The sequence below is a fragment of the Chlamydotis macqueenii genome, chromosome 22, assembly GCF_036417535.1.
Source record: "Chlamydotis macqueenii isolate bChlMac1 chromosome 22, bChlMac1.mat, whole genome shotgun sequence".
In the NCBI taxonomy this organism is placed as follows: domain Eukaryota; kingdom Metazoa; phylum Chordata; class Aves; order Otidiformes; family Otididae; genus Chlamydotis; species Chlamydotis macqueenii.
In genome coordinates, this window is record NC_141577.1 from 1,032,960 (window position 1) to 1,278,480 (window position 245,521).

Genomic DNA, 245,521 nt, shown 5'->3' on the forward strand with positions numbered 1-245,521 from the left:
CCCTCCCGGCTGCCCGGGAACCGCCTGGCACTGCCGGTGTTGGCAGCCCTTACGGCGTGCTCCGTAAGGAAAGACTGGTGCGTCCATCTCGCTCTCCTCAAGCCCAGGGTGGGACTGGTTTTCTCCACAGACCCTGTCTGCGCTGGGCCAACTTTTAGTCGGCTGCTGTGAAGTTTCCAAGGCGAGTTACTCTGCCCTGGTGTCTGTGTCAGAAGTGTCTCTGCGCAGAGCTCGACTAGCACCGAACTTCCCGATGCAAACAAGCCCCGGGCCTTTGTTGGGTCGTTCCTGCCCGTTTGTGCGCTGTGGACGTCGAGGTTCTCGGCCCTTGCAGTGACTGCCAGCCCAGCGCACGGTGGGCTGTGATATCAGGGAGAGGGCTGTTGACTCGGCTGACCTTGCGAACACGAGGCTCCTGCAGCATCGTAAGCTCCGCAGACGTGGCTGGAGCCAACTGGCGAGCTGCGGCTTCTCGTTTCAGGCTGGTGGATGTTTTGGAGCGCGTATTTTGTGCTCTGGTTGTTTCAGGTCCCACTATGGGAATGCAGGCGCTGGGAGGACTCTGGCTGCAGGCGCCCAATGGCATCCGGGCTCAAGTGGCTCTTGTCCTCCTTTCCTTTTAATCTCATTCTAGCGTGACAGCGGAGCCAGAGCTGAGCAGCTCTGCTACTTTTATCCCGTAACACAGCATGCTTTCTGTGTGGCCTCTCGGGGCGGGGGAGCCCTGCCTTTCCGCAGCCACGGCCGCCTGAAGGCACAGCCACCAGCAGCTCGAGTCTGCGCCTCCCCCACTGCGCTCCACTAACCCCCGTGCCCCGCTTAGTGGCGCAGCCAGCCAACTGGGTCTGCTTTCTTGCTGGCTTTGTTCCCGTGGAATATTGTCTCCCCGCTGCATATCCCTCTGCCGCGCAGAGCTGGCTCCGCTGTCCTTGCGGAAGAGCCGCCGGGTTTTGAAAATCCCATTGCTCACTCTCGACTGACAGCTGCCAGCGACCGCGTCGCACTCGGCCCGCTCTGTCCATTCACCGCTGCGCCCCGTGCGGGCTCCGCGGGGCTCTGACAAATGCTGGCGGTGTTTTGGGCAGCTGCAGGAGCTGGAGCCGGGCTCGGGAAGGGGCCAGGAGCCCCGAGCCCACCTGTTCCCGCGCACAGGCACCCCTCTGTCTCCAGGGCTTTTTCGTCATGGCCAAGTCGCTGTGGTCAAATTACAGACTGAGCCGCTGCCTGCGTGCGCTCAGGAGCTCTGGTTCATCTGACGGCCTCTTAATCTTTCTTTTTGTCCTTTTGGTTGCCGTTTGTCATCCCAGAGAGTTTCCTTTAGGAGTAAGGCATTCCTGCGTGAAGCTGGTCACACTTCCACCCTGATGGAGCAGTGAGCGCCCGGCGATCCCGGTGCCAGCTTGCTGGAGGGCCCTGTCCGCTCGCAGTCGCACAGTCCCGTCTGGATTTCATGCTCTGAATGGTGATGCCGTCCTTCTCCGGCGGCTGTGGTAGCACACTGGGTACACTGGGCCATTGCTGTGTCCAGTCGGGACATCCTAAAAGGCCTTTGCTGACGTCCTCACGGCAGGGGCCTGAGAGGGGAGTGAATCGTGCTCTCCTTACACCCTGGCTTGGTTTGGGTCCTCCGTGCGCCTCTCCAGCTGGGAGATCCCTTGGCCCCTGTGAAATCTTCATGCTCTTCCCTGCCGTAGGCGGCTGGGATGTGTCCGGGGTCCCTGTGCTGCGCAGCTGTCTTGTCACCTTCGGTACTGTGCTCCTTGCGCTCAGGGCAAGGACAGACCTTTCCCCCTCCACGTGCCGATGGGGACAAAGGGACAGTCTGGGATTGTGCGTGAAACTGGGGGCAGAGCGAGGGTTTGGGGGAGCCCACCCTTCCCAGGCTGCGGGCTGAGGATCCTCACAGGCGCAGTGTCCTGGGGATTACTGGTGTTTGTGTGTCCTGCCTCAGTGTCCCCACCTGCGAAAAGCGGGGACGGCGCTGACCTTCCAGTGCGGCGCTGCGAGCTGTGGGGCTGACCTGCCCGGGGGCTCCAGCGGCAGAGGTGGGAGGACGCCGGCAGGGCTAAGCATCTTTAGTCCCTGGCTTGTATTCGGTGTCTCGGAGGCCTGCTGCTCCAGGCTGCCGCTAATCTGTTTTGGGGCCTTAGACAGCAACAAAGGCTTATCTGAGCCGCTTGCTGAAAATAGAAATGAGTGTCGGGAGGACGTCTCGGTGCGAGGCCCTGCCGACAGCCAGCTGGTGGAAACCTTCTCTGGGCTTTACTGGGTGCGTGTAAAAGGCTGCCTTTGTTTCCTCCCAGCCCACACACTGACACCGCATTCTTCCTCCTCTTGTTGCCAGATATTCGGGGAGGCTCTCGACGTTTAATCTCCGGGAGAACCTTGGGGGATTGGAGCCTGAACCGTAAATCCCAGTGCTGCCCGCGCAGGGCACTGGGAGCTCCTGGCTGCCTCCGAGCCTCCCCTCTGTATTGACTGTGATTCCAGGCAGACAAGTGGGAGTCGGAGGAGCTGGAGGGCTGGACTGGCCCTTGCTGGGGGGAGAAGGCACTGAGCCAAAGCTCACGGAATTCAAAGGCTTTTGGCGTGACTGGAGAGCTGCGCTGGACGGCGCTGCTCAGCCTGCGCTGAGTAATGGGAAGGGATCGATGGGCTGCAGCCAGCCACGGGGTGTGTTGGCAGGGAGCTGCCTCCCGGGCCTCTCCTGTCTGCTCCCGGTCCCCTGGAGCCAGCTGGGCAGAAAGGAAGAGCATTTGGTTACGCTCCCGCTCCCCCCTCGCTTCCTGCCCCGCGGCGAGCCTTTCTGCAGCGAGGGATCAGGAGCGGGAGCTGGCCCTCGCCCTCCGAGCAGCGAGTGCAGGAGCTAAGCAAGACAAGACGGGGAATGTCTGCCGGTTCAGCCGCCCCAGCAGCTCGCGTGACTGCTCCAGGCGGGGATCGGGCTTCCCTGCTCCACTAACCTCCAATCTGCCCGTGGGTCACCTCGGTGTCACCTTGTCCTTCTGTCTGGGAGCAGGGCAGCGAGCGGAGGCCACGCTGCGGCCGGAGGCCTGGCAGCTTCTCGGGGCGGAATTAAGGGGAAATTTGTTTCTGAGAGCCTGGTCCTCTGGCTGAGGTGGTTTCTGGGTAATGTGGGAGGAAATGAGTGCAGCTCTTTCCAGTCCCTTCTCCCATCAGCCCAGTTTGTCCCAAGCTGGGAGACCGCTGAGAGCTAAACACATCCTCCCCGCGACCGCGGCACGGAGCAGAGCCTTAGCCACCACCCGGCACAGAGGGTGCTCGGTCCTTGGCATGACGCAGAGCTGGGCTGGACAGAAAGGCTTTATGTGCCCCGCTGCAGCCACGTGCCTGCTGCCAGCGCCCTCGGGGACAGCTGGGGTGCAGGTCCCCATTCTGATCCCTGTTTTTCTGCAGCTCTAGGGAGCTTTGCGGCACCCAGGCGTGCCTGGGGCAGTGCCGGGGGCCCAGGGACATCCCGCGCTGAGGAGGGCTGTGTTTGCGTGCCGTGGGGAGCAGGGCGAGGAGCCTCCCTCCTTTCTCCTGGAGAAAAGATGCTCTCATCCGAAGGGACTCTGCTCACGGGACCCAGCTGAGCCGTGGGGGCGGGACGCCAAGCTGAGGCAGCTCCGGTACTTGCACCGCCTGGGTCTGCGGGCTGGGCTGGGGCTGTCGCTTTGTGCAGCCTGGAGGGTGGATTTGGGCTGTGGCTTGAGTGCGTGCTTCTGGGATCGCAGGTTGCCTTGGCTCTTCACCAGGAACGCTCCCAGCGGGTTGGTTTGGGTGACTTTTCCTTCTGCTCTGCTTTTGGCTGTCTAGCTGAGGGTCAGCGTCCCTCGGCAGCGCTCTCCCAGGCTGTATATCCCAAACTCCAGGTTGAGGACACTCCTCGAAGCAGCGAGATGCTGGTGGTTGTGCTCAGCGGTGTCTCCTGGCACCCTGGTGCAGGACTGTGCCGCTTTTCCCCTGGGATCAGCGGCCTGACTAGCTGGGTGAGAGCAGGAAGCAGGCAGTACACCGGGCTTTTATGGTGTCTGTGAGCTGAGACCGTTTGCCTGTGTTTAGGAGGCTCTGTTACGTTGCGTGTTGCATCCAGAGAGATCTTGGAGGGTTGTGGGGAGCGGTGATCCTCGCCCCCGGAAGAGACTCGGTGCTGTGCTGGGGATGGGTGTTTGGAGAGGGGCACGCCTGAGCTTTTAGCCGCAGTGACCCTCGTTGGATCGGAGCTCTGTGCTTCAGAGCTGGGCTCAACTGGTTACGCTGGCCGGGCTGTGACACGGCTCTCTGGTTGCTCAATCAGCCTTTCCATCTGTGACTGCAGGGTTATATCAGACCAGGAAAGCGGTCGCGAGCGGTCAGACTCACCGGGGCAGGAACAAACACCAGAGGGGCAGTTGGGCCCCGGCAGGAGCAGGCATTGGCGAGGTTCCCGCTGCCTCCCCTGAACGGGGCACGTGCCCCTGCCTGTGCCGCCCGCTTCTCCCGACCAGCGAGGAGCTCGGGGGGGGGTGACAGGGGCAGGCAGCGGCTCTGTGGGGGGAAGGAGCGGTGATCAGTGAGGGTTTCGTGGGACGCAGAGGCGAATGACAGGCTCCTCTCTTCCCCAGGTGTACAAGGGCTTGGACATCATCACGAACAAGGTGTCTCCCCAGGAGCAGCGTCTGTGCAGACACCACATGATCAGCTTTCTGGATCCCCTGGTCTCGAACTACACGGTGGTGGATTTCAGAGACAAAGCCGTGCCTCTGATATCCTTTCACACTGCAGCCCACCTGGCTGAGCAGATACGGCCTTCCCCCGCCGCAGCCAGGCTGGCAAGAGAGGTGCGTGTTTGCATCAGCCATGTTGCAACTAGCTTCGTTTTTCAGAGGATACTGCTAGTGAGGGGGGCTTGGAGCTTCTTTTTCCCAGCAAATGCTCAGGGCAGCCCCTTCTCAGGGCTGGCTGGGGAAGATCTCTGCTGCAGCGCAACAGCGCTGAGCCTGGTATTGCCCTCCCTGGCAGGCCCTGCGTTTTGGTGGTAGCTAGCACAGACAGCAGAGGATAGCGAGAGATGAGGGTCACTATAGCCCTTCCCTGCAGCCTCACTGGCTCCGTGGGGCTGGGAGAGTGGGGTCTGGGCCCCAGGCTGCCGCTCCCCACAGCCCTCCCTTCCTGCCGTCCGTCTCTGCTTACGCTCCCTGACTGCGGCACATCGAAGATATCTTTGCCCGAGACAAGATCCCGATTGTTGTGGGAGGAACCAACTACTACATCGAGTCCCTGCTCTGGAAGGTCCTTATCGACACCAAGGTACCGTTGGGGGCCTGCATGTCCCTCCAGAAAAGGGTGAGCCCAGTGCTCAGAGCAGGCTTCCTGCAACTGGGCATGGCGCTTCCCCCTCTGGAGTGGGGCAAGGAGAGCCGAACCCCCTCGTTCACCCCGTGGGTCTGGGGATCATCTTGCTTGTGCTGGCCCTGCACGTGGATGAGTGGCTTGACTCAGGGCTGCCTTGTGCCCCGCAGGAGAAGGCCAGCATGGCCCCCGAGACGACCGCCGACAGGAAAGTGGAGCTGGAGCAGCTGGACAGCGTGGAGCTCCATCGCCGCCTAAGCCGGGTGGATCCGGAGATGGCGGCCAAGCTGCACCCCCACGACAAGCGCAAACTGGCCAGGTGAGCCTGGTGTGCTGGGAGCAGGGGGTGCCAGGGCCCAGCACCCCTTCCTGAGAGAATCGTGTGCCTGGGAACACAGCAAGATGGGTGCTCCCATCCCAGGCGGGTGCTTCTGGCCTCTTCACAAGGTGCCTGGGGACCCTGGAGCGCTGGTGTCGGGGAGCTCTCTGGGATCTGAGACCTTTGGCCATGCAGCCCTTGGCTTGAGCTGCCTTTGGGGTCCAGGACAGCGCATTGCTCCTGGCCTGTGTGCACCGGGGCAGCTCCCGCTGCAGTGCCCCGGCGGCAGGGTTTATCTGGAGCTATTTAAAGAGCAAGCTGCCGTGCTGGCTGAGTAACATACCTGAGCTCTGTGGGAACAGCGCGGCAGCAAGACCAGGCTTGCTGCTTTGGCGGGCCCATCCCAGCCGAGCCCTGGCCTGGGGGGAGCAGAACGCCGCCCACCCCATTCGCACGGTGCAGGGGGGATGGAGGTTTGAGCACCCCGCGCAGTTTCCTCCACTCCCCTGGCTGGGCTGGGTTGGGCTGAGCTGGCGGTAATGCTTCGCAGCCTTCTCCGGCAGTGCTGGCCCCTTCCCTGCAGCCCTGCCTGGCTGGAAAGGGCAGCGCTGGAGCCAGAACCCCGTCCCCTGCAGGGCTTGTCCCGGTGCCAGGTGGGAGTGGGTGGCTGTGCTCTGGGCTCCTTGGGTGCCATCGCTGTGCCCTGCACTGCACGGCCGCCCCAGGAGCTGGGTGTGCTCAGGATGCCGGGCACGGGACGGGGCAGGAACCTGCCCTCCCCACCTTGAGAGGGCTGGATCGCAGTGAGTGTCTGCGGTTCCCTTTGCTGGGGCCCCCAGGGCTGCTGGGGAAATGGAAAAGCTCATCCTCACCCAGCCTCTGAGCTCCGTCTGTCTCTGCTTACAGGAGCCTCCAAGTGTTTGAAGAGACTGGCATCCCCCACAGTGAAATTTTGCACCAGCAGCAGGAGGAGGAAGGTGGGGGACCCTTAGGGGGGCCCCTGAAATACCCACATTCCTGCATCTTGTGGCTCCATGCAGACCAGGCAGGTGAGAGAGGGCTTTGCACAGCTCCTTGCTGTTGAGGGTTAGGGCTGTCTCTCTGCTCCTGCCCCAGCCTCCTCCTGAACAAGGCAGCAATTCCTTTGGCATCGGTGGGCGTGAGAGAGGGCTGGCTCCCCTCACCTTCCTCAGGCAGCTCGGGAGGCTGGCAGTGCCGAGCCGAGTCCTAGCTCGTTGTCCTGCTGCGAGCCTCCTGAGAGCAGGGCTCCGAGTGGCTGAATGTGTACTGCTCTCCTCCTCCCAGCTCTGGACCAGCGGCTGGAGAAGCGGGTGGATGACATGCTGGCTGCGGGGCTGCTGGAAGAGCTGCGAGACTTCCACCGACGGTACAACCAAGAGAAGGTGGCCGAGAACCGGTGGGTGAGAAGCCAGCTCCCTTTGTGCTCCCAGTCCCACCTGCCAGACCTGAGCGGGGCCCAGGCTGGCTCTCCCTGCAGCACCTCTGATGTGTCACTGCCCCTAGCTCTCTCCTGGCAGTGCCCGCTGCTGTGGCAGGGCCAGCAGACGGGCTGAGTGCCTGACTCTGTGGGGCCACCATCGGCGGAGAGGTCTGCAGCAGCCAGATCCTCCAGCACTTCCTGGCCTTCTCTGCCAGAGCCCTTAGACCAGGGCTGCTCAGACAGCAGAGCCCCTGCCTTCTCAGCCTGAATTAATTTTGCCTGGGCCATACCTGGCAAGTGTAAAAATAACTTGGTGCTGCCTGAGCGTTCACGCAGCAAAGCTGACGTGGGGTGGCACTGAAGGCACTGGTCTGCGGTGCTGTGTGTGACTGGCTTGGCTTGTCCGCTGCGGCCATGGGCTCGTGTCACCTGGGCAGGTCCCTGCGGGGTGCGACGCGGAGACCTCAGCTGTTACGGGGAGGGTTGAGGGCTCCCGCTGTTCTAAAGGAGACGGCCTTGACCCCTGCCGCTTGTCTTGTTCTCCAGGCAGGATTACCAGCACGGCATCTTCCAGTCCATTGGCTTCAAGGAGTTCCACGAGTACCTGGTCAGCGAGGGGAACTGCTCGCCTGAGACCAGTGCCCTGCTGCTGCAGAAAGGTGGGAGGAGCACCCTGCGTGCCCTACGTCCCTCAGCCCCATGCAGCTTCAAGTGACGCTGCGTGATGGTTTGAACCAAGCTCAAACCTTGGGGAAGATCTTGTTGGGGTTGAGCTGCACCTTTCTCTCTGCATTTTCCACTTCTGCCAGCCCAGGGGTACAGGGACTCATTTTTTAGTGCTTGGAGAGCGTCTTTGAGCACATCCAGAGCAATTCCTCCCTCACTTCCCCAAGGCCTCCTTGCAAGATGTACGGGGCACAGTGTGACTTGGGATCGGGAGCTGGTCCACCAGTGACCTGGGTGATGGAATCCCAGCTGGGATGCGGATGCTGTGGAGAACAGAGTAGAAAGAAGGAATGGAACAGAACTCAGCATCTGGTTCAGCAGCAGGATGGTGGGAAGGGACCTGGAGATCTAACAGATCACGGCATGGGTCAATAGTGATGTGCTCTTTGATGGCATGTGTGATTCTGGGGTGTTCTGGACCCATGCGCTGTTGTTGGAGGAGAGAGCTGCTCTGCCCCTCGGCGCAGCGCGGGTACCAGCCGGAGTCGGTCTGTGCGAGGAGGTTCGGTGTGAAGTGGAGATGGAGGCTACGGAAGTGACAGAAATGATAAAAGGCTTGGAAAAAAGTCTGGTGCAGAAGGGTCTTGTTGTGTCTGCTCAGGAGACAGTTGCGGAGGAGTGCGGTACGCCTGGTACTAAGTATTGAAAGGTTGGACAGTGGTAAACCAACCTCTGGGCCCGCGTGGGTGGGACAAGGAGTCCTGGGCTCCGTCTGCGCAGAGGAGTGTTCATTTAGGTGTTACGAGAGCAGTGCAGCCTCTGAGCAGATTCTCCTGCCTGCTAAAAGCTTCAGGGCTGAGGGTTTGGGCCCTTTCCACCCAGGGTTCATTCAAGGGCGTGTGGGACACCTTGTCCAGCCCTTCTGCGCTGCCGCTGCCCCACGCTCTGTCCGGTGGGGCTTGGCTGCTTTGCCGTGATGACCACTTCACTGCTGGCTCGGAGACCTCCAGGCTGACAGTGGAAACACTTCCCTTAAGCAAGCGTGGTACCATCCGGCACAAACTTTGGCCTTGTGTGATTTGCTTGCGCTGGAGCTGGCAGCCTCTTCTCGCCCTGCTGTGAGCTCAGCTTGCAGCGTTGCACTGACCTTTGTTTTTATTTTTCACTCCCTCTGTTTCAAAGGGATCCAGGCCCTGAAACAGGTGACCAAGAGGTATGCCCGGAGGCAGAACAAGTGGGTCCGCAACCGCTTCCTGAGACGTAAGTCCTCTGTTCCTGCCCTGCCTCGCCACCCCTGTTCTCGCATCTCTTCTCATCCCTCCTTGGTATTTTCCCTGCTCCCAGCTCAAGAGAGGAGAGTGGTGGCTCCTCTACTTTGGGGCGGCTTGTGTTGGGGTCAGCGTGAATATGGCAGAGGTCGGGCAGTCCTGCCTGGATTTCTCTGGCGGGCCCAGGTTGTCCTGGCTCTACAAGTGTCTGCCCCCTGCCAGATGCCTCCAGGAGCCACAGGCACCCGATGTCCCAATCTACCCACATGTCTGAGTTGCAGAGGAGCTGCTCAGCTGTCCTGGGACAGCCCAGCCAGCACTGTCCCTGTTTATCTTGCTCCCAGACACTCGGGAAGCCAGCTCCTTCTCAGTGCTTCTGAAGGCTGTCTGTCCAGGGAAGATTTTCTGTTCCCAACAGAAGTGCCATTAAGACGGCTAATACCGTCAGATCAAGGGACATTAGGATGGGACATTGATAGGACAGGGGGTAATGGTTTTAAACTAAAAGGGGGTAGGTTTAAACTGAATATAAGGAAGAAATTTTTAATTATGAGAGTGGTGTCACACTGGCCCAGGCTGCCCAGAGAGGTGTTGGATTCCCCATCCCTGGAAACATTCCAGGCCAGGTTGGCCAGGGCTCTGAGCAACCTGATCTGGTTGGAGATGTCCCTGCTTCTTGCAGGGGGGTTGGACCAGGTGGGCTTTAGAGGTCCCTCCCCACCCAAACCATCCTGTGGTTCTAAGAACGAAGCAAGCACAGGCTTAGCCGTGTGGCAGGCAGCAGTGGGTGATGATGGCTGCAGCATCCCTGCAGCCTCTCCTGCCACCAGCTCCCGCACGGCTCGGGGAGGGGATGCCCAGCATGGTCCCTGTCCCCGGACACCCCCACGTGCTCCCTGTGCAGGGCAGAAAGCCCAGCTGACAGCTGCCCTCCAGATTAGGAGTGGGGGCCCGTTGGCTGCTCTTAGACTGGGCCACGCTCACCGCGGTGGCAGGGAGCCAGCAGCACTTCCCCGTCCCAGCCCCAGCCTTGGAGCAGGGCCAGCAGCAGCAGCTGGGAGCCGGGCACTTGTTGAAAGGTACTTGGTAGGGGCAGAACAACAATAATAAATAAATAAAAAAAATAGGCAGGGAGAAACTCGGGTCAAAAGACGGGCTTTGAACGGGGTGCAAGAGCTTTCCCGGAGCCATGTGCCTGGTGGCTGGGGCTCACCTTTCTGGTGGCAGGTGTGCTTCAGATCAGCCCTGTCGGGAGCTTGTTGTGGTTACAGCAATAAAAAGCAGCACCTGCCGGAGCCTGGCACGCCGCAGCCTTTGATGGCTTTGTCCGAGCGGGGCCGCGTGCCCCGTGTCCGCGGGCAGGTGAGCCGCAGCAGGGCAGCGACGTCGCCGGAGGGAGCGGGCACTCTCTGATTACAGCTGTCTCGCCCTGGCTGGGCCACAGCGAGCGACCGATGCCCTTGCGCCGCGCTGGGTGAGGTCGAAGGGGTGGCTTTGAAACTGTGCCGTGCCAAGTCGAGGTGTTAGTAAAGCGTCTCCCACCGTGGCCTGCTACTGTGAGCCGGGAGCGATGGCCCCTGAGCTGCACAAGCTATTACAGCTCTGAGTGCAAACCTGCACCCGCAGATTCTCATCCAGACTCCGTGCCTGCATCTCCTTGTAAGCTTTGTGTGATGGCTTTGTGCCTGGATCTAGCTTTTGATCTTCTGCAGCCTCCTGTGGAACACAGCCATGACGAAGTGTTTGCTGTTATGATAGGCTGTCGGTGCGCTCGGATTTTGTAACGCTGTCCTGAAGGCAGACAACTGTGAAGATGCTTGCTTGAGGTCTTAGGTGTTCTTGCTCTTTGTGAGGGAGGTGCCCTTTGCTTCTGAACGCTGAAGGACAGCTAGGTAGGAAGCAGCAGATCCCCCCGGACACAGCGTCGCCCCGTGGGTCCTGGGACATGGTGCTGGGGAGGTTCTGGTGGTGACCTACCTTTCTGTGTCTCCGTAGGTCCCGGGCCCAACGTGCCCCCGGTGTATGGCTTGGACGTGTCTGATCTGTTGTGGTGGGAGGAGGATGTGCTGAAACCTGCTCTGGAGATTGTGGAGAGCTTCATCCAGGTACCGGGTAGCTGGAGTTAACATGTGAGCCGTGGCTGAGATGCTAACTTGTTTGTAGTCTCCAGGCCCCGTAACTTGGCACTTAGTCTCCTCCACGAGCAGGGCTGTCTGTGTACATGTCCAGCCTTGGGCTTTCCTCACAGTGGCAGAGGGTTGTTGTCTAAGCTGAAAATTTCTTGTAATGCCCAGTACTCCGCTTGTCTTGCGTGGTAAAACTGCAGGGTCTGTCCTGCTGACGCGAGTCTGAGTATGGCGAGTTCGGAGCCCAAACTCTGCCAAAGTGAGCACAGCCAAGCGGTTTTCATAGCAGGAACCAATCTGAGGCATTATTGAATCTACAGGGACGTGAGCCCCCAGCAGAGCCTGTGAAGATGGGGTACGATGTGAACGAGAACAAGCGGAGTCATCGCGTGTGTGAGCTCTGCAACAGAGTCATCATCGGAGACCGGGAGTGGGCAGGTAGGCGCCGGCAGCGGGGAGAGGAGGGGGCACAGGGAGCGCGGAGGGCTGGAGTTCTCCGGAGCAGAGCAGCTTCCTCGGCTGTCTCCGCTCAGCCAGATGACCCTCGGCGCATGATCTTGGGCTTTCAAGGATTGTTTACAGCCCATGTATGAAAGCAGCCATTTGCAAGCCCAGAGGGGGTGCAGGAGCTGTCCCACAGCAGCCATCTGTCGGGCTTCCCCCCTTCCCCGGCACCCGGCAAACGCCGCCGCGCTTTGCCGTCACGCCAGACCTGCGGATCTGTGTGTAGCCTCAAACCTCAGAGCTGCCTGCGTTTAGTTAGAGCTGCTGGTCCTTCGCAGGACTTAGATACTTTGTCAGAAAGCACAGAATAAATTTGTTTCTTCTAAAATTTGGGTGTGTAAAATGAAAGTTTCTTAATGTTTTTACTAGCTCAGTTGTGCTCCAATATTTCCTATTTGTGTGGGGTTTCTTTTTAAATGAAAAAGTATTCCTAGCTGTAATGGTAACAGAAAGGGATTTTCTATTTTCAATAGACTTACTTTAAAAGAGCTCAGTTGGAATCAGATTAACTCAGTGAATTTATCTGTGCTGTGACTCATGCTGAGAACCAGAAACAAAAAGTAGTGGAGAAACTGGCTGCAGAAATGAAGCCGGTAAATCTTCATGTGCTGCCCAAATGCAGCTTATGCAGACACAATGCAAAGATAAATTTCCCAGGTCGTTGATTGTCGGATTTGAATCGGTCGCTTATTCCTCTTGCTCCAGGGAGCTGCTGAAAGCACAGATGGAAGTTGGCTGGGAATAGGAAGCTCGTTGTAGTGAGCTCCGTTTGTAAGTGTAATTGTTATTTTAGCCACTGTCAGCTGTCTCAGCTTGGAGGTGCTTTTAGAAAGCTCTACCTACTCCAAAACTAGAGGAGTAGTTGCCAGGGTCCGTGCCATCCTTCCAGGTCTGGCAGGGTTTGTGGCTGAGTGGGAACTCCTCGAAGTACCCCCAGACACTGCAGCTGCAGTACACGTCCTCTAGGGATGGCGTCCCGGATTCTGATGGATGGTGACAATACCGTTCTTGGCCAAGACCAGCTGTTGTTCTCTGTGTCCAGCTGAATTTGGCTCAGACCCCAGTCGGTGGGAGAAAAATGGTCCAGAACCTGGGTGTTACTTGTAGCTGCAACATTTAAAAGCTCCAAGGGAAGTGAAAACAGTGGTGGGAGCTGAGTCGATCTGCAATCTGGTCTGTTTTCTTAAGTCATGTTACAGAGCGTTCTGGGAACTGTTTCCCAGTGCCACACTGGCTCCGGAAGATTTTAAAATTTTATCTGATTTTACAATTTGTGTGGACTTAAAAGAGCAAACCTCCCCAGACAGTAGCAGAAATCAGGGTTTCTTTCAGCCACTGTAAGCTTTGGTGTTGCTTGCGACAAATTGTAAGAGGTAAGACTTCATTTCCAGCTGAGGGTGACCCTGCAGCGTTGTGATGAAGCAGCAGCTTTGCATGTAATTTCATCCTCTGGCAGAAGAGGATGACTGGAAAACACCTGAGGACCTTGATTCAGTGAGCACATACCCTTGTTTAATTAAGGCTTGAAAAGTTTGCTGCTTTAATTGCTGCTCTGATCTCTTGGAAATAACGAAACTGCCCTGCTAAATGGTGCATTGGTCTGGTTAGACAAAGCACCTTCTACTTAGATAATACCACTGATAGAGGAGGCTTTACTGCCTTTAACTGTGTGATCTCAAAGAGAAATGCAGCTCCTCTGCCCCGCTGTGTCAGTACAAGTTGCATTCTTGTGATTATGCCTCTGTTCCCGTCCGGCTCCTGCTGAAGTGCTCCCGTGGCTGGGGGCTTTGCCCAGGAGTTATGCACAAGCGTGATTGCGCCCCGGGCTCCATCCCTATCTGCTCTGTAGGTGTACAGGGCTTCCCCAGCGCTGTGGTGCAGGCATCTAGGCTTACAAATGATCCTGGCAGAGCTCCATGGGGTGGCGGAGAGTTGCACAACCTCCCCCGCATCCTGCAATGTGCCGCCTCTTTGGTAACACTTTCCTTTCTCCTCCCGGCATCGTGTCTCGGTTGGGAGAAAACTTGCTGGGAGAGTTGAGTGCTGACAATCTGGAGTCTTCTGCATACACAGAGCCAGGATTTTTCCCTCTCCCAGTCCTTCTTGTGGTCAGAAGAAGGCTTGGAAGGGTTGTCCCCCTCTGAACCCCAATAACTTGGCCTAGAATTGCCCTGGAAAACAGCCGGGGCAGGGTTTGTGAGTTCCCTTTTCTGTGGGAATGAATTGTGCGGGAGGATGGGAAGGGAAGAGAGGGCACTCGGCACTGCACGAGGGGATTGGGTCAGGTGTTTTACTTTCTGGGCTCTCCAGAGTTAAGTGCTCTGTTTGCCTCTTCCTCCAGCTCACTCGCGATCCAAATCCCACCTGCACCAGCTGAAGAAGAGAAGGAAGCTGGAGGCCGCCAGCCGTGCTGCAGAGACTGAGGGGGACAGCGGGGGCGCAGAGACCTCGGCCGAGGACAGCAGCTTGCCTTTGCCGTCGGCCTGCAAACCAGCCGGCAAAGGGGAGCAGCCGCGCCTCCACCTGCACGGCGAGGAGGCCACTTAGTCCTGGGTGGCCTTGAACCGAACGAGCTGAGTCATTTTTTTTCGGGATGAGGCAAGTGTGTAAGTGACGGCCAAAAGCCGTCGGCAGTGTCGGATCCTCTTCATGTGGCCTCATCGCGCTGTGTTCCCATGCTTCCCCAGCCCTGCCTGGAAAGGGCTGGGCCCCGGGGCAAGGCTGCTGGGAGCATCCTCCCATGCCAAGCGTTAATTCCTGCTAGAGACGCAGCGTTGTCCTTGGAAGGGTTGAGCCGATCCTGCCAGCATGCAAACGTGTCGTTCTCAGAGACAGAAATAACCTGCACTCCTCCAGCTTGGCCAGGAGTGCAATTCCGGAGCTGAGTGAGCTTTTACTGCCTTTATTGTGGAGAGGATATTTTTTTTTCTTTTATATGGAAATAAAGTTGCAAGATTATTGTGGGTTCCCCTCCCTATTCACAAGCATAGTTTTCTTGCTCTCTGTTTCCACCTGGCCCAGGTTCCCTGCTCTGGGCACAGGGCAGGACGTCCAGGCCTGGCTCCTTCTTCCAGTCATCTTTTCTGCAGCTTCTGAGGGAGCCGAGCAGATGTTCTCAGCTTGGTGGAGGCAGGCTGGTCCGAGTGCGCGTAGCAGGTGCAGAGGGAGCTGGCACCTGTTAAACAGGAACTTGGAAATGATCTCATCAAGTTTGCAGCAGATGAGTCTGTCCTAGTTAAAGCTGAGTTCCCGGGGGTTTAGGCTGCGGTTTGGCAGTGGGAACCAGCCCCGCATTTGAATCTGAGTTGCTGAGCAGCACATTCCTTGTGAAAGGCAGTTGGTCTCCGCAGCGTCATTCCTGGAGGACGCCAGTGCCGTCTGTGCCACCGCGCTTCCTGGTGTGCCGCTCTGGGTGAAACCGGGAGGGCCTTTTCTGAGGCTTTGGGGATTCTCCTGGCAAATGCAATCAAGAGGGTTCCTCCTGGGAGAGTTTTGGGTTGGTAGAACGCAGACTTTTCCTTCGGCTGCTTGCGATACATGGTGTGGCAAGAGCCATCTCCGAGGGCTCAGCCCGTGAGGGGAAGGGCTGCGTGGGTGGGTCTGCCGTCGCGGGCTCTGGAGATGCCCGCTCTGGTGGGGATTAGGTTAAACCTCCGGTTTGTGCTCCTCAGCATGGAATTATTTCTGTAATGCTCCGTGGGGCAGCTGCCCTGGGCCATTTCACAGGGCTGTGCGGTGACTCGGGAGCTTGGACCAAAAGGAGTATTCGGGGAAGAGCTGGGAATTTGGGTTGGCTTTTCTCTGCCAGCATCGGGCAGAGCTGGGCATCGGCTTTGAAATGCTGGGCACCGCGTTTGTGTTGCTGGGTCTGTGCAGCGCCAGCTGAACCTCTCCTCCAGCCCAGACTTGTTTGCCATCCACGCTGACTCAAGCGTACGTGGATATGGGCTCAGCCCAGCGCTGCAGCGCGTTGCAGAGGGGTTGTGGTGTGGAACTGTGTTCTCCCAGCCTGGATGGACGAGATGCAGGTGGGGCTGGGTGTAAAGCCCCCTTTGCTGCTGATGCACTGAGCACGGTTGTCTTACGGATGGCATGGACGTGTTGAGTCATCTCCCCAGGCCGGGCCGGGATTGTCGGGGCAGCTCTGTGAATGAGGGGACGGATTATCTGCTCTGCCTCCCGAGTGCGGTCAGATGACCATACTGTTAGAAATGGATTTAATATCCTTAATCGGTTTAATATGAACTTTGTTATCCCCGCAGATGAATGTTATTCCTCCAGCCACAATAGCTGCTGGTCTGCCTGTTCTGTTCACCAGCCGGCTCTCAACAGCCTGCACTGGGGCCGCTGCCGGGCAGAGTCCCCCCGCTTCCCCCCACTCCCCACCACCCGCTGCGGCGCCTTGTTTTGAGGGTGGCAGCTCCCATGTGTCCCAGGAGAACGGGGGTCTGGCACACTTGCTTGTTCTGGCGGTGGCTGGACCGGGAAAAAGAAGGCGGATCGCCGCGATCCTGCCAGCAGCAAGGTGAGTTGGCTTTTTTGGAGAGGGCAGAGCTGTTGATGAGGACACAGCTTTTTATTTACACAGAGCCAGGGCCAGCATCTCGGCAGTGATTTGCTCTCCAAGGAAGAAGCTGGTGTCTGTTCTACCTCTGCTGTTAAAAGGACTGGAGGCAGGGACTGGGATTGAGCTCCTGGCAAGGGTCGCACCAGTGCCTGGCGCCAGCGCACGTTGTTCAGCTCTTCCTCCTGCTCTGGGCCCTGCGCTCCTCCCCGGTATCCTGCAGAAGGGACAAACAATGCGAAATGGCTGTCCTGTCCGGTCCAGTCCGGGACTCGCTGAGAAAGTTGTGGTCTCAGGTTTCAGGCTGCCGTCAGTGCCAAGAGGTTTGGGGATGGGGAATGGCACTTCGCTCCATCTGCCCTCCGCTAATCCCCAGACAAACGCAGCTCTTCCATCTGTGCAGCCGGAGCCGCCGAGCCCGTCACACCAGCCACTTAATCTAAATGGCTTTGGCCAAAGATAAGGTCATTAATTACACTGGGATTAGAAAACAGTGCAGGCCTGGCGTGGCTTGGCTCGCCATCAGTTAAAGTCCTCGGCGCCCTGGCCCAGCCGGGCTGCGCAGCTGGAGAGCTGCAGTCAGAAGAGCCCCGTGCCCTCGCTGCCGAGCATCGTTCCTCGGCGGGGTCCGCTCACCTGCACGCTGACGTCTTGGCACGACGCTGGCGTGGGCTCCTGTCCCCAGCCCCCGGCAGGGCTGGATGCCAGGCACGGTTGGTGTCACAGGTCCAGGGGACACCCCCCGGGAGGGGCACAGGGGTCACAGCAGCCGGTGAAGCCCAAATCCTCGCTTCTGGCAGCGAGAGGTGCATGGGCAGCATCCCCCCGTCTCCATCCCCAGCCCTTACTGCCTCTGGCCTTCAGCAGCCCCTCCGCCTTTTCCCCGTGGCACTGTGTCGAGCTTGGCACCGGCTTGCTGCCCGCGCAGGACAGCTGCGCTGGCCAAGGCCCACAGCTCTCACTTGTGCCCACCATCCCCAGAGCTCAGAGCAGCCCAAGCCCCTTTGCTGATCTCAGGGTCTGTCTGTGATGTTCGAGGACTTGTGTTTGCTTCTGTTTCCTCCAGCTTTCTCACCGTGCTTTGGCTGTGAAGTGCTCTGATGTGCTCACCCTGCAGGTGATCGCTCACCCGTGCGGTGCGGCCCTTCGCTGGGGTGGCCAAAGCCACACACGTGGCATGAGTTTGGGCTCAGCCCTCCCCTGCTAAGGCACTGGGAGGGACCATGGGGACACGTTACGGGCAGCCGGGCTGCGGTGCTGTGCTGGGAGCCGGCCAACACCACGGCACAGTTGCCACCTTGCCCAGCACTGGTGACCAGCTGGTGTCTGTGCCCGAGTTCACTGGTGGGTTTAAAGGGTCCAGTGGAGGACCCTTAACTCCCAGTGGAGGTCCTGGGTGGTGACCTGTCCTGGCTCTTCCCACCCCACGTCCCACTCTGTGGGGTACGATCCTGCCCCGGTGCCTCAGTTGGGCTGGGGACATCTGCGGGACGGTGTCACCCAGGGATGGCAGCTCCTGCAGACACGCAGCAGCTGTGGCCACCGAACTGAGCTGTGTCCTGGGCTCGTCCTCAGTTCCCAGGTGGGACCTGCTGCAGAGTACCCGGGGATTTAACGGCCGCAGCCCTGGGTGACGGGATGAGTGGGAGGGAGCCCTTGGGTTCCGCTTGGGGTCGGCAGGACCGGCTGCCATCGCTGCTGGTGGGCGAAGGTGGCTGACGGGGAAACCGAGGTGCAGCTGGTGCGTGGAGTTGCGCTGGGAGCAGGGCAGGGCGTTTCGGATGCCACGGCCCGTCTGGTGCCTCGGCAGCGTTTCGGGCAGCCTGGCAGGGTAAGCCGTGTCGCAAGATCCTAAAAATAAAAGGAGCTGTTGGCTGGGGTTGTGCAATGGTGTGCGCGTCCCGTGCCGCGCGGGAGTTTGGCGGCTTTGGCGGGAAAGCCTGGGCGCGTGTGGCCGGATCCTGGCACCGGGCCTGGGAAATGCTGGTGTCTGAAGGGCTGGGGGCTGCCAGGTCTGCCCCCCTCTTTGTCCTCTCCTTGTGCTGCCTGCGACCCCCCCCGGGGCTGCCGCGGCGGGGGGCGGGGGGGCGGCTGGTGGGTGCTCGTGCAGGTTTGGGGACACTGGGGCTGAGCTGGGCTGCGGTGAGCGGGTGGGTGGGATGAGCGTCCCCATGTTGGCACCCTGAGCAATTCAGTGGGGAGGGGGTCCAGAGCTCAGGGGGCTCTGGGGTCCTGGTGTCGCATGTAGGGTGCTCACTGCCCCCCAGCAGCGTGGGGGGGGCGTGCAGGGCAGGGAGGGGGGCTCGGCAGTGCAGGGGAAGGCTGCAGGAAGGGGAGCTGGCGGGACCCCAAACCCCAGGGGACTTGGCCTCGTGTCCCGGGAGTGTGGCCGTGGAGGGGGGGGAGCCCCAAAGTGTCCCTGAGTGGGGGGGACAGCCCCAGCCAAGGGCTGGCACAGGGCCCTGCGCTGCAGGGTGCCCGTCGGGGCCTCCCCCAGCTCGGGGGGGCTGAGGCCGAGCGGGTCCCCCCAGCGTGGGGCTACACGAGGTGGGGGCACCGGGGCTGCTTTGTCACGGTATCACAGGGCCATCTGCCGGCAAAGGCACGGGGCGGTGGCAGCCAGCCCCGGCCTCCAGCAGCCTCCCAGTCCTCCCAGTCCGCAGCTGCGCTGGGGCAGGAGGGTGCCCTGGACGGGCTGGTTTGGGGGCAGCACCGCCGTGGGGGGACACCCCGGGGGCCAGCCTGGTCCCCAGCAGCGTCGGGACGTGGCTGAGGGGTTTGTCCCAGCCAGGACGGGTCCCCAGGCTCCAGGGAGGGGGGGATGTGATCCCGGGGGGGGGGTCAGTCCCACGGGTGTCAGGGTCCCGGCCCCGGGGCCGTGAGGGTGACCCAGGTGCCTGCAGCCGGGGCGGCGTGGGACGGAACGCAGCAGAGACAGCCCCGCTCCGGCGACAAACAGATTAAATGTCATTTTATTTCACACTCAAAAAAAAAAAAAAATGTAGAAAAGAAGAGGTGAGTGGAGGTTTAACTGCTCGCTTTACAAATCTCCCTGGTGAGACGGAGCCGTTTCCACCAGCCAGTGCCGATCTGCAGGGGTGTCCGTGCCTCCCTGTCCCAGTCGGATGCTCGGGGACCGGGGTGGAGACGGGGTCCCCACGGTGCCCCTGTGCCGCGGGCGCTTGCTGCCGCTGGCCCCATCGGCGCATCCCTGCCCGGGTCCGTCCTGCCCGGCCCCGGGACCCCCGGCCGGCGTCCCCGCAGTGCCACCCGCGCCCCGTGCCCAGGAACTGGGTGCTAATTTGAGAGGTGGGGGTGGGAAGCAGGGGTGGGAGCACATGAGAGTGGTCTTGGGCCGTTTTGGGTTGTTTTTTTTTCTTGTATTTCTGCGGTATTTCTGCTTGTCCCTTTTCCCTCGGTACAAAATGAGCACTATGGTCATGGGCGGAGGTGACACGGTGACGGTGCGCGGGGTTGGGGCCTGTGCCGGTGGCCGCCCCGCGCTCACTGCAGCAGGGCCCGGATCTGTTTGGACGTGGTGTCGTCGTTGAGGTGCCGAGTGGTGTACCTGGACGGAGAAGGGACGGTCACCTCGCAGCGCCCTGGCCCGCTCCGCCTCCGCCACCCCACAGCACCGTCGGGAGATGCCACGTCCCCCCGCCGCACCCCTCCGGCCCCCCGCTCACCTCAGAGCATTCAGGAGCCCCTCGGTGCTGGTCGAGGGTTGGTCTTTCAAGACTTTGATGCAGCCTTTCATCTGGTGGGGGGAGCGAGAGGGGCAGTGAGCACCTGGACGTGCCATGGTGGTCTGCTCCCCTTCCTCCCCATCCTCCTCCTCACTGCTCGGGGAGGGGAATTCCCCTCTGGACCAGCTCAGACAGACGTGGCCATGGGCGTCATCCAGGGACAGGGACCCCTGGGTGTCACAGCTACACTGGGAGGAGCAGGATGGCTGCGACCCCCGCCACGGCCACTCACGTCAATCTTCGAGGTCTTTGCGAAGGCCCCCACAGGGTGGACGTGGTCGTAGAGGATGATGACGCCGACCATCACCCGCATGCAGAAGAGGAGGGTCTCGGTGTTGGTGAAGCGGCTCCGGTACTCCCTGCTCCGGGAGAGGGGCCAGCTGAGCCCGGAGGGGGGGGGGAGAGGGACCCTGGCGCCGAAATGTCCCCCCCGCACCGTGTGGGGTACTCACGGGGTCTCCAGCATCACCCTGCAGACGCAGGCCATGGTGCTCAGGCAGTCGGTCGTGTCCTCGATGGGGAGGGTCTTGTTCTGAAATCCAACAGGTCCCGGCTGCCGTTTCCCCTCCCGGCCCCCCACAGGAGCCCCCAGCCCTACCTGGCCCCTGCACGGTGCTGGGGGACAGAGGGGGGCTCCCCCCCACCCTGAGGGCCCCTCCCAGCCACGCTCACCTCCGAAACGAACTTGGTGGTGGCATTGCTGAGCGTTTTGAGCATGGGGGTGGCCTCGGCGTAGAAGAGGGACATCCTATTGGCCATCTCGTTGTTCACCTCGCTCTCTGCGTCCAGCTGTGCAGGGATGCATGATGGGGGCCATTGGGGTGGCTGACACCCCCCAGTCCCCTGACCCCCCTGAGGAGGCCATCCTGGGGCTGGGGGGAGCGGCGTTGTCCTCACCTGCAGGTTGTTAATGCGATTCCGGCTGATGGTCCTTCTGTAGTAGCTGAAGTCGTTCTGGATGGCAGGGTTGGTCATCTGCAGGGGGGAGTCCCGGTGAGGGGCTGGGGTGGGGGCCACGGCTGGCTCCGCGTGCCCGGGGCGAGCCTCGAGGGTCCCAAGGGACTGCGCCGGCTCATGGCTTCTGCAGGGTCCCAGTGTGGGGACCCCGCGGGCCCCCCCCAGCCCTCGTCCTGCACGCGGGGGGGGGGTGTGGGGAGGTACCTTGAGCTCGTCGAAGCTGAGGGTGAAGTGCAGGATCTCGGCAAACTGCTTGGCCAAGGCTTGCTCCCGCTCCAGGTGCTGGGTGGGGGCGTACGGGGGGCTGGTGAGGGCCTCCAGGAGACTGCGCAGGGCGTTTTCTGCGGACGAAGCACCGCTCGTCCCCCTCCCGCTCCCCTGCACCTCCCCAGCCCCGGCTGGGGAAACCGAGGCACGGGGCAGCGTGAAATCCATACCCGAGTGTGGCCCACGGCCTGGGCTCCCCCCAGCCCACCCCGTTCCTGCATCCGGGGAGGGATGCGGGATGCAACGGGGGGATGCGGGAAAAGGGGACGGGGGTTCGGGCGCTCACCCAGCCGCAGGGAGAACTCGTAGAAGCGCTTCAGCTTGGCGACGAGGGGACAGACGGCGCCCCAGGCCCTCTCCTGCAGCCGCAGGTCCCCGGGGTTTTGGATGGCCTGCGGAGGGGAGAGCGCCCTGGGTGCCCCCAGCTGCGGTGGGTGGGTGGGGGGGGTGGAAGGTGCCGGAGCTGCACCCACCTCTCGGATCTCCTGCCCGGCACCCGTGTAGGATTGCAGCTCGGCCAGGACGGCCTGCGCCTCCTCCAGCACGGCGTTCACCTGGTTCCACACCGCCGTCTCGGCCTCCGTCGGCTGCGCATCTGCAGGGCAGCGCCCCGGGGAAGAGAAACCCGGAGGGCTCTGAGCGGGGCCCCGGGCAGCGAGAGCCGGAGTGGGGTGCCGGCACCCCGACCCACGGCTCTCCCGCCAGCACGCAGCCCTTCCTGGCGGGTTTCTCCCCCCGATCGTCTCCTTGCCCGAGCTGGAGCCAAGGAGGGGGGCAGGTGAGGGTGAGTCCTGGCTGCCCTGCGACCATGGTCCTGCTCATGGGGGTCCCCGAGCAGCCCCCAGCCCCGGGCTGCCCCAGTGGGCTCCAAACTGCCCTGGGGAAGGGGTGCAGAGCCGATAGCCCCCGGCCATGGGTCTGCCCCAGGTGGCCACGGGCCCCCCTCCCCGGGGAGAACCCCAGGGCAGCAAAGGAAAGGACGTCTGGGATGGGCGCGATGCGATGGGCGACGGGTACGAGAACTCAAAATGGCGTGGATGTGGAACTCAGAATAAGTACGAAATGGAAAAGGAAAATAAAAATCCCATCTCACTTTCAAAGTCAAGGAAAAAATTAGGGCCTTGGTCAAGTTCGTTATAAGTCAACACTTTAAGAAGGTTCCCCATGTGAAACCTGCAAGAGAAGAAACAAGAGGAAAGAAGCATGGTGGTGAGGCGGGGCACGGGGAAGAGGTGCTGGGCTGCGGGCAGCGGCCGCCGGCGGCCAGAGCCCCCGTCCTCCCCCCGCTGCTCCTGGGGGCTCGAGGCCGGCGGTGACCCCGCGGCTGCTCCGGGCCCCGGGCTGCAGCCTCTTCCCCCCCTCGATGGTGATGAGCGCTGGCGGATGGGGTGATGGAGAGGAAGGAGAGAAGGGAGGAGAGAGCGGCCGGGCCCCGGCGAGGAGGGCGAAGCAGCGAGCGAGTCCCCAAAATCCTGGCTATGGGCGTCCCCCCGCTCTAGCTGCGCAGCCAGCCCCAAAATGGGGGATCCCGAGGAGCCCCCACAACCCTGTCCTCGAGCCGGGGGGCTGTGCAGGGGCTGGAGGCGGGCGAAGGCTGTGCTGCCTCGAGGGACCCTCGCGGAGCTGGGAAGGTCTCACGGCGTGGGAGCGGGGCGGCTGCGTGGCCCCAGCCCCACAGCCCAGCCCCGGCTATTTCGGGATGTGCCGGAGGCGGTGTGGCGAGCTGCGCATGGCCTCTCCCTGCCGGGGCTGGGGCCGAGGCTGGGGCGAGCGGTTGCTGCTGTGCTATTTTTGCCCCCTCGCTCTTCTCCGAGCTGTGTCCCGGGAGGAAGTGGGGAGAGGGAGGAAGTGGGGCCCACGGGGCTGTGCTGGGTCTCGCACCCCACCGTGGCGGCCGCCATCTCCCGCACACCCCCGTGTCCAGCCTGGGAGATCCGCAGGCCACGCTCTCCTGTCCCAGTTGGCCCAGTTGGGGCGGGTCCCCCTGGCTGGACTGGGGTCCCAATCCCCGTCCCTCGGGCGCTGGCTGCCATGGCAGCGTGTCCCCTCCCGGCAGGGCGGGCGGCACGGGTCCTTCCCTTCCCCTTCCCTGGCCTCCAGGCTGTCCCCGCCGCAGGGGACATGGACATGTGGCCACCCGGTGCCATCGGCTCCGACGACAGCGGGCACGCGCCTCAGGTCTTCACGGGCCAGGCGCTGCTGCTGGGCCGTATCCTGCACCCCTGCCGCTCGGCCGGGGACCTCTCCCCACGCTTTCGGGGATGGGGCATCCCTCGGGGTCTTGCTCCCTTTCGCGGGGCGCGGCCAGGGCTGCCCGAGGCGCCTGGGGACACGGGGCTGCGCGGGGACACCGTGCCTGTCCCCGAATTCCGGAGAGCAGCTGTGGCGGCGGCCCCGGCCCCCTCCCCGCGCCCGCCCTGCTCGCGGGACTTACTTTCAAAATCCAGGAAAAAATGAGGACAGTTTTCTAAATCTTTGCCCAATACCTTTATCAGGTTGCCCATGGCCAGCAGACCTGAGGAACAGAACAGAGTGGAACAGCACAGGCGCCGCTGGCCGGACGCCCCGGCACGCCCGAGCCCCACCGCCGCGGCACCTACCTGCGCCCGTCGCGCCAGGCTCTGCGCCCCGCGGCCCCACCGTCCCCAGCCCGCACCCTCCCAGCCGGGGCGCGTGGGTGCGAGCGTCCACCGAAACACGGCGGCTTTGCCCGACACTTCTGCCGCTGCCGTTTGCCAAGGCGGGGAGGGAAATGGGGCGCGGGTTCGCGAGCGTCGCCCTTCCTGTGGGAGCCCCTGCCCGCACCGCGTCCACCTGAGGCACCCTGGTTCCCCTGGCCCAGCCGCCCGCTCTCGGCCGGGGTCAGGGGGCTGCCCTAGGAGACCCCCATAGGGTTGTGCCAGTTCCCTGGGGTGATGGGCATCCCCATGGACAGGGGAAGAGCCCAATTGGGATTTCTGCCCCACAGACCTGGGCTGGGGGTCTGGTGCCCGCGCCGGAGCATCCCACCCACCCCCACGGTCCTTACCTCGGTGCCCGGCGGGGCGGTGGCGGCAACGGCAGGAGCAGGGACTGTGCCACCCGCCGGAATCACTTCATGGGCCGGCAGCGACCTGTGGGCAGGAGGGCGAGAGGGTCAGGCCACCCCACCGGCACCTCCCCGCCCCGGGGACCCGCTGGTGGGCAACCAGGTGGGGAAACACCTGGGACACTGGCTCCCCCCGCCCCAGCTCGCAGCCCCGCACTCCACCACCGGCCTTCGCCCCCTTTTCCTTGATGGGGGGCTCACCGGGCGCTTGCTGGGCACCGGCTGAGCGTCCCCTTCCCTCCGCACCCCTTGGACCTGCCAGCTCGGGGACAACCCTGGGGCCAAGCCATCTGTCCCCATCCCTCCCTGGGGAGGCCGAACCGTGCCGCTGGTTGGGTTTCTCTTTCCCGTGCGTGGCTTGAAGACCCCTTTACGCCGCCGGTGAGCTGCAACCCAAATCCCGCAGGCACCGGGATGCTCCCCCAGATCCCCCATTCTCCCCACTTTCTACGGGGATGTGGGGGGGTCGGGGATGGCCCCATGGCGTTAGCAGGCTCTGGGAAGCAGCCACAGGATCCAGCGTGTTGTAATTACGCGCTTGGGTTTAATTAACGTGGCTGGGGAGAGGAGGGGGAGATCTGGAGGAGGTGGCGGTGGCAGGGAGGGATGGGGCGGCCTCGTGAGTGCCCCCCAGCCCAGCGCTCCCCGCTCAGCCCCAGCGCAGCCCCTCGGCATCAACAGTGATGGCTCTGCCTTCCTCCTCCTCCTCCTCCTCCTCCCGGGCCCAGCAGGCGGTGGTTTTATACTGGGGCTCCATGGCATGGCCCAGCCCGATGCTGAAACGCAAGCTGCTTTTGGGGAGTGGGATGCTCGGGTTCCAACCGTGCACCCCGGCCTCAGCTTCCCCTTGTGTGGTGGGTGCTCGTACCCCGCGGTGGGGCAGGAAGACACCCAGGGCTGCCCCGGTCAGCGACCCTGGGGTTCGTCCTGCTGGGTGCTGCTCTGTTTCGGAGGAGCGCTAGGCCCTGTGGGGTGGTGCTGGGGGCGGTCTGGGGTGCCCTGGGCAGCTGGCGGGGTGGGAGACCTGCACCTGCTCTGCTCCGGCATTTGCATACGCGCTGTGGTCGGCGTGCAGGCGTCCTCATGCCCGCGTCGCCATCGTCCTTGACGGGATTTGTCACCACTGAACCTGTGCCCAGGGAGGGGGCGCAGATGGGTCCCCGCGGTCCCTGGTGTGGGGACACCCCGGCGCGAGGCCCGAGCCGTGGCACGAGGGTTCAGTGCTGGGTGGGATGATGGGGATTGCTGCACACACCCGGCCTGGAGGGGCGGCTCTGCTTGGGGCTCAGCCCCTGATTTGCCCCATTTCCTTGGCCCTGGGTGCCTACGTCCCACAGTGGCCCTTTGCTGGGGACCCACGGCACGTCCCCCTACTCCGGGGGGCTCCCTCCAGTGCGGGCTGCCCATTGCCACGGGGCTGAACTGGGGGAACGGTGCACCCCAAATCCAGGGGAAAGGTGACCCTGTCCCAGGAGCGCTCTCGCGGAGGGGCACGCTGCCAGAGGAGGGCTGCCCTCGAGGGGTGCAGGGCAGGGGGCAGCAGGGTCCCCCCCCCTCAGCTGCACCCGAGGTGGCCCCGCATTTTGTCCCTCCCTGCAGTGGCCTCCCCGTGCCCCATCCCTGCTCCGGCACCCCACACCGCCACCTCTCCCTGCTCCCCCCGCGAGCATCCTGCCCCACAGGGACCCCGCAGCCAGTGTCACCTCCGTGGGGACATCCCAGCTGACGGGGTCAAAGCCCCCTCCTGCTCCAGGCAGGGCCAAATCCTGCGCCCAGAGGCATGGCTCCCCGCCCCGTGCCCAGGCTGGTGGCACCGAGGGGGGTGCAGAATCAGGCCCTCCCCGTGTCACCCGGGGCGGTTTTGGGGGTGTGCCCCTTTGCACATCGCTGTGGGCACCGCAGCCTGGTGCAGCGCCGCACCCCTGGTCGGGGGCTGGGTGCCCCTTCCCCTTGGCTCAGCTCTGCACCCCACAGCCCCCTCCTTGTCCGCTTGGTGGCCGCTGGGTGCCCCTCCTGCCGCTGCCCCCCACCCATGGCCGTGCCAGCGTCGCCCCAGCCGTTGCAGGGTCACACGCGCGGTGCCTGGAGGATTTTTCGGGGGAGCACCTTATCCCGGGAACCGGGGTGCTGGGGCCAGATCCTGCCCCAGGCTGAGCCAGGGCACCCCCCCCCAACAGCCCTGCCCCGGGTGGGGCTGGGGCTTCCCGGGGGGCCCCCAGTTTGTGGACCTCCCCGGCTGGAGGGAGGCAGGAGTCACCCCACGGGGCCGGACATCCCCTGAGCGGGGCCGGTGGGGTGCCGGGGGTCTCCCCGCCGCCTCGCTGCGGCTGCGGGCGAGCGGCGGGATTTACCGCAGGGCTGAGCCGCAGCACCCAGCCGGCGCGGGCGAGCACCCAGCCGCGCACCCGCACCCACCCAGGGCCACCGAGGGGCCGCAGCATCCCGGGGGTGATGGGGGGGGTGGGCTGCACCCACCCCATCACCCCCAGTCCGTTGGGTGCAATGGGTTGGGGGTGCAAAGGGAGAGAGGGGTCCCGGCGAGGGGTCGCTAAGGGGTTTGGGTCCCTGGGGAAGACAGCCAGCAGTCCCCCCCCCGCCCCCCCGCTCTCAGGCCTGGTGGCATCCCTGCCCCCGTCCCCCCGTGGGTGCTGGCCCGTGCTCACCGTGGCGGCGGGGAGCGCGAGGCGTGGGCAGGCGGTGACCGCTGCTTGCGGTGCTGCGGGAGCGCGGGGTGTCGGGGCAGAGCCGCGTGTGCGTGAGCCGCCCAGCGCCAGCTGCCGAACGCACCACAAAGACCACCATAGCCCCCCGGCCCCCCCCCACCCCCCACCCCACTGGTGACGGTGACGTCTCAAGTGTGAGGGAGACGGGGATGCTTAACCCCCTGCGTGCCGACCGGCAAACCTCTGCGGCCTGCTAGGGGGAGGGTTCTGGGTCCCACTCCCTGGTTTTGGGGGACGCAGTGACACCCAGTGGGTGTCTGTGCCCTCCCTCAGCCCCCCCCCCGCCCCCCGGAGCCAGCCTGGCTCTGTCGGGCAGCCTGCTCTGAGAAGGGAGAGAGCAGCCCCAAATTTTCCTTTGCTCCTGCCCCAGCCAACGGATGGCACCGCTTCCCCCCAGTCCCCCTCTCCGTGGCGGGGGGGGGGGGGACAGACACAAACCCACCCGGTGCCACTGTCCCGGGGCCAAACCAGCCACAGACCCTGGGAGCCCCACCGTCTGCCTCGCCTCAGCTCCCCCCGCACTGGGGCCTGGAGGGGTTGGGGCAGCGTTTGCCAGCGCAGAGCTGGTCCCGCGGGGGCGACGCTCCCACCAGGGAGGTGGGAAGCAGGCGGGGAACCCCAAAATCGGAGTATTTCTGCTTTTTCAGCCTGCACCCCCTTTTTCCCAGGCCAGTGCCGGGCATCACAGTAGGGACATCAAGAGGGACCCCCAGTGTTGTGGTCACCCCAGGTCCAGCTTGCCCAGCAGCACCCCGAGGTGCCCCCCAGGGACACGGTGTGGGTGACAGCAGCTCCTCGCTCCTCAGAAGGGCATTTCTGCCCAGCAAAGCATGGCACAGGTGCCCACCCTACAGCACCCAAATGTGGAAAAGGGGCACCCGGCACCAAGCCTCGGCACTGGGGTGCTGCGGGTGCTCTGGGACGGCGAGCGGCTGGGGAAAGGCTGAGGCTGCTGGCGCGGGAACGCGGCTTGAAGGGAGGGAGCGGCAGAAGAAACGAGCAAAGTGAGTGAGAAATCCCCGTTTTGCTCTAAAACTCTCTGCAAAGCACAGCCCAGCCCCAGTGAGCTGCGGAGCTGGCACTGGGTTCCCCCGGGCACGTGCGCCTGCGGACATGCCACCTGCAGAGGGGCTGCGCCGAGGGAGAAGCCACCCGCAGCCCATCCCGATGTCCCAGCATGTGCCTGTGGCCCACCAGCCCCACGCTCGGCCCACATGGATGCTGCCCGGTGCGTCACTGGAAAATGGGGGATTTTGTGGGCTGTGCGCTGTCCCGAAGGGACAGGGTCCATCCCCGTCCCCAGCCCTGCCCAGCTGACCCCACCCAGGGTGACGGAGATGGGTCCTACCCAGGACTGTGTGCTGGGGACACTCATGGGAGGGGAGCGTGGGGGGCACGGGGGGCTGGCCGAGCCACCGGCACCCCAACCACTGCCGGTGTGGCAACTGGGTGATCTGGCAGTGTCGGAGGCCGGGGCGAGTGCTGGTGACTCCCACTCTCCATGGCTCCCAGCAGTTTTTGGGGAGGCTGATCCCCCTGCAGCGGCCCAGGGCAGCGGGGGGCTGTGGCTGTGGGGTCCCCGCGTTGGGCACGGCCCCCCCACGCCGTGCTGGTGCAGCCGGTAGCCGCTGGGGGAAGCTGCAGCCCTTTGCATTCGGTGGCATCACCGGGTAACGGGGTTTTTTTAGGAACCAGCGGGGCATCCCTCAGCCCCGGTGGGACTGGGATGGGGACCAGCCCTGGCTGGATGGAGACTTCATCCGGGCCGACTGGCCAGCAGCTGCAGAAGACCTGCTGCGGACCGGGCCCAGGTGGCACTGGGATGGCAGCGGGATGGCCAAGGTCACCGGGAAGAGCCACCAGCGATTGCCATGGAAACGCTCCGTTCGGTTCTGGAGAGCAGAGCGGTTTTCTCAGCCCTTTCCCTTCTGCTCTTCAGCTACCCAGCAAGGAGGACCGAGGTGTGAGGTGTGTCCCCATGTCCCCTTGCTGTGTCCCCGTGTCCCCTCGGCTCAGGCAGGGTGCCTGGCAGGGGGACACAGGCAGGGGGATGCAGGCCCTTGCTGGCCCCTGCCAGCCCCGAAGCACCCCAAGGGAAGGGGATTTTGGGGTGCTGTGGGATCGGCCACCAGCAGGGACAGGAGCCAGAGCGGGGCCGAGCGGGGCAGAGCGAGGAGGGGGAGGAAGCAGCAGCAGAGTGGCGGGAGGGGCAGGGAGTGCAGGGGGATGCAGGGGGCTCTGCTCAAGGCTGGGGACCAGGCGGGCACCTCCGGGCAGGCGGGGCCGGCAGCAACCTTGATGCTGAACCCAGCACCCACCGCATCCCACTGCCAGCGCCCCCCGCCCGGCCCCAGATCCCACTGCCAGCACCCCCCTGCATCCCGGTCCCAGCATCCTCCCCAGCATCCCCTCCACTTTCTCCTCCAGCATCCCCCAGTGTCCCAGTCCCGGTTTCCATCCCAGTATCCCACCTCGAACACCTCCCCGCGGCCCCTCCCTGCTGATTGACAGCGCTCCCAGCCAATGGACGGGCGCTGCCGCCGCGGGGGGCGGGCGGCCCCCGGGTACAAGAGGGGCGGGAGCGGCGGGGGCAGAGCTGGGGGCTGGATCGCGGCCCCTCCGGTACCGGTACCGGCACCGGCACCGGCCTCGCGCCCCGCCGAGCCGCCGCCTGCCAGCGCCGCACGCCAGGTAAGGGCCGTCGGGGCCGGGACGCGGAGCGGAGCTGCCGTCGGAGCAGGTGTTCCCGGGAACCGGTTGCAGCGGGTGTGGGAACCGGTGCCCCGTAGCTGCCCCCCCCCCGGGTGGGCAGAGCAGCCCCCGCACCCCCGAGTGCTGCTGCCCCCAGCCTGCTCTCTCATCCATCCGTCTGTGTGTCCATCCATCCCCCGGGGCCGGGCCCTGGGCCCCTTCCCTGCTCCCTCCCAGGATGCTGATCCATTGGGATGGTGCCTGAGGCTCCACTCTGGGTGTCCTGCGCTGCCCAGGGTGCAGCCCCGGGTGGGACATCTGTAGGGACCCCCTCTGCCCTTCTCTGGGACCAGCAGCTGGTGACCAATGATGATATTGGTGCTTTGAGATGAGTGGTTTGTGTCAAGCATGTGGTGGCCCTTCTGGCTCGTGGCCCTTCTGGCTGGTGGCCCCAGCAGCCATCCCTGCTGTCCCGTGGCCTGTGCTGGGCCCTGCTCAGCAAGGGGAATGGAGGTCTGCAGACCAAAGGATGCTTTTCTTGCACCCTGGCCTCTTTGAGGGCTTTCCTTGCAGGACAAGGTGTGGTGCTTCCAGCAAAGGTCCTCGTTGCCGTTCCCCTGTGGGAAAAGCTGCACCTTGTGCTGGTGAGGGGCTGCCTCCCCCTGCCCGCGTGGCTGGTGGGACAGGAGCATGGTACACGTTGGGGATTAATTGGTCCCCGCAGCTTAGAGCGGGGCTGCGGTGCTGGGAGTGCTCCTGCAGCTCTGCAGCCGAGCTGGGGATCGCTGGGGAAGCGTCGTGTTCTGTGGGTGTCCGGACGCTTCCTCGGCTCTGGCTGCCGAGGGGCGGTGGGCTGAGCACTGCTGCGACAGACGGTGACAGATGCTGGTAGGATGACGGGGCAGGAAGCAGCCTCTGCCTGTGGGATTTGCTGGGAGCGCCAGGAGCCCAGCATCGCTGCAGGGGGAGGCTCCTGCCCATCCCAGGGTACCCCCAGGTCCCCCGAGCCCACATGGCCAGGGAATTGGATGCTCGGAAGGGAGATGGTGCTTGGTCGGGCTCCAGGTGAACTTCTGCCCAACTTCATGGAGAGAAGCTCCCGGAGCTCTCTCGGCAAACCATCTGCCGCTCGGGCGCAGCGGTGCCGGCAGCCAAGGCTGCGTGGGAGCGGGCACAGCATGTTTCGGTTCAGCTCTGTGTCCTGCCCACGCTGCTGTGGGCTTGTCAGCGCTCCAGGCAGAGGGGTGCCTGGCTGTGGACCCCATCCTCACCAAGGGCTGGCCGGGAGTCGGTCGGGCATCACTGTGGCTGGCTGGATGCTGCAAGTCTGATGGTGCCGGTGAGGTTCTTCCCTGCTTTAACGGCAAACCCGTATTTCCTCTTCCTTGTCCTGTCCTTACAGAGGGCAGCTGGACATCATGGCCTGGTAAAGGCCATGTCAGGAGGAGTTCTGGGTCTTCAGATGATTTTTTGAATGGTTTTCTGTAGCCCAAAGGGAGCCAGCCTAGGAGCTGGAGGACCGAAGGCGATGCTGCTGGCTGCACTGGTGGGCTACCCCAGAGCCAGCTCGTGTCCATCTGCAGCAGCAAGGGCCACAGCTGAGCAGGGGCACCAGGCCTGTCTCCAGTGCCATCGCTGCTGTCCTAGCATTTGACAGTGCACAGACACCCATCAGCTGGGTGGATCGGCTCCAGCGTGGGGAAGAGGCATGTGGGGTTGGCCAGCCGCCGGGGTGGAGCGGGGCCTGGGAGCACCAGCTCTCCCTGTGCCTGGTGCGCAGGAGCCGTGCGTTTTCCCTCCCAGGGGCAGCCATGGGCAAGCACAGCAGCAAGCTGGCCCCGGAGATGCTGGATGACCTGGTGAGGAGCACAGAGTTCAGCGAGCAGGAGCTGAAGCAGTGGTACAAGGGCTTCCTCAAGGACTGTCCCACCGGCATCCTCAACTTGGAGGAGTTCCAGCAGCTCTACATCAAGGTGGGCTCCAGCCGGGGGCCCAAGTGCTGCCCGTGGGGCTGGACCACCCTGCTCCTGATGGGGCAAGGGTGCTGCTTTGGGTGCAGCCTCCGTGCTGAGCTTCCCTCCTCATCTTGATCTCTCTTCTCTGCTCCCTGCAGTTCTTCCCCTACGGAGATGCCTCCAAGTTTGCCCAGCACGCTTTCCGTACCTTCGACAAGAATGGTGACGGGACCATCGACTTCAGGGAGTTCATCTGCGCCCTGTCTGTCACCTCCAGGGGCACCTTTGAGCAGAAGCTCAACTGGGCCTTCGAGATGTACGACCTGGATGGGGACGGGAAGATCACACGCTTGGAGATGCTGGAGATCATTGAGGTACTGGTGCTTAAAATCAGCAAGGGTAGCTTGCTTTTTCCAGGCTTTTCACAGCTATTGGGTCCCTTTTGGCACCAAATAATGTTGTTTTCTGCCCAGAGCCTTGTCTGAAAGGTATCTGGTGTGCACCTGGTTGTAGCTGTACTACAGCTTGTGCCAACAGCCAACCGGATCCCAGTAGAGCAGCAATACTGTCTTGTCCTGGACCTTCTGCCCATCCAACGTTTGCCACTCTGGTACTTGCTTCTCTCCTTGCTCCAGGCCATTTACAAGATGGTGGGGACTGTGATCATGATGAGGATGAACCAAGATGGGCTGACGCCCCAGCAGCGTGTTGACAAGATCTTCACAAAGATGGACAAGGACAAGGATGACCAGATCTCCCTGGAGGAGTTCAAGGAGGCAGCAAAGAGTGACCCCTCCATCGTCCTCCTCCTGCAGTGCGACATGCAGAAGTAAAGCCCTGGGGGCTCATTGCTGGACTGGCTGCAGCCAACCTCTGCTCCCTGTGATGGTTTCCATCCCCATTTTCTGCTGAGTCTCCCCTGCCATGCTGCATCCCTCCTGCCACCCATCTGCCTCTGCTCCCGGCTGCGTCCTGGGCAGCCCACAGCCCATAGGCTGGAGCTCTCCCTCAGTGGGCAGAGCTTGCTCTGGCTTGAGGTTACCCCCAAATCCACCCTCTCCCATCCTGGAGCTGGACTCCCTGCAGCTGATGGTGAGTGTCCCAGCTCCCCAGGGCCAGCTGTTCCCACATCCCTGCTGCTTTCTCCCAGCTTCACCCACTGCTCTGCCTGGTCCATTCCCTGATCCTCACTGAAACCAGCTCTTTTGCCTTCCTGCTGATCCCCCCTCATTGCTTGTGATGCCTCCAGGGAGTCTGAAAAGCCCCAAGTCCTGGCTCTCGTCTCCCCTTCACTGGCAATTCCCTGCAAAGCTGCCCGGAGGGACCAGGGCTGGCCCCAGGGTGCTGGGGAGCTCGTGCAGGGTGCTGCACGCTCGCTACCTTGGCTTCCTCTGCCCAGCTTCATCTTTTCCAGCTCTGCTTTTGCTGCTGAGAACAGCCAGGGCTCGTCAGGGGACTTCAGGGGAGAGCAGAGTTGCCCAAGGCCACCCCGGATGTGGCCAGTGTCTGATCCCAGAAGCTGCCTTCCACCCCATCGCCTGTACGAGCTGGCAGAGCAAGCGGGTGACCTTCACAACTGCCCCGGCAGCCTCTCGGATGCTTTGTGGAATTTCTGGCCTTCCTGGGTGTTGAGATAATGCCTGGGGTCCCAAATTAAAGGCAGGGATCACTCTACTCCTCCGTGGGCTGCCCTGGGGCAAGGGCAGCAGTGTGGGCGCTGGAGGTGTGGCACTGCTGTAGGGAGTGGTGGGTCCTGGATTGGGGCTGTGGAGAGGTGCGGATGGGTCCTGTACCAGCTGAGCCTCCTGGGAAAGATCTGAGGCCCCAAGAAACATGTCTGGCTCCTTCCTCCCCCATCCCAGCCTGCTGTCTCCATCCCTCCTGCCCTGGGACAGGAATGCTGTCACGGCTCAGTATTAAGTCTGCATGTTGTGGTGTTGATGACTGTAATACCTGTTAGGAGATAGTGAAGTTGTTGTTTATTTTTTTAATGGGAAAATAAACTGTCCCCATGTGTGGTGTTCCCCTGGAGTGGCTTACTGGGGCAGCTGGCTGCTGCAGCTGTGGGGAGAGGGGGAGGTGACAATGCTGCCCTCCTGATTGTCACTGATGGGTCTCACCTGAGCCTGTGACACTCCAAGGGATGGAAAAGCCCTTGGGGACAGCACAGGGGGGCTCAGCCTGGGGACCTTTGAAGATGGGTGCCAGTGTCACCCTTCAGCCATGCAGGCAGCTTTGGGGAAGGGAATGTTGTCTCCTAGGAGTAGACCAGACATCCCCAGTATGTGCTGGGGACAGGTTTCATTTGCCAACCAGGAGCAGGGTTGGGTGTGGCCAGAGGACCTGGTGGCTTTGTCCTGGGGTCCATCCCAGCACCATCAGCAACTGGGATGTGCTATCACTGTATCTTTGTCTTCTCAGCCTTTCCTCCACCCCCATCTTCCCTGCACATATTTTCCTCTGGCCTCTCTCCTCCATCAGCAGCTTGCAGAGAGGATGGCTGTTGCTAAGGAGCTCTCACCAACTTTAAATATTTCTGTAGTTAACCAGGCAGGACTAGCTCCCGGCTTCGAGCCCGGCCGTGTGGCGCCACTCACCCCATCCCGCCTGTGGGGAGGTGCAGGGCTCTGCTTGCACCCTGCGTCTCGCCTGTCCTCCCGCGCCTGAGCACCGGGATGGGCGGGTGCCACAGCCACGGCAGCATGTGTGTTTTTAGGAGGAGTGCTGCTGAGGGAGAGCTCAGCACCCTGGGTTCTGCTGCTGCATTCGCCTGGGCTGTCTGGGAGCGCGCGTGTGTGCAGCTCAGCAGAGCCCGGGGAGGGAGGGACAGGGTGCGTTGTCCCTGCTGTGTGGGAGCCTGAGAATGTGCCAGGGCTCCTCTCTGAAAGGGCAGCAACAGAAACTCGAGTGGGGACCCTGAGAACAGCCTCGGTGATCCTGGGGCCCTCAAAGCTCCAGATTCCCTTGGGGCCACTCCAAAGGAAGCTCAGGCATTTCCCAGGAGGGACCTGCGAAGGCAACGGGGAAAGGGAGTCTTTGATGCGGCTGAAATGGTGCCAAACTCCCAGAAGGGCATCCCAAAGCAGCTGGGCGAGCGCTGGAGCCAGCCCTGCTGACCAGCACCCAGCTTCTCCCAGCTCTGCTCTCCTGATTGAACCTCAGCGCAAGGGAGGTTATGTTTGCACGGTCTTATGGGCAGGGACATGGGGGTCCTCGAGGCTGTGGTCTGTAGGGAGGGTTGGTTTTTGGCTGCTGGCACAGAGTTTTGGGGAAAACCCTTCCGTTCTGGGGCTCTGTGACCTCCTCTCAGGTGCTGCCCTGTGCCAGGTGAGGCGAGGTGGGCACAGCCCTTCTTGGCTGACCAGTTTTGGTCTCTGGGGCACACTCCCCGCTCCCCGAGGGTCCCTGCGAGTCTGCTGGTCGTGGTGCAGTTTTCAGCCTTCTGTGGCTGGACTCAGCCCCACCACCACTGGTGGGAGAACGTTCAGCGAAGAGCCTTTGATAGCACCCACCCTCCCTCCAGCGCAGGTTCCCCTGGCGCGGAGCAGAGTGCCAGCACACCGGGGACCACCGCGCAGCCCCGGCGGCTCCTTTCCCCCCGGCTCCCGCTGCCCACCACCCTTGTGCCCTTCCGGCCCAACGACCCCCGTGGGCCCAGAGCCAGCTGGTGTCTCCCGTGGGTGCCCTGTCCCGTGGGTGCTGGTGGCACCCTTCTCCCACAGCCCCTTCCCTTCGCTCCCCTGGGGGTTTGCTGGCCGCGGCGCTGACTCTGCCCTGGAGCGGCTGCGGAGCGCTCCCCCCTTCGTCCCCATCGGTATTTAGGGGAGGGGGTGCGGCGAGGCGGGCTCGGTCCCGGTCCCGAAGAGGTTAAGCCGTGTCCCGGTGGGCTGAAACCCCGGAGCTTCATGGGAGACGCCTTATAAAGCGCGCTCCGCCGGCGCGGCCGCGGCTCCGGGAGCTCCCCGGTACGCGCGGAGCCGCCGCTGTCCCGGAGCCGCCGGGCGATGGAGCCGCCGGGCGCGGCGGGGCGGCCCTGGGAGGAGGCCAAGGCTTTCTACGACAACCTCGCTCCCAAGAAGAAACCCAAATCGGTGAGACCCCCTCCCCCGCTTCACCCCGAGGTGCCGAGCCCGGCAGCGCTCCCCGCGCCGGAGGGGAACCAGCCCCCATGGGTGCCGCATCCCCTCCGGTTCTGCTTGGGTGCCCCATCTCCTCCGGGTGCTCTGGGGTCTGCCCAGGGGTCTGTCGTTTTTCTTTGACCCCCCTGCCTCCTCTCAGGTCCTTGGGGAAGCCCTGGGGCTCTCCCGGTGCCGCCCCCCCCCCGCCCCCCCCACCTCCGTGGCATCCCTGCGCTGCCCTTGGTTGCCTGGGGTCTCTCCGGATCCCCCCGGGTTCCCCGCGGTGTCCCGGGTGGGCTGAGGTGTCCTTGCAGAGCGGCTCGGTGCCCCGTGAGCCGTTTGTCCCCTGCGCCAAGATCGGGAAGCCCTGCCAGGGACAGGAGGGGTGGCAGGAGGACGGCCCGGGGACCGAATCCCTGCCCGGGACAGGGGGGTGTCGCAGGGGTGCAGTCACCCCTGCCAGGCTCTCCTGCTCCGGCAGATTAGAGGGAAAGCCTGCGTTACCTAACCGGAGCCGAGCCTGCCGGGTTTAGAGATGGGGGGCCCTGGAAGCACCGTCGGATCTCAGAAGTGCCGTGACAGCGCGGGGCTGGCAGCCTGCGACCACCCTGGGACCAGCTGGCCCCACAGCCAGCCAGCCGTAGCCATCCTCGAGGCTCTGGGTGCCCCCCAAGCGTGGGCTCCACCGGAGGGGCTGCCCAGGGGCACCCAGTGCTGTTTGGGGCGAGGCTCAGTGCCTGTGACCTCTGTGGCGAGGGGACGTGGCTGAGCCCCTGCGCTGCAGACCCTGGCTCGGAGCAGCCCCCGGTCCTGTACCCGCTGCCAACTGGCAGCACTGTTGCGTCCCCCCTTCCCGGGGGAGAGGGACAGCTTGGCTTGGTGGCGGGATGTTGCTGGCTGTCTTTCATGCCATGCTATCAGGCTCCTGTGGATGTTAGCCCAGGCTCCTCCTCTTCCTCTCCTTGCAGCCAGCTCCGTGACCAGCACACTCATCTCTGCGGTACAGCCGGGGAAACTGAGGCACGGGGCAGCGGCGTGGTTTGGTTGCGCAGCGAGCCAGCGGCAGAGCTGAGATCCGGGCGCTCAAGCCCTGGAGTCAGGCTGTGCCGTCGCCCGCGTCGGGCTGGGGCCGATGCCCGCGGTGCCCGCTCGGCCCCCTGCCCGCAGGCGGGCAGCTCGGCTGCCCTCGCACACAGCTGCGCTGCCCTGCCAGGCAGCTGTCACGTCCCGTGATGGACGGCTGTGGAGTGCTTTTCTGCATTATAAATAATATGGCTGGAAAACTCAAAACCACCTCGGCCGTTGCCCTGAACTTTAATCTGATCCCGAGCAGGGGGCTCGCGGCCACCCGGGGCTCCCACGTACGTGCGGGAAACGGAGTTCGTCCGTCTGTGCCCTCGCGGGTGCCAGGTCTGTCTGTCCTCTCTGTGGATCGTCTCCGCCAGCCGGAGTGGGTACAGGTGTGGGAGCAGGCGTGAGCTGTGGGGGCTGCTCCCTCCTGGAGACAGGGTGTACGACGGCAGGAGGCAGGGCAACTTTGGGGAGCGTTTTTGGGGAGCCCGTTCCTGGCTGGGAGTGGGTTATCAGGATGTCCCTGCAGCCCACGGGGTGCCCCGTTTTGCAGGGGTCTCTGCTCTTCCCACACCTGCTCTGGCCTCGCTGCCACCAGCTGGGGAGGTCAGCGATGAGACTTGTCACCCTTCAGCAATGCGGAAAATGTCCCCCAGCCTCCCCGGGGACGCCGCGTGGGGAGGAGAGGCTGGGTCGGTGAGAGCTGGCCTTCTGCTGGCTCTGCTCCTCTGGGCTCCCTGCTCATCCCCCGCTCCGCCAGCCTTCTGCACCCCCGGGGACCCGTCCAGCTCACCAGGGTGCCTCAGTTTTGGGATGCTGTAGCTGGGGTGGGGACCATGCTTGACCCTGGAGCAAGCCCTTCCTCTCCCCTTTCTGTGTCGAAATCTCACACCAAAATTCACCTCCGAATTTTGAATTTGGCCACAGGGATTTGGTCTTCTGTAGCATCCAGGCAAGTGCCCGGAGCTGCCAGCGTTCCTCCAGGTTTTTAGGATCAAGGTGGGTCCAGCAGATTTGGGCCCAGGCAATGCAACAGGATCTGCTGCACTGGGGGGTGCAGAATGGGGTCCCCAGGGTGGGTCCTACACTGGAGCCAGCCAGCGGTGGCCTTCAGGGAGGCAGTGAAGCCACTGGTGTTGGGTGCCACCCTGGGCACTTGTAGCTTCCCTGGGTGGGAGAGTGTTCCCAGGAGCGTGTGGGATTTCCCAGTGTCTGCCTCTAATCCCTGGGGGGCAGCTTAGGATTTATATCCGATTAGGAGAGAGATTTAAAGGCTTGCCAGCTGTTGGGATGGCAGAGGAAACCGTGCCATTCCAGTCACTACTGGAATTGCCTTTACCTTAAAACTGGGGGGTTTGGGTCTGGGATGGGTTTTGCACTTTACAGAGCTGGAGCCATTTACGCTTCTGAGACGGGGTTTGGACCTTGTGGACCACCTGGGGCTGTGCCAAGGGCTGATGTTCCTCCTCAGAGGGCTGGGCTGTTGGGATGCCTCCCTGCTCGTCCCTCCTGTCCAGCTGAGACTGGGGATGGTCTCAGGGCTGGGATGGGACCTTCCCCGTGCTGCCCTGCTCGCACTTCTCTTAAACACATCATTAATATCTTGTTTGATGTTCAGGATGGGGCTGGATCTGACCTTCCCATGGGAAGGGAGAGGAGCTCGCTGTGAATCCCCAGGCAGCAAATGCAGTTGGATTCAGCTGAGCAGAGCCCCACAGCCGCTTCCCGGGCTCGTGTTGGATGATGAGCTTTAATCGACCTTGGCTGACCTTGGATGCTGCTCTGAGGGTAAACCAAGGTTTGTCAGCATGCCCAAACCCACCGCAGCCGGGGCAGGAGGCTGTGCTGGGATGGGGTGCTGTGCAGGCTCCGTGGCAGCTCGTGGGGTTAAATACCGCCCAACGAGGGCTGCGAGTGGGACCCTTCCCGTGCACACGCTCCCCATTAAAAATAAAGGGTGCTTTCCCCCAAAACGGTGATGTTTCAAGGCAGAGTGGGGTTTGGTGGGTTCTCAGCACTGTGCTGGAGGATTTGAGGTGCGGTGGTTCCCGCAGTGCTGTGACTTTTTAAAGCCCGTTTTGGAAGGGAGTCATGATCATCTGCAGTGCCAGCGGGGACGGAGAAGTATCCAAACACCTTGAGAAGGGAACGCTTCCAAACGAAACCTCCACTTCAAAGGAACGTCAAAACACGGCTCCCTCCTCGCAGAGCAGAATTGCCTTATTTTGTTAAATGTCAGCGTTTCCCAGAGAACTGCCGGGCCGTTCCAGCCCAGCCGGAGCTGGGACCTGCGTCCACGCCCGGGTGAGACTTTCCTGCAGCAAGTGCTCCAAAGGTGCAAATCTTCCTTGGCAGGGGTGGACAGGATCCGGCAGGTCCCGTTCCCAGAGGCTGCGGGCAGCCGGGGCTCCAGCAGCCCACGCCGGGGCAGAGCTAGGGCCCCAAGCTCATGGTTATTTTTATTGCTGTGTTTATTACCTCTTAAATTAACGTCCCGGAGGCTGGTGCCTTTAAATGGCAGGGAAGGGACCCTGAGCAGCCTGTTGCCGTTGTGCAAGGTGCCTGTGCTCTTGGCACCCACCGGGTGCAAGGTGTGTGCTGTGGCGAGATAGAGATGCAGATTCGGGCCGGGCACCCGGCTCGGCGCAGCTCACGGTCCCCGCGCACGCAGCTCCGGCCTCGACCGCGCGTCTGTGCCGTGCGCGCTTTCGACCTACTTTCTCCGCTGGGAATCCTCCCGCGGGGCTGGCTGCGGAGGATGCTCTGCCCTGCGGTCCGTCGGGGAGCGATGGCGGGGAGCGGGCGCCTGCCAGCTGCCCTGCGTGCCCGGATACGCAACACAATGCTGTAGGGATTCGGGAGCAGCACGGAGCGGAGGGCTCCTTGCTGAAGGCTAATGGCCGGATGTCCCAAGACCTTTAGTAGTTATTAATATTTTCAGCTAATAAATGGTCCGTGACACCAGAGTTATTAATTAATGAGCTGGAGTGCCAAGACGTGGCCCGTGACGAGTCAATAGCCAACACCCACCCGTGGCTCAGCATAAGGTGGGGACCTGGCTGTGGTTGGCTGGTGGGAGCGATGCTGGTGTCGCTGATCAGCTTCGGTGGGGACCTGGGTTGATCCCGCGTGTCCTGGGGGTTGGTCACCTCTCTCAACAGAGCGAAGGCCCACATGGGACCTTATTTCTCTGCAAACGCCGTGGGAAAGGGATCCCTCTGGCCACAGTGATGCTCTCAGCCTGAGCTAATCTGTGTCTACTCCTAATCGCCCACTGCTTAACCTGCTTGCTGGGGATTTTGGGTACTGATGCGGCCTTGGAGAGGCGTCTGGAACCGACCGTGCTGCAGGGCTGGCCCCGGGCACCGCTTGCGGTGAGGGGTGCGGTGCTGGGAACGGCATGGGGGCTGCCGTTGACTCCTTCCTGGGCGCGTCTCCATGCTGGGCAGGATCAGTGGGGCGGGATGGGGGCAGAGCCCAGCCCTGCGGGGAGCGGAGATGCCCCATGCAGATGGGGTACCTCGTCCTTGCGAGGCTGCTGGCTCGGTAAAGCTCAGCCCTGGGCAGGGTGGGAGCTTGAACTTTGGAGCACCTGGGTGTGCGGAGCGGCGGGCCAAGGCAAACGGCATTGCTGGAGGATTACTCATGGGGCAACGTGCTGCGTGAGGATCCTGGAAATCACAGAGGAGATGAGGGTGAGGTTCTTCCGAAGTGCTGACTGCCTGGTTTTCGCAGGCTCCCTGCGGAGATGCGTCCCCGAACGCAGCCAGCGAGTGCATGGGCTGGGACTGCTCCCAGCTCCCGGCGAGCATCCCCCGTGTGAGCCCTCAGGCTCTGTCCTGCTCTCTGGACTGGCTGCAGGCAGTTTGCTGGGAACGGGCTGCCTGCGCCGCCGTCCCTCCTTAGGATTTGCGGTTCTGGGAGTGAGGGTTTCTTGTTGGCCGTCAGTGGTGAATTTGCTTTCATGCTTGAAGTGAGTGATGGGGATTAACACCCCTGTGCCCGTCAAGGGGAGAGGGAGGACGGGTGGGGGTCAAGATGAGATTGACTTTCCTGGTGTCCCCTCTCTTGCTGCCAAGCCCTGCTAGAGGCCCCGTGTTGGCCTCAGCGGGTTTTGGATCAAGCCCTCGAGCATCAATAATAATGACTCATAAATCACTGCCTGCACTGCCTGCCTGTCGTGTTTCCGCCCACAATAACTATATCGAGTGGTTTTGTAAGCTGAGCTGGCACGGCTTGTTTATCACATCTGGACAGCATCGTGGGAGCGTGGATCTGGCCGAGCTGCAGCGTGTGGTTTTTCCTGGCTGGGAGGTGGAGGGAAGCCACACAAGTTCCTTCTGCGCGGGGTTGAGAGGTTCTCCGGGGGCAGCGCGTTGGGTCTGGCTGAGTCCTGGGCGCCTGTTTGCGGCGGGAGGGTTTGGGCAGGCTGCAAGCAGCAGAGAAAAGCTTTCGGGTGTCCCGAATGTGTGGAGGCGGTGCATCAGGGCTTCATCTGCTGAAGGATTGGAAGGTCAGGGTTGCGGCGGCCCCATCATCCTCCCAGTCGCTGTGGAGGAGTCACCCACCCCGTGGCCTCTCGTGTTGAGGGTTAATAGGTCCCTGCTGGGGCAGCGGGGCTGGGTGCAGGGGCTGCCTCCCCATTTTCTGCCTCTCCCTGCAGCCGAAGCCCGAGAACGCCATCACCATCGCGGTGTCGTCGCGAGCGCTTTTCCGCATGGAGGAGGAGCAGAAGATTTACAACGAGCAAGGGGTGGAGGCCTACGTGAAATACCAGCTGGACCACGAGAACGAGCCCTTCCTCCCCGGGGCTGCCTTCCCCTTCGTCAAGGTGAGCGCCCGCCCACCCGAGCCGAATCTGCGCTGCGCTCCTGACCCCTGCGCTCAGGGAGAGGGGCGTGCCGCGGGATGCGTGGGGCAGGGGTGGGAAACGAGCAGCGTGGCAGAAGGGATGCAGCCGCAGAGCAAACAGAGGTCAAACAAACCTCCTGGCAAGCGATGCACTTCTTCCAGGGCTGAGGAAACGCTGAATCTTCCAAATTGGCAACTGAGCCCAAGAATTGAAGAAATCATCTCTTTGGATCATATTTAAAGTTTCCCTTTAGGGAATTCTCATATATTTTTTATTATTATTACAATTTATTTATTCTTTCAAATTGGCTGATTTTAGCCTTGCTACAGAGTCAGCCAATTTCTAATTCTGACGTGTTGAAATGAGACATTTCAAACTAAAAAAAAAACTTCCCAATTTCTGACCCAGTTCCACTGGATTCCGTGCGGTTTTGTGTGCTGGCCCTCGCTGAAGCGAGCACTCGCCTGTTCCCAGTGAATAAACCAATCCACCGATGGGGAGAGACTTGTTCTGCTTCTCACTGCCTGGAAAACGCTTATCTGTAGCGTTCAGCTAATTTATTCTCATCTCCTGATGGAAACTTGGAACGTTTTGCGTTTGAAAAGAGAAGAGTAGCTGTGTGTTTTTCACCCAAATCAGCCTCTTTTTCCCAGCTAAAGCTGCTTGCTGATGTCAGCTTGGCTCGGGGAGTGGCTGCGGTGGGGCCAGATGCTGGTTTTGGTGATCAGAAGCGTTGTGCTGGGTGAGAAGCGGGCGAGGGCCGTGCCGGGGCTCGCTGACACCCACCCCTCGCCCTCTGGTGCTGCAGGCGCTGGAAGCGGTGAACACGCAGCTGCGCGAGCTCTACCCCGACAGCGAGGAGCTCTTCGACATCGTCCTCATGACCAACAACCACGCGCAGGTTGGGGTTCGCTTGATCAACAGCATCAACCACTACGGTAAGCTCGGAGCAGAGCGGCCCCTCGTATGAGTGCTGCCGGTTTTGGGCAGGGTTTTACTGCTCGGCAGTGAGATAAGGAGAAGCTTTCTGCTGTTTGTTCCACCAAAACCACGCACTGAGCCCACTTCTCCCAGATTTCCTGGGCTTTGAGTGGAAGCTGGCTGGTGGTGAGGATGCTCTGGCTGCCAGCGATGCCACTTAGCAGCGGTACCAAAATCAGTGCCCGTCCTGCCGATTCTTGGGCGGCCACGGGGCTGCTGTGTTAGGGGCGGTTTGGGGGGGTGGCCACACTCACCTTGCTGTCCGTCTGCCCTCAGATCTGTTCATCGAGAGGTTCTGCATGACGGGAGGGAACAGCCCCATCTGTTACCTCAAGGCCTATCACACCAACCTCTATCTCTCCTCCGATGCCGAGAAAGTGAGTGGGGCCATTGAAGAGGGTGAGTCTGGGGTCCGGCTTGGGGGGAGGCAGTGGGGGGAGCCCAGAGCCCTCAGGGGGTTGGTGCCAGGAGCGATAGCTCCGATGTCCCTGTCCCTGCATTGATGTGCAGCTAGGGTTTGCCTTGTCCCACATCCCATCCTTGATGCTCCAAAGAGCCTCCAGTTTCCATAGAAATAAGAGTTTCCTCGAGCTCCACAGCTCTTCCAAGGCAAAGGCGCTGATTTTCCCTGTGAATTCCTGTGTGCAAAGGGAGGTTTGTCATCTAGGGACTTGTTTTTGCTTTGAAAGGTCTTGGGGCCAAGCTGCAGGGTGCGTGCATTTCCTTGCACTGTTTGCTTCCAGCCTGTCGTGTTTTGCTCTGCTCCTCATGGATAAGCCGTGAGGCCGGGTCCTTGGGTAACTGCCACCTCTTGCCTCACGCTTTACCTGCACAGGGATCGCTGCAGCCACCATCTTCAGCCCCAGCAAAGACCTGGAGGTGTCGGAGAACCAGCTGCGGGTGGCGTTTGATGGTGACGCCGTGCTCTTCTCTGATGAGTCGGAGCAGATCGTGAAGGCTCACGGCTTGGACATGTTCTTTGAGCATGAAAAGGCTCATGAGAACAAGCCTCTGGCACAGGTAGTGCTGGGGTGCCGCCAGAAAAAGCCTCTGGGAGAGAGACAGTCCACAGGGATGCTCTTACCTCTGGGAACAAGCCAGGGACCGGCACGTGGAGTGTGAAATGGGGTGGGTCAGCAGCCTGGTGCTGCTGGGTTTGGCCTGTGGCATGGCTGTGGCTGGCCCCTCGCTGTCGTTTCTGGGGGCTCACAGGGAGAAGGGCTTCGCCAGCATGTCTGGCTCTGCTGGGACCGGGTGCCTGGAGGAAAGGACAGCACGGAGGTCTCGGGAGTGATGGTTTCTTCTTGCTTTGGCAGGGACCCCTCAAGGGCTTCCTGGAGGCCCTGGGGAAGCTGCAGAAGAAGTTCTATTCCAAGGGGCTGAGGATGGAGTGTCCCATTCGCACCTACCTGGTCACTGCCCGGAGCGCGGCCAGCTCGGGCGCCCGGGCCCTAAAGACTCTGCGCAGCTGGGGCCTGGAGACGGATGAGGCTTTGTTCCTGGCCGGGGCTCCCAAGGGGCCGCTGCTGAAGAAGATCCGTCCTCACATCTTCTTCGATGACCAGATGTTCCACGTGGAGGGAGCCAAGGAGATGGGCACTGTCGCTGCCCACGTGCCCTACGGCATCGCCCAGAAGCACAAGCAGCCGGCGGAGGAGAAGCCAACCCCGAACAGCAAGTAGCGGAGGTGGCTGGTCCCACGGCCCCGACTTCACCCTGTGCGCCACGCTCCGACCTGGGTCGTGGTCTGCGAGGCAGAGAGTGTTTGCCCTGGCGAGCGCAGGGCCGTTCCTCAGCGGGAGCCTTGCCGGGAGCGCGGATGGAGAAGGGGGCTGGCGGAAGCGGTCCTTTCGCCTCTGTGTTCGTTGCAGTGTCGTGGCGTTGTCCCCGCGGGCTGGAGGCTGTCCCGCGCTGGGCAGCCCCACCAGCCCTGTCCCGTCAGTGTTTTTCCTCGCTCCGCGCTTGCTCCAGGCAAATCCCCGCAGGCCGACTCTCGCCTTTCCCGGGCGGTTTGCGCCAGGCAGGTTTGACCTCCTGGCGCTTCCGTAAAACCCCAGGTAATTCCCAAAGCCTTGGATTTGCACAGCAAATGTGCAGGCTGAAATGTTGAACTGGAAAGCTGGGAACACACAAAAACCCTTCTTGCAGCTCTGAAACGAAATGTTGTCCCTTTAAACTAAAACTAAAGCGTAATATTGTTCCTTCACAGATTCAGCCCCTGCTCCCCAACCAGAGAACCCTTCACGTCTCTGCCCTTCCGCCGAGGTTTTGTCAGCCGAGCAGCTTTCCTTTCATGCACTACAATTTGGAAAGATAGAAATGAACACACACATATATATTTTTATTTATTTATCTATATATATAAAAAATCACTTTTTCTGCTTGGAGCTTTGGGCCAGTGTGTTATTGGCCCGGGTTTAGAAATTTGGGTTGCACAGTGGTGTGAGGTAGCACTTACAAACAGTGATCTCGGCGAGGCATCCAAAGCCCAGCTCCCGTGAGCGGTCCGGGCTCCGCAGGCGCGTGCCTAGGGCTCGGAGCAGGCCCTGGTGTTTTAGGAACATCGTTTGAAGCCCGTTTAGGTAAATCCGGGGAGAATTTCAGCCTGGGGGTTTTAATGAAAGGATTTATTTTTTTCCACCTTTCTAGGCTGAGCCCGTATGAGTTGGTAATCCTTTTCTCCTCAGCTTCTTAAAACCTCTGGTGTGTCCAAAAACAGACACCTCTGCCAGCGATGCTGTGAGAGAACCACATCTCCGAGTAAAAACAGAAGGAGAAATCGACTGGAGAGCTGCTGCTAAACTGGTGCGAGAATCACACCGATGTTACTGCGCACAGCCCTGTCCCACGCGACACGCGGGGTGAAAATGTAAAGATCGCTTCTTTCTGGTGGTGGTCTTGTTTGTTTGGATCTTTGTTTGGATTAGTTTGGTTTGTTTTACTTTTAAGGCAACGCACCCCATGGCTGGGCACGGAGGATGCCCAGTGTTACCAGTAGTTCTCTGTGAACACCAGCCCTGTGGGCTGAAGTTTTCCCAGGTCCGTGTCTGCCCCGGCTCGGCTGCGCAGGGAGGTTCCGGCTGGAACAGCTCAGCCCTTCCTGCGGCGAGGCTGCGGCTCGGTTACGGCACTGACAGACGGAAACGGGCTGGTGATGCCTGCGGTGGCTCGGAAGGCCGTTCTCGTGTTGCGCTAGATCCTGCTCTGGCAGGGAAAAGCAAATTGTGCTTTTTCCCCCCTGAGCTGTTTCATTTTGGCAGACTGTTGTTTCTCACATCTGGGTACCTTGGAGGAAGGGCTGAAATCCAAACAAACAAAAAAAGTCTTGAAAGAAATCCGTATCATAGTAACACAACTATTAATAGACAGGTTTATAAAAAGATCTTGTCTTTTTAATGTGAACCCCAGATATTGGGATCTGAACTGTGTCTCGGAGACCGTTTTGGCAGCTGGGAAGGGGAGCGCAGCTTGGCCTCCCAGTAAACATTTCCAAGGTGTTTCCTGAAGATCGCATCATGGAAGCCCGGCCAAGCCTGGGCTGCACCAGGGCCTCCCGCCAGCCTGGGAGGCGACGTGGCAAGAGGAACAGGGTTGTCAGCAAGCCCTTGGGAAACCCCGTCCGGGGCAGGGTGCTGGTCGGCGATGGTCTGGTGGGATGCGAGAGAGGACGCGAGCACCGCTGCTGGGGATGGGTGCTTGCAGCGGGTGCTGTGGGGGATGCACGCTTCGGATGAGGAGCGTTGGTGGGACTGGGCTGTGCAGGAGGAGATGCCCTGGCTGACGGTGCTCTTCACTCTGGGGAAGAAATGTGTTGTGGTTTTGGGGCAGGGCCCTGGATCTCAGCGGCTTTCGCTGCTGCCTTTCTGAGCCCCGAGCTGCAGAGGGTGCAAGCTGGGGAGCAGGGGCACGGTGCAGGCAGATTTAGTGACTCTGCTTAGGGTCCTCCTGCTGCCAGGGCAGTTAGGGGCTGCTGGGACAAACAGGTTTGGGAAACGGGCCCCAGGTGAGGCACACCTCCCCTTGCACCTCCTGAGTCCTTCGTGCACGGGGAGGATTCTCCCTTCCTGCCATCACTGCCCCATTTGCTTTTATCCATGTGGCTTCCTACTTTTTTTTTCCTCCTCCGTTGCTCTGACTGGCAGACGTGGATTTGCTGCTTGTGTGCTTTCCTCGTGTGCCCACCCGTGATGTCCTCTGGGGCCGGGGCAGCGACGGGTCCCCAGGACTGCTGGGCACGTCTGTCCCAATGCGCGGGTGCGGTTGTGCCCGTGGCGCGGCGCCAGCCGAGGACTGGCTTTCCCCGCTGTGTGTTGTTGCTGTGGGTTTCACTGCATTGTCCTCCAGCGGTTTTTTTTCTTTCCTGTGAACGGACTGCCGCGCTGATGAAATCCCTCTGGGCGTTTTTCTGCAATAAACGGTGTTGCTCCCAGCCCGGCTCTGCTGCCGTTCTCGCGATGGGTGTGTCGGCGCCCTGGTGCAGCCAGCGAGACGATTTGGGCTCTCAGCTTGGGACCTCCCAGGTTTTACGGTGGAGGGGTGGGGGTGACGAGAAGAAGGGCCTTTGGGGATTTAAGGGAATTCAGAAAATGTAATAAAAGCAGCAGCCTGGGAACGAGAGACCTCGGGGAGAGGAGGCGTTCCAGAGCTGCGAGGTGTGCTGCAATACAGCTGCCTCCCGCCGCTTCGTGAGCAGGCGTTTGTCGTAACCCGCACTCGTGAGGGAGTCCTGGATAAAAATACCGTTTGGCAGAAGACTTTTGTCAACTTGATCTTCTCCCAGCCAACAGGTGGGAGGCAGCAAAAGCTTTTTAGAGGAGATTTATTGCTGCTGAAGTACCGGGTTTATGCGAATAGCGACACTGCAGTTCCAGTGCTAGCTCTGCTCCAACAACAAGGTTAACAGATGGGGTAAGGGGAAGCAACAAATTCTCCATCCGTCACCAAATATAGCCAAGGAATGTCCCTAGGCCCCCGGGCAGCATCTCGGCTATGGTGTTCCTTTCAGGGATGTGTGGCTCTCGGCAGAGAGCGTTTTCCTGCAGCCTTGTTTCCTGGGGATGCCTTCCCCGTGCCCATCCCCAATCCTGCGTGTTCTTCCACCAGGACCTTGCGGGGGGGGGAACCAAACTCCAGCACCAGTGAAAGTCCAGATGGGCCCCCCAGCCCTGGGAGGTCAGGATGTCCATGCCAAAGCCGAGAGCTGCCTCGGATGTTCATGCAAAGGCTGCCCCGAGCCCTTGACTCGCTGCTGGGGACCAGCGTTGGCCCCGGGGCCAAGGAGCCACCGGGTCATGGAGGGACATGGGCCGAGGCCGTGCAGGGAGGGAAGGGGAGGTTTGTGCGGCTGGATCTGCGACATGTTGTCGCTGGTTTGCTGCAAGCTTGAGTTTTTGTTTCTGTTGCCTGTCTCCTGAGCTTTTTCCTTCATCAGGATCGAAGGGCTTTGCAACGAGTGTGCTTTAAAATAAAGGACACGGAGGAGGAGAAAGCGGAGGCAGAGCTGATGGAGAATTACGCTGTTGCTCAGCTGTTGTCAGCGCAGATGTTCACGAGGTAATCACAGCCTTTGAATAGCGAGAACAGCTTCTCATGACGAATTCTGAGTTTAACCCTGAGAACTTGTGGGGCCTCCTGCTGCGGGTGTGAGACCCCTGAGGACCAGCTGCATGGCAGGGAGGTCAGGCAGAGCATGGACTCTGCTCTCCTGGTCCTCCTGTACGTAAGGTAAGCCATGATACCGCCCTGCCTCAGTTTCCTCATCACCATAACAGAGATCAAAATGATCCAGAGGTAACGTCCGGTCTGGAGGGTGACTCTGGTTCCTTGCGGAAGCAAAGCAGAAATCCAGGAGTGCTCGTAAGCGCGGTGAAACCCCGAATCTCTGCGGCGATGCCTGCGTGCCCAGCAGCAGGAGGTCCCAGCGTATGGGGGCCGTGCAAACGCAGGGCTGTTCCGCAGCCCCGTGGTGTCAGCAGTGACAGGTCCTCAGCTGTGCTCACGAGGGCTCCACCTCGTCCCCGCAGTGCGTTTCGGTTTACGTCCTTTCTGGAGTGCGGAATAGGGGCCAACAAACGCGAGCAGGGACAAATGGCCATCCCAGGAGGATAAAATGTCAGGGCAGGGGACCTGGTGACAGCGTGACAGAAACACTCGGGGTTGAAAGAGTAGATAAGGGGACCTGGCGGCGAGAGAACAAGCAAAGGGCACTTGCTATCAGCGCTAGTGGGGCCGTGCCAGGATTTGGAGAGCCTGACCATCTCGTTCCTTCGACACCGCTATTTATAGCAGTGTTCGCTGACGCTCCTGTCACCGGAGCCTAAAATGGTTCCCCCCGCGCGCACCCGGGGCGCTGGGCTCAGCCGCCCCGCACTGGGTAGGCCACCAACGAAGCGGTGACTCAAGGGAGCGCGTGTGAAGCCACTCATCGCCCCGCTGACGGAGGAAGCCGGCGGCTCCACGCTGGGCCAGCTCCTGGGAAGATGCACCAGCCGGTTCCTGTTCGCGGCCTGGCCCCTCGTCAGGGAGAGGAGCTGGGACAGACCCACCTTCCACCCCTCTTCCTCCTTCCCCCCAGAACTGCGGCTCGTCCGGCTCTGGGAGCGAGCGAGTTCTGCAGCGTGATGTCGGGAAAGCTCTGTGCATTGCCCTTGCTGGGGGGAAAAAAACCCCTCCGCTTACTGGGCTGGAGGAAAACCAGGGCAAAGATCTTGTAACCGCATAGCAAATGTGCCCCGTTCCCCGCCTGGAGATTCGCCTTTTAAAAAAACGGCTTCATTCCCCCAGCTGTGCCCAGGCCGGCGAGCGACGGAGGCGGAGATCTCTCTGTCCTGGCGTTTTCCCATTCCTGCAGTGCGAGCTTGGTTTCCAGGGCTGCACTTCAAAGCTTTGCTGGCAGCGCTGCGCCGGATGGGGCTGCGCACACAATCCCACCGCGGAGAGAGGAGGGGTCTCCGCCGCCTCGGGGCTGCAGGTGCCAGGCGAGCACGGCTGCACCCGCGTGCCAGATTTTCTGACTGAATGACTTGAGAGGAGACGGGCATTAGTGTTTAAAAAATACATATAGATACAGTCCTCAGGGACAGCGTTGAGCAGCCATGCCCACGGGATGGGACTTTTGCTTGTTTGCTCTTAAGCAAATTGCTCGGTTCTCTCTTCCCTTGGTGGCAAAAAGGGAGCGCAGAGCCCAGCACCGGCTCTGAATTTTTAAGCTTTACTCGGTGGGAGCTCACGTCCCATCGGCTGGCGGTACCCATGACCAGCCCCGCAGCTGGAACTGGCCCGCGCTCGAGCTGAGGCTGTGTCCTTGTCACCGCAGCCGTCAGCAGCGAGCAGGGAGCCGCGGTTCCCCCCGAGGTAAAGCAGGGACTGTGCAGGTTGGCATCCGCAGGCGGGGGAGCTGGCGCTGTCCCGCTTGATGCGGGAACCGCTTCCAGTCACGAGAACCAGAACACCGCCTTACAAAATGCTGCTCGGAGGCAGCAAAGCCCTGAGCGAGGACTGGCGGAGTCTCTATCTGGGGAATTGTGTGAGAGGGAGGATAAACTAGGGAAAGCTTGCTCTGACAGGGAAACCTGGCTCCGCACAGCACTTGTTTTTGGGCTGCATCTGTTGGCGATTTGCGCGTGGGTAGAAACGGTCGCGTGCGCTGGAAATCTGTGCCCATCCTGACAGCGTGGCCCGTACCCCGGGAGCAGCGGGCCGCTTTCTGCCGCCACGGCTGTGGGGATGGGGATGTGGACGGTTGTGGTGCCGAGTGGGTGCCACGAGAGGGAGCGAAGGGCTGTGCGGCGCGGTGGGAGGGTGCCATGGCGGCAGGCGTCCCGCTCGCAGGCGTCCCGCTCGCAGGCGTCCTTTGTGGGCCGGCGTGCTTCAAGCGGCACTGCCGCCTTCCGCAGTGCCACCCATTGCTCCTTCCCCTTCAGGCGTGTTTGGGGAGTGTGTGAGCCCCCATCTCTGCCGCAGCACAGCCCCGGTGGCTGTCTTAGCTCCCAGGCAGCCCCCAGCCCCATGGGGTATGTCCTCCATGGGGAAGGGCAGCTGCTTGAAGGCCACCAAGCTGGGAATGGAGAGGTTTTCCTCAGCGCCAGCTGCGGCGTGGGGCACCGTGTGCGTAAGTGCTGGTATGGTACCAAGGCGGAGCCGCCACCCCGGGCACCGTGGTGCTGAGGTGCGGCCGCCGTCCTGGTGTCGAGGCAAGGCTGCCATCTCAGGGCGCTGAGATGGGGTGGCCGCCTCAGCCCATCTCAGGCACCCTGTCACCCAGGGTGACCAGGCTGGGGGGCCGGGGGACCGCCCCGCATGGCACGGCCGGGGCCCTGGGCGCCTTTCTTGCTGGCTGTACAAACAGGCCCCCGCTTCCTCGGCGGCCGGGCGGCCTCCTCCAGGTGCGGCTGGGAATCATTAGGAGCTCTCCGCGCCGGCTGAGTGTGGGAACTGGAAGAGAAAGCTGGAGAGAAGCCTTCTTTCATCTCCCCACTCCCTCCTCCCCCCGTGTCTGCCAAGCCTGGCTTCCTTTTGAATCCTTTAGCTTGTGCCAAGCGAGGGAGAAGGAGGGGAGGGGGGGAATAAAGAGAAAAAGGGAAGAAAAAAAAAAAAAAACACCACAGGAATGCATCCAGGGATCTGGCTTCATTCAGGCTGCCGAGCCCTGAATACCCCGGCTCCTGCTCGGGGAGCCGCAGGGAGGGAGGCCGCGGCCGCCCCCGTGACAGAGGCAGGGGGAAAGCAAACAGGGAAGCGACATTTGCGCCGTGGCTGTTACCACAGCGACTGACAAAGGGCTGGCGGGCCTCAGCGGGCTGTCTGGGAGGGGGCCGGGGCCGTGCCCCCCCTGCCGCAGGGCTGGGGAGGTGGGAGCGCCAAGCCAGGGCACCCCGAGTCCCATGGGGGAGCGAGGGCTCTCGGCGTCCGGGCGAAGCCCGAGGCTGCGTTCCATCCTGGCACGGGGACGCGGTGCCCAGACGGACGCCCTTGCGTCGGGGCCGTACAAAGGCGACAGGGCTGCTCGCGGGGAGCGCGCGACGGGGAGGGCGGGAAGCTTTTCTCCGGCACTCCGGATGGTTTTTTGACTCGCTGCCGACTTTATTCCCAGCAAATTAATAATTTCCTCTCGTGGCAACAATGCTGGCCTCTGTGTGTGCCTGTGCGTGCATGTCGGGGTCCTCCACTGCCCTCCCAACCGCGTTTCCCCCCTCCCCACCACGCACGGAGGGTCCGTGCCGCTCTCAGCAGCCATCCTCTGTCCTCGCCCTCAGCTGGGCTGCTTCCAGCTGTGTGTAACCACCAGACTCGGCCCAGCTGTGACGGCGTCGCCTTGGGAGCATCCCGGCAGGAGCGCTGGGCCCGGCGTGAACTGATGAGGCGAGTGCCGGAGGTGGCGGGAAAGCACGTCGGGCGGCGGGGAGGGAAGGCGCAGCTCCAGGAACGAGCGATCCCGGCTTTGCAGCCAGGCTGGCGGAGCACTCGGTGAAACGGGAAAGCAAGCAGGCGAGCAAACGCGCAGGGCAGCCACCAGCGCACCCTCGCCTCCACGCCTGCCCGCCCAGGGTGCTGGAGACGCAGGGCGGCTGCGGGACAAACCCCGCGTGCCGGATGGGAGCACCGGCCGCCCCAGCTGCTGCAAGGCGCCCAGCACTTCATCTCGCGGTGGCATGTGTCACCCAAGAGTGCCTGCACAGCCATGCACGCTCACACCAGCCCGCGCACGCTCCCTTGCTGCTCCTCACAGTGGCAGCCCGCTCGCCCACGCGCCTCCCTGGCCGTGCTGGGTGCGTGCCCCCTGCGCGGTTGCTCCCGTCACCCTGCAGCCCCTTCCCACACTGCCCTGCCTGCACCGCTGCCTGGAAACGCGCAGGGCTGCCTGCGCGCCCACCGCAGCACCGATGCCTCTCTTGTGCGGGCACGGCGTATGGTATCGGGAGATCTTCTGGGAACGTGGTCCGCTCCTCTGGCAGCACTGTGTTTTGTTCCTTATTTATATCCCCGGGGTGGTGCCACAGGTGGGCAATTGTTCTAGCTGACAGCCTGAAAGGCAAAGAAACAAGATTTAACTTCCTGCTATTCAATCAGAGAAAGTGAGCATTCATCACCAGCTGCCGGCAGGAACAAACCCACCCACCGTGGCGGGCGCAGGGAAAGCTCTCCTCGGCACGAACGCGGCCTGCTGCTGCGGGCACGGCAGGATCCCCGCGCGGCCGGCTGCCGCTGCGGCTCCGAAGAGCCTCTAGGTAAGGCTGGACGCTTCCCCTCCCGCCCTGCGCCGCAGTCGATGCTCTCTCCCGTGTTTGTTTTTGGAGGGGGGTTGCCCGTTCCAAGCAGCCGCACGGCAAGCACCGGCGTGGGCTGGGAGGATGCTACGGGGGGAGCAGCCACGCAAGGAGGGAAAGCCACCAGCTTGCAGTGCTGGAGGGGACGGCGGCACGATGGCTTCCCCCGGGCCAGCCCGATGGCTGCGGGTTCAGCCCCTGTCCTGAACTCTGCACCATCCCTGACCCTGGGCCTTCGTGCCTGAGGACTGGTGGCTCTGGAAGCCCTTTGGACATGCTCGTCCCCTCCTCTGTGCTTGAAGCTTGTCTTGACCAAGCCAGGAGACACCGGCCGGTGTGCAGAGGGGCAGGGGATGATCCCCGTCCCTGCTGAATGAGGACCTGGAGCCTCCTCATCCCTCTTTCCCCACGCACGTGTGCACTCCCTCGTGTATTTTCTAGGCTGGCGAGGGAGGAGAGAGCGCGTTCTCCTGTGAGCCCCGTGTCTGTGACAAACCTGCCTCCACCTTCTCCTGCGCTGACTGAGCCACCCAGGAGGCACCCGCTCCCCTGCAGTGCCCAGGCTGCAGCGAGGAGCCCCGCGGCTTTCGGGGGCTCCCTGGCAGCTCCGTGTGCTGGGAGCCCAAGGCCGTTCCTGCTCCACTTCCTTTCCTCCCTCTTCCCCTCCTGAGGCCGATCCAACTGGAAGAGTCTCCTGGTGCCACCTCTCCCCGTCCCTTCCCCGTGCCATCTGTCCCCAGCACGGTGACAACTTCCCAGCTCTGCGCTGGTGGCACTTCGCTGAAGGTCCTTTTGTGCACCTCTTAGCTGGCACTCTATTTTTAATCCTCCTGCCTCCACAGGGACACGGGGGAATCTTCCAAGCTGGTTGTGATCATCAGGGATACAGTTGGAATGCGTTTCGCGCTGCTGCACCAAGCCACATGCACACGTTATGTGTTTGCATGCCTCCACGCGCGCCGGCGGCCGTGCCAGACTGCGCTGCGCTGTCACTCTCCCCGGCTTGAGACGACAGCCGCCCCGTGGTGCGGGACCGAGCTGAGCACCGCACCTCGCACGAACGTGGGTTATTACCCCAGACGAGGAAGGTAACGCGCGGCAGCCAAGACAATCAACAGCAATTAGCCCTTTTGGGAACTCGGCTTGAAACGCCGCAGAGGCTTTTCTGTGCGTGCCGATTGCTCTTCCTCCGGTCCTTTGGAAGCGATGTGCGTCGGACATGCCAAACCACTGGTCATGTCTGAGCAAAACTCGGTGCCTGGTGCCATTTCCATGAGGCTGGGAGGGCCTGGGGGGGTGTCTGTGAACGTTAAAGGCGCTTGCGTACCCAAGCAGGGAACGCACATGCTGTCATTACCTCTGCAGTGCCATCTGGCCAGCAGCGACGCGGCTCGAACCAAGGCTGTGCGCAGAAGAACATTTTACAACAGAAAGCAATTAACCGAATAAAGCCCTTTTTAAAATCCAGTAATTAAAAACAGTCCCTCCCTCTTGTTTTCCTTTTAAGCTGAAAGTTGCTGTTTACTCATTTGCTTTACAAAGTGTGCCTTGTTGTGGCTTCAGAAGAAATGAAAGTTTGAAGTGGTTAGAGAAGAAAGGCTTTGGGGCTGCTGCGCTCCAGGCGGGGCGGAGGGGCAGGGGCTCTCCAGCCCGGCTTGTTTGTGTTTGTTCTTGTCTACTCACAAGATCGCTTAAACACACATTTAACAAGTGGTGAAGCTGTCTACCGGCCCCATCTCTCCCAGGGTTCATGAGAAGAGGCCTGGCACATCGGCGGTGCTGGGGGAAGGCGGGGGGAGGACAGGCCTTTTGAAGGGTTGGCGTTTTGGGGCTGAGCGAGGGAAGGGCTCCTGGTGCCGGCCAAGTCGCAAACAAAGGCATTGTGTTCCCCGAAGCCCAGGGATTGGCCCCGGGGGAAGGCCAGGGCCTCGCTTCACCAGCGATGGGTTTTCCCATTCCAGCTCCTCTTGCTGGGTGCCAGCCGTGTCCTTCCAGCGCCCAGAGACGGGAGCGGGGCCGGCACCACCAGCCTGCCCTGGCAGCCGAGAGCCAAGGAGGCCACCGCAGCGTGAAGGGCTGCGGCGGTCACGCCGCCCATCCTCTGCCGCAGCAGCTCACCTTCCTGCATCATCCTCTCCTGATCCGAAACAAGAGAGGAGCAGACCTGTGTCCCCTGACAGCGAGTTTCTGGGCCCTCTCTGTGTAGCTAGAGGGGAGCCCTGATCTCAGTTTGGCTGTCGGCGGGGCTGGTGCAATAGTAATTATCACTCATCGCTGCTTCTCTGTCAAGTGAGTGCCCGGTGCATCAGCATCATTATGGGTGGGGAAACTGAGGCATATCAAGGGCAGTCAGGACTAAAACGCTGGCGTCAGCATCGTCTGACGCTAACCGTCGGGATGCGCTGCCGATCCTGGAGCAGGGAGGCAGTCCTGTCCCTGGCTGTCCTCCAGCCTGCTGACCTGGGGACGCCGTGGCAGAGCCGCCTTGCGCCTGGCATTCGCGGCTCTTGCCCCAGCCTTGCCCTGGACGTGGGCTCAGGGGGACGAGTATCACCTTGCGAGGCAGAAGCTCTTGCAGAGAGGACAGCGCCTCTGGGGCGTCTCAGCTGCAGGTGCAGCCTCCTGAGGTCTGCACGGTTGCCCAAGACAAGCGGCGTTCCTGGCCACGGCGGCAGGGCCGGGCACAGGGCCGCCGCGGGGCAACAGGCGTGAGGACACAGACAGCCGTGCCAGCGAGGCGAGGGTAGCGCTGAGTTTCAGTTGGGCCCTGAGCAGATGCAGGATCTGCCCTGTCCCTGCGTGGGGAAAGGTGAGGCCACGGGTTTGTGGGAAAACGTTGTTTTTCCCTCCCCTGGAACTGCCCCAGCAGTCGGCTGAGCCGGCTCTGAATTGCGTGGGCCGGGGAAGTGTGGGGGGGTAACAATTGTAGTGCCTTTGGCTTGGAGCGCGGCCACGGCAAACAATCCTCTCCTGGCCGCGCTCCAGATCTGACAAACCACGGAGGTGATATCGTATTCGTACCTACACGCTTTCATCCCAAATCACCTCCCTAAAGCCCTGCGCGATTCTCACGTCTGTGATGTATCCCTCTGCTTAGCCGCAGAACAAGGCAGCCCGCGCGCAGCGCCACGGCCAGGAGTCCCGCCCAGCATCCCTGCGAGGCCTCTGCTTTGGAAATCACAGCTGTGGATCTGGCAGCCAGCGGTGGGACCTGAGGTGAGGAGGTGATGTTGACTGAAGACGTGCGGACAGGGCATTCCAGGCATGCACGGGGTTAGAGCAGAGGTGTCAGTTCACCAGGAGGTAACAGATACGTCCTGCTCTCGCTGCCTCGGGCTCTCCAGGAGCCTTGCCCTCCCTCCCACATTCCAGCTGCTGCAGCTTTTCACAGCTGGCCGCTCTCCGGGGACATTTCCCAGAGCTGAGCAGCAGGGAAAGGAGGGAGCGGCCCTGGTCCCAGCACGGCAGGGGTTCGGTGGCTGCGCTGACCGTCACCCCCTCCCAGGGAACCTTGGGCTGGAGCCCTCCACCCCCGGGAGCCGGCTGGCCCAGGCGAACCCGGGCAATCCCAGGTCCCTGGCAGGGATCCACCCGCAGCCCTGGCCCGGAGAGTTTTTCCTGCTCCGGAGAAGGGACATCAATCTCTGCAGCTCGCTTATTCTGTGGCCTCTGAAGTAGGGGAGCCAATTAGTGCTGGGTGTGATGGATGGCTTAGCCCCGTCCTCGTGACACCCATCCTCTGGAAACAGCTCCCACCGCATAGAGGCACAGCCAGCCGTGGTGGGGAACGGCTCTGGCCGCCCTCCAGAGTCCGCGGGGGTCTCCCGGGGTCCCGGGGGACAGGGACAGGCACTGCAGCAATGCTTGCTGAGCTCCCAGAGACCGCGCAGGAGGCGAAATGGCCCCGTGCGCTGAGCCAGGGCTGATAATTCAGGGCTGGGGAGAGATTTCCTCCACTAATCCCCTGGCTTGGCTGTGGCAGAGCCCGTACGCTCTGGGGAGGAGCAGATGGGCTCTGGGCAGAGGCTGGTCACCCACGGTTCGTGGCTCTGCGCTTGGGGCCAGGCTTCACCGCCGCAGGAAGCCGTACTGTGGGAACAGCTTGCACGGCTGCTCGGTGGGAGGCAAGCAGGCGGCAGAAACCCCGTTTCTGCACACAGACCCCATCTCCCCTTCCCTGGCGTCACCCTTGTCCGCAGTGGAGCAGGTCTGCCCGCTCTCTCTGGCGGGACACGGGCGACGCTGACTGAAACCGCCCTTCCCTCGCACGCGGCTAAGCCCGCTTAATCCTCCCCTGTCGTCTCCATTGAACCGACCTGCGAGGGGTCTCAGCACCGCCTCGGCTTCGGCTGCTCCGCGGCACAGCTAATCCCGGGCTGGTTCGGATGGCCCTCGCGATTCCCCAGGGCTCGCTGGGGGCGGTTATAAACGGCTCTCCGGGAGCACAGGCTGGAAAATGGATCCGATTACAGGAGAAGTGGGTTTGGGGGCCCCCGCTCTGTTCATAATGAAGTGTAATCCCAGAAAAACATGTTGCCAATTACACTTCAATTGAACCCAGATAATGATGCCTAGACAAGGCCCAGAAAAGACGGAGTCTGGACAGTGAATTCCTTTCTAATGGAGAGGAAAAGTGTTCCTCCATGGCAGGTCTGGGCTCCACTTGGTTCAGGCTCGTTGTGATATGAAATAACCAATCTCTGGATCCCATTTAAATGGTTTTATCAGTGGAAAGGGTATTAATGTCTCAAAAACACATGTTTATGGGAAGTTTAGTTTGGAGATGGATGTATTTTTAACTGAAATCATTTTGGAAAGGGAGGAGGAATGGGTCTGGAAATTGCTAAAATAACACATTTCTAATTCTTCTGGTTCAAAGTAACTTTTCATTTTGAAATGTAAGCTAGTAACAGCTCAATTGACCAGTTTTTATAGTGAAAATTAAATAAAAACATCTTAATCATAGAAACAAAGTGCTGTAACATAAAGCAAATGTTTTATTCTCTTTTTTTTTTAGGGGTTTACAAACACTTCTGAGACATCAGCTTTCCACTCCAACGCAGGATGGCTGGTTCGGGTCTCCGTTGTTTTCGTTTGGGAGGGAGGACGGTGTGGTTCAGCCCCAGAAAAATGGTGACAGGGCCATGCCTTGCTCTGCCCCCGTGTGCTGGGCTGGAGCAGGCGTGGGTGAAGGGCTGGCGGTAGCCGGGTTTGGCTTTTACGGGAGCTGCCTGCGAGGTGCGGGGGGATTGCAGACGGCTCGGGGTTGGCGGGTGCAGCGCGGGTGAGCTGGCAGAGATGGCTGAGGCAGATAGGGAGCACTCGACCACGCGCCTGGGTGCCTCCGCGCACGGGAGACGGCTGCTGGGGCGGCTTGGCTGGCCCGAGCGGCGACAGGCTGTTATCGCCGCCTTGGTCTTGCAAAAGGCTTTGGGAAACCCACGTGTTGCCAGATCTCAGCGCCGATTATTTTTTTCAAAATAAAAGGCATTATTTTTATACTGTGAACCTCCACTTCAGCTCTCTCCCTCCTCCCCTCTCTCTCACTCTCCCACACACACACGTTTTTGCTGCCTTGGGGGCTTTCAGCAGCAAAGAGCTCTGAAAAACAGACTCCTACCTCCTCCCTCCCAGCTGAGGGAAAGCAAGATGCTCTCTAGATGCTGGGCTGCAGGTCAAAGTTTCCAGCATTATGGAATGAGACAAGAAAACAGCAATTCATCTGAGCGTCATAAAACCTAAAGTTGGGCTTTGGTCGGTTTGTTTTACAGGGTAGGTCTCAAACGCCCCGGCAGTGCCGTGAGCAGGCACCTGAAGATGCTCCCAGGCTGTGGGAGCGTGGCAGGGGGCCGAGCTGCCGGTGGGACCACCGTGGCACGGTGCCGGAGTGCCAGACCCCTTCCGATACCGCTGAGTATGGTGCCACCGCTGCCCTCCTGGCCTTGGCCCGTGACCACTGATTAATGCCAGGTGAGGGCCCTTGGAGCAGTGTTCTCAAACAGCACTGCGCTTCGAACGAGCTGGTTTCCATCTGAATCACGAGTCTCCAAAAGTGCCTGCGCCGCGCGGAGCCGGGCAGACATGTGTGTGCGTGTGGGGCTGGATGTTGATTTTTCCCTGAAACAACTCAAGGCTTTATCAGTCCCATCTCTTTCCCACGGTTTTCTGTTGCCAGTGAGGTCACTGGTCCCTTTAAACTGGGGCTGAGGCCAATGTGCAGCGGGTGGAAGGGGGGCCGTGGGGAGAAGGGGGGCGGCGGGCAGGAGGAGGGGTGGAGGGGGGACATGAGACGGTTCACACAGACTGTTCCTTTTACAGGAAGACTTGGGATTTCGACCAGCGAGCGGGAGGAGGAGGAGGAGGAGAAGGAGGAGGGGTGGGGGGGCCGGACCCTGGGAACCTGGGCCGCGTAATCCGTCACTCGCGGGAGATATCTCATTAACCCCTTCCCCGGGGAGGCTGGGGCGTGCTGGGAGGAGCGGCCGGGGTGTGAACGGCTGAGTGTGGCCAGGGGAGGAGGAGGAGGAGCTCCTCCGCCCAGCCCGGGCAGGGACCGCGCTGCCCCGAGCACGGCGGGGACACGCGTGGGGCAGCCGAGCCGAGCCCACCGGTCTCTTTCTCCCTCCCTCCCTCTCTCTGTGCCGCCTGCGAGGATGAAGAGGCTGTGCGAGGAGAGCTCCTCCGACACGGAGTCGGACGGCACCATCGACGTGGGCAGGGAGGAAGAGTACAGGTGAGGCAGCTCCCTCCCGGGGGGCCGGGACGGAGCCCGTTTTTTGGGTCCCTGCTGCCGGGCGGCTCGGTGTCCCGCGGGGCTGGAGCTGGGTCCCGGGCGCGGCGCTTGCAGCAGCTCCCCGCGAGGTTTTTTGCGGGTGGCCGAGGTCGGGCTCCCGGGGACTCATCAGGAGTCGCCCGGCACCTGGCTTAACTCCTTCGGGCAGGGCTGGTCCTGCCCTGGGCGAGGGCGGGGGGTCGGGGGGACCACTCCAGTGTGCGGGCTGATGCTGGCGTTAGGACTGACCCAGCCAGGAAAGCCGAGTCGTCATGCAAGGCTTCGAGCTGTGTCACCAGCTGATTGCGTTCAAGAAAACGCCTCGTTAAAGGCAGCGCGATTGCCTCCTCCTGCCCGGGGATCTCCCCGATCCCCCTCAGCCGGAGCCTGGCCGCTCTGCACCCCGAGACAGGGCAGTGCCCCCACCCCAGCACAGGCACCCGTCTGCTGTCCGGACGCTTCTGCAGCCCCAGCGAACCCAGGGTTCCCAGGGAATGTGGAAAAAACAAGGAGGTTTTGCATGAGGAACGCTTCTGCTCCGCTTGATGCATTTGTAATGCACCAGCTGGGGCTTTGATCTTTACTGGAGAGGCAGCCCGAGCTGGCTGGCCAGCGAGGGCTGCCCCGTTTTAAGCGTGCACTTCAGTATCCCAGTTCTCAGGCTCCATCCCATCACTGCTGAGCTGCAGTTTCGGCTCCCCAGCTTTGCTGCTTGGTGAAATAGCGAGGACAGGACCTTCGCCTGGTTCCCCAGCGATGTCCTCGGGCTTCGCACCGTGTTCCGCAGGCTGTGGCTCTGCTGGCAAAGGGCATCCCGGCCGCTGGCAGCCTGGGTTCCCATGCTGTGTCAGCCGTTGGCGGGCATGGCCGGGCTCTGGGCGCGCAGACGCCGCTGGGGATGAAGGAAGGGCTCTGTTATTTGTTCTCGTCCAAAAATCAGCTGCTTTTGAACTCTTGTTTCGCTAGCCAAGTGTCCCCCTCCCTCTGCATCCAGCAAGGTCCCAGATGAATTCATTCCCTTTTGCTGCTTGGTATCCTGAGCGGAGAAGTCGCCCTGCCCGGTGCCAAGCTTGGATTTTCATGGGACTATGTTCATGAGTCTGCTTCTCACTGATCCGGTCACAGGCAGAGTCGGGCATGTCCGACGCGTAATGTCCTGCACAAATTCATCAGCTCCTTACAGTTTCCAAGTGCATCAATATTTAACCTGCCTTCCTGCTGCAGATGAAATACGTCCCCCCTCTTTACATCAGCGCAGCACACTGAGTCTATAGTCCCCTGATGGATGAAATAGAGGAATCGTCGTAATACTTTATTTCAGTGAACAGTAACGATGAATTTTTGATCTCTCTCTGGTGATGCTAATATGTTTGTCTTCTAAAGCCAGTTGCAGAACCGGGCAGCTCTGTGAACTGGTGGTATTTGTATACATTTACATTCTCGCTCGTGTCACGCCAACACATGGCCAAAAGAGCTGCTCCTGCCCTGATGAGTTTACACCCTGAGTAATGCGGTCCTGGATGGGATGCTGGCGGATCAGGCAAAATGAAATACTTCCAGGTGGGGAGCAAGGTGGAGCGATTAGGGCAGAGGGAGGCAGCCAGGCTGTCTGGCCGGGGTTCCCAGCCCAGTACCCATCCGTCTCATGGTTTGGGCGAACCAGTTCCCCTGTAGAGCGGGGATGAGTCACCCCGGGTGTGAGACTTGGTTCAGCGCGTGTAGCAAGTTTAGACTCCGGGGTCACTGCAGAAGTGCAAGATACTGCTTGGTTTGGGGCTTTTTTTTTTTTTTTCTTTTTGTTTTGAATAAACAGACAAAGTTATGCTGTAAATTATAAAATCGAGCAAAGAGCAGCGCAGAAAGTTTAACCATCAGATAATACAGTTATGGTATCTTTTATGTGGTTCAAATCTGTCAAACATATTTTTAAACATATTTTGCAGTAAGCTCGGTCTTTATATCCACATCTGGAGCTGTAGCTCACAAAGCGCAACGCGTTCGGACAGCTCTGCAAAGAGAGTTTCAGAATTCGCTCTTGCAGACTCGAGTGCGTACTCTGCGTTCCTGCGCTGCCCCTGCGCGTCTAGCAGCCCAGCACCCGCACCGAGCCTGATTTCACACCACATGCACTCGGCGTGTGCGCCTTTATGTGTCCTGGCAGCGCGTGCTCGTACTTGTGAAGCCAGCCAGCACTTCTGCCCAGAGAAAGCCCACCCAGCAGACATTCAAATAGGGTACCTGTATGGAGATGAGCGGAGAAGTCAGTAGAAGAACGTGTTATTTCATCTGATTGTGTAAAACCACTTCTGAAAGCACCTCGCTTGGGCCTAACAAACTGTATTTTTAATGGGCTGAGTTTGGTCTAGTTTTTGGCTTGCCGTGCAGACAGCACTGTCTCTGCAGAAACGTCTTTAATAGACTGCTATTAAAATGCTTCGTCAAACTGAAAAATATTTTGATTTGACGGGGTGAACCCAAATGCCCCTTTCCAGATTGGTATGTCTTACGCGGTCTCGAGTCCCTCCGGAGCGTTGTGCTGGCCGGGGCTGCAGACCGCCGTCTCGCCTGCGTGTTAACATCCCTGCACCGAGTTTCGTAAGGGACAGGAACAGCCCCGAGCCAGCTTTCCAGAGGGTGAAACCTCACTCAGGGGAGGTGGAAGGCGGCCCAGCCAGCAACCCCCGAGCCATGGGGTTTGGCTCCATGGAGTTTCCCACGCCTGGTTATCCATCCTTATGGAGCCTTCACCTCCGTGGGGACCTAAAGATTGAACTTTGCCTCCCCGTGCCTGTCCTGTGCTGACCTTTGGTGTCTTTAGCCTTACCCGTGCCCACCAGGCACAGGAGGGTTTGTGGAGCCCTTCTCTTTAGCCTGTCCCCTCGTCCCTTGCGCCAGAGCTGGTCCCCAGGGCTGTCACTCAGCAGGCAGGGTCCCTGCTCCCATCACCAGATGTTCTCCCTGTCCAGGTCCTGGCCCCTCGCTTGTCTGGTTCAGGGGCACCCTGCGTTCAGGACATCATGGCCCACCCCAAAAACTGTGGTCTGTGAAGTGACTCTGCAGGAAGCCCTCAGAAACCACGTCAACCCTGCCGTCAACCTCCCCGTGAGCGGTGACCAGCCCTTCGCTGCCGCCCTGGGTGGCAGCTCAGATACACGCTCGTGCTATCGCAGCTCCAAGATGCAAAGCCCTGCAGACAGGGCAGGCTCAGACACGAGGGCTGGGAGGTTCGCGCATGGAGGGGAAAAAAAGGCCGTGACTCCGGAGCTTGGTTCGCTGCTTTTCCAGCCCCGTGGAGATGCCAGCACAGGCTGGGATTGAGGGAGATGTGTGCCTGGTAGTGACTGGGCAGTTTGGTGCAGAAATCTGTCCCAGGCTGATTCGGAGACTCTCAGGGTGGACAGAGTGGGATTCAAGTCTCTGCTTGGCTCCCCATCCCCAATTCCTGAGCTCTGTGTTGTGGGTAAAAATGAGATGGGAACCACGGAAGACATTATTCAGGGCGGGGGGGAGCTGCAGATGGCAAACGTGTGTAAAGCACATGTGCAGCAAAGGTTTCTCTGCAGCTACCACAATAAACAATTCCCTTTTCTTCCTTTCCAGCCACGTTTCCCGGTCTGTGTCTCCCACCACGACATCTCAGATACAAGCCAGGAAGAAGCGGAGAGGGGTGAGTCCCATTCACGCTGACCAGGGTGGCTGTGCTGCGTCTCCCTGGGGAGTCGGGCTGGTCCCAGCCGCATGCCAAGGCTCTCCGTGACAGGTGGGGTGCTGTTGGCACGTCCTTACTGTGGGGACAGAGTGTGGAGTTGACGTTACACCGTTCCCTGCTCCATTTCCTGCAGAACTCTCCCCACAGCCAACTGCAGATTTTTTGCAGGGGTTTGTCCTCAAATCTGGCAAAAAAAAAGAGTGAGGATAGGGGTGGCAGAGAGCAATTTTACCTGGGGTTATCGCACCCGTCAGTTAATGTTTCTTTGCTCAGCTTTTGCACCCAAAACATTTCCTTCTATGGCCCTGTTCAAAGCGCCTCTCTCGTAGCCGTTAGCAAAGGCTTTAAACCCGAGAGCTGTGGCCCTAAATGACCGTGGTTTCTTCTCCCTGCTTGGAAACCTCCCGCAGATCATTGAGAAGCGGCGCCGTGACCGTATCAACAGCAGCCTCTCCGAGCTGCGGCGCCTGGTGCCCACCGCCTTCGAGAAGCAGGTGTGTGTGTGCGTCCGGGATTTCCGCCCGCCCTCCCGCGCGGGCTGCGGGTCAGCAGTGTGCGGGCAGAGCCCGAGAATGAGAAAGTCTGCAGCATTGCTATGTCTTTCTTATCATCGTCACTTCAGGGAGTAAGTAGGTGGTGAGACTGGGTGGGAAAACAATATTAACAAGCATTCAGGAGCCCTAGGGAGGATAAACTCAATGCAGAAAGTGTTCTGCAGATATGAAGATGCACAGAAATGGGGATATTCAGTTTGCATCAGGGGGATCTTGGGGAGGAGCTCTATTTTCTCCTCACTTGATGTAAAAACCAGAGCCAACACCCTGGATGGATGCCCTGCTCCCATCTCAGCACTCTTGGGCTTCGGGAATGTTTTGGGGAGGAGGTCATCGGGAAAAATGCAGCTCCTGAGAGGCACAAAACCCTAGCCCATAAAATGAATTGCTCTTTTTTTTCCTGCTCCCAACACACAGGGCTCTTCCAAGCTGGAGAAGGCAGAAATTCTACAAATGACAGTAGATCACTTAAAAATGCTTCACGCCACTGGAGGAACAGGTAGGAACTGCTCTTACAAGCGTTCCGGTGAGGGGAAGGTGAAAACCTGGAAGGAAAACTCTCCATCAGCCTCAGCAGCAAGCCATGTCTTGGCGCTGGTGTGCCTTGCTGACGCCAGCCAGCACCGAGACGCGCGCTGCCCTGCCTGCTTCCCAAAGGAAATGTTTTTCGAGGGAGGGCAGATGGACGTTTCCTGCCGTGTTGTTTTTCTTATATCTAACATATGGGTCAGCGTCCCGTGCATACGTCTGGCAGACGGGGGGGTGTGGGATAGCAGGTTCCACAGACTCGCAGGGACAGCACCGCTGCTGTTGTCACGCTCCCCGCTGAAAGCTGCCCAGTCCTGCTCAGAAATGAAGCCTGCTTCCAGAAAAACTGTATTCAACTCCTTACCTCCTCCGTGGGATACATTTCCTGCAGAGGCTGAATTCTGCATGGAGACTCTGCAAATAAACAAGGCTTTTTTTCCCTTTCTGTTCTTTTTTTTTTGTTGTTGTTATTTCTTGGTTGTTATAAGAAGAGAGAGGGAGCCCTGTGCAAAATTCAACAAAGGTCTTATTTGTACTGAGACCTTGGTACAGACCCTCTGTCCTGTTCCAGTTAACAGGATGGAGATCACAGCTCCAGTAAAGAAGCCTCTGGCTTGCTTACCACCCATTTTTGGCTTGCCGGGGACATTGCTGGCATCCAGGCTTTGGTTCAGAGCTGTGACTTGGGCTGGAACATTTGTTTAGATATTCAGTTTGACTGCACTGCAACAAAGGGCTGCATTGTCACCAGAGACCCCGTCAGGCAGAGTGGTCCAGCGCTTCGCTGTGCTGTGACATTCTCTGCTTTATTGCTTATCCTCTCATGAAACTGCAAGTAGGGAGCAGAAGCCTAAAAATCAGCCGTCGGTTGCACTTCATCTTGTTGATTTTTGTGGCTTTGAGCTTTCTCAGCCCGGCGGTCTTGTTTCTGCCACTGTCCCGTGTCCTTCAGCCAGCCACCTCTTTAAAGGAAGTGTAAAGACTGGGACCCAAGCAGAGGAAAATGGTGCTAAGCTGTGCATCGAGGAGACACAGTGTCCCCCTGTTCTGCAAGACCGGGGATGGCCCATTTACAAAGAGGGACACGGTGCCCATCTGGCACGCAGTCCTGTCTCCAGCAATGATAACGGAGAGAGTCCAGTGGGAAAAAATCCTTCCTTCCTGAGCACGGTTAATGAAACCTCTTACTCGTCTCACATGCTGGAGTAAGAGGCTTCATGACCCTGGCAGTTTTATCCCGATGAGATAACCGCAGATGCTATTCTCCTGCACGCAAACGTCCAGTCCCTTCGGACAACCACTTGGCTATCTGCTTCAGTAACATCGCACGGCAGCCAAGTGCCTCAAGTGAAAGACACAGTGCATTAGAGAGGGCAGTGAAATCAAAGCGAATCCCTGAGCTCTGCGTGGACTTAGTGTCACCTGTGTCCTCTCCCTACAGGCTTCTTAGATGCTCGCGCTCTGGCCGTGGATTACAGGAGTATCGGCTTCCGCGAATGTCTCACTGAAGTTGTCAGGTACCTGGGCATCCTGGAGGGCCAAAACGCCACCGACCCCATCCGGCTGCGACTCCTCTCCCACCTGAATAATTACGTGGCAGAAATGGAGCCTTCGCCTGTGGCCACTTCCCTCCTGCCCATCCAGACGTGGCCGTGGTCCTTCCTCCACAGCGCTGCTGGCCCCGTGCAGATCCCCAGGAGGGAGGCTGCTCCCGCTCCGGTTGTTTTGACTGCATCTTCCCTGGCTTACCCAAGCCCTGCTGTGAGGCCAGCCCCGCTCCGCCGTGTCCCCAGTGACATGCTGCCGTCCCGCCGCAGCTTCCTGGCCAGCAGGATGGCCTCTTCCAGCCGGAGGGCCCGAGGCGCGGGCTCATCAGCAGCTGTAGCGGCCGTGCCCAGGATGCCGTCACCAGCGGGCGTGTTGAGAGAGGGTTCATCCAAGAGTAGCCAAATCGCGACGTTCCTCTTCTCGCCAGCCTCCGTCGGCGTCCCTGTTCCACCGGCTTACACGGTGCCTCCCACCTTGGGCGCTGCTGCACAGGGACCCGGGATCAGGGTTGGGACATCCAGGATCTGCCGCTCCTGGGCGACTGAAATCGGGGCTTTCTGACCCTCCCCTGCCCTTCGGAGACAGGAGTTCTTCAGCACTCATTGCCCACAGGCCTAAGAACAAGCCCAGCTGAAAAGGCATCATTCCTGCTTCGCAGAAGCCAAGGACCCATCAAGAAAATTCTCTTTACTCTCCCCACCCTCCTCACACCGCCTTCCCTGCCTCACTGTCACACGTCCTCTCCCTTGTGATGCCTGCAAATGTCAATCACATCCAATTTGATGCACTTGTCTGCACGCGGCTGTGCTCCAGACCCTTCCGGCTACAGGGAGGGGGCACACGCAGATCCCAACCCTGTCCCTCTCCAGCAAACCCCTCCATGGAGCCCAGCACTGCTCTCCTTTGGAAAACAGCCAGCCCTGAAATACTGTCTTATTTCCCTGGGGACTCGGAGCTGCCAGAGACTCGCTCATGCTGATTCCTTGCGATGTGTCCCCCAGCTGCAGCACCTAATTTTGGTGTGGGGGGACGAGCGCAGCTCACCCCCCTCCCCAGCACTCCTGGCACCCTGCAAGGCAGGCTGGAGCCCCCCCAGCCCCCTTAGCGAACTGGCTGCCTGCTAATCCCCACGCTTTCCTCGCTGCATTACCAGCTTTTCCCACTTCTGTGCCCTTAAGGTGGAGTGAGGCCACAGCTTAGCAGAGCTCGTTCCCACAGCCGAGCCAAAACGCCGCTGTGTCCGCAGCGCCTGTGCTGGGTCCCTGCACAAACCGCGCAGGAGCAGCCGGCCGGGCCGCCCGGGCGGAGGGAGGCTTCTGCAGCCCTTGGTCCGCACCGAGGTGTGAAGAGGCGAGACAGAGGATTTCAAAGGGACATCTGTCGTGGAGGGGAAGGCTCTGATGGCCAAAGTGAGAAGAAAAGCCTTTTCCTCTGCCAGTCACCCCGCTGGAGCTGTCTCTCCTCCATCCCCTGCTGAACAGCCGTGACTGCAAAGTGGGGGGAATGGGTCGGACCAGTCTGTATTTGAAGTGCCTCCCTCGTTCTCTCTTAGCCCTGCATCCCTCACCCTCTCCTCCCACAATGTCTCTTGTTTTCTTTCTTCAGCACCATGTTTTGCTCGTACATTGGTCATCCCTCTCCCTGGGCCAGGATGAAAACCCACTGAGGTTTCACCACAGACCTCGGCGAGCTCTGGGTCTGCACTTGTCCTGATTCCCGAGAGCTTCTGCCTTGGCCTGCGTGCCCCTAGATAACTGACGCAGCAGATACGCCCCTGCTCCTCTAGCTGTCCTCCCCTCCTCTCTGCTTTGGGCAGAAAGGAACAGAAACCTGAAGCTCTGGAGCCACCCTGCTCCTGTGCCACGTCCCCAAATCCCATGGCGGCTGGGGCAGGGTCTCCCAGTGCTCCCCCTCGTCTGAACAGCCCCTGCTCCCTGCATCTGTGCCTTGACTTGCTGGGGTACACTGCAGAATAGCCGGGGCCCAGCTGCATGCCCACCCCAGGGAGTCCTGCCCGCCTCAGCAGCACTGTGAGAGGAAAAGAGAGAAAGGCACGGAAAGGTCAGTGCCAAGAAAGGTAAAAAAGAGGGAGAAGATCTCTTTTGAATGGGAGAGGCTCTCCCCATGCCTCAGGTCAAACACGCAGCTGGTTAGACGGTGCGGATGAGCTGGTGGCTGCCTTCCTACAGATTGTATCTGCCATGTGCATGTCGATGTACGTATCTGCTATTGTTTTGAAAGCGAGTCCCTCCGGTTGTTTTGATGAACGTCATCGCACTTAACACACAGAAATGCCTCCGCTACTTCTCCTCACCCTTGTCCTGAAGTGTCAGGATCAGCCAGGAACAACGTACTCCCTTTGAATAAAGTCAGGGGAGGTCCTTGTGGACCTTGGTTGTTTCCTGCGGCTGGTCGCATGCTAGAGCTCACGGCAAGTAGCCCGGCCTCACTGTACACTGTGCAGAGCTGTTAGATTCACGAGCTGCGACATCCAGCAAAGGTGTCAAATAAAGTCTTTCAAACCCCTGTCCTGGCTGTGAAATGTAGTGTTGATGTGAATCTGTTCTGCTAACCTAGCCTGCTTGGAGGACTGCTGGTTTTGCGGCAGGTGAGCTTTTGTTCCTGAAAAGCTTCAAAACAGGTCAGATGTACCTTGTAAGGTAACATCCCTGCCCGTCGCTTCATAGCTGCCGCTCTGGGTAACTCCGGTCCCATGACTTTTTACTTTGCAAACCACTATGTGAGTCAAAATCAGCCAGACAGTCGGCAACGCTTGCCCTGAGATTGGCAATAATCCGTGGCTAGAGAACAAATAATTTCCTTTAGCTACCAGCCTCCACAAAAATGTCAGGGAACAAATCGGGTCCGGCAGAGCCTTGCAGCCAGACTCCGAGGGCTCGCCTTGGTCTCCTGACCTCCGCAAGCAGGACCAGAACAACCCCTGCTGCTTCCCTGTCGGGAAATGCTTTGGACTAAACAAAGAGCCACAGCTGAGAGCTTGTCTCTGCTCTGAGGAAAGGACCAGTAAACGATCCTGCTCGTGAAAGATGCTGGGAGAATTTTCTGGGGAATGGAGGGAATTCAACTTCCTTTCCCATAACTCCTTCTCTCTCCAAAATGCCTTTCAAAACCGCCCATAAATCCCTGCCTTAAGTGCTGTGTTGGGAATTGCTGGAAGGGAGCAACTGCAGCTGTGATGGAATAACGCAGCATCCGTCTGGAAGCGGAGAGAAACTCCAAGAGGAATAACAGGGCTATTGACGCCGGGCCGTCCCGCTGGAGCCTGGGCTGCCCTGACCCGGCTGGAGGTGGTGGCGGGAGCTCTGCTCTGGTGTGGCCCCAGCCACAGAGCGGAACCGAATTACCCTCCGTGGGAGGCAGGCACACAAACCAGCCCCGCAGGCTGCAGTGGTAAAACAAAACAGAGACAGTGAAAAAAAAAAACACTTCCTGATCTCTGCGGATCAAACGGGAGCCGGAGCGAGTGGGAGGCCATCGGTTTGGGCCCGTGGGGTTTTCTCCCCACAGCAACATGGTGATTAGAGCAGTAGCCCGGGACTGGAGCTTCGTTTTTTTTCCCAGGGTTTTCCTTAGCCTCAACATCGCTAACACATCCTGGCAACTTTTGATCTACCCTGTAGGGGAAATCCCCTAACTCTCTGCGCACTCTCTTCATCCTCATTCTTTAGGCAAAAAACCATAATGTGAGGCCTCTGGGAACGCGTGGGCTGTGTTTGGCGCAGTCCGGCTGGGGTTGCTCGGTCGCGCGCAGCGATGTTGAACACCTCTCCAGCTCCGACAGCAGCGAGGCGGGAACGAAACAGGGTCCTTAGGAGCGAGCCGTCGCCTGCCACTTGGAGGAAAGAGGGCCACTTCCCAGCTGTGGGAGATCGGCTATGCAGCAGGTGCTGTAGCAGCGAGGGAGCCCTGCTCTCCCAGATTCCCCGCGTGAGAAATGCTGCTCGTCCCAGCTTCGCTGCTGCCTGCCCCGGTGAGATGTGCTTCTGCCGTGCAATCCCGGCCTGCCCTCTGCTGGTAAAATCCCAAGGCCAAGGAGGAGAAATCCTCGACCAGGGCCAGCACTCGGCTGAAAACTTGCCATCCGTGTTGAAAAATAGATGATCTTTTATGATGGCCATCAAGCGACCGAGGTGCCACTCAGACACATGATAGCAAAGCGGCTTGGGAGGCCGCCAGGTGATGGGTCTCACACCAGCATCACTGATAGGGAGGGACTGGCGGGACAAAGACATTGAGAGATGTAACCTTTGCTCTAGGCACAGCTGAAGGTCTTGAGAGGGCAAACTGGGAGGATCTCGGGCATCGCTGGTCACCAGGAGCACTCGTGTGTTGAGGGTACCAAGAGCAGTGGGGTCCCTGGGGCAGTTCTGGGCTCTCGTGGCAGGGGGTACCCCCAGCCCATCAGTTTGTGTCCAGAGTGAAAAGGACGGAGGAGGAGACAGGACTGTAGCTGTCTGCATGGCGTCCCCTGGGAGGGGCGCAAATGTCAATAAATGTGTTTCAAATAAAAGCCATTCTCTGCTTGCAGCCAAAGGGCGTTTTGTGTGGAAATACGTTCTGTGAGCTCGGCTGTGTTTTGACTTTAGCTGTCAGAGCAGGAGCCATGCCAAACTCTGGCCACAGCACAACGCTTGTCTCAGCCCGCGGTTTGCCAGCTGAGATGCCCGGCTGCGAAGGACTGAGCCGTGAAACCGGCAGGCGCTGGGCACGACCCCACCAGCGCTGCCTCCCAGCACCACTGGCTGTGGGAGGGAGACAATAAGCTCAGGAGGAGGATGATTTATGTCTTTAGAAAATAACTTGGACCGAAAATACTACAAAATATTACAATCTACTTTGCTATTGTTACCTTTTATTCTGCTGCTCTCGATTTTTCCACTGTAATGAAGGCATAGGTATCATATACTGTTTTTGTGATAACATCGTATCCCACTTTAAAGCAAATTAAAGGCAATGTGATGTAGAGCAGAAAAATCACAGCAGGCCAGCTCCCAGCTTCTGTAGACTATCTTAGTCCCCCTTAACAGGACATCCATGGTGCCTGAAGGTCACTGATGAATCACTGAATCCCGTGCTGCTGTGTCCTCACGCTCTGCTGAAGATGCTGGAAACGGATAATTACGGGTCTCCTCAGGGCTGCATCTCGTGAGCGTGGAGCTGTGGGACAGAGGAGGGGGGTGAATCCTTCTCTTGTTCCAACGGCTTTCTTCTGCTTTTGGAGTTGTTCAGCCCTCTCCCTGGGAAGAGGGACTGACTTCCACGGGGAGATGTCGAGGACCCTTGGTCCCGCTCCAGGGCAGCCCATGATGTGAGCTGGCGCAGCGCCAGGGCTGCTGCAGGAGCTTGCACTTATTCGAGGAAAAATTATGCTCTGAAGAGGAGGGGGCTGTCGGAACGGCTCCAGCTTTGGCCGCTCCTTGTCTCACCAACAGTGATACCTCCAAAACCACAGCCTGGAGCAGCGAGAAAAATTATCCCAGAGGAATTATTTGCTCTCTCAGTGTATTCCTCTGCTCATCCTGCTCTTTGTCCTGCTCCCAGCCCCATGGGCCCGCTCTCTCGAGGAGGCTTCCCTGGGCCCCTCGCATTTTGTGGTGGGACTGAGCTGCCCCATGAGACATCCAGGGATGGGATGGAAAACATCCCCAAAAACACCCTTCTGGGGGGTGTTGCTGGGGGTGTGTCCCTGCCAGCTGCCCACAGAGGATTGTTTTGCCCTAAATCTGGCCTGCCATCCCCATGCAGGGGGGAAACTTTGCTGCTGCTCGAGCTGCCGTGGCATCAGCACGCGTCCTGAGCTGCGAGGCGGCACAGCTCCTCTCTGAACACCACTCGGGCACCATTTTACATGGCGACCACATAGATCTGCAGGGTCAGGGAGTCGCCATGCTTGTTTATTGAGTGGGTTGCTGGCTTGGCGGAGGTGAAGGGTGGATGTCGTGGGGCAGCCAGAGGAAAACTAGGTTTTGCTGAGGCGCGGTGAGGGGCTGGGGTCTGAAGGGGAGTGCCTGGCAGCATGGCACCTGTCCCTCCTGCCACGTGTTCACCGTGAGGGGAGAGAACGAGCCAGGGAATTTGGGATTCCTGGTGCTGGGAGCAGTTTGGGAAGAAATGGAGGCTGGGGCATGCGAGGCCGCCGGAGCCAGGCCGATGGCAGGGGAACCCCGAAGGGCCGCGACCGCCATGTCCCGGCCGAGGGTCGCCCAGCGGCGCCCCCAAAATGGCGGATGCCGCGAGCCCCCTCGGCCCGCGCAGGCCCCGCCCCGCCTCAGGCCGGGCGGGCGCCGGTCCTCCCCCCCGCTGGGGTCGCTGCAGCGGCCGGCGGCGGCGCGTGGGGCGGCGGGAGGTCGCTCCCCGCCGGGCCTGGCCGCCTCCTGTCTCGGCGCGGCACGGCGGCCCCGCTCGCGCCGCCGCGGCGGCTATAAAGGGGCGCCCGCCGCCCGCCGCCGCCTCTCCGCCCGCCTCGGGCCGCAGCGCGTGAGTCGGCGTCGGGCCCTGCGCCGCCCCGGGCCGGGACCGCGGGGCAGGGAGGGCGCGGGGGGGTCCGGCTCCCGCCCACCAGCCCGGCCGCCCCTCCGGGCGCTCAACGGCCGCCGCGTGTTAGTGCCCCGCTGGAGCCGGCGTACTTTATCTATCTGCTATGAGCCTAGCAGAGAAGATTTAATTTTAAAAGAGAGGTTCGTATAAATATATATTTTACAGAGAAGATTATTTTTCTTTTTTTTTTTTTTTAACTTCAGAAAATCAAGCGGCCTCCGCTTTGGGGAGCTGGGGCTGATTTAAGCTCTTAAAGCAAAATTAAGGGACGTGGTTTTAGGGAGACTGAGGAGAGTTTTGCCCCAGAGCTGGCAGGAGAAGCACTCGGGAGCTGGCGTATGAATTTTGGCTTCATTTTGGAGCCCTGCTCTCCTGGAGGCTTAACTTTGGGTTTTTTTTGCTGATTTCCAGGCCTCTCCCCCGCCGGCCGCTCTCTGTTCCGGGGCCCGGCGTGGCGGAGCAGCCGGTCCCCACCGCCGCACCCTCCCTGCGCTCACCCTCCTGCCAGCCGGCCTCTCCCGAGCTGCTTCTGCAGGCCCCTGCTTACTGAGGCTTTTAAATAAGATTTTAACTTTTCTCCCGGTTTAAATATTTACTAAAAGCTTGACTTAAAGAAACTTGAAGAATAAAGCCTTCATAGCTCCCGGGGGAAGATGAACGCGGCTGCCAGCAGTTACCCGATGGCATCGCTGTACGTGGGGGACCTGCACCCCGATGTCACCGAGGCCATGCTCTACGAGAAGTTCAGCCCTGCCGGGCCCGTTCTCTCCATTCGGGTCTGCAGGGATATGATCACCCGCCGGTCCCTGGGGTACGCCTACGTCAACTTCCAGCAGCCAGCAGATGGTAAGTGGCATATGCAACTGCATCTACAGCTTTTTTCTTCACTTTTCTTCACTTTTTTTTCCACTAATCCGCACTGCTGTCAGTGCGTACTGCCGTGCAGCTGCCTGCAAGGTGTTAGTTACAGGATAAGTAATCACTTGCTGGTGATTGTGAAGCTGAAGTATTTTTTACAACTCAGTATCTCCAAAATACTCTACAAATGCACATCTTGGTAACTTCTCTGATAGACAGACCTATTTCTCTCTTACTGATATTAAACTTGGGAGACTTGGGTTTATTCCAGCTTGCATAAAAGAATAATCTCCGCTGTGTTCCCCTTCGTTCCTGTGTAGGTTTAGGCTGTTTGTGTGGGTCTTCGTGCAGTCCTGGCAGAAGAAGTTCAGAGTAGTCAGCCCTTGTTGAGTGTTTGGTTTGACTGGCTGAGCCTCTGGCTGCCTGGTCACTCCAATTTCGTATTTGGGAGATCTGGTGGACTGGCTGCCTGGTCACTCCAATTTCACATTTGGGGGATCTGGTGGACTGCAGGCTGCTGTGTTTGTGCAAGCAGCCAGATGGGTCTCCCAGTCTGGGGAAAGATATCCCTGTGTTAGTAGGAAGGAAGGTGCATTGCTAAATCCGCGAAACCAGATTGTCTTACATGTGGAAGCCAGGTTGACTTGCTCTTGCCAGACCCTTTTTCTCGTACTTTGATTTGGCTCCTGCTCAAGTAGGTATTCCAGAGCTGAAGCAGCAGCAGCATGTGAAAGATGGGACAGAAGAGGTCATTCGGGAACATGTCTTTTCTGGAAGAAAAATGGGTCAGCGTTTTCTGCCCTAGTTTCCAGAGCCTTTGCTTGTTGACTGGTGCGAGTTTATTGCTCTGCCCTGTGATGCAGCAGTATCTATATGTGATAGACAGCCAAAGGGGAGAGGGAACTCTTCCCTTGGATTCAGAATCCATTCACAACAGCACAGATTTCAGCAGCGAGTGAACTTTCCTTTAGCCTGTGGTAGGTTACCCTGCTTTACGCTTTGACAGAGAGCAGTCTGTTGCACAGGGTGATACATTGACTTTGTATCAAAGTATTTGTTGTGTGGACTACACAAACGTTACAAAATCCTATTCCCGCAAGCCAGCAGAGACTCTGGGATTGAGCTCTTGGCTGGAATGTTTGGATTTTATGTAGCCTGTTGTGACTATGTGCCATCCCAGCTTCCATTCTCTCCAGGTCAGAACACCTTCTGCATGCCCTTTCCTTGGGATGCTGGCTGATCTGATCGAGCACTTCTGATCCTCTCTCCTGCCAGGCTGATTAAAAGCTGGCTTGCACCCCAGTGCATGATTTCTTGTTCATGGAACTCTCAGAAGTACTTTTTATACAGGCTAAGCAATGTGTTTGTGTGTTTTAAAACTTCTCAGTGAGAAGGAAAGAACCTGAGAGCCTGTGTCTGTGGTCCTCTCCTGCTCTGCTGAACCTCTCTGCTCTGGACTCCCTCTTATAAAACCACCTTGATATGTTCACGTGCTGTACAAGCAAGAGTACGGTTACCCAGGTGCACCTGCCTTCATCTAGGCTATGATCTCATTTTTTAGGATAGCAGAAATAAAAACAAGCAGCAGAAATAAAGCCAAGGAGGAACTCGGAGCCTGCGGTAGGTAAGTGTTGGGGAGATAGGGTGCAGAAGTATGGATAAAGTTATCTGGAAGTAGAGAGGACCTGGATGAGGTGTGTAGCTGTGATGTTAAAAAGGAAGAGTGGCTAGTCACGTGTGCTTGCTTTAGCAGAAAGAGGTTCTGTCCCTCATACCAGTACGAAGACAGGTGGCCTTCGGATATATTTCAAGGTAATCTTTTATGGTAATAAGTAGGCAGGAATTTAGAGGGAGGTTGCATCACTCTGGGCTCCTGGTGCCGCAGCAGACATTTTAGGAAGTCCCCGTACTTCAAGTGATACTTTGACAAAGTGAGTGGTGTCTTGTTACTGATGGGTCTTAGAGGAGCAAGTAATTTAAACCTAATAATGGAGTTAGTATCTGGAAGGAGAAATATTCCAACTCCTGTTGCCCTCATGGGGAGATCTCTTCTGGAAAGCTCCTAACTTCTTCTGTTTGGCAAACTGCAGCAAGTGTCACTTTGCATAAGTAAAAACCAGGTGCTGTACTAAATGTAGTGGAGCAGAACATAAACAGATAATTTTAGGAAGGTGAACCCGTTGGTGGTGTGTTGCAGTCTCTCTGAAATGAAGACTGAAATATGAATAATACAATTTTTACTGTCAAATGCAGAAATTTGGCTTTTGCTTTCAAAGTGGCAATACTCAGTAGTGCCTGCATGAGGACTGAAAGGAGGAGTGATCTGTGTTTTCTTCCAGGAATGCCTAGTCAAAAGTGCTTTTGGACCTGATTTTATTAAACTTGTGAGAAGATGAGGGGTGTTCTGTAGCACTGTAGGGATCTGTTTTGATTTATGGGTGATGGTAGGTGCTAAAAATAACACTTAAAGTAATCCGGAAGCTTTGTGCTCTGAAAACTTTTGGGGAAGTTCTTTTGGACACATTGTTAGTATGCCTGGAGTGGCAGTAGGTATTAAAGAAGTTGATGCATGATAGTTTGCATTTCCCTGGCACTTTTTGTGGAAGAACGAGTGCTTTGTAAATCTGAAGAAAACAATACTTTAGCTTTTTTGTGGGGGAAGTAAGACTCTGTCCCTATGACTAGAGAAAGACCACAGAGCAAGTCGAGAGGCCAGAACTCTTCCCCATCGTGTGGGGCTGCCGGGAGATCACACGGTCACATCCTGCATGTGCTCTGTACTTCCAGAGCTCCTGTTTCCAAATTCATTCAAAGCTTGTGTTTTTCTTTACATTTTTTGTTAGCTAATGGAAGGGGTTACTTTCTGGACATGCAGGAAATGTCTCGCTGTGTCTAACTGGTAGTCTGCTGCAGAGAGGTTATTTTTAGTGAAAATAAGCTCTGCTGTTTTTGATTGCAGTTCTTTGGCGTAGCAATCCGTGAGTGCTGAACACCGAATCTGTCGTACTGTGACAGGCAGATTAAGGAAACACTTCAAAGCTCTGGCTAGTTCCGGCTCGGCTGTGGTCGTTAATATTTATTCTGTTTGACTGTGAAGAAGGGAAAGAAAGCAAACTCATTTCATTTGAAAGAAAAGCTGAATTCCCGTTTTCATGTGTTCCTCGTGCAATTTAATTGCATTCCAGGGTTTCGTAACATTGACAGCAGTCATGACATGACAACTCGGATAATGAAGCGGAGAAACTTTAGTGCGGCTGTAGAGATAAGCTGTTCTGGAAGTGCAGAGAAAACAGAACACTTCCCAGGCCAAGGAGGAACCCACAGCTCGGGTTAGATAAGTGTCTCTGAAGAATGGTAGAAGAGTAGAGAGAAACTTTGTCTCTCCTTTTCCTTGAAGAAGAGAAGACAGTGTAGGAGGAGACCTGTGTAATGTAAATGCCCGTGTGAAGTTAAAAGGGAAGCGTGGTTGCTTACATGTGCTTCCTTGCCAACAGCATTTTGTTGTAACTTCAGCAATCAAGGGACTTAAGTCTGTTCTGTATGCAGCCTCTCTTTTTTAAAAAAAAAAAGTGGTTAAATTTTTGCTGTGTGCTTTTGTTGCTGGGTCTTTTTTGCTTCGTGATGTAAGCAAGAGCCTGGCCGTTTGCAGTGCAGCCATCTCTGCAGAAGAAAACTCGTGCAGAGTTTCTCATGGGTGGATCTCGGTGCATGTGGTTATCTATATGCTGCTCAACCGCAGTCGCTAATTCCAGCTTTGTATTAGCTCTGCATCAGGGAGCCTGTAAGGGAGATTAATTACTTTGGGGCCTGAGACAAACTGCAAGGAGTATTCGTAGGCTTTCCCTATCCAGAAGGGGAAGAGCAAGGGAAAGGAAGCCTGAAAGGGGTTAAGAACGTGTATAATGTTATATATGAGTTGCAGTTGAGTCTGCTGGAAGGATGACAGGAACCAGTGGGAGGAACTGATACAGGAACTGAAATGGGTGAAGCTTGGTGGCTTAAACAGAAGAAAATGAGAAGGTGTTTGCTCAGATTGGGGAAATGAGTGAGATGTGCCTGGTCTGAGTCATTCATGTAACTTATGCTGATCCTTAACAGGTTTTCTTAGGTCCTGGTGTAATGTGATTGCTTTTCCACCTGTGGTGCGGCAGACCTCCCTCAAATCAGGGAATCTATCCAGGCTTTCCTATACCACGGCTCACAAGAAGTGTCTGAGCGATCTTCAAGCAGGGTATAATAATAGCACGGAACACTAGCAAGCTGTGGAAAGAGCAGTGCAATAGTATCTACTTAAGTGTGTGCTCAGGAAGCTTGAGAGAATGGGGAGTAAGTTCATAGTCCGTATGGCGGTAGCTGCTGCAGTGTTCCACAGTTCCCTCTGGTTGCGTGCCACTGCTTCATCTGCTTGTCCCCTTTCGGCAGGAGCGGTGTTTCTGCTGCAAATGGTATATACAACTGGTTTGTGTCCTAGCCAACACATACTTCTGCAGGACCTCTCCCTGCTATAAATAAACGCTGCCAAATTTGACAAGCTGGGCCAAGTTGCCTGCTGAAGTGCCTACTAGGAAAGGACTGCGGAAAGAACCTCAGTTGCGTTGATTCAGAGTAGCAGCTGAGGAATCATTTTAGCACTGCAGTTAATTGAATTTAACACCTTTGACCAAACAGAGCTAATAGAGTCCTAGCAGGTATAACTTTCCTCCTTCATTTTTTTTTTTTATTGCACATCTGACTACTTCAGGAATGAAATCCGGCAGAGCTTGTTTCCCAGCGGGGTGTACGTGTGAAGGACTGGGGAAAATAGGAAAATCATGATGGTACCACTTCAATTTAAAAACCTACAACAACAAAAAAAAAAAACATTTTCAAAGCACATGAAAAATGTAAAGAAGGTTCCATGCAGTAGTTCAGACTGACTTTGGAGGTAGGGAGTGCAGGAGTCTTTGGAGGCAATGTCCCTTTGGCATTCTAGGGAAGGCTCAGTGAGGCGCTGAGTAGTTACTGTGGCTGCACTAGCAAAGTCACGTGAAGGAAGGCGTTTGCATTGGCATTTCCCTTGAGTTTGCTGCTCCTGAAATTTCGTCAGCAAGTATCACTGGGTGAGGGTGGCCTGGAAGAACTGAGCCAAACAAATTTGGAAATCTTGTGTTCTGCCATGTTAATGTTCCTTGGGTTTTTTTAAATGCATGTCTATCCCTCTCTTTCCCTGCTTCATGCTGGGAATTAACAGTCTTTTGCTCTGCTCATTCCATGCTGGGAGTGTTTTCTGGCACAGAAGAGTCCCAAGCATCTCACTTTTATGAACAAGATCCTAATGGTGTACGTAATGATCCTTTTAATATATCGGTGGGTAGCAGAAATAGAACCGTGGAGCGGGGTTTCAGTGTAGGTTAGAATGACAGTGCTGGGGTTTTAGAGTTTAGATAAACACTTCACCGTTAAATCAGATCAGGTATATAGACTTTTTTTTTTCCCCAGAGATTTGTCCACTCTTGCTGTGATCTTTAGATTGAGCAACTTGGAAATAATTTTTTTTGGCCACGTAAGTTATAGAGGCTGACTCACGTCTTCCCAGCCAGCCACGTGCCTGTGCACGTTTTCCCTGACCTGACAGGGAGATGATCCTTTTCTCTTAACAGGAATGAGTGCAGGTAGTCGTGAGCTTCATGAAAAACAAACATGGCACTTTTGTTACTTCCTTTTCCCCCACCCAGGCTTTACTGTATTCCTTTCTTTGGGTGCAGCAGTTTACCTTTATAGTAGTTAAGAATACAGCTAATAAACACCAAGCATTTTGCCATTCATTTTGCTAAGGTTGTTAAAACATTACTATCATGTTCATTTAAATCAGTCTGTTAAACCTGTTATATACTTCAGCGTGTCTAGTGACTGTGCTGCAAAGACCTCCCTTGAAATGTTGAGGTAAAATGTCATTGGGATTGGTTGCCCATGGTATTACCCCAAATGTCTCCATGAGCTGAGTAAAATTCAGAGAAAACGGTCACCCACATAATGGAAGCCTTTGACAAACCACAGAAATCTGTTCTTGACTTCTCTTCCAGCTGAGCGTGCTCTAGATACCATGAATTTTGATGTGATCAAAGGAAAACCCATTCGCATCATGTGGTCTCAGAGGGACCCCTCCTTGAGGAAGTCAGGGGTTGGGAATGTCTTCATTAAGAACCTGGACAAATCCATTGATAACAAGGCACTTTATGACACATTCTCAGCGTTTGGGAATATTTTGTCCTGCAAGGTGAGATGCGGTTACTTTATCCAATTCTGTTATAGTGGTGAGGTGATCAGACACGGCCAGTGCAGGGAGCGAAAGAGCCACCTCTCGCCAAGTGAGGAGTGGAGTCCCTAAATGGCAGAGCTGACCAAAAGGTTAGGGATTGAAGTTACGTCAGATCTGGTCATGAAGTGTGCAAGTCTGAAACACAGAACCTCTTCCTAGCGCTGACCCTTGGCAGTAACCCGTGTTCACATGCTGGCCTTGTGTCTAAGTGTGAAGGAGAAAATGTGTTCAGAGAGCTGACGTTTTGTTTTCCTTTCGCATGTCTAGGTGGTGTGTGATGAAAATGGCTCTAAAGGCTACGCGTTTGTGCACTTTGAGACCCAGGATGCTGCAGATAGAGCCATCGAGAAGATGAACGGCATGCTGCTAAACGACCGCAAAGTGTGAGTGTCACAGCCAGCAGCAGCAACGATCGCATGAACCGTGATGCCTCTCGGTATTAACAGGGACACACAAGGCACTGGTTCTCCTGGCCCAAGCCTTGGCCTGCTACCTCTCCACTACAGGGCTGGTGAGTGACCCTGCCCAAGCCACGGCCTGCTACCCCTCCATTACAGGGCTGGTGGGTTTCCCTGACCAGGCCTTGGTTTGCTCCCTCGCTGCTAGTGGGCTGGGGTGGGTTTCTGTGGCCAACACTCTCTCCACTGCAGAGCTGGGTGGGCAGCCTTGGCCAACCGTAGGACAGGTGATTTTTCTGGTTGGTCTGTGGCCTGTTTGTCCTTCTCCTGCCACCCTTTCTTGTCCTCATTCCCAGCTCTTACTACACACTCATTTTTTTGCCTCACTGCAGATCACACATTGTTTTTTAGCTCTTGAAAATAAACTGCTTATTGGGATTTTTCATTCTTTCTTACAGATTTGTTGGGAGATTCAAGTCTCGTAAAGAGCGGGAGGCTGAGTTGGGAGCCAAGGCAAAGGAATTCACCAATGTTTATATTAAAAACTTTGGGGATGACATGGATGATGAAAGGCTAAAGGAGCTCTTCAGCAAATACGGTAAATACAGAAATACTTTTAATCAGGCTGTGAGTTTTGTGACCCATGGTAGTTTAACAGCGCTGCTGCTGTTTGTGTAGCTCTGCATGGGTCACTGTGGCTGAGGAATACAGAGGGTAGAGATGTGGGTAGCAGTTGTGCCGAACGTTGGACAGGAGACGGAGGCTGACCAGCAGATGAGAGAGAAGGCTGAGGCTATTATCTAGAGTTTAATAGTCTTGAAATAGTTTTATGATGTTGTACTAACCCTGTCCCTTGGTAACAGGTAAAACTCTGAGTGTTAAAGTGATGACAGACCCCACTGGAAAATCCAAAGGCTTTGGCTTTGTAAGCTTTGAAAAGCATGAAGATGCTAACAAGGTATGACCATTTTTATGCTGCTTGGGTGTCTTCAGAGAAGAAAAACTTACCTAGTTTATCATAGGAGCCTGTCACTAAAATGGGAGAGAGCTCTGCCTCAGGCATAACCTCTTTTAGATATGGGGACTTAGAAACCATTTTCACCTTACTGGCTTGGCATTCAAGGGTACCTTGGCATTTCCTCAGATTACTAGGTCCACACAGGATGGAATGGTAAAATCAAGAACGTTAATTGCTGAAGAAATACTGCAGTGCAGGGCTTCAGGAGGAGGCAGGCATCTAGAGTGAGAACAGGGCTTAGAAATGGTCTTCTCTAAGCAGAATGCTTGTTAAAATTTGGCCTTAATTGCAAGAAGGGGTTGGAATAAGTTCACAAGTAGCTGTTTGTCCAGCAATTACAGTGGTGTTGTCAGCATGATCTCTTTAACTCCAGTTTGTCTTTAATTATCCCGTCATTACATGGAAGCAAAGGTAAAGTGCTAACCTTGGTGCATTGGCTAACAGGCAAGTGAGCTTTGGACAGTCCTGTTCGGAACAGGATCAGGTGCTGTGTTGTTTCAGCAGCTGACTGTTTCCTTTTGAACCCTCTCTCCAGGCAGTAGAAGAAATGAATGGAAAGGATATCAATGGCAAAATGGTATTTGTGGGCCGAGCACAGAAGAAGGTTGAGCGCCAGGCAGAGCTGAAACGGAAGTTTGAACAGCTAAAACAAGAGAGACTCAGCCGGTACCAGGTGAATAGTCTGTTCATTTTTTTAGTTTAAGCACTGTTTTCAGTCTATTGGCAGACTTGAAAAGAATTAACAAACTAATCAGTCATTGTCCTGTGAGAGGTCCTGGGAGTTAAAATGTGAAGGCAACTCTGTGGTATTTAGGGGCAAAGTGGGGGCCTCAGGGCAATGAAAGGAGGATGTGAGGAAACAATCATGTAGTCCCCTTTATTTTCAAACGGGGATACCTAGAAGGATGGCAAGAGACAGCGTAACCCTATGCTGTCTCTAATTAATGGCAAAACTGGGTCACGTCAGCGATCGCATCTGAATCTTTCCCACCCCTTGCGATATAGTGCTGGACTGGGGACACATGATGCGACAGGAAAGCAGAGGAAATCCAGACAAGCTCCCTTTCACCACAGTGGGACTTGTCTCTACGCCTTTGCGACATTTATTGCCTTCAGTTTTGGGTGGTGTGAAAGGAACACTATGCTAAATTAAGAGTTTTCAGACAAATACGGCTCTAGCAGATGGATGCTAACAGTTGATGTGCTCAAGATTTTCTTTAATGCTATGAATGTCTTATTGTTCTCTCCCTTCTAGGGTGTTAACCTGTACATTAAAAACCTAGATGACACTATAGATGATGAAAAACTGAGGAAGGAGTTCTCACCTTTTGGGTCAATAACGAGTGCCAAGGTACTGCGGGGCCAGGGGGTATTTAGATTTTGAAGCCTGAAGAAGGAACTGTTATCGACATGGGATGGAAGGGCAGTTCTTACATCCCCTGGTCAGTGTGGTCCTGAGAACATCCGGACTAGTAAATACACAGGTTTCTTTGGGTCTCGGTGGGATTTTACTGAAAACTTGCTTCATTCTCTCATGAAAAGGGAAGGCAGGAAGTGGCAAACATGCTTGTTTGTGGTGACTCCCAATAAGCGTGAACTGGCGTTTCCCTGTGTGTGTTTAGAGGCTGCACCAAATCTTTCCCATTCCTTACTGCGCAGTGTGGGCCTGGGGACACATGGTGCTTACAGAAAAGCAGAGTAAATCCAGACAGGTGACTTCTCCTTCATCGAGTACCTGTCTCTACACCTCTGCAACAGTTTCGTCCTACCTGCCTGAAATCTGACGTTTAAAAAATACAGATTCTTATGCGAAGTTCTTGTAATGGTACTCCACTAGCAATTGATCTTTACTGCAGGTGATGCTGGAAGATGGACGGAGCAAAGGGTTTGGCTTTGTCTGCTTTTCCTCTCCAGAGGAAGCTACGAAAGCTGTGACAGAGATGAATGGGCGAATTGTGGGCTCAAAGCCGTTGTATGTTGCGCTTGCACAAAGGAAAGAAGAGCGAAAGGCCCATCTAACTAACCAGTACATGCAGCGCATTGCTGGGATGAGAGCCTTGCCTGCCAACACAATCATTAACCAGTTCCAGCCTGCTGCTGGGGGATATTTCATGCCTGCTGTGCCCCAGGTGAGCTGAGCTAGTGTGTTTGTTTTTTTTTTTTTTAACCTGTCCTGGAGCTTTGGTTCAGCTGCAGTAATCTCACTGAGCCTTCCTTATGCCTATAAGCAGATAACTGCTAATGAGGGGTACAGTCAGTGGCATGAATTCTGTGACCTTCCCAGCTGCCTCGTCTCTTAACGTGAATTGAGTGCTGAGCCCTGGCGACACTGTGAAAACATTGTAAACAATATTTTGTTATTTGCTGAGAAGTTGCCTCTGAGTTTGTCTGTTTTTCTTCAGGCTCAGAGCAGACCCACTTACTATGCACCCAATCAAATGACGCAGATGAGACCCAACCCACGCTGGCAACAAGGGGGAAGGCCTCAAGGTGAGCATGCTAGAGACAGTGTTTTGGTTGCGTGACCCTCCTGGCTGTGCTTTCCAGCAAGAACAATGCATGCTTTCCTTTCTGTGCGCAACTCCAGCCTGCGTTCTGTAGCTGACTGTCCTGACTTGCTGGTCAGTTCTGTTTTGAGGATTTCCCCTCATTTCTTCCATTAGGCTTCCAGGGAATGCCAAATGCCATGCGCCAGTCTGGACCACGGCCAGCACTGCGCCATCTGGCCCCTGCCGGCAATGCTCCGGCCTCTCGTGGCCTCCCTGCCGCAGCCCAGCATGTTGGTAAGGTGTCTGCCTCCCAGGCTCTTCCCCTTGTCTGTGAGGGAAGTTGAGACTTCTGCTTCCAAAGGTGGCTGTCAGGTGTGGATAACCAAAGGCCACCTGGAGCAAGGGGCAGAGACAGCACTGCATCTTTCCTGTTCCTTGCTGTGCAGTGTGGGTCTGGGGATAGCTAGTGCCACAGCTCAGCAGTGGAAATCCAGATGGGTTGCTTTCCACTGGTTTGGAACTCATTTCTACACCTCTGCAACATTTGCCACTCAAAAAACCAAAACTCTGTAGGATATGGATATTGTTTTCAGAGTAGAGCATCCAAATTCATTTTATTCCAGTGAATAACTAGAAATTATCTTAAATGCAGGATGTGGAATGTATGATTTAGTTTAGGGAGAACAGTCCCTTCCTAAATAGCCAGTTGCATTTTGGAGACACCAGTTTCTAAAGCAGTATTAGCCTGTGCAGAGCATAGTTTGAATTCAGCAGTTAATATCAGACATCCCAACTTGCTTGCATGTTGCTATGGATGTGTTTAATTCTGCTCTCCTCCTCTTTAGCAGGTGTTGGTGCTGCAGCACAGAGTTTAGCTCCTCGTCCGCCTGTAGCTGCCCCAGCCCCCAGAGCAGTTCCTCCGTACAAATACGCCTCAAGTGTCCGCAGCCCACACCCAGCTGTACAGCCTTTGCAGGTAACATGAGGGTCTGGGCTGCGAGGTCCCTGCAGTCACAGGCTTTACATCCAACTGAAGCGTTCTTACAGAAACTTCAAGCTACTCTTATAACCCAGACAGGCATCAGAAGTTGAAATTTAAAAAACCTGGCAGTTGTACCTTTGTCAGGGCAACCTAGTTGATGTATTTGTCTTGTACTTGCAATCCTTCTGTCTTGTACTTGCAATCCTTTTTTTTTTTTTTAACCCAGATTTGCTGTAAGGGTATTTTTCCTGGTTTTTTGCTTTCCTGTTTTGCAACTGTTCATTCTCTCACCTTTTTGCCAAATCCTTACTAGGGTACCATTGAAGGCACAGTTTGCTTCTGCCATAAACATCTGTATTGTACAAAAAGCAAGCACAACTGTAACTTTCTTAGCTGTGCTATTTGTCTCACTATGTTTGATCCAGTTTTTGTAAGATATTTACAGTGACAGTGTGACACTACAGGATTTTGAGTTCAGGACTTGGAGGGTATCCTTATCTGTCCTTTTCTGAAACTCTCTGCTGTAGTCTTGACAAAGATTGTGTTTTAGAAGGAGGGAATATCTTATTATTGTCTCTAAATACGAAGCAATCAGCCTAGTGTCTATTTCAGAACCCTTGTGTCTGCTTTTCTGTAGGTGCCTCAGCCTGCAGTACATGTGCAGGGACAGGAACCGCTAACGGCCTCCATGCTGGCTGCCGCCCCTCCCCAGGAACAGAAACAGATGCTGGGTAAGTGAAACTCCAGTTCTTATGGATTGCGTTATACTTTGGAAATCCCCTTGGGTTTCAAAGGTGCCTCAATTGAAACTCAGCTCTCTGAACTGTTTTTTGGGGGGTTTTTTTGTTTTTTTTGTTTTTTTTTCTCCCCAGGAGAACGTTTGTTCCCTCTGATTCAAGCTATGCACCCCAGCCTTGCGGGGAAGATCACAGGAATGCTGCTAGAGATTGACAACTCGGAGCTGCTGCACATGCTAGAGTCTCCAGAGTCCCTCCGGTCAAAGGTAAACTGGCCTGTTCCTTGAGATGGGGCGGACTGGGGGAGGCTTGGGTCGAGAGAGCAGGTCTCACTAGGTAACTTGTCTCCCCAAGGTGGAGGAGGCCGTTGCAGTGTTGCAGGCTCACCAAGCCAAGAAAGAAGCTGCCCAGAAGGTGGGTGTGGTTGCTGCTACCTCTTAAACCAGGAAAACTGGTGAGTGTCTTGGTCCTTAGCCTCACTTAAATGCTTCCAGAATCAGAGTAAAGTCAGAATGATTGTTAATGAGTGCAGTCAGTGTGGGGGCCTGTGTAGGTCTGTGGGCAGCGCTTGTCTGATTTAGCCTGCTCTTAAAAAAAAAAAAAACCCAAACAAAAACCCCTAATGGAGTTTCTCCCAATGGAATCCTTATTGTAGAAGCTTTAGAGAAATTCTTCAGAAATCTTATTTTAATTAAGCATCAGAAAGATGTTGCGTAAGTCTGTGAAGTGTTCCTAGTACTCAACATGTCAAGGAAGGCTAATGTATTGAGATGAGCCTTGCGAAACTGCTAATCTGGGAAATAAAATGAGAGACACAAGATGTTCTAGTGACTTTGAGGGCAAATGGGCTGTTGATGCCCGTTCCTTATCCTGACAGTCATCTGCCTACAGTATACATCAAAGTGCTGGTGTCAGGAGTGTTGTTTCATTGCATGGGTCTGTCCAAGCAAATGCTGTCCCTGTGTTTGGAGCTTGCTCTTGTTTAGCTTCTGAATAAGTTTTTTGATTCTTTGAAAGCCTCATCTCACCTTTGATCAGTTTTTCTGTGGGTTGTCTGGAATTGGCATCTTCAACATTTCCTGTGAAGATGTTGTGATCAGATGTCACAACTCAAAATAGTGAAGAGTGATTAAGGTTCTTACATTTTCATCCATTTATTTATTGGTGGCTCCAGTGACTGGTTTGTCTGCTGAAGAATTTGAGTTTTTGCCGGATGATCAGAAATTGACATTATCCACAACTGTTAACAGCTTTTCTGTAACTTGTGAATTGCATTGGAGTCATTACAGTTTTGTAATGCTGGAAAGTTCCCTAGCCTGGAGTCAGGTGTGCTGTGTGTAGGCAACTTGTCTTCCTCTTTTCCTCTAGGATGCAAAGAAGCCAAATAGCCCGTTCATTGGCCTCAGCTCAAGGTGTTTGAAGATTCTTCACTGTCCTGCAGATCTCAATGCCATGCATCATATCACATAGTTCTATTGCATTTTGTAAATTAATCTTTAAGATCTTATTTAAAAGCCAACTCTGAAGCTCTAGATTTCCAAAGCCAGAATTGGGCTTGCAAGCTTTTTCTTTGTGGTCAGAACAGAGCTACCCTTTGTGTCTTCTAAGGAGGACATTGAGGATTTTAGGTTGAAAGTATTTTCTCGGTTTGGTTTTAACTGAACAATCCAGTTTGGAAAGGCTGGAAAGCATTTATCAATAAAGGAGTAAAAACTTTAACTGTGTTTTTGTCATTTTTTTCCCCCTAGGTTTGATAAGTAAATGTGATATGGCTTAGTAAAATTATACTGGCAGGCACTTGTCATATGATTGATGCATTAAAATTGTGATTTAATTGAGTTACTCTGCTTGTTTACTTTGCACAGTCACTGTTTTGAAGCGGTTGTGTTAAAATTATGCCACGGGATCATTTTGTTGGGTTTAGTTAGTGTCTGAATGAGATGAATGTAACTAAGCAGTGATCTAGTAGAAAGGTTTGGGAGGTATTTTTCAAGTGAAGCATGGAAGAGGTTTGGCTCCTGTCTCATCCTCTGCAGGAGAGGAGAAGCTTTGCTGTTCCTCGTGTATTTCTGTTTTCAGCTGGGTGCTTTCTTTAACGGTTCTGTTGCTGGGAGGTGGCTGCACTTTGGCAGTGGGGTGGTAAATGCTTTGTGAACTCTTTTTGGGTGATCCTTTGGGATAAGTTACTCGAGCATGCAGGAATTCTGGAAAAGCGAGCAGCTGGACCCCGCTCCTGCAGCAGGAAGGCGGGTAGCTACCCCAGCTTCGGCCCGGAGGTGAGCACACCGCCTCCAGGGTGGAGCTGAGGCTTAATTTGTTTGGAAAACACTGGGAGCTGGTGGATGGCGTGTCCCAGGGCTCGTGCCGCTTTGCCTCTGTCTGCCCGATTTCCCAGTAAAATAAGCAAGACTCCCCCTTGGAACCACGGCGGCGGGCTGCCTTCTCCGTGCGGTGCCCCAGCGCCCGTTCCCAGCGCAGCCCCGGTCCCCCCCGGCCCGCCCTGGGCGGAAGGGCGGGCGGAGCGGCCGGGCGGTTCCGGGGCGGGCCGGCAGGGAAGATGGCGGCCACCAAGCGGGTGCTGTACGTGGGTGAGTGCCGGGGCCGGGGCGCGCCCCGCGCGGGGCCGAGGCCCGCGGGCCCTGACCGCTGTCCGCCCCGCAGGCGGGCTGGCGGAGGAGGTGGACGAGAAAGTGCTGCACGCCGCCTTCATCCCCTTCGGGGACATCACCGACATCCAGATCCCGCTGGACTACGAGACGGGTGCGTGGCCCGGGGTGGGCTGGCCCGGGGGTCGCGGCCTCCCGTCGGAGCGAGCTCTCCCGGGCGGTGTTCCCTGGGAACGGGGGGACCGGTGTCTTTGCTGCCCGTGACCGCTTCCTCCTCCCTGTTTCTCCAGAAAAGCACCGGGGATTTGCCTTCGTTGAATTTGAGCTGGCAGAGGTGAGAAAGGGGCAAAAACTTGGGCCCTCCTCTTCCTCCCCTGGGGTTTTTGGGCTGGATCCCCTTCCCTTTGGGGACAGCAGTTGATGGCAGCTGGCGGGGGTTACCTGCCACAGCCTCGGATGTTCTGCCTTTCCCGGTTCCCGCTTTTCCCGTTTTCTCCTGGGCTGAAGCAGGGCCGCTGCCAGCCCAGACTGCGTCCCTGCTGTCCCCGGAGCTCGGCAGCAGCGGGTGGCTTTCTTGGCTTTGTGGGCTGCACGGGCTGTTGTGTGTTTACCGTTTTATAATCTGTCCTGGCCGTCACACACGAGATCTCTCCTCCTCTCTCAAATATTGGTGTAAGCAATAAAGCACCGTACATAAACTGGGTTTACTGGATTGGTTGTGGGAAGACAAACCCCAGGTACTGGTTTGGATACAGCTCTTGCTGGGTCCGTCAGTTTTTACAGCCCTGGGGTTTAGGAAAGCAATCATTTGACAATCTTTTTTTTTTTTTTAACAAAATGCTGGGGGACACGTATGCTGAGCTATGTTTTTAAAGGTAGAGAGAGAAGAAACAACAATAATGATTTCCTTTCTCTTTTTTGGCAGGATGCTGCCGCAGCTATTGACAACATGGTACGGGCCCCATTCCCGCTCACCCGTGGAGATGCGCAGCTTCGCCGTCTTCCCAGTGGCACAGAGCGAGGCCCCGTGTGGCATGGGCCACAGAGAGCAAGCTCTGCTTTCCTCTGGCCTCTGCAGGGATTTGGGGGGCATGGTGATTTTTTTTTTTACCTTTTGGCGGGCTTTGTTCTGCTTTTTCCCTCTGCAGAATGAGTCTGAGCTCTTCGGCCGGACAATCCGCGTGAACTTGGCCAAACCTATGCGAATTAAGGAAGGATCGTCCAGGCCTGGTGAGTTGGTGCCCAGGATGGGAGAGCATCCCCGTGGATGTTCGGAGCTTCGTGCATCCGCCTTTCTGCTTTCCCAGACCCTGAGGCAGAGACCTCTGTTCTGCCTCCCGTTTGGGGATCTCGACCATCTTAATAACCAAATAACTTAATAACCAAAAATATTCACTAATTTCTTGGATGGAAATGCTCTTGACTGCGCCTCTGATTGCCTTCATCCCCTCTGACAGAGGGCACAGCATGCATACACACACGCCAGGCACAATTACCCACACGTCTGGCCACATCTGTAAGAGCAGCTGGGGCCAAGGCTGTGCCGAGGAATCGCCCTGCCTGAGGGTAGCTGCAGGGAGCCGGCCGTGAGCTTGCCCTGTGTAGTGATGCGTGGCACCTCGGGGAGGAAGAAGGGATGGCTTTGTCCCTTATTTCCCTGCACCCTGCGTCTTTTGGGGTAGGCTGCTGCCAACCAAGTGCTCCAGTGTCTCGGGTTCGATGCTGTTGCCAGCGCCGTGCTGCACCTTGACCCGTGCAGCTGCACGTGTGGCCCTTGGGTTCAGTCCCTGTGCTCTGACCCTTCCTTTTGCCATCGCAGTCTGGTCCGACGATGACTGGCTGAAGAGGTTTTCGGGGAAGACCCTGGAGGAGAACACAGAGGAGGCAGGAACAGAGGCCCCCAAACCAGAGGTGCAGGAGGTAGGAAAAACAGCTGGAGCTGTGTGGGGCCAGCCATCTCTGGAGGCAGAGCAGAGGAATTTAATCTCAACTTGCTTTTTTTTCTTTTCCTGCCCAGGGCGAGCCTCCCGCCAAGAAATCCCGGGTCAACCCTCAGGTTTACATGGACATCAAGATCGGAAACAAACCTGCGGGGCGGCTGCAGATCCTCCTGCGCTCCGATGTGGTGCCCATGACCGTAGGTGAGGAGAGCGTCAGCCTCCCCAGCGCGGTGGCTTCCAGCTGCGACGCAGCTCTCACTACTCTCCCCCTTGCCCCTGAACAGAGAATTTCCGCTGCCTCTGCACCCACGAGAAAGGCTTCGGCTTCAAAGGGAGCAGCTTCCACCGCATCATCCCCCAGTTCATGTGCCAGGCTGGTGACTTCACCAACCACAACGGCACCGGAGGCAAATCCATCTACGGGAAGAAGTTTGATGATGAAAACTTCATTCTCAAACACACGGGGCCAGGTAGAACCAACTTCCTGGGCAGGGGCTAGAGCGCAGAATGGGTTAGCATCATCTAGGGCCACGCTTGGGCTGTTTTGACCTAGACCGTGAGTTATAATCTGTGTTGGCCAAACGCTTCTGCCATGGTGTGATCTCCTGCAGTCAGGCCGTCTCGTGTCGCTGGCACGCAGCAAGCAGAAATGCGTTGTTCTCTCTCTGTCCTCGCGCTGCTAATTTCCAGTATGACATAATGGAGAAAGCATTTCAAAGCTGCTTTCCTGTTTGCTTTTAAAGGAGGAAAGTCACAGTATGATTATGAAAAGCAGCAAAAAGCAAGCAAGTTTATCTCCATACAAACAGCTTTTCCATTAGTGTAACCAAAAATAGAGATGCAGTCTCTACCCATTTCGATCTTTCACACTTGCCAGTGCTTCTCTCTCAGCGTAATTGGTTTCTACCCGTTCCTACGGAGTTTAATATTCAGAGATTCCTAGAACCGTCAGCATTGCAGGGCATGGGAATGGTTTGGGTCGGAGTAGCAGCTCACGTGCTGGAGCTCGTCACTCCCTCCCCAGCCATAACGTACCACTTTCTGATCACAGGGCTGTTGTCGATGGCAAACTCCGGTCCAAACACCAACGGCTCCCAGTTCTTCATCACCTGCGATAAAACAGACTGGCTGGATGGGAAGCACGTGGTGTTCGGGGAGGTGACGGACGGCATGGATGTGGTGCGAGAGATTGAGGTCAGCAGTGGCAGTGGGGCGGTCGGGGCAGAGCCCACCTCCTTCCTGCCCTTTGATTTTGTGCTTTTAATTCTTGCTGCTCTTTTCGCCAAGGCTCAGGGCACCAAAGACGGGAAGCCGAAGCAGAAGGTGATTATCTCGGACTGCGGGGAGTGCCCGTGAGCTCGGCTCTGGAGGGAGCCGGATGGGCTGAGCCTGGTCAGGAGGGGCCGGGGAGCCGGCTGGGGTGGGGCAGCCTCGCGACCCACCGGCAGTGCCCGCTCCCATGGCTTCTGCCGAAGTTCCCCTGCAACGCGTGGTGTGAACGCGGCCGTAGGCAGCGCTGCGGGGGTCCAACCCCCCCGAGGTCAAACTGCTTCTCCGCCTGCGCCGAGCTGTGCTGTGCCGAGTGGGCAGGGCTGGTTCTGCTGCTGAGTTTGGGAAAGGCTTTATATTTGGTAAAAATAAAACCTAGTTTTGAAAATATTGAGGACCTACTCCTGGCTGTTGAAGTCTCACTGGGTGAGGATGGTCTTTGCTTTTAAGCAAAAATGGTGGTGGGGTTTTTCTTGGCTTTTTTAGGGTTTTTTTTGTGCATTTGCTCGCGTCTTCTCAAATCCAGTGCCTAAATCCTGGCTCCAGGGGAAGCTAACCATGCTGGGGCAAGAAGAGCAGAGCCGAATCTCACGCGTTTTCCACAGCGGGATCTCGGGGAGGTGTTTCTGGCGTGTCCCTGGCTCTGTAGTGTCCCTTCCCGTCAGCAGAGGGAAGCAGGTCCCTGGCTGGCGGCCGTCCTGCTGGGGAGCCAGCCTGGTCCAACTCCATCTCCGTCCGAGAGGGAGGGCGTTTACTGGGATGTGTAACTGGGAGAACAAGGTCTGGACAAGAAGCACCAGGAAATTAAGAAGCCCTTTGAGTAATAGAAAAAAAAACCCAGAAACCTTTCTGCTGTAGAAGAGGTTCAGTTTCCAAACTCTGGTTTGCAGAGCAGGATGGCCGGGTACATTTATAGTTCCCATGGGGGTGACTCTGGTCTGCGCCGCGGAGGTGTAACCGCATCACTGGGACGTGGTTGGTTTGGGGTTTCCTATGAAATTTCGGCACTGGGTACTTCTGGGAACGCGGGTTTGCGAGGAGGAAGGGATGCGCGTTGTTGAGTCTGCGCAGGCGGTGGCAGGAGGGATGGGGCTGCCAGGGCGGGGACGAGGTCGGGTGTGTGGGGCTGGGGTTTAGGGGGTGCTTGTGCAATTGGGGGTTTTCGGTTTCACCAGCCCAGCCGCTCACAGATCGGGGATGTTGCTTTTCCCCGATAAACACTGGGTTGCTTTTATTCACTTGCTGGTTTTCCACGCTGACAGGGGGTCGTGCATTGCCCCACAACCGGGACAGGGTGCGATACGGGCACTAGAACCCGACACCTGACCAACGGACGAACCAGCCCAGCACTGCCCTTCCTCGCTCCCTTCTTTTTGTTTAAACCTCAAGCTTTTGCAGGCAGACCTCGCAGGAATCTTCAGCAAAGCTTGAACCAGGGAAAGCCCTCGCTCGACGGGGCAGCCGACGGAAGCCCAGGGCTTTCTCTCTGCAGAAGGCACCACGTTGCACGGAGCCACGATTACACCCTGCGCTGGATTTCACGTGGAATTAGTCAGCAGATGAAACCTTTCTGAAGAGGCGAGACCTGTTCTTTGGAAGCCGGGCATCGTCAGGGAGTGGATCTTTCTTATTTTAGCACTCGCTGTCCTCACAGGTTTTGGTGGGTTCAGTGGGTTTTCTTTTTCTTTTTTTTTTTTTTTCCTTTTTTTCTTTTTTTTTTCCCTTTCCATTTGGCTAAGCCAGGTTCTTTATTTGTTCAGTGACGCAAGGTTCCCTGGGAGCCCAAGCTGAGAAACAGGCCAGGCCCTTTCCTTTTAAAATCATAGCAAATAAATAACTTAATTGAGCAAACAGCACAGGGAAGCTTCCCCGGGGCCGGGGCTGGTGTGGCCGCAGCCCCGCCGTGAGCCCACGGGAAGGATCCACGGGTGACTGCAGCCGCTCCGTCGGCCGGGGAGGCACAGCCTGACCCGAACCTCACATCGCAACGCTTTGGTGGGGCTGATTTTCAAGCGAATAGGTACAATTTTAGCTTTTTTCGGTGTGAAATCCCATCAGCCCAACAGAGCGCTGCTGTGCTGTGACATTTACTAAAGAACAAACCCAGAGAAGGGAGGTGTTTACTTTCCAAACTAGGCGTTTATTTTATAATGGAGTTGTAGCTCAATATGAATTTTTTTTTTTTTCCAACTGGCTGAATTTTGTGCACTTTAAGTAAACAGGAGCAGGTTAGTCAGCCAGCTACTGAACTGGCTGATGGTGTTTTCATTAAGGGCATCAGAAGCGCTGGTTAGAGGTGGGAGAGACACACGGCTGGAAACTGCTCAGTCCCAGAGCGCCTCGCGGGCCGCTTCCCTTCTTGTTACCCTTCAGCCCAAACCGCCTTTGCAAGCACTGCTGACTGCGGCAGCCGGTGAGCCAGCAGCGCGGGGGGAAAACACATCAGCTGTGAGCGAAACGGCCACGTAACCAGCCGCAAACCCCCTTTCCTACGTATATAGGAAATACCTACGTGTGTGTACGGATGTGTCGCATTCAGTAGAGTAAGAGAATAAAAGTTTTCTATTATTTACATCCACTTCTAGGAAGGGGTGGGAGGGATTTTAAAGAATTATTTATTATTATTATTATTAATGGACTTTGCTGTGCTCCCTTTCCCCCCGCGCAGCACAACCCCGGTGTCGCGTTGCTCCGGCGCAGATGGGCTGGGACCCGGGCATCAGTGGCAGCCGCAGGATTTCACCACCATGTTGCGGTGCTTCTTGAGGATGACGTTGTTGTTGCTGTCGTAGTAGAGGACGGAGGTGGCACTGAGCTTCGTGGGGGCGCAGCACGCCTTGGGCACGGCCTCGGGCTTCATCAGGTGGACCTGCGGGATGGACGGAGCCCGTGAGGACCGGCCAGCCGGCTCTGGGTGGAACAAAAAGCATCAACCCAGCTCTTGACTGCAGAAAGCAGAGGTGAATGGGGAGATTATTTCCAGATTTTTTGCAAAAATATTTATTTTAAACTCTGGGCAGTCCTTGCTGCGGTTTATATTGGATCAGGGCTCGTGGCACGCTGTGAGCTAGGCAGCCCCTTCATTAATTTGGGATTTCTGCGCCCTTTGCTCACTATAAAGAGTTAAAGAGCTAAAAAAAAAAAAAAACAAATCGGGGCAGCGCGGGTCTCACCCCAGCATGGGCGGGGGGCTGCTGGCTGCTGCTGCAATAGAGATTCTCCTTCGGGGCCCAGCGCCGCCCCAGATTTAACACATTGCACTAAAACCCTGAGTACGCAACACCTCTCTGAACACCGCTGTCCTTCGGCTTGCTCGTCCCTGCTCGGGACACGCGTTATCCTGCTGATCTGCTGCGCGGTGTAGGCTGGGAGGCTCGCGGGCTGCCGGGCGCACGCGGCACTCACTGGCTGTACCCGACATGTGCGATTAATTTATGGCAGGGGCAGCCCAGCTCTCCCAGTTCGGAAGTCCGGTGTTTTTGCTGTCAAACCCTGCTATTTGCAGCACCGGCCGGGGCTGGCACGGCTCCCCGCCCGCGTTTACCCCGATGCTTCCCAGAAGAGCCGGATCCGGCGCCAGGTGATTCACATCCTGCCCAAAGGGCTCCATTTCGGGAAGAGTGTTGGGTTCAGGGGTGGTGGGAGGGAAGGAGACCCCTCCACGCTACTGCCAGGATCGTGCCCAGCCCCGGATGGGGCCTCTGGCGGCTTCGTTAGTGCAAAAATTAAACCCTGGCAGGCGACACCTTCAAAGGCTCGGCCGAGGACTGGGCGCTCCCTGTAATTAACCGTGAACACCGGAGCCGGTGTGGCTCTGCCGTTGGGAAATCAAACACTCACAGGGCAGGAAATTCCAGAAATTAAAGCACTGGCTGGGACGTGGGGTGGGTTTGGGAAAAAACGGGGCACTAAGGCCTTCCTGCATGGAATATGCTGAGCCCAACGTTTGGGCGCTGATCCGCAGCGGCGCTTCGTGGGCCCTGGGACCAAACCCTTTCGCGTGGCTGGTGAGGAGGAGGGTGCAGGGGTGACGCGATGCCCTTCCCCACCAGCTGACAGGAGCAACCATCCGATGTGCCCTTCCCCACCGACGCTTTACGGAGAGCTGGAGCTGAACTGCACCCTCTGACCGAAACACCCTCAAAGCCAGGCATGCCCGCCCCGAATCCAGCTCTCCGGCGGGACTCGCTGGGCTCTGACAGGCCCCCAGCGTCCCCCCGGATCGCTGTTGGGGGTGGCACTGACCAGGGACTGCAGGATGGCGTGGTTGGTGGCATTCATGCAGGAGTCCAGGGGGAAGGCGCACTCCCCCTCACAGTAGTAGGCTGAGTACCCCTGCGGGGCGATCACCCAGTCCTAAAAAAAAAAAAATAAATTAATTAAACACTTACGCCGGTTATGCCATGGGCTTCACCCTCTCTACACCCCTTCATCTATCCCCCACCTGCAAAAACAACCCAGCCAGCTCCTCCCCGGGCAGCCGTGCCAGCAGCAGGGGTTTGTTTTGATTTTTCAGCCTGAGCCATCAGTTGTTCGGGTCAGGGATGGGGTTTGGGGTTGCGGCAGTTCATGTTTGCCTTCCCGCTCCCGGGATGGGGCTGCGGCAGCTCCCGGCTGCCCCGCGCGGCGCGCACGGCTGCGGGCTGCTTCACGGGCGGGAGAAGCCAGGCTGGGGTGGCACGATGGGGGTTTTTTTTTTGGCATTTACTTCTCCCAGTAGACAAGTACCAGCCAGCCGAGGTCCTGAAAGCTGACGTAGAGCTCGTGGCGCCGGCAAACCTGCCGCCCATCCGCAGCGTGGACGTCGTCTGCGGGAGAAGGGGACAGGCAGCATCAGCCCCGTGGTGCCAGCAGCCCGACCCCCCCGCTGCAGGGTGGGACCGGGCAGCCCCTACAGTCGGGGTTAGTCCAGGAGAGGCAAAAAGGGGCTCGGTGGCTGCACGAAGGAAGAAGGAGCTTCTGAGCAGCCTGAAATTTATTGCTCCAACATCGGGATGAGGAGAACCAGCCTGGGAAGGGCTAAATCCCAGCTCTGCTCGTGGCGGAGCTGACTTTGAGGGCTTCCCAAGGTAAATGAGTTTGGGAAAGCTGGGGCTTCCCGCTCCTGTCCTGCCAGAGCGGCTTCCCACCGCCGTGACACCCTCCCGGGGCCGTGACACCCTCCCGGGGCGATGCCCTCCCAGGACATCCTCAAAACCAAGGATGTAGCTCTGCTCCCCAGGGATGTGCTTCAGGGCCAAAATCAGGATTCCTCCCAAGACAAGGCACCCACAAAAAGTCCCTTGATGGTGGCAGCGGCAGAGCCCTGTGTTTTCCGTAGGGATCGCTCCTTGCCCCGTGGGTTCTTACCAAAAATTCCCGGCAGCTTGTTTGGATGCGGGAGGTCGTTCGTCTTCTTGGGCTGCCGCCTCCTCGAGGGCCTGGCCGCCCGCGTAACGCGCACGGGGCTGGGACTCGCCCGGAAAAACATCACCATGAAGGGCTGCTTGGAGCGGGGTCCGCGTCGCCCCAGCAGCCCCGCCGAGCCCGGGTCGACGCTGTGCCCTGCAGGGATGGGACCACGCGCCCCTTTGGTCTCAGAATGAACTCATTCGGTCAAAGCACAGAGAAAAAAATACAGAAGGAATTTTGCCGGACACCTGCTCCGCTTTCCCTGGGCTGCTCACAGAGGCGGAACGGTCTCACCCTGCACGGCCACCACCACCCAACGGCCAGTGATTCCAGGAGAAAAACCAAGGGAGACCCAAGAAACGGATTTTCCCCTTCGACACTGGGGTGGAACGCTGGGTGCCCTGGGAGGGAAGGGGATGGATGGGCATCGGCGGCTGTGATTTCCCCACCCGTGGGAGCAGGGATGCTCTGTGCGTGCCCGCGCACCTGCAAAGGCACCTTTGGAGCAGATTTGATGCCGCGGTGAGAAGAGGATGAATCCTCCAGCTCACACATCGGGGTCCCTCCAGGTAAGGAGTTCATTAAGGGCTAATGGGGTTATTACAGCCCACACCAGGAACCCCATTAGCGTTAACGCCTCCAGGAGGCTTCACCATCAGGGCTTGCCTGCAAACCCAGCGCTGCCTTCCCATCGCAGCTGGAAATTAAAAACTGCAGCAGCATGAACCGCCCCCACCGCCCACCATGGCACCAAGATGGGAAAGAGGACTCCAGTTCCTGGGGATTTGGCCCCAAAAGCTGCAGGTAGGTTAAGCAAGCTTACCGTCATCTGTCTCCACGCAGAGCCGCAGCCCGAGGTTGTATTTCCGATCCACTGACCAGTGGTTGCTGGCGGCCGTGACGTCGAACACCAGCCAGCCCTCGGTCCCAGCACGCAGGTCCTGGACATCCAGCAGGAACAGGTCAGACTCTCTGTGGAAACGGGGAAAAAACCCAAGCAGGTGAGTAACAGCACCCACAGGGCACCAGCACCGCCGTCATCCATGGAACGCCGCGGTGCCTGTGTCCGTACGGGTCCCGGCGCAGCAGGGTCAGGGCTCCTGGTGCCTGTGGCTGTGCTGGACGTGACGGTGGCACCCCGGCAGCTGCCCTGGGAAAAGCATCCGCCCGGCCCTGGCCGAAAGGCCGGGGTATGGCACTGACCGGTGGGAAAGCGTGGGAACAGCCGGCCGCGGCAGTGCTGCTTCCCTCGGCGGTGGGAAGGGAAGGTGCCAGGGCTGGTGCTCACCGGGGGCCCCATCCAATCTTCATCCCCACCTTCATCTCCATCCGCATCCTCATCCCCATCCTTATCTCCATCCCCGTCCCCGTCCCCATCCACACCTCCGGCCCCATCCCGTCACCTGTTGGCGTGCTCGGCGGCAATCTCGTAGACGCTGACATGGAGCGTGTTGTTGGCATGGCGGCTGACACCCCGCGCCTTGTAGATGCGAAACTCGGCGGCCGTCACCGCCTCACCCGTGGGCACCTGGGTCAGGTCGAAGCGGAACTCCTTCCAGTACGGCTTCGGGGAGAAGATGTCCCGGTCCTGCTCCACTGCGGAGCAGAGGGGTCAGGGGGGCTGTGCCAGGCTGCAGGGGCCCTTGCCGCACTCCTGGCCACCCCGATTTGGGAACAAACCCCGCTGGCTCCGGGACCCGCTGACCTCTCGGCTGCCGCTGCAAATTCCTGTCTCTCCTCTCCCGAGAGTTTCAATCTTGATGCAAACCCCTTCTGTGTTGCACAACCTCACGACTTTATTTTGCTGTAAACCCACCAAAGGGTGAGAAACCCACCCGAAAAACGCCAGCTGGGGGCGGCGGGGCTGAGACGCGCAGATTTGCAGCCTACGGAGACCGACTACGGAAAGCTCCAGCGCAGGCTGGGAAAGGAAAAATCTGGTGATTTTTCTTTTTATTTTTTGTTAAGTCCATACAGAAAAACCCGCCGTCTTTCTGTTTGGTGAGGCAGCCCTACAGTTTCTCTAATATGTAATTATTTTCTTCAAATTGCTCTTTAAAAATATTCCCGGCTGCCGTGACTGAACGTAATTAAAGTGATTAAAGCTCCTCCTGCTCCGGGCACAAAGCAGGGTAACAAATCTGATCCAGCGCTTACTGTGAAAAATAAAACAAATAATTAAATAAATAGAAGTGCACTTTTAAATTGCAATTTTTAACTGATTCCAGAGGAAAAACTCTGCAAATTTCGTACAGCGTAAAGCTGCTGTCCCCGTTTGTACAGGGGACCAGCGCGGAGCATCGCTCCAAACCGAACGCCGAGATCGTAATTATATATATATATTTTTTTTTTTTCTCTTTTTTTTTAAAACCCCACATTCTCTCCAGCTACCGGGCTCACCACAAGTTAGGTTACAAAAAAAGCCTGGGGCTGGGCAGGGGCGGATGCGGAGAAGGCTTCCTGCTCCGGCGGGACGCTGCCCGGCCAGCGGCGGGAGGGAGGGTGCTGGGGGGGCCCGATCCGGCCCACGCCCCCCCCCCCGCAGTGGGGGACGCCGGCCCCTGACCCGGGGGCTTCCCAGCCCTCCTCTGCATTTCCGTTGGTTTAACCCTCAAATCAGCTGCTGAAACCTCGCGGCTCTTGCAAAATCCTTAGATCTCCCCAAAACACCGGAGGAATCATCACCTGTTTTCTTTTTCTTTTTTTCTCTTTTCTTTTTCTTTTTTTTTCTTTTTTTTCTTTCTTTCTTTTTTTTTTTTTCTTTTTTTTTTTTTCTTTTTTTTTTTTTTTTTTTCTTTTCTTTTCTTTTTGTTTTTCACTGATAACCCCCAGCGGGAGGTGTGTTGTCAGTCTGGGGGACACCCGGGTACAGAGCGGCGTCCCTCAGGTGTTCCATGGCTCAGCCCCCTGCTCCGGCGCGGCCCAACCGGCCCGAGCACCGGTCAGGAATCACCGGCTCGGGAATCACCGGCTTGGGAATCGCCGCCATTGCCACGGGCCGAGCGTCCCCGGCACAGCGATGCTGCGGCACCGCTCGGGTGGGCCCGGGGAGGGGCAGGGGGGCTCTGCGGCAGAGCCAAGGACACAGGACGAGCCCCTGGGACGTCCAGCCCCAGAAAAGGGTGGAAACTTTTCCTGACGACGCGGTTTGTACCAAAGCTCTGCATCCGCACGTGGTGGGCAAGAACCGCAAAAGGTGATGGCAATGAGCTGTGCGCCTTGATGAACCGAATGAGCTGGGACGAGAGACTGGGAGGAATCCCTGTTTCTCCCCCATTTTGTAGCAGAAGAGGGAACCCCGGGAAGGGCAGGGCCGAGGGCGCAGCGTCCTCTCCCGTGCCGACGCGGGGCTGGGGCGGCAGACGGCAGCCCGGGTTGGCGATGGGCAGGCCGGAGGAGGTTTCACATCTCCGCGTGTTTCCAGCAAAATTACAAAAGGCTGCAGGATGACGACCCTGTGGTGAGGGAGCGCACGTCGCACCCCGAAAGCACCCAGCGCCCCTCGCCCAGGAGAAGAGTGGGTGCTGGAATGCTGTTGGCACCGGGGGGGCGCGGGCGATGGGCCCAGGCCGGGAGCCCGTCGCGCCTGGGAACCTGCGATTGATTCGAGGCGGGTTGACTCAGCCGCGCCGCCAACCCTCAATTATCTGTGGGTGGATTATCCGGATTGCGGATGAGGCACGCTAAAAAAACCCAACCCGCGCTCATCGCTCTCCTTGCCCCCTCCTTTGGCATTCGCCGGCTCGCCCCCGACAGCTGCTGCATCGTTCCCCAAAGCCGAACGCCACGGCGACGCCATGTGCTCCCACCATGCCCCAAAAATAAATGTAAAAAATATTATATATGTCTAGAAACGGCTGTGGGGCCACGGAACCCCTGGCAGGGGATGCCCAGCTCCGGGCTGAGCCCCGCATCTCCCAGCCCCAGTGCTCCCCATCCCTGCCCTGCGACGGGGCCGCCCACCATTCGTCCCGCTCCCCGGGTTATTTTTAGCTGCACTTCCTCATTGTAAACTTTCTCTGTTTCTATAAACTGCCCATCAGTGGTAATTACTGGGCCTGCCTGCTCCCGATGGTCCCCGCGATCATTTCGGACACTAAATTAAAAGGAAATGCCAGGATATTCAACCACATCAAGTGTGCCGAATCCTAAAATAGGTTTAAAGAAGATGGAAGGAAGATGCTATCCTTCACTTGCAAGCAGGAAAGACTAAGCTCTGGAGGTTTTCCGAAGCGGAGAGACATTCAAGAATTATCGGGATCGTCGCAAAACGCAGCCGAGCCGCTGCCAGGCCCCCACTTCTCACTTGCTCCATCCTCCTGCGATGGACACCGGCAGCCGCGGGACTCGGGTGCCCTGCAGTGCCCATGGGCAGGGGCTCAGGCACGCTGCAGGCATCCTTGCCTTCCCGCTACAAACCTCCCTGCTCCGTGGTTACACCCTGCGCCTAACCATGACCTGTGGCTGAGAAGAAATCTCAAAGCCCATCCCTACCCCAGGCTGAAAAACACAGCCCAGTGGCCTCCTTCAGCCAGCGCCTGGGAATAGCTGGGGTCAGGCTCGTGCGCATGCTTTAGCGTCACGCCGACACGCAGCCGTGGGCGACACCATCCTCACCAAACCAAAGGTGCCCGGTGGCCCGAGGGCCCTTGCTGTCCCTCGCCCCAGCGGGCAGACAGGGTGCCCTGCTTGCCCAAACCCGGACGCATTTGTGCACCAGGGAGCTTTGCCATTTCCCCTTCCCAGGAAAGAGGTGTGCCGCTGGGAGCCGCGCTCCGGCCCGGCTCACACGGGGCTCGGCGGGCGAGCTGGGAGCGAAAAGGCCCCAGTGCCCCACGGGGCACCGCCTTCCCCCATTTGCGTGTCCCATCAGGGTAATTGCGCAGCAAATTACGCATGCAAATGACAGCTAGCCTTCTCCCACAGAACTTTCTTTAATTAACATGAAGGGGCTGACGGAGCTGCAGAAATCAAAGCCATTCAAATTGAAGCCTGGAACCGTGTTCCCCAACTCTCCCGGGAGCACGGGGACAGGGGAGCGGCGCCAGCACCCCCCCGCCGGCACCCACGCCTCCCCTGACCATCCCACCCTGGCCGTCACCAAACCCAGCCGCTGTAAAGCATTTCTGGTGCTTGCATGTCGTCTTGGGTGCTGGGGACGGGGCTGGGATTTGGTGTCCCAGTGTCGCCTTCTCCCATCTCCGCTTCCCTGAGCGCCCACAGTCCCGAGGACTCTGGATGGGTGCTGAGTGCCTGCACCCTTGGGAACCCCCGGACCACTGCCTGGAGCAGCAGGGTCTGTCCCACGGGGACTCTCTGGCGTCTTTACATCCACACGTGGGAGAGGGGATGTAACATGGATGGAGAGGACTTGGGCGATGCCTCCACGGCCCTCCCTCACCCATCCCAGCTCCAGGGGTGCCGGTCCCATGGATTTCTCCTGATACGGGGAGCACTGGCTGTAGGGGACCCCATGTGGGGTGCAGGGGGGTGAAAGGTGCTCCAGCTGCTCCGCGGCGGTGCCATGGTGAGGCACCTTCCCATCGCACGCCCTTTGGTAAGAACGGGGCAGCAGCCAAATCCAGCCTTGCCCTGCGGAGTCACCCCCGAGCCCGGGACACCAGCCACGTCTGCGGGACGCTGCTCTGTGCCTACCGACACCCCCTGCCCCCATCCCGTCCCCCAGCCTTCGCACAGATGCCCCCCAAAAGCCTTGTGCCTGGCCCGGCCAGGGACACCCCTTAAAGCAACGGGCAGAGGCAGGGGAAAGCTGCGCATCCGAACGCCTGCTCCGGGTTCAGGGCACCCCAGTGCCTGCCCTCACGGAGGGACCCCTGACACCCCGAGTGCTCGCGGCCCCGCTGGGAAAAGCTCTGCTTTCACTGCTGCTCACGCAACCGCCTGGACACGGACGGGGCCGGCGCTGCTCTCCCGCCGTTATCAAGCCCAGCTCGGTGCCCAGGAGGCTTTTCTGAACCGGGACGCACCGGGACAGAGCCCCGGGACCGAGGGATGCTCGGAGCTGCGGTACCACAGCCGCGGTCCCCTCCCCGCAGCCTCGGGCTGGCCCGGGGCCGGGGTTTGCTCCCGCCGTGCGCTGCTCCCCGGTGCCCCCCGGTGCCCCCGGCCCTGCCCGTGCGCCCGTGTCTGCTCCGGTCCCCTCAGTCCTCCCGGTCCCGCCCCAGCCGCCTGCATCCTGCCCGTGCAGCCCCGTCCCCCCCCCGCAGCCTCGGGCCCCTCCGGTACCTCGGAAGCTCCGGTCCCCCCAGTCCCCTCCGCACACCCCCGTTCCCCACAAGCTCCAGACTTCCCGCACATCCCGGTCCCCCCGGTCCCGTTCCAGCCGCCTGCATCCTGCCCGTGCAGCCCGGTCTCCCCACAGGGTCCAGTCCCCCCGGTACCGCGAAGGCTCCGGTATCCCCGGTGCGCTCCGGTCCCATCCGCACAGCCCCGTCCCCCCGCAAACTCCAGATCCCCTCGCCGCCGGTGCCCCCCGGTGCCCCCGGTGCCCCCGGTCCCCGCTCACCCACGTTGACGAGGCTGACAACGATGTCGGCGCGGCTGACGACGCTGCCGGGCGGGGGGCTTTGGGTGCTGAGCCCGGTAAGCACCGGTCGCGACACGGCCGCCGCATCTTCCTCCCCGTCCTCCTCCTCCTCGCCGGCCACGGCGTGGTAGAGGTCGAGCATGAAGAGCGGCGCGGCGGCGGCGGGGGCGCGGGGCGGGGGCCGGGGCCGGGGCCGGCCGGGCAGCCCCAGCACGGCCAGGATCTCCCGCTGCACCGCCCGCCGCTCGGCCCCGCTCAGGAGCCCGGCGGCGGGGAGGGGGCGGCGGAGGAGGCTGCCGCTGCCCAGCTGGCAAAGCATCGCCCCCGCCCAGAGCAGGGCCACGGCCCCCAGCGCCCCCCGGGCCGCCGCCGGCCCGCGCCCCGGCCCCATCGCTGCGCCGGTGCCCCCGGGCCCCCCCACTCCGACCCCCCCCCCCCCCCCCGCCCGCCTGGTGCGGTGAGGCACGGCCCCGGGCACGGGCACGGCCCCGGCCCGCCCCGGCGGGGCGAGGGGAAGGGACGGGCCCGCCGGCGGCACCGCCCCGGCCACGGCTCCGGGATGGCCCGGCCCGCCCCGTCCGGTGGCCCCGGGGAACGGGGAGCATTGCTGGGCACGCGAACCCGTGGGCAGCCATCCCTAGGAATGCTCGCCCAGACCCATGGGCACCCAAACTCCTGGCCAGTCGCTCTCATTGACACCCAAACCCATGGGCTCCCACCCCTACGGATGGTCACCCCATGGGCACCCAAACTCATGGCACCAAAATCCATAGGCAGCCACCCTCATTGACACTCAAACTGATGGGTACCCACTCCTATGGCTGGTCACCCCCATGGGCACCCAGATCCATGGGCATCCACCCCGAAGGATGCTCACCCTCACGGGCACCCAAACCCACGGGCAGTCGCCCACATTGACATCCAAACCAATGCGCACCCCCCCTCTACGGATGGTCACTCCCGTGGGCACTCAAACGGGCACCCAACCTGTGCACCCACTCCAGCAGGTATCCTCACCGGCAGCACCCACCTCACCGGCAGGCACCCCCACCCCCCAGCACCCTGGCCGGCAGCCACTCACCCACCTGCGCCTTTTAATTTGGGGGCTGGTGGTTCCCCGCTCCGTCCTGCGAGGACCCTGCCCGGGACGAACAGCTCCAGCGCTCACACTTAAAAAGCTAACGCTGCGGAATAAAGTAGGAGGCAAGATTTTTTTTTATTACCGCAAGCAATTTTAATACAAAAATGTGTCTGGTTTTCAAACAATTCATTGGTAGAGCTTCAGTTTTGCCTCAATTTAAACCAATTGAGAGAATCACACAGCAACACGGTCAGAGCCGGCGAGGAACAATATTTAATAAATACGGGGGCTCCGGAGAGCCCTCTCCCCGGCCCGTCGCCTGGTCACTCGGTCAGTCTGATTTTATTACAAAGAAAAGGTAGCGTACAAAAGCGAGACAGGACTTGTAGCGAGTGTGCTGGTGAGACTCGTTTCAAGGACAAGCAACTGTGCGTGTAAGTCCAGATTTCTTCTAGGAGCAGAGGTCACATCAGTCTCAGCCTGGCTGGAAGTGGAACGACCAGTTAAACAATAAATAGGAAAAGAGATGCAGATAAATAGCGATTCTGTAAGGAACACCTCGGGTCGGTCTCATGGGCCACCAGCCCGGAGGAATCCCCCCTTCGGAGGACCCCCCGCTGCTAAGGGACGTCTGTGGGTGACCCAGACCTGCAATCGCACCAGCGGCCTCTCCCCCGGGCAGCTCCGGCGTGAACCCCCTCCCCAAACCCCCACCCTGTGTTTGTTCTCTAAAAACGAAGTTGTCGGGACAGTATTTTCAGACAGCAGTCGTCATGACCTTCGCTGCAGTGTGTGCAAATTTTATTAAGTCAAACTCCGCTTTCTGCAGGTAAAACCACATAGCTTTAAAAAATGGAAACATAAGCCCCAAGTCCCCTCACCTCACGTTTCTCTGGTTGAGGTATCTGTGATTTACAAAAAGAGAGTTCCTTGAACACTGTAGGATTCAGGTCTTTCTTTTTAAATATAATTTACCTTGCTGAGACAGCAAGTTCAGTTTATAAAGATGCATTTAGGAAACAATCCTAAAAGATAAAGCAGGTTCGCACCCTGCACCGCGCAGAAATCCTATTTATATTTTAGTTTTTCTTTACACTTTCACATCTTGACCTTTTTTTGCTTCCTTTTTTTTTTTAAATTTTTCTTTTTCTTTTTTTTTTTTTCTTTCTCTCCCACATTGCAGTTTTCCAGGCCCCTCTCTGAACAAGGGTCGCCGAGAGGCAATTTTTATCTACATAAATATTCACATGAAAATAGTAACTTACAAAAAAGGAAAAAAAAAAAACCCAAATAAGGCAGCTTCATAACACAACTTTCTTTTACACTTTTAACAATATAGTTTCTCCCATTTAGAATAAATATACATCCAATGTACGTAGCAGGGTTAAAAATTGGACACAGGTTGGGTTTTCTTTCTTTCAGGAGGGCGGGGGTACAGTATTATCTTTTGGGGCCTGGAGTTTTTGGGGTGGCAGTGGTTGTTTTCTTGGACATGGTTGGGATTTTGGAGGGCTTGGCCATCCCCCGGCGCGAGCCGCCCTGCCCGCCGGCCACGCTGCTCTCCGAAGTGTCCGAGCACGCCGACTGCGTTTCCAGCAGGTCAAAATCGGAGGCGTCGCTTCCCCGGCGGCTGCTGGCCCGGCTCCCCGTGCGGCTCCCGGCGCGGCTGGTGGGACGACTGGCTGTTTTTTTAGGATCTGCAAGGGGAGCCGAGAGCGCTGTGAGCAGGCGGAGGAGGAGGAGGTTTCCTCCCCATCCCCGGACCAATGGGCACCCAGATCCCCAGCACTGCTGCAGCTGCCTCCAACCACCCGCCCAGCACCCCCGAAACAAGGGTTTCCTCATCAGGACTCATTAACTCCCGAGCTGTTAACGAAGCGGGAGCAAGCCCTCGCACTGTGAATCGGCTGCGGCATCCCCTCTGCCAGGCAGGGACACGGCGGTGGGCATCAGCCTCGCCCCCTCACTGCGGGCTCCCGAAATATTTAATATTTTCCCTGCCAATTTAAGCAAGCAAGGAGGAACAGCAACAGCAGGAGTTTTTCGGTCTTTGCACCCAACTTACCTGCCCGACTGGTTTTGGCACCTGTGGAGACGGGTGAGGAGCTGTTACTGGTGTCCCCAGCCAGGGAGGTCCGGCTGGAGTGGAAGGTGGGTCGCTTCAGCTTGCTGCCCGCGGCGGGGGTCACCTTGGGAGGAAGCACACACAGCGCCTTTGAGGCGTCACCTGGGCCGTAACGGGCCAAGATCGCACCTGAGATCAGCGCCTTGGCAAGAGGGTTTGGGCATTTGAGAAGCACCCATCTTAACGGTCAGGGAGAACACAAGCCCTCGTTTCAGCAGCGTTTACTAGAACGGAAAAAAAGCCTGCATCCCGAAAACTTGGAGGGCAACGGCAGTTTGCGCGCCGCAGGCTGACGCACAGCTGTTCCAAATCGTTGGGGAAAAAAACAACAAAAAAAGCAAAGCTGCTACCCATCCAGGGGAGGACAGCGGCACCTGGGCTCGAAAGCAAACCAGGTTCTTTAGCGCCTAAGCAGCTCGGGACGGCTGCAGAAGGTGAATCGCAACGCCGTGCCGCGGGGACGCGTCCCGTTGCAGGGAGGCGTGGGCGCAGCGTGGCCCTGCGAGCTGGAGGGACGTCACCCCGTGCCGGCGTGCACCCAGCACCCAGGCAGGCAAATCCGAGCAGCCAGGCACCAGCGACGAACGGAACTCAAACCCAGTTGAACGGGCTCCGGTCGCACCCTGAAACGGGGCTCTCCCTGACCTTTAAGACGTTCCGAACGCGGACGGGGGGGAAGCAGCACAGCAGGCAGCTCTGCCCCCGCCGCCGCGGAAGGAAGCGAAGGGGAAGGTGCCGGGCAGGGCGGGGGCACCTGGATCCGGTCGGAATGGGCAGCTCCAGTTTCCACACACCAACCAAAGCTCTGGGTTTGGCACGGCGCTGCGGGAGAGCGACTGCCCGCCGCGTCCCCTGTCCCCGCGTCCCTGCAGGGACGGTCCCAGCCCAGCCGCCTCCCCGGGCACAGGCACACCCATCCAGGAGGGCGCTGCCCAGCGAGCTTTAAACAGCTGGAGAGGCTTCCCTCCATCCCCTCGATTTTGTGATTTTTTTTTTGGGGAACTTAATCTTGAAGTGTCATGAAACTGGAGCTGTAGGAGGGGAGAGGGTGGGGGAGAGGGGCAGCCCGGCGGCGGGCTCCCCTTCAGGCACCGGGGGAATTAAAACCCATCAACGCGTGGCTGTGAAGGTACCGTTCCGTCATCGCAGATCTCAATTCTCACCCGTGATCCTGTTTTACAATCAAGTTAAGAGCAGCAAGCAGGCAATTTAGGGCAACTGGGGAAGTGCTCCTGACCTCCTGATCATTTAAAAATAATTCCTTTCCCGCGTGAAAGCACCGCCGAGCAAGGCGCAGCTGCCCTGCCAGCGCGCACCAGCGCCCGGTGAGTCACCGAGACCTCCCAGGTGAACCATCACCGGCTCACGAGGCCAGGAAAATCCACGGGGAGGCTGAAACTTCAGGGAGACCAAACCTCAGCCCGAACTCGTCCTCCCGGGAGCATCAGGCCGGTGCCAGCGCCGGACGCAGCACACGTGCCTCGACATGGTGCCAAACACAAGCGCTCCACGGAAACGAAGGCGACGTGGTTACTGCGCATGCGCTGTAGCTGATTTTCAAGTCTCAACTCGGCTGCTGGATTTGAATTTTCCAAAGCCAAACGTGGCCTCTTCTCAATGCTTAAAAGCTACTCAAGCTTGGCAAATTTCCTTTTTTTAAAGCACAAGAGGACAAAGGTCGCTCTCCCGGTTTGAAAGCAGGCACACGTGAGCTGCCAGGCGCTGTGCTTTATTCGGAGGTCGCCGTTTCGTTTAATCCGAGTTGGAAACCCATGAAAAACGCTAACAGTCCGAGCGTGAGCGGTGCTACCAAGCGCTGCTCTACCACAGGGAAGCGTTAAAACAGGCAAGGGAGCAGGGCTTCTCCGTGACTCCGGCCTGTCAGTGCGTCCTCGCGGCTGCGAGACCATACTCTACCTCGGCGCTCGAGAGCTGGAAGTCGGAATAATCGAATCCCCTCAGGGGGGTGCCCGCTTTACTGTTTATCAACCAGGGTTTGTCATAACATCGAGAGAAGTGATGTGGAGTCTGCGAAACGGAAAATCCAAGGAGGGGGAGGGAGAGGTGGAAGTGAGTGAAAAAAAAAAAAAAAGAAAAATATCTGGGATGGGGGAAAACGGCACTAAAATGAAACAAGTACCAAACAGGAAATACATAAATTAAAATAAAGCACAAAACCCAAGCAGATGATGAAATAAAACACACATGGGCGAATGATGCGGTGGGAAAGGAGAGACGAAGGGCAATGGCTTCTCCCTGCGTGCCGGCCGAGCGCCACAGCCATGGGACAGCCCTGCCTTGGCACCGGAGCCTTTGGCCGCACGCTGAGAGGCGGGGACACTCTGGCCATGAGCACCCAGCTTGGGCTGAGAACCTGTCCTGCACCGTCCCACCCCACCCCTCCCACGTGGACAGCAGGACCCTTCCTGCAGACACCACGGACATCTGGAAACAACAGTAACCATCAAGCCCCTGATCCCCAGCCTTCCTCCTCCTCCTCCATGCACCTCCTGCACCTCATCTCGCCAGGACGGGTTCGGAGGCCACCGGTTTCTACAGGAGAAGAACGAGGAAGGTTTCATGCACGAACCCCACCTTGGCTCCGCTGGCCGGAGTTGCGGGAGAGGATGGCATGGAGGCGCAGCTGTGGTTGCTCTGGCTGGCACTGGAACTGGATCGCGTCGGGGAGGCTGCCCGGGAGGATGGCTTCGATCTTCGGCCTCGCGACCGGAACGGTGTCATGCCCTGGGAGGCCCCCTCCGGCAAGATGAATTTCTCTCGGAGTTCGAGGTTGGTCCGGCCTCGTGCTGGAAGGGGATAAAGGAGAGGAGACCTGAGGTTCACGTGAACCCGACATCGACATCGGGGCTCGGGAGGCTCCGGGCGCTGGAGCACGTGTCCTTGCGATGTCTCCCACCTCCCAGAGCAAGCGGACGGCAGAGAGACCACCCCAGCTCTCCGCTCTGCACCAACCACCTCCGTGGACCAGCTCTTTGAGAAACCGGCCGACTAAGAGCTGCCTGAGGCTCCTCAATTCAAATGGGATGCTCTGTTACTCTCCTGTGTCTTGGGGAAAGCATCTGATGGCCTTTAACCACATCGTTTTACAACAGCAGCCAATGTCATCTTTCATGTGACTTAAAAATAGGAAGAGCAGCTTTGAAGGGTTGTGATCCTGCTCTCTCTCAGCTCTGGGCCGCTCTTTACCAATTTTGGGGGACAACCAAGAAAGTAACCACCACCCATTGAAAGCCAGTTTTTAGATTTTCATCCAAATGCTGGAGGCTCTCCCTTCGACAAGCAAGGGGCAACCAAGCCGGGAGGAAGGCTGAGGACGTCAGCTCCTGGGCCAGCTGACGTGTGCCAAGGTGTTTCACGCTCACCGTGTTCAAACTGAGAGCAAGTGCCTGAACCAAGCCTTACGAGACACGGGAGCAATTTCAGAGTCGGTGCATGCAAGCCAAGCAAGCAACTGCAGAAGGGAAGCACCACGCGGAGACAACCAAGGGATGGAAACAAGCTCGGTGTCAACACTGTAAACCAGCTGCTGCGGAGCACGAACGGGGGAGGCTGGAGGAGCAGGAAAACCCCAACGGCTCCCCGAAGCCAGCGGCACACGCTGTAAACCACGCTGCTTTCAGCAACGGCTGTCGGACAGCAGGAGCAAGGAACGGTTAGGCAGCAGCTTGGACACAACATATCTGAAGCAATTAACATCCCAGAGACCCCAGCGAGGCAGGGACAGACGGAGCGCAGACCTACGCTCTCCAAAACACACAGCCCTGAGGCACCTCTTCCCTGGGCAGCCCCTTGCTAACCCCTCTGTGCCCTGGTCGCGGCTCCCGGTCCATCGCAGCAAAGCAGCAGAGCATCCAGCCCAAGCGCTCTGACCACGGGAGAGCCTCGAGACCAGCGGTTTTGGGAAGGAGACGACCTTGCTCCTCCGTGTCCACAGTACGCGACGTTAACCACAGTTGGGTTAACTCAACTGTCCCTTCCAAGGGTGCCCCACCAAACCAACTCCAGCACTAAAACCCAAGATCTGGGTTCTTCTTCCCCTCTAACACGCTGCTGTGTTTTCCTTCAGCTCAGTTCCTCCAGGTTTTCCTGCATTAATGCTGAACTGAAACATCTTTTTTGTTTCAGTGCCAGGCTGGTCAATCCCTGGGACGCCCTTGTGCAAGGTGTACAGCAGGACGCGGTGCTCAAAATCCTCCAAAGAAATCCAACCCAGCCCTGGACAGCCTCATAGACAGCAATGCCTAAACACAGCCTTCTACAGCTCAAATCTGGCACGTGGCAGCCCAGGAAAAAGAAAAAAAAAAAAAAAAAAAAAAACAAGGGCCACATTTCCACTCTCAGAGGCAGAGCTGGGGAAAGAAAGGTAATTTTAAGGCACCAGAGGAAGGCCCAGCACCGACAGCAGCTCTCGCTGCAAACAGGTATTTACGGTGCACGGTCCTGCACAGCCCAGGGTTTCCAAATTAGTTCCTTACGCCGCCGCTCTAAGGAGAACAAACGACCTGAGAAAATTGGTATTAGAAATGCATCAGGGAGAAATCAAGCAGTTCAAAGTCACAGGAGAAACGTCTCCTTGTTCACCAGGACCAGCCTGCACCGCCAGCGCCCCGTGGCCACGGCCAGCGCGGCAGCAACCACGGGTTCACGCGTCCCGGCCCAGAGCGCTTTCTCCCCAGGGTGTCAGACCAGGACTTCACCTCTCTTGGCTTTGAGCCTTTCAGTTCTTTCAGGTCACCTTTACGAAGCTCGCTCCATCACCCAGAGTCACATGTGCGCACCGATCGCTTCAAAGGGAAGCGGAGACCCCAGCACAGCAGCTCCGCTCCGCTCATTGGGGTCTTAAAAACATGAAACACAACCCTTCCCTCTTCTCCTCCCATGACACCCGGCCAAGCGCCGCGCGGCTTGCTGCGGTATCACCAGAGCTCGTGATTTTAAGTTGCTTCGGATCGGCTTTCTCCAGCTCCTGCCTGTTATTTGGATAACTCAGATCCCCCTGGTACCACCCGGCCAGTCACAGTCAGAGCGGACAAGTTCCCAAACTCCCCAGTTGTGCAGGGAATGGCCTTACCTCTGCAAGGATCATTCTTCACTAAAAATTCATCCAGGGCCATCCATCCTCCACCGACGCGAACCATCACCGTGCTCCGCAGGATACGGACCAGCCGCAGCTGCTGGGAATCGCCAAACTGCGGAGCCAAGGAACAGTTCAGACAAAGGGACGCAACAAGGGACGCGTGGCTCCTTCCCGCAGCGGGCTGCACCGGGGCAAAGCTGTTGGAAACGCTCTGCGGTCCCAAACGCTTTTACTGATCTACTGAACGCTTTTCAGGTTTCTCCAGACAGGTTCCTCTGGAGTGCAGGCCAGTACCAAGCTACAGGAGCTTTTCCGCTGCCTGGTTTAAGATGACACAACTACCCAAATCCTTTAGTTTTACTGCTGGAAAGAGAGATTTGTTTTAGAGCAGCAAATGAGACTTTGGAATTTGGTCTTTGGATGGGTTTTCTCAGCCAGAATTGTAGTTTTTCCTTTTATTATGAAGGAAACAGAGGCTGGCAACGCAATGCCCCTCCTGGTGCAGCCCACCTGGAAAAGAGCCGGCCGATTCCGACCACCGAGTGCCGGCGAACCAGCGAGGCAAGCAGTGCCGCGTCACCACTGAGCGAGAAACCTCTTGTCATCGAGTCTGAAGCCCAGGAATTTCACCGAGCCTCAGACTTGAGCCCACCAGCCAGAAAGCCCCTGCCGCAGAGATCGCCCAGTGAGGATGTTTCGGTGAGTGCTGAGTGCCGGGAATCCAGGCAGGAATCCCGCAGCAATGCTGATTAGTGATTGCAATGTTCATTAGTGATTTGCAACACCTGCAATTTCCAACAAGCGCACCCTGAATCAGAAGCGTGTGTCTGTTTTTCAGAGCTCCCTAAATCTCCGCAGGCACCGGGAACTCGGCAGAGCCGGTGCAGGACACCGGGAGCCTGGCTCGGACGTAGCAGCTCTGCGTTCAGGCCTACAGAGCAGCCGCTGCGATGGGAAGGCAGGGGAACCAGCCTTTGAGAGCAAGACCGTCTTCAGAACAATTAAAAACAGAAAAAAAAGCAGCAACCTTTTCCCTGGGTGTATAAGAATGCAAAATCCGAGAGATTAAGTGAAAAGAGAGAGCGCAAAGCCACACTGAGAGGGGTCACGACAGGCAGAGGGGCAGGAGGTGACAGCATCGCCAACCTCCTTCCCGTGGGGACGTGGGACCCTGGGCTGCGCGCTGCTGGGTCTCCCTGTCTGGGGGTCCCACCGAAAGGGGATCGCCCCAGCGCTGCGGTGAAAGTGCTGCCGCAGCCGCGCTCGGCACGGCCACGGAGCCTGCAGGCGGGGAGGGAGCAGGGCGGGGAGCTGCCTTCCCTCTCTCCGGGCTCTCCGTAAGGCGTCCGTCCAGAGCTAGCTCTGCGTTGAAAATTTTTCTACAGTCGCTGCCTAAATTAAAGCCAGAGCTCTCCTGGATCCGTTCACATCTGACATCCAAGTTTGTTTCTTTTTGGGCATGTTTCTGTAGGGCACCATCATTTCACGGGAGAAAAACCCATGCTTTTCACTTTGAACGGGGGCAGCGGGCACATCCTAATGAGACACGATGCTCGTCCCATTAAAAAAAAAAAAATAAAGTGCTCTGGCCCCCAAAGCAGCCGGCACTCCGGCATGCTGCACTGCTCAGCGTGGGACACGGCAGCACCGGGGACACAGGTCTGTGAGCCCTGCCCCAGTTAGGAGTTACTCAGCGGCGCAGCGGGGATGAGGGTTTAGTTACCGTTACCTACGGGATTAAAGGGGTGGACTGGGCATTCTCATTCCACGGTGACTGCGATCCAAACCCCCAGAGCCTGGTACAGCCCTCCTGCAGGCAGCTGTACCCCCGTGATTTCATCCAGGCTGGCCGTTCCCCGAAGGAGGACAGTCCCAGGCACGCACCCATCGGCATCGCAGCGCTGCTGTGGTTTGCCACTGGTTACCATCAGCTGCCCCAGTGTATCCGACAAAGGAGCCACAGAGTGGAAAAAACCTCTCCATTTTTGTCAAATTCTGCTTTTTCCATTGAATTTTTCTCTTTTTTTCTGCCCAATACAGTCTCCACTTTTTCAGGTGGCCCTCCCAGCGCAGGCACCCCTCTGTACCAGGCTCTGCTCACAGACCACATCCTCCCACAAAGGACAGCGCAGCATCACGGACACACAAAGCTACGTTTGCTAAAAATAACAACAGGGGTGAGAGACAGCATCGCAAGGCAAACTGTACCTGATTGCCGAGGAAGAACTACGGAGGGAGAGGAGTTGCGGAGGGAGATGGGATGGGGAGGGGGGAAGGAAAGGCGAGAGGAAGAGGGGAAAGAAAAACAAGAAAAACATTTATGGGATTAACAGTGCAATAATCATGAGAACTGTTAACTGCAGGCCGTCAGAAATCTGTGGGGTTTACGCTCGCTGGGTGTAAGGCAGAGCTCAGGGAGCCCGGGGCCGGTGCAGCCGGGCAGGCGAGGGCTGCGGCTCGGCTCCTCCCGGCCAGAGCATCGGCCCCAAAACCAGCGGACAGGAAAGCGGGCAGCTCTGCCGCCAGCTCGTTCCACCAGTTCACCTCGGCGAGCACCTTGAAACGTAAACAGCCAGCCCGTTACAAAGAGATTCTTTAAGGAAATTATTCTCCCTTCTTCGGGAGCGAGCTAAGAAAAACACAGGCATAAGGTACACTCATCCATGAAGAAAACTTCAAGGGCGGCTGCTGGCGGAGTGAATGCAGCGTTTCACGGGCTGGTGGGCCGGCCGCCCCAGAACAGGGCCACTTTTATGCTTTCCCAATTCAGGGAACGCCCTGGGGCCGAGGACGGGCGCTGGGCAAACACGGCTCAGCCACCTCCGCCGGGAGCGGCGTGCTGGAGGACGAGGTCTCCGTCTCGCTCCGGGGAGCCCTGGGGGGTCCCCCTGTGCCAGGCTGGGCACCCCGTGGGTGACCCCTCCCCGGGCGGGAAGGGGGAGCAGGGTTTGTGCCGCCGGGGCAGCGTGCGGCCCCCTCTGCCTTACCCGGTATTTGTTCTCGCCGATCTGCTCCACTTGAAATCTCTTGGCACACTTGCACTGGGCCACTTGCCTGGTGACCTGCCATCACCAAAAGAGAGGTAAGGGGCCAGGATTTGGGAGTCTGCCCCAGACAAGGCCCTGCCTGGACAGAGCCCTAAGCAGCCTTTGCTTCAAAACCACGGTGGTACTGGCAGTACCAGCCAATTCTTTGGGCTCAGCACCACCACAACCCCTTTTTTCCCCTTCTTTTTGTCCTCCTCACTGCCAACCCACAGCCGGAGCCACCCCACACCTCCGAGCACCCATCTCCTTCGGTGATTTACCTCATCTTCAATCTTGTCGGCGTCAGTGGTGGGGCGGTAGGCATCTTTGTTGGGATGGAGAGCCGCCACAAACTCATAGTAATCGATGTAGCCATCACCATCACGGTCAAAGATGTCGGCCACCGCTGTCATCTCCAGCTTTGTGGTGGGGAATTCTGCAAGGAGAAAGAAATGAGCAACCGATGCAGGGACCTCAACTCATCCGAGCCAGGGGTGTCAGAGCACAGTCTGCATCTCAGTCCTCGAGCAGGGACAACCTCTCACCACACCGAGGTGGCCACTTTCCAAGCTCATTTGAGGCAGGCAGGGACTTACTAGAGGCCAGGATGCCATCGATAAACTCCTGCCGGGTGATCTTCCCATCCTGGTCTTTGTCAATGCGCCGGAAGAAGTCCATGACGCGGGATTTCTTGTGGTTCATCCAGCGCATATACTTCTTCCGCCAGACATCGAAGTCAAAGTTTGCAAACTCCTTCAACTGGAAGGAAACCCGTGAGAGTCAGGGGGGAAACCCCCGAAGGAGCAGCCCCCCGAGCTCTACAGCACCCTAAAACACCAGCCTTCCAGTGAGCCCGTGCCCGAGCTCCCGGAGCCAACGCTCACCACCCGCCCTCCCCGGAAGGTTACTCTGCGTTTATCCAGGAGACCCCACCCCTGTTAACGAGGGGGCCGCTCAAATCGACTTTCCAGAACAGAAGGACACACAGCGTAGCCGACAGCCACCACGGGGACCGCGCCACGGACCCATTGACAGGGGACGCGGCATCCCCACGGCGGCGTACGTACACACACGCAGAGATGCCGGGTACGCACACACGGACACACACACCCCTCCTCTCTGCTCGGGCACCTGGGGATGCTTCCTCACCGGGATTTTGCCTAACGACTCGCCAGGCTGTGCCCCGGAGGAACACGGCTGCTGGCACCACTCCGGGCACGGCTCCCCGCTCCCTTCCCCTCTGAGCGGCCAGGAAGGGATTTCTTGCCCACCTTGCAGGCGAGGCAGCAGCTGGGGCACACCGCAGCTCTGCAAACCCTGGCACCGGCCTCTGACGAGCCACTCGCCCTCCAAATTAAACTATCACCCTTCCTGTCCCCCCAGAAAGGGCTCCCACGACCCCACCAGCAGCTCACAGTACGGCAACGGAACAGTTTTTAGCGATTTTTTTGTTTTGTTTTCTCTAAACATTCTTGGAGGTAAAAACAACAAAGAAAAAACATTAATACGCATAAACTGAACTGACCTACAGCAAAAGCAACAAAAAACAAAAACACTCACTTCTGGGCATAGCTGCTTTGTTAGGCGTAAATAAAAACAAAAATGACATTAGATGTTTGGAAAGATAGAGACAGCAATTGTTAAACTAGTTACTAGGAGTAAAGCAGGCCTGGCTGTCGTTACCTCTACAGACACCGGCTGCGGGGGGCACAAAGCGGTTCATTAACGTGCAGTTAATTACAGGAGGTAGATTTCAGCCTTAATATTTTAGGAGTTATTTTTTCCTTTTGGCGCGTTCAGAAAGGCAGCAGTTACTGTCGGCAAGAGCTGGGCAGCCCAAGAGGCAGCACCGATTTAAACTGCTCCTCGCACCTCTCGGCACAACCCCCGGGCACCGCTCCCCTGCTCTGCCCAGAGCGGCCGGGCCGTTACCTCCTCCAGTCTGTCCAGGGCATCGTTGAGCTTCCGCTGCCGCTCCAGCGCCAGCAGCCAGACCTGCTGCCAGCGGGCCGAGAGCTGGTTTATCCGCGGGTTCTTTGTTTCCGACTGGGAGATAATGGGCATGCTGGGAGGAGCAGCCTGACTCAAGGATTTTCCTGGAAAAAGGGAGAATTGTCTGTGGTGGTGCTGATGGGTTCAGCAAGTCTGAGCGGCTCAGGAAAGAGCAGCAATGAAACGCATTTTATTTCTCAAACGAAAAACCTCCCACGGCCTTGCTGGTGCTCTCCACAGGGATGCAGCGTCCCCAGGCAGGAGGACAGGGCGATGGACGGCTCTGCACCCAAACCCTCCCGGCGCTCCCTTTGCACTTGAGAACTCACATCAGACTCCGGTTTCATTAAAAAAGACCCCAAAACCTCACTGCAAAGCAACCGCAGAGAGAAGGAGGAGAGCAGCAAGCGCGTGAGCTTTCCCGGGTGCAGCACACCCTGGCACGGGCCTTTGGGCAAACGCCACCTGGATCTTCCCCTCCCGACAAGTTTCCACCGCCTTCCTGGCGGCTGTCAATGCAGGATGCCTTGTTAATTGATAATCAAAGTTAATGAGTTTCATTTCCTCCCATCACAGCACGTTTCACCCAAAGCCGCGTATCAAGCGGAGACGTACTGTTGCTGCGCGACTTCTCGATGAAAGGCCCGTGGGGGGGCTCAGTAGCTTTCCTCTTGTACGTCTTCGTGACCCGGTCCACATCTGGCTGTTTCCGCGTCATCTCCTCCATAAAGGACTGTCAAAATACAGAAGAGACAAGAAAACCTTTGCGGTTTTGAGCTGTTTCCAGTCTCCTGTTGCTCCAGGTCCTCGCTGGGACAGGCCAAGCCCATCGAGGAGATGTGAGCGTTAAGCACCGGCGACGGGGGCTTGTGGTCAAGCTATGGCACAGCGCTGGCTTGGACCTGCAGATGCTGGAGTTTGTCCCCTGGGCTGGCTTTGCTCCCAAGGTGACAGCTCTGGCCGGGTCACACGCTGTTTTAACAGGGACTTCCAAGAGAAGTCAATGCCTCCTCCGTGGAGGGGCAGGAAAAAACACCAACCCCTGCCCCTCTGCTGTGTTCGGCGCTGGGCTCACCTGGTGTTCGGAGATGAGGGCTTTGACCTGGTCAATATTTTGTGGCATGGGCTCCTGGTCCCGCTGGATCAGGGTTGTCTCAGCCCACTGGATCCAGGCCAGGAGCTCCTCCAGAAGCTCTGTATTCGCCACCAGCTCAGAAAGCGCAGACTCCAGTCTCTGCTGGTGCTGCTTTGCCCACGTGAGAACCTGTTGGAAACACGGAGACAACCATCAGCTCAGCATGGGGAACCCAGGGCAGGAACCAACACCACAAGGCCATGCCTGGTGGTGGTGTCCTCCACCGCCTCTCGCCGTCAGCCTGGAACAAGGCCTGGTGGACTCACCTCCTCGAACCTGGCTCGGATGATGGTGATCCAGTGTTTGATGGTGGTGATGCAGTCGGGATGGCAGGCGGCCAGGATGACCTCGCCCATGCCCACCGCCGCGTTCACATCCACTCTCTTCTCTTCCACTTTCTTCATGAACTCCTGCAAGGCCCAAATGGATTATTTTGTGATACTCTCCCTCATGAACTTTGCTCGGCTTGTGTTTAAGAGCTCCCCACTACCTTGTGTGTGTCAATGAGGGACTGCAACGCCTCGGCGTCATCAGGAAGCGCTCCCCGAAAGCGCAGGGACTGCTCTGCCTCCGAGAGCCACTCCAGCAGCATGTGCACGGCCGTCCGGAACTCCTCTGCCTGCAGCCACAAAAGTATGGGCGTCAGCCCTCCTCCTCCCAAAATGAGCTGCTCCACTCACTGCTGAGAGCTGGAGACAAAGGGCTGAGAGGGACTTTAAAAACAAATTAAAAAGGGGAAAAACGCCCTGTCTGTTGGCCTGGGCAGACAGGTCCCGCTGCGGCCGGGCACCTCCCTCCCTCGGCATCAGCTGCCCTGAAGAAGCAGGCAACTGCCCGTGTTCTGACCTGTTCGGTATCCGGGTAGCTTACTCCGTAAATCGCCCACTTGACACAAATCCTACTGATGAGCCTTTTGACATTTTTTCAGGCTCCAGTCTGGGTCTCTCTCTTGCACCGGACATTAGCAAACAGCCCACACAGATCTGATCCCCCCTCTACTCCTGCTGTGCACATTGGCGCGGTCTTTTCATCCTCCCTTTTCAAACCAGCCTTTACTGGCTCTTCTTTGGGCAAAGAATCAGTAAACAACTGACCAACCACTGCTCTGCAGCTCCCTGGCAACTGCTGCAGGGCTGCGGTGTCCTGTTCGGCCAGGAGATCGGGCACCGGGCAGAACCTCTTCTCTGAGGTTTGTGCTGACCTCCTGGCACAAACCTGGAGCCCAGCAAAGATCTCCAAGATAATTTCAGTCCGTAGCCTTCTGCTCACCTGCTTCAGGGCCTGTTCGAGACGCGTTTGTTTGGACACGGACAGCTTGCACACGGTGTCCCACCGGTTGCTCAGCTCCTGCAGCTGCACCTTCACCCAGGTGGTGTCGTCCCGGCTGTTCTCGATGAGCTCCCGGCCGGAGCGCTTCAGCACCTGGACCGTCCCCGTGCGCTTCCCCAGCTCCTTCTGGAAGACCTGGATGGAGGAAGGGCAGAAGCTGAGTGGCACCAGTCAGTCCCAGTGGGTTGTTTCATGGGAACAAAGCAGGGGCCACACTGGAAAGCGTTTGTAATGTGGGTCTTGCAATCCTGCCAGGGATCCACCCCAGCTCGGTGTGACGGCAGGGCAGGCAGGGAGCTGGACGGCACAGGCAGCGTTTCGGTGTGAGTGCATGTGGGCCCCAGCTTTCCACCCCGGCAGAAGCGGTCGTGACCTGGAGCAGGTGAGCTCCAGCCCAAGAGCTGCGGCTGCAGCGCAGCGGCTGCCCAGAACAGACACCCAAGTCCCGTCCAGGGATTTCAGCGTATGGCCTAAGCCAAACCCAGAGTGCCGGTCTCCAAGAGACCCTGGAGAGAACTGCCAAGAGCAAAGTTTATAGAGAACTATAAATTCAGACACCTTCTCAAAACTAAATCCTCAACAGGTCTGTCTGACAGTGTCTTGGAAGAACAGAGCTCCAGCTCCCGCAACCTCCCGAGTAATGTAAAAGTTTCTTCCCACTTGCTCTCCCTGTTTTTCCCTCCTTGCCCATCACAGCAACGCAAAGCAGCGAGACACTCAGCTCTGCAAGGCACCAACTCTGGCTCCTCTATCCTTTGGCTCGTGGGGAAGACAAGCCCTACTCACGTCCCAGAGAAGAGCTGGAAAAGATGCTCTCACCTTGTGAGCATCCATCAGGTTCATGACCAGGTCCAGGTCACCGTGGACAGGCTGGTCTTCAGCTAACTGGGGTTCCACCTTGTAGAGCCAGTCCACCAAGGCCTGCAGCGCATCCATGAACTGGCCAGAGAACAAGAGGGCTTCTTCCAGCTTGTGCTGCCTGCAAAACAAACATCCTCGTGAACTTCCACGAACAAACTCACCTCCTTTTGCCGTGTCCCAGTGACCTCCTCCTCCCACCCTCCATCGTCTCCTCTCTGCTCTCCACTTTGACAGGAGCCCTCAGCAAACCAGAGCTGTTGGTACAACGCTGGGGCTGGACTCACCTTTCCACAGATTTGCCGCACACTGTGTCCCACTTATCCCGGACTTCTCCCAGTAAATTGTCCAGCTTTTGAGTGTCATCTGGAAGCAAGGCTTTTTCTTTGAGGGCTCTGCCTGTCCTAATGGTGGTGTCATAGACAGGCTGCTTCCCTCCCAGTGTCTTCTGGAACTCCTGGGAACCAAAGAGAAAAGAAATCTGCTTCAGAAAGCCTGCCTCTGCCTTCCTGAAGGTACATGGTGCTCATGAAGATCCTGAGTTAAACGTTTTCCATGGCAGCAGTGAGCGTGGACGTGCCTTTCCCGTGTCCTGATGGCAGAGGAGAGGCTGCCCTGCTCTCCCTCCCGACAAAGCACCCTTCCACCCAGCGTCCAGCACCGATCTTGCTTTGAAGAAGCTCTACCTTGTGTTTGGAGAGCTGGAGCTTGATTTTGTCAGGATCATTGGAAATCTCCAGCTCCGAGTCCAGGTGATTCTCTGCATCCTCCAGCCAATCAATTAGTTTCTTCCAAGCTTCGTGGAACTGGAAAGAAACAGGAGCAAGTCTGAAACTTAACACTGGTGGCATCCCCAGTCCCTTTCTGGTCTTGGGACCTTCTGTCCCCCAAGCTTGGCCACACTTCAGGGTCTGTTGCACCCTTCCTGCATTTCTCACCTGCTTGGCTCGCTTCCTGGCATCATCAAGAGCTCGTCCTCGCTCCACTGAGCGCTGGACGACCTTCTCCCAGCGGGACTGGACGCTCACCAGCAGGTTCTTGATCAACACCACGTCCTGCTTTTGACTGAGAAACTTCAGCTGGTTCCCAGTTTGATCCAGCTCGATGATCCGATCCCGATGAGCGTTCACCTCGTTGGCAAACACCTGTGAAAGGCAAAGATGTCCTCCTATCCGTGAGGGGAGCTGGAGGCACCTGCGAGCAGCCCGTGGGCGCACGGGAGATGAGGTGCGACCCTCGGTCCCTCCATCCCTGGGAGCCATCAGGCGCTCGCAGCATCAGTACCTTGTGCTCGTCGATCTGCGCCAGCACGGCGTTGAGGATGAGGCTGGCTGGGGGCGCGATGTTCAGGCTCTGCTCGGCCAGTGTGAGCCAGTTGATGAAGTCCTGGAGGGAGTTCTGGAAGTCCGTGGCCAGGGACAGCGCCTCCTCCAGCTTCGCCTGCCACAGCGGGGAGGGAGAAAGGGAAGGGGAAGAACATAATATGGACGGTGAGGGCTCCTGATCTGCAGTTTCACAGACAGAGGCGGCCTTTGTGTCCCTGCCGAAACGCCCCTCTAACAGGAACCTCATCGCCTCGGCCTGGGAACGCGGCTTGTTTACCAAGGGGAGGGGGTTTCGGTGAAAGCCATCGCTTTCTTTCAAAACAAGAACTGCTGCTGAAAGGGGAGAGCTTCATCGACACACGAGCAGCTGCGTCACCCTCAGCTTCCTGAGAAAGGGATCGCCATGGGGAGGGCAGCTTAGCAAAGGAGGTGGAGGATATTTTGATGGCAACAGCTGCAGCACCGCAAATTTATTCTGGGCTGAGGCCACCGCATCCCTGGTTTTATCTCATCGCCATCCAAAAGCCTAGGATGGAGCTAGCTCGGAGGAGGATTTGGCCTGCTGGCTCACACAGGACCAACAAAGCCTGCCTTTCAGAGCCGCGGGAGGTTTCTTCCCACCTCTCCTCTAAATTAACCCAAAATGCAATCTCACTCTCATCTTCTGTGTGATTTAACCAACTCTGGCAACTATCTAGAAAAAAAAAAACAGAACAGCCTGACACTCTGACAGCACCATCTGAAAGACAAACTCAACCTGCGCAACCAAGAGAGAGGCTGTCTGAAAAAACGCCCCGACCCTCACTTCCAGCCCCGAGCGGCTTCATCCCTCCCGGAAAAGCAGAGCAGCCAAGCCGGGAGCGGGTGCTGTCAGAGCAGCGCACGGGGCGAGGCTGGGCGCCAACACTACCTTTCTCTCCTCCATCTTGGTGCTGACCAGACACCACTTCTGCTCCAGCAGCGCTACGCTCTGCTCCGTCTTTGAGCCAGAGCCCGAGTCGTCGCGGCTCAGCAGCATCAGTCGCCCCTTGGCCAGCAGCTGGCTGTAGACGTCCTCCTTGGCCTTCAGCTGGCCGTACAGCTCCTGCAAGGGAGGCATCGCCGCGCATCAGGCAAAGGACGAGCACGGAGAGGGGCCACGGCTCGCCGCCACCCAGGATGACGAGAAAATTATGTTCAGGGCAGGCAGCAAGGTGACAGCAGGGTGGCACTTTGAGTAGAGAAAGGTGTTAAAGCATCATGATTCCTGTCCCAGGCACCGAGTGCAAAATTACCCATCAGAAGAGACCCGAGAAGCACTCTTCTTCCCATCAGACGTAGAAGGGAGCAGTTTTGATGCTGGTATTTGACAGACAGGAGCTTGCTGAATTAAAGGCATTAAAAAGCTCTCCTAAGAAATTACCATGTGGGTATTCAGTTGTTCCCGGGCAGTTTCTGGCAGACCTCCTGTGGGTTTTGATGCCGACAATTGGCTTTCCATCCTCGTTAGCCACAGGAGGAAGTCTTCAATCTCACCATGGAAACCCTGGGCCTGTTCGGAACACATAATGGGCCACAGATCAGATGACAGCAGCCACCATTGATCATGAGCCAGGGTTAACGCTGTATTTGCTTCAAAACCAGATAAAGAGGCAGAGCTGGATGCACCAGCGCGGTAAGGAGGGTTATACATGGTCCCTCCTTGACCACGGGTGTGCCTGGCCCCTGCCACGCTTCTGGGCAGGCACCGAACCGCTCCGGGACCAAGAGTTAAATGAAAATTTCCGTAAAAACTCCCAGTGTGTCTCTAACTCCTTCCCCCTCCATTTTCCCCTGCGCGAAGGGGGAAGCGGACCCTCAGCAGCTCTCCGCGCGCAAGGGGACACCCTCGTCGCGTCTCCCCGACCTGCTGGAGCGTGGACTGCAGCTGCTGCTCCCTCTCCTCTGTCTTCTGCAGCACCGACTCCCAGCACGAGTTCAACTTCTCCAGGCGGTTTCGCAGGCTGCTCGCATCGTCCCCTGCGCTCGACTCGAGCAGCTCATTGCCCGCTTTGTTCACCGTCTCCACTGTCGCTTGGTGGGCCAGGACGTCGTTCTTCAGCACCTACACGAGACGTGGTGGGCAAATGTTGAACATCTCTCTAAAACACCCTGTCAATTCCAGCACGCTCTCATGGACTCGAACCAACTCCAGTCCTTCACGAGAAATAAAATCCCGCAACAGGAATAGACTAAAACCAGACCTGGAGTGGGAGTACTCACGTGGTGCTTTGCGAGTTCAACCTCGATGACTTTCGGATCTCCATTGATGGGTTTTTGCGCGTCGAGCAGCTCCTCGGTGTGGGTCAGCCAGGCCATCAGCTCCGCCAACGCGTGCTGGAACTGGCCGAGTGCCAGAAGAGCAGCTTCTAACTTGTGCTGGGACAAGGAAGGAACAGGAAAGTTTAGGTTGGGAGGGAGAGGGAGCATCCCAGGGAGTTTCAAACCCGCTCTTGCAAAAGCCCAGATCTTCTCTCTACCTGTCTGTGAGCAATTTTGTCGCCTAAATTCTCCCAGAGATGTTTCAGCTCTGTCAGCGGTTCCTTGATGATGTCTCTGTCTGTCTCATCGGTAGCTTTTTTTAGCATCAGTTCACCTTGGTGATTAAGCTTTTCCATCTCAATCTGCTGCTGGTAAACCTCCATTTTAAACTCCTGCCAAAACAAGCAGGACAAAAACCAGAACAAAATGAATCACTGGAGCGCAAGCTCTGCGACGCAAAGCAAGTACCGGAGCTCCGGTCCCACTCCGCCCGCGTACCTTCATCTCGTTCATCTGCTCCTTCACCGTGTTTAGGTCGGTGCCGACAGGAGACATGTTGCAGAGTTTGATGACAGCGTTATCCAGCCAGTCAAACATGGCCTGAAAGGAATGCGCGCATCGTTAGCAAAGGCAACGGCAAAGCGTGCTCCCCCTGCAACCGACCGGGACAAGAAGGCTGGTGCCTCCACCGCCCTGCCCCCGTGGAACTTGTCCTTCGGGGCAGAAACGCCTGCTGGGCCACCACTTGCTTCTGCAAGCTCCCTCCTTCCCTCCCCTGCTTCCAGCACAAGCGCCTGACCGCAGCCAGGCTCATCCTGCTGCTTCGTGCAGAAACAAAGAGAGATTTGGGAAGACGAACACAATCAAGTGTCTGCTCTTCCTCGGAGCTGGCTGTTGAGCTTGGGCTCTAACAGGGGCTGCAAACACTCGCCCAGGAGATGTTTTCTGCTTCGCGTTAGTGCAAATCCCCGCACAGCTCCAGGGAGAGGACTCGCAGTGGCGTTCCCAAGGTCTCCCCACCCCACACAAACAGCCCTGCCTCTCACTTGAAGCGTATCTTGGTATTGCACAGCCGACTGCATGGCTTCTTCAAGCTTTTCAAGCCTTTCCTTCCACGTTTTGTTTAGATTTTCCCACGCGTTGTTCATCTGCGGAACACAAGATTGCCCACAAAATTCGTTAGGCTCTTCACCAGAGCTCCCACTTGCTCCTACTCGATTTTATCCGAAGGAGAGGCCACCCCCACCTCATCAATGCTCTTCTTCACTTCTGGTTTCTCAGTTTCGCCACAGGCAAAAATCAAATCAGTTCCAAGGAGGCGGATGAACTCCAGCTCTTCGTGTAAGCCGTCCGTCTCCTCTTTAATAGTCTGCGTGTAACACAGAGATAAAAGAAAAGCTGTTATTATTAAATGCTCTTCCAAAACTGCCCTGTCAACAGGAGGGCTAAAGCACGGAGAGTCCTTCCTGCCCTGCTGTCCTGCGCGCTGGCCGACAGCCCCACGCCAGGCCTGAGGAGCAGGTTACCCAGCAAGCTGCTGGCCATCCTGCTTGCCAGCATCGCCACCGCCAACCCGCTCTGCTCCCGCCTCCGGCCACAGCGGCGGTGCCGCTGGCTGCAGGGGCTGGGAACCAAAAAAAGAGCATCTGCATTTAGCTCCAGCTTCAGCTGACTGCCCAGCCGAAGATGCTGTTTACAAGAGCTGGTGTGTTTACAGGAGTATTTGGTCAATGCAGGAATTAGTTTTTGAGACTCAAAAGTTGCAAACCAAAGTCAGAATGTTTATAGAAGGGTAACAGCAAGGACAAACCTAGCAAAGCATACAGAAACATCCCTGCTCACTGAGGTTCAAGTCAAGTCAAATCCACCTGAGTGGGTTTCACCACTTATTCACCACCACAAACCCAAGCCCACCCAGCTCATCTCACACCCATCCAGCTCATCTCACACCTATCCCGCTTACGCTCACCTCCAGTCTCACGAAAACCTAAATACACACTTCCCACGCCAGACAGCACTGGGTGCCTCTGCTCAGACTGGGAGCAGAGCAGCGCAAACTTCCACATCACTCAAAACAAGTGGGCACACAAGTCTGACCACACGCTTGATAAGCTTCCCAAAGCAGCAGCAGATAAAACGATGTAAGCATCACGTCCTCGTCTGGAACAGGGGGAGGTGGTGGGCAGGGATATGTGGAATACACTTCCGTTTTTTTCCTTGCAGCTCCAAATTGCAATGGAAATAACACTTCATAATGCGACTGCCTGCCTACAAAACGGTTCTACAGCCACTTCTGGCTGTGCTCAGATCTAAGATCTCTCTCAATTTATTTCACAAGCTGGGTGCAGACAAGTTCCATACGGGGGTACAGTCCCACGGTCCTCACCTCTGCTGCTTCCACCTGCTGCTTGATGATGGAGGGGTCAATGCCTGGGCTCTCCAGGTCGTGAACGATGTCCTGCGTGTCTTTGATGGTAGTCAGGAGGGCTGCCATGTCGTACCAAAACTTCTCTGCAAGCTCCAGGACATCAAGGAACTTCATTTCACGTTCCTCTGCCCGAGCTTTGATGTCTTCCCAGAAGAAGACCATCTGATCCAACTTATCCTGGATTACTGAGGAAGGGAACGAGAACATTCAGTGAAGAAGGAAACCTTTCTACAGCTCAAAAGCATTTTGCAAACGCTTTCCACTTAGAAATAGCCAACAGAATATTCAAATGGGAATTAAGGAGGAGCAGGACTATCAGAGCATTAACTCAGAGATACTGAGGGACATGAGAAACTCCAGCTTGCAGAAATAAAGCCTTTATTTATCTGCAGGCAAGCTCAGGGCAAATTTGCCCACACACTCTCCTCCAACGAGCCTCTGTTCTGGCCACCTCTAGCGTGAAGTCTACGCTCACTCAGTCCATGAGCTGGCTGTTGAGCTGCCAAGAAAGGTGCCAATTAGTGCCAATCGCGCTGACAGGTCTTTTTGTGCTGGGGATGTTCCCTCCCTCCATTAGATGCTGAATCAACACCAACAAATCATTTCACACGGGCCACCAATGGTTGCCACAAGAGACCGGCTCAGGGTGAGGGCTCAGCTCGGCTGAGCTGAAACCTCTGCCTGAGAAGCCACAAACACTTCTTTCTCCTCTGGCTGATACCACCCTGTCTACTCCAGACAGAAGCAAGCACCAGACATCTCCATACAGAGGACTCATCCCCCGTCCTAGGGCCAGGAGACCCTCTGCCCAGGGACACCAAAGCCTCCCCAACAGTGATGGAGCCATGGTTTGGGCAGGAGAAGGTGGGCACTGTTACCAGCCCAGCCAGCACTTCCCATCAAATCCCCCCGGAAATACCTTTTGCTGCCAGGTCCTTGTCCGCTCCCTGCGATCGGCCGATCAGCTCTTCCCCGCGGTGTTTCAGAGCCTCGAAGGAGGGCTGCAGCTTCTCCAGCTCCACTGTGGCGTTTTTGTTCTCGCTGATGCACTCCCGGATCTTCTCGACCTCGGCGGGGATGAGGGGCGGCATGCGCAGGCGGGAGGAGAGGCTCTCCAGCGTTTCCAGCATGGGCTCGATCTTATCGTGGAACTGGAGAAGAGCAAGTCCATTAGGGCAGGCGAGACGAGATTAAGCAATGCCACGTGGCTCCGTGCGTGCGCAACAGCCCTCAGCGCTGCAGCCCGTGGCCTCTGGGAGAGGACAAACATCGCCCGCAACAGCGATTAAATCTGCAGCCCCCCGCTGACGCCTGCCTCTGCTCTCCTCTGCCGCCAGCAGCCCCCACCCGCGCCGGCCCAAGCCACGCCAGCCACGCTCACAGAGCCGGCACAGGCAGCTGTGAACCAAACACGGCAGCCGTTTGTCACCGGATTCATCCCTACGAAATTCACATTTTTGACTCCTGTCACGCTTCTTGCGGACAGGCAGCGTGGCAAGAAAACCGAATCCCGGCTGTTTGAGCATCCAAGCAAAGATGCTGCGGGAAAAGCGCCCGTGTTTGGTGCCGACGGGAAGCTCCGCTCGGTGCAACGCCAGCGAGAACGCCACCCCAGCGGGGCAGCAGGAGATGGTGGGAGGCTGCATGCGCACGGGGAGCAGTGAGCTGCCACGGAGCTGGGGCTTCAACAAAAGCAGAACCAGAAAGCCAAGAGTGAGAGAGGAAGGGGCTCTAGCAGGGTTTGTTATTACTTTTTTTTTTTTTAAAGAAAAGTCAACTTTGTCCTTAAAGATCCCAAGCCACCTCTGCTGGTGAGGCCAGCTCTGCGCTGTGGCCACCAGCTCAGGCCCCTCTCTGCGGGTCACCAGCGCTGGTGTTCGCCCAGTCCCAGGCTCCAGCAGCAGAGAGGAGACGGGCTCTCGGTGCAAAGTTGATTGGGGGCACGCTGGCTCAGCCAACAAGCGGGAGCAAACCGGCAAGTCCAGCTAGAGCAGGAACCTCTGCGCATCGGTGTAAGCCGCTCTGAAAGAAAAGCCTCTGCTTCGCAGGAAGTGTCCCCAGCGGAAGCTGGCCATGGCCGAAACCAGGCGGCAACGCAACGAAAGCCATTTCACAGATGTGACTTCAGGCCCCTGCAGTTAATGTTTAAGCACGTTTTGCTGAGCTGTGCATGGACCAGAAATAAAACTCCGGGTGTCAAATAGAATCAGGCCAAAGAAAGAGTGTAAATGAACGTCGGTGGTGGCGGGGCTTACCTCCGAAATCTGCAATGGTGGGGCGCAGTCAACACAAGAATGAAATGGGACCATGTGGGGAGGACGGGCACAGGCAGCAACACACACAGACAACACATTGCACAACGGGAGTGAGAGATGAGACGGGGAGGTGTGGGGGGAAAAACTCGGAGTTAATACAAGTGCAAACCAAGAGAAGTGACTACACAGTACAGGAATAAAAAAATAAACACCCAGACACGACAGAAACTAACTGTGCTGCAGTAACACGCGGTGAAATGAAACACAACTACAGGACATAACCCCTCAGCAGCAGAACCTCTTCACCCCCTTTCTGCACTTCAGCGCCTCCGGGCTCTGCCCTTCCTCTCCTCTCTCTGCTCCTGCTGTCACCGACCTCTGGAGATGCCCACACCGTGGAGATGACCATTAACTCTCCCATACAAAGGGTCCCGTGGCTGTTCCCTGCACACAGCTTATCAGAAATGAGACTTATCTCTCTAAGCTCTTCTGAGAGGCTCTCCGGGCCCTTCCAACCTTGGGTGGATGCCAAAGCAGCCCCTTTGAATGAGCATCATTATTGAGGCTGTAAAAATTTACTACCCTATTCACTGTGTCAAGATCCAAATGCCTTCACCTCTCCTTCCACAGCCAGCACTGAGCAGCAGGAAGCTGCCCTGGAGGTGTCTGACCGCGCTGTGGCTTATAAAGGGTTTTACAGCCCTAACACTCAGAACAAAACCGCATTTCAAAGCGCGTGCCTTCCCCAGGGGACTGCGGTAAGGAGACCGGGCTCCTTTGCACCCCAGCGTACCTGGGTGGACTGTGAGACGGCTTCGTCGAGCGCAAGAGCCCGCTGACACACCTCCTCCTTGATTTTGGCATACATGGCCTCAGCCGTCGAGTATTTTTGCTGCACCATCTCCCCTTCCTCAGGGTTGAGGTCCTTGAGCTGCGGTCCGATTTTCAGCAGCTTGTCAATATGAGGCTTATGTTCAGCGATGGACTCTCTCAGTTGCTAGGGAATAGGGAAAAAAAAAGATATTTGTTTAGAAAACCTATTGAAAGCCACCACCTGTTTATTTCACGCAAAACTCCAAGAGCAACGGTGGGATCTGGTAGTGAACTCGCACTGCGGATTTCTTGCCCCAGCATCTGCCAAGCACATGGCACTCGGCTCCTCCTAACATGGCCATGGCTCTGCACACACCGGCATGTCACCCGGCACGGGCCCGCCGCAGCACGGCCAGCTCCTGACCCTCCCCACCGCTCCAAGGGAGACTTCCCTGAGAACAGTCACTTTGCAGCTCTCTACCCTAAAAGCACAAAGCGGTTTCTCTGCCACAGTCAGGCAGGAGATTCGCAGGCAGCCAGGCTCCCTTGGGTGTCATCTGTATTTTAGTAAGAAGTGCTCCAGTGTAACTAGTGATTTCCACATGGCACGCTCACGGCACGCTGTGTCATACACAGGCAGGATCCCAAAAAGAAGAGAATGGGGGAAAAAAAACATCAGAAAAAAGGCACTCTTGCCAGGAACCGATGGTGCAGGAGATGCAAACGCCGTGTCCTCTTACCCTCATGTCCTCCTGCTGCTGCTTGAGCTGCTCGTGGTCGATGGCTGGAGGGGGCAGCTGGGAGATGAGGGCTTGCGTCTCCTCGATCCAGGGGTTCAGCTCCTCGTAGGTCTCCCAGAACTGGTTGACCAGGACCTGGGCGCGCTCCAAGCGAGCGTAGCGCTCCGAGTTGAGCTGGCTCACGGCTTCGTACTGCTGCACCAGGGACTCGGTTTTCTCCTAACGACAGAGGGAGGAGGGTTATAGCGAGGGACGCAGAGGGGCCCAGGGAAAGCCCCAGCTGCACGCTGCGAGCTGGAAGAGCAGGAGGTGCCTTCGGTGGCCTTCCACACACACAAGCTGTAATTCCAATTAAAGCAGCCTCAGAAATCTCTGCTATCATCCCCTCCCCAAACATGGCAATAAAAAAACGCAATAAAAGAGAGTAATAAATGTGAAGAGATTTCTGCTAACACTGGTGGGACCTACTACAGATGGAGTAATTTTAAACAACTTCAGCCTGTGCAAGAGCGGAGCACCCACCTCTCCCCTCTCAGTCCCCCCGTCGTAGCAAACAGCAGAGGGAGGCTCACCTGGAGAACAGCTTTTTGCTCCTCCCCGCACGTCCCAAAGATCTCGTTGCGCTGGCTGAACAGCTCATCCATAGAGTCTTTGTGCCGAATAATGTCGATGGAAAACGCCTGCAGAAAGGAAACGGCCAAAGAAAGGAAAGAAATCAGAGCCGAGCCCAACCTGTCCCCCCAGCCCATCCCCAGGACCCTCCTGCCATGCCAGCTGGAGCAGGCAGCAGCGCAGCGCAGCAGAGACCACGCACAACTCAGCACAAGTGTCCTGCAGCACACTGAAAATCTGCCTGAAAATGCAGATTACGGCAGGTTTTTCTCATGACTCAGCCACATCAACCTCTCTCTTTCAACGGCCTGAAAACAGCTCTTGAAATTAGGTATCAGTCAACCTCCAGGCCTTGGGTCCTCGCTGGAGGAAGAGCTCCACCGCCCACTCATCAGTGACCATGTTAGCCCCCCGAAACGACGCCCTCCAGAACGGAGGCTACCAATAACTTTGCCTCTCCCAAGGTCCACGCGATTAACAACATCCACAAGCAGCGGGAAGTCAAGCTGAGCTCAATTTAACTGAATGCTCAATGTTTCAGCCCCCTTCCCTTCCAACAACGTCTTATTTCTCTTTTTTTTTTAAGAAATCCAATGAGCCTGTACGCTGCTCTGATTGCCAAGGCTGCTAAAGGAAGAAAAGGGCCGTTTATTTAAAGTGCACGTTCTTTCAGGCATGAGCTCATCTCAAAGATATAAAAAAAAAAGACCCCAGTGTCTCTTTGTTCCACGTCTGGCTGCCGGGAGGGAAACGAGGAGCCCCCACTGCAAGGAACAATGAGCAGAAAGCAGATGTAAAAGCACCCTCATTAATCAATATCCACATTTCTCTAAACCCTTCCTGCTGCCACTCCGGGCAGAACTCGCAGAGCCTTCGGAAGGAGCAGCCTTCTCGAGGGAGGTCAGGCAAGAGCACCCATCCAGCTCTAAACGGCCCGCAAAGGTTTCGGCTCCTGCAAACGGACAGGAGGCTTTTTCCTTTAGAAGCCAATCACTTCTCTAAATCCTCCTTCTCCCTCATTTTTTCCTTTTACTTACCAAGGCCAAGTGCTGCACCTCTCCTGGGGCTCTGGGCTCAGCGACACAAACCCCAGAAGCCTCTCCAGGGCACAGCTGCATCCCCCAAACCCCCACCCGTCACCCACACCACATCCCTCCTCGCTGCCCACCCCGTCCCCCCAGCAGCGAGCGCGCACGTACCTTCTGCACCTGCAGCTGAGCTGTCGTCTGGTCTTGCTCCAGGCGGATGGGACCGAGCGCCATCAGCTTGCGCGTGGTCTCGGCCACCCAGGCCAGCTCCGCGTCGGCCGCCTGCTCGTACTGGAGAGGAAAGGCAGCGCGGGTCAGGAATGGGCAGCGGGGATGGAGCACACGGCAAGGCGGGGACGGTGGGGGACATGGAGGGAATCAGCGGGATGAGGGGGATAAACGGCACAGGCCCGGAGAGGCAGGGCGGAGAAGGGGACATGGGGGTGGACACAGGTTTCTGCCTCCGCGCTCCCCTCCGAGAGGAGCAGCAGCCACCGTCCCACGGCTCCTGCAGCTGTTCGGGACACAGAGTATCACTGCAACACAGGCGCTCAGCGCACGGCGGAGCAGCCATCTTCCTCCAGACCCTCCCTGCCCCCAGGGAAAGGGACACCTCGATTTCACACAGTCATTCTGCTCGCACACTCAGCCGCGTGGACTCGGCGCTCAAAGCCAGCGAAGGCAGTTATTCACAGAGATCTCCAGGCCATGCAGCACAAGCCTTTTGGAGAGGACTGTTCGCCTGGAACAAATCCCCGTGCAATCACAACAGGGGGTGACATTTTCCCAGGCCTGAAAGTCACCTGTCATCGGTTTTACACCATCTACATCACCCAGGCAAGGAAAAGCCAGCAAGCAGGATAACACGGCGCTGCGCCAGAGTTATCCGATCCACACGCAACGGGATGGGTCAGGAACCAGTCCTGCTGCCACATGCCACTGGTGGGGCCTGTTTGTTTTTTGGTGTTCCCGATGGGATTTGGCCCTCCCGTCGGGACACGCTGGCTATCCCGCCTGCCAGCGCCGTGCTGTGCAGGCTGGAGTGGTGCTGAGCCGCTTGCTCCCACTCTCCCACGAAAACCTGCCAGCCTCCAGAGGGGTTATCAAGTTACCTGCTGAGACCTCTGAATAGCAGCATCGATTTCTTCCACCCTCTGCTTGATGGTGTCGCTGACCAGCTTGTAGCGCTCGTTGGTATCCGACACTAGTTTATCCAGCCCTTCCCGGGCTCGCCAGGGAACCAGCTCCAAGAGAGCTCGGCTCACCTCGTTCACTGTGTCCAGGATGAGCCTGTGCTCCATCACCTCCTTCTTCAGCTCCTGTGGAAGGTACCCACAGACACGTGTCCTTCTTGGTGCTCCGCAGGTGACACCCCTCTCCAGCTCCTCCCCAGCCTCTCAAAAAAGCCCCGCTGGCTCCCCACCCTCGCACCCCTGTCCCTCGGGCACTGCTCTGCCTGCCCCCACCTTTTGTCTCTGCTGGAACTGGGGTATCTGCTCGCCGGCGGGGGACTGTCCCCCGCTAGAAGCCAGCTCCTCCTCCACTTTGCCCATCCAGCCGGTGAGCTCCTCGTGCGTGGACTGGAACTTGGTGGCCAGCTGCCGAGCCTGCTCCAGAGTGCGCAGCGCCTTGGAGCTGGCGGCAGTGATGTCGGAATAGCGGGTCTTAATTCCATCCAGCTTCTCCTGGATCAGCAGCACCTCCTCTCCTGCAGGAGAGGCAAACGATGCTGGGCTGGGGGAGCTGCAGGGAGGTTTAGCAGCCACCTGCCCTGTCTCCTCCATTTTAAACAGCTAATTTCAGCCTCGCTTTTCTTTATGTCAGTGCCCCTTAGCAGCCTATTTTTACAGCCAGGAAGCCGCTCTTAGAGCTGACATTTTCCACCAGCCAGCTTAACGGCCACCTCCTCCCCGGAACAGGGTGGAAGCGTGCCGCGACGCCTGGCTTTGCCACAAGCCCCAAAGCCACCACAACTCAGTTCTCAACTAACGTGTCGCAGCTCCAAGAAAAAAGGTCCAGTTCCCTCTTCACTGCTGTTTCCGAGAGGACAAGAAACTGCAAGCCAAATTCTTTGTAATCACTCTTCCTGCTACATGGCTCCCACAAGGACAGAGGTCTGCACATCTGCTCCGCGCAGACCACATCTGAGGGAAACGCATCGCCCCGACCTTTCTTCCCACTCGTAAACATAAACTCACACCCACGTGGCAACAGCAGCAACTGCTCAGTATGGGAAAGCAGTATTAGGAAAGGGCTGGGTGTATTTTTAACCTCTTTCCATGTGATTTAGCAGCTGGACGCAATGAGAAAACCCTCCCTCGCGTTACAGGGCTGCTCAGCGCTGAGCATCACCCCCTCGGCAGTGGGAATCACCCGCCCTCGAAGCTGCGAGGCTGGTACTCGGGATTTACTAAGCTGGAGTGCTGGTGGTTGGCATCCAGGCGTGGATGCAAACTTTGGGAGTATCCAAAAGGAAATTAGGCCTGAGGGAGAACAGCTTCCCTCAAACAACACGTCACTGCAGAGCACGGATTTCCCAGGGAAGACCATGGGGAGCAGGGGGGGTGCTTCCCAGACCCCCAGCATCGGCCAGAGCGTGCCCAGCTCTTTGCGTTACCTGTGGTTTGCTTCAGGAGAGCTTGCCCATTTCTAATGGCTTGGTCCACGTTCTTCTTCCTGTTGACAATTTCCTCGTTCAAAGCCTGGAGAGAAAGGCAAACTGGGGTTACCCTTCTGTGGGCAGGTCCCCGAGTCCTGCCACCAGCGCTGGCCAGAGATGCTACGCAGAGCATGAACTGCTTCTACCGAGCACGGGAAGAGTGGACAACACATCTGATACTTGTCCAGTCAACCTTCTCCTGCTACATGACTTATTGGGACTTCTGGGACACAAAGACTCAACTCTAAAGAGCGAACCCACCCCAGCCCATTGGATATGCGTTACCAAAGAACCTGCCCTCCTGTCAGACAGAACTGCGCTCTGGAGAAGAGCTTGCACAGCCCCCGGGGAGCGGAAGCAGACGGCTTCCTCGGTGGCCAGCCTGGCTGGGGAAACCCTCCAGGCTTTTCAAGCTCTCATTCTTGGAAACGGCATCCAGCTCTCTAAAGGCACAGGGTGGCCAAGCTTGCTCAGACATTGTTCACAGAGCAAAGGAATCATTTGAAGTTTCCCCCTCAGGAAACCCATTTCTGGGGCCACAATTATTGTTTTTGAACACATGAAATCTCTTTATCCTTTCTCTAAGCCTAGAAGAGAACCAGCAGTGGGAGAAACTTTGCAAAATTAAAGTCAGACCAGAAACAAAAATAAAACCAGATAAATGCAACAAAATAAACAACATAAACATGGAAGAAAATGGAAAATACCAGCTGGTCAGCATGCTGCTTCTGCAGGACGTCCCGTTTGTAATCCTTTACAGATACCGAGCCGAGCTTGTCCTCGACCTCAGCCAGCCAGTTGAGCACTTCCACCTCCTCCTCCCCAAAGAGCCTGGCGTTAGACAGCGCCTGATCCAGCAGCGCTGCCTTCCGGCAGCACCGGTCGTGGACCTCGCCGTAGCGGGTCTGCAGAGAGTCTAGCTTCTCTGCCAGCAGCCTCCGCTCAGCGGCACAGCTCAGGGAGGAGAGGGACTGCCCGACACCGACCGCCCGAGATACGTCGGCCGCGTGGCTCTCTATCTCTTCCTCTAGAGCCTGAATACCGGGAGGATAAAACGGACAACAGAAAAGAAAATGAGTGAAAAAATGGATAAAAAGAAAAAAAAAATACAAAAGGGAAAACAGAAACAGTGAATGCAACTGAAGGAATGGAGACACAAAACCCACCCACGAACGGGCATCACAACAAAAAAGGTTTAAAAGGACATAAGAACAGGAATGGCTTTTCTACCCAGAGCCAGGTATGTTCACTGGAAGGTGCAAAGACACCAGAGTTCAGCATTTACCCACGTGCTGGCGTAGGGTTCGCAGCCTTCTCTGTACAGAAAGCAGCCTGGATAACTCCTCCAACACTTGTTTCTGCCAAAAACCCCTCGCCATGGCAGAAGCACCCACCTGAGCGGGACCCGACACCAGCCGCCTCCACCAGCAGCTCCCGTTCGCGCACGGGCCCTACCTTGTGCCGACTGATCTGCTGCTGGATTTTGGCAGTCTGGGTACCAATGGGCTCCGAGTTGGCCAGTTTCTTCTCCGTCACCGACAGCCAGTCTGACACGGGCTCCGTGGTTTCGTGGAATTGCTTTGCCAGGACCAAGATGTCCTCCAGCTGCTTCTGCCTGCAGTAAGGACACAAAACCCCCTAAGGAGCAGCTCCTTGTTGCAGGCACGGGAAGCAGCTTTGAGTATTCGGAAGAGGGAACCAAAGCAGCCCTGCTCAGAGCGAGGTGAGACACCCAGTCAGGCAAGCCGCAAAGGCAAACACAAAAACCAACATGGAGAAACTGCAAACCAAGCTTTGTCCTGCAGCTGTGCCTTTGGGGTCCAGTTTGTCCCTTCTTGTGCTGCTTTTCTTCCATTCTTCCTATCTCGGATATCCTCTAGTCCATCTAGTTGTCAGTGATTTAAAACACTGCGAGGTCAAATCTGGCCCTCAGAAGTGACTTTATAACCTCAAATATTAGCTTCTGTAGCAACAAGCGATCCATAAACGAGACCAGGCAGCAGAGAGGTGTCAACAGGATGTTGCTGCTACAGCTAAATGTTAACGCTTAAAAGGGATAAAAATAACAACCATCCCCTGCAGGGAATTTATTTAATCTGCGCTCTTCCCTGCCATTGTAAAACTCCGCTATCAGCTTCAGCTCCCAAACAGCCTTGGATTTCTCATGTTTTCCAGCTGTTTCCATGCTTCCAGGATGTATCTGCACAGAGATCTCTGCCAACTCCCTACGTGCTGTAACCCCAAGCTCCGGGGCACCATGAGTCTCAGGATGAGCTGGCCCCGTGGTTTTGGCCGGCAGGACAGCCCTTCTCACCTGGCAGCCGCCCTGCCCAGCAGCCCTGCCCAGCGACGCTCCAGGCTCTCCAGCTGGCCAACGATCTTCTCCCGATCCGCAGGCTCGGCTGACTGCGCGATCCTCCCTCCCTCCGCTTGGATCATCTCAACGGTGGCTTTGCGATCGTCCAGGAGCCGCTGGAGCAGCTTTAGGATCAGCAGTGGAACAGGAGAGGATAAAAGTTACCAGATGGGATCAGCAGAACCCGTTCTAGCCCTCAGAGATAGCGAATCTCTAATTGTGGCTGAAAACCACCGTAAGCACGGGGCCGAGACCAAAGCCAGCCCAGTGGGACAGCCTCCGCCATCAAAACCAGTTCAAAAAAAAAATAATAGTATAATAACATGCTTTAACTTTTAGTCAGCCCTGAAGTGGTCAGGCAGTTGGACTAGATGATCGTTGTAGGTTGCTTCCAACTGAATGATTCTGTTCTATTCTATTCTAAACGAGATTCAAAGCACTTCTGTGCCAGAGAAGTTTTCAGAGGCTTCCCCATCACTTCTCCCAAACTTATCAAGTTTTTAACTTTCACTTTAAATAAATTTCCTCTTCAAAGTCTCGCTATGTGGGACCAAGCCTCAGTAAGAATTCATTTCTAACATATTTTACCACAACCACACTTGAACTTTCATCCGCCTGCGCACAAGGGCCGGCGCCGAGCCGGGCTGTTATCTCTGCAAACACCGGCACGCCTCGGGTCGGCCCTTACAGTTTGCGCATTCATTTTGTCCAAACACCCACACCGGTACCTACAACGCCCGCTTGCTCCTGACGCAGCAGAATTCCCAGCACAAACAAAACCTACGGCTGGAAAAACACGGCCAACCAGCACAACCAGCAGCAAACTTCAAGAGGCAGTGGGACAATAAGGTAACGCTGGTGATGTAGGCCGTGGAGATAGCGAGCGCGGGCAAACGAGCTGCCTGTCTAATCACATTAGGATGTGGGGAAGCAGTAGAAGAGCCACCGTGAAAGGCACAGGCTTGTGGACATCCAGCTATGCCTTCTCTGTTGCAGCTGGACCCTCAAAATATGGCCCAGCTGTCCAGAGCTCCACCGCCCCTCGAGCCAACCGCCGCCCTGTGCTTGCTCACCTTCTGCTCCTGGATCTGGGCTTTCACCACCTTGTACTCCGCAGAGGGAGGTTTCTGGTTGGAGATGAGCTCCTCAGTGTCCGCCAGCCAGCTGAGCAACGGCTCCAGGGCGTCCTGAAACTTCCCGCAGTGCAACAGGGCCTCTTGCAGCTGAGCAACTCTCTGGGCCACCTGCACCCCAAACACAACCCCACGGCATGGTCAGGCTGCTGCTGCACCAACGTCGGAGCCTCGGCTCCCTGCCAGTGACACCCTTCTTCTGCCAGACCCCAAGCGGGGCGAGAGAAACCAGTTACAGCCCCTCTCACCTTCTTGTTGAGGGTATTCCAGCGGGTGTTGATTTCTTCCATGTCATGCTCCAGCCCTTGGACGTCACAGTTTTTCCCGGCGCTTTGGATGAGTCCTTGACCAACTCCATTGACCTGCTGCAGTTTTACCTGGAGAGGATCCACTTGCTCCTTCTGGAACAGCTGGGGATGGGAAGGGTGGGTGAGAAAAGGGATTTATAGCCCGTGAGCTGCTCACACAGCCCCTCCATCATTCCACAGACACAACAGGCTTTCTTCTCCAGAGAAGATGCAGTAGCTACTTGCACCGATTTTATGGGAGTTGTGCAAGTTTGTCCAAACCCCTCCCTCGCCTTGACCCAGGCACACCGATGTCACAGGCGTTGGCTGGTGTGGAGCACAGCTCGGGATCCGTATGCACCCACCCCCGATTTATGTGGGTAAATCCCCTTTTTCCAAGCACCAGAGCGAGGTGGAGAGAGCAAATCGGGGCAGAAATGGGAGCATCGGCTCTGGTCAGCCATCAGATTGGGAAACAACGCTCCTGGGGAAAACCCAAAGCGATTCTCACAGCGATGCTCTTGAGAGCGGAGACCTGACATCACAGCAGTTTTGTTAACCACGAAATTACAGGCACCGAGCAACTGGCTGTGTTTCGAAAGACAAAGGCAATAGGCAATTAATGTGCTAGCCATTTCCTGCCCCACGAGCTGGCGCGGTCCTGCCTGGAAATCCTGGGGGAAAAGCTTTTTAAATCAAAAACGACTTGGTAGGGAGGGGGGAAGAGAGGGAATGAAGCTCTCCATTGTAAAGAGAGCAGCAGCGAAAATCCCGTTTCTGTAAAGGAGATGAGTGCTGTCAGCGCTGTGGATCGGCTGTACCCACCGCTGCTGCGCCCGGCTGCGCACCGGCCCTCTCCGGCACCGCCGGGGTGGCCGCACCGCCCGGTTCAGAGGGACAGGTCTGCTGCTTCCCTACAGCAACCAGCACAAGGCCCCAAAACAGCAGCAGAGTTCTCCGCCGCTTACTCCGGTCCCTCGGACCACAAGCCCATCCAGAGCAGAGGCCGCCCTGCACCCAGCACCGGGCAGGATCAGCGCTCAGCCCCGCTGCACCGTTCTCTCCTTGGACAGCGGTGGGGAGGGCGGCCGGGCGCGGGCTCTCTCAGGCATGCCTCCTCCTCACGTGCCCAGGCACAGACAGGCATTGATGGCAACGAAAAATTCCCACCCGGATGCGAGCTCTCTCCTAGCAGAGCAGCGGCACATGGACGGTGCGGCTGTCCGGACCCGGCAATCACGCTGCCTCCGAGGGAACACAAGGCAGGCAAAAACCCCAACCACACACAAAGTTCCCTACCCGAGCACGAGGGGCTGCCTGACCTTCTGTGCCCCATTTTCACAGAGAAAGCTATTCCTTCCCGTCGGAGCTCAGCTACGCGAGGGCAGGGAGGTATGGCCGCAGGACACGAAGCGGAAGGTGCGCGGGCAGACATCGTCCGGAGCTGTTTGCTCCGAGAGAACTGTGCCACGGTTCTGAGAAAGAAACGGTGACACGAAATCACTGACTCCCCGGCCGCCTCTCGGGTTACCCTTTAATACGGTGCTGGCAGAGCAGCCAGGCCCACAAAAGGACCAGGCCGGTAAGTCCGGCACGCCAGGCCGGGTCCGAGCCTTCCGCACGCTGCGCAAACAAACGGCAGGGCTGCAAGCAGCCGCGCCGGGGGGAGCCCGGCAGAAAGCCCAGCCATCGGACCAGGGTACCTGCAATGCCCGAGAGCGCGAGGCTGCACAGGATGGTTCCAAAGAGAACCACCGCAACGGCCCGTGGAGTGAGCACGTTGAACACGCTCGGCTTTTCTTTGCTCATGAAAGATTCCAACGATTTAGTTCATTAACCTCACCGTGACTCAGCTTTGAAACAAATATTTAACGTCCGCCCTTTGCTGGGCACGGAGCGAGGCGTCCCGCCTGGGCACAACGGCTGGACAGACATATTGGCGAGTAGGACATCTGCGCCGCCAGCCCTCCTTCCTCGCTCCCACAAACACTTCCCAAAGCAGCCCCTCGCTTTCTGCTTCCCTCACCTCCCGGGCGCTGCGCTCCTTAACACCCCCGCTGCCGACCGCGGAGCCCGGCCGCGCTGGGAAGAACCGCGGCGCCCAGGCATCGCCCCAGCGCAGACCCGGAGCTGCCAACGGCTTCGGCAGCGTTTGGGCAAAGGGAAGCTTTACGGGACTAACAACCACAGGCACCCCACCTCAGATACGGGTCCCAGCAGCGAGGCAGCGCTGACGCCAGACCCCAGCAGCTCTTTTTCCTCGCCGAGGCCCACGCCAGGTGCCCAGCCCGCGCTCACACGGACCCCCGTGTGAAAGCACCTCTCCAAGCCCCTCCACGCGCCGTTCTTAAACGGGCGGCACAGCCTGAAGGGTGAGTAACTGCTACCGGATCAGGGGTTTCGGCGCTGACTAACTTCTGATGTCTCCTCAGCGACATCTCTGCTCGTCCAGATGGCAGCAAACCAGCGCTCGGCTGTGGGAACGCCACCGCCGCGGTCTCTCCAGGCGAAAGCTGCGAGCACGGCACGGTGAAACAAATCCCCAGACAGCAGAGAGAACGTGACCCCTTCCCACACGGGTTCAGAGCCTCAGCACCTCGCTGCTCGCTTAAAAAGCTACAAAAGCCGTGACGGCACAGGACAGGAATGATTTGCACTTAGATTTGTTTCGCAGGATTCTCTCCCACCACATTTTCTGCTTCAGAGACAGGAACCAGCCTGCCAGGCTGCGGCGAGAGGCGTTCTCTGAAGTCTGTGATTCCTGTCTGAGTGACCACAACGCACTTCAATAAGCCAAAAAAGTTTAAAACAATGGCTTAGGTCATCACGCAGTGATAGCCTTTGGCCTCCCCTACTTACAAACCCACACAATGCTCCCCCGAAACTGCCTGCCTGCCAAACCCAAGCCTGACCCAGGAGGTAGAAGGCTGTTCCGAAGCCTGGACCCTGCGGCTCGCGGCCGTGAATTGCCGAGTGGGCTCCCAGCTCCCACCCACCCCTCAGCCGCAAAATAAAGCGATTTCCACGCCTGACCCCCCCGACTCGCGAGCGCCTGAGCGACAAATACCTCGTTATCTGGAACGAATCCATCTGGTAGAGCAGGAGCCCCTTCTGAGATGAGAGCGGCGGCGGAAGGTCCCTCCACGCCCGGGGTCACCTCTCCCTCGCCGGGTGCCGGGGAAGGGGCACCCCCGGGGCCAGGAGAACGGAGCGCAGCCCCGGGGAGGGTTTGTGCGGTGGGTGCCGCGGCGGAGGGCGCAGCCCGCAGCTCATGCGGCTCTGGGGCGGTGGGTCCCTCCGGGGGGAGTGGGAAGGCAGAGGGGGGACCCTCCGTGCCCAGCAGCATGGAGACACCGTCCCAAGCTGCCACCTCCGCTGCGGGCGCTCCCGCAACGGGGTCATCCTCCAAAGCTGGTGTTTCGGTGAACAGGGGCTCCAAGACGGGCAGCACAACCACGCTGGCAAAGTCATCTGTATCCCCCACCAAGGCCGCTACCGACCCCCCCGCGGCCAGCGGCGCAGGGCCACCACCGAGATCCCTGACACCGGAGACAAGCGAGCTGGTCGCCTGCGGTGGCACAGCGGCAGCGGGCACGTCAGCAAACACCGGTGGGGCATCCAGGAGCTCTTCCACCGCCAAGGGCACGGCAGCGGTGGTGGCATCTGGGGGGGGGTGCTCAGTACACGGTTCCTCGGCGTCCGTGGTAGGATCCCCAGTGGCCGGTGGTGTCTCCTGAGCCTGGGGTTCCGGGGCAGCCACATCCCCTGGTGCTGGCAGGTCAGCCGGAGCAGAAAGCCCCCCAACATCCCACGGGATGGCATCGGGAGCAGGCTGCCCTGCAACGGGTGACATGCCGGGAAGCTCTTCTGGGGCAGCGGGGCTGGCAGCAGGCAGGACCCCCTCGCCCCGCGCCGCAGCACGGCACGGCGCTGCCGGCCGCTCCTCCCCGCTGCAGGCAAACAGCAAGTCCAGGTCTCCCGGCTGCAGGACGGCCGCCGGTGCCTCCCCGTGTGCGACAGCCACCTCCACGGGGGACCCCTCAGAGTGGGGAGCCCCTTCCAGAGCCAGGCCCTGGCCCAGGGGAACCGTTTCCCACGAGAGGTCCTCAACAGGCGCCGGGGGCGTCGCTGGAGCCTCAGGGGCTGGCTCTGATGCAGAGCCGGTGCAGAAAGGTGGCAGAGAGCCGTGGGGAGCATCCCCGCTTTCCGCTGGTTGAGTCTGGCCCTCAGTTCTGTCACCCTCTGATCCCAAATCTGTGACTTCATCCTCAGAAACCAGTTCTGGGACATCCCAGTTGGAGAGCTCAGTCCTTCCTGGCAGAAGGTGATGGTTCCTGGATAGGTCCGTCCCCTCACCATCGGATTCGTTGTGCTGGGGGGGGGACTCCAGCTCCTCCACCTCCGTGTCAGGAGCTGGGGGCTGGCAGGGGGACGCTCGGTCGGGACAGGTCTCCTCGGGAAGCTGCAATACTTCACCGTCGGCAACCAGCAAGTCTTGGTTATCCTCACCCCAGCCCACCGGAGCGCTGGGGTGACCGGCTCCCTCCAAGCCAGCGGCTGGACGTGCACCCATCTCAGGAGATGGCATCCCACCCGCCACCAGCACCGCCACCATGCAGCTCTCCATGAGCTCCAGGTCCACCAGTGGCTCAGGTGCACCCTCCTCCACCGGCGCCGGAGAGCACTGCCAGAGGGAGCACAGCCCTGCTGTGGCCACGGGGCTGGGCGAGGCCCCTCCGTCCGAGTCCGTCGGGGTGACGGCCGAGGTGTCCCTTTCCGAGAAGGGCTCCGTCGCCGGCTCCAGCGTGCTCAGCACCTGTGAGCTGAAGGTGATGTCAAAGTCCTCCAGATCCGACACGACGGCAGAGTCCGAAGCGCTGACGTCCAAAGGGGCCATACAGCGACACGCTTCCTCTGCCGCCCCGGCCAGTTTGGCCGAATCTGGGTCCAGCCCCTCTGAGTCCATTGGGGAGACCTGAATGTCCACCTGGACAGGGACTGCCCCATCGCTGTCGTCCTCGTTCAGGCACTGCTCTTCCAGCTCCAGGAACATCTGCACCGAGTCCGTGTCGGACAATTCAGGGCCTGTGGGGCTGGCTGAGCGCTCTGAACCCGGAGCGAAGTCCTCGGCGCCGCACTGCACCGCTGCGTCCTCGGTACAGCACGTGCTGCCGCCAAGGGGGCTGCCGGCACCCCCCGGGGATGCGCGGGACCCACAGGTCCCCGGGCTGGGGGCAGAGTCATCTGTAGGAGCAGCAAATTGTTCCCTTTCCTCAGAAATATCTGCCAAGCAACAGCTCTTCTTCTCCTCTGCCACCAGAACAGCCTTTCCTCTCTCTGACAGCGTCGCCTCCTCCCACTCCTCCATCATCACCCAGCGCTCGTCCTCCTCAAATCTCAGCTCAGACTCTGTTTTCTCCCTGAGATTGGAGGTGATGAGAATATCTAGTCCTGCATCCAGCAGCTCTTCGCTAAGGCACGGCGAGAGGTTGACGTTCTCCACCGTACAGTCCGACTCGGCGGCCTCCAGGGTCTCCTGGTGCCCATCGCTGAGGCTGCCCTTGATGAAATTCTTCCTGGCTCGTGGCCAGGTGGCACTGGGGAGCCGGCGAGCCCTGGCCAGGTCCCCAGCGCGACTGCGGCTGTCGCCAGCGTTCAGTGGGGGTTGGCGCTCATCCCGGGGACCGCTGTAGCCGTCTGCGCCCAACTGCTTGGCCGTCAGAGCCTCTGCCGTGCCGGATGACTTGGAGACGTGCTCCAAGGTGAGAGACTCAGACGCGGGCTCGCCGTGGTCGGGCTGGCCTGGGCACTCGGTGAGCATGGCGCTCGACTCCCGCTTATCCCGCAGGGAAGGGTTGGAGGCGCCCGCTTCCGACACTTCGCTCAGCGAAGCCCCCATCCTTTCTGCAAATTCGCTGAAGTTCGGCGGCATGAAGGATTTCCACGACCGTCGGTTGACGTTCTCCTTCCTCTCGGGGTTCGGTCGCCTCCTCGGTGGAGCTGGCGCTGGTTTGGAGACATCGCTGCTGAGCTTCAGGGCGTCAAAGATGACTCGCTCGTCCAACTTCTTCGTTTCTGGCGCCCTGGACTCGAAGACATTGGTAGCTCCCAGCGTCCCGTTGCTGGATATGGTGCTGCTGTCCCCCTTGCCAAGGGTGCTCTTGGAAAGCTGGTTGAGCTTCGATCCCTGATCGATTTGCTCATTAATTCTCATTGTGTCGTATATCGACCTCTGGGGCACATAGCAATCCTCTATATAACCATCCTCCTCCTCGCCCTTCCCCAGGCAAGTGCGGTTCTGCCGTAAACAGTCTGGCCGGCTCAGTGGTTTGCCCATGCTCTCGTCCTTACGGATGACGAAACCGTCCCGGCAACCTTTCACCCGCCACCGCGGGAAGCATCACACAGCCAGCCGGTCCCAAACCCGCCGAGGGAGACTCTAATCCCAAAGCAGCGACGCTACGGGGACGGGAGGGTGCACCAGCAGCACCACGCCGGCTCAGCAGCCCGACCGGCAGTCCTGCGCAGCGAAACAACCCATCTCGTCCCCCCCGCCCCCCCTACAAAAACCCCTTCCATCGGCAAAAAAACATCCAAATCTGACCGCTTCGATGAAATATTCCCAGTCGTCGTTTGCGACAGCAACCGTGGAAGAGTTTGAAGCTCTTAAATTATCCGGTCCGTCCTTCTTCAATAACAAAGGCACTGCTTGTCCCGGCCGCTCACGTACGGCAGCCCGAGCGGCGAGCGGCTCCGCGCATTTTCCGCCCAGCTCTGCGTCCCGTGGAAGCCCAGCTGGTCTGCATTAGCCTCTCCCCCCGACTCTCGTGTTTTCATTTGAACTGAGCTTGTCAGCGGATATTCCTGCGAGTTTAAACACAGGAAGTTCTTCATTCAGGGCAAACTCGGAGGCTTCCTGTCTCAAAAACATGATGGCATTGTTGCTCCTGTCACCCCACCGCGATGCCCGGAGCCGCCGAACCCCCAAAATCCAGCTGGGTGCTGTGCGGCGACCGGGGTGCGCCGCGGAGTCCTGCGGCGGAGGAAGGCTGCTGGGTCTTTGCTTTTTTTTTTTTTTCCCTTTCTTTCTCCCCAGGGAAAAAAAAAAAAAAAAAAAAAAAAAAAGAAGGCTATAAAACGCATCCAAAAATGGCAAGGGGCTGGAGCGGCACGAAATCCCCCAAGTTACCGGGAGCCGGTGGTGGGGAGCAGCCGTGGCCGGAGGCTGCTGATGTTCCTTCGTTTTCTTCTTCCTCCTCCTCCTCCTCCTCTAACTTTCCCGGTGGCCGGTATCGGGCTGCGGCGGCTCCGCGCCACCGGACGGCCCGGCCATGGCGGGGGGCGGGGGACGGACGGGACACAGGGAGGGGACACAGACACCCCGGGGCCGCCTCCCGTCCCCTTCCCCGCCGCTCTCGCCCCTTTTGTGCTCGGCTCAGCGGCCGGGCCGGGGGCGGGGGGGACCGGGCCGCCCCCGCGGGCAGCCCCCGGCCGGCTCGACGGGACGCATGGCCGCTGCCTTCCTCCTCCTCCTCCTCTTCCTCCTCCGCCGCCGCCCGCTCTCCTTCCCCGCCGGCGGAACAAAAGGCCGAGCCCCGCGCAGGCCGCCGCACGCCCCGGCCCCGCCGCCGCTCGCCGCCAGCACCGGGCTCCCGCCGCGCTGCCAGCTCCGGCGGAGGGCGGGGGGAAACGGGGGCGGGCGGGGGGCGGGAGCAGCGGGGCCGCCCCCTCCCCCGGGCACCGCGGCCGCTTCCACCGTCCCCGCCCCTTCCCGCCCCCCTCTCCCCCCCCCCCGCCTCCACCGGGCCCGGGATGGGGGTACCGGAGCATGACGCGGGGAGGGGTGCGGGGAGGCGGGGGGGGGGTGTCTCTCCGCGGACCGGCGGCAGCCCGGGGCTGGCCCCTTCCCCGCCCCACCGGGCCTGGCCCCTCCTCCGGGGGGGGGCGGCAGCCCCCGACAAAGAGCAGCAACGCCCTGGGCTCGGCTCCCCCCGCGCACCGGCCCCGCCGAGCCCCGCTCCCCCGGCCCTTTGTCCGTTCCCCCCCCCGCAGGTTTTCCACCTCCTGGTTTTTAGGGCGATTCCCAGCCGAGCCCCGCGCTGGGAGGGGGGCTACCCCCCCGAAGCCCGTTCCCCTTCCCCTCACACCCACCCCTGCACCAGGAACCGAGTTATTATTATATATCCATATAATATAATATAATATAATATAATATAATATAATATAATATAATATAATATAATATAATATAATATAATATAATATAATATAATATAATATAATATAATATAATATAATATAACCACCCCCCGTGCCGTTTCTGCCTTCCCCGAAGCCGCATGGCTCTGCCAGCGCTACCACCCGCTCTGCCAAAAACCCACCCGCAACTCGCCGCCGCGCGCCTCGCCGGCCGCAGGCTCCTTTCCCTAAAAACTCGTTTTTAACGGCCCCAGCCCCGGGGCAGCATCGTGTCCTCCCCACCCCACCGCCTTTCCCACCCCCCCGCCATTCCGCAGCCCTCGGGTTTGAGACGGGGAAGGGCCGGAGCGCGGCGCGGGGCTGGGAGCGGGAGGCAGCCCGTGAATCAGCGCTGCCAAAGTGATGCCGAGGGAAGTCGCAGACTTGGGAGAGAGAACAGGAGGGCTGGGAACAGCCTCCACGCATCTCCAGGCAACAACCCGCCCCAAACCGCCCTGCCTGCCGCTTCGGGATGAGTTACAGCGTCGGGAGGAAAAACACGGGAGGCTGGGCAGGCGCTCGGTCCGTAAAAGTGCCAGCGCTTGGGGACAGTGACCCCGCTCTGCGCTTTCCGTGCCACGGCTTCACCGAAAGCCTTCCTGCCCAGCCGCGGCGAGCAACGGCCGCGTTACAGCCGAGAGGCTGGAGCCAGGGGAGCCATGAAAAGCCTCATTTTTCGGATGTGCTGCAGGTGCCTGCTGTCTCCGAAAACGCTGGGGCTTGGCCAAGGTCGTGGCACCGCTGCAGTGGGACAGTGGAACCCAACGTTCCCGTCGGGCCTTTCGTCCCCAGGCGCCCCGGCACCAACCACGCACGCAGCAGCTCCAGCACCGCATCCCCCAAGGGACATTTTTCCTTCGGGAACGGAGGTTTTGTGGAAGGGGAGGGTTCGGGGCCGTGGAGGGAAACGCCTGTGAAACGGCCCAGAGCACTCGGCGGGGCTGGCTGCGCGTCAGGAAATCTTTGGAAACCCCTTTTCTTATTTCCATTATTAAATACAGCCAGGGAAAAGAGCGGGAGGCGGGGAGGGCGCAGGGACCTGGGAAGGGTCTATGAGCAGCCCAGCCCCCCTCCAACCCCACTCTGCGGGAGGGGGAGCCCAAGCAGCCCCTGGGAGCCCCTTGCCCACTCATGGCCGTGCCCTCCACGTCCCTGCGAGCCATTTCGGACGGACAGTCGGACACTTGGGGCCGGCCCTGCAGCCTCCTCCGGCCCCAGCTGCCAACGCTGCGAGAGCGCCCCGGCTCATCCCAGAGCCCGGATTTTTATATCTGGGGGAGGACCGGGTCTTGATCCGTATTATTAATCCAGCGCAGCTGAAACAACAAGAGGAGGACGGCTGTGCCGTGCCAGCGCTCCGGTGAAGCCACCCCCCGCTCCCTCGCTACCACCTTGGCCGGGAGCTGGCGGAGCAGGAGCCGGACCGTTACCGCTCCGGGGCCCCTCCGCGAGGAATCCCAGGCATCCGGGCTGGGGCGAGGAGGCTTTTTGTTCCACTGCGAAGAAGGAACGATCTCGACGTGGAGCTGCCGTTTCACAGCCAGAAATTCTTTTCCCATTTCCTCACCAAGTCACGTGCCAGAAGCAAGCCAAGTCTTCCTCCAGCACAAGCCCCTGTCTCTAAAACCATTAGGGAAATATTAAGCAAGAACTAAAGCCAATTAAAAACCTGCTGTGCCTGGCCTGAAGATCCGAGTCGGAGCTCTCGCAGGTTCCCCAAGACACGGGTCACTTGGCTTTAAGCCACCGAGTGCCACCCCAGCGCCGGGGACAGAAGCCGAAGGGTGCTGGGATTGCAGCTTCACGGCTTTGCTCGAGCTCTGCGTCGGTGCGAGGGAAGGACGGGGCAGGACGCGAAGGTCCCGGCTGAATTTCTGTCCTTTCAGGAGTCTCTGAACGGCTCCAGCACGCGGAGCCCTGCCAGCAGCAAGCGCCAGCACTGAAATAAAGGGCTGAGAGAGCTTCAGAGCCGCAGACCTGGGCTCGGGAGAGCGCGTCTGCTCTCTTTGCAGCTCATCGGGCCCATCTGCCAACGGTGGGCAGACCGGACCACCAGGACCCCTCATCTGGCGCTTGCTCAGTCACCAAGGCTCCTCTCGCCCGCCCCGTTACCAGCACGTTTGGGCCAACCCCAAGCTGGGGCTCACGGCCGCGGACGATGCGCTCGGGCACTGGGATGCTCGCGCTCCGGCAGCCCACCTGCTGCGGAGAGAGGACCGAACGGCTCTGCCGAGGGCTGCGCCCAGCCGAGCCCCACCCGCGCCCCGCAGACACCCCAGCCACGTCCCGAGGATAAAGACCCTCCGCCAAAACCCCCCCGGAGGTTTTCCCAGACTTGCTCCAGGGAGGAGCACCCCAATTTATCTCCCGGACCCACAGGTTTCAAGCTTTCCTCATATGGCCATGGGCCCCGCAGCACAGGGACGCGTGCCCGCCCCGGTGCGGGGTGATGTCACCCTGTTTACGACTGCGTTACATCCTGCCCGCCCCTGCTGCCACTGTTTACATGGGAAAGCGGTATTTGGAAACCGATATATTTTTAGCTTTCTTTTAATTCATCTCAGCAGCTGGAAACGAGGGACCTGTGTTATGAGACAAGCAAGAGAGCCCAGAGACAGCTCAAGATCCCTGACGGACACATCCTTAACGAGCCCAAGGGCGTTCTTCATCCTCAGAGCTCCTCACCTTGGTGCCCTCCTGCCCCGGGCCGTGCAGCACCCGCTCGCCCAGCCCAGCCGAGCCACACCAGCGCTGAAGGGTGGATGCAGGGAAGCTCCTGGCTTTGCCCCGCGAGCTTTGTCCCTGCAGGTCTGGCCGACCGTGTCCCCATGTCCGACTCCGTGAGGGCGGCTGTGTCCCCATGTCCGACTCCGTGAGGGTCACCGAGCCGGTTGTGGCAGGAGGGGCTGCTGGGCTGGGACGTGGCACCACGTCCGAGCAAGACAGAGGGGATAAAACCCCGAGAGCCTCCAGGCTGACCGAGGGACGCGGGGTGGGCTCCAGCCTCCCCCGGACAGCACGATAAAAGCACAAAGCCAAACCACGCACACTCAAGATCTGCCTTGGAAACCGCTTTTTAGGTTTCGCTGGGATTTTTTTTTCAGAGGATTCATGTTTTTTAAAGCCTTTGCTACATTTGTCAGAAGGTCTGAGGGATTTCTGTATCTCCCTTTCCCTGTATCGTTGCTCTCCTAAACTCCCTCCTTTTACCAAATCTTTGCCATTGCCACTTCGGCACCGCGTGGGCAAGCCCTGAGCTCCCAGCCTGTTCCAGGCAGCAGCACCCAGGCTAATCCCATCCCATCCCACCCCGTCCCGTCCCATCCCATCCCGTCCCACCACGCCGGGCTGGCTGCTCCCTCATCCCCTTGGCTCACAGCTGACCTCAAACCGGTCTCACGTCAGGCCCCTGCCACCACGCGATCCCTCTTTTCGAAGGCTACGGCTGCCGGTGACGCAGGGAGCCAACGCGCCTCGCAAGCGGCGATTCGCAGCCTGTAGCCGCTTAATTTGGGACTCTCCTCTGCAGGGCTGTGGGGGGAAACCTGGGTGGGCTCCACGGGGGCCGGCATCACCACTGGAAAACTTTTAGAAAGAGTTAAAAAACAAAAAAAAAAAAACCAAACTGCTGGAGAAAACTTTTGCAGTGAGCACTGCTTTTTGAAATTTATCTTGTTTTTCCAAGGGTGCAGAGCTGCACCATAGCGCTTTCCCTGCAAGGCAGCTAATACAGACGTTGGTATAAATAATTCTCCCAAATTGAGCCTGGAGCTCACGTGTTACGGCAGTGCTCAGGCACAGCCCCGCACCGTGGCACTCAGCGCTCGAGGAGCCTGGGACTCCTCTGGGACCCCATCTGTGCACACAGAGCCCCCCAAAACAGCGCGGGAGGCCGGTGGGTCCTTGTGGCCGGGGGCTCGGCTGGGCACGGGAGGTGTGATCTGCTGAAATGCCCATTTTTGTCCTCCGCTGCCCAGTTTTCCTGCAAACTCCCCTCTGTGGCTGCCAGGCTCCGCACCGGGGTGGACAAAGCCCCCCGGGCTCTCCGGCCATCCCGCTCCGTGCTGCCAGCGACCCGGCACCGCGGGCAGGGTGCTGCCACCCCACTGCCGACCCCCGGGAAACGGAAAACTGCAGAAGCTGCTCCTCAACCGGTGTCAGAGTAACTGGGGAGAGCAGGGAGAGGGATGGGGTGATGAACAAACTGCTCTGGAGGCTCTTTAGGAAGTGAGGTAAGTGCGTTATCATCCAGAGAATCCTCTGGGTGGGAGACATTTTAAACCACTCCTTCGGCAGAAGAATTGGCAATTGTTCTCGAAACGCTGCGGTGACTAATCCAAGCCTGAGCCCTTCCCGGGAGAAGCTCCCGTCTGCTCCGGACCCAGCCGCCACCGTCGCTCCCTTCCCCAGCAGAGCGGTGACTCGCTGGGATGATGTGGGCGACGGGAAAGGTTCCGCCAGGACCGGGCTCCTCTCCCTCCTCTGCTCAGCCCCTGCAGACAAAAAGCTTCCCCATCTCCTCCTCCCTCGGATCCCCAGCTCTCCCGCTCTTATGCAAAGCTGGTATTTTTAGCATCTCCTGGAAACGCTGGGAAGTGTCAGCACCACCAGCTAACGAGCGCTGCTGCGAGAGGACATTCCTACGGCTGTCTGCCCCGGCGGGGACCCGGCAGGGTCACCAGGGCATCTGCAAGGGGGTGGCTTGGGAGCGGTGACCCAAGCCAGCCCCTGAAAGGGACCGTTGGATCACCACAACCCTCACTATGATTTGGTCGGTCTCAGCAGCTCTCGGCCGAGTTCACTCTCGCTCTTGGCTTGCTCAGGACCGGGGACGTGCCCACGCCTCGCCGAGGTCAAAACCCATCCCCGGCTTGCCGACGAACGAGCACAGCGGCCACGCTCCCTTCGGCGAGGCCAGGCGCCGGGCGCGCGTTTGCTCTTCCCTTCTCTGCAACAGAATTTATTTCCAAGGGAGGGGGCGGCTGCAGGGGCCACTCGCGCTCAAGTGCCTCTCGTGCAAACACGTTTATCCACAAGGCCACCGCACTACCGGGTTAGAAGCGCACCGAACGCTTCCAAGGCTCTGCCGCTCTGCTCGGGCCACTCGCCCCAGCCGGTGACAGCCCCGTCACCCGGCACAGCCTGAGCTTATCGTCCCCCATTTACCATCCTCGGCTCTGCGAGGGGAGATGGTGCCTTTAAGGCGGCTTAACAGCTGTCAGAGAGGAGGCATTTCTGCGTGTGGGGCTGATGCTGAAAATACTAGCCAGAGATACTTTAAGTAGGCCTGGAAAGCGTTCAACGAGAAGACACCGTGGTGCAGCCTGTCCCCGCTCCCGGCCCAGTCCCACCCAGCTGCTCCCAACTGGACGACTGTCGGGAGCCGCTCACATTCCTTCGGGGGCACAGAAGGGTTAAAAATACCCTCAGCCAGGCTGGGGCACAGCAAGTGGCAGTGTCCCCTCCCTGCCCCATCCCAGAAACCCACCTCCCCTCTCCGGCCCACCCCAAGCGACGCACGCCCAGCTATGGGGTCGTTGGCCTTATGGGGTGCGGAGTTACAGAAAAAGCCTCCGCGGAGGCCCGGGCCAGGTGCTCAGGCATCACCTGTGAGCACACGTGCCTGCTAAGGGCGGCTGAAGCACTGTCTGGAGAAATTAAGGCTTTGAGTGTAAATGCCGGGGTGTAAATACCTCGCCCCATCAGCACACGGATTCCTTCCGGCCCTCTGGTTCAGCCCCGCGATCCCGAGACGGGACGCCGGTTTTCCTCTGCCCATCCTCGCAAGCGGCTCCGCAGCGGCAGGAGCAGAATCACAGAATCATTCCAGGTGGGAAGAGACCCTAAGAGATCCTAAGATCATCACGTGTGCGCCTTACACAGGCAGATCGCGAAACACACAAATCAGGGACCACACTCGTCCCCAGCCCGCCAAGGAGCGCACTCTGGGATAAATGGGATAAACTTCCAGGAAAAACCCATCCGTTTGAGTCCTCCTGCCAAAGCAGCCCCACGGAACATCGCAGGGTGCTGGGCAGCATGTCCCCGTCCCGCACCTCCCCTGCCACCGGTGCCCTGTGTGACCACAACAGCTCAGGCAGGGGATGTGATGCTGTCAGCTCCCTTGTACCCCCCAAAGCCGCCCGAAAAGCCGCGGCGCCTGGGAGAAACCCAGGGACACGGGGCACCGGGCAAACAGCTATTAGTGCCAGCGGCGTTTCTGGTAGCGCCGTTGAGTCAGCTCCCCGTCTGAGAGGCTGGGGGAGCTCAGTCACAAATAGAGCGCCCAAGAAAGACGACGTCCTCCCGCCGCGAAGCTTGCGACGAGCGCCGGCTAATTGCTGCTTTTACTGAGGGTGAAGTGGGGAGGACCCGGAGCAGGATCAGACAGAGCGGCCTCTGAACGGCAAGCTGACTAACGCTGTTTGGGGCTTTACTCACTCCCGGCATCGCCCCTCCCGGGATTTCTCTCTTGATTTTTTTATTTAAGCAGACAAAGAGGGTGCTGCAGGCACAAGGGCTCTGCGGGCCCCGGACAACCTTACCTGCTCTGAAATAAAACGAGTGTGGCTTCAGTTACCGCTGTCTAGGGATTCTCCCTCCCCCTCTCCATCCTCCCGCACAAAACCTTTACTGGCGCGAAGCAGCGGCGCCCGAGCTCACCACGCTGAGCAACTCCATTTTCAAACAACCCCCCCAAAGGCTCTGCGTCAGAAGGAGAAGTAGCAGCCCAAAATCCCACCAACTCCCTCTGCCCCCTGCGACCTGCCCTGGCCAAGCCAAGTCGTGGGTGAGATTCGGATGTGGCAGGTCCCCTGCTCCCCGTGGCAAACCCCCTGCTGCCCCCCGCTCCTCTGGGGCTGGAGCAAGGGTGGGGTTTAATGAATACTGGGAGGCGAGGTCCCGGACAAGCGGCACGGCGGGTGCCAGCTGTGGCAGGTCCCGGCTCGCCGGCATTCCTCTGCCGTGCCCCAGCGCCGCCAGCAGATGCGGGGCAAAGCGCAGCTGCAGCGGCGGCGGGGGCTGCGGTGCGGCATCGGGAGGGGGCCCGCAAGCTGCCGGAGGTCCGGCCGCACGCGGAGGCGTCACCACGCGTCTTCCCCTCCAGCCAACTGCACCTGCACCCGTTTGGGCGCGACGGCGACTGTCTGGTTACATCGAGTTCGGTGCTTTTCCTTGGGTTTCATTTTGGGTCAAGTTCTCCAGACTCCTGCAGAAATCCCCTCCGGCTGCTGAGCACAACTCGGAAGGAAGGCAGGCTGCCCCGCTCCTGCTCTCATCTTTGTCACGGGGAGGAAAGCGTCCCCAGCAAAGCAAAACCACTCTGGCACGACCCAATGGGGGAGGCACAGCACCCTCCCTCCCCAGCATCGCTCTGTATTGTGCAAGCCTTTGACCCAGGGCTGAGCGCTACGCTCTGCTTTGTGAGGGAAGTGTGCCAACGTTGAGGGTTTGTCCAAAACCAACATGGTGGATGAAGGAGGGTCCCAGCTCAGAACTGCCCACGCCACGTACCCGCCAGGCTTTGAAACCCCAGTTCAAAACCCACTGTAGAAAAGACAAACAAAACCGAGCCTTGAGCTCGCTTAGCCAGGCCAAGCTGCCCCAGCACAGACGCCTTCCCAAAAATCACCACAGAATTTGATTCCTCAGCTCTTTGCAACCCAGGCTGATGGACGTGCTTTGGCCAGACGGGACCAGCCTGTGCCCGGGGCTTTCTGGCACCACTGCTCCGAACCAGCAAATCCCACCGCTGCTTCTGGGGCTGTAGAGGAAGATCAGCCCCTTGTGCCCAACGGCACGAGCTTTATCCAGAGCACAGCGCTGGTGTCCCAGTCCTTGGGAAGCAGGGTTGTCACTCGGGGTCTCCTAACTCAGGGGTTGCTGATGCTGGAGAGCGCGCGATGGAAAAAACCCCTGCGCCTCCACGTGAGCTTTCATCTCTCCTCCGTACCTGGGGAATCGCTTCCTTGTGGAATTCTGCTGCTTGCTAAACCGAATCAACATAGCTGTTATGTTCAGTAACATTTCAGCTGTGGCTCATTTGATTCCAGTCATTAAAATTTAATATTTAGTGTAAGCTTTGAGAAACCTGAGCTGGCAGCGGAGAGAGCAGGGGGAAGAAAGGTCCCCGCCTGAAAGCTGCTCTGAGGAGCTCTCACTGGTGGCTGCCGCTCGTCCCTCGTGTCGAAGAGCCCGGCTCAGCTGTGTGATGCTTGTGGAGACACAGCACAGAAAGACTCTTCCAACTTTCAGTCCCCTTTTATACAAAAAAGGCAGGTTTTTTGTACAAAACACTCAAGAGTGGCAGCAACGGAAAGACAGTCCTGGGTTAAACTCTGGCTGAAGACCGCGAGTTAAAGATGAGGATCCTTGGCTCCGACCGCTCAACACAAGCTAAAGCCACGCTGTTTCTTCCGCAGCGTGGCTGGATCTGAAGCGATCCGTCAGGATGTCCTTATAAGCACAGACTCCAAACCACAGAAATGTCTTCAGCTGCGCTGGATCTCGCCATAAAACCTGGGCCTAAACTAGATCACCCCCTGAAGTCTCTTCCAGATGGGTTTCTTGCAATGCTCCCACAACGTGGTGCTCCCAACCAGTCCCTACCCCGTTCCCCCCCACCCCCTGAAGGCCAGGTCCCCCCGGCATCGCCATCCCGGCTTCCGATGGCCGCAGGAGCCGGCGTGGCCTCAGCCCCCTCGCTGTAGCCGTCCCCACCATCGCACCCGCTCGCTCAACCGAAACGCCTCCTGCCACAATGCTTCCCCTCCGGCAAGATCCGACCAAGATCCGACAGCTGCTTCCCAGCCTCCCACCGCCCGGGAGGAGTGCTTGGGGCAGGAGAGGGCTCACTCCTCCCGCAGCCGGGATTAGGCCCTCCGTGATCTGGGAACGGGGCTGCGGGGAGAGGAAACGCACAGTTCTCCAAAAGTGAGGGGTTTGTGGCAGGTCGTGGCCTTTTGGGGCAAGTTTGAGGGGTGGGAAAGAAAAATAGATGGGAAGCTTCAAGTATGCTTGGAACGTCATCTGCTTGCGGCATCCATCGGAGCCATCGATACATCTTCTTTATTAAAATCCGGACACAATGAGTCCAGAAGTGCCCACCTTTGTCAGGGCTGCGCTGGCAGTGTGCCTGGAGCCTCGAGGCCACGCCTGATTTGCATCTCATTTACACAGATGTTCATTAAAATTAATGCCTTAAGACATAATATCTGCCCCCATTTGAGCCTTCCGGACAGACGGGACCACGGCCACTCCCGGAGAGCCCCAGCGCCTGCACCCCCCCCCCCACGCCGCCCCGGGGAGCATTGCCTGGCTGCGGAGCTGCCTCGGGTCCCCCGGACACACCCGCGTGTGCATCTGGTTTGCAATCCAAGATGGGAGGCAGCTGTGATATTGTCTTAGGTGCTGAGAAATAAAAAGCCTGCTCCGACCAAAAAAAAAAAAGCCCCCCGTGCTCCCCGCTTCCCCCAGAGCCCGCGCCAGGCTGCTCCACGCCTGGAGCGCAGACGGTCCGGCCCGCGCGCTGCGATGCCCGTCCAGGCGCAGGTCGGTATCCGGGATTGCGTTTCCCCCGAGAGAGAACCATGAGACGAGGCTTTGCAAAGATCTGCTCTGCAGCGTTTGCGATCCGCGCAGAAATGCTTGCTCTCTGGATGAACCACGCGGAGGAGGAATGCCGCTGCGTAACTGCGATTGCTCCATCCACCCTTCGTGCTGCTCCCCCCCATTGCATAGCAAAACTCTACCATCGCTGCTGCAGCTTCCATTTTTCCCAGGAATCTTCCCATGAACAAAGACCCCAGCCGCACCCCGTGGCCTCGACGGCCAACGATTTACTCCTGGTAAAGACACGTCACCCCCGGAGCACCCTTGGCTCCTGCAGCCCAGGCCACCGTTGTCCCAATGGGTCACCCCCAAGGTCACTGCGATACAGGCCACTGGCAAACGCTGCGATGGGTTAAGCTGCGCTCGCCAGCCCGGCCAACCACGCAATCCGCACCCACGCCGGGTTTCATCATCATCATAATCTCTAACGAGAGCTGCTCCGCTGGGAATGATCCCTTGCTTGGCAGGAAAGTGTCACTGGTTTGAAAGACTGGAAATTCCTTTTCGGATCTATTTGTTCCAAGCGACTGTGTGGTGTTTAATGACGAAGGTAAATCCTCCCCATCAACACAAGCTCAACGCAAAAGACCGCCCAACGCAAGAGTTACCAGCGATGCCATCGGATGAGTTTGAGTTTACCCTGCAACACTTCTAAGCTCTTTTTTTTTTTTTGGATAGGCAACCTCCAAAATTGAAATACCTTGTCCTGGTGAAGGTTCCACAGAGCTATTAAGTGGTGGAACGGGATCAATTAGCCATGAGATGAAAAGTAAATGGCTGTAAAAGCGCCTCCCCGTCCCAGCCCCCGCAAACACCAGGAAACGAGCAGCCAGATGTAAATCAGCCCAATCATCAGCTGCCGAGCGCGTCGGTAATAGACGTTTCACAGCACGAGCATTTCTAAGCAGTATTAATGTAATTAATGTGGTGTAACAGCATGACCCAACACCGTAACACTGTATTAAAAATACCAAATGCTCCAGCTCTTCCCTCGCTCAGCATTTCACGCAAGCCCCGATGGTCTCTAGCAGCTCTTTGCTGGGAACACGAACAGCTCGCGGCAGAACTTTGCCTTGGTTTTATTCCCTGCGCGTGTCCCTTGGCCCACAGTTTGTCTGTGGCTTTATTTGTACCCAAGGACCCCAAAATGTGTTTATGTACGTCCCAGATGAAGGGAGCAACAAGCAGGAACGGTAGATCAGGTGGAAAGACCACCTGGAGTAGGCTCTGATGAAGCCAACTTACAGTTCAGATGGACTCAACAGCATTCCCCTCCTCCCCCCCAAAATCCTAAACGCCACCACCCCTGCAAGGCCAGGAGGTCCTGGCACGCCAACATCACACATCACAAATAGAACAGGGAAAAGCTTGTTCCTCCCAATCACAAAATCTTCCTCCATCTTTTCACCGCAGACTATAAAGTCCAACAGTGGATCTTACGTTCTCCAGAGCAAGGATACTTTACTACTCCAAAGCTGCTGGCATTATAGCAACAAACAACGAAGCTGTGGCAGTTTGAAGACCAGATGTCCTACACAAAAGACCACACCGCGAGAACTTCAATCACCAAATACCACTTAAGAAACGTGATAGCGCAGACTTACCTTGAAGTCTGCCAACTGCTGGTTGATGGTTTCCACCTCCGTTCCCACCACCCACTGCAACGCCTCGTTCTCCTCTGCCGCGGTTGTCATGTGGGTCAGCTCCTTCAGCCTGCTGTAAAAGTCCTCGACACGAGACAGTGTCGTTTCCACCTGCTCCTGACGGCTCTTGCCTCTCTCGGTCAGTTTGCAGCACTGTTTATTCAGCGTCTCCAATTCACGTTTCAGCCCTAACAAATCGGGGCTGCCCTCATCCTCCAGCATCTTCTTACATTCACTTTCAGAAGCTTCAATGTCAGATTTCAGCCTCTGGAGCTTGCCCAGGAACGTGCGAACGTCCTCTGCTTGGGACTGAAGGCTGTCAGAGTCCCTCCCGATGGGGCCCATGCTGTCTAACTCATCATCGAGATCTGCCAGCTGAGAGAACATCTCCCTCACCCGGTTATTGAACTGGCCGATCCCTTCAAGCTTGTTTTCCATAAGCGTACAGCAGTCATTTACTTTCTGCTTCACAGCTTTGAAGTCCTGCTGAGCCACCTCAGCTTGGCTTAAGAGCTGGGAACAGTCGGACCCATCTGGGGCATCTTCTACTAGACCTTGAGTGAAGTTTTTCAGATAATCCACTTGTGGCTCCAGGGCCTGCAGCACCTCCTGCTGTGCCCTGAGCTTATCCAAATTCTTATTGCTGCAGGCTTGCGGCCCTAGCGCATCATAGATCTCCAGCTGGTGCTTCGCCCCTTCCAGCTTCTTCTCAATGTTCTTGAAGCTCTCTTGAAACTCCTTGAGCCTCTGTGACATTTCTTCGATGGAGCCCGTCTTGGCTTGCAGCTCTTCCGTGATGGCGTCCATCTTCTGATTGATCCCAGCCTTCTCATCCCGAATGTCATCCTCATCGGTTTGAGAAGCATCAATCAGGATGTCGGCAGCGCTGTTCAGCATCTCCAGCAAGGAGCGACGCTTCTCCACGTCACTCAGCATAGCCTTTGATCTCAGAAGAGTCGCCTCCAGCTGCACCGGATCCAGAGTTACCTCCAGCTCTGTTATCTTTGCCTTGCAGTCTTCCACCCAAGGCAGGAGGTCCTCCGTGTGCCGTTGGTACTTCTGAGCTTTCTGCAAACAGTCCTTGAGCTTGGAGTGTCTGTCAGCAGCCTGCTTGCTGAGCTCTTCCCAGTGTGTTTTGAGGCTGACCAACTGGTTTTGCAGAGTGGTCTTCTCCTCCCCAGGCTGCACAGAAAGCAGCAAAGATTCTCCCTCAGCCACGATCATCTCGTAAGAGCCACTGTGTTGGTTGAGGCTCTTCTGGAACTCTTCTTGCTCTTGAATTTGGCTCTGTAGCCGCTCCAGTTTAGCAGAAATAGGCTGGCTCCGAGCTTGCTGGCACCGTTTGTCATCCAGCCAGGTCCTGAGTTCATCAAACATATGCTGGAACTGCTGGGAACTCGCGAGCGCAGTCTGCAGTCGGTTCATCCGGTCGGCTGAAACGAAATCAGATTAGAACGCAACAATTAAGCTGAAATCAAATAAGCAAAGTGCAATTATTTAAATTCATCTCAGACACACCAACTGCGTTCTGATTAACAGGAAGGAGTTTCCATTGCATCACGAGCCTTTTTGCTCGCCGATTCATAAATTCCTTAAGCAGTAACGGGTAACGGTAAGACGGCAGTCTCCGTTCTCCTGACCAGTCTCTAAACGCAACCCCTGAGGCATCCCAAGATCAGAGGGTGGCCACTGGGCCTTCTCTGTGCCCCATTCTGAATTTAGGAACCAGGTTTTTTTTCCAAGCGCAGCCCACACCACACGGCTGCAAGCCAAGCAGGGCGCTGAAGAGCCGCATCAGTGGGACCGAACATCTCTGCTCACTCTCCAGGCTCAGGTATGTGTGCAGTGTGACCTCTCCCGTGCTTAATGCCACATAAAACACACATGAAACACCCTAAAAAATGATAAATGGTGCCTCCCCTACTGTTCCTAGAAACCCAGGGATGGAGAGCCCTTTGGCAGGGGTGGAGTTCGACATCCCAACATCTCTTAAGCACCTTCTCTGAGCCGTCTCACCTGCCAGGTCTTCCAGCCCTTTGAGAGGAAGTGCCACCGTCTCCAGACGTTTCCTTAACTCATCTTTGAGATACTGCTCCCCAATCAGGACGGAGAGGTCATCACAGAGGGTCTGAGCCTCCGCGATCTCCTCTTCCAGCTGCTCCAGGTCCGAGCGGATCTCGCTGGTTTCCTCCAGCTGCTGTTTCACGGCATCGGGCTGCGTGCTGACGGCAGACTGGCTGCTCAGGCGCTGCCCAACCGCCTTCACCTTCTCGGAGAGGCCCTGGAGGAGCTCCTGGTACTGGGTGCTCTTCACTATGGCTTGGTCAATTTGGTTGGAGCGGGAGTTGAGGCGTTCCGTTAGCTCGGACCATTTCTGATTAACCCCTTGGAGCTCCTCCCGCACCTGGTTAGTGGATGGAGAAACATCTCCAGGGCCAGTCAAGATGCTCTGAGCTGCCTGGTTGAGCTGCTCATGCTGTTGTCTGCGAGCTTCAAATTCCTTCAGCATAAACTGCAACAGAAATAACACAAAAATGTTTGCATTAAACTGACATCTCCGAGTACACACAGGCAAAACAAACCAGACCTCCGGGGCCTTTGTGCTGCCCAGGGAACCAGAAGGAACGAGCCCTAGGGTGGGACGGTGGTTGGGCGATTTACCATGGCCTTGCGACTTAAAAAGCTGGGAGGGGTCTGCGACTCCAGTACTTTGCTCCCTCTCTTATTTGTCCAACTGCTGTGCCGTGTAACACGAACCAGTCAGATGAGAAGGAAATCCAATTAAGTCAACTGGGGCATTTTTATTTTGCGATGTGGCCGGTCACGGACACGTTCAGATTTGGGAGCAGGAGGTATGCAGAGGGCGGGCTGCAGGGCGGAGGGGCAGCGTTAGCCAGCCCTGCGGAGCAGCAGCACAGGGCTCGTTTAAAGCGATTTCACTCACCAAGAGGGGTCAGTGATTCACTGCTGAGTCAGTGCGGTGCGGGGAAGGGAGCTGGAGCACCGCACTTGGTTCAAGTTAATCACAGTCTGAGCTCAGCGGGGTTTGGAGGACTTGGGAGAGGAGCCCTGAGGTCTCCCAACACTTGACGCATGGCAGAGTGCTCGCGAGACAACTCCAAGTGCAAGCTTCCAGCTCCCACACCGGCTGAGACACGCTCCCTCCTCGTCCTGAACCCACCGCGGCGACGCGCACGCAGCTCCCGGCTCACCTGGACCTGCTGCTTCTGCGCGTTCAGCATGTTGGGGTCGATGGAGAGGGGTCCCAGCACGCTCATCATCAGCTCCTTCTCCATCAGCCAGGGGCGCAGCTGGGCTTCGGCAGCCTGGAAGCTGGCCAGCTGGTTGGCCGACTCCTCCAGCTTCTGCTGCCGCTCGGCCGTCGCCTGGCTGGCTCTTTCCCACCTGCAATCTGAAGCGCCGGCTGCGTTGGCGGCAGTCGCGCTCCGCCCAGCCCACCCCTCCGTCGAGAAGGATTTTTACCTTCCCCATGGTTTCCCCGACAGGAAACCTCCTCAGCTTTTCAGTAAAACTAGCGTGGCTCTACTCACTCTCCATCTAACAAGCCGTTACCCACTTCTAATGGCTACGTGGTCTTGAAGCTCATAGTCAAAAAAAAAAACCTTGCAAGCAGGATTTCTGTGCTCTAGTCACTACTGCCAGGAGCTGGTCTGACCTTGGTGAGCCATCTCACATCCCTGGCTCCACAAATGAGGATACTCTCATGTGTACCAGTCCTCACACAGCGCATTCAGATCTCCTGGACGGAGAACTCCGTAAACGTGTCCTGCTATTCCAAAGAAGAGAATCTCTGGGCTTCGTTCTAAATACACACTCTTGTTTAGTCAACACTTATTTACCTAGGATGGCCTCACTCATGGCTAGAATTTTATATCAAGCAGTGAAGCTTTTAATCAAAATAATCAGCCCATGTCACTAATGTTTGGCGTTTTGTTTTTGTTTTTAAAGAAGTAATTTAAGGAGGCAAGTCTTTAAAACCCCCATCCATCACAGAGATTTCATTAATCACGACAGTGCTCCTCTCAGGAACACCCTGTACAGCAGACAGCTGGGAGATGGGTTTGCTATTCACTGATCTGCAATTAGAAGCGACTCCGCTCGGCCGTGACTTTGGAATCGCCCTGCCATCCCGAACCGCCTCTAACGTGATGTCTCCCGACAGAAGCCTCGCTAGGTGCTCCGGGCACTTACTTAGGTCCTCCTGCATCTTCTTCCAGTTCGTCGCTTCTGGAGAGTCTGGGTATTTCTCCAGCAAGCCAGAAAGTGCTTCCTTTACCTTCTGGATCTTCCCAGAATTCTGTTCCAATTCAGCCAGAAATGCCTGGAAAATAATAAATTTAACTTCTTCAGATACGGGGCAGAGGAATGAAATCACCCAGCAGGAATGAAGCAGCAGCTACAGGCTGGAGCTGGACAATTTCTGTGCTTTGCTCTTTAATGAAATTACTTCATTTTATTAGCAATGTCATGAGCTAGCTTGGTTCCAAGAGCAGGGAAAGGCTGGGAATGGCTTTCCAGGAGGAGCTGGAGTGACCCAGCAACAAGGGCTACAGACAAGCTCCTTTTCCCGAGCCAAACGCCTGACAGCAACAGGTCGAGAAGCAAAGAGGCCGAGCACAGCGCTGGGCTCCTGCTCCACGGGCTCGCCCGCGATCCCTCCTGGGGAAAGCCCTTCCTTAACCCAGGGCAGATCCCTGCTGATCCCTCTCGTCCTGCTGCAATGAAGTAGGCATCTGAGAGCCTTTGGGAGCAGAGGCTCTGATCCCCGTTTTTCGCTCCGGAAAAGGAGTTACCTTGTTGTGCTCAGCCTGGGCTCTCATCGTCTCCGTCTTGGTGGGCGAGGAGGAGGCGTCCAGCTCTGACAGCGTTCGTTCCTTTGACTCCAGCCACTTCAGCATCGAGCTGGCCTCCTCCTGCACCTCTTGCATCTTCTCCAGCATCGCCGAGAGCTGCTGCTGGCGTTCCCGCAGCACCGCGCCGAGGCCCTGGTACTGCCGGGTGACGTCCGACACATCGCACTGGATCTCGGTCAGATCTGTTCCAAAACAGCAGCCTGAGACGAGGGCCGCTGCCCGCCCTGCCCGTCCTAAGCTGGACTCTCAGGTCCTAACCTAGCCCCGGGGCAGCCAGCACCAGCCGAGTGCGAGGAGCGCGAGGCCACTGCTGTCTGTCTGCGATGTCCAGTGACCCTCCCCTCCCCGCTGCACCGCGTTCATAGGCTGGCGGTTCGCAAACAAAGCCAGTGCCGTGGTGTTTGAGACAGCGCTGCAGGCCGAGCCTGCCTTTCGCCATGTCACCACTGACACAGCGCCAGGTGATCTGACACCAGAACACAGAGCCGGTTTTGTGCACCTGTTATCTCGCCGAGCCCGTGAACTAACAGCAGACAACGGCAATAATTAAAATTGCTCTTCAAACGGAAGAGCTGGATGGGTTATCGTCCCTCAGAACCAATACATTTAATTGCAGGCCTCAAAACGATCTCCCATTGATCAGCTGATGGGGTGTCAGGGTGCTGCCATCCCCAGAGTTGCCCCTCTCCATCCTTCAGCCTGACCCACACCCTCCATCACCGCCCGCCCGTCCCGTGGCTCTGGCTCCCGTGCAGTGCCGCTGAGAATCCGCAAGCCCGCTTGCAGGCTCATTTCCCGTCCGCCGGGACGCCAACAGTGTCACATTGTGGTTTATGTCTCATGGATGGAAATGCACAGACAAAAACGGACAGGGAGGTGGCGTGGCGGCCTCGGCACGCGCGTGCCGGCACAGCGGTGACAGCGAGCTCACCTTTGCACGTGTGGTATCCGTTCACGCTGCCTACCGACCCTCCCGGCGCGGGCAGCGCGGCACCTGAGCAGAGGGGATGGGGACAGACAGGGGGACAAGACAGACGCGTTAGGAATGCGGACAGCAAGCGATGAACGGCCCTCCACGACACGGACCACACCGGCACCAAGCACAGACACGGCGCCTCCACGGGCCCACCCGCCCGGCGCTGGCGGACCCGCGCGGCGCCGAGCGCTCGGCAGCAGGTCGATCTGGAGCCCGGTTCTTTCTGCCGCACCTGTACTCCGCGCTCTCCTGGAGCTGCTCCCACCTTGCTGGACCAGAGACAGAAGAGTTGAAGCTGCCTGGAGCTGGGCACCTCTCCCAGCATCGCCCAGAGAGCAGGGTGCACGCGGCTCCTGCCTGGACCATAACATTGGGGACCACTGGCCATCTCTCCACGCCTGGAAAGCTGCGACCCTGAGCACGGGTTTGTGAACTAGAGTATCAAGTGAGAGTGCTGAATACCTGCCCTGAAGAGATTAATTCTCCCAAATATTCTCCTTTTATTACGGGATGAAAGTATTTCAGCCCACCCTGGTGCACAGACACGCTCTCCTTGCCAAGAGGCTCCACGCGGGATGCGCCAGCGTCCCCTCCCTGGACACCGGATGTCGCGGGAATGTTCACAGCCACAGGGAGATTCAGCAGAAGCATTATGGGGTACGTGGCTCTCTTTCTAACCGTGCTTCTTAAAGCTTTCACGGATGTAGGGGGCTGCAGCTTTGGTCACCCACGTGGGTCACCCACAACAGGCCTCTCCCCACTTCTCTTGGAGGCTTCCCACTGAGCTGCTCATTAACGTAACCCTAACGAACATCTCCAGACTGTGAATTCCCATAAATGCCCATCAGTGATGGGAGTCCAGGGACTTGTTCTCACAGGCTGGAAGACATCTTCTAGTTGGTTTCCAAACGAACCAGACATAATCTCATTGCTTCACGGAGCTGAAGCCAAAAAGGAGACCAGTAAATCACGTCTGAGTATCGCAGTCTTAAATTTCATCCAGACGCAAACCCTGAACACTGGAGTTTGATTAAAACACTCCAGCCCTCGGGAGGCTGAAGCACATCACCAGGAGAAAGCAGAAGCCACCTTGTTCCCTGCGGGACCCAGAGCCCGGATCCCCGCGCTGCGGCAGCCTGAAGCTCCCAGGCTGCATCCGAGCGGCGGTACGCAGCCCTGCGCTGGGCTCACGGCAAACGCAGGGAAATTCAGCGCTCGTTACGCTACAGTAAACTAAGCCAAGCTGGTGGGCTCCGGGCGCTCAGCTGATGCATTAACACAACAAGCGGCAGCGACGCAGCCACCGGGCTGAGTCCCGTGACTCTCGGACCACCACGGGCCCTCTGAAGTTTGTTAAAAGGGGAAATGACCCCATTGTTTGTTTGAGACGGGCTCAGAGAAGATGCAATGAGAGCAAACAGAGCTCTGAGGAAGGAGACATCCTTGGGAGAGCCAGGGTGCGACTCACCTGCCTTGGACGGGGTGTCGGGGGCCGTAATCTCCACGATCAGGTTCTCCAGGACGGTCCCTCTGCGGCCAATCTCCTCCACCTGGGCCCCCTTCCCCTTCCACTCCTCCAGGAGATCCTGGAGAAAAGCAGAGGAGGGTTTGGAGGCCGCGCTCGCCCCGTCGCAGCCCTCCCTTCCTCGCCGTCACCTCTGTGGGGACTCGGTGGCACCGGGACACGGCGCCCAGGGAACTGACAACGGGTACATGGCCACACGGCAAGCAGGCCACACTGGGATGGGGGTGTCCTCACGTTTATTTTTGTCAGGGAGAATCAAATAGTGAAAAGCTTTTCCCTAACTCTGTCATAGGAAACCTTATTCCCCCTCTGCCTGTTTCGGGGACCTCCCTCCTCCTCTCGACGCAACCCGGCCTCGTGGCTTTCGGCAGAGCCTGGCACCATGCCGGAGCGCAGCGGCACACCGTGGGGCGTGAGGGCTGTGGGGCGCGAGGGCCGCGGGTGACTCAGCGGGCGCCGCTCTGCCTCTGAGTCAAACCCTCGGCAATCCGGATGTAAAGCACCGTGGTGCCGGAGTGGAGCGGGGGCTCGGATGACGGGAGGCCGCCTTCCACGTCTAGCGAGGGGAAGCGCTCGGTGAAACGAGCGTACTGGTGTCTCCCACTCCCAAATCCCACCCCGAGCAGGCCGGGGGAGGGAAGGGGAGCCAGGCAGTGCCCAAGATTTATTCCACATTCCAGTATTTCCACACCAACTGTCCCAGTCTGGCTGCGGCTCCCTCTGCCCACCTGGATCTGCTGCCTCCGCTTCTGCAGCTCCTGAGTGCCCAGGGAGGTCTCGGCGGGCGGCATTTTGCCTTCGCTCTCCTTCAGCCACTTCCTTACGGCCCCGACCAGCTTCCGAAACTCATCCAGTTGCTCCTGGCAGGACGACGCATCCTTTTCTCTGTGAGTGAAAAGGTTTCGGAGAGTCAGGGCTCGTGCTTCGCCTTGCAATTACCCTCACTTGAATGTGGCACAGTTATGTCTCCGGGAGCCTTTCTTTTCGTTATTATCACCACATGTTGCTTAGGAACAGCGCATGCAGCGCCAGCCAAAGCGGGGTGCGTGCCGCAGCCTCCCCTCGCCGCTGCCGGCCCCCCAGGCTGTGGCCGGTGGCACTTTCGGGGCTGCTCCGGCAACCACCACGGTGGCCAACAGCCACGGGACCACCGCTGCCAACCTGCACCGGGTTCTTCGTCACAGGGGGAGTGAAGCCTTCGGGAAGACAGGGCTCATTCACGCCGTCCCGCCCCAGCCAGCTGCAGCCTGGGGGAGGCCAGGCTTGGCCGCCCCTTCTCCCGGCCACAGCTCCCATCCATTCAGCCCGTCCTGGAGGAAGAAGGCAGCCCCTGGACGGGAGCCGCGGGCTGCTCCGGCTCGCCCCCGCCGAACGCAGCTGCGAGCGGCCTGCCTGGTTCTCTGTGCAGCGCTGGGTTACTGGGGATTATTGTGAAACTCATCTGCTTTCCCCCACCACCTTCCCTGCGTTCACCTGGAGACACGGCCCCGGAGGCGTGACCCCCCTGGGGACACAGCCAAGCTGTCACTCCGACCCCACGCACGCTGCCATGGCCGATTCCAGCTCAGGCTGCTGCCAAAGCCCCGCTTCATCCCAGCTTTAGGGGACCCTGGGGACAGGCTGCTCTGCTGTCACCTCTCGCAGAGCACGCCCGGGGCAGGCTCCCCATCCTCTGCCAGCACCCCGCTCCCCTCCGGCAAGATGCTCTGGGATGGAGCCGTGGCAGCCCACATGCCGGGAAACGCACGAACGCCGGCTCCTGCAGCACCAGGAATTTTTCACAACACCCCCAGCCAAGGCTTTTTTTAAAGCGTCAGCTGGAGCGAGCTGCCTTACGTCTCCCGGCGTGGGAGGAGGGAGGCAGGAAGAGTTCGCTCTCGCCGCCCCGCGGAAAGGAGATCTCCATGGGGTCTTGCTCCGACTCAACGCCACCCCTGACCTCACCTCCCCGGGGCGCAGTCGGGGTGCGGGCACTCACCTCTCTTTCGCCACCTTCTGCAGCTGCAGGAAGTCTTTCTTCAGGCTCTGCAGCTTCTCCTGCTGCTGGGAGGCACCGGGGGCGAAGCTGCAGGAGCCCAGCTCCGCAGCCAGGTGCTCCAGGGTGGCCAGGTCCTCCTGGTGCTGCCTCATCTCTGAGTTCAGCTCCTGCCAAGAGCAAAGGGCGACGCTGACCAGTCCCTGCCAGCGGACTGGGGCAGAGATGAAACAGACAGCCCCGCTCCCGGTGAGCCGGAGTGACCCTCTGACGTGCAGCGCCACAAACTGCACAGCCCCACGGGTGGGCACGGCTCGGTCCCACCTGCTCCGGCTCAGCAAACCCTTTAAGCAGCTGCAGGAGCAAACCCCACCTTCCCCAGGGCTGGCGTCAGGCCATGCAGTGAACGGGATGGGGGGGCCCAAGCCCAGCCAAACCAACACCCCTCACAGCACAAGTGTCCGGTTTTACGCCAGCTTCCAGCGTTTCGGAGGCTGTGGTCAGACCACTCCCATGGCAGAGCACTCGGAAGCCAGAGAGAGGAATCCCGCGCAGCCATGACCCCATGACCAGCCACCACGGCATCTCCGAGGGCTGTGTCACATCCTGCACTGCCAGCACTTGGGCGTTTTGCTGTATGAACCCCGCGGAGCCTTTAACTGGTAAAACCTTGCTATATTTGGGCTGGCCCCTCAAAGCCTGGCTACAGATCCCTTCTGAAAATCTGCCTGGCTCCAGGGAAACGCCATTTCCCTCTCTCACTGCTGGAAACAGCCTCAGCCGCTCCAGCTGCGCTCCCTTCTGCAGGCGAAGGGCCAGCACAGCTCCTGCACATCCTGCCAGCCTGGGAGCAAACTGGGGGCTGGGAAAAAATCACGGCAAAACGGCCCCGTCCCAGAAACCCAATGCAGGTGGAGCCTTCTCCCCCTGCACCTCACCTGGATGTGCTGGGAGAAGCGAGCGATGTCCCGGTCCGGCTGGTTCCCGGATGCCAACATCCGCGCTCTGCTCTCCGTGAACTGCTGCAGCTTCTCCGAGAGCTGCTCGTACTGCTCAGCCTTCGGCAGGAGGCCCTTCAGCGCATCCTCCTGCTCCTGCTGCTGCCGGCACAGCCTGCCAAAACGCTCCGTCGCCTCTGCCAGCTTGCCCTGCAGGGCCGAGGCCGTGGGGCTGTCCGCCGCCGCCGTGAAGCGCGTCACCATCTCGCGGGTCGCGTCCAGGCAGCTCTTCTGCCTGGCAATGTCCTGCTTCAGCTTCTGCGGTAAGCACACACAAAGGGATGCCATTTTAGGAAGGTTCTTGAGCAAAACCAAGCTGGCATGAAGAGGCTGAGCCGCCCTTGCGAAAGAACAGTCGGGCAAGAACAGTTTTCTGTCCCGGTGTTCCCTCCCTTTCTGATCTCCCCAGCCTGCTCTGCCGTTCCCCGCTGCCCGATACCTAAGCCCTGTTTGTCCGCAAAAGAGAGACTTTCAACAGGTCTGTGTCCTGACTGAAAGAAATCGAGTACAGGTTCTGCTCATAACCCTTTTTAGGGTTCTTTGTGCTTTCAGAATCCCACAGCTAACCCCCAGCAGCTGCCTGCACGGCTCAGGTCCCACCGGTGGGCGTGCTGCAGGCGCGGGCGCTCAGGGACCAGCCTTACCGCGCTCATGGCAAGCGAGTCCTGGATGGAGGCAGAAGAGAGCGCGGCTGGCTGCTCTCCCTCCAGGCTCTTCTCGATCTCAGCCACTGACTGCAGGAGGCTCTCCAGGCTCTCCTGGACACTCTGGGACTGGGCGATGGATTTCTGCAGCAGGTCCGAGCGCTCAGCCATCCGCTGGGAGAGGCTCTGAAAGCGGCTCACGATGGCATCTGCAGAGGTCAGAGCACAGGAGAATCAGTGGCAAAGAGCATCTTACCTGGTGCTGAGAGCAGCAAGGACCACGTCTGCCTCCTGCCAAACTCTCACTGATGATAATTCCCCTCCCAAACTCAGCAGCGGGACAGGGAACCCAACACAAACACCCAAACTGGCTCACAGCCCTCCCCACACACAAACACAAGCCATGAAGATGTGTTGCCGCACGCCTTTGCCCCACTTATCCCCCAAAAGTGGGAGACTTCATCTTTCCTCCCTCCCCAGCCATCCCTGCTCTGTACCTGTTGTCTCCTGGACGTGCCCGTGGTCCGGGGCTGGCTCTCCTTGAATATCCATCAGGGACCGAGCCGCTTTCTGGAGCTTCTCCACCGGGACCTGATGCTCGGCGAGGTCTCCCTGCAGCTGCTGCTTTGACAACAGACAGGGCAAAGTCACCGGTGGGTCACACGCGAGAGACCCGCACACGAGGAGCTCAGGGCTCCATTTAAAGCCTGCCGAGGGACCCTGCTCACTTAAACGATAAAATCTTTAAGAAACAGTAATGTAGGTTGGAAGGTCCAACCCCATGCTGCACGCAGAGCTGGCTCAGGGCTGTCCCAGTGCCCAGCCACCCTCATCGGGAAGGAACGTCCCCCCACGTCCCACGGGGATGTCCCCTGCAGCAGTCTGTGACTGTACCCCATTCCTGGCTCTGAGCACCCCTCACAAGAGCCTGGCTCCACCTGATCCACAGCACAGGGACCTCCTGCGGTGCAGGTACATCTCTGCACTCAACCAGCAAAAAAAAAAAGCCAGCAGGTCAAGTCTCTTCCCTGCTGCTGACTGCTCAGGGCAGCAGCCAAATCCCCACACAGGCTCCAGCGCTGCCCCAGGAGATCATCCACGGACCCCGCACCTTCGCGCCGGCGAGCTGCTTTTGCAGGACGGCCGGATCTGAAGAAATCGTCTCCGAGAGCAGCTCCCCAACGGCAGCTTCGCTCTCCCGCAGCCATGTCCGGAGAGACTCTGCCACCTCCTGGAACTGCTGGTAGTGATCCAGCAAGGTGTTGAGGTGGGAGCCAAGCCTGGTGCACTGCAAAGGAGCGACAAGATGTAACGGGAGGATGCACAGCGCAGGCTGGGCACCACTGGGAAATGCACAGAAATCATCAGGAAAGAAAAAAAACAATTAAAAAAAAATCTTGCCCTATGTGTTAAAGGAATTACAAGAGGCAACACACAGCCCAACACCAAGACAGAGGGTGCTACTCCTGCCCAAGCCCTGAAGAAGACAACCCTTGTCCTACAAGCTACATGTGTGCTAGAAGTCCAGCCAGACGCTCAACAGAAATGTTCTTCTGCCACCTCCGCTCATTGTGCTTGCACAGGAGGAAAACAGCACCCCGGGTTCAACTCCCGGCCTTGCAAAGCCCTTCCCGTACCTTGGAGTGCAGCGCGGTGTATCGCTGCGTCGCATCCTCCAGCTTGCTCTTCACCACGCTCCCAGACGTCAGCGGCCGGGACCCCGCGTCCTCAGCGGCTCCCTCCGCGTCCAGCACCTTCTGCCCCGACATGGTAACAAACCGCAAGTCGCCCTTGTGGGAAATGACGTCTTCCGAGAAGCTCCCCTGGCGCAGGAGCAGCTGCCGGAGGGACGCAGGCTCGCTGTCCCCCTTGCACATCCCCTCCAGATCCTGCTCCGCTTGCTTCAGCCAAGCCTCGAACTCCCCATGATCTCGCAGGAACTTCTGCAGCTCGTCCCGCAGGGCTTGCACTTGCTTCAGCCGCATCTCCGACTGCGAGAGGGAGGCCGCGTACTGCTCCTTCAGCTCCGCCAGCCGGCCCCGGAGCCGGTCCCGCTCCTCCCCAGGCAGGCTGCGGCTGTGCTTGTCCAGGAAAGCCTGCGCTGACTGTGTGGCCAGGATGACGTCCTGCTGCTGGGACAGCAGCTCCTGGTGCTGGGCCTGAAAGATGTCGGTGAGCAAAGGTGATGCTTGCAGCCGAGGGTCTCTGCCCACCAGCGCTCGGCAGGCGCGGCCATGCCACGCGCATGGCCAAGCCTCCACACCCTGCTACAGCACCGGGAGGTGGGGGAGCACGCCGAAGGCTGGGATTCTGGCCGGCGTTGTGCCCGCAGGAGAACCACCCCATCTCTGACCACAGCCTTCCCTCGTTACCCTGATGGCACTGTGCCGCAGCACCCACCCACCAACCCAGAGTGCGTGTGCTCCAGGGGCTGGGCAGGGACTTCCCAGGAGATCCCGAGTCTCCCGTATGGAAATTCACCCTGAATGCGTGTTTCAGAGGCCAGACCCGTCTAACACCCCGCCCCGCTCCCAGCTGCGCCAGCAGCCGGAGGCAGAGCCGGTGTGTCGGCCAGAAAGTTTTGAGAGGGATGAGGTCCTGACCTTCAGCCTCTCATACTGCTCATCCAGGCTCTCGGCAGCACTGTCTGCTCCCGTGATGTGGCTGTCGGGGACGTCCCGAGCGCCCGTCCCTGCTCGCGCCTCTGGCGCCTGCTCTATGGGGTGCGGTCTGTACTCCAGGAGCCCTCCCTTCTCCTCCAGCGATGCCACCCAGTTCAGGAGGGAATCGATCCTGCTGCTGTTCTCCTCCAGCTCTTTGGCAGCTTTCACCTGAAAGCACAAACTCCAGATAAGGACGACCCGTGTTACGTACGGTCAGCAAACGGCTGCAAAATCAACAGAAGAAAAACCCCGTGTAGTTTCCAGCCACAGCAAGGGCCTGAGACACTCACAGGTCTTCAAAACACTTCGTGGCTCTCTGAAAGGGGGGAAGGCACAAAGAGGCTGTGAATAAACTCAGCCTCTCTGCTACGCTGCATCTCACCCTGACACAACCCAGAGGGCCCCCGCAAAGGGCTCCACGTGTGCAGGTGTGAGCATCGCTCTCCCGGCCAGTGCGCGGAGGGGCTCCCACCTCCCATCATGAGTGGGAGGGCTCCCGCTCCCATTAGGGGTCAGCCCAAAGGCAGAGCGAGGTGCCTTCTGCTCCCACGTTTCCTCCACAACCAGCTCATCTGCAGCTGCAGCTCCCAAAGCATTTCACAAGGGGGTGACAGCATCAGTGCCCCACCTCGCCCCAGGGGCAGAGGGGAACAGGAGATGTCCTTATGCCCATCACCCAGACGAATACCAGGATCTCGAGCAAATCTGACTGCACCCACTGGACCTCACTGTGCACCTCAAGCAGAGCCTGGGGGCTACAGCTCTCTGCACGTCACCTTTTCGGTCTCGTGCTGCACTGCAGCAGACACGGCGCTCTCCAGCTCCTGCTGGGCCACCTCCGTTCTCTCCTGCAGGGACTGGTACTGCTCCTTGGCACGCCGGAGCTTCTCCTGCAGCGCTGCCAGCTCCCCGGGCTCCATCTTCGCCTTGTTCTCCTCCAAAAACTCCTCTGTGCTTTTCAGGATGGTGGTGAAGGAGGCGGCTCGGGTGTGCATGCTCCTCTGCAGCTCCTAGGCAGACAATGTCGTAAGGCTCCATGCGCTCACAACGCAGCACCGAGCCTCTCCGCCTTCCCACCCCCGTTTTTTAAGGCACTGACCTTAACATCGCTCTGCCTCTGCTGCAAGGCGGACAGGTCCCCTTCGCCGGCCGCTCTCCGCGGCTCCGCCAGCGTCTCCTCCGCCTGCCGCAGCCAGCGGCTCAGCTCGGCCAGGCCCTGCGCGCGGGCGGCCTGCTGCTCCTGCAGCGTCTGCGGGCAGAGGGGAGAGGGGACAGTCAGTGCGGGGGCTGCGCCTGGGGTCACACACACCGCTGAAAGGCAAGGCGAGAGGTTATGGCTGGAGCATCTCCTGGAGATGAGGATGCAGCTCAGAACACGGCTTTTCCAGCTCTCCGTGTGCTCCCTCTCCCTCTCAGGCTCGCGTGCTGCAGGAACGGGGCTGAGCTGCCAGGCCCCTGCCAAGCAGGAGCCGCTCGCCGCACGTTCGCCACCATTCCAGCGGGCTTCCCTCCACCTGCTCTCTCAGAAACCCGTGGAGCTCCAACGTGGAGCTACGCTCCAGGTCACGCACTCCTCTCCCAGAGCTCAACCAGCAGTTTCTGTGCCTTTTCCGTTCCAGCTTACAAACACTGAAACTGCAGCAGAAACTCGTCTGAGGAGAGGAAGCAACAGCCTGAGGGCAGGCAGCCCCACCACGGAGCCCCACGCAGCCCGAGCAGGCTGGTTTGTGATCCCGGGACCGGAGAGGGAGCGCGGGAGAGGGAAAGCGTTTCTGCAGCTGACCCAGCTCCCCTGTGCCGCTGCCAGAGCACAATACAGAAGCGCCTGTTTGAGCAATTGAGCATGATGTGACCTACAAGACCCTGCAACGTGTCTGTTCTGCTCCCCTTTCCCCGGGGAGAGAAAGGTTTTTGAGTTTCCCTGGGCGTTTCAGTGAGGTGCTGTACAAACTTGTGCAAAACACTGTGCTGGTTTCTCCCAGTCACGAGATAAACAACAGAAGCAAATTGAAAGAGCGTTCTTAAGAGCTCTTCAGCTGCAAAGCGAGTTCTTCCTGGGTTAGGATGGGCGCACACTCAATCTGAAAAAGCAAAGCAAACTGGTTAATATACACACACACTCCAGAGAGGACAGGCAAGAGTCACAGAGAGCAACTGTTAATAAAAACACATTAATCCTGTCTCGGACGAGAGGATCCATGCAGTGACGGGTGCTGCAGCAATGCAGCAGAGACCTGAGGAATCGCTTTTGCACCTGGGTGCTGCCTTGATAGACTGGTTTGGGTTGGAAGGGACCTTCAAAGGTCATTTAGCCCAACCCCCCTGCAAGGAGCAGGGACATCTTTGACTACGATGACACATCACCAGCTGTATCTCTGGGACAGCAACACCCGGCTTGTGCGGCAGAATAAGACATGAAACCTGTCAGGTGCCTCTGGTGGCCCCTCTGCACAGGGGTTTTCTGGTGGGGTTACAGCGACCAAGGTTTATTCCACCCAGCCCAAAGTAGCTGGGTGTCTAGCAGAGGACCGCCCGGCTGGGCTACCCAGGCAGGGCTTCATCCTGGGGGAGGAAAGCGACTTTCCGCCCGGGAGTCACACGGTAGGAAGAAGAAAGGCTTTAGAGGAAGCTCATGGTGTGCAATGAGAAGTCATAAACTGTGAGTGGCATGCACATGAAATCCCAAATACGAGGTGCCTCAGCGCACGTTCCGGTGGCCGGGAAGCGCTTCAGCGAGCAAACTGCAGCCAGGAAGCAGATGTCTCACAACCTTCACCTGATCCGTCTGCTCCACTTGCTGGAGACAGACCTGCAGGACCTCCACCTGCGCCGTCACGCGCTCCGACAGGTCCCGGAACGCCTTCTGCAGCTCGTTGAGCAGCCTCAGCAGCTGCCTGCTCTGCTGAGGGGTCAAGTCCTGCGCGTGCTCCGAGATAAGGAACTGGATGTCGAAGGCAGTGGCGTCAAGCTGAGACTTGGTGTCAGCGAGGGGCTCTTTCAGCTCCTGAGTGGGAGAGAGAAGACCTGTCAGGCAACACGACTCCGCAGCCAGGGCTTTCCTGCACTGCTGGCTTTGGACGGGACGCGCAGAGAGGCAGTGTGCACCCAAAAAAAGTGCTTTGTCACCAGAACAATACATTCCAGAAACCCCAAGTGTTCCCAAAAGCACACTCAGCATCACGGTGACAGCATTGCACCGCAGCAATTCTCCAGCGCTCCTCTGCACCAGGCCCCAGCGCCTCGCCAGGAGGTTGCTGGGACCACGCGTGCCGGGCTGGTGGCCCACCTGGGTCTGGTGAAGCCCTGAAGGTGACCCAGACCCGGAGCTGCCAGCAGCTCAGTCCAGTCCGCGGTGACTCCGTGTGCCACCGCTGCCTCTCAAAGCCTTAGGTCCCCTGACTTCAACGCAAGGTGCCACCAGCAAACAGGAGGTGCTGAACTGGCCACATCTGGAGAGCTACTGCTACAAGAGGAAAAACGTGGAGGGGAGCCTGGGCTCCTCGTACAGCCGATGGAGACCGGGGCAGGTGACAGAGGGGGCTCTCAGCGTCCCCACAGAGGAAGCAGCTCTCTCCTCAACATCGCAGAGCCTGACGGGAATCTCTCCGGATCGCTCAGCCCCCACCACACATCTGCACTTGAGCGTGTTCCCCAAACGGCCACAGCAGCTGCTTTGTGTATCGCGGAAACAAACGGCTTTGGAGCAAGTACAGTATTGCTGCTCCTCCTGCACAAAGGAGGAGGGCAAAGCCTCCAAGGCTGCAGGAGGGAGGCAGGATTAAAAGCTTCTCCTCCGCACACAGGACAGCAACTTCACCAGCCAGAAGGATTAGGGGCATCGCCATGGTTACCTTGTAGTGCTGGAGGCAGCGACTCAGGCTGTCCGCGTCACTCGTGTGGCGGTAATCGCTGCCGTCCAGCGACTCCGCAGTGCCGGAGACCCAGCCCAGCAGCTCCTGCAGTTTGCCCTGGAGAGTCTCATGATGTGCCAGGATTTTAGCCTTAAAAGCAGAAACGCAGCATTTAAGGAAGGAGCAGAGCGCTCCGGGAAGGACCGTTGGGACACCTGGGGGGCAGCAGGCAGCGGGGGCAGCTGCCAGCTCTACCTTCTCAGTTTCTGCCGCCCCGCGAAGGTTCTGCAGCCGGGACTCCAGGACATCGCTCGCGGAGCTCAGAGACTTCTGGAGGTTCTTGGCATCCTTCTCCAAAGCCTTCAGTAATTGCTCAGGGACCTCTTCAGGGGGGTTGGCCACAATCCACTTCACGGCGTCCAACTCCTGATTCACCGGGAAGCTCAGCTCCTGCAGCTCAGCGCCCAGCGCCTGAGGCAAGACAGCATCGTTATGTCTGAGATACAGTGACTTCATCTTCCCAGTGCCAAAACTGAGGAAAGGGCTTGGAGACCCCGCTCCGAACGCTGCGTCTAGCTCCCAGAAAGATTCATTACCGTCCTCCAAGCCCTGCTCCGCTGCCAGCACTCGCCTGTCTCTCCAGGCTGTAAAATTCATCTCAGCCACGCTTAGGTTATTGTCTAAGCGGGGAGGAGAAGGTGAGCCAGAGGCAGGGCCGGAGCGGGGTGGGCCAGGGTTGTGAACGCCTGTTAAACCTGAGGCTGACCCCCCCGGCTGGCTCCCAACAGCAGGGAGGAGGTGCGAGGGCTGCGCACGAAGCTGGGGAGAGGAGGGACGAGCATAACGCCGGCACGGCCTGGCTCACCTCCGCCTGCCGCAGCCGGTCCTGCAGGACTGCCAAGCTCTGCTCGGCCGGCTGCACCCGCTTGATTCTCATCTCGATGTCCCGAAGCATGGAGAGGTACGATATCAGCTTCTCATCGTGCTCCAGGCACCTCTTCTTGCTGAACATGATCTGCAAATGAAACGTAAAACAAAACCTCAGAGTCAGACAAAAAAGAAAACAAGGGATTACACATTACTCTTTTTTTCTAAGAAGAAATCTGTTAATAACATTCCATCTCAGGGACTTTCCACTCGCTGGCCTTATCTCCAAGATTTACTACAGGAAAAAGAAAACAAATGGCTCTTTTTCCAACAAAAGCTTATAAATGGCAGGAGATCTCTGGTGTTACAGTAAAAGTGCCAAAAAAAGAGCCCTGCTCGTTAGTCATCGGTAAGCAACGCTCAGCAGAGAGAAGCCACAGCTCAGCCCCGAGTGTCTCCAGCCGCACATCACCGGGTGCTTTGCCAAATCGCTGATACTGCAACGTCAGGCTGAAACACCGCTCCTCACGCTCTGGCTGTCCTCTGCTGAGGACTCCGGACAGATTTAACACCAAACGCACATACATAGCTCATAAAAAGTGTCAGAATAGCAAAAAGCATCAGCATACCTGGGCTGGCCGCGTGGCCTCCCTGGAGGTCTCCAGCAGCTCGCCCTCCACGATGACGGGTAAGAGCAAGCCCCGGTCGCCAGGACTGGGCTGCCTGGGCCTCTCCTGGGGAGTTTCTCCTTGGGGTTTTGAGGGAGCGGGGGCATCTCCTCGACTCGTGCTGATCTCCGCCGTTTGCTCTCGCCACGTCCCTTCTCCAAGCCCAAGGACTGCGGAGGGTTCCTGAGGCTCTCCGGGTTCCTCCCTGATAACCAACTCGCTGGGCAGGCTGCTCGCTGCGGGGGCCGCGTTGGACACGTCGCTGGTGCTTTCCACCTCGGTGTTTTCCTGCGTCATCCTCCCCTCCAGGGTCAATGCCACCGAGGAATCATGACCATTTCTGACCCCACCTGTCATCACCCCTCGAGCTTCCCTGTGTCCTGGGGACACAGGGAACACCTCACCCGCAGCCAGGCCTTCCTCATCTTTCTCAAAAGCTGTTCTCTTTTCCTTCTCATCCTTGCTGCTCCCCCTGTGCTTGGCTGCGTCCCTTGCCAACCCAGCAGCAATCTTGGTGATGGTTTCACGTTTTGGTTCTGGCCTGCTTGAGACAACCTCCTCCTCCTCCTTCCCTGGAATTTCTTTGGAAATCACAAGAGGAAGGGACTGCTTTTCCACACATGTCTCGGGCTGAGTGCCATCTCCTCGGATACCAGGCTGCTTTGCTTTCTTTTTCCTGCTTTTCTGTTTCGGGGCAGGTTTTAGCTCAGTTTCTTGATCAACTGGACCTTCTGCACCCAGTCTCGGGGTTTCTCCTTCGATGTGCTTGACAGTTTCTCTACCTGTAAGCCCATCTGCTGCGGGCTTCGTAGGGATGCCAGTCTCGGGGGGTTCTCTGGTCTCTGCAGGACCCACCTCTCCCTTCCCTCGACCCACAGTAACAGATTCCCTCAGGGCCGCCGGTGTTCCCCTGTCCAGGCTGCTCGCTCGCCCTCCTTCCTCAGAAGCCACCACTGCACCTTCTCCACCTGCCGCAAATCCATCCGCACTTCCAAACCCTCTCCTCCGGCTTCTCTCCTCGCTGTCCTCCACACTGCGAAGCATCTCCATGTCCAAGAACAACTGCTCTTCCTTCAATCCCAATCCCTCCACTTTCTCTGTCCCCTGATCCACCACGTCCCTCCTCGACTCGCCCCCCCAGGCCGCTCTCTCCTGGGAGGTGCTCTTCGCAATCCCTTTTTCCGTAGCCCACACTACTGCCATCTCTTCAGGGAGGGACGCTGTACCCAGTACTGGGGGGTACTCTGGCGTCAGTTCAACCTTTCCTTGGAGATGACGTGTTATGCCATCCTCTGAAGCTTCCCGAGGCTTTGATTTCCCTTCTGTTGGTGTCACTGGGGATCTCTCAGAGGAAGCGGCTGCACCCCCAGCCACACCGTAGCTCACGGCTTCAGAGCTGGCTTTGTGCTCCGTACCACGAGACTTCTCAGCAGCACTGGTAGAGAGGACGACGTCTTCCTCTTTTGGAGATATTTTTTCCTGGGAAAGGTGAGGTTCATCTACTCTGCAGACCTCAGAACTATATTTGTCTTCAGATATTTGTGTATCCTGAAGACTGGCAGCTAATTTTTGGCTAATCAGTTCTTTCTCAACAGCTTCCTTTAATGTCAATCTTTTCCCACTGCTAGCATCAACAATTCCCCCAGCCCTCATCTGGTTGGCGGCGATGAGTTTGGCCATCTCCTCATCCAGCAGCCCTTGCTCCACAGCAACCCTCAGAGAGAGCCTCTTGCTGACCGTACCCTCCACCACCCCGCCGCTGTCTGCCTGAGCCTGCAGCAACCGCAGCGTGGGCAGAGGGTCCACCTTCCCCAGCCTCACCGCCTCGGCACACGTGAGCTTCCTCCCCGTCACCTCATCCTTGATGGCTCTGAAGGGATGGACCTCCAGATACCTCTGGCCAGACTCAATGTCGATTTTACACTTCTTCATGAACTCCGAGTAGGGAACGATCATGCAGGTCTCGGGATCCACAATTCCTTCTTTCATTTCCGAAGACGACAGGACTTTCTCCAAAACCTGCTCGGGCAGCAAGCCCTCCTTTACTGCTTGACAGAGCGCTAGCCTCTGGCCGGAAGCGGGATCAAAAACGCTTCCACTCCCAGCCTGGATTTCTTGCACCTTCCTCTGGAAGTCTGCACTAAGGAGCCCTAAGGACACTGCCTGGGGCAAGGGCAGTCTCTCCTTGGTAACTGGATGAACATAGTCCTGCAGGCACATGCTTTCAGCTTTTGTGAGCTCGCTACCTAAATCCTGATTGATCAAACCATGTTTCATGGCATCCTTTACTGAAAGCCTCATTCCAGACAGGTGATGGATGATTCCTCCATCAGCAATCTGCTTGGTCAAGAGCTGAAAAGCCTCTTCCTTTTTCAGGAGCCCTTTTTCCACAGACTGCACAACAGTCAAAGGCTGCTTGGTTTTAGGGTCCACAATTCCACTGGTCTCAGCCTGTACGCTAATGAGCTTCTGTCTGGTCACCTCATCAGCGCCTTTCCCTTTGGAAGCCTTCTCCAGCTTGACCAGCTCTTTCTGAACTGTTGGCTCTATGAGGCCCAGATTTGAAGCCAAAGTGACCGATATTTTTTTGCCACGTTTCAAGTCAACGATCCCTCCAGTAACCACTTGCCTTTCCAAGATCCTCATTGCCGTTTCCTTGTCCAGGAGGCCAACAGCAGCGGCATCCTTGATAGAGTAGACAAAGTTGTTGCCTGGGTCAAGAACACCACTTATCGCTTTGTCAGATGCGAGTACCTTCTGAAGAAGCTTCTCATCCATCAGACCTTCTTCAATGACGTCCTCAGTGGTTAATGATTCGCACGTCTGCGAGTCAAAGAAGCCGCTGAACATCTTCATTTTCTCCATCAGTTTCACAGCTGTGTGGCTGGGCACCACTCCACAGGCTACTGCGTCATTCAGGAGAAGAGTTTTCCCTGTCTGCTCATGAAGTATGCCACCACTTTGGAGCTGCGTCAACATCATTTCCAAAGTGTCCTCCACCTCCTGCTCTGCAGGGGCGGGCAGGGACGTCTCATCAACGTGCTCATCACCTAACACTTCTTCCCCTTCTCCTTGCACTTCCCGTACACTTTCAATGTTTTCACTTTGCCTCTCCGTTTGCTCTGCCTCTCCAGTTTTAGGGAGCACAACCTCCTCTCCTCCCAGCACGCCATTCTCCATTGTTTCCTCATTTAGCAAATCAATCTCTCTAACATCTTCTGCCTCTAGTTCAGGCTCCTCCACAGCCTGAGACCTCTCTGCCATGACTTTCGGTCTGTCTCTGCTTTCTGAAACACCCATCGACAGGCAGATTTCGCTTTTCACAACAACCGTCCCACGTTCTGATGCCCTCTTCTGATCTTTGACACTTTCCACTCCATCTACTGTAGTAGGCCTGGACTCTTCCTCTGCCTCCATCACCATTTCCTCTGTTTCTCTGAATCCACCACCCAGACGTCCCTGCATCGATGATTTTACCTGATGTTTGTCCTTGCTTCTAGAAGCTACTTGCTGTCTTCCAAATTCAGCATCAGCTTCGCTCCTGACGGCAGCCTGTTCAGTATAAATCTGCCTTTGTTCCTCCACAAGCAGAATATCTTCCGCATCCTCTAACAGGAGGTTCTCAGGCCCCATCACCATCTCCCCATTCTCCAAAGCAGTTCTGGGTGGCAGGACCTTTTCACCTTGTTCTTTTGAAGGAGCAAATTGAAACTCAACCTGCTGCAAAGCCAAGCCATTGCAAGGCTCTGTTTCAAGAGCTGCACCTGCCTTTGCCTCCTCAAAGCCTTTGCCATCTTCCAACACGTGCACACGGGATCCACTTTCCTGGGTTTGGATGAGGGCTTTTGTGAGATTGTTCAACTCTCCATCTACTAAGAGCAGCTTCTGGCCATCGTGAATGTTGATGTAGCTGTGGGTCATCAAGTGGAACATCAGCCTTTCATCGTCACTCCTCAGCAGAGGGTCACTTTGCTCTTTGTGACCTGTGGGACTCCTTCCAGAAGAGCTCTGGCCATGCCTGCTTCTGCCTGGAGAGCCAGCAAGCTGCACGCTGGCCATGACATCAGGTATGATGGTTGATTTCAGCTTCTTTGCCACATCTCTCTCCAAGATGCCATGTTCAACTGCTTTCCTCCAGGACAACACTTCCGTGGTCTCCGGTATAAAGACAGCCTTAATGAGTTGCCTCTTGCTGAGAATCCTGTAAACCAACTCTGTAGACAGGACTCCTTGCTCTAAAGCATCTGCAACCGGGACAATCTCCCCCGTCTCTGGCCACAGGAGCCCCATGAAGGACCAGAGGGATTCCAGGACCACCAGTGCAATCCTCGGTGCTACCAGCTCTTTCCTTACAGCTTCATCAACCGTCAGCCTCTCTCCTGTGACGGTATCGATGATGCCGCCTGTCTGGAGCTGACGGACGAGAAGTGTGCATGCCAAATCCTGGTCAATCAAATTGTGTCTCACGGCCTCGTCCACAGTCAGCCTGTGCCCTGTCCTGGGGTCAACAATGCCACCAGCAAAGAGCTGGGCTTCCAGCAACCTGACCGTTACCTGCCTGTCTATCAGCCCTTCCTGGACGGCACGGAAGAGGCTGACTTTTCTGCCCGATTTCAAGCTCACCATCCCGCCCGCCAGCTGCTTGACCGGGAGCAGCCGCAGCCCTGTCTCCTGGTGGACGATGCACCGGTGCGTGAGCTCGGGCAGGCTGATTTTCTCCGCAGTGTTGGGGTCAATCAAATCCTTGCCGCTCTCCAGGTGGGACAGAAGTCTGGAGTAAAGCTGGGGGGTAAGGAGCCTTTCCTGCACCGCGGTCTCCATGCTGATTCTGCCCTGACGGGCTTTAAAGCCTCCAGTGACAAGCTCAGCTTCAAGAATCTTCAGTCCAGTGCTCTCACTGATCCTCCCCTCTTCTACCGCAGCAATGACAGGTAGGACCGGCCTCCCTTCACGTCTGACCTCTTCCACCCGCTGGAGAGCATTCTTCAGTTCCCGCAGCACCTGGAACGTCCTGAGATCGATGATGTTTCTGGCCAGAGCTTCCTCCAAGGAGAGCTTCTCATTGGTCTCTGGAACAACTAAGTCGGATGTGATAACCTGGGCCTCCAAGAGCACGAGGCCAGTGTCCTGATCTATAAGGCCCCTCTGCATGGCACCAAAGAGAGGGAATATTTCTACCGTGCCAAGATCGATCACTCCTGCCACCGCTCCGCTGCCCTAGAAGAGAAAGAGAAGGAAAAGAATTAAAATCAAGCATTTCTCCAGCACTCAGACTGCATGAGCTCCAGGGAGGTCTCAGTTTCCAAAAAAAAAAAAAAGGTTAAAACCCCTGAACGGGCTAGGAAGCAAGTCCCAAAGTGTTTGAAACGCAACTCCACAGGCATCGCAGCACGCAAATCGGTGCATGTGCCCGCGTGCATGGTGCCAGCAGGTTTAACGCTCATCCGGTCCCTCACCCAGGGCAGCACTGAGATGCTCCCAGCATCCACCACCAGTAACGCAGCAAAGCGGCAAGCAGCAAAACCCAGAGGTGCTCCTAACGCTCCCCGGGGAAACAGAGGAAGGACACCAGCAAGCACACCAAAGCCGTTCAACAACTCAGGTCTGAAAACGCAAAGACACCACAAATCCCGCTCCGTATCCAGAGAAAACCCCTCATCTAGGAACCTCTCCAAGCGCCGGCTCCACCTGACCGCTGCCACCCCCGAACCCTGCGCTTTCCCAGGCAGATCTGAGGTGCCAGGGTGGCCAGGGACACCACCGAGCCCCGTGCCACGGAGCAGCGCCCCAGCCCCACAGAGCGGCCACGCGTCAGGGGAGGAGCGCTGCGTGCAGGGCAGCTCCCGGCGCGCGACCACCCGCTCCGCCCGGCTCCAGCACCTGGCAGCGGCCGCGCTCCTCAGACGGGGCAAGGGGAGAGATGGAAGGAGCTGGAGGTCCCAGCATGGAAACAGTGACAGACTGGGAACAGAGCATCTACTCTGGTGTTTCTGGATGGGCTTTTCTCTTCCTGCTGGCATCCCACGGGGAGGGGAATAATTAAGATAACCAAGAGTAACGGCTCTTTGGACGTCTGGGTTTCTTCCAGTCCCACTGGCTGGCCCGAGCACTAACAGATTGCCGTGGGGATAGTGAGGCGGGAATCTGGATTGTGGAATGAATTCCTTTCACATCCCCAAGACCTGCAGATTGTGTTTATTATCGGTGGGACGAACAGTGCCCGTGGCTGGGGGTGTCGGTAGCTGCGGCACGGGAGGGACGCAGCCGCCACCACGCCGCTCTGCAGTTCCCCCGCTGCCGTCTGCCGCGGAGACGGAGCGAACCCGCGGCAAAACCCAGGCTCCCACCACCACTGCCAGACTCAGGCGTGCACGCTGGGAGATGAAGGAGGTGTGGAAAGACAGAGGAGGGGGAAAAAAAGAGAAAGATAAACAAGGAGACGGGAGGGAAGGGGGTAAAAGGCTTTTACTTACCCGGGTTGCAGGGCGTGCCGTGAGCAGTTAAAGACAGAGCCTTACGGAGCAGCTCAGCCGTATCACACACAGTGTAAAGCTTGGTGTTAGCGTCCAGCATGCGACTGGTTTGTTTGCAAAAAGAACCCCACACACAGGTCGTCCTCTTTCACTTTGAGTGTTTTGTTTGTTTAAATTCCGGAGGGTTAGTTAAACTTGTAAGCAAGGATGTCAGTTAATCTTAAAAACAGTTGACATGAAACACAAACTGTACAGGGACACATCATGCTCAATTCAGCGCGTTCTGCTTTGCGTTTTTGTCTGTATAACTTCTCTCTGACAGTTGGATGTTTCCAGCAAGCAAATGTTAAGAGTTCCTCATGCTCCCTCTACAGTGAAGCAACCACACCGCACAAGAGCCGCAGGGATCGGCGCGCAGACGGGATCTACGGTGAAGCCCTGCTGCCATCTCTCGTTTTGTTTCCTGGGCTTCGTCAGGAGCGTGAGTGAAAACTGTTCTGGCCCGAGCCCCAAAGCGCGCTCATGCCGTACGAGAACAGCCCAGCAAGCCCTGGAGAAGGCTTCTGCTCTAAAGTCATTTTCCTGCCCAGGAGGGAGGAAAAAGGAAAGGAAAAAGCACCCTTTCCGCAGGCAGGCTGCTCCCAGCAGCTCTCCTGGCAGCGGCAGTGCAGCCGTGATGGCTCAGTGGTGACTAACGAGTCGGTTTGCTCACTGTAAGCTCTCTGCTGCCAGCACCAGGGCTGAAGGGCTTGGAACAGAAAGCGTTTACTGCACTGAGACACCTGAAACGTGCGACAGTCCAGTTTGGAGAGAAACACTCCATGTTCAGGTGAAAGCTGGACAGGCAGATCTCAACCAAGCAGCCCCGTCACCCTCTCCCTGCAGCGGCTCGAACAGGGCTTCACTCACGGACCCGACGGCCAAAGCCCAAAGTCACGTGTCCAGATCTGAGCCGGCCGTTGCTTCAGAGTACAGGGAGCCAGCAAGCAAACACAGATATATCCACCGACACATGTATACACACTTACAGAACACGTACACGTATATCTGAGTGACCGCAGACAGCTCCTAACAGAGGCAATAAGGATGCGCTTTCAGCCCCCCTACCCAACGGAACAGGATGGGGATTGCCGGCAGCGCTGGAGCAGGGAATGGGTCCAGCTACGGGCTGCGGAGGTCTCCCAGGTCAGCTGAGGGCCTGGGCGATGCCATCGCCTTCCACTGGGGAGAGCAACTTCACTCAGCCACCGCTGAGACAAACCTCTCCCAGTCCCTGAGATACACGAGATCGCACAGGCAAACGCCCTTCTGCAGAAACCCACCGTCTCATGCCTCCTGCACGGATTTGCTAACAGGAGCGTTTCCAGGACAGAGGTCCACCTGCACCCTTGGCCACCACGTGAACCGGCCAACCCTTGTGCAGAGGGCAGAGCTCTGATCAAAACCATCGCAAAGGACAACTCTGCCACTGACCGGCCAGGCAGCAGGGAAACGGCTCCTGCTTGGCCTCCAGGGACCACCCTGGCCTGGATGCTTTGGGTGGGCCACAGACAGAACAGAAGGGTGGGCAACCACACGTAAGTAAGAAAGTCCACGGGCTGTGAGCAGCTGGTGGCCATGAAACACACAACCAAGCAAAACCTTTTTCACACCCTGAAGTGCCCTGTGACCGTGCAGCCACAAGACCAAGCAGGGACCAGTACCTTGTGCTCTGTCTCCTGGGCCAGCTGGCTCTGGAGCTGCTGGAGCTGCTCCGTGGAGTCGCTGCAGAGCGCCTGGTAGGTCTCCTTGAGGGCACTGATCTGAGTGGAAATCTGTTCCTTTTCCGGATGGGAAAGCCTGCAAGAGGAAGGGGAAACCGCTCAGGGAAACAGCACAAACCAGCTCCCAGCTTCACAGAATGACCATGCTCTTCTGGTGAGGGAAAAGGCCGAACCCACCGCGAGTCCCCTCTTCCCACTGCCCAGCTCAGCTCAAACCAGCAAGGGTCACTGCGCTGAGCAAAGGCTGACCTGCACCGTAGCAGTCAAACCCCCAAACAGACGGGGCTGGATCACTACTAAAGGGGATTAATATTGTCCCAGGAGGATAAACAGGTTTTGTATTTCATAGCTCTTGCTGCAGATAAGATAGACAACAACTGTCACGTGCAGCTCAGCGCCGTTTTGAATGGGAGCCAGGCACTGGACCCCAGGGACGCCAGCCCAGCAGCGCCAGCTCTGAGGCATCTCATCCGCCCCACTGCTGTCCCTGCCTGTCCCCTCCTCGGGCCACGCTCACTTGTGACTGTGCTTTGCCAGGAAGATTTGTGAGGTTTTGATGGCCTCTGAGATCTGCTCCTTCTTCGCAGCCAACTCCTCATTCAAGGCCTGTTAAAAAAAAAAAGAAAGGTTAATTCAGCTGTGGAAAAACAGCAGAAGTTAAACATTTAGCTGCCTGACAGTTGTCCCCGGTTTACCTGCTGCTCCGAGATGGATTTCTCGATGTCACCCAGCTCTCTGCTGCCAGCAGCAGCCGCCCTGCCTTGCACACTCTGCTTCAAGCCCAGCGCCCAGCCGAGGAGCTCCTTCACCTTGTCCACATGCTCCTGCTTCTCCTCCTCCACTACTTTCTGCAAAAAGAGGTGGGAGGAAGAAAACCACATCAAAGGGGTCCCAGACTTCCCCAGGCAGAGAGGCTCCCGGGAGCAGCGCCCGAGACGTAATCCGAACGTGGAGCAGCACCCTCTGGGGTGCCAGGAACTGAGCCTGCACATCTTAAACGGGGTTCAGTTCCGTACAACCCTTACCTCCTCCTCCTCCAGCCGCCGCAGAGCGTCGCTGATGTACTTCACGTGCTGCGTGGTCAACGTCACCAGAGCCGTATAGCGAGTCCGCAAATCCATGAACTGCGAAGGGAGAGAGGGACAAACGGGGCGCGTCAGTCACGACTGGCGGGTCCGGAGCTAGGTGCTTTACAGTACATGACACGTATGCACCGTCTCTCGCTTGGGAAGCCCCAGGCGCCTCGCAGACCCATTATGGCACCAACGAAATGCAGCAAGTCTGACGGGGAGGGTTGTGGCCACACACGGCATGCTGCACGACACTGGAGCGAAGGGGAGACTCCGGTCACGGACACTGGGGCGGATGCTCAACTCTTACAAGACGGCTACTGGGATGTTTAATATCCACAGGGAGCAGACAGGACCCTGGGTCCCTAAAGGTCTCATCCCAAAGATCCACACACAGACGCTGCATGGTGCTCTGGGTATTTACCTCGCAAGGCTGAAGGGCTGAGCCGACCCCGCTGGATCTGACCCAGGGGCTCCCAGGAGTCTAGGTATGGCATACCTGGTGCTTAGAGCACTAAGCCATCCTCTCTGGCTATCAGAAAAAACAGCGAGGGTGGAAACTGTATTTATACAAGAGAGTTCAGCAGAGAGGAGCTCATTGCACAGCGGCTGCTCGGCGTCGAAGAACCCCCCCTACAATTCCTCCCCAGTGAGGTCGGGCAGCGGCTGCGCTCCTACCTCCTGCGTGATGGCGTCCGAGGACGAGAGCATGCGCCGGCGTTTCATGGGAGACTTCTGCTGCGACTCGACAAACGCCCTGTATGTCATCAGCTGTAACTCGTAGTCCTGCAAACGCAACCAGAGGTGGGGAGACATGGAGCGTGCGCGATGCAAACCGTGCTGGGGCTGTGTGTGCCCAGCCAGGCTCATCCAGTGCAGGAGGGGACCGGTACCTTGACGGCAGCCGAGTATTGCTGGGAGAATTTCTGACACTGGTCCAGCTTGGCTTGATTTTTTTCAATTTCTGCAGCCAAAGCCTTCAACAAAATTCAAAGCAAAAATGGTTGTCAGGAGAGCTGATGCAGGCGGTGGGCTGAATTTCAGTCCCCATCCTTCCCCTTTTGGGTCAAGTCTTTATACTCTGCAATTTTTAATGCCAGACCTCATCTCCACCTCAAGCTAAGCAGAGTTTCTCCACTTCCCAGACACCCAGCTCAGGCCTGCAGCCCTTCCCCACTGTGTTTCATACTTTCAAGCTCACAGATGAAAAGATTTTAGCAAGAGAAAAGAAGTGACACGGTCACAGCAGCGACTGCGCTATTGAGACATTACGATGTCCTGCCTTACCGTCTGCTGGCTCAGCTGCTCCGACAGCACCCGGCTGTCCTCCGCCTGCCCGGGCTTCATCAGCTCCTGCTGGATCGTGATCTCCTCGATCCACTGGATCAGGGCACTGTGGCACTGCCGGTAATCAGTCAGCACCTCCTGGATGCTCTCCAGCTCTGTGTGGCTAAGAGAAGAACCGAGACAAATAAGAGGAGGGCGAAATGCCACCACAGGCTATGGGGATATCCCAGCCGCCAGTGGGAATCCCAGCTGGAAAAATATCGCTCTTAATAACCCTGACCCGAGCTCTCAGCCGAAGCACGAAAGTAAATCTGTGGAAGGAGGCAGGAGGTTTCTCACCGGGTCTCAATTTGGGTGCAGACTCTCTGCCAGCGATCCCACAGCTGGCTTCCCTTCTCCTGATAGCGCTCCAGGTCGATGCTGCGCTCCTGTCTCAGCCGGTACAGCTGCTCTCCCACTGCCTTCGCCTTCGCCATCTCCTCCTCCAGGGTGGAGAAGACAGAGCTCTTGTCCTTCACCTCCCCGAGCCATTGCTGCAAAACCAGCAAGAGACAGCACCGGTTCAACACCACGGAAAGCAAAAGGCACGTTACGTCAGAGATGCCGTCCTGCCCAGAGCTGACAAGCCTGAGAAGGGGTTTAACTTCCCGCTCTCCTTAACCTGCAAAGAACCGGCTGACTACAGGAGGTGCAACATGGAGGGGAAGAGTAAGCCAGATTGGTCCAGCCCCTGTCCTACAGCAACAGGACATGTAGCTGCCAGGATGCTCACCCGTGCCAGCACGTGCCCTACAAGCAGGAGCGCAAGCCACAGCAGCTCCTTCACCTTTACAAAGCAATACGGGATCACACAGGCAGCACGAAGCCATCCAGGCAGCAATACCGAGGCAAGAAAAACGGCACACAATGCAAATTCAGCAGAGAAAGGGAAGGACCCTGCTGCACAAACACCGCAGCGTTGGCTGGTTTCTGCCTGCCCACCCTGGGAATTGAACAGCACCAACCTGCAACGCCGCTCTGTGAGCCTGAATAGCCGCCAGGTCGGCGGGCACTGCCTCCTCTTGGCTCAGCTTCACCTCATAGCCCTTCACCAGAGACTCTGCTCCCTGGGCGTGACGAATAACAACATCAACCGTCTTCAACCTGGCAAGGCAAACAGGCAGCGCAATGACATCCAGAACTCGGCAGAGGTCCTCACGACCGTGGGGCTGTTTGCACCGTGCGCCACAGCGGCATGGAGCTCAGCGCAGGTGTTAGAGGGCCAGAAGAAAGGTCCTGAGCAGAACTGGGCAGCTACAAAAAGGTGTTTGGGAACAGAGGCAGGTGCAGACTCACTTGTCCAGGTAGATGGAAGACAGCCCGTACATCTGGTCCATCTTGTTCACCACTAAGTCGAGTTCGGAGCGCAAGTGGGGTGTGCTGGACCCCGTGGGCGCCTTGTTGAGGAAGCTGTAGCATCTCTCAGAAATGAACCGCAGGTCCGACTGCAGCCGCTGCAGATCCTCTTGCATGCGCTATGGGAGGAAGGGAAAGAACGTGAAAGGAGAGTCCAAACAGGCAGAGATAAAAAAACAGGATTGTCCTTGGCAAAGGAGATGGCTATGAAATGAAGCAGGGAGCCCACCTGGAGAGGTTTCCTGCGACTTTCTGCGCAGCAAGATCCTCTCAAACCCCACAGTCGCTCACCCACCACCCACACCTTCACCCTGAAGAAATTCAAAGCTATTTCTGGCACACACTGAAAAGCAGCAGCCACCACCTCCCTCCCCTCCCCTCCCCACCTCGCCACAGCAGGACTGACCTCCTGCTCTGCAATGCGGATGGCGTTTTCCTGGATGGTGTCGCTATCCGCCCGGGTGCTGCTCGGGGACTGCATTCGGCTCACTAGCCTCTGCTCGCACTCCTCCAGGCGCAGCTGGATATTCTTCAGCTCGGACAGATACGTCCTGGCAACAGTCTCATCCTTGTCTTCTGTGAGTCACAGACAAACCAACACAGCGGCTCAACCAACTCTGACCAGTACCTGCCCCACATGGGACCAGCTTGGAGCCCTGGAGCCAAGCGCAGCATCGCGCCGACACCGAGGCACCGGGATCTCTGCTCAGACGGAAAACAACTTTATCAAATCATCTCATTCAAACGCAGCTGAGAGCGAGTCCAGCCACAGGGCAGCTCGCACGACGAAGCCGGAGTCCCTGGTCTTAATGGGACCCACTCCTGCTGTGTCATGCCGGGAGCCATCCGCTGCTCCGAACAGCATGTGTACTTTTATAAAGACTAAATGCAGGAAGAACTCCTTGCTCAGAATGCATCCTAATGACCAATCCCATCTCCAACAATACCAGAGTAAGAGGACTCAGTATTTAAGCTGAGGCTGCAAAGCCAAGCCCTCTCTGCAGGAACGCTGCTGGACAAACGCCCAGCACTTGAATGGATGGAGAAGTAAGGAGAGCAGCTGCTCACACCATCAGCTAGGCAGCTCAGGAAAGAAAGGAAAATCAAGCCATCCCATAAATCCTGTTTATGAGTCCCCACTGCTCCTGGTGAATCCATCAGCCCTTTGAAGCTCACCGTTCTCCATCGACTCCAGCAGCTGTCGGATGTGTTCCTTGGAAGACTCCACTTCCTCCTCCAGGCGCAGGCGATCCGACACCGAGAAGAGCTCCGAGTCCCGGCTGTCCTGCAGGAAGTCCTCGTAGTGCGCCTGCAGGCTCTTCATGGCTTGCTGGCACTCCCCTTGCGCTAAGGACCTGAGCTGCAAGCAGAAAGGCAGCACATCTCACCACTGGGAAGAACTTCCCACACATCACCCGAAGCCACCCTCCCCAGCTTCACCACCTTTGTTTGCCACGTGAGTATTTCCCCTTTATAGGGGAGACAGCAAGCTCCCCATATCCGCCCCACACCTCCCTGCAGCCTCGCTCGCTCCCTAAGGAAACGCCAAGTCCACAATCCCTTAACACTTCTTACAGCTCAACAGCAAGCCGCTGATGCTCTGTTACTGGGAAAAACTGCAATCATTTTGCACAGAAGCCCCAAGCTCAGGTTTTCCCACTGTTAAAGGTGCAAAGACCCGTGATTCCCCCAACCTTGCCGTCTCTGGTTTTCCCTTTAATGCTTCTGTTCCTCCTCAGCCACACAAAGCCGCCCGGACAGCGAGAGACGCAGCCCAGCGCCAGGCAGAGGAGCTCCCACCGTACCTTCTCCATGCTGAAGCTCTGCACCAGGGCTATGTCCTTCCGCAGGTAGTTCCAGGAGATCAGGCTCTTCATGTTCATGTGGAGCTGGTGCCAGAGAGCCATCACCTTCTGGTACAGCTGCTCTACCCTGCAATGGGAAGGAGCAGCTCCGTCAGCTCTGGATCTCCTCAGCACGCTCAGCATGAGGGCTTCCTTCCCTTGCCCCAAATCACCTGTGCCACCCACTCCTATTCCTCCACCCCAGCTCCTCTCCCATTCCCACCCCAGATCTGTCCCCTCCCATGCCACCAATCCCCTCCCCATCTCCCTGCCATCACACAGCAGAGACCAGCAAGTTACCTGTTGGCCATCTCGATGGCCTCTTTATTGGGTGGGGGGATCAGGAAGCACACAGAGGGCACCATGGCCTCATTTCCTGTGGGGCTGATCACCTTCCACTTGGTCCTCTGGGAATTGTCCTCCAGCACGCACTCGTCGTTCCGGCAGATGGTGATCTGCAACGGCACCAACACCATGCGGCCCGTCAGAAACCAGCAGCGGGGCTGCACGCGCCTGCCCCGGCTGCCAGCTCCCCTCCTGGGAGCGAGCCAGCCTCCATAAACATATATATGGATGTAATTTAATCAAGGAAAAGCCTGGGACAGTGCCAAACTGCAGCACGCTCGTGTCTGGAGAGGAAGGGACACGGAAGTGAAATGGAGTTGGCTACCACCCACGTGCTTATTTGGCTGAGGCTGAAGATGCCCATTCTCCTTGGGGAAATGGACTTTAGCTCCTGCCCAGAACAAATCAGAGATGTGGGAAATCTGCTCCAGGAAAAACAGCTGCACTATTTTCCTCCTCCGGTCTTCCCAGTCCCTTCCTGCTTTCCACTGACAGACACCACAGAGCTCATCCTAAACCATCACGGGCATCGCTCCCCTGCCCCGTCCCTGCCTCCCCTTTCGAAGTCATGCCTTCCAGCCCTCACCTCGATCTGCCGGTAGTCACAAACTGCCTTGATGGGGATCGTGCTCTTCACAAGGTGCTCCGGGTTCCTGGGCCGGAGCTGAACGATGGTTTTGGACCGTCCCACCAGGCTGGCTACGGAGCTCTTTGACTGGATGAGCTGCTCCTTCTCATCCTGGCAGGAAGAAGGATGAAGGATGGGTCGCTTGAGGTGGGGGAGAAGAGGTCTCTCCCAGGCATCTCGGCATCCCCCACCCCAATGCTGGCCTGCAAGAGCTACGCTGGGGTCTCAAGGGCTGAACAAACCCATCAGGAGGATCCTGCTGCCCTCACGGGATGGGAAGGGTCAGGAGAGATGGGAAGGGAGGGAGAACTGATGCCAAGTCAGGGCGGGAGCTCTCCACTATGACTCCCACTGCCCTGCAAAGCCACATGCACACCTTTGGCTCTTTTGCTGCTAGGACAATAAAACATTTTCTTTCAAAAGGGGAAAAAGAGAACACAGCATACACCAAAATTAAAGTCCCAGGAGGTGTAAGCAGCCAGGAGCAGGACAAGCTCCAGCCAGAAGCTGGGGACATTCAGTTGTCTGGAGGAGAGACCGCAGAAGCATGCTCCCTTTTCTAAAGCAAAGGATGAAGGCGTGTTTAAACCAATGGCTGGAATGAGGGTACGATGATTACGCGGATAAAACATCTCAGGAGAAGGCGCTAGTGGTGGGGTGATCGCACAGGTCTCCGCGTTTGGGTGGGAATTTGCTGGTTGGAGGAAGGCGCTGCCTAATTGATTCCCACAAGTATCGGTGGGAATCAATTTGGCTCGGTGATAGGACAACCCCGGAGTCTGGTGGCAAAGCTCCCCTGGAACAGCCTCCGGCACCGAGGGAGACGTGTGCGGATCACAACACTGGCAGCTCATGTGGTTAGTGGCAGCCCAGCTCGTTCCGGCTGCAGAAGCCTAGAAAGGATCCCAGAAAATGTTCTCCCTCATGCTTGGTACTCCCAGGGTTGGTTAGTGAGCTAACGACGGTGGAGGATCGTTTAATGGTAAACAAAAAATAAATAAGAAAAATAAAAGAATAAATGATTAAATAAACTACCTGTGCCTGTCCCAGGGAGCATGATTGAAAGAAATACAACTTTAACTTATCAGGTAAGGACGAGCGATACAGCTGAGCGCAGGGCAGCTGCCCCAGCGCTGACACCGTGGCCACTTGCTGCCCGGACAAGGCTCTCCCGCCCCAGACAGCGCCTGCCAAACTTCAGCGCTCACAAACAGGGACCCCCAGGAGCCAGGCCAGCTGCTCCGTGTCCTGGTGGTGCTGAAGGACAGACCAGGGCGACCCCAAGACCGTGACAGAGAAGATGGGACCCCCTCAAGCCTCCGGGAGAGAAAACGGCAAGGCCTAGCCCAGCTGATGCTCCCATCACGAACACCCAGTAACCGCACCCTAGCTCCACTGGGGACACACTGGAGATCAGTGGTGTGCACCAAGAGGAAAGCCAAAGCAGCCGCCTGCCCTCACACGCTCCAGCGGCACCTCCTTCTCGTCCGCCAGCGGCTCAGCGGCTAACCCTGAGCCCCGCAGCCCAGACCCTCCCCGTCCCTGGTTCTAAACGCCGCCTGATGCTTTGCTCCTTGGGTCAGACAAGATCACAGCGTGATTGCCCGTCGTCTGCTCTCTGCTATGCTGCAGCTAAGCCAGGCCACGTGTTCGGAGCTCAGCGCTGTCGAGCCCCCGCGCCCCCGTCCCTGCGCGCAGCCGGGCTGCCCTGGCTCTCCCCCCGGCACACACGATGGATTAACGTGGGATTTGGGCTGGATAAAGCACAAGCGTTTCCCATCGCACTCCAGCAAGCACAAGACAAAAAGCACGAACAGGAGCATCCGAGGGGCTCTGTATGGCGCGTCCGCCAACAGAACATGGCCGGCCCCGCGCAGACCATGGTGGCATGACGGCACCGCCGGGGAAGAGCCAGCTCACATGCCGAGCTGGGAGTTTGCACAGACCGCACACAGCACCCCCTCTCCACCCCGAGGGACGCTGGATGGTGCCTCCAAACACAAGTGACCCATCAGCTGTTGTAATGACCCAGATCCGGCTACCATCCGGCTACTATTGGCAGGCTACCATCGGCAAGCTACCATCGGCAGCATTCCGTTCAGGCAGCGGTGCAGCTGGGGCCGCGCACAGCCTGCGCCCCGTGCCCACGTACAAACACAAGCAGCAGCTCCAACAAAAAGCAGAACATTGACTGAGAGGGAAAACAAGCCATGATACATGAAAACTGTGGTGCTGCGGGAACAAAATGAGCCCAGTTTTCCCTGGGAAGCAAGAGGTACCCCAAGCAATGCTGCTGGAGCGGAGCGCGAAGGCCACCCACCGCCCGCCCAGGGTGGCGGGGATGTCGGGGAACTCACCATGGAGTCCTGCAGCAGGTCCTCCAGCCGCGTCAGGCTCGTGTTATGGTCGCAAGAATACTTCCTCTTGATGGAGTCCTGCAGGTTGCGCAGGTAGGTCTCCGACTCCCGCGCGTCGCTGAAGAACTGCAAAGGCAAAGAGGCTCACAGACACCTGCGCGAGGCCACGGAGCAGTCAGCAGCACACTGCGGGGATGGGACTGCCCCGACACCTCCACCAGCAGCTCCCGACGCTACGCTGGCCGCGGGGCTGCAAGGGTGGCGAGCATCCCACACGGATGGCCAGAAATACAGGGAAGTTGATCCCGTTTTCCCTAGTGAGACATCCCCCAAGAGCGGGTAAGGAGAAGGAGGTGATTCAGGAGCGAGGAGCCCCCACGAGCAGACAAATCCCACCTCCCTCTCCCCTGAAGGGAGCAGTAGCATATGAAGTTCACACAGTGGGATGCAGTGGATGGTGACCAGGGAAATTTGGGCTGCCCCTCCCAAGTACCTGGAAATAGGCAGCGTTCTCCTTTACGTGCTGCTCCACGCACAGGCAGAGCTGCTTAATCCACTGCCACTGCGTCTGCACGGCGGCACTGTAGGCCTGGGGAAGACAGGCACCAAACAGCGATGAGTAACGAGCGCTTACCAGCCAGGAGGCTCACCGAGGGACACAGCTGCAGCCGGTGGGACGAACATAAACGGGCAACGTCCGGCTGCAGCCAGGAGGATTTGGGCACCGGCACAAAGAGCAGGAGACGGCAGAGCCCGGAACAGCAATGCTGGGGGCTGCGGCAGGCAGATCTGCTTTCTCCCACCCCAGAGAGAAACACATCCCTGCAGCCCTTTGCTTCACCACTACGGCTTTCCCACAAGCCTGGATAACTCCAAAGGAGCTGAGGCCGTTCCCTGTATCACCTCGCTGCAGGACAGGCTCACGCTCTGTACAAGCATATCCACGTCTTAATTCGAGGTGGGGATTATTTGGGAACGGCCTTGAGCTTTTCACCGCACTCCCAAGGATAAAACAGCTCTGTCATTGCACCGGTGGTGTTCTGCCACCATAAGACACTTCACCAGCCCTGGCTGCCCGTAAGGGCGTCGGGCGATGGGACAGCAGGTTCCCCAGTCCCAGGTGAGAAGATTTGCTGCCAGCTGATGCTCGGGGCTGCTCTGTGCGCCCGCTCACCTCCACGGTTTGCTTGGCCGGGTGGTTCTCCAGCGACAGCAGCTCGGCTGTGTCTTGGAGGGAGCAGAAGACCTCCTGCTTCTCTTCCAGCTCCGCCGTCAGCTCCTGCAGGAAGGACACAAGCAAAGTCCCAATCTCAGCTCTGGGGCACGGCCTCACTCACACCACGCGTCCGACTAACACAACGCGCAGGATGGCAGCGGGGAATGAACACCAGCAGGTCTCAGGGAAACCAGCACGCCTCACGGGAGCAGCGCAGCCGATTCCCGTCCGGATGCCTCCTGTGCACCGAACACACGGGGCAGATGTAACACAGACACTGGAAACCTGCCTGGGGGCCTCTTCAGTGCCAGACAGTGTGATTGTGGAAAGAGAGTCATTTCTTATATTAAAGAGGAAACAATTTTCCTCTTTAGCTCAGACTCTTTTTTCTTCCCGCTAGTTAAAGATGCCTTTGGCTCCAAATAGCACTAAAAAGACACCTTTTGATGCCTTTTTGATTGAAACTCAATTGAACAAACACTTTTTTGCACTTTCTGCTCTAGGGAGAGCACTTTCATCAGCCGCACTCACGAGCTACAAGCTCCGTGACTTGGGAGGGAGCATCCAGCCTCTGGGGACTCCAGGTCTGTCGGCAGCTGAAGGTCCCACCGCAGATCAAAAGCGGCAGCGGCGCAACCAAGAGAGCACCCATCCCACCAGCCCTGCCCTGCGGTCACTCACCGAGAAGTAGTTTTTCTTGGCTGCAATGTTAGGGTTGTTGTCGCTCCAGTCGTAGGCCAGCTCCTCCTCCTCCTTCTCATTCAGCCAGATCAGCTCAGCGGTGGCCCGAGACACAAAGCCGTGCAAGCTCTGAAGGTGTCTCAGCCGGAAGCTCGAGGTTTCCTGAACACAACAAAGTGTGATTCCCTTTCCCTGCTCTGAAGGCGGCCGGTTCCTTCCCCCTCCCCGGCCTCAAAGCAGGGATGCTCAGGAGCAGGGCGGCAGGGATGGACCCTGCACTCCCAGGACAGTGACAGAAGCCCCCTCGAAGCCCACTCACCATCAGCTTGCAGTACTGCGTCTCCAGTTTGCCAAGCGTCTCCGTGTAGCTGGCGCGGAAATTCTGAGACATTTTAGCCTGAAGGATGAAAAATGCTCCTGTTACCTGACACAGGATGGCATCACTTGAAACCCCATCTCCAAATCTTTCTCCCCAGCTCTGTGTGAGCAAGAGGAGGTGCAGAGGATGGCTCAGGGCAGCAGCCTCTTGCACCAACCCAGAAGCTCTGTCCTTAAAAAACATCTCTGCCCCTGGCACCTTTACCCACAAGGGCCGATCCTGATGCCCTCACCGTCCCATACACGTTGTGCCATGCACAGCGTCACCGTACCTCATACATCCTGGCCTCCTTCACGCTGGAGCCCAGGTCCTCCACGCTGGTGTGGACGTGCCGCTGGGTCTCCAGCTGGGTTTCCACGCTTGGCAGGTCGGTTCCCCACTCTGCCCGCTCCAGTCTCATCTGAAACAGGACAAGAGGTCAAGTCAGCACTCCTTGTCTGCAGGAGCACATCTCAAAAGGACACAACGGCAAGAAAACCTTCCAGGTCACTCAAGAGGGAGTAAACAGCACACCAGTCCTGGCAGAGGGTCCTAAGCCAGTGCTCCAACACTGAATGATTTCTGGGCCAGCCTACACAAGCTCCGCACCCACATAAGAGCAACGGACTATTTGCATCAGCACAGATTTGCTTCCAGCTTTGAAAGGATCCTCCAGCACCCACTGATCAGCAGGATCACACGAGAGAAAACCCAGCTCAAGACAAAAGCGTCGGTGCTCTCCAGAAACTCTGAACCATCAAAACAATTATTCGCAGATAAAGGCAGGAAAAACCCCAGACAGCTTCCCACCTTCCCACACCAGTGTGAGCGGAGGCAGGTAATTTGGCCAGCACTCACCTGCATTTCCTCCACCCAGGCCAGCAGCTCGTACACGAACCGGAGGCTGCCTTCGTCTTCGGAAGAGGAGATGGCCACCAGCTCTGTCCTGGTCATGGGCTTCCGAAACCAAGAGGCAGAGGTGGTGTGCAGCCCTTTTGTCAGGGACTCGCCCTTCATGTGTGTCGTGCTCAGCGTGGAAGGGGGCACCAGCTCCAGGGTGGAGAAGTGGCCTTTCCTGTACAGGTTCGTGCATTCCAGCCTCAGCATCACCAGCTCATCTTGCAGCCGCATGATCCTGGAGGAACAAGCAAGGCAAGGGTAAGAAGACGCACACGCGCTCCCTCCTTCCCTGCAGTAAGCAGAGGAGCCCTACGCATCACTCCCTGACCGCGCGCCTCCACCCACAGACCATCCCCAACGCGGCTCTCTCACCTGAACACCAGCTCCTCCAGCTGGTAGTAATTCTCATCCCGAAGGATCTGCACGTCCACCTGCAGCTGGTGGATGAGCCCCTCGCACTCCTGCAGGTACACGACCACGTCGGACTCGTACTGCACCGGCTGGCCCGACTCCAGGTGAGCAGCGTCCTGCGCCGAGAGAGAGGAGACTGAGGGCTGCGTCCCCCAAGCCCAGGCACAGGGGCAGAGAACGGGATGGCAGCCCAGCACCAACTTTAAGAGCAAAAGGAGTGATGAACACGAGCTCATCACTCACACTCCACCCAGGACATCCCCTTCAGAAAGGCTCCTGCAGATGAACTGAAAGCTTCTAGTGACAGAGGGGCTCCCGTGGTCAGAGATGGTCACTTAAATGTGCACCTCATCTCTTGCTTGGGTTTAACCATGTTTCTCTCCCAACCCTTCCATCTCCATCTCCCAGAACAAAACACCCCTCTTCAGAAATCTGCTCCCCACTCAGGCAGCCACAGCCTGCCACCACGTCCCTTCTGCCAGGCTTCCAGACAAATCCAATTGTTGGGTTTTCAAGTTTCATTATACAACAAACTTCCCCGTAACTGCGGCTCTCCTCCGAGCCAGCCCCCCTGCAGACGTCCAGCCCCACCAGCTGCAGCCCCAGGGGCAGCTGCTGCACAGCACAGCCACTCCCCTGCCCCCCTGTCCCCAGGGTCCTCGTGCCATTGCTCGCCAGCTATCCACCACCGCCCCTACAGCCCCCCTGGGACAGGCTCCGTGTCAGAAGAGAGGAAAGCTGTCCAGGGGAACCCACCCCCCACGCAGAAGAGAGGGGAAGAGATGGGCACAAGAGAAGAAGCAGGAAAAAAAAAAAAAAGTACAAAAATTAGAAGGGGGAAAATAACACCCCCCGCTCACAGCCTGCAGCGTGTTCTTGGCGAGAGTGAGTTTCTCCTCACAGCTCAGAGCACCATTCTGGATTTTGTTAGCGATTTGTAGCAGCAATTCCAGCCTGCGATGGCAGAGGGAAGGAGAATGAGGGAGAGGCTTCGGCAGGTGCCTCCAGCCAGGGGAACGGGGGACAGCCCCGCAGGGGCTCTGCGGCGGGCAGGGCACCCACCTCTCCACCGCCGGCCGCAGCAGCTTCTCGCGCTCCAGCATCTCTATGATGAGCTTGCCCCACTCCTCCTCCACATCATTGGGGTGGTAGCCCTGGGGCAACTTGATGCGCCCAAACTCAATCCATACCTGGGAAAACATCAACAGAATGGCATTTTCCTACCTCCTCTTCCAGCTGGCTAGAGAGATTCCAGCAAAAGCGAGGCTGTCAGGCAACAGCTCTGCCCCCGCTCCTGCAGCATGGCTGCTCTACATCATTTACCCCGAGGGCCATTTCCACTTTTCCATTCCAAAACAAACCTGAACCGAGCACACTTGAGTCCCGCTAACAGCACAGCACTCCCACCTACCTCTGGGCAGCCACGATGACACTCACCTCTAACAGCTTGTAGAGCTCCTCTATCCTTCCTTTCTCCTGCTCTTTCGCTGGGATTTCAGTTTCTTTGAAGTGTATGTACTGGTTATAAAGTGCCTGGGATGAGAAAAGCTCATCAGGGACCACCCTGGGGAACACCAGCACCCAGCATTCTGCCCCACACACACGGGACACCGCGCACGGACCCTGTCCAGGACCTACCTTTAGCTCTACGGGGTTCTGGGGGAAGGATTTATCTGACATAAGTATCGTGTGCTGCTTGATCCAGGAGATGAGGGACTCCACGCGGCTCTGGTACTCCAGCCACCTTGAATCCACCTCCTGCGGGACGAGAATGCCTTTGCAGAGCACTGCCGGCGGGCAGGCCTCCGCGAGCACAGCACAGAGAGAACGGAGGTGCCACGGTCACAGCTACGGAGGGATCATCCGCCTGGCCACGCTGTGACACCATCCCAGGTACAGAAAGGAGGAGGAAGAGGAGGATCCTCCTTGCGAGTTGCTCCCCGGAAGCCAGCTCAGCTTTCTCATGAGCTCAAAACCCATGGCAGAGCCCGGAGAACACCACGGCTGCACAGGCACACCGGCAGTTCCCAGGGCAGACAAGCTAACGGGAAAGCTCCTTCTTCCCCCCGAGCCTCTTCCACCCATCGGCCCTCTGACGGGGAACCTCCGAACCCTTCCCACAACAACCAGTGGCCTCCCAAATCACCGACCCAGCCTCCCAGCCTGCAGCGATGCTTACGATAGCGCTGATCCCTTCTCCTCCCTCGGGGACTTTGGGAAAGGCATCATAGATTGAAGACACGTAAGTTATCACCGATTTCTCGTCCGGAGAGGGGACGTCCACGTCTGACAAGGGGGAAGCAGAAAGGCAGTGAGAACAGGAGCGGAGGGGTCGGCGTCTCCCCACGCCAGCCGCTTCCCCCGGCCGCCCACCTTCGGCGTCCAGCAGCCGCGTGACCCCCAGTCTCTCGGCAATCTCGAAGGCCTGCTCCAGGTTCTCCCGGTTACTCTGGATCTGCACCCTCTCCATGTCCACCAGGTCTGGCCTGCAAGACACGCACCAGAGTCACGACGTCGGCAAACAGCGCAAGGTGCCCGAGGCAGAGTGTCCCGGACGGGCACCGCTGCCAGCTCCCCCTGGGGAGACACCGACTCCAGCTCCGATCGCTGCCTACGCTGGGCACACGGAAGGCGTGCAGCGCCATGCTGTCTCTCAAGGACCCGTGAGAGGTTTAATTGCTGCTCCGGAGAGCTCAGGGCCCTCGGATTAAGGTGTGGATGGAAGCGTTGCTATTCGGAGCAGAACGGGCAGCGCGAACGCGTAAACACCGCAGTGCTCCCGTACTCCAAAGCTTAAAAGCTTTGCTTTTGGCCTCTCTTCCCAACCTCATTCAAGATGTTTTTGTCTTGCAACCTGATGTATTTGCTGCTCTTTCCAAGCATCCACCCCCCACTGACAGGCAGAAGGGATGATTTCCAGGTAAAAGCGACTTTGCTCCCTGCAAGGCTCACCTACGTCTCCGAGCACAGACCACCACCAGCCACAGCAGCGGGCAGGGACCCCCCGGAGGTCCCCAGCCCTTCCTCCCACCCAGACATCACTCTCCACGGCTCCTCCCCGCCCACCTGTATCTGTGGATGAGTGCGTTGAACATCTTCCCGTCACTCCAGCACGAGGAGAAATTGGTGCACTTCACCCCGATGTAACCCGCTGTCACCTTCTGCGTCCACAGAAGCAGCTTCTCCTTGGCCGACATGTCCCCCGACTCCCCGCTGATGTAGATGTCGGAGATCTGCAAAGCAGCGGCACAGCCACGGGTGACGTGGGAGGACGGAAGGCTCCACCGGGCACGGCCAGCTTCTGCCAACCTGGCCGAGAGCCGGCAGCTGCCGGGAAGGGCAGGAGGAAGCCCCTGACCGCTGTGGGGGAGAGGGGACTACGCAGCCCACAGACGTGGGAACGGAGCACCGGGGCGCTGGGGTGGGCATGGTTTGGGCAGACTGGAGATCCAGGCAGACAAGGGAGGCACAGCCGCTTGCCAGCCCCGTTTCACTGGGGCACAAGGTGTCGCTTGGCCGCACACACAGCCCAGCCGGCACAGGAGCCGTCAGCGGCAGACCCTGGCTTCCTACCACCACCCAGCTCACCGCAGCCACCCCTCCGCCCAGGCTCCGCTCCCGGCAGCGGCTGCAGCCCCCACACGTGCTCGGAGCCCGCTGGAGAGCAACACGGAGCAGCCGGCAGCCCGCAGCACACCCCGGCGCGTTACGCCAGCACCGTCCTCCCCAGCCAGGGCTCGGGGCGCAGCGCGCCAGGAATGCAACGCCCTGGTGAGACGGGGCCCAGGCAGGTCTCTGCCCACCCCGGGCACGCTGTGCCGACAGCAACGCCTGCGCACCCTCCTGTACAAACCCGCCCTGCTGCCCGCTCCGGCCCGGCGCCCACCGCGAGGAGCCCCCGCACCCTCGGACACCGGCGGCTAGCGCAGGAACGGCCAGCTCCATCCTGCAGCATCCGCGGCCGGGCAGCCAGGGAGCACCCAAGAGGGGACCGCACTCCACCTGAAGCATTGTGTTGTGAAAAAAAAAAAACTAAAAACCAACCTAAGGAATGGGGAACAGTGCTGGGAGGGGCTGTTTGGGAAGACGCACGGGCAGAGGTCTCTCCTCGACCTCCGGCCAGCGGAGCCGTTTGGAGCAGGGCCACCAGCTCCACCCTGGGGGGAAGGCAGGGATGGGGAGAAGGCTGTCGCATTCCCCCTTCAGCCTCGCCACGCCTGGAGAGGCAGGTGACAAGGGTGCTGGTGGCAGGGGTGCTGTGACCCACTTCCCAACAAAAGAGACTGCCAGCCACAGACTGCTCTCAGACAGACGCACGGGACCGGCTGCGAATCCCAGACCTGCACGTGACAGAACGCACGTGTCTCCGCATGCCAGCATATTTCTGATTGGCACGGCATCCTTCTCGCCCGTCCCCACCCCCAGATCCCCAATTAGTACAACTACCTCCCCTTAATTAAAGGGTAGACAAAGGGGAGGATGTGTGCTGGGTGTATTTTCCGAGGCGCCTGTGGAAAGGCAACGCGGGCCGTTTGCTGGCTGGGTTCCTCCTCCCGGCACTGCAGGGAGGCGCGCCAGGACCCAGCCCTGCTCGCCGCCCCGCCGAATCCCCTCCACCCTGACAGCACTCCCTTTTCTTTATTCCCCCCAAAACACACCCAGCTGGGTGCTGGCATTGACCGGCAGCTGCTGGAGATCCCTCTGCGGGCAGGAGGCAGGGACGGGCTGGATCAGGGGGAGGATGCTGCCGAGTCGCGGCGGCACGGCGAGTGCGGTGTCATTGGTATGCTGCAGCTCACCTCCTCTCCCCAGCCTGATACGCTCACCACACACAAAACTGCTCTTTGTCAGCCCTGCCATTCCGCCGGCGCTGCCTTAACTCCTCCAGCCCCGGCCCCGGGGCTCCTCGGGGATGCCGGCACCCGGCAGCAGAGCCAGGACGGACAGGGCGACGCGCTGGGCGAGCAGCAGGATGGGACCCTCCATGGCTGCAGGGAGGGACCCGCACACCTCCTCCTGCCCAGCACCCCCTTGTTGATTACCTGGATTTTAATTAAGAGTGGAATGAAACCTTCTGCCAACCCTCCCATCGGCTGTGCCCCGCCTGGGCTTTCCAGCACCACTGCCTGGCAGGGAGCTCCTGGCAGCACCCAGCTCAGATAAATCCTTTATTTCAGTCCTTCACACAGCACCGGGTTCTCCAACGCGGGGCCTTTCCCCGAGGGCACCTTTAGGAGACCCTCCTAGAGACGCGCTCACGGAGGCGCAGGATGCAGCACCAGCTCCACCCTCCTTTCTGCACATCTCTGTGCCAGGACAAAGATTTAGGGAAGCACCAGCGAGAAGAGAGAGCGGAAACCCGTGGAACCCGGGGCCAGCCCCTTTCAAACGCCTCCAACATCGGCCTCGTGCATCAAGCAACCGGTGGCAGGAGGCTGAAGGCCAGATGGCGGCTGTGACACCAGTTCAACCCAGGAAAGGTATTGGGGACCACAGCCCCTTCAGCCCCACAATTGTCCTGGGGTGTACAGAGCTTGGCCAAACCCAAGGGCACCATCAGCCCACCCTGTCACCTTCAAAGAGCAACCTCCAAACAGCAACAACGGGCTCTAAAACAGCATCGGCCCCTCCTCTTCCTCTCGGGGCAGGCGGAGCTGAGCGTGGGCAGCAGGAAGGGGACACCCCAAATTCACAGCCGAGCCAACAGCCCCGAGGGCTCGTGTGCCACCAGCAACGGCAAGCGCGCTGCCGACAGCAAACGCAACGGCACGAGAGCCAGTGTGACCGCCGGTCACACCCACCGGCGCTGGCAGAGCCGCTCGCTGGCTGCTGGTGCCAGGAGCGGAGGACGGGACAGGCCGGTCCCCAGGCGATGCTTTCCCGGTGTTTGAAGGGGAAAAGGCTTTGGGAGCTTTCTGCCCCAGAGTCCTCCCGCCCGCGCTCAGCACGAAGGCGCATCTCGCCGAGGTGACCATCCCCAGGGGCCACCGGGATCTGGGCTCCACTGCACCAGGTCCCCCCACCGTGCTCCAAAAAGGGGGCGAGGGCACACGCAGACACTGACCATTCCTCCGTCTGTCCGCGAGCTCCCCCTCCAAGCCTGGTCCTCGGCAGCGAGCCTGTGGCCACCTTCACAGGGAGACATCGTGGTCCCACCAGCCCCAGTGCCCCTGGCCGGCCGGCGTGCCGGGTCACTGCCGTACCCCGAGGAGCTCTGGGCCGCGCTGCCGCTGAGCCCGCTGAAGGAGGACGGGCTGCGGGAGGCCGGCAGTCCACGCCCGTCTCCCTCCCCGGCCTGAGATAACGGCAACTCTGATGTTCTCCGCACGCTGGGGTTTTCTAGCTGATCCACCATGGGCGACGGCGTAGACAGCTCCGAAACGGTGCCCGGCTCCGCTGCGGAGGAGCAGGTCCATGCGGCGCTGGAGCTGGGATCGTTGCTGCCTCCTTTCCCCCAGGCATCCAGGGCGCTGCTGGTCCCCGGCTCCCGGCTCTTCGCCGGCTCCTCTCCAGCCACGGCGCTCAGGGGGGACAGGAGCCCCTCCACACCCCCACCGGTCCCCCGGCGCAGGGGCAGCAACACGGCGCGGCAGCTGCCCGTACCGCTCCTCTGCAGCTCGACCAGCCGGCTCACCGCCTTCTCGCAGTCCTTCTCGGATGGGTTCTCCAGCAAGCGGGCGATGACGGTGGTGCCTTCCTCCGGGTCCGCACCGCGCCGCGCCGGCTCCAGCACCAGGCGAGCTTTCTGCACCTCCCCCTGAAAGCGCTCCCTCACCTGCACGATGAGCCCGGGGTGCAGGGCCGCCGGGTTGGGGTCCTCCCTGCGACGCCAGCTCCCGGCGGGCCCCTCTCCTCCCTCCCGCCGGGGGGCTGCCTCCGGCTTCGGCACCTCCTCATCCTCAGCCCCCTCCAGGGCGGGGGGCTCCTCCTGCGGGGTTGCCTCCGGCATCGCTCTCCTCTTTCCCCGCCGCCTCCGTTTAAAGCGGACCCTTTTTTTGGGAGACAGAGGTGCCTTTCCCGCAGCTTTTTCTTTCGGCTCTTTAACGCAGCCCAGAGAATTCCCCATCTCCTCCTCCTCCTCCTCCTCCTCAGCGCCGGCAGGAACGCAGCTAAGCGAGTCGCCGGCTTCCGAATAAATCCCGAGCCGGGCTTCATCGGCTCAAACGCACGCCGTACGCCGTGCCGCCGGCTGCCCCTTGCCGCCTCTCCCTCCCGCCAGCCCTGCCGCCGCCGCCGCTCCAGACAGCCATCTTACAGCCTGGGCGCTGCGAGCAGACAAATTCAAAGCATCTCACTGCAGTTCAGAAATCACTTGACCTAAAAGCAGCGGGAGCGGGGATTGGCTGCGGCGTCCTCCTCTCCAAATATGAGGTAATGGGAGCACGGCCCTCGCCAGCACCAACGGGGAGCAGGAATCGGAGCGGAGAGGGGAGGGGGAGCGGCTGGGAGGGGGGGATAAAAAACACAAAACCCCGGGAAGGTTGGCAAAAGGTAGCATAAAGGAAGGGGTGGGAGAAAAATGGGGAAAGAAAAAAAAAAAAAAGCAGGGAGGAGTCAGAGCAGCTCTGCACGCATGCCAGCGGGGACACGGAGCTCCGCGCTCCCGCAAGGGTGTTCCTCTCCCATTCCGGAGCTCTGCTCCCCAATTCTCAACGCTGAGACCCCCAGGAGAGTGCCTCGTACGCCCACCCTCCTGCCAGGCCCACCCCGCTCGCAGCTCGGAGGGGCAGCCTGAGGGCCCCAGGGACCCCGCGTCGCTCCAGGGAGCCACAGGCGCAGGGTCCCAACAGGACCCAATGCTCGCGTCCCGGTCCGGTCCCGCATCCTCCCTCCTGCAGCTCCAGCCCCAAACGCCACGGAGGGATGGGGTTCGAGCAGCACGCGGCATCCCGACTCTGCTCGCCAGCTTGGAGGGACCCAGAGCAGGGTAACGCAAGCCAAAAGCAGGGACAAGATAGAAAACGGGGAGCAGGGGGCACCAGCCCGCCCCAGACCCCTCCCCAGGGCTCTCCCAGACGCCTGCCCCCAGGCAGCAGCACTGGGAGCTCAAGCAGCTGACAATGGAGCTACAACCTCAGAAAAAAATCCCGTTATTGCGGGCGGGGAGCACCGGCCCAGCTCCCCTGGGGCCCCCTCGCCACCCACCCTGTCCCCCACAGCTGGGCGGCAGCGTCCCCGCCCCGCTGGGCACGGAGGGGACCCAGGCGCTCCTGCTCTCCCCGCTCTGCAGCAGCGCACGCACCAGGGCAGGGCCACCCTGGGACAGCGGGGACGAGACGCCACCAGCCAGGGCCCCCCAGCAGACGACGCTGACTCATCCGCACCCAGACCCTGCTTGACCCCAGCTGCTTCCCAGCGCCAAAACACCCGTCCGCAGCCTTGCTCTTGATTTATCCCCCTCCACCCCACGCAAACGCCCCCGAAAAGCCTCTTCCCAAGAAACACAGGTCAGGAGGGGCTTGCCCAGAGCGTGGGGCCAGCCCGGCCACCTGGCACATGCGTGGCCCAGCCAAGGCGGCGGCTCCCCGGGGCACTGCCCACTCATCCTCCAAACACGAAAAGCTCCTTTACGACGTCTCCAAGCCAGTGCCAGTCTCATCCGAGGGGATACGACCGGGAGCTGGGACACAGCAGCTCTCACGGGCTCGGTCCCGCGGCGCAGGCGGCCCCCGAGCAAACGCCATGTCGCTAACAAGCTGCTGGCAGCAGCAGTGCTCAGCAAGCCCCACACGCCAACACGCCGGCGGCGCTGGGGGCCACGCGTCGTCCCCGGGGGCATCAAAGCCCGAGACTCTGCTTTGCAGGAGCAGGCGCAGCAGACAATTGCTGGAGCCCGTCCGAAGCGCGTTCCCCAGCACCCCGGCGGAGTCAGAGAGCTCCCCCCACCCCCGTCCCGACCGCGGTCACGCAGATGACATTTGCCGTCCCAACAAAAGATCCCGTGGCTGCGACGACCACCCAAAGGGCCGGGAGCGCCCGGGGATAACAGCCCCGCGCGGGCGCGAGCTCAGCCCGTCCCCCCGCGGCCCCCGCTCCTCCAGAGCCCCAGCTGAGCAAACGCTACCGCCAACAACCCCGGTGCCAACCGGGAGGCCACCGCGCAGCTAACCGCGTCACTAACGATTTCATTATGTAAATGCCGAGAAAAGGGCATTGCTGTCCTCCGACACCGGTCTCCATGGCACTGCAACGTGTGTTGATCCCCCAGACCGATCCGCGCGCCGGCATCGCCACAAAACGCGCGGAGAGACGGATGCCAGCGCCCCGTGGAGACAACGTGCTCCCGCCGGCCACCCGCATCCTTCGGCAAGAAACCCTCGTGACCTACCTGGAAGTGGAGGATGATGGTCCAGATGAGCCCCAGGGTGAGCTTGGGGTTGCCGTCCGTAATGTCATCGTTGCGGATGTTCACCAGTTTCACCTGAAAGAGAAGCGGCAGGGTCAGAGCTCCCGTCAGCCCACCCCCGGCTCGGGAAGCAGGGAAGGCAGGATTTTTCAGGCCTCTGGCACTCTCCATCCAGAAGTGCTTTCCCAGCACTTAACAGCTTTATTTCGGCTCACACGGAGAAGCGTCTCATCCCCAAAGCCCTGAGCACTGCTGCATAATTTAACAGCCACAGACCGCAGCGCACGGCTAAAGGAGGCTGGCCGCGCTTTAACTCCCTCCTGCTGCCAACCCACCAGCCCTCACAAGGGCAGAACCGCCGGCGCTGCTCTCGCTGAGGGTCCAGCTCCCACCGAAAGCCCCTGTCCCAACAGGCTCTGGTCCCAGGCAGTCCCAGAGCCGCTCCCTCCCGGTTGCTTCACGCTAGGTGTGGTTTAAACGCACGCTTCCGAACCCCACAGAGATGTCTGCGGCACCAGGAGCACCGGCCTCAGCTCCTGCTCTCCTCGCAGCCGCCTTCCCCGGAGCCGCCGCGTGCTTTGGGGTCTCCTCCCTGGGCGGGCTCCCCACGGGGGTGTCCCCGCTCCCCAGCGCTCAATGGGACCCCGCAATCCCTACCAGGAGCGCCTGGGGGAAGATACCCCAGCAAGGCTGCTGTCACCAGACCATCTCACTTCAAACGGAAAAAGCTGTTTCATCCAAGTGGAGAAACAAGCTCCCAAGAGCCGCCGGCAAAATGTCTATCGAGGGGCTGGGGAGGAGCGGGGCGCGGGGGCTGGAGCGGCTCCCCCTCCCTGGAGTGGGGCATGTGCTCAAATTTATTCAGTGCCCTCAGGGCAGCGGAGAGAGAAAAACCTCTGCTTCGGCAGGAACCGGTACAATAACCGGTACAATTTATCATCCTCTCCGGTATCTGAGGAGCATCAGCGTGGGGACCTGACCCAACAGGCGGAACAGGACAGCCGGCCCAGGGCTGCGGGGGTTTCACCTGCAGAGCCAACAAGTTTTGGGATGCGTCCCACTGCTCTGGGCGGGATCTGGCCGGGGGTGCGGGGGATGCCTGGTCTCTGCCAGCTGCCTGGGCGCTGCAGGGCCAGCGCCTCCCAAAAGCTCAGCGGAGGGAGCCTGCTCTCCGAAGGCCGCAGGGCGATGTTTCCCGTGGGCAGCAGGAGAGGACGACACATCCCTGCTGCCATCCGGAGGGGCGACGCCGCACAGAGGCACCCGGCCGTGCCAGCGCCGAGGCCCTGGCCGCGTGGGGCTGGGCAGGAGCCAGCCGCACCATCTCCCCGGAGCCGGTGGGAAGGCACGGACACGCTGCAGCGGCCCATTCCCAGCGCTGAGATCTGCCGGGGAGCCCCGGGTGAGGCTGTTGGGGCGCGGAAGGGACTGCCTGAGACATTTGCAAACCCCTTCCCAGAACTGGAGGCCCATCTCTCATTTTGATACCAGTTTTTGTGCCACATGGGTGGTTCTGAGAGCTCACAACGCTTCCAGGGAAAGTCCCCCGACAGCCGTCCTCAACCAGCGCCGGCACCAAAGGGACGGGCACATCCCGGCACAGGCTGAGGCTGCTTCTCGACACCCTCCCTGAGCCCCGGCCAGGAGAAAGCACCGCGAATCACCCAGCTCTGCCTCCGGATGAGCCCCAGTCAGCCCTTACCTGCCGCTGCTTCAGGAAATCCAGGGCGATCTGCACGTTCTGCAGCCGGTGGAAACGCATGCGCCCCTTCTCCCGCGGCTGCAAGAGAGAAGTGGCAGGCTCAGGGCAGGCTGGTGGGGCCGGGCCGGCAGCCCCCCGCATGCACAGCCTCCCCTGCATGCCCCGGCCCCCGCGCTCGGTGTGCTGGTGTGACCCCGTGCGCTCCATGCGCCCTGCTCCATCTTCCTGCTCTGGAGGCAAATAAAGTCATCGCTGTGCACAGCCCTGCTGCAAGAGGGCAAAAAGCCCACAGAGAGGCAAAACGGTGGGAAGACCTTAAGATTTCAACCTCCTCTGAGACCCTGAGGGGCTGTGTCCAGGCTCTGAATCGGGCACCGCACGGCTGCCGGCAGCGGGCAGGACCGGCTTGGCCTCTGAGTTCCCAGGGCAGGATTTCACCCACCCCGCGGTGAGCCAGACAAACTGGGAAGAGGGCTCAGCACGGAGAGGTTTACCAATTCCGAGCTGCCCAGGTGGAAGGAGAGCAGGTCTGCTCTGCAGCAGGACACGGGGACCTGGGCAGGGACCGGCCATGGGCCCCCACCGGCAGCAGAGAAACCCCAGCCTCAGCATCAGCTTCCGCAGTCCTGGCTCAGCTCCTCCCGCATGCGAGCAGGGGCTGCTGCTCCAGGAACCACCTCTGAACCCTTGGGGAGGGGAGAAACGAGATGCCCTGGGCTGTGCTCATCGCTGCTTCTACGGGCGGGATCCCACGGAAGGGTATGGCATGCTGCTTCTGCTCCGAATCATCATCGATGCCCAAATCCTGATCCCAGCCTCAATACGAGGCATCACCAGGAGCTCTGATCCCTGAGGACATCCCCTCCGAGACACCTTCCTTCCCCAGCTTGAAGGGGAAGAGCCATCCCTGCAAGGGGAACATCTCCAAGAAGGTGCTCCAGCCCCAGCTCCTGCGCTGCTCCAGGAGGGAGGCGACGCTGCGCACAACGGAATCGTCACCCGGAGCAAGGCGGCCGGAAAACACCCCTGCTCCTACACGTGAGCAAGGTTCTGGAGTCCGGCCCCTTCGGAGTGACGGCTGGGGTCGGGCTGTGCTCGCTCCCACCTCCACTCTCATGCAGGCGGTGGCCAGTCGTGTCCCGGCCCCCACGGTGGCAGCAGCCCCCCAAGAAGGTGCCCGTGCCCAGGGCCTGTCCATGCAGTGCGAGGTGAGCCGCCGTCACCGCAGCCCCCGCGGGGCGAGCAGGCGGGGGCCTGGCCGACAGCGGCGTGCAGGACGCGTCCCCGTGCCCTCCCGCCCCGCGGTGGGGACACATGCTGTCACACCGGGTGGGTGGCGTGGCCTGGCCGCAGGCTGACACCGCAGTGCACGCACAGATAATCCAGCTTAGTGAACACAGCCTGGTAACGAGGGCCGCTCTTACGGCTTCCCCTCCGCAGACCCTCGCTCGGGGTGACCGCCCTGGGTGGGCTGGGTGGGTTTTACCAAAACCCCCGGCTAAAACTGAAGGGAGGGAAAGGCCGGAGCCCCCAGCGACCCTGGGCTGCACTGGACTATCTGGCGGCACTCCAGTGTCCACCACGATTATGCTGCGGCCGGGGCCAACTCAACCTACTTCTTCATCATCATCATCTTCCTCCTCACGCTCTTCGCTGCTCGCACGGCACCAGGCCGGTGCTCTCACCAGGCGAAGGCTCCTCTGAGCTGGCGGCTCTACTTGCTAACGAGGAGGGGAGGGACAGCGGCGACGGGAGGGTGACACAACAGGGAAACAGAATGGAAACCAAAATGCAACACCCAGGTGAAAGGAAAACCAGGAGAGCAGGGATGAAGGTGGCCGGATCCCTGGCACAGCCCGGGCTCCAGCACGGAAATTTCCCCCCGGCTTTGAAAGCCGAAGAGAAGGAAGCTGTCTGGATCACAAATAGCTCCATCCAATTTTCCAGCCCCCACAAAAAAGGATTTGGCACTTTGGGAGGGTAACGGAGGGAGCGGGGAGATCTTCGCCCAGATCCTATTTTAGGGAAAAGCTAAAAATTCCTGCTGTGCCACCCTGCTGCAGCAACCAGGATCTTCCCGGAGCGCAGTGAAGGTGTCAGTCTGAGGAGGAGGAGGAGGAAGGAGGGGGGCTCCACGATGCTCAAGATGCAGGAAGAGGTTTGCACGAAACCAACTGCTACAAACCCAGCTCGTGAGGAGCCCAGCACGGGGCAGGAGCAGGAGCGTGCCTCCCGACAGATCTGAGCTAAACTGCTGGGCACGCTGTCGCAGGAACAGCCAACGCCGCTGTTCTTCGCTATTTTAAACAGGCAGCCAAATCTAGAGGGTGAAGGCGCGTACGCTCTCCCGAAAAGAGGGCTCTCCCCAGGGCACCGCGAGCCAGCGGCTTTAACCGCACCCTTCGCTGGTACCCGAGAGGCCAGCCTGGGGAGGGCAAGTCGGGGTGAAAACAAATAAAATAACAATAATAAAAATAATAGTAATTAAAAAAAAGACACACATCTGAAAAAAAAACTATGGCATAAGAAATGATGGTTGATGGCTGGGGGCGGAGGGGAGGAGAGGGAGGATGGAGGGGAGCGGGGGGAGGACGGAGGGGAGCGGGGGGGGCAACAGCGCTGCTGCCCGGCCGCGGGCACTCACCAGCTTCACTCCCGACAGCACTTCCAGCAGGGAGATGAGGTTGTGCCCGTCGCGCAGGTCTTCATAGAGGTCGTTGATGTGCTTGCGCACCTGCGGGGAGGGGGAAGGGCCTCAGGGGTCTGCTCGCCTCCCTCCGAGCCAGTGTTTGCAAGCAGACCCCTCCCTGCGAGCCGCGTGGGTTTAAAATGGTTATTCCAGAACCCTCGCTAAGGGAAGCGGCCTCCTGCTTCCCAAATGACCTGGCAGAAGCGGCTGCCAATTTCACGCGTGAAATCCAACGTTAAACTATCCGTGCTGCAGGCGAGCCTGTAACACCGCACCCAGAGCTCTGCAGAAAGGGTCACTCGGTCCTGAAGCACGGGTTTAATTGCTTCCGCTACCCGACGGCATCTCCCGAAACACGGCGCACTGCTCCCCCCGAGAGCGGAGGGGCTCTGGCCATGGGCAGCCCCTCCACCTGCGCTCGCCCCGGCCACCAGCCCTTGCCCTGGCTGTTCCTTGGCTGGCAACCTCCAGACGTTTTCCCACAGCAGCCTCAAGATTTTCTCTTTTTTTCTCTCCTGTGTAAGATTTATCAAGTAGCCAAAAAGCTTGACACAGAGGTTTGCAAAGCTGGCAGGAAAGTACAGCTGGGACACAATGCCCAAATGACTTTTTATTCTTTTTTTTTTTGGCAAATGGAGAATTAACTGAACAACATCTGGCATCAACCAAGAAAAGCAGGAGGCATCCTGCAGCGCGATGTTAACCCTGCTCAGCTACCAAAGCATCTCCCCCCACGTACTCTGGGGCTCCTCTCCGTGCCGAAGCGTCCCTCGAAAGGCAAAAAAGCCCGGTCACCCTGGCAGGGGGCACACGGAGGGAGCTGGGACCCCCCCCCCTTCACCCCAGCTGCCCGCAGCCACAGCGGGAGGACGCACAAGCCTGGGGTTAAGGCAAGGACGGGGTGCGGAGAAGGTGAATGCAATAAAAAGGGCCACGTGCTGATGTTACAGTGCCCTCCAAAGGCGCCGGCACACTTCCACGGCCACCATCTCTGCCACATGAACACTCAAATCCAGTGCAAAAATTCCCAGACAAAAAACCAAAACAAAACAAAACAAAGAAAAATTTTAAGAAGGCATTTATCTGCCAGTCCTGAGACGGACCAGGCAAACAGATGGTCGTTTAACCGGCCCTAAAATAAATGATCTTACCTTCATCAAGTGTTTATTGACCCATTTAGTGAAGGTTTTCTTTTGGACTCTGTCCCGTTCATCTGCCAAAAGAAGACAAAAGCTCTGGGTCAGCGTTTCTCATGCAGAAACTCAAATGACTTTGAAATGAGGGGAAGAGACAGGGGGATCGCCACCCGTGCCAGGGCCGTCGGCCGCGTCCTGCGCCCGCGCAGGGGAACAGAGGCCGCCCATCCCCGGGTCAGCGCGGGCCAGGGCCCCTCACGGGGCTCCGACGCCTCGCTCGGGCATCCACACACCGCTTTTGGGGGAGAACAGCGTTATCTGAATAAAAGCAGCGCGGATGACCGGGATGGGTACAGCTGCAGCTGGCAGCTGAAACCCCATAGTGTTTCCCTCAGCCAGGACCCCCGTGCCTCCTTGGCTCCCCGGGAGGCAGGCGGGGTTTGCTCCAGCCCCCCGGCTTTAGGAGGGCGCCCCCCTGCCCTGCGCTCTCCCGGGAGGTTTAACGCATTACATATACCCCCCGGTGTCCCCGGCAGGACTCCGCAGGCACCAGCAGCCTGTGCAATTAGCAGCTTATTCCGCCGCTGTATTTTTGGTTCATTGGATTGTCGGGATTTAACGTTTATTTCCGTCCCACGGCACAGCCGAGAGCGCCCTGGCCAGACGCTGGCAGCTCGGAACGCCGCTGGGACAAGGTGATGACCCGGGTCCCATCCCCAGGGGTCCCAGTCCCCGGGGAGCCACAGGGGCGGCCGCCAGCTCCACGGGGTGACGGGACGGGAGACTCGTGGTGATGCCACGCAGCAATGAGGGGTGGGGGAGCTGCCAACAGGCTTTGCCCTGCCTGCTCTTGGTGTAAAAAGTAACATCGTGTGAAAAACAACGGCAAACGGGGCGAAAGGAGAGGGTATGAGATGGGGCTGCACTGCTGGAGGGTCCCATGGGGCGCAGGGAAGGACCGCTCAGCCCCCGCGTCCCCATGCCCACGCAGTGAGGAGGGCTCAGGGCACCCCCAGCAGCCAGCCCCGTGCCAAAGGGGGTCGCCCGGTTTTAACACCACCATCTCGGAGGAAAGAGTGCGACTCGGTACCGACCCCAAGCTCACCAGCGGTCCCTGTCCGGCCCAGGGGCTCCCTGGGACAGAGAGGGAAAGGCCGAGCTCTGCTGCCCCCAGACATCCCTTCGACACCACGGTCCCCCAGGCAGAAGCACTCCTTGCTTTGGTTTTAAGCCAAAAATCAAGAGAAGGGAGAAAACCAGCATCTCGTGGCCAGGGCTCCGCACCCACGCTGTGTGTCCTGCCCAGATGGCCCCACGTCCCCCTTCCCGGGGTGGGGGTGTCACTGGGGGTCCCTGCACCGGCCGGGCAGCCACGGCCCCAGGGGCCCTCGCGAAAACCTCCCCACGTCTCAGCCCACGCAGAATTGAAAGCACCATCCAACATCCCTCCTCCTCCTCATCCACCCCACAGCTTCTCCCACCCACAAGCACCGCAGGAAAGGACGCGGCACGCCACCGGCACGCCGCCTCCCGTGTCCCGCTCCGTCCCCCAGCCAAGGCACGTAACCAGGCGCCGAAAACTGTCCCCTGGTTCAACTACGGCCACCCTCGCTCCCCACCCTGCCGGGCTCTGGCCCCAGCGCGGCTCCCCAGGACAACGTGGCCCAGCCACGGAGCTGCCGCCTGCGATAGGAAGCCATGTCACCCCCACGTGTTTTAGGGACCTTTCCCTCACTCAACCCCCTGCACCCCAAGTCACAGTGCCGGGTCCCTTCCCAACCCCAGCGCTAACTCGGGGTGCACAAAGCTCGAGCCGGACCCCAGCCACGGCGCAGGGCAGCGGCGCGGTGGGGCCTGCGCGCGGGGGTACTAACCGATGCAGCACATCCGGCACACCAGGCAGGCGCTCAGCCGCCTCCTCTCCGCGGGGAGATGCCGCCTCTCCATCACCCGAGCCCGGGACGGGCAGCGCTGCGTCCCAGCCGAGCACCGGCGGCTGCTTACCAGCTCCTGGGGAAGGGTCTTCCGGCAGCAGCACCCGCTCGCTGACCTTGGCCGCAGCGGGAGCGGGTGGGTGACTTGGAGGGCGCAGCTCCTCCCACCGCACCACTTCCTACACCCGCAGCCCCTGGCCCGGGCATCGGCCGCTCCTCCTCCGCGCCATCGCCGCAAACCCCGCCGCGACGCCAACGGCCGCTTCGCCCGCCTTTCCCCTGCTCCTCATGCTTCTCCAGCTGCCAGCCAGCAAAATCCTCACCGTCCCGTGGTCCCACCAGCGGGCAAAGCCGCTTGGAAAGCTCCCAGCAAGGAAGGACGGAGTCGCTCCCTCCTGCAAGTGAGCATGAAGCGGCGCAGAGCGCGATAAAGAGCGTGGCGCAGCTCGCGGCGGCGGTGGCACAAATCCGGGGGGCTGGGGGCGTGGGTGCGAGCTGGCCCCGCGGAGCCGGGCACTGCCCCGCTGGCAGGCGCTTGGCTTGTTTTCCTTCAGCTTGTTTTCCAGTTAATTGCGCTGGGGACGGGAGGGACAATGCCAGGCTGTTCTCCCCGCTGCCGCCTGCCCGCTCGCAGCTTCTTCCCAAATCATTTCCCGGGTCTGCAGCGCCAGAGCCGGGACCCAGCCGCAGCCCCGCTCGGCACGCAGGGAGATAACGGGGGCCCCCTTATCACCACCTCTCTTCCTTTTCTTCTAAATATAATCCCCTCGCAGACCTTCTGCCGGCAGACACCCCGCCGCCCCGGCCGGGAGGGTGAGAGGAGCCGGGCTGCTGCCGGGCGGGAGCGCGTCCCCGAGCATCGCAGGGAGCACGCGGGGACGGGGTCACATCACCAAGTCCCACGCGGAAAGGTCGCAGCCAGGCACCTCGGATGCCAGATCCAAGGGGTGCCCATGTGCCAGCAACTCTTCAACGCATTCCCTCTTCCCATCTCCTGCAGAAATTTTGATTTTTCTTCCTTTCTTTCGCCCCGTCTCATCGCCTTTGGGTGGTTCCTGGGCTCTAACCAGATTACACCTCCCCACCCGCACCCGCGCTGTCGTCCGAGTTAATCATAATGCCCGTTACTGCTTACTAACGATATTAAAGCATTGCAAGCTTAGCTTTCCCTGGCTGATCTTTCCCAGGGCCACCCTCACGGGCAACTTGTTGCAGCCCCTCCATGCCCACCCTCTCCGCTGCCTAGCAGGGGTTCACCAGCCCCAGTTCACGGGCCTTCGCGCCGCACAACCATTCGACGGTTTCCAGCGTCGCCGACACTATCAGAGCAGCACGGATGCTTCCAGCTGCGAAGCGCTCTCTGAGCTGCTGCGTTCCCAAGGCAGGTAAGACTCGCAGAGACGAAAACCCAGACAAGCCAGGCGACAACCCGGCCCGAGCCCAGCTGAGAGGCAGCCGTGCCGCCCCCGTCCCCATCCCGCCCAGGCAGAGCCCAGCCTGGGGTGCAGGGACCACTGCGGGACAGCCCGGGAGGGCTCCGAAACCTGTTCCCCAGCGCGAGCGGGGAGCCGGGATCAGCTGCCTGCATCTCGGGTCCAAAGCTCTGCAGGACCACGCGTGCCATGTAATCCCCCCCCCACCTCCTCTCCCCCACCCCACACCAGAGCACAGCCCACTGCATTCCCAGAAACCAGGACCCCAAAGGCACCGGCTGCCCTCCCCCTCGGCAGCAGGAATCCCCAGCAGAGCGGCCAGAAGCAGCAAGGACCACGGAGCGGAAGCGACCACCCGAGGGGAAGGGGGGTTTGGAGGTTTTTCCCCGCTGCTGGTCCCCCAAGCCAGGGGGAACGAGGAAAACCATCCCAGGTCACAGCTGGTTTCCAGCTGCCCAAAACCAGGCCGAGCATGGGAAGAAACACTCGCCATCGTCACTGGGAGGGCTCCCGCCGGCACCGGGTGCCGGAGACCCTCCCGCCACCACCACAGCGCCCTGCCCAGACATCTCTCCGCCGCCGTCTGCCCGCGGCAGCCTCCGTCCTGGCAGCCCGCCTGTCCCCGGCAGCTCCCAACACGCCGGGCCGGGAGCTGCCGCTCCCCCCAGGATCCCTCCTCCACCATGGCCGACCTCGCTCGCTGTGAGGCTCCGTCACCGCTCACCTCCTCCTGTTGCTGCTGCGAGAGCCCGCTCCCAGCCCCGGGCGCTGGCGGGACGGAGGGGCCGGGATCAGGCTCTCCAGTGCTCCCCCTTTGCCATGCTCAGGATGGAGCCGGGGGTTTCAGCGTCCCCCACCACCTCCCTCAGCCTCTCCTGCCGGAATGAAGTCTGGAAGCAGCTCCCGAGCTTTCTGCTCCTGCTCGTTAATTCCTGCTCCAGCTGAAGGAACATGGGAGATGTCAGCCGGGGCGCTGCGCTGGCCGAGCTCGTGGAGATCCGGAGGACGTCCCCGAGCCCTCGGCGTGAAAGCGGCTCTGTGCAAACAGCGGGAGCCCGCCGTGGGGTGAACGAGGGTTTCGCTACGTATAAATGCCTAGAAACAAATTTTTAAAGTGTTGGAACCCATCGCTTTCACTTTGAACTCCTTCAAGGCCAGCAAAGAATGTGAATGCGCTTTTTTTTGTTGTTTTTTTTTTTTAACATGGTACTTTTAAGAAGGAGGACCACGCAAGAAAGCCGGCTGCCTCAGGAGCACGGGGTGTTTAAAATGTGCCGGCTGCCAGCTCCCAAGCTGACATAATCCATCACGACAGAGCCAACCGGGCAGGATTTACAGAGCTTCCTGAAGCACCAAGAGGACACGGCGTCTGATTCAGCCCGGAAGAATGCACAGGAGATACCTGCCACGCAAAACCACCTGGCACCCAGCCGTTTACGGAGGGAGACACCTGAGAAGCAGCGATGCAAAGGAGAGCCGGGCAGCGCTCAGCAAGCTGGACGAGCATCGCAGGGCTACGAAACCCCCTGCGCGATGACCCCCGTCTTGCAGGACGCTGCGCCTGCGGCGGGGTATGGCCTGACCTTCGCTGGGAAGGAGGGATGAGGAAAAACAGATACTGAACGTACTTGCTGCTCGCAATGCTTGCACCGGGATTTTTTTTTCCAAAAGGGACGGATTTCTGCGGGGTGACGCAGTGGGTCGGCGCGGCACGGGGGCAAGGAGCTGGGAGCAGGCCGTCGCGCTGGGAAGCGGCCGGGAGGTCCCTAAGACGGAGGCGAGCACGGGGCCGCACAACGCTGCCCGCACCACGCTGCCCGCACCCTGCGATTCATTACGCGGACAAGGGACGGGTCAACGGCGGGAATCGCAGCAAGGCTGGGTTTAGTGGGCAACAGGGCACATTTCTGCACGGTTGTGCAACTCAGCCTCAATATCCCTCTCCTGGTAGTTTTGGGGAAGGAAGGAGGAAGCGTATCCCAAATAAATATTTGGGGAAAGGTCCCTGCGCACTGCCCGGGCTCCGCAGTCCCGCTCCTTCACATGGAAAAAGAGAAAGAAAAGGGGGAATCAGTCACGGATGTGGGGAAAAGGCCCCGCACGGAAGCACAGGAGAGAACAAGCCCTGCTACAAAAAGAAAAAAAAAAAAAGAGGGAGGAATAAAAACAAACAAATCCCAGGAGGAAGAGACTGGGACAGAGGAGAAGTTACTGAGTCCTCATCCGGAGCCCGGAGCTACGGCACATCCCCGTAACAAATCCTCGCCCTCCTCGGGACGCGGTCATGTGCAAGCCCTATTTTGGGAAACTGAGGCAGGGTCAGCCCCAGCTGCCCGCGCCAGGCCGGAGGAGCTCCCAGGGCCGCGTCCTGCCGCTGCTGGCGGCGGCGGCCCCAGACACACTGTCACGGCGAGGGGCGGGAGGGACGCCCGCCTGCGCTGGGGCAGGAGCGGGGAGGCACAACACCAGCCATGTGTCACGGGCTCGAGACAAAACGCAGCCTCGTCCCGAGCGAGAACCCCCCCATCCCAACCACCTCCACCCACCGCATGCCCCGGGAATGGGTGGCGAGACCAAATTTCGGCGCTGAAACCTCCGCCCCTGCCCCGGCGCGGGGACCAGGGCCACCATTCAGATCCCCGCCGCCGCGTCCTCCTCCCTCCTCCCCGCCGGCCGCGTCCGTCCCTGCCCACGCCGCTGCCACGGCTCTCGGGGAGGGAAAACAAGCCGTGACCCTCGCCGGCAGCACGCCGGCCATCTTAGCAGCTCCCCTCCGCGGGGGCCGCCCCTACCTTCTCTGCTCCGGCTCCTCCAGTACAGGACGCCGGCGATGCCCAGGACGTGGCTGAGGACAAAGGCGGCGGGAGGCAGATAGGAGCTCTCCGAAAGAGGCATCGTCCCCTACTCCTGGCCCGCTATCCGGAGCCCGGATCCCAATTTCTTTCTCCTGAAGCTGCCGCTGCTGGAGCCCGGCATCGCCGGGAGGGCGACGGGACGGGACGGGGCGGGGGGGGGGGCGAGCTGCTGCCTGCAGAAACTTCTGAAACTTCCTGCCTGCGCCTCTGCCTCCAGCTGGCTGCGTCCGCGTCCTCCCCGAGCTGGCAGGGCTCAGGGACAGCCAGCGTCGCCAGGACGGGGCCAGGGAGATTTGGGAGCTACAGCGCGGGGGGGGGGGGGGTGGGGGGTGGGTAGAGGGAGAAAGCGAGCGTCAGGCCAGCTCAAACATCTTTTCTCGGCATTCATGCGGCCAAACTTCGTCCCTCCCCGCTTCGAGGGGGAGAGACGTCATCTCCTCGATTTCCATTCCCAGCCCCGCTGGAAGGTCGCGCTGCGGTTTCGGCGAGAGCAGCTGCTGCGCCGGCATCGCTGCCGCATCCCGCTCCTCACGGGGGCTCGGGAGCCACACAAGACCCTGCCCCCCGCAGCGGGTGCCAGCCAGCAGCCCGGCCCAGCGTCCCCTGCCCGCAGACTGCCCGTGATGCCGACACACTGAGGGCAGCCAGGACGGACGTGGCCGGGAGATGCAGGCAGAGCTTCGGGAGCGATCGAGCGGCTGCTGCTGGGGGCTCGGTACCCCGGGCTGGAGCCAGCACCAGGAAACCTCTGCCCAGCACGAGGGGAAAAAGCGAAGGTGATCAGTTTTGGGCTCCTGCAAGTGGGGTACCCGTCATTTCCCCTCGCTCTCCCGGATGCCCAGAGATAAATGCATTAACGGCCAGCGTGCCCCCAGAGCCTGGGGGAACACCCACAAAAGATGCTCTGACACGCGAAGGTTCGTCCACCTCCCAGCCCCTCCTGCCACCGGCATCGCACCGCACACGGCAAGACCGCGCCGCCCGACCGGGTTTATTAACGGTGAGCACCGTGCCAGGCGGTGCTCGGGCAGTTTCGCTTCTCTTCAGAACCGTTTCCAGCAGCGGAGACGCAGCAACAGCACAGGGAAACCGAGAGCAGCAAGCCTTGCAGCGGCTCGACCGTTACATCCCTGGCCTATTTGTCATTTAACCACAAGCAAACCGGGCGGAGAGGCTCCTCACAAAGCCTGGTTTTGCTTCCATCGTGTGCCGGGTCCCCCGCCAGCTCCTGGGGAAAGAGACTTGCTTGTGGACAGCAAGCCGTGCAGAATGAAACGCTCCTTTTTTGCCTTCAACTTCCCAGAAGGGCCCAGACAAGAGCGGTCTGTCCCGCTGCGGCGCTCAAAGGGGAAAGCCGTCAGGGTGAGGACGGCACGCGGCAGCCCTGCCAAACCTCACCCGGCTCAGGCTTCGCTCCCGGAGAGATCGGGAGTCCAGGCTCGCACGCGGCCAGCGCCGGACCGGCTGCCACCCAGCAGCATCGGCTCCGCAGCGTGGGACGGCGAAAACACGCGAACTCTGGGTGTCACCAGAGCGGAGATTTACGTTATATTTATATGTTACATTGCTCCCCGAACAGCCACAAGCTGGCCGGGCCCACCAAGAAACCACCCTATCACGTAAAACGCGATGGACCCAACCGCTGTACCGCTCCACGGGGGACCTGTGCCACCCGCGACCCCCTCACGCCGTCCGGGCTGACGAGACGGCCGACAGTGAACAGAGCGTGCTACCCCGGGGCTCGGCGCTGTTGCAAAAGATTTTCCAGAGCTTCAGCCCTGCCCGGATGAAAAATATCCCGGCATAGTTTTCACCTAAAGCAATCTGCTTTCTGTTACCCACCGGCAGGCACGAGGCCACCATAAATGGCCCCCGTTCGTGCCCTACACGGCGGACGGCGGCTGCTCCTGGGGCTGGGATTTGCCAGTGGAAAAGGCTCCGGGAAGCAGGAGCTGTTTTTTCCAATTCCCTCGCCCCGGCTGCACCCATGGGGGCTCGGCCGCTTCTGTTCTTCCTGGGTGCTGCACGCGTAGAGAGGCCGATAAAATGGACGGAGCGCTGCCAGCTCTTGAGGAAAAGAAACTCTTTATATATAGTTAGAAATATATATAATCATGTAGAAACATACCTATGTTTATATATATAAAAATAATGTATATTTACGCCTATAAATACATCCCTTCCCTGCACCAGGACACCCCAGTGGTCCCCCACTCCCTCCCACCCAGTTTAACGCCGCTACCCAGTTTCATTTCTGCGCTCCCCTTGCCGGCGCACGCGGGGCACGAGCCGACCCGGCCGCCCCTCGCCGTTGCAGGAAGCCGATAAGGGCGGCAGGAGCAGGCGGGCGCGGGGAGCTAACGGTGGGTTTCAGGGCGGCCCGTTTGGTTTCGGGGGACCACCCAGCCCCGGATGCAGCCATCAGCCTGAGGCCATCCCCCCTCCATCCGCCATGGAAACCGCCCCGCGCACCCGAAACACAAACAGCTCGGTTTAGCTCCTTGCAAGGCGGCTCCTTCAGCTGCAACCGTCGCCTTGGCCCGGAAAGGAAAGGGGTGGGGAGGGGACACGCGTCACCCGCCCGCCCCGGAATTTGGGGAGCGGAGATGCCTTCCCTTCCCACAGGGGGGAGGGGGGCTTGGGGGCCCCCTTTTTGCAAGGCACCCCACTTTTTCCATCACCCAAAGCGGTGTTACCCCCACTGTCGCCCCCTCTCCCCCCCCAGTGTCTCGCCTGGCTTTCAGGACACCCCACGGGACGGTTTTGGGTTCACGGGCTGCCCCGGCCCCCCCGGCGCTCCGGCCGGGCCTCTCACCCGCAGCTGAGTCACCCCTGGCTGCGGACAAGCGTTTCGCGGGGCCGATCCCCCCCCCGCCGTACCATGCGCCTCCCCGGTGAGTAATGCTCAGGCGACGCGGCCTCGCCGCACTGCCGGCTCCGGCATCTCCTTATATGACTGGGGAAGCTGCCGGGCCGCGGCGCGCGGGAGCCGGACACGGCACGCGCTGCCCCAGCTCCGCTCAGGAGGCGCTGGCACCCCGGCATCGGGGTGGGCGATGGCGTGGGGACACTTCTGCACCTCCGGGGTGCTGTGGCCTCCCGGGAGGCAGCCGAGGCCCCAGGGACACCGGTCCCAGCCCGGGAGGTGGCAGCCAGGTGGCACTGTCGAAACGCCGAAGCGGGCAGCGCTGGATGGCGCTGGGAACGGGGGCCAGAGCCAGAGCTGGCACCCAGCTGCACCATCGCCGGGCGAAGCATCCCTCCAGGGCTCCCCTGCGCCCATGGCAGCTGGGGTGCTCGCCAGTGTCCCCCCCGGCAAGCCCACCCAAGTCCCCTCCATCACCCGCAGCGGGCGCTGCTGGACATGGAAGTGGGCGCGAGCACACCAGATGACCTGCGTGGTTTTACAGAGGGGCTTTCAACAGGCAGTGGGGTCACCCCACGGCAGGCAGGGGTCACCCCACGGCGGGCAGGGGTCACCCCGCTCCCCATGGCGGGGAAAAGGGCACACCCGGCAGCGGTGCTAAGCACGCACAAACTCATGACCGCGGTGCAGGAGCCAGGTTTCCTGCTGTTCTTCCCCTGCAATGCTTTCCCCTTTCCGCTGTTTTTTCCTCCTTTCTGGGAGCTTCGAGGGCAAATCTCGGTCACTGAGGGCCAGCAGCTGAGAACTGCTGAGGTAGGGAAGGGGACGCCGGGGTTTGGATCAGGGATGCCCGGTAAATCGCAGACACGGATTACCCGCTGCTCCCGGCATGGCCCCGGGGACCGGTCCCACTCCAGAGCAGGGCGAGGAGCCCATTTTGGCCTCCCCAGGGCTGGACGGGGACCACAGTGCTCAAGCAAAGCCCTGACCCCACGCCGGGGGCCGAGCGCGTGCCCCACTGCTGCTCCCCCCTAGACCACAGCTTCTCCCCCTGCAAAACCCAGAGAAACCCGCGGCATCGCGCCCACCTCGCAAACGCCAACGCCGCTGCGGGCGGAAGGACAGACAGCCAGCGGGGCGCATCCCTGGCTGCCGAGCGCATCCCCACGTGCCGGCGCGCCCCGTTTTGCCGGCAAGCACAGGCAGGGCCCCGGTGGGGCGCGGGGGCTCGCTCCACCCTGCCCACGGCGCCAGGAGCCATGGGAAAGGAAAGCAAGAACAAAGATGCCATTTCGTGTGAGCCGGGCTATTAAAAACAAGGTGGAACGAAGCAGGTCAAGCTCCCAGCGCTGCTCGGCGCATCCCTACGAGACGAGCTCCTCCGCTTCGAAGAGAAAAACCCCTCTCCTCCTGCCGCTGAGTCACGGGCCCGTGCGTGCACGGGCAGAGCCGCCGAGCCCCTCGCCATCCGGCGGGCCCCCACGCCGGGCCCTGCCCGCACGCCTCCGGCTCCTGGCAGAGCGGGCGCATTCCCCACGTTCAACGTTTCCTTCTGGCTTTCATCATCCCGAGAGCGGCCGCGGCCCTGCCAGGAGGGACAGGGACAAGCCCGGTCCCACACCGGCCCCTCAGCATCACCGCCAAACCCCAGGGCTGCAAAAGGTCTGAAAAAAATTGGGACTGGGAAAGCTCCCGGGCAGCACCGTTCCTCGTGGCCCTGGAAAAAACAACCTCCCAAACCCTGGTTTTTGTGCAAACGGCAGTTTTGGCCTGAGACAGGTGTCTGTGCCGCAGCTCCGAATGCTCCATCATCACCCCCCGTGTTTGCGCGGGGAATTTGGGGGGCTCGCGCTGGGCAATCTGGTTCAGCCCAGGGTTGGGGGGGTTTGTCCCGCACCAGCTCCTTCCAGACCAGTACGTGCACCGAGGGCAGCACAAGTGAATATTTAACTGCAAACCTCTAGCAGAGCAGCTGCCCACACTGCCAAAGGTCGGCCGGACGCGGCAAAGCGAGGGGAGAGGGAAGGGGGCTGCGCGGACCCCCCCGCCGCCATCGGTGTAAAATCTGAGTGCTGAGGAACCGCAGGAAGGAAGCGCTGATGATAAGAGCAGCGATGTTCCCATTTCTAGCAGACGTCTGGGCACCAAAATAAGAATTGAAACTTAAAAAAAAAAAAAAAAAAAAAAAAAAGAAAAATGAAAAAATGACTTCCCTTCCCATGGCAGAGCCGCCCCTGCATAGACAGCGCTGCTTCGGGGGGCCGCAGGACAGGACCCCGAGGATCCCCTCACCCCTGGGACGCAGAGGGCAGAGGTAGGACGGGTCGAGGTGAAGCTGGAAGCAAACATCGCTCCTGCCAGTTTTCATCCTGCAAAGCAAACAGCTGAGCTGGGCCGCCACCTGCTCACGGCTTAATCACTCCCCAGCCGCGCGGCTCGTGTCAGCTCCCGTGCCCGGGCAGGAGCAGCGGCAATCCCCCCGCAGTTACGGGGTCTACGGGAATGCGGCATCCAAACTGGTGCCGTCCAGGGGGACTGACTCAGACGGGACGGATGGAGCCAACAGGAGGACTCTCCAAGGCCTCAAGAAACTCCAAAGTGACCCAAAAGGAGAGCGTTTCCCTTCACAGCACCAGCGGGGAGCTGTGCGTCCCCGGATCCCCCAGCTCCCGCAGGACGGAGAGCCGATGGCGTCGCCAGGGCACCGGCACGGAGCTCCAGCCTCTGTTCCGTGGTGGGGCTCGCTGTGGTTCCCCAGATCCAGCACCTTTCCTAGGGGCATCTGCAGCCGTCAGCACTGCCGGTCCTGCAGTTACCTCCCCTCTGTACGTCCCCAGAAGTGACCCCAAAGCCCCCCTCTCCTGCAACACAGAGCGCGGCGGATCCCCGCGTGCAGCCGGGGCCACGTGTGCGCGATGCCACCCCAGACACGTCTCATCGCGACCCTCTCAACGCCGCCCAGGCGTTTTGACCCTCCCTCTCGGCAGGAAACCAAGCACGTCGCGCTGAAGAGGTGGCGAGGGTGATCTCACCGCTCCTTTCCCGGTGTTAAACTCCCACCCATCCACCCGCCCGGCAGCCTCCCGGGATGACTGTCGAGGCCGTCGCTTTTTTTGCTGACACAGCAGTTCAGGCATGATTTCATCGCTTCCCGCTTCTCAGAAGCCTCCCCTGGTTCGTCACCCCCTCTGAGGACGCTGGCAGGGAGCCGTACCACGCTTACTCATTAAACGATGCCATGAAACTCACAGCCACGCGCTCTGGGCTCCGGGAAAGCGCCGAATCGCACCGAGCTGGCACCGACTCGGCGGCATCGCCCTGCAAGGAGAGGGCAGGAGGCAGCAGGGGACGGGGACAGGCAGCGGACTGGTGCCGGGGCACAAACAAAAGCCGCACATTGGGAGGCAGATGGCCAAGCGGCGAGGGCAGCTCTCGATGCACGTGGAGCTGATGGGTAGGGAGGAAGGCAGTGCCAGAGGCGAGGAGGATGGGGATGAGGATGAGGAACGGCAAAGGTCTCCCAGCAGAAGACACTGCAGCTTTGGGGGAGCGAGCAGCATCATCCCAGCTCTGGGCGCAGAGGAAGGCTCGCTCGCACACCCACGTGCAAGAGGGCGAACACGTCTGCACGCTTCCCAGGGCCTGTGCTGACACGGCGGGGTGGCACCTTTGCCAGACCGGGGGAGGAGGAGGAAGGCGATGCCATCTCCAGGTCCCTCCCTGCCCTGCCGACCGCGGGGACAACACCGCGCACCTCCAGAGAGCCGCTGGGGAAACACTGGCTCCGAAATTCCCAGCACGCCCCACCAGCACCTCCGCAGAGAGAAAGCCATGCAAAACCAAACCAACTCAAATAAAAGCCACCAAAAAAATCCCGTCACAAGATTTGTTGGAAGCGCCGGCACAGGCGAGCGGCCCAAGCCCTGGCCGCGTCCTGCATCCACTCCCACTGGGGCCGAGCACCAGTAAACACCCCAAATCCTGGAAAAATCCCCCAGATGAAGTCCCAGGCTCTGGTCTCTCTCGGAGGAGCCGGACCCCACGGAGGGGTGGCCGGCTGGGGCTCTGAGCTGCGCCTCGGCACGGCACAGCCCTGGGGATCCAGGGGGATCCGGGTCAGAGCCGCGCAGCCGCAGCAGCGGGATCGCCGCCGGCCGCTCAAGGCCAAGCTTTGCACTTCCCTAAGCCGCTGCTGTGGGAGCAGGAAAGCCGGGGGGCGGAGGGATCGCCGGCATCAAAACTCCTTTTCTGCTGGCTAACAAAAGGCCCGGTGTCTCCGCAGAGAGACTTGTTATTCCAACGCCAACCAAAGGCTGCTTGGCAGCGGGAGGAATGGGAAAACGTTAGGCTGGTGGGAACTGGCTGTGCTTTGTTCGGGGCGCGCTTGGGCGCTGTGTTTGCACAGGCTCCACGCAGCCGCTCGCGGGGGCCATCAGGGCCAGGCGCTCGTCCGCTGAGCTGCACGGGCACGGCTGTGCCGACGGCCCCCCGCTTCGGAAGCCCTGGCCCCGCTCCCCGTGAACAGGGATGCAAAGGAGTGAGGGGAAAGACAAGGGGAAGAACAGGCCAAGCGTGCGCCCCAAGCTGCTGGGAGGAGGCCGTGTCCCACGCTTCTGCTGCCTTCAGGCCCCCAGTTGTGCCCCACAAAGCAGCCCAGGGTTCGACCAGTCTCACCACGCTGCAAACACGAGGACAAGCGGGACCCCCGGCCCCCCGGACAGGAGATGTGCAAAGCCCCGTCCTGGAAATGGAGGCTGAAGAGGAGCACACAAGCGATTTTCTCTTGTTTTCCGCTGCAAATGGAGGGCAGGCAGGCACCCTGAGCCCTGATCTCATTAGATGTCCCAAACTAAGCAGCGTGAAACCTGATTAGCGCCGCACCGGAGGCGGGCAGAGAGGTGGCAGCCTGTTCTGCGCCCTTCGACCGAAGATGAGGGGTTCCAGCTCCCCACGGAACGGGGGCAGCCAGAGCTCCCTCCTCACGGCACCCTGTGCCTGCCGGGATGGGGGTGCGGCCCCGGTCCTTCCACGCCTGCTGGCCTGGAGCACGAAGGCTCCCGGGGATCACGCCCGCGAGCTCAGCCACGGCTTTACTCACAGCTGCGCCATGATGCTTCATCCCCGCCACCAGCTCCCAGCCGGGCCAGCCTTGGCGTGCAGCAGCAGGGAAGAATTTGGGATTAAAAATCAATAAAAAAAACCAAACAGGGGAAGGCAGGAGCCTGAAACCTCTGTTCCCTAGAGACGTACTCTCCTGCAGAGAAACTTAATCCCCACTAAAGACCAAATGAAATAATCCAGTTGCTAACATCGCTCTGCCTGCTTCGTTCAAGCGCCAGCGCAGCACCAGATCTGCTGGGTCCCACCAGCCCGGCCAAGCCCATCAGATGCTCTCAGGAGGGCTCAGCTGGACCTTCCTGGGGCAAAAAACAGCCCTGGCACCGTGAGGCTGTGGTGGGAGAGCCGTAAATCTCCGCAGATCCTCAGTTAAGGCACAGCCTGCAGTTCCCCCCAGCCAGCCGTGCTCCCCGGGTTGGCCGTGCTGGAGGAGGAGCACCCACCCTTCTCCAGGAGCAGCCGGCCACGTCCTCCTCCCCGTGCGCGGGGAGATGTGGCCAGGACAGCCACACGCCGGAGGAACCGAAACCCTCCGGGGCCTCCACCCGTGACGGCCAGGGCAGATGGTGGCTCTGGATCTCTTATCGTGTCCAGCCACCTTGGGCAGCGTCGCCCCGCTGCTCCTCGGGGAAGCCATCACATGACGGGACGAAAGCAAACGGCGACGGGGACGCACGGGGACAAGCTGTGGCACTGCTCCAGCGCCAGCCCCGCCGCACGCTGCTCCTGCCTCCCGCTCCGATCCCCTAGCTCATTACTCTAAAAACCCCTTTTTTTAATCGCAGCAACCCAGCAGAGCCGGGCGCATGCACGCTGCGGAGGTGGTAAGAACAGGCACGGACCCACTCGCGGGGAAAATCTGAGCCCGGTTCCCCTGGGACACACGGCAGCGGCAGGGTCAGATGAAGCCAGGAGATCAGCCGGCGCGCACAGGAGAAGGCCGAGATGATGCTGGATCTTATCCGCCTGCCAAGCAAGCAACAAACTCTTTAGAAAGTGAAACCAGCCATCCTCATGCCGCCGGTGAAATTAACCCAGCAATAAATTTGTAATCAAATGGGCTTCCTGAGCCGAGCCCGAAGCCCTCGTCACCTCGCGGCTGCCACGGCTGCTGCCCCGGGAAACTCGAGATGGAAACTGTGTGGAAAGGCCAGGTGATCCCGAACCCACCGGGGCGGCAGCCGCTGGGGCAGGGTCCATCCCGGAGCAGCATCCTTTGTCCCTGGCACGGAGCGGGGGAGCTGGCAGGGCCTCCCAGCCCCATCCCAGTGGGGTGGGCACGGGGGACCGGGATGCTCTCCAAGTCCTTCGGGGGCTGACAGCGATGGATGCTGGCACGGCGCCGGGGGTCAGGGGCATGGACTCACGCTCCGACATTTACATATGAAATGCTCCCAGCTCCAATATCCACTGCGCCTCCGCCTCCCCGGGGAGATGAACAGAGATGGGGGGGAAGAGGGGAAAGAAACCTCTCCAGCAATAAAACCCGCCTTTCCCCCAGCTTTGTCCAGCCCTGCGGCTCGGGGGCAGGCTGGCCGGGGCTGCGTTCAGTGCCGAAGAGCACGCTTAGCTCCACGGCAAACGCCGAACCACCACAGCGAGGGCTCCGGCACATCCAGCTCCGCATCGGCGGGCATGGCAGAGCCAACCATAACCGCCTGCAAAGGCGGGCGGCCCTTCTGCACTCAAATGCCTCGGGGAAGCCCGCCAGCAATGTGAAAAGGGTGAAAGAGCCGTCTCGCCTCCCTCGAGCATCCCCTGCCCGCGCCGCGGTTTCCTCCATCTCCCTGCCTGCGCCGCTAAAGCCGCAAAGGGCTGCGGTACCCGCGGCTGCGGACAGCCAGCGAGTCGGCATCGCTCCAGCGAGAGGCAGCAAAACAGACCCAAAACTGCGGATTTGGCTTCTTGGGAACATGCCACCCGTGGTTTCGTGTTCTCCTTACAGGCTTGCGAGAGCGGAGAGAGAAAGTGCCGGGATACGGGAGCCGGCGCAGGCGGCCAGCGCTCCCAGTAGGGCTCTGGGCAGCACCTGGGGAGGGGAAGGCTGCCAGATCAGCTCCTGCAGCCAGTCACCTTGTAAACGCCGTTAACAGCGACAGCTCGGCTCCTCGGCACCTCGTTGTCGTGGGCAGGCGGGGAATTCACCCAGCTGCAGCCGGAGACGGGGCCTGAAACCCCTGCGCGGGCGCAGGCGCTTCAGCAGCAGCCCCAAAACGCAGAGAGGGGGTCACCAGCACCCAAATCTTGTGCCCGACAGTGCCGAGGGGCTGCAGATGGGGTGCACAAGCGTGGCCGTGAGACAGAGCCGGCCACCACGGCGCTGGGGGCTCCTTTCACGTTGATCCCCAGTGCCAGCTGCAGCGAGGCTCAGGAAAAATTTATGACAGACACCACGCCAGCACAAGAAAGTGAATTATATTACTGCCGGACGCGATAACTCAGGGCAGCTGTCAGCCGCAGAGCTGCGGGATTAACCCTTCGCGGCAGCCCCGGCAGCGGCACGGGAGGGCAGGGAGGCTGCCAGCCCGGCTGGTGACAACTCCCTTGGCTCCCTGCTAAATTAAACATCGAACGGATTCACCTTTGTTAGACGGCGGGATCAGCTGGCAGAGCCCAGCCGCGCCGAGGCAGCGCTGTAAAAAGGGGCGAGGCACTGGGAGGGTTATGAGACAGGCGATGGCATCCTGGCTGCCTCCTGCTTCCCTCTCCACCGTCCTTCTAGCAGGTGAATCCCTTGTCCCAGAGCAAAAAGCTGCTCTGACAGCAGGGAGGAGAAGGAAAAAAAAAAAAAAAAGAAAGAAAAGGGGGAAAAAGCAAGGGAAGCATCTGCTGCCATAGCTGGAATGCAGGTAAAGTGAGCTGCCCTCCCCGCGCCCGCAGCCGGGCTCGCTGCCTGCAGCGGTGGGGACAACGGCCGCCAGCCTCCAGCCACCTGCCAGGGGCCGGCCCAGCACGATCGGGTGTCGCAGCCGGCTCTCCGGGGACAGCCTGCGAGGAGAGAGAGGGCAAGGCATCGGGAAAGGGGTTTGGAGAGAAGAGCAGGGGGGAGGAAGGAAAAAATAAAAATAAAAATAAAAAAAAAAGCACTGATCCGCACCCGGGTGCCACTGTGCACCCACAGCCAGCGGGACCCACGCAGGCGAAAGCGCCCTCCCCAGAGCCAGACCGACCCCGACCCGCAGGAGCGGGAGGCAATCCGTTCCGTTTCACAGGATTTGGAGCTCCGTTTCTTTTCCAGTTGCTATTTGCAAAGCAGCTGCCCCTGCCTCCCTGCGCTGCTTACGGGGCTGGGTCAGCCGCTGCCCCACGCTCGCTTTGTGCCCAGGCACACTGCTCGGCACCCGAACGGAAGACAAAAGCGGGAAGTGAAGCAGAGCCATGGAAAGCACCACCCCTCCCGCCGCTTCCATGGGAAGCGGGCGACTCCTCGACGTCCCAGGGGACTCGATTTGCCTGGATCGGCCATCGACGGCAGATGGCTGGCTGCTGCCAAAGCCCTCAGAGGAGGCTCAGCCTCTCCCCGCGTCGCACGCCCACACCGCCGAGGGTACGAAATACCTTTCAGGGTGCCGAGCCCATCCAGGAACTTCTTGTACTTCTCCGCGTTCATTTTCCAGCCGAGCTCACCCCGCTCCTTAGCTGAGCGGCATCGGGTCTCCCGTGAGCCCCAGCCACCGTCACTGGCTCGGCAGCCCCGCCGGCCTCGCCGCCGTCGCCCTTTGACCGCCCGCGAGCCCAGCTGCGGCACGGCCCTCGCCTTTCCTTATTTGATGAAGCGTATGAAAACCTCCCGTGGCTGAGGCCACCCCTCTTTTTGCAAATGAGCCCAGCGCTACCGGCGATGGCCCCGCACCAGGGGGCTCCGGCATCCCTCACCCCCTGCCTCCACGCTGGAGGTTTCAGGGATTGTATGTCCCGAGGATATTTCCAGCAAGAAGCACGTTCGAGGGAATTGGGAGGGGAAGGAAAAAAAACCCAACAGGCTTTAAAGACTGGCAGGCAGAGGACGGGGAAAGCGCAGTCAAAAGCAGAGCGCAGGGTCCCTATCCTCGTGGGACAAGCCATCCCAGTGACTCTGCAACCAGGCCTCCAGCTCGGGAAAAGCCACCAGAAAATTCATATAACGCGCTGGGAAAAAGGGCCATGTGACACCCAGCAGCGGGTGGGGGCCGGTCCCTTCTGCCCTCACCCCTCTGCTCGCCCCGCACCGGCAGCAAGGTGCTCACAAAGCCAAAAAGGAGATTTACTTGTTTTAAAGGAATTTTTGGCAGCGGGAACCAGCCCAGGATGATCCAAGAGGATCCGAGTGCCGGCCCGCTCATCACTGCCCTTCAGCAGGACCGGGATCCACCGGGCACGTCCCAGGACCTCTGTCAAACCAAATAACAAATATTAGCAGCAGCAGTGTTGGAACATGCTTGTCGCGGTGCCGGATCACGTTCTCCCTGTACCACCTCTCTGGGAAGATCCCGGCAGATTGAGCAAGACCCACCGCACGGCGCAGGATTGGCCTGCCCAGGCTTCGGCGCAGCCGGCACCTCCCGGCACCCCGCGCAGCGCGAGAGCGGAGACGCCAGCATGAGGACGTGCTGAACGAGCACAACCCCCCCCAGAAACCAGGGCCAGCAGCTCCCCGCATCCCGGTGGGGCGAGGTGATTCCCCTCGTCCGCAGGCGCCGGCACACAAACCCCCGGCTCCTTCACCGCACCGGAGCCGCCCGTCCCCGAAGCAAACAGCATCCCACGGCGACGCCCCACATTATCCACAAAAACGTTACCGAAGCCGGTTTGCACACCCAAACCACCCTCGCGCCCCGCTCCCGCACGGCTCTGCGGACAGACAGCCGCCTCCCTGGGGACAGACGTGCACCAGGGGTATCGCTTTCCTTTGTCTCCGTGGGCCGGTTGCCGCTTGTGCCCCCGACAGCTGCCTGCCCGGGAGCCAAAACCGCTCCCGGAGCTCCGAGGGGGAAGCGGGGCCAGGCAGCAAGGTGTCCCGCCGCAGCCCCCCACGCCATTACACCAGGCCCCTCCGTCCGCTGCCGGGCTTGCGTGGGGGTGACAGAGGCGACGCCCGGAGGACTCGCTGCCGTCGAAGGGCGCTGCCCGAGCCCCAGGGCACGCATGGGCCCACAACAGCTGCGGTGGGTGCCCGTTCATCCCGGTGAGAGGGCGTCGATCCGATCGCCAGCGAGTGGCCGCGTGGAACAGCCTGGTTGTGCCGGTCTCCACCGAGGAGCCCCGGCATCACGGGGTCGCTCCCGCAGGCATCTCCCCGCGTCTGCCGGCGGAGCTGGGAGCAGAATGAAGTTGTTGCGAGAAGCCAAGTTGTCACCACTAAAAATAGCACAATGGAATTTTCCTCTAAAGAGAAAAAAAAAAAAAAGAAAAAAGAAAAAAAAAGGAAAAAAAAAACCCAACCCAACCCTGCTTCTTGCTGACAAAGGGGCTGCAAGAAGGAAGCAAGGAACAGCCCCGCGGAGGGGGCACGAGGGACGCCATCTCCTGCCCCTCCATCACCCCCGCGCCAGGAGCCGGCCGGGCACAGAGCAGAGCGCAGCGCGGGGGAGCGGGCAGTGCCGCCAACGTCCCCGTTTTACTGGTCTCCATCCCGTTCTTCCCAGCAAAGGGGAGAGACCAGGCCCGGCCGGGACAGCCACCAGGCCTGGCAAGCAGGCAGCCGCCCCAAAATTACCATGACAGGACGGAGATGCGGCTGCCCCGGCAGAGCCCTGGCCCCCCAGCACCCCAGCTGGGTTTGTACCTCCAGGGAGCTGAGGGTGACCCCACCATTGCAGGGGGTTCGGTGCCCCGCTCCTGCCCCGCTCTCCAACACCGAAGCGGGGAGGTGGTGTGGGAAGGCAGCCCGACACCCACCAGGCCCCCCAAACCCCACAGCCATGGAGAGAAGGGGCTTCCTTCCTCCCATCCCGAGGGGGTGAAGGAGAAGGAGCAGCAGGTCTGACGCCACCAGACCCCATCCACAAGCATCCTGGCTCCCTTTCCCAGTCGGGAATGCCAGGAATTCCAGGAGCAGGGAGGATCGCTCCAGCTGGCTCCATCAGCACGCGGGCGGCGAGTCAGGGCGAGCCCCCAGCTCCCAGGACGGCCGCTCCGCACCCGGCTGGCCCAGGAATCCCAGCATCTCCCAGTCTGGCAACTGCCCTCCGCAGCAAGAACGAGAAGCATCCCAAACAGCCGCAGAGGACGAGATGTCTCCCCGTGCGGCGTCTGGAGCAGCCTGCAACCGAGCCTGGGGGCCGTCCCCGCTGCCCTCGCACCAGGGCAGTGCCCCACGGCGAGGCTTTCACTCCCCAACGTGCACACAGCTCAGAGATGTGTGACCCACGGCGGCAGCAGGAGCGAGCCCAGAGTGTGGGATGCGTTTATTTCGGGAGAACTTCACCAGCACGGCTGCACCATCGCCACCCCGGCGAGCCCCTGGCAGGACCACGGCTGCGCCAGCCGTCCCCAGCATCACGCATGGCCATGCCCATCTCAACCAAACCGGAGAGGTGGTGCAAGGGCTAATTCCTGCTAATTAGCTGGCGGGGCAGCGGCACGCACGGTGCGGGTCCGTGGCGCTGGGGAGGCGGCCTGGCCTCGCCCCGCAGGGACAGGAGTCGCTCCCGCTGGATAGTTTTACCGGGAGAGCTCTTGTAGCAAAACCTCCCAAGGTCAATGCAAACCTCCCCGCCGCGGCAGCCCCTGTATACAGCTTCCCGCAGGAAAAATAAGCTGCTGGCAAAAGCCCTTCGGAAAGGCCGCCACGGGCCAGAACAGCCATCCGTAAAAACCAAGCCCCGAGTCACACCCGTGTTTGCCACAACCAGGAGTCAGGCAAACGTCCTGCCGGGACGCAGGCGGAGGCGCAGCTCCGCAGGGCGAGGGCTCAGGAGTGAGGACGGGGGTCCCGGCAGAGCTCGAGGAAGGGGATGGGGGGTCCCGGCCGAGCTCCAGGTGAGCAAGAGCAGATGCTGGGAGACGAGCAGACCCATGCAGGTGTGTGAAAACACAGCCCCCGTCACCGGCGGGAGGCTGCGAGGCTGTTTGGGTAAACGCTTTATCCGAGCAGAGGGCAGGGGAGCAGGCGGCCGGCACACGGGCACAGCGCCGACCCCGCTGCTCGCACCGGTATGCGTAGACTCACCGGAGGGAAGGAAACAGAGCCAAACAGGAAATGAAAAATGGAAATGCAGCATGTCACGCACAGGAAAACAACAACAGAAAAATGATTGTGCCCTGGCAGGGCCCAGCCAGGCGTCCTAGCTCGCTGGTCCGGACCGCTGGTAAGCAGGGGGTGACAGCGGGGGGGTGACAGTGGGGCACTCCGGCACGGAGCCGTGGCTGCAGGGACCGGGCACGAACACGAGATGCTCGTTGCAGACCAGTTCCTCTCACTGCTGCCGGTACTGATGGGTCCACGCTCCCATCAGCGCCACCAGAGCCCGCTCCACAGGACGAGAGGGAGCCCCGGCCCATCCCGCTTCTCATCCAGAATCTCCCAAACCGTCTTGCCCAGCAGCCCACCCCACTTCCCCCCTTCCAGGAATTGCTGGGTTTATCTGGCCTGGAGGCAGGGCATGCATCTCAGATCCCATCCAAGGACTCGCTTTGCCATGTTCACACCAAATCCGATCACCCAGCCTCGCCACGCGTCTCCTCCTGGGGAAGTTGACGCTGGAGGATCCCCCTCCCTGGCCCCCAAGCCGGGTGGGATCCACCCGGACGCACAAAAACTCACAACGTGAGCTTGGGAAGGAAACTTCCCGGCTTATTAACACAAACACCATCTGTGCTTCGCAAACGCCGGCGGGCTGGGGACCTCCTCAGCGGTTTCCCTCTCCGAGATGGAGGCTGTTTGAACCCCCCCAAACCCCAGCAGTGCGTCCAGCCCCCCCAGCACGGGCAGCGCCAAGATGTGAAGTGTGGAGCTTCCAGCCAGCCTCGAGAAACAAGCGTCTGGAAGGAGAACAGGGAGCTTGAGGTCAGCACCCAGCAGGGATGCTGCAAGCCTGACCGCTCGGGACGTGGGGGCCGCCCAGGCACGGGACCACGCTGTCAGCAGGGCCGGCACCCCAGGCACCAGGCAAAACTGCCAGGGAGCCACCCTCGTCCCCGTGCCGGGGAGACCAGCACCCTGCCTCCACCCTCTGCTCTCCCATCGCCACCCAGCAGCGGCCCCGCTGGTTCCCACCCCACCCGAAAACTCCCAAGGGATGGGAAAGGCACGAGGAACCAGTCGGGGTGCGGAGAGGAGCCGGTTTGTAGGTCCTGCCCCCGGACCCGCCAAGGCTGGCTCCGCGCTGCCGTGATGGACGGCGGGACATGGCGTGGGTGACGGCCACCGCCAGCCCCAGAAAGCAGGGCTCCCACCACGGTGGGCTGCTGCCTCCGTCCCAGGTGTGCCATCGCACCCACCGCCGCACTGCCTCGCCCCGCGGGCAGCGATTGCCTCATCCGCCCTGGAAAACTCAGCTGGCGTTGCCAGGATCCGTCCGGGCACAGAGCTTCCCGAGGCAGCGACACCCTGGGTAGGGCCGAGCCGCGGGGAGGAGCACGGAAGGGCTGGATCTGTGCTCGGGGAGAGCGGTCCCGCTCCGATGAGCGCAGCCCCAAGGAAACGTCGCTCCCCGCGGTCCCCACGCTCCCCGGGGTGAGCGGAGCCCACACCAGGCGTCAGCCAGCCCTGCCCACGCTCCCCGTCACGGGCGCGCATCAGAGGCTGCTCATGGAAACCATCCCCGGGGAACGTCAACAAGAACGCGTTTGTGCTCCTTCCCAGAGACGCGATGGATCCAGACACCGCCCCGGTCAGCCCCCTCAAACCGGAGCCGCCACAACGCCGAAGGCCGAGCGGTCGCCAATCCCACCCCGGGTGCCAGCTCCGCTCCCCAGCAGCCCCCCAACATGGCTCATCCCAAATCACCCCCAAAAACCTTCCTTCTGGGGCTCCTCTGGCCGAGCAGAGCCCGGGAGGAGCCTTCCGGCTTCCCGGTGCATCCTCCCCGTTGCCCCACGCCTGTCCCATCCTCGCGCTCCGGCCGGCAGCGAAACACTGCCCCGTGCAGGAGCCAGCGCGGCCGCAGCAGCCGGGCTGAGCCCACAGACCCTCCGTACACAAAAAATGGCTTTATCCAGGCAGCCCCAGCGCTGAGCAGCTTCCTCACACCCACCTCGAGCTCTGGCACAGCTTCACCCCGCACCGAGGCAGGAGAAACTGGAAGGTGAAATCCTCTGCTGCTTCCACAGCTCGGATTTATCCGGCTGAGGTGCCTACAAAGGGCCTTGTCACCCTGGTATTCAAACAACAGTGTCAATACACTTTAAATTTAAATAAAACCTCTTTTTCTACTTCCCTCTGGGAGGTTTCGTGCCGCTGGCATCAGCTCGGTATGTCCAGAGCAGCCTAAACTTAGCTGACACAAGCAAGACGAGCCCGGAAAGGAGGTTGGCCAGAAACCAGCAGACGGAGGTCAGAGGCTCCGATCTCGCCCCGAAGCATGAGCCGGGAAGGAAAAGGCTCCGACGGGAATGCATGCAGGCAGCGCTGAGCAAAGGAGCGAGGGAACAGCGCAAGCCCTTCCCAAACGCTCGGCTACAAGCTGGCCACCGAATCAAGATCAAAGCTTTCCGGCACGGCACCACGCGCCGGCGGGAGTCACGCCATGTCCCGGTGCCCACGCCAGGGAGCTATCGCAGACACGGCCACCCTGCACGGGAAGCCACCGCCCCAGCCTCCTGAGGGCTTCCCCCGGACCAGAACCCCGCGTAAATCGGGAGACGCAGCTGACAGCCCCAGGAGCTGCGGGCAGGGCTGAGCTGCGGTCCCGGTTCACTAGCAGGGCACCGGGACAACAAGGGCATTGCAACCGCTTTCCGCCAATGTTGTGAGCGGGGACGCCAGCGGGACGCGGGGGGAGGCACGCGCCTCGTGGCGAGGCGAGCCCAGCCTGCAAGGCACCGTTGGGCGCTCGGGATGGCGATGACTCCACCGTCCAGGCAGCAGAAAGCCGGGCGAGGCGGGGCGGATCCTCTCACTTGAAAAAACCACCGACTTCACCTCCCCGTCAGCCAAAACACGAGTGGAACAGCCCCTTCGCCTCGGGCACCCGGGTCTGGCCGTCCCCGGGACGGCCCACAGCCCCTGCCACCTTCTCACACCTGCCCGGTCTCTGGTTCCTCCCCGTGCCAGGGAATCCAGCGACTCCCACGTGCATCCCAAAAACTCAGCGCTAACCAGCCTGATGATGGAAAGCCCGATGGCTTCCAGCCCAGCTTCCCGGAGCCAGGGACTCTCCGCTCCAGCAGCGCTGCTTGGCCACCCCTCCTCCCAGGCGATGAAAAGGAAGAAGGGCTTCCTCTCCCCCGCCGAGGAGTCACCAGCACGCCGCCGGTCCCGTCAGCGCTCCTGCAGACCGCAGAGGCCCCATGCGGCCCGTCCGGCCTCACCCAGGAACGATGTTTACATTTGCCAGACGAAACCCCGGCGGCAGCGGCCCCGCGTCAGGAGGGAGCCGCGTGCTGCCAGGCTGGCACGGCCGCTCGGCCGCAGCAACCGGGCGTCCTCGAGCCCCGAGACCCCAGCACCGGGGTCCCGGCACCCCTGCTTGCATTTCTTACGGAAACACAAGACAAGTGGAAAAAAGAGGAGTTTCTTTGGCCAGTACTGTTGCCCACCGCCAGGAATGCTCCAGTCCCAGGAGGAGGGGTCCAGCGCGCTCTGGTTCATCTCTACAAGGGTCCCACACCCCTGCCGCCCGCCCCAGGGTCTCCCGCAGTCCCCGGAAGGTCGTCCCCTTCCCAACTGGAGTCAGGGTGGGTGCACAAGGTGACAAGCCACCCTGTGCTGACCCACTCCAAACAAGCCAGGCCACGTGCCGGGCACCACGGAGCGGGCAGGGACGGCACGAGGGCTTCACATACACCACAGCTCCCAGTTTCTACTCTTGATCCCAAAAAGAGTTAATTATCAAAAAGAAAGGATTTCAGCGAGATCGTTTAGTTAATGTTTACAGCGCTCTGAGCGGGCAAAGCCTGACCCGCGCTCTGAGCGGAGCCCAGCAGCGCCGCCTGCACCCTCGCACCGCCGGGTGTCCCGGGGCAGCCGTAGCGTGGAGCCACGCACCAGGCTCTGTTCCCACGGGACAGCGCGGGTCAGCATCCCCCAAAATGTGAGGGTGGAACAGACCATGGGATCCTGAGCCCCACTCAGGGGGCCCTCGCGCCCGCGGGAGGCCAGACCAGGGCTTCCCTTCCTGCCAGACCCCTCAGACCGGCCACAGCATCCCGAGGGACCCCAAAAGCTCCGCCGTCGCCCCCGCGTTACCGCCGTCATTCTCCCAGCAGCGACGCTGCACGTCCCAGCATGTGCCGCGGCACCGCGATGCAGCAATGAGGCAAGAGGGGCTGGAAGCCGCCCCGCGTCGTGCCTCCCCGGCGCAGCCCTGGGAAACTGGTCCGCTGGCTTTCAACTGGGTCAGACTGGCGCTGGAGACCTTCCAGCTGCAGGTGCCGGGCTCTGCTCGGGCCAGCAGAACCCGGGGGGTGCTGCACCCCGCTGCGATCAGGGCAGCTCTGCCACGCGCCCAGCCCCGTGAGCTGGCACCGGAGCCCACCCCCTCCCCAAGCCCCCATCCCCTCGCTCAGCTGACCCCCTCGGGACCGGGGCGTAGCATCGCACAGCGCCCAGGACCGGCTCTGCCGGCAGCGGGGACGTGTGCCCCCGCAGCACCCACGCCAGCTTTCGGCGCTGATGCAAACCTCCGCCCCCGGCGAGCGGGAGCACCCCAGCGAGCACCGGCACCGCAGCGATGCGGCACACCTACCCGGCTCCCTGGCCTCTGCCTGGGTGGGTGTTGTTAGGAAGACAGAAACGAGGGGGATCTGCCAGAGGATTAACCCCTGCTCGCCAGAGAAAGGCAGGATCCGCAGCTCGCCGCGCCGGCTCCAGGACCCTTCCCACGCCGCCAACCTCCCCGCCGCCAGACCTGCCCCGGCTTGCTCGGCAGCAGAGGCCTCGCCGCTCAGGCTGGGTTTTGTAGGCTGTTTTCTCTTAGAAACAGAGCGGAGGTGTCCAACAGCAACGCAGGAAGGTATCTGCGCCCTGCTCACGGCTCCCGGCTTCGGCAGCGCCAAGCGTCCTCCTTGTCCTCGACGGCAGGAACCGGTGCCAGCAGCGCCGGATGCAGCGGGGACAGAGCGGCCACCACGAGCCGGACACCAGCCCCACGGATCTCCCCAGGTGGCTCGGTCCCCTGCAGTCATATTTCGGCGAAAACTCCATTTTTATGGGATTAAGAGGGGGAGGGGGCGAGCCAGCGGAAAACTTGTTCCGGACAGGAAAATGCTGAACTGTTTAGAGGAGGAAAGCAAGGAAGAGACAATCCGTCCACCAGTGCGGAGCCCAGCAATCCAAACTGGAGGCTCCCACCCAGCCCTCACAGCGCAGGTGGGATGTCCCGGGAGGGGCGAGGAGCTGGGAAGGGGTCGAAGGCAGAGGAAAGGTTTTACACAGGATAAACGCTCGTTTCCCCTGCCCCAAACAGGCACCACAGACGCGATCAAACAGCACCCAGCAGGGCGTTTCCAAGCAGCTACCACACTTCCCAGCTTTCTGCCATAACCCGGAGCAGGAATTGGGTATTACCTAAAACGCCCCCCTTCCCGGCCGAACCCGGCCACTCAAGGAAGGCGCCGACGGCCGGAGCACGGGGCGGGCGAGGGGGTGACCCAGCCCGGCACCGGCGGCCGGCGGGGCTGCAGCTGCGCCAGCACGGACGGGCACTGTAATTTCATTTTCTTTTTTGGAACAAAGCAAAACCGATGCAAACGACAGTTCTTTCTGTGCCAGCCGCCGCACCGTTTCCTCCGCGTCTCCACGCTGAACCCAACTACATCAAAGGCGCTTTTTTTATTAATAAAAGTTTGTCAAGTGCTTGGACGAGCGCGAGTCACGTTACCCAGCGCCTTTCCAAGAGGCTTTTATTCCCCGCTCCCTGTGAAAGCCGAGCGGAGTTGCGCGTCTCTCCCACCTCTGGGAGGTCTGAGCGGCACCCCCTGAATCGGGGACCAGGGAATCCATTATTCCCCTTTCTCCGCAGGCAGAAAGGAAAAGGAAACGGGCGCCGTGAGCGCCTGGCTCCTCTCGACTTGGCCGTCCGCGTTTTAAAGAGACTTGGCTGCTAAACTTACAAAGCCGAGCGGGGAGCCCTGTGGGGCTGCAATCTGGGCTCCAAGACAAGCCTACCTCTGCAGCAAGGAGGAAAAAAAAAAAAAATAATAATAATAATGGAAACGCACGCAACTCCGGAGACAAGGCACCGACATCAAAACTGCACACTCACTGCCGGTACCGGCACCGGCACGGCCGCCGACGCGGTGGCCTGGGGAGCGCATCGGCCCTTCGCCCCTGCCCCGCCACGGCCTGGGGAGGGGGGGGGCTCAGCCCCGCGGGGGCTGCGGGGACACCAGAGCAGGGACGGCGGGGCCCCACGGACCTTATGTCACCCTGGGGTAGGGGCAGGGGGCTGACAGACGTGGTGGCGCTCTGAGCGGCAAGGTGGGGCACTGGGATGGCAGGGGACACCTGGACCCCGGGGACCCCACGCAGGGGACCCCAGGGCAGCTCACCCCTTGGGCACCCCACGCAGTTCAGATATGGGGACGTCCAGACCCCAGACACCCCACGCAGGGGACACCTGGCCCCCGGGCAGCCCACGCAGGGGACACTCGGCCCCCCGTGGAAGCTCCCCCCGCCCGCGCAGGCCGCACGGGGACGCCCCCAGCCCCCACAGAGCCCAGGCCCCGTTGAACCGGGGGCGGCGCCGGTTCAACCCCCGCGGCCCGGGGCGAGGGGGGGGGGGGGGGGCGGCCCACGCCGCGCTCCAGGCCCCACGCCGGGCCCCGCCGGCCGCCGTACCTTTGTAGCGCTCCAGCACGTCCTCGTAGGCCTGGACGAACTCCTTCTCCTGGCTGCGGTTGGCCGGGAGCAGCCCCGGCACGTACCCGGCCATGGCGGCCTTTGTGCCGGCGGCCCGGTGCTGCAGCCGGCGGCGGCCAGGGCCGGTCTGCGCCCGCACCGCTTCCGCCCGCGCCGCCGCCCGCCGCCGGACACGCCCCTTCCCGGGCCACGCCCCCTCCCGGAGGCACGCCCCTTTATGCAGGCTCCGCCCCCTGACACCCGCCCCAGCCCCGCCGCGCCCCCTGGCGGCGGCGGAGCAGCCCCGGGGGGGCGGCACCGGGAGGTGCGGGGCGGCGGGGGGGGCGGCGGGGGGGGTGTGACACCGCCCGGGCAGGGCCACGCGTGACCGAGGGGCCTCCCTGCGCCACGGCTGCTGCCTCGCACCGTGCTGCCCCACACAGCTCCCAGCGGCAACCAGCGCGTCCCAGTGAGCCCAGAGTGCTGCATCCCGCTGCATCCCAGTGCATCCCAGTGCATCCTGCTGCATCCCAGCACACTGCATCCCAGCATGTCCCAGTGAGCCCAGAGTGCTGCATCCCAGTGCAACCCAGTGCATCCCGCTGCATCCCAGTGCATCCCGCTGCATCCCGCTGCATCCCAGAGCCCAGAGCACTGTACCCGAGTGTATCCCACTGCATCCCAGTGCATCCTGCTGCATCCCACTGCATCCCGCTGCATCCCAGCACGCTGCATCCCAGTGCGTCCCAGTGAGTCCAGAGTGCTGCGCCACAATGCATACCAGTGCAACTGACTGCATCCCGCTGCATCCCAGAGCCCATAGCACTGTACTGAGTGTATCCCACTGCATCCCAGTGCATCCCGCTGCATCCCACTGCATCCCCCTGCATCCTAGCACACCGCATCCCAGTGCATCCCAGTGAGTTCAGAGCGCTGCGCCACAGTGCATCCCAGTGCAACCCACTGCATCCCAGAGCACTGCATCCCACTGCACCCCACTGCATCCCACTGCATCCCAGTGAGCGCAGAGCATTGCATCCCACTGCGTCCAGAGCGCTGCAGCCCAGTGCAGCCCAGTGAGTCCAGAGCACTGAATCCCAGTGCATCCCAGTGCACCCCAATGAGTCCAGAGCATTGTACCCCAGTGTATCCCAGTGAGTCCAGAGTGCTATATCCCAGTGCAACCAAGTGCAGCCCAGTGTGCCCACACCGGGGAGCACCTCAGCTCCCCGACGGCGGGGGTCCCGCTCCCGCCCCGCGCCCGATGCCGGCCGGGCTGGTGGCTGCTTCGGACAGCGGACACCGACACCCTGTTCGGGGCCTGCGCCCCCCTGCCCCCCCAGCACAGGAGGGGCCGAGGGGCGTCGGTCTGGGGGGGTCCCCAGGCAGCGGCCCCCCGGCTCCGGCTTCGCAAAAATTCCCTTTTCTTTCAGGCCGAGCTTGGCAGGGAATTGTCCCCCGGGATAGTACCGGGGGGGGGGGCCTCGGGGGAACAGGGGGGACCCCACCACGGGGCAGAGCGGGGCTGGGAGCAAACGCCCCGAAACCCCCGTACCCCCACACGCCAGCCCTCCCGGTGATTCGGGACGCGGCCGAGCGAAACCTCGCACCCAACCGGCCCTCGCGGGGGGACCAGGGCAGCTGTGCCCGCACCCGGCCCCCCCACTCAGCCCACGGCGCGCCCCCGCCCCACGCCCCGCGGCCGGATTCAGCCCCCGCCACCCGCTGGGGCAAATCCCGGCCTTTTTTGGCCACGCAAGATGGTGCTTTTTCACCCGGCTGCGCCGTTCCCATGGCAACCAGAGGGCCCGGCTCTGCCAGCTGGGTAACCATGGCAACGAGAAAAGCCCCATCCCGCTCAACCCAGCCATCTCGGGTGCCCCCACCGTCACCCAGTGGCCCCCCAAAACCCCCGGGGGCGCTGCAGCCCCATCCCTCCGAGCGACGGCGAGGGGCCAGCGGCGGCAACCGCCGCCATCATCCTCCTCCTCCTTCCGCCAACCGTCGCCCTTGGCCTGGCTTTGGGGGCATCTCCCCTTCGCCATCCTGCCTTAATTAGGAAACTTAATTAACGCCGCACGGAGCGCGGTGCCCGGCTGCGTCCCCGGTGGTGCCTGCGCAGGGAGCGGGGTTTGCACCCGGGCGATCGCGCGGCGCGGCGGCCTCGTGGCACGGCTGCCATTATGCCCGGCGGTGCCGGGGCAGGAGGCCGTGGCGGGGCCCGGAGCGTGGCACTGCGCGCGGCCGCAGCAGCCGCGGCTCCTCCGGCTCTGCCCGCCGAGTCGTCCCGCCCGGAGCCCCGCGCCCGCCGCGGCCGCCTGACCCGAAAATGTTTTCCCGGGGAAAAGGGGAAATTCCGCCTCGCTGCTCCTCGGGCGTGGGGAGAGCTGCGCGATCCCGCGCCGGCCCCGCCAGCGGGCAGCTTTGCGGCTCCCAGGGCGGCGGAGAGTGAGGAGTTTTGTGTGTCCCCCGGGCCCTCCTGCCCCAGCACCCCCCAGCATCGCCCCAGCACCCCCCAGCATCGCCCCAGCACCCCCCAGCAGTCCGTGCCCCGCGGCAGGACCACGTACAAACGGGTTCAGGACAAAAAAAGCCTTTTCTTCCAAAAGCGGCCCCCCCGCTGCCGCCACCCTTGTCCTCTGCCAAGCTGCTGGAGCGAGCCGGAGCGACGCGGGGCCAAGTGCTCGACCCTGACCCCCCTTGTCCCGCTCCCCCTGTGCCTCCCCCGTGCCGTCGCCTACCAGGGAGCCGCCAGCAGAGCCGGGAAGGGCTCCAGAGGCTCCCGGGGACCGGAGGCACCGGAGGGGCAGGTCCCAGCCCCCCGTAAGGTCCTGGCCGCTGTGTCCCCTCCCTGGGCACGGCCACGTCCCCCTTCCCTTGGCCAGAGGGGACGCAGAGAGCGCCGGACCCCGCAGAGCGCAAGGAGGAAGAGCAGCCCAGATCCATGTGTGTCCCCCCAAAACCAGCGAGGTGCCAACGCTCCGTGTCCCCCCCACAAGGTCCCCGCTCGGGTGCGGGACAGGGATCCCCGGCCCCACGCGACACCCAGGCTCCGTCCCCGCCGCCGGGCTGGGTCCCCAGTGCCCTTTCTGGGGGTCCCAGTGAGCCGAGCCCCGTTCCCCTCCCTGGGCACAGCGAGGGGTGCCCGCTCCCCCGGGTCCTGTCCCCGAGCCCCGCGGGGGGGACGGGCACCAGGACGGCTGGCGCGCTGCAGACGGTCCCGCTGAATAATGCAAGGATGGGAATCAATATTTCAGCTCATTTTCGAACCTGGTGACACAAAACTGTCTCCAAACTCTTTCTTCCCGGCTCAGCGCTGTCTGGCTGCACCTCGCGGGTTATTTTTAACGGGGAATCTGCGTGAGACCGCATTTGGTGACATCCCCCTGCCTTTAATCACGGCTTGGATGCAGCCAGCGCGGCGACAAGCGCTCGGCATCCCGGGCAGGCGGGGAGAAACGTGGCTGGGGAAGCGGCTGCACCCGGAAGGGTGCTCGGCATTGGGGATGGGGCTTCGGGGCCAGAGCCGGTCCCTGAGCCGCGATGGGCACGGTGGGGTCCCCGCCTCGGCCGTGCTGGTGTTTGGGGCACGGCCGGCCGCACCCCGCGTATTTGCTTCCCCCAGTCCCAGACAGCGCGTTTTTGAGAACCATCCTTGGAATCGACTGGTTCTTCCTGCCCTGAGACGCCGCCAGCCGGCACAGCACAACCCGCCCGAGCGGCACCGCGGCATGGCCAGAGGGAGGGCGGGCAGCCAGCGTCCCACTCCCGCCCGGCTGGGGTCTGCCAAGGTCTCCGCGTTCCCAGTGCTCCCAGTTGGAGTCTCCATGGCGCTGGGGGACCCTCAGGCACGGAGCCCCGGCACCGGGGCTGTTTCACCCGTCAGCGGGGGGCTGGCAGGGCAGAGCGGGAGCCTCGGGAGCTCCCCGCCCTCGCCAACGAGATGAAAGCTGGGCCCCGGGGTTCCCCTGGGGCGGCAGCTGGGAACAGCCCGGCCAGGGCCCCTTGCTGCACCCCGAATCCCCGTTTGCCCCAGCAGGAACAGATCCAGGGCCCCCGGGGCGCAGGGAGAAGGAGCCAGACCCCAGCAGCCGTGGACCAAAGCCCCCAACAGCCGTTTGTCCCAGGAGAAGCAGCAAATCCCAGCTCCGCTGCCTGGGGCCACCATCTTGAGCGAAGCTCCTCCAGCCTCCCCCCATCCTCCCCCCATCCTCCCTCGCCACTGCCCCGGGACAGCGTCCCGTCCCCGCCAGCCCCATCACCCAGCGCATGGAGCAGGAGCCGTGGTTCACGGTGGGTCCATCCCCGTCTTTGTTTCTCCTCCCTGTCCCGGTCCCTTTCCCGGGGTGTGACGCGCATGGGGCAGCGTCCCCTCCACCACGCAGCAGCGCAGGGACCCCGGGGTGTCCCAGTGCTCCATCAGCGTCGGGAATCACAAACCTCCCAGGGCAAATTCCTCCCCGGAGTCTGGCCAAGGGCATTGTTCCACCAAGGAGCCATTTAGTCCTTAATTAGACATTTTAATGTCACCCAAGCCGGGTGTTGGAGGCGCCCAGCTGTCCCTAAACCCCAGCGTGCTGAGGGTATGAAGAACCTGCCCGTACGGGACAAAGCCATGGCGGAGCCAAACCGCCGCCACGGCCACATCCGTCGCTCCTCATCCCCATCCCATCATCCCATCCCGTCCCATCCCATCCCATCCCATCCCATCCCATCCCATCCCATCCCATCCCATCCCCAGGCTCCCTGCAGAGCAGCAGGGGATGGGGACGGCCCCAAGACCACCTCTGCCATCGCGGGGGTACCCCCATCTCCCCATCCTCGGGGGGACCCGCCCCACAAGAAGGCGCAGCCTTACCTGCGACCCTGACGACAGCCCTCTCGGCCGGGTCCAGCACCGAGTCCTGGCTCTTCCGCTTCCTCTGCTCGTGGAGGGGCAAATTCCAGGGCAGGGTGTCCCCGGCCGGGCAGGGGGAGAGGCTGCCCGAGCGCTCGCTGCGGTAGGAGCGCTCGCTCCGGCACGACCGCTCGCTCCGGCACGACCGCTCGCTGAGGGTCTCCTCGTCGGAGGACGACATGGCGCAGGGCGCGGGCAGGAGGGCGCAGGGCGTCCCTGCGGGTGGCAGCCTGCAGAAGGAGCGAACAGTGCGTGATGCCAGGCCGCCAGCCGCGGCTCCCTCCCCGCCGCGGGTGCTAGGGGTGACAGAGAAGGGACCGTCCCGCTACGGACATCTCTGCCCTCGTGCCTGTGCCCAAGCACCCGCTCGGGCGGGTCAACCGGCCTTCCCAGAGCTCCTGAACGCTGCCTCGGTTTCCCCCTTGCTGGTCTGACGGCTCCCGGGGACGGGGACAGCGGCACAGACGCCCCCCTGCCAGCAACGCTCGCACCGGCGTCCCCAGCACCGGCTCGCCCCCACCAAGCAGAGTCCAACCTTTTGGGTTGGATTTCTTTGTGCTCGTACGAGCCGCGGCATCCCCTCGGCGCTGCCCTTTGTACCTGCGGGGATTTTTCCCCTCTCAGACTGGGAACCAGCTTAAAAAATCCCACCAGTCGCGGCAGG

At 59.2% G+C, this 245,521-nt stretch overlaps 12 protein-coding genes, 1 long non-coding RNA gene and 3 other non-coding genes across 29 annotated transcripts in view; 11 read left to right on the plus strand and 5 right to left on the minus strand.

The window, feature by feature from the left end:
• The window catches only part of TRIT1 (tRNA isopentenyltransferase 1), a 16,679-nt gene extending 2,037 nt beyond the window's left edge, over nt 1-14,642 (plus strand). Inside the window, exons 2-12 of one of the 5 annotated variants that reach the window (XR_015260902.1) lie at nt 4,608-4,748; nt 5,194-5,292; nt 5,505-5,653; nt 6,560-6,702; nt 6,959-7,070; nt 7,641-7,753; nt 8,943-9,020; nt 11,024-11,133; nt 11,475-11,592; nt 12,316-12,429; nt 14,000-14,139. Coding sequence is in view for 3 of the 5 variants with exons in the window: in XM_086764821.1 (XP_086620947.1) it covers nt 4,608-4,748; nt 5,194-5,292; nt 5,505-5,653; nt 6,560-6,702; nt 6,959-7,070; nt 7,641-7,753; nt 8,943-9,020; nt 11,024-11,133; nt 11,475-11,592; nt 14,000-14,205 (1,269 nt within the window). In the remaining 2 variants the exon portion in view is untranslated. Of the gene's footprint in view, nt 1-4,607; nt 4,824-5,193; nt 5,293-5,504; nt 5,654-6,559; nt 6,703-6,958; nt 7,071-7,640; nt 7,754-8,942; nt 9,021-11,023; nt 11,134-11,474; nt 11,593-12,315; nt 12,430-13,999 lie in introns of all 5 variants that reach the window. The other 4 variants (XR_015260901.1, XM_086764823.1, XM_086764821.1 and 1 more) reach the window with 4 other exon arrangements.
• Nucleotides 14,643-19,166: 4,524 nt separating this feature from the next.
• Nucleotides 19,167-27,076, minus strand: LOC147598037 (CYFIP-related Rac1 interactor A-like). 6 transcript variants are annotated; one of them, XM_086765008.1, is made up of 13 exons: nt 26,944-27,076; nt 24,221-24,305; nt 23,627-23,707; nt 22,286-22,365; nt 21,666-21,787; nt 21,479-21,584; nt 21,130-21,323; nt 20,866-20,943; nt 20,641-20,757; nt 20,421-20,500; nt 20,201-20,327; nt 19,909-19,979; nt 19,167-19,790 (listed from the first exon to the last, which is right to left on the minus strand). In XM_086765008.1, the coding sequence occupies exons 4-13, from the start codon at nt 22,356-22,358 to the stop codon at nt 19,727-19,729; spliced, it is 1,032 nt and encodes a 343-aa protein (XP_086621134.1). In that variant the 5' UTR covers nt 22,359-22,365; nt 23,627-23,707; nt 24,221-24,305; nt 26,944-27,076; the 3' UTR covers nt 19,167-19,726. The 6 variants fall into 6 exon arrangements, with proteins under 6 accessions (XP_086621134.1, XP_086621135.1, XP_086621138.1 ...); XM_086765009.1 differs by lacking the exon at nt 23,627-23,707; XM_086765012.1 differs by lacking the exon at nt 22,286-22,365 and having other exon boundaries at nt 21,130-21,266.
• A 2,494-nt stretch (nt 27,077-29,570) lies between these two features.
• HPCAL4 (hippocalcin like 4) lies at nt 29,571-33,074 on the plus strand. Its single transcript, XM_086765193.1, has 4 exons — nt 29,571-29,694; nt 31,498-31,667; nt 31,808-32,023; nt 32,285-33,074. The coding sequence occupies exons 2-4, from the start codon at nt 31,506-31,508 to the stop codon at nt 32,480-32,482; spliced, it is 576 nt and encodes a 191-aa protein (XP_086621319.1). The 5' UTR covers nt 29,571-29,694; nt 31,498-31,505; the 3' UTR covers nt 32,483-33,074.
• A 2,521-nt stretch (nt 33,075-35,595) lies between these two features.
• NT5C1A (5'-nucleotidase, cytosolic IA) lies at nt 35,596-45,563 on the plus strand. Of its 3 annotated transcripts, none has more exons than XM_086765188.1 (7): nt 35,596-35,740; nt 41,502-41,669; nt 42,499-42,628; nt 42,948-43,070; nt 43,507-43,691; nt 43,988-44,358; nt 45,359-45,563. In XM_086765188.1, exons 1-6 carry the CDS (start codon nt 35,654-35,656, stop codon nt 44,351-44,353), a joined length of 1,059 nt encoding a protein of 352 aa, XP_086621314.1. In that variant the 5' UTR covers nt 35,596-35,653; the 3' UTR covers nt 44,354-44,358; nt 45,359-45,563. The 3 variants fall into 3 exon arrangements, with proteins under 3 accessions (XP_086621314.1, XP_086621313.1, XP_086621315.1); XM_086765187.1 differs by having other exon boundaries at nt 35,597-35,740; nt 45,321-45,563; XM_086765189.1 differs by lacking the exon at nt 35,596-35,740 and adding an exon at nt 41,289-41,351 and having other exon boundaries at nt 45,321-45,563.
• A 1,562-nt stretch (nt 45,564-47,125) lies between these two features.
• On the plus strand, nt 47,126-54,416 carry LOC147598038 (uncharacterized). Its single transcript, XM_086764782.1, has 5 exons — nt 47,126-47,191; nt 47,526-47,579; nt 48,103-48,224; nt 53,779-54,024; nt 54,302-54,416. Exons 1-5 carry the CDS (start codon nt 47,126-47,128, stop codon nt 54,375-54,377), a joined length of 564 nt encoding a protein of 187 aa, XP_086620908.1. The 3' UTR covers nt 54,378-54,416.
• A 5,038-nt stretch (nt 54,417-59,454) lies between these two features.
• HEYL (hes related family bHLH transcription factor with YRPW motif like) lies at nt 59,455-68,575 on the plus strand. Its single transcript, XM_086765260.1, has 5 exons — nt 59,455-59,669; nt 63,309-63,375; nt 63,828-63,911; nt 64,389-64,470; nt 65,941-68,575. The coding sequence occupies exons 1-5, from the start codon at nt 59,590-59,592 to the stop codon at nt 66,606-66,608; spliced, it is 981 nt and encodes a 326-aa protein (XP_086621386.1). The 5' UTR covers nt 59,455-59,589; the 3' UTR covers nt 66,609-68,575.
• Nucleotides 68,576-72,519: 3,944 nt separating this feature from the next.
• Nucleotides 72,520-87,104, plus strand: PABPC4 (poly(A) binding protein cytoplasmic 4). Of its 3 annotated transcripts, XM_086764835.1 has the most exons (16): nt 72,521-72,745; nt 73,017-73,451; nt 79,526-79,719; nt 80,029-80,144; nt 80,618-80,757; nt 81,023-81,117; nt 81,713-81,850; nt 82,433-82,528; nt 83,034-83,306; nt 83,580-83,667; nt 83,841-83,960; nt 84,512-84,642; nt 85,286-85,379; nt 85,521-85,651; nt 85,740-85,839; nt 86,754-87,104. In XM_086764835.1, exons 2-15 carry the CDS (start codon nt 73,259-73,261, stop codon nt 85,824-85,826), a joined length of 1,896 nt encoding a protein of 631 aa, XP_086620961.1. In that variant the 5' UTR covers nt 72,521-72,745; nt 73,017-73,258; the 3' UTR covers nt 85,827-85,839; nt 86,754-87,104. The 3 variants fall into 3 exon arrangements, with proteins under 3 accessions (XP_010121144.2, XP_086620961.1, XP_086620960.1); XM_010122842.2 differs by having other exon boundaries at nt 72,520-73,451; nt 84,515-84,642; XM_086764834.1 differs by having other exon boundaries at nt 72,521-73,451.
• Nucleotides 82,150-82,282, plus strand: LOC147598039 (small nucleolar RNA SNORA55). Its single transcript, XR_015260946.1, has one exon. It is a non-coding gene; the product is annotated as a small nucleolar RNA SNORA55 (small nucleolar RNA).
• LOC147598040 (small nucleolar RNA SNORA55) lies at nt 82,805-82,937 on the plus strand. The gene has a single exon (XR_015260945.1). It is a non-coding gene; the product is annotated as a small nucleolar RNA SNORA55 (small nucleolar RNA).
• On the plus strand, nt 84,081-84,212 carry LOC147598041 (small nucleolar RNA SNORA55). Its single transcript, XR_015260947.1, has one exon. It is a non-coding gene; the product is annotated as a small nucleolar RNA SNORA55 (small nucleolar RNA).
• Nucleotides 87,105-87,942: 838 nt separating the features above from the next.
• PPIE (peptidylprolyl isomerase E) lies at nt 87,943-91,590 on the plus strand. The gene is made up of 10 exons (XM_086764836.1): nt 87,943-87,973; nt 88,047-88,145; nt 88,282-88,325; nt 88,917-88,943; nt 89,140-89,221; nt 89,811-89,911; nt 90,009-90,132; nt 90,216-90,401; nt 90,983-91,125; nt 91,219-91,590. Exons 1-10 carry the CDS (start codon nt 87,943-87,945, stop codon nt 91,285-91,287), a joined length of 906 nt encoding a protein of 301 aa, XP_086620962.1. The 3' UTR covers nt 91,288-91,590.
• A 1,735-nt stretch (nt 91,591-93,325) lies between these two features.
• On the plus strand, nt 93,326-94,773 carry LOC147598042 (uncharacterized). The gene is made up of 3 exons (XR_015260934.1): nt 93,326-93,613; nt 93,869-94,160; nt 94,642-94,773. It is a non-coding gene; the product is annotated as an uncharacterized LOC147598042 (long non-coding RNA).
• Nucleotides 93,793-103,529, minus strand: LOC104476664 (bone morphogenetic protein 8B-like). The gene is made up of 7 exons (XM_086765242.1): nt 103,118-103,529; nt 97,995-98,187; nt 97,415-97,563; nt 96,550-96,744; nt 95,929-96,008; nt 95,446-95,556; nt 93,793-94,069 (listed from the first exon to the last, which is right to left on the minus strand). The coding sequence occupies exons 1-7, from the start codon at nt 103,527-103,529 to the stop codon at nt 93,920-93,922; spliced, it is 1,290 nt and encodes a 429-aa protein (XP_086621368.1). The 3' UTR covers nt 93,793-93,919.
• Nucleotides 103,530-104,335: 806 nt separating this feature from the next.
• On the minus strand, nt 104,336-240,504 carry LOC104484119 (microtubule-actin cross-linking factor 1, isoforms 1/2/3/4/5). The gene is made up of 100 exons (XM_086764783.1): nt 239,961-240,504; nt 211,849-211,910; nt 210,653-210,742; nt 208,009-208,086; nt 206,289-206,381; nt 200,027-200,193; nt 199,334-199,446; nt 199,140-199,246; nt 198,599-198,718; nt 198,398-198,493; nt 198,023-198,150; nt 197,821-197,914; nt 196,922-197,076; nt 196,508-196,784; nt 195,942-196,070; nt 195,611-195,688; nt 195,292-195,453; nt 194,569-194,673; nt 193,888-193,983; nt 193,395-193,520; nt 190,996-191,148; nt 190,365-190,519; nt 190,026-190,152; nt 189,397-189,580; nt 188,627-188,796; nt 188,161-188,339; nt 187,830-187,968; nt 187,165-187,358; nt 186,826-186,988; nt 186,432-186,515; nt 186,217-186,324; nt 185,494-185,592; nt 185,164-185,316; nt 184,986-185,074; nt 184,409-184,544; nt 176,194-181,449; nt 175,563-175,712; nt 174,953-175,168; nt 174,698-174,847; nt 173,617-173,850; nt 171,946-172,095; nt 171,623-171,856; nt 170,787-171,014; nt 169,821-170,342; nt 169,295-169,471; nt 168,681-168,804; nt 168,184-168,392; nt 167,480-167,797; nt 166,545-166,711; nt 165,295-165,451; nt 164,510-164,627; nt 162,997-163,059; nt 162,006-162,247; nt 161,404-161,533; nt 160,404-160,603; nt 159,208-159,703; nt 157,153-158,624; nt 137,660-137,821; nt 137,352-137,522; nt 136,237-136,403; nt 135,378-135,537; nt 134,630-134,956; nt 133,881-133,965; nt 132,730-132,971; nt 132,376-132,582; nt 131,435-131,554; nt 130,196-130,303; nt 129,624-129,842; nt 128,864-129,067; nt 126,735-126,966; nt 125,774-126,000; nt 124,634-124,756; nt 124,434-124,535; nt 123,886-123,987; nt 123,606-123,779; nt 123,349-123,504; nt 122,993-123,190; nt 122,510-122,638; nt 122,018-122,191; nt 121,067-121,222; nt 120,721-120,927; nt 120,469-120,588; nt 120,070-120,239; nt 119,744-119,903; nt 118,865-119,059; nt 118,086-118,214; nt 117,862-118,005; nt 117,536-117,724; nt 117,076-117,193; nt 116,401-116,564; nt 116,029-116,040; nt 115,065-115,227; nt 114,750-114,904; nt 114,430-114,504; nt 113,651-113,668; nt 111,437-111,554; nt 108,940-109,151; nt 108,262-108,372; nt 106,285-106,408; nt 104,336-105,916 (listed from the first exon to the last, which is right to left on the minus strand). Exons 1-100 carry the CDS (start codon nt 240,502-240,504, stop codon nt 105,660-105,662), a joined length of 22,752 nt encoding a protein of 7,583 aa, XP_086620909.1. The 3' UTR covers nt 104,336-105,659.
• On the minus strand, nt 140,356-145,159 carry LOC147598043 (uncharacterized). Its single transcript, XM_086764777.1, has 2 exons — nt 140,766-145,159; nt 140,356-140,481 (listed from the first exon to the last, which is right to left on the minus strand). The coding sequence occupies exons 1-2, from the start codon at nt 144,033-144,035 to the stop codon at nt 140,356-140,358; spliced, it is 3,396 nt and encodes a 1,131-aa protein (XP_086620903.1). The 5' UTR covers nt 144,036-145,159.
• Nucleotides 202,902-204,143, minus strand: LOC147598044 (uncharacterized). The gene has a single exon (XM_086764778.1). The coding sequence runs from the start codon at nt 204,024-204,026 to the stop codon at nt 202,902-202,904; it is 1,125 nt and encodes a 374-aa protein (XP_086620904.1). The 5' UTR covers nt 204,027-204,143.
• Nucleotides 240,505-245,521: the final 5,017 nt, after the last annotated feature.

Coding starts and splice junctions, on each gene's coding strand:
- LOC147598037 (XM_086765009.1), bottom strand. CDS start 22,358: ATGGGGAACCTTCTTAAAGTGTTGACTTATAACGAACTTGACCAAGGC. Junction 21,324..21,478: donor CGAGTTCTCCCTGCGGCTGG/GTGAGCGCCCGA, acceptor CGGTTTCCCCAG/CCGGGGCTGGGGAGGTGCAG. Junction 19,791..19,908: donor GGGCTCCTGAATGCTCTGAG/GTGAGCGGGGGG, acceptor TTCTCCGTCCAG/GTACACCACTCGGCACCTCA.
- HPCAL4 (XM_086765193.1), top strand. CDS start 31,506: ATGGGCAAGCACAGCAGCAAGCTGGCCCCGGAGATGCTGGATGACCTG. Junction 31,668..31,807: donor TCCAGCAGCTCTACATCAAG/GTGGGCTCCAGC, acceptor TGCTCCCTGCAG/TTCTTCCCCTACGGAGATGC. Junction 32,024..32,284: donor AGATGCTGGAGATCATTGAG/GTACTGGTGCTT, acceptor TCCTTGCTCCAG/GCCATTTACAAGATGGTGGG.
- NT5C1A (XM_086765188.1), top strand. CDS start 35,654: ATGGAGCCGCCGGGCGCGGCGGGGCGGCCCTGGGAGGAGGCCAAGGCT. Junction 35,741..41,501: donor CCAAGAAGAAACCCAAATCG/GTGAGACCCCCT, acceptor CTCTCCCTGCAG/CCGAAGCCCGAGAACGCCAT. Junction 42,629..42,947: donor CAACAGCATCAACCACTACG/GTAAGCTCGGAG, acceptor GTCTGCCCTCAG/ATCTGTTCATCGAGAGGTTC.
- LOC147598038 (XM_086764782.1), top strand. CDS start 47,126: ATGGGTGTGTCGGCGCCCTGGTGCAGCCAGCGAGACGATTTGGGCTCT. Junction 47,580..48,102: donor CAACAAGGTTAACAGATGGG/GTAAGGGGAAGC, acceptor TTCCTTCATCAG/GATCGAAGGGCTTTGCAACG. Junction 54,025..54,301: donor TATTACCCCAGACGAGGAAG/GTAACGCGCGGC, acceptor TTACCTCTGCAG/TGCCATCTGGCCAGCAGCGA.
- HEYL (XM_086765260.1), top strand. CDS start 59,590: ATGAAGAGGCTGTGCGAGGAGAGCTCCTCCGACACGGAGTCGGACGGC. Junction 63,376..63,827: donor CCAGGAAGAAGCGGAGAGGG/GTGAGTCCCATT, acceptor AACCTCCCGCAG/ATCATTGAGAAGCGGCGCCG. Junction 64,471..65,940: donor TCACGCCACTGGAGGAACAG/GTAGGAACTGCT, acceptor CTCTCCCTACAG/GCTTCTTAGATGCTCGCGCT.
- PABPC4 (XM_086764834.1), top strand. CDS start 73,259: ATGAACGCGGCTGCCAGCAGTTACCCGATGGCATCGCTGTACGTGGGG. Junction 80,145..80,617: donor CTGCTAAACGACCGCAAAGT/GTGAGTGTCACA, acceptor TCTTTCTTACAG/ATTTGTTGGGAGATTCAAGT. Junction 82,529..83,033: donor GGTCAATAACGAGTGCCAAG/GTACTGCGGGGC, acceptor TCTTTACTGCAG/GTGATGCTGGAAGATGGACG.
- PPIE (XM_086764836.1), top strand. CDS start 87,943: ATGGCGGCCACCAAGCGGGTGCTGTACGTGG. Junction 87,974..88,046: donor CAAGCGGGTGCTGTACGTGG/GTGAGTGCCGGG, acceptor TCCGCCCCGCAG/GCGGGCTGGCGGAGGAGGTG. Junction 91,126..91,218: donor ATGTGGTGCGAGAGATTGAG/GTCAGCAGTGGC, acceptor CTTTTCGCCAAG/GCTCAGGGCACCAAAGACGG.
- LOC104476664 (XM_086765242.1), bottom strand. CDS start 103,529: ATGGGGCCGGGGCGCGGGCCGGCGGCGGCCCGGGGGGCGCTGGGGGCC. Junction 97,564..97,994: donor GCCGCCGAGCACGCCAACAG/GTGACGGGATGG, acceptor CCGTTTCCACAG/AGAGTCTGACCTGTTCCTGC. Junction 95,557..95,928: donor TTCAGGACCTCGGCTGGCTG/GTACTTGTCTAC, acceptor TTTTTTTTTTAG/GACTGGGTGATCGCCCCGCA.
- LOC147598043 (XM_086764777.1), bottom strand. CDS start 144,035: ATGGGCAAACCACTGAGCCGGCCAGACTGTTTACGGCAGAACCGCACT. Junction 140,482..140,765: donor GATTCGTTCCAGATAACGAG/GTATTTGTCGCT, acceptor GGCTTATTGAAG/TGCGTTGTGGTCACTCAGAC.
- LOC147598044 (XM_086764778.1), bottom strand. CDS start 204,026: ATGGGGAATTCTCTGGGCTGCGTTAAAGAGCCGAAAGAAAAAGCTGCG.
- LOC104484119 (XM_086764783.1), bottom strand. CDS start 240,504: ATGCAGTGTGCTGGGATGCAGCAGGATGCACTGGGATGCACTGGGATG. Junction 193,984..194,568: donor CGGCCAAGCAAACCGTGGAG/GTGAGCGGGCGC, acceptor TGTCTTCCCCAG/GCCTACAGTGCCGCCGTGCA. Junction 131,555..132,375: donor CTATTCAGAGGTCTCAGCAG/GTAACTTGATAA, acceptor TTTCCTCTCCAG/TACGAGCAGGCGGCCGACGC.